Source organism: Ceratotherium simum, chromosome 13, assembly GCF_057802395.1.
Source record: "Ceratotherium simum simum isolate JZ-2026a chromosome 13, ASM5780239v1, whole genome shotgun sequence".
Classification (NCBI taxonomy): Eukaryota; Metazoa; Chordata; class Mammalia; order Perissodactyla; family Rhinocerotidae; genus Ceratotherium; species Ceratotherium simum.
Window position 1 is genome coordinate 10909227 of NC_141912.1, and position 277233 is coordinate 11186459.

The 277233-nt window shown below is 41.9% G+C and overlaps 1 protein-coding gene and 1 long non-coding RNA gene across 5 annotated transcripts; one reads left to right on the forward strand and one right to left on the reverse strand.

The window, feature by feature from the left end:
- Nucleotides 1-37530: 37530 nt before the first annotated feature.
- Nucleotides 37531-213601, reverse strand: NEDD9 (neural precursor cell expressed, developmentally down-regulated 9). 4 transcript variants are annotated; one of them, XM_014788748.2, is made up of 8 exons: nt 213437-213601; nt 148929-149116; nt 64280-64726; nt 46567-46668; nt 45593-45694; nt 43505-44746; nt 42024-42113; nt 37531-39857 (listed from the first exon to the last, which is right to left on the reverse strand). In XM_014788748.2, the coding sequence occupies exons 2-8, from the start codon at nt 148938-148940 to the stop codon at nt 39348-39350; spliced, it is 2505 nt and encodes an 834-aa protein (XP_014644234.1). In that variant the 5' UTR covers nt 148941-149116; nt 213437-213601; the 3' UTR covers nt 37531-39347. The 4 variants fall into 4 exon arrangements, with proteins under 4 accessions (XP_014644234.1, XP_087294127.1, XP_004432178.1 ...); XM_087438001.1 differs by lacking the exons at nt 148929-149116; nt 213437-213601 and adding an exon at nt 88786-88839; XM_004432121.3 differs by lacking the exons at nt 148929-149116; nt 213437-213601 and adding an exon at nt 84498-84689.
- A 50908-nt stretch (nt 213602-264509) lies between these two features.
- Nucleotides 264510-268211, forward strand: LOC147915368 (uncharacterized). Its single transcript, XR_015553953.1, has 2 exons — nt 264510-265067; nt 266218-268211. It is a non-coding gene; the product is annotated as an uncharacterized LOC147915368 (long non-coding RNA).
- The last annotated feature ends 9022 nt before the right edge of the window (nt 268212-277233 follow it).

Genomic DNA, 277233 nt, shown 5'->3' on the forward strand with positions numbered 1-277233 from the left:
GGCTGGGGGCCAAGTTTTGATTTTTCTTCAGCAGCGACAATGTAGAATAGGAAAAAGTGGGTTGTGCCAGGGTTGGGCTTTGTAAGGTAGGACTGTCTAAAGGGCAAGGTCATTCGAGATTGCTGCACATTGGCCCTGGGATTTGGGCTGGGTTGTAAGAGAAGTCAGGTCAGTAAGGCACTGAAAAATTGGGTGAATGGGAAGGGGTAGAGATTGAAGATAAAATGAGTATGACATATGTGTATAATGGATAGACTAGGAAGTTCAGGGTTAAGACCAGGATTTTAGAGGTGAAGCAGTTCTGAGCAGTGACACTAAATATAGCCATAGAAAGGAGGAGTCTGAGAACTGTGATTCATTCCAAGGTATTGTGGATTGTCAGCATGGCCACTAATACTTGTGCATGATGGCTGGAGTTGGGATGGAGAAGATGACCATGACCTGGAAACCAGGTCAGGCACTTGGAGATTGATCTTAAGATCTGGAATGTCAAGTGGCCCGTAAAAGGAAAGAGTTTCCTGAAAATGAAAGAGGAATGTTCTTGGGGAGCTGTGATAATGTTTCTCTTCATCCTGGCAGCTCTACAGGCCACAGGCCAGTATATGATTGTTATGTACAAGTAAGTACTTCACTTATAAAAATGATGCTATTTATGGAGAACTTTGTTGGGGGGCTGGGGGAGGAGAGAAGAGGGAAGGACAGCAAAAGCTTCTCTAGGAATCTTAAAGGGAGGAGTAGGATTTTTCCAGGTAGAGGATGAGAAGAGGATTGCAGACAAGAAAGCATGTGCAAAGTCGGAGTTATGGGAAGATGTCTTGTTTGGAGAACTGTAGGTGGTTATTTCTGGAATAGAGAGTGATTGGGGGGACGACAGTTTGAAGCTGGAGAAGTAGGAAAGATCTAGGTCACGAAACCTATGCAATGGCAAAAGTTTTGAAGTGCCTGCATATGTGATGGAGAGCGTTGATTCACTCGTTTAACATATTGAGTGGCTACTCTTGCAGGCACCTGGACTAAGTACAGATGGCTTGGAAAACTCATGCTAACTGCAGCAAGGAACACTGACTTGGAGACACAATGGAAACAGGGTGTCTCTCACTGTAGTCCATGTAAGAAGATAGCTAGTGGCAGGCTGGAAAGGAGTGATGACCATGGGAAGTTTGAGGACATGAAGAATCAACAGGACTTGAGATTGGATTGTGAAGGCAAGTGAAGGAGAAGGATAAGTGAAGGATGGTTTCAACATTAAGTTTGATATTGACAATATTGAGAGATGCACATAGAAGGAATAGGTTTGAGGTTAGTCACAGGGAGATGGGAGGTAAGAGTCCAGTTTCAGGCATGCATATTTGAATTTGAGGTGCTTATAGGCCATTAGGTGGACAGAAATACTAACCACTTGTAAAAATAGTGTGAAAGCTATAGTTGAAAACACAAATCAGCGATCATCAGTATGTGAATGCAGTTGAAGCTGTAGGCAAAAATAGAATCTGCCAGGGGAGAGGCTGTAATAACACGAGACCCAAGGAGTGGCCCCTAAAGAGTGTCAACATTTAAGAGGCTGTTAAAAGGAAAAGAGGCTTCTAAGGACATTGAGAAAGACTGTTAAGATAACCAGCAACATACCTGGAAGCAACTAATGTGCTAGAAGCAAAATGAAGAAAGAACTTGAAGGAAGAGCAAGTGTTCAAGTGGTGTATTTGTAGAATGATGTTTCTCAGATCCTACTATTAAGACATTGTGGCAACAGGAAACTATTGCAATAGTCTGTGCAAAAGATGATGTGTGAGCAAGGCTGGTGGCAGTGGGGCCAAATTGAATAGATATTGATGGGAGTTGATTTGACAGAGTTTGGTGACTGATTAGATATGAGAGGTGAAGGACAAAGATGAGTCATTGGTGGATGGCTGATGGAGGATGTGGGTGGAACATATTTGAGGGGTCAGTTTGGGAATAAGTCCAGGGGTGTGCAAGACCAGTGGAAATGGCAAATCTGGATCATAAGATAAAGGTCAGGAGAACTGAGTTCCTACCCAAATGCTATAATTTGATAGTTGGCAATTTATTTAACCTCTCTGTTTCCTGGTCTGCTAAATGGGAATGATAAAAGTCTAGGATTGTTGTAAGGAGTAAATTTTTTAAAAATCCTGTTTAGTATATTCCTTAATATATAGGAGGCAACCCATAACTTAACCTCACTCTCTTTCTTTCCTTACTTCTTATTCACCTTTGTAACCATAGAAGCCTTCTTAGTGACAACTTGGTCCAGGAGTTGGTCACTTTGTTGAATAAGTTGAAACGGGGAGTCACAAAAACATACACATTCATCCTACACTATTTTGAGGTAAGACCAAGTCTTTTTTCACTGAATATAAATCCACTGGAGTTCAAACTCATTTTCTTGGCAAAAGTCAGACTTACAATTCTGTGATTTCCAGTTTTGGTCTTTTAAAACTGGAGCAAGAACAGAATCTTGTAAAACAAAGATTTTTACTAAAGTTTTTTCATCTTTTACACTTGTCTCACTTGTCCTTAGATGGACAGGATTTTTAGTATTTTCCTTAATCAGATTTTCCCAAAACACTCAATTAAATTTTCATAGAAACAGCACCCCCCCTTTGTTTTTTTTTTTTGTGAGGAAGATCAGCCCCGTGCTAATCCTCCTCATTTTGCTGAGGAAGACGGGCTCTGAGCTAACATCTATTGCCAATCCTCCTCCTTCCCCGCCCCCCCAAAGCCCCAGTAGATAGTTGTATGTCATAGTTGCACATCCTTCTAGTTGCTGTATGTGGGACGGGGCCTCAGCATGGCTGGAGAAGTGGTGCGTCCGTGCGCGCCCGGGATCCGAACCCGGGCCGCCAGTAGCGGAGCACGTGCACTTAACCGCTAAGCCATGGGGCCGGCCCATAGCACCCCTTTTTAAATACTCATTTTATTATAATATTTATGTAATTATAATAGCAGAGACCACTGAAATAAGCAGGTTTGGGAACCATTTTGGTTAAAACAGAAGTGGTTTGGTGAGAACAGAGATATGTGAGCATGTGAGATATGAATCCTCTATCCTTGATTGTGCGCCCGACCCAGGTGGGTGCTGTATGTCTGATTTCACAAAGCACATTGACGCCTCAGTGTGGACTCTCCTTATGCTTCCACAGAACTTTCATCCCTGTCTGTATCCATTCCCTCCTGGTACATTATAGGCCCTTTTGCCTACCTGAAACCAATCCCTCCTGTGCTTTGCATCCTATTCTCCCTACGTTTTCAGCAAATTGACACTGTCAATGACTTTTTCTGTATATTCAGTCATTCTCTGTCAACTGAATTCTAACTTGAAAGGAAGAAAGAAAGACCTCCTCCTACTCTGTCCCCTCAGCTGCCAGCCACTCATCCCTCTCCACAACAGACTTCTCTAGGTTGTCATCGCTATGCCCCTGACGCAAAATTCGAAGGACATTTTCCATCCTCAACTTTGACCTCCCAGCAGCATTTGTCGGCTTGCCCATCCCTTCCTCGAAACATTCTTTTCCTCTGGCTTCAATGATACCAAATTCTCCTGGCTTTACAGGTTCTAATCCTGTCCGTCTGGCCACCCTTTCGTCTCATTTGCAGGCTTATCCTGCAATTAAATGTCTGAGTTCCCAGGGCAGGTTCTAGCCCCTTTTTCCTTTCCCTGTGCTATCTCCTCAGGCAATCCTATTTGTGACTTCAACTACCATCTCCTCACCAGTGGGGCCACATTCCTATCTCTTGAGCCAGCTGCCTTCTCAGTATCTCCTCTTGGTTGTCTTCAACACTGGTCAAACTCAACATCGGCAAGGTCATATTTATAACCCCCTCCCAACCTGGTGTTCTTCCAGTGTCCCTGTACAGCTGCCCAAGTTGACAACCTGGGTATCATCTTGACCCCTGTGTTGGGCCCCATATCCAACACATCAAGTCTTGTTGATTTTACTTCAGAAATAGCTCTTGAAACCATTTATTTTTCTCCATTTTCTTATTACCCTCTGTAGGCTGTGTAGTGTATTGGTCACGAGGGTGGCCTCTGGAATTAACTTCTGTGTGCCTTATTTTTCATCTGCAAAATGGGTGTAATAATAGTATCTGTCTCATAGGGTTTTTGTAAGGATTAAATGAATGAATACACATAAAGCATTTAGAATAGTGCCCGGTATATATTCAGTATTCCCTACCCTTATTATGCTCACATGGATTACTGCAACAGCAGTTGTCTCAAATCCATTACAGCCCTTCTCCAGTCTTTTCTCCTTGTTGTCACTAGAATGATCTTTTTGAAACTGAAACATGACCCTGTTGTCTCTTTGCTTATAACATGTGAATGATTTACCGTTGCTCCTAGAAAAAAGGTTAAAAAGTCCTTAACATGCCCAGTGATGTATGGAAAGATTGTGTTTACAGCCTCATCTTGTAGCACAGCCCCCTCACGCTCTACACTTAAGCAATGTGAGCCATCCCTCAGTTACACAGATGTGCCGTGCTCACCCGCCCCCCTATTACTGGATCCTTGTACTGACTCCTCCCTCTCACTCAAACACTCCCCTCTGCTCCCCTTATCTCCTAGTCATTCCTCAGATTTCAGCTCAGGAGTCACTTTCTTAGGGAAGCTTCTCTGAATGCCACCCCTCACCCCTCTCCAGACAGTTCCTTTGTTAATAGGACAGTCTTCTTCAGTGGCCCGATCCCAGACAAGAATTAAACATTTGTTGATGGATTTATTTGATTAAGCACCATCATCCCCACTGTATTGATTTAGTTAATCACTATCTGCACATAAGTTAGAATTTATATCAAAATAACATTCTAACCTGCAAGCTGCGTATATTCAATCTTTTAAAGTTGGAATCTGAGTCTAAAATCAGAAGCCTAATTCCTGCCTTATCAGCATCTCCTGAAAATAGTTGCTGTTTTCTTCAATCAGCACACACAAAAGTGAATGTTAATGAGGCACTTACTTTGCTAACCCCTAATTCTTTCTCTGTGTTCTGTGTCCTTTCCTCCTCCATCCCTTCTGAAAAGGTCAAAAGATCCTGTCTGAACAGCAGATTTTGACCACAAGATGGCGACAGATTTCAAGAAGTAGCCGGTGAGATAGTTTCCATTCCTGTCAGGGTGTGTTCCTTTAAAAGAGTGTTGACGGGTTTGGTAATTTATGTAGCATCCTGTTTTGCGTCTTAGGTATTTCACTTAGTCCTCTTTACCTACAGCAGTAGAGTGAGCGTATAAATCATTGATCAGCCTGGAACACTGGAGAGTGAAAGGGATGGGGGCCAGATTATTCGTCATTGGGCCTGGACAACAGATATAAACCAAGGCTGTTCTGGCCACACAGGGACTTCTTTTCACGCCATCTAAAGCTGAGGTGAGCCAGATGACAGTATTTGTAGTCCCTCTGATTCTTACTGATGAGGGCTTGAAGTCAGAGAAAAAGGAGCGCTTACAATTAGCATTTGCACTTCAGCTCCCAGTGTATTACTCCACAAATCAGTTTCAGAAAATGAGTGATGAGAGGATGATTGATCCAAAGGCCACATGTTTACTTGTGGAAGTCAGGAGACCCTCCCTTTGGTGAGAGGTTATGGAAATAGCAAGGCTTTATGTTGAATAGTGCCTTTGATTTGCAAAATGCTCTCTCTTGTATTGCCTTCCTCAACCCCACAGCTTTGTGAGGTGTGAGGAAGGCAAGGAAAATGTTATCCTTACTTTACCAGGTAAAGAAATTGGGGTTCGAAGAGGTAAAGGAGCTTGGCCATCCATGGCCATGGCCGTGTAAGTGCCAGACCCTTAGAGAAGGGAAATAATTTCTTTTTTGCGTAAAGCATCCAAATCACCTTATATCTTTCAGCGCGAAGGAAAATAAATACATGTTTATTTTCTATTTTTATTACTAATACAAGATGAAGCCCTAATTTATCTGGACATTCATGGCAAGATAAGCTGAGAAAGTCATAGTGTTTATTTTCTTTTGTTTCCTCTCTACTTCCCTGATAGAGCAACCAGCCTTGGTGTCCTCTAGCTGGCTTTCCCTCACTTCAGAGGGACTCAACTGGTTTGGGCCCAGTGGGGTTCTAATCTGGATTGTCCAACAGGGAGAAGGACTTGCGAAGTGTTGGGAGACATTTAGGGAGAGTATATGGGGAATGCGTTTGGATCCCTGAGGATTGAAAACAGAAAGTTGCCCCCTCCTCTTCCATAGCCCAGGGAGGTGGCAGGTCTCTGATGGGGGGACTTGCACATGCTTGGGATCTGAACGCTGAGCTCCAGCTTTGGAAACTGCAGCCAGGTTCTCTGCGGCCACATTGGGCCTAGGGAGTGATGCTGTGAGTGGGCCTCAGGGGCCCAATATGAGCATCTCAAAGGCAGCCCTGAAGGACTGAAAAGCATAGGTTTTTGCTAAGTTTTCTGGGTTGTGTAGGACCATCGGGCTCTTAGGGAGGGACAAGTGTTTGCCAATAATGACTAATGTTGAATGTCTCACCAACCCTGGTGAATAGACTCAGAGTCACAGTTAATCTGATTTAGACACAAAGCAATTCAAAACAAAATACATAACAAGTCTTGCACTGAGTGTTGTCAAGTTAATTCATACTCAATGATGATGACATGTAAAAACAAGTTCTTAGCCCTCCTCCCCAGATGCAAAAAAGAAACACGGAAAGAAACCCAAGGCCCTGGCCTCTCTTGCCTTCTTCCTCCCTGTCCCATACCATCGGTCCTTTAGTGTTGCTGAGCAGCGTGCTCTGTGCTGCCGCAGCACCTTGCCTGGTGACCTTCTCTCACCTTTAATTCCCCCCTCAAGAGCCGCCTCTTCTGGTAGCCTTCCCTCTACCCCTGGTGCTCCCGTGGCCTTGTGTTGGTTCCCGTAGTGGAGCACTTCCCATTTGTCTTTCCTGCTAAACCAGTGTTCTCAACATGCAGAACCACCTGGCTGCTTGCTAAATGCAGGTTCTTGGCCCTTCTATATTTCAGGCCACTGAATCAGAATCTCGGGGAGGTTGGAACTATGAATCTGCGTTTTTAACATGTTTCCCCCCGGGGCATTACTATCCTTTTTTAAAAACCCGTGTACTGGGTTGAATAGTGTCCCTCCAAAATTCCTGTTCCCCTGGAACATGTAAATGAGGCCTTTGTGGAAATAGGATCTTGGCAGATGTAATCACATTAAGATGAAGTTATAGTGGATTAGGTTGGGCCCTACTCCAATGACTGATGTCCTTGTAAGAAGAGGGAAGGTCAGACACAGAGACACAGAGGCAACAGCACGTGAAGGTGGAGGCAGGGACAGGAGTGACGCATCTGCAAGCTGAAGGATGCTGAGGACAGCCAGCAACCTCCAGAAGCTAGGAGAGGCAGGGAACAGAGGCTGTCTCAGAGCCTCCAAAAAAAGGAATCAAGTCTGCCGACACCCTGCTTCCAGACTTCTAGCCTCCAGAACTGGGAGAGAATACATTTCTGTGGTTTTAAGCCTCTCAGTTTGTGGTACGTTGTGACTGCAGCCCTGGGAAACTAATAACAAGCCCCCTGCCCTGCCCTTTCCTACCTTCTATTACCTTAAGTTGTGTTTATTTCCTCTTTCCCTCTACAGGAAGTTATACTTCCTATTCAAATTATTTTAGTGCTATAGTGCACATGTGTAAATTTTTTTAGTAGTCCATCGGATGATCTCTTCGGGGATTCCATGTGTCTTTGGGAGGCTGAGCCCACCTCTTTCTGTAAAAGTGAAAAACGGCTCTCCTGCAGTGCAGCTTTCCTGTGCTGGTGTCACCCAGGGTGGGAGCTCGTGGGCCCAAGGAGGGTGCCACAGGGAGCGCTCGCTCTGGGTCAGTGGTGTTTGCTGCAGTGATTTGACTCCCCAGGCAGCTCTGGCAGGGTTCTGCGGTGGTGTGTCTGATGCCACGGCATGGGTGGTGCAGGCTGCCAGGGCAGCATGTCCTCACCAGGCTGGCTCTGCAGACTGCCCAGGGCGTTCGCCCTGCCCACACAGCCCTCGAGCTTGGGGCTAGCCCTTCCTGAGCTCCTGTGAGCTACTTGATGTTCTTTAATCATCTCCTTCCTGCTTAAATCAGCCCCAGTTGGGTTCTGTTGCCAGCAACTGAAAAGCTTGATTGTCATGGGTGGGCATTCATATTCTTTTTCCTTTTCTTTTTTTTAAATCAAAGATACTTGTTCAACAAAGTCTAAAGATAGATAATAATGTTCCCTCCTCAATAACAAGACCTTGTGAGGTAGTAAGTGTTCCATCCTATCCATCTTTCATGTTATTGGGGTTAAGTATTTTTGTTCCACCTTAGTCTTAACTAAGTAATTATTATTAGTCATTAATTAGTCATCATCATTATTGTTATAGTTCTCTAAGAGTTAAGCTTCTTTAGTTATACCAACATATTTACTGATTTCTTTGCTCTCCGTTGTTCCTTGCAATCCACTTCTTCCTTCTGGCTTCAATTTCCTTTTCACCAAAGTTACATCCTTTAGTAGTTCGTTCGCTGGAAGTCTTCACGTGGTACATTTTCAGTCTTTGTCTCAACATGTCTTTCTCTTCCCCTCCCTCATGAGTTGAGCTGGATGTAGAATTTTAGACTGTAGTAATTTTTCCTCAGCACTATGAAGTTATTATTCCATTATCTTCTGGCCTGTATTGTTGCTGATGAGAAATTTGGAAAGCTATAAATTGTCATTTTTTTGGTAAGCTGTCTATCCCTGCGTCCCCCAACACATACCCTGGTTATTTTGCTGTCCTGCAGTTTTACCACTGTGTTTCTAGGGGTAGATCTGTTTTATTAATGCTGCTCGGGAGGTGTGGTGGTTCTTAGGTCTTTCTTATTTCTGGAAAATTCTCAGCCATTGTCTTGAAATTATTTCTCCTCCATTCTTTCTGGTCCTTCCTGGGCCTCTGAGTAGACTAATGTTGGATCCTTCATATTTTTCAACTGTTTATCTGCCTGTGCTACTCTTTACTGGATTTCTTCATGTTTACCTTTCAATTTGTTAATTCTCTTTTCACCTATGTCCATTTGGTTTAACCTCTCAGTTGAGTTCCATTTAACTTTTCATTTAATTATCTGTTTATATGCATACACACAATCATATTTTTATATAAATACATAAATATGACCTTGTCAAACATACTTTTATATATGTGTGTGTATGTAATCCTTTTTTCTTTTCCTTTTATCTTGGCTCTTTCTTCCAGTTCTCCATTCACTTCCTCCTCTCTCTACCCTACATAACACATGTTAACAACACAGAGTACATTCTCCCACATTTTTGCCTTGGTCATTTAATCTTAGACTAATCCTTTATGTACAAATATATATGACATATGGTTTTGGCTATTGTTTGACAAAAACACAATCAGATACATGCTTCTTGATATATTACTCAAAGATACCTTGTGAAAATCCTTCCAAATCAACTGGTAAAATGTTAATTCATTGCTTTTAAGAGTTGGTTACTATTCCATGGTGTGGGCATGTTATAATTTATTCAAACACATTTTAACACTGGACTTTAATTGTGCTTGTCCAGTACAAGCAACGTTCCAATAAACATTCTTGTACAAGTAGCTGTGTGGACTCCTGCTGTTAGTTCCATGGGCTGGATCAGAGACTGGCAGACTTTCCCTGTAAAGGGCTAGATAGTGAATATGTTGGGCTTGGTGGGTGATGTGGTCATCACTTACCTCTGCCCTCGGCCCCACGCAGCCATAGATTATACGTAAACAAATGAGCAGCTGTGTTCCAATAAAACTTGATTTACAAAACCAGGCAGTGGGTGGGATTTGGCCTGCAGACCATAGGTTGCTGGCCCCAGGAATAGGTTATTAGAAGTGACTTTTAATATATATATTTTTAAAAATTATAATAGTAATTGCCAGATTGCTTTCCAAAAAAGCTGTAATAATTCACATGTCCCCAGCAATGTCTGAAATTACCCTTTTCCCTGAATCCCGACAACAAATAAGTATTATGAATACTTAGAATTTTTGCCAGTCTGATGGATGTGGGATAAATAGCTCACTGTAAGTTTAATTTGCATTGCCTTTAGTATTAGTAAGTTTGCCCATCTTTTCATATGTTTGTTGGCTATTTGAATTTTTATCATCTCTGAGTTATCTCTATGTCATTTGTCTTTTTTCTATTTTTTGTTCCCTTCTTATCACTTAATAAGGAACTTTTGTATATTGCAGAGACTAACCTTTTCTCTATTCTCTGCATTGGCACTATTCTTCTGAATCTATTTTTTGTCTATTAATTTTGTTTATGGTATCTTTTGCCATAAAGCATTTAAAAAGACTCTTTATAGAGTCATATATATCAATCTTTATTAAATAGCTTCTGGGTTTCCAGTCTTTGTGAAGAAGTTCTCTGCCACCCTTACTCTGAATGCATAGTTGCCTAGATTTTCTTGCAAGATTTTTATTTTATTTTTCGTATTTAAGTCTTTCACTTTGGATTTATTTTTATATGGTGTAAGATAGTGATCTGGGTTTATGGTCTTTCATTTCCACATATGACAGATGCCTGAGGTTTTGATTTCTTAGGGGTAATTTTTTTCCCCTACTCAAGTGCATGGATGACCAAATTTCTTGTCTCTTTCCTGGGTCAGTGTGCAGGAATTGCTAGTCTCCCTTCCATAAACAAGGCTCAGAGATTCATCCCAGGGCTTGGTTCCACTTCCTCTGCCCCCTGCAGCGTAGAGGCCAAGTCTCCATCCATGTGGGACCTTCACCCTCCAGCCCTAGGGCCTTCCTTGGTCAGGGCCCTAGCCTTAGTGGGCCACCATTCCTCAGCGCTGCCTCAGCTCTCTCTTTCTTCACTAGTTTTGATTTCTGTCTTTGTTCCTGGCCCCTGGTCATCTCTCATTTTTTCTTTTTCAGCTAGATTATGAAATACTGCAATTAAAAACAACTAGTATTGCATCCAACTCTTCTATGTATTTGCAGTAGAAGGGAAGGCCTGTCAGCATCACCTTAGTCTGTTGGGTTGCCAGAAGAGATCCCTAATAAGGGATATATATTTTGAACATTGGAAACCACGTGTACAGCACCTCTGGGCCCTGCATGAAATGGGTCCACGTCTCCATCACTCCCGAGGTTCTCTACGGTTGCTGCCTTCAGGCTGCTTCAGCACTGCCAATTCCTGTTAAACATCAGATCCTGTTCCAAGTATATTAGCCGACCTCCTGCCCAAGGGACTCATAATCTTCTGGGTAGCTGCTTGGTAAACTGTACAAAAGTAGTTGGTTCAAATTCTTAAGTGCTGCTGTTAAAACTGTGAGTCATGCTTTTGAGTGACCTTAACATGCGTGAAAGAAATTAGATTGAGAAACTTGGGGATAGAGTCCTACAAAAGTATATGGTCCAGTCAAGAGATCTCACAACACGTTGTCTCTGGTGGGGTGATAAAGGAGCACCAAGCATTTTCTGCTCTAAGTCAGAAAGCTAGAAGTGCCTTATGCTTTTTTTGTTGGTGTTTCTTTTTGTTTGTTTATTTTTTGCTTGTGTAAGTGAGGAGAGTGACTCCCCTGGAAAAATTTGCTTAGGCAACAGATAAGAATCAAGGAATGACATAGCATTTTCTGATGAGAGAATAACATCTTCTGTACCATAAGGTAAGCCTAGGAAATGTAACGTAAGCCTTAGATGTAAATTGGGTAAAACATGAGGTATGACTATGAAATTATGCTACTTTGGGGGGTATGTTATAGAAATAAATTTTATTATTTTTTTTACTTTTTAGTCATGAAAAGTTGATGCTGTTATCTGTTTTTGGAGAAGTACCTGTTTCTAAATGATAGTTCAGACATGTCTGGAAATCTCTCACATATTGAAAAATATGGTTTCAAAAAGTCTGCTCTCTTTTTTTCTTCTCTGTATTGATTTTTAAATTTATTTTTAATTTGTGTTGTCAAATAGGAGTGCTGCTTTTGGTAACAGAGGACAAGGTGATTCAGACCAACCTTCTTGCTAAAGATAAAGCTAAAGTAAAGCTGGATAAAATTTAAAGTTTAAAATTCAGTTTTAAGATCATCAAAAAGTTAACAAGGTAGTGAGAAATTACTGGCCAAGATCTGGGAGAAGACAGAAATCAAGAGAGCGAGCCTACTCTGGGGGCTCCTCTTGTCCAGGGGAACATTTGCAGATCTTGAAAGGGGGACTGAAATATTGGGCTGCACTTTTAACAATCTCTTGAGGCTTGGGAGAAAAAGCTGTGTGTCCAGAGCTTGCCAAGGCTGGGGGCCTGGGACACACGCCACACTTTGAGATTGGAACCCTGAAGAGCTGCCCCCTAAAAGTAAGAGGGGCTAGAACTAAATGAGCCCTCATACAGACCTCAGCCTCTCTTAAGTGATTTGTAAGGTCTAGAAATCTAAAACCTAAAATTAGAAAAGGATTAGTCTGGATTGTTAATGGTGCCCCCACGATTATGGCATAAGCAACAGAAATCCTCTTGGGAGCAAGCAATATCATCCTAGGCCTCAAATTATTTCTACAAACAAATTTTTAAATACAAATGTCTGGCATACAATGAAAAAATAGCATGGAAATACTTTTTTAACCTAATAAAATGTATGTGTGCTTGTGTGTGTGTGTGTGTGTGTGTGTGTCAGTCCGAAAGCCAGCTTCTTATTTGATTTTCAAAGGTAACACTTTAGAGGGGCATTCCCCTGAAGTCAGGAAGAAGACACGGATGCTTGCTACCTCTACAATTATTTAACATTGCATTGGAATGTTAATTACTGCAATTAAACAAGAGAAAACAATTAGACTCCTAAGAATTGGAAAGAAAGAGGCAAACTCTTTGTTGATAATATAATTGTATATCTGGAAAAAAACAAAAGCGTCAATGGAAAAGTACTACAAACCATAAGATAATAAAGTAGCACAATGTAAAATTAGCATACTGGTGTTATTAGCCTTCTTATATGTAACTCTAAGCAATTTGAAGATATAATGAAAGAGAAGACCCTGTATACAATACCAAAAATTTAAATACCTAGACATAAACCTAATAAGAAATATGCAAAAATAAGAGGAAAACTGTAAAACATTCTTGAAAGAGATAAAAATAGCTTTGAACAATTGAAAAAAATACCATATTCTTGAATAGGAAAACTTAACATCATAAAGATGTTATTTCTCCCTAAATTAGTTATAAATTTAATGCAACCTCAATAAAAATTTCCTCAGATTTTTTTCCCCCAGAACTAGACAAGTTGATTATAAAGTTTATGTGGAAGAATAAACAACTGAGAATAGCCAGGAAATATTTGGCAAGAATATCTAATGCATGGCTAATCCTATTAGAATATAGTAAAATATTTAAACTCCTCTAAATTAAAGCAGTGAGGTACTGGCTCAGGAAAAGACTTATAAAATAATGGATTGGAATAGAATGCCCAGAAATATAATTAAGAAAAATTGAGTATATGATAAAAAGAGGTGTTGAATCAGAGGGGAAAATTAACTTTAAATAGTGTTGGGGCAAATGAATAGCTGTAAAGAAAAAGAAAAAAATTGGATCTATTTTTCACAATGTATTCCAGAATAAATTTCAAATGTATTAGAGATCTAAATGAAAACAAAACAAAAACAGAAAAAAAAATACTAGAAGAAGACATGGGTGAATCTTATTTTTATAACCTGAGTGGGAGTTTTGAACTGACCAAAGAAGTCTAGAATCAATAAAAGAAGAGATTTGACAGCATTTAAAAAAAACAAAATAAGTCACAAGATAATTATAAATTGGGAAACATTTTTCAAGTTATATCAAAAGTACTAATATGCTGGGGCCAGCCTGCTGGTGCAAGCAGTTAAGTGCGTGCATGCACTCCGCTGCGGAGGCCCTGGGGTTCACTGGTTCAGATCCCGGCCACGCACCAACGCACCGCTTGTCAAACCATGCTGTGGCGGCATCCCATATAAAGTGGAGGAAGATGGGCATGGATGTTAGCCCAGGGCCAGTCTTCCTCAGCAAAAAAAAAAAGGGGAGGATTGGCAGATGTTAGCTCAGGGCCGATCTTCCTCACAAAAAAAAAAAAGTACTAATATGCTTAACATAATAAGGAGTTCCTTAAACTTGAGAAGGAAAAGGTCCACAACCTGATTTAAAAAATAAGCAAAGATATGAATAGAGAGTTTACAGAGAAGGTACACTAGTAGCCCTCATTCACGATAAAAGAAATGCACGTCAGAACTACTGAGATACTCTTTCTCATCTATCAGACCAAAATATAATCTCCATAGTTTGACAATGTAAATTTTGGCAAGGCTGTGTGAAAACAGGCACTTTTATACACTGCTGGTTGGGGACACAAAATGGTACAACTTCTATGAAGTGAAATTGGCAATATCAAGCAAAATTGCATGTGCATTCACTCTTTGATCCAGCAATCCTACTTCTAGGATTCTATCTCAAATATTGAATTGTAAGTCTATGAAGACATATGCAAAAGGCTGTTCACTGTGGCCTTCTTTGTTATAGCAAAAGGCTGGAACAACTCAAGTGATTTTTAGTAGAGTACTGGTTAAATAAACTATAGCATATCTACGAAGTGATGTATCATTCAGTTGTCAAAATAAACCAAGAGACAACTCCCATTTCCAGATATTATGGTGTAGTTAGTAGAAAACTGTTGCTTCTACTGAGAACAACTGAAAAAGATGGATACAATTAAAATTGATCTGTTTGAAGTTTTCAGACAACCACCGAGACAGCCTCTAGTTGAAGGGTCAAAATACCAGAGAGAAGGGAAACTCACTGAAGTGAGTCCAATGTTCTGAAAGCTGCTTTCCTCCTTTTGGCATTTGGTAGTTCTTGGCATTGAGAGAGGCTGAGAGACTTGGTGGAGGGTGGCCACGAAGAGGCAGAGAAGCAGCAGAGCTCTCAGCAGCGTTATGGGTCGGAGGAGATAAAACTTGGAGTCGGGGGTTTCCAAATCAGCTAGGATTCAAGAAGCCAAGGTTCCAGAAAACTGGGAGGTTCAGAGAAGCGAGCCTGACATTTGATGGTTTGCTCTTTGAAGTACTTGGTGAGTCTTAGTCACATAAAGTGAAAGGCTACGAAGCCAAGGAAAGCAGCTGGAAAGCAGAGTGGAATTTTTAGCAGTCTTATGTTGTTGTGGAGATAAAAATTGGAAATTGGGAACTGACTAGGAGGCAGCACTTAGTAAATGCTCTAGGCTTTCAGTCGAAACCCTTTAGAGGGAGTGCATTAGGGTAGATCAAGCCTTAGGACAACTCAACCTTGAGTCCTCTTAGTCCCTGATGGGATTGAGATAAACTGTCCCTACACTAGCTGCCTGCAGACCATAGAGAGAATCCTCTCTGGAGGAAAATCACTTCATCCAGAGCCTCTACACTCTTGCAGGCACAGTGATCACATTCAATCCAAAATTACTAGGATCCAAGAATGGGGGCCAAGAGAAAAAACATATACTCAGAGGTGTTCCAGAAACAGATTTAAAAATAACTGTAACTAATGTGATTAAGAAAATAAATTTTAGAAATGAAGAATTTTACTAGAGAACCAGAATCTATATTTTAAAAATGCAAATAGAGATTCTAGAACTGAAAAATATAGTAATCAAAATTAGAACTCAGTAAATGAGGTTTAACAGTAGGTTGGATACAGCTGAAGAGGGGTCTTGTGAGCTGGAGATAGAGCAGTAGAAAATATCTTGACTGACGTACAAAACGAAAAAAGGATAGAAAATACAGAAGAGTGTAAGAGACAGGGTGTATCATATGAAACATTCTAACATATGTAATTTGAGTTCAAGAAGGGAGGAAAGAGAACGTGGCAGAAGCAATATTTGAAAAGATAATAACCAAGACTTTCCAAAAGTGATAAAAAATTTTGAGTCACAGAATCAAAAATTACTAAGAACCCTAAGCAAGATAAAGGCAAAAAACTCTACACATTGGCACATTATAATCAAATTGCTAAAAATTGAAGACAAATGGAAGTTATAAAAGCAAGTAGAGAAAAAAGATGCATTCCTTTCAAAGAAGCAACAGTAAGGCTGAAAGTTACATCTCAACAGAAATTATGGAAACCCAATGATGGAATGACACCTTTAAAAGGCTGAAAGGAGATAACAGCCAGTCTAGAATTCTGTACCTGGTGAAAATATCCTTATAAAGTGAAGGCAAAATAAAGATATTTCCAGAAAAACAAAAACTGAGGGTATATATCACATATGTCACCGGTAGGCTTACATTAGAAGAAATATTAAATGGAGTTTTCATGTTCTGCATCACAATTGTGATGATGCTTACAGAAATTTATACATGCATTAAAATTCATAGAACTGTACACTAAAAAGTCAATATTTTTTTAAGGGATGCATTAGGCACAAGGAAAATAGTCCCAGATGGAAATGCAGAAATGCAGGAAGAAATGAAGAGCAATAGAAAAGATAAATATATGGATAAATGTAAGTGAATGTTGACTGTACAGCAATAATAATGTCTCTTGTGGTTTAAAATTCATGTTGAATTAAAATATATAACTATAATAACATGTAAGGCAGGATAGGGTAAAAATAGAGAAAAGTGTTCTAAGGAATGAACATTTTTTGGGACATGTAAATAATAATTTATATTAGACTATAATAAGTCAAGGATTCGTGTTGCAATCTCTAAGGTAAATACTAGTATAAGAATAATATAAAAAACAATGTAAGAATAGTGTAAGAAACCTTTAGTATAAGAATAGTAAAAGAATGTATAACTGAAGAGCTAGTGGAGGGAAAAGTAGTAAACAATAGTTAATTTAAAAGAAGGCAAGAAGGGAAAGAAAAAGAAACAAGACAGGTGAACTAAATAAACAACAAATAGTAAATAGTGAAGATGAACCCAAATATATCAGTAATTACAGTAAATATGAATGTACTAAACACCCCGATTAAAAGATATAGATTGTCAGACTAGGTTTAAGAACAAAACACAAGCTGCTTTGTTTGAGTTTATTCCAGGATAAAGCTTGGTTGATATTTTTTAAAAATCAATTTCATTCACCACATGGACGGAATGAACAAAGAGGAAACACTCTTAAGCTCTTTTTATGAAGCCAGCATGATTTGACAAGAAAATTACAAGAAAGGAAAATTACAAATCAGTCTCTCTTATGGACATGGATGCGAAAATTCTAAACAAACTTTTGAAAAATTGAACTCAGTGGTGTAGGAAAATGATAATATAATACAACTCAATCTATTGGGTTTAGATAAGAATGCAAGGTTGGTTTAATATTTGGAAATCAATCAACGTAATTCATCACATTTAAAAAAAAGGGAAGAAAATCATTTGGTCATCTCAGATACAGAGAATATATTTGCTAAAATTTGACACCTATTTTGATAAAAAAAAAAACTTTCAGCAAACCAGGAACAAATTAGATTTTTCAAAATCTGATAAGGAGTATCTACAAAAGAGTAATTCAGAAAACACGATACATAATGGTGAAATATTGAAAGTTTTACCTTGAAAATGGAAACAACCAAAGGATGTCAACTATTGCCATTTTTATATTGTATGGGGGTAATTTTCAAAAAGCAAAAAAGAAATTGAAGGCTAAAAAAAATGTAACAAAAAAAAGTTACTTATAGGGGAGTCAGGGAATAATATAGAGGGATATGGATAGACGTGAATCTTCTTGAAAATACCTTCTTAGATAGTTTTGACTTTGGAAACCTATAAATGTTTTATATAATTAAAATACAGAAATTTAATTAAAAAGGAGTGAAAGCAAGCAGTAAAAATGGTAAATGATTGGAAACAAATGAAACAAATATATATCAAGTTGATACCCTAATCACCAAGAGAAAAGTTTTATTCCAAGTGACTTTAAAATACAGTAATTTGACTGTACCTCTCTCAGAGGATATATTCTAATGGTAAAAATAACTACAAAAAAACCTGAAAACCTCAAATGTCATTCAGTATCTAATTGTTAGCAGTAATATTGCTATTATTACTTTGAAACTGTTATATGAGTATTGCAGGATAAGGCAAATAAATAATTATATTACTCTTAAAAGAAATCAGGATTTTCAGTGTGAGAGAAATGAGATAGAAGTATAAAGTCAACAAACTTAAGTAAAACCTTGTAATTTTATATTTAAATTAAAAATATAAGTATGAATTTGTGACTTTTCCCTTTTATATGAAAAAATCACTTTATTTCCTAGCTCTGTGAAATGTAAAGGCTAGACGAAATGATGACTTGTAGCAATGGTTACCCCTAATGCCCAGATTGTGGTCTTTAAACACCATTTAGAAACTCTAAAGGAAGAGTTTTTGGAGAACTTGATGATTTCAGGTCCAGGGAAGGAAAATACTAGTTGAATCTGGGACATCTTATCCTATCGGAAAGTGAGGAAGTAATCAAAGACTAATGAGATCATGTTAAAAGATCATGGGAATTAAGTAGAATAGGCTCTCACTGGCCAAAGATCAGAAAATTTGAGCTCAAAAAGAGAATCATGGCTATAACTCATAGAAACACATCAAATATATAAAAATCCGTAAGTTCAGAGCAAGATGAGCATGTACACTGTTGCCAATTCAACAGTGTACTAGAGGTTCTAGCCAGGGCAACTGGGGAAAAAAGAAAGAAAGAGAGAAAGAGAGAGATGGAGGGAGGGAGGGAGGAAGGAAAGAAGGAAGGAAGGAAGGAAGGAGGGAGGGAGAGAGGGAAAAAAGAAAGGAAGGAGCTTCCATATTGGAAAGAAAGAAGTAAAACTATCTCTATTCACTACTAAAAACTGTTAGAACTAATAAACAAATTCAAGATCAATATAAAATATCAATTGTATTTCTATACAATAGCAATAAACAATCTGAAAGTGAAATTAAGAAAATAATTCCCTTTATATTAGCATCAAAAGGGTAAAATACTTAGGAATAAATTTAACAAAAGAAGTGCAAGAATTGCACACTGAAAACTACAAAGCAATGTTGAAAGAAATTAAAGATTTAAATAAATGAGAAGACATCCTATATTAAGAGATTGGATGTTAGCAGCATTATTCACAAAAGCCAAAAAGTGAATACAATCCAATGTCCATCAACTGATGAATGGATAAACAAAATGTTGTGTATTCATACAATAGAATATTATTCAGCAGTAAAAGGAGTGAAGTACTGATACATGCTACAACATGGGTGAACCTCAAAAACTTGAAGCTAAGAGGAAGAAGCCAGTGGCAAAAGACCACATATTGTATGATATCATTATATTAAATACCCCAAGTAGGCAAATCTACAGAGAAAGAAAGTATATTAGTGATTGCCTAGGGCTTGGATGAGGGGAACCCAACAGAATGTGAGTGATTACTAATAGGTACAAGCTTTCTTTTGATGATGAGGAAAATGTTCTAAAATTAGATTATGGTGATGGTTGCACAACTCTGTAAATATACTAAACACCCTTGAATGTTTTACTTTAAATTGTGAACATTATGGTATGTAAATTATGTCTTAATAAAGCTGTTTTAAAATTCCATGAGTGTATATAATGCTATAAATTTAAAAACTATGTTGATTACCATTGGAGATTGCTAGGGCATCAACTATTACTCTGGAAAGAATTGAGCATTTTTTCTATCTTTGCTTTCAAACTGCATTTCAGGGTAACAAAATAGTTGACGAAGGAAAAGTATTTATTATGGAAGAATTACAACTACTAAAGGCAGAAAGAAAATCTCCACATTGCAATCTTCATGAATAATTTCAATAAGGAGCTGGAAAAAAACTACATTTCAGATTTGCAAGAAAAACTAACTTGTAATTATAGAACTGAAAAATAAAATAACTAAAATTAGGAACTCAATATAGCAGTTTAGATACAGCTGAAGAGAGAATTAGTAAACTGAATAATAGGTCAGAAGAATGAAGCACAGAGAGACACAAAGATGAGAAGTAACTACCAGAGGGTAAAAGACATATATGATTAAGTGAAAAGGTCTAACATACATTTAATTGGTGCCCCAGAAGGAGGAGAAGAGAGAGAACGGGGACTAGCAATATTTTAAAAGATAATGACTGGAAGGTCATATAGCCTTAGGCGCTGAGGCTGCCATTTTGGGTAAGCGTGGTGGGCCATATATAAGTGGATGAGTTAGTAGATTTTTCTGAGGAGAAAGAAGGAATCAAATTTGGGATCATGCTGCTTTCAGAGAGATGGGGGCAAAGACTTAAAGACAGTAACTAGCTGCCTTGTGTCCTGAAATTTTTTCAGGTCCTACTTCTAGTCCATTGTGATGTCCACCTGTATTTCCTATTCTTTGGTTTCTTGAATCTTTATAATAAATTCCTCTGCACTTAAGCTTTTTTATTTAAAGTGATTTTATTTTTAAACCCAAACCAATTTCTTTTTATTGCTATATTGTACTGGTTAGACAAGTCATCCTTCTCTTGTTTTAGACCTTTGTGGAAATGACACATTGTTTCATTAACATGTATACTGCTTGCTTTTGCTTTCAGATTGTGGAAGCATCTTTCTACTCCAGTATACAAAGAGCTTGTGTATGTTAGAAATGGATGTGGAATTTTATTGACTTATCTTTTTGTTATTTGTACAGGCGGTCATATGGATTTTTTTACTTCAACTTATTTTTGTGCAGGTTTACACTAACAGATTCATGACTGTTATATTACCCTTACGAACCTGGCTAAACCTTCCTCAGTTATGGCACATTATTTTTTTAATGCACTGAGGTATATTATTCTTTTAATGTACTAATATCCTGTTTAGAATCTTTGTATCTGTTTCATTAGTTTGGACTATGTTTCTTTTTCCTTTTTTTTCCCTCTTGTTTTGATGTCAAGATTATGCAATCCTTGTAAAATGCATTAGAAACTCTTCATCTTTTTCTATATTCTGGAACAGTGTAACTCACATAAGGATTATTTATATCTTCCTCAGGGCTTTGATAGGATTCTCTTTAAAATCCACCTGAATCTAGTGTCTTATTCTGGGGGTAGTTTTTTAGAACTTTTTCAATTTTTTCCCTTAGGAATTATTTCCCATGTAGGTTTCTATCTCTTCCTGATTTGCTCTAATGATTTAAAATTTCCAGAAACAGTCCTATTTCATCCAGATTTTCAAACACATTAACATAGAGTTGTATATAGTAGTCTCTCCTCTATCCTATCATCCTATCTCCTTTCATTTCTAATATTGCAGATTCATGGGTTTTTTTTTCTTTTTTTCTCTGAAAAATTGATTTTACTTATCAATTCTGCTTTTTGTTTATTCTCTAATTCATTACTTTTTGCTTTTATCTCTGCCAGTCCTTTTATCTACTTCATTTTGGCTTATTTATTTTTTCTTATCTTTGAGTGAAAATTAGTTTAGTTAGTTCCTCAGTTTCCAATTTCTTTTGTGGGATGTTGTTCTTTATTTAAATATGAATATGAAGATAGATGCCTTCTCAAGAGAACTGAAAATGTTATTTCCAAATTCCAACTATGGCACTGTATTAATTATGTTATCTTATTCAAGGAATCAATATGAGAGAATTCACATGAAAATATGAAGTTAGATCTGCAAGAGAGAAAAGAAGATTGTAGTTAGTCTTGTAAACTAAAAAGATGTCTTTCCATGAAAACATTAAGAAATGTGAATGACCATGTTTCTCTTTTGTTATTCCTACTTGAGCCTAGGATTATCCAAATTCCTATTTCCTAAATTGCTAATTCAAAAAAGGTATGTTCCCCCAAGGAACATCTTTCTTTTAAAAAACCTCATCCCACTTAACCAAAGTCTTTATTATTAATATTATTTGACAGCTCCCATTCCTTTTGGACCAACCAGTTCTCCAACTTCAACCAACTTTGTTCAGAAACATTTTAAATTTTTTATAATGTGGAAAAGTGATTCATTTTAATTGAGGAGAGCTTGTTCAGAATTTCCAAAATGAAATTTGAGCTTACACAAAGAAAGCCTCAGACAGAAAGGCTAATTTTTCATAAATTACTGAAAATGGGACACAGAATGGATGTCTGTCTGTGGCCTTAGTGTTTGTGGTTCCTGCCGCAGAACTGAACAGCCATTCTTTACTGTTCTGTGACTCAGCCTTTGTGCATGAATACTTGCATAAAACAGAGGCACACAGCAGGGCAATTCTTCACTAGTTTAAATTGTTTATAGTTTCTTTTGTACTTATAACTCACAATTTAAACATTCCTCTAAGTGCGTTTGTTTATATGTTACTCAAGCTTAACACTGGGGCTTTTGAGAAGTTCCTATGTACTGTTACACTATGAAATGTCTACTTAGCATGGAAAAGAAGGCGGTGAGGGGATGCAGGATATGACCTTATGCCCCAAGAACATGTTCAAGGAACCCAAAATGACTGCGGGAATCTGGGGAAAGAAATGATTCCTCTAAATGACTGAATGAAGAGTGTGAAACAGGTGTTGCAGCATTATGGAGGATGCACAGGAGGAAAGAGCCTGGGCTTAGAAATTGGACAGAGGTCTGAGGTGATTCCTAAATGTTGAAGAAGAGTTAGGCCAGTGAAGGAACATGGTAATTGTAAGCCAGGTGGGAGGAACAGCATGGGCAAAGTTAGGAAGGTGTGAAATGGCTGATGTGTGTGGAGGGGCTTCACACATGTCTGAAGCAAGTGTGGGCGGGAGGAGGATGCAGGAGACGAGGCTGAAGTCAAGGAGGGCCTTCTATGCCACACCAAGGAGGGTGTTGGGGCGCCCCTGAGGGATGGCATAACTACATTAGAATTAGAGGAAGGTCACCTGAATGCAGGATGGAGAATGGGTGGGAAAGGGCAGGGTGCGTGGAGGGGGATCAGTCAGGAGGCTCTTGCAGTAGTCTAGCTGATGATGACGGTAGCTGGCATTAAGGAGATAGCCCTGGGAATAATGAAAAGTGGACAGATTCTGTCATATTAGAGGCAAAATTCTATTATTATTGGTCACTGGTAGGATATGGGGCCTGATGCAATAGAATGATTTTTCATATCTGCCTTTACCATCTGGGTGGATGGTAATGCCACTCATTGAGATAGACATTTACAGAATTTTGTCTGCAAAATTTGAGCAGAGTGGTTATGCATGCTGGAAGGTGTGAGAAAAGTGGAGAAGGCCTGAGACAGCCACATGGAGAAAATGAGTGAGAGAGCTGACCAGAGGCTTGTTAAGCAGTGTTTGGGTCCCACTGAAGGTGGCGACCATGAATGGCACAGTCTGCGTGTTTGTATGACTTTTTTCCCTGAGCTTGTGAGGGAGGCAGATGCTGACTGATGCCCAGGTTTGGTCTGAGGTCCCTTAGACCAGAGCAGGTGCACATAGATGCAGAAGCGTCCCATCTGACGATAGCCAAGAGGTGAAGTAGCCCAACTGTCCATCCATGGATGAACGGGTAAACAAAATATGGTATATACATATAATGAAATATTATTCTGCCTTAAAAAGGAAGGACATCCTGTCACATGCTACAACATGGATGAACACTGAGGACATTATAAGTGAAATGAGCCAGTCACGAAAAAGACAAACACTGTCTGATTCCACTTACATGAGGTATCTAAAGTAGTCAAATGAATAGAGACAGAAAGTAGAATGGTGGTGGCCAGGGGCTGGGAAGAGGGGGAAATGGGGAGTTGTTGTTTAGTAGGTATAGAATTTCAGTATGGGAAGATGAGAAGGTTCTGCAGATCTGTTGCATAACAATGTGAATATACTTAACACTACAGAACAAAACACTTAAAAATTAAGATGGTAAATTTTATGTTATATGTTTTTTACCGCAATTAAAAACAAAGACATACTATAAGCAATAAAGACATTTAGCTTGATTTATAATTAAAAAAAAAAAAGATGTCCCATCTGATATAGCTGAGCAAGGTCATCCCAGGCTGTCCTCTCCCTTGTCCGCCTTCGCTGGGCTGGGGACAGCTCAGCCTGTGCTTGCTCTCCTGACACCTGGTAGCTGGCCTTGGCCGTGATGTGAAGATTCACACTGGCCTCTTGCAGTGGAGTTCATGTTTCCTGTTGCCTCCCCAGCACTGACTCAGACAGAGAGGGCGTCGGGTTTTGCTCTCACCAACTTGTGGTTGGTGAATGACATTAGGGACTCATTCCTCTTGTTACCCATAGCACTCTATCTTATAATATTTAGCAAAAGCCCACTTATATGCTTTATTTACGTACCCCTACATTTTATTAAGGGTTGAGAAAAGCTCAGCAGTGCATTCAGCCCTTTATAATTACTTTTTAAGGTGAGCGAATCAGCGCAGGAGGAAAATAAGGAGAGAGACATAAGGAAGGCCAGAGTTAAGGACGTTTCCCTGAAATGCGTGTTGTAAGGTCTGGTGCAAGGAGAAGTGAGCCTCGCCTTCGACTCTGAAACTACAGGAGGTTGTAGCTGTAAGGAAAACACTTGTGGTTCCAAAGTCTACCATGTTCATAAGACTCTTTCAATAAATACTTGTTTGCGTATGTCTTATTCCGGGCACTATTTGGCTCTGAGAACACAGCAGTGGACAAGACGGGAAAGGTTTCTTCTCCCATGGGATCACATTTTAGGTAGAAGTAGACAGAGAAAAAAACAAGCAAGAAGTATTAGAGCTAGTAATAAGGGTTCTGAGAGGACTAAAAGAAGTGAATGTGCTAGAAAGTGGCTGAGAGGTGACATTGGATTGGGAGGTTAAAGATGCTAAGCTCTGGGTGACAAGAAAGAGCCTGATCTTGACCATCTGGGAGGGGAGCTGCAGGGCAGGGAGACAGCTGGTGCAAAGGAATGACTTGGGCTTATTTGAGAAACAGAAAAGAGGCTCCTGTGGTTGGAACGTGGGAGGCGAGGGTAGGCATGGTCTGAGCTGAGGTCAGAGGTCAGCATTGATCATGAAGGGCTTTAAAAGTCAAGGTTCGAGTCAAAGGGCAAAGAGGAGGACTGGAGGGCGCTGAGCAGGCGGGTATCAGAATGTGATTTATGTTTTTATAAGGTTGTCCTGGTTGCTGTGTGGTAATTGCATTGTAAATGGGGGAGTGTGGGAACAGGGAGGCCAGTTGGGGGGCATTTGCTACCGTCTAGGAGAGACAACTGTAGCTGAGATTAGGTTGATGGGACTGGGTAAGATCCCTGAGGAGAAGATGGGGGGCATAGAAGCAAGCCCTGGAGCCCTCCCACAACCAAAATAGCTGTTCAGGAAGGCTTAGCTTTTCTAGGTCTGAGACCCCAGAGAAATTCCCAGGGAGTCTTTATGAAGGACACTTGTCTACAGCAGAATACTTCTCAAAACCATCACTACATCCTCCCTTCTCCTCCACTGCAACCTCCTTCCGCCCCTCCTGTGCAGTGTGTGTGTCGGGTGCACACCTCATGCCACTTTTGTGACAGCAGCTGAGGGGTCTCCAGCATTCGCATGGCTAATGCAAAACCCAAGGAAGGGTCAAGACTGGGAACACGGGCCGGCCCGGTGGCGCAAGCGGTTAAGTGCGTGCGCTCAGCTGCAGTGGCCCGGGGTTCACCAGTTCGGATCCTGGGCGCACACCGACGCACTGCTTGGCAAGCCATCCTGTGGCGGCGTCCCATATAAAGTGGAGGAAGATGGAAACGGATGTTAGCCCAGGGCCAGTATTCCTCAGCAAAAAGAGAGGAGGAGTGGCAGTTGTTAGCACAGGGCTGATCTCCTCACCAAAAAAAAAAAAAAAAAAAAAAGGACTGGGAACAGTGAACAAATCAATGTAAAGGAGGTAGGGCAGGTTGTTCTGTTGGAGATTAGAGAAATCTCGCACTAGTCAATGAATAAAAACCTAATGTGATTGACACCGTTTGTCACTGAGGCGGATCAAATTCCAATTTGACGGGCAGATATCAATGAAACAGATGCACCTGCACAGGGGAAATGAAGGATGAAAATGCAAATAATGTCCTACTTCACTCAGAACTCAGACAAGAAATCATTTTCAGAAAAACAAAATTTGATTCTACCACATTCTGACTTGTATATATAATGTTCTCTGTCATTTTCCCCTCTCATTTTCCTTTGCTGTAACTGGTATATGTGACCAGCTCTGTTGTACTATTATTATTATTTTTTAACTAGATAGTCATTGATATTTTCTATTGACATCAAAAGGAAATGGAGTGGAGAAAAAACTATTTCTGTAAAAAGACCCATGAGAGGTGTACTCATATAACTTTTATTTTTATATATCAAGTTACTTTGCTCTCACTGTTTGACAAACAATAACAACAAAATTTTTTGCATACTCTATTTGATTGGAGAATTTCAACATATTTCATTTATCATTGTAAAACCAAGTGCAATTTTAAAATTTTATAACTTTTTGTACACAGCCATTACACGTAGGGCAATCTGTTTTTAAGTCAGAATAAATATCTCTAACGGAAATAAATCCTAAGTAGTTTTCCTTTCAAGTCAAGTGTCTTGTTATTTAATTGAACTTCTTGTTTACAATAATAATATAAAAAAGTCCATGACTGCATCAACACAACAGTGAGGCTGTTTCTTACAGTATATCCATCAGGGCAGGGCTACGGTATCAAGTGAAAGAGTAATAGCAGTTCTGTGAGCTCTGAGAGGCCAAGACAGTGTGTTCCAGATGCACAGCTTGCTGGTGGGCTGGCTTGATCAGGATAAAGTTCAGCACAGCTGGAGGTATGGCTGAGCTATATATCTCTGGGGGAACCCAAAGTGGATGTCTGTCCCCACCTCCACGCTGCAGTTACCTTGACCTGCTGCACAGGAGGCAGTGCCACCCACCTGGATGCCATAGGTGGTCATTCTCTTGGAACCTGGGGGGACCAACCAGGTGGCTTCCTGAGGAGCCCTGCGGCCCTGGGATGGTTGGAGACAGCCCTCGCTCTGGCCCTGACTGCATGAGCGCTTTCCTGGCAAGAGTCTTCAGGAGCTTTGCAAGAAAGTCTCTTAGTTGCCCTAGCTCTGTTCTTTTCCAAGAGAAATTGTAGTAGATGCTGAGAATAGGAGATTTTACCTTTCCTTCATCGGGTTTTTGGTATGGAATAAGACATTCTCCTATGAAGTCTGAAACAAGTCATGGCTGTGAGAACACTCTTTCTGATTTTCTAATTACTTTGCATCCTATAACAAGGCTAGGCCATCTAGGATATTATCATATTTTCCCCCTGTATTTCTTGGAAACTCAATATAATATTCAAAGACATTATTCAGAAGAGTAATAAGTACTTGTTTTCTCTGTGTTTATTTTAACTCAGTATCTGATTTGTAATATATTTTACTGCTTTTACAAAAGCAAAATTACTCAAGTAGCTTAAGCTTCCCTGCATTTCCAACTTTACTCGATGACCCATACTTGTCAGATTGGTCAAACAACTAGCACACAGTTCCTGCTAAATCTATGAAAACGTTGACATATTAATTTAGTCGGTCAGTATACCTGAGGAGGGAATTTTTATGTTTGGAAAAAGTTTTTTTGTGTGTTTGTTTTAATTTCAGAATTGTAGCAATATATTTATCAAGCAGTTTTATGATGCTGTCTGTGTGCCGGAACCTGTTCTAAATGCCTTGCAAGTATTCATTTGTAATTTTAAGTCTTGTAACAAGCCTATAACACAGCTACTATTCTTATACCCATTTTACTGATGAGGAAATCAAGGCGTGCACAGAGTAAATAGCTCAAGACCACACAACTAAGAGGCAGAGATGAGAGTTAAACCCAGGTTCTATTCTTGAGGCCAGGCTCTTATAGGTAAGATTGAAGTGTTGTTGCTTTTAAAACTTTTGATTTGGAAATAATTCCAAATTTACAGAAAAGTTGTAAGAATGAGAATAGCACATTTTACTGAGATGCACTTGTTAACACGTATAAAATTCTTTTTCTGAAACACACGTGCCTACATTGTGGCCCTTTCGTCTGGAATACTTCAGTGCATATTTGCTAGGAATAGGAATATTTTCTTACAGAACCAGAGTATTTATCAACTTTAGTAAATTTAGTATTGATTAGCTACTTCTATTTAATTTACTGTCTGCATTTCAATGTTGACAATCAACCCAATAATAAGGACCTTTATTATTTCCTCCAGGACGGGATCCCGGCTAGGGCCAGGTATTCTGTTGCATTCTTAGATCTTTCTCTCGCCTCCTTTGATCTGAAAACATTTCATAGCCTTCCTTTGTCTTGTATACATTGATACTTTTGCAAAATATGTGTCCCCCTCCTTTAAAAAATAGAACAAGCATTCTTCACTCTGTGTTTGTCTGGTGTTTCCTCAGGATGAGGCAGGGAAATTCAATATTACGTAGGTGATGTTGTGACCATCTCAGGGTCTCACATCTGGAGGCACACGATGTTCCTCTGCCCCTCACTGGTGGTGTTGACTTTGATCACCCTGCTCCATCAAGGAGTTGTCTGATTTCTCCACCACATAATTACTATTTTTCCTTTGCAGCTTATCAGCAGTCTGCGGGGAGGCTGAAGGATGTTTCTCTGCTGCTTGGGAGCACCTGTCATAGGGAGCACCTGTCATAGGGAGCACCTGTCATAGGGAGGCATGTGTGTGTGAGGGCAGAAGGAAGCTCTTTCCTTCTATGGGAACGTGAGGAGAGTGGGAAATGAGCTCCCTCCACCTGCAGCTGGAAAGTCTGCACATCTTTTAGTTATGAGGCCTGCAGGCGTCACAGGGCATTCATTAGGGCGTAGACACCGCCCTCAGGTAGAATATTTGGGGCTTGGATGTTTCCAGGCACTGATGAGTCAACCTTGCATCTATGAAATTACAAAGTGGCTGAGATGCCTCCTGAAAGAAAAAGGAATGGAGTCCTAACCCTTAATGCTATCTTCAAGGGTCAAATATATTAAAACCTGTCTGAGACCGGATTTCGGGAAAGGGCATTCGTTCTCCTAGGGGAGACTGACGGTAGCAGAAGTGGAAATCTGGACTGGTTTCACACCCAAGCCTTGAAGAAGTTGCAATGAAAGATTGATTTAGGGTGTGAAAAATAGCCAGTAGAAGAACTTGTCCCACCCTAGCACCCTGGCAGTGGGCCTGTATAAAAGAGAATTGGCTAGGAGCCCAGTAGGATTGGCCCAACCCATCCTACTGGGGAACATCTTGACTCTACAGAAGGAGAAGCAGAGCCCATGCTTCTTTACACATCCATGAACATCTGAGCTCTTCCATAGTCAAAATATCTCATATAAACACGTGATATTGAAGATAGTAGCCTGAAAAGAGAGGATGGGGAATAATTTAGGTAGAAAAGATTAGATGAAGATAAAAGTTAGGACCCAGATATTCAAGCCTTAGGTTACTACATAGTTACTGACATTGGGTATCTAATTTGTCTCTGACCTTCTTGGTAGTAAAGGCAAAAAGGAAAACATGATCAGTTAGTTACAAAAATCTCATTTTCATAAGAAAAAGCTTATCAGTTACTCAGGAGAAACAAAACTTTCCCCCATGCTTAAATGCGAATACATCAGCCTATAATTTATCTATTGGTAATAAAGCTTTTCTTCCATTTAGCTTGTTGTTAATTTTCTCTGTGATTGATTGATTTTTACTTGTAGGTACCATGGTTGAAAGGTCTGTAAATGCTGTGATGTGCTAAAGATCTTAGTATCAGGATGGGGAAGGAACAAAAGTGTTGAGTCGTGTCAAGAGAGCTCATGGGGTGATGTAACATCACAGTTATCCAAAACCATGGATTCTAAATCCAGGGACAGAGGGTTTGGTCTAGTTATGCCACCTTCTCAAGGGAGTGCACTGGAGCTGCGCCCATAGGGAGCTATGAAACGTGAAATCCAACCTCAAGAACTTGCAGGCAGAGAAATCACAGTCATCCAACAACAAAAGAAAAACGCACTAAAGCAAATGGTGGAAAATTACTTATATAAAGGGAAACAATACAGCAGTAACTTATGGACGCTCTAAATCCTGCCCTTTGGACAGATTTCAGTTTTTATTTGCTATCTTTTAAGGATCTTGGGAAGTCTTTTTGTCTCAAATTCAATGTAGGATTGGTGGGGGAGGGTGGTGTTTGGGGACTGGATTCATTCATTTGGTCGGTTAGCCAGTCAACAAACATGAATTGAGCTCTTTGTGTGAGCCAGGCCATGACATGGGAAGATGAACTCAAGATGCCGGAGATCTGAAATATACAATAGAATAGGGAGACGTGCAGGCAAAGAAGTAATTGTACTGCTGCATGTTTGTAGAGCACTTAAGAATTATTGTAAAAGCTTAAAATCACAACAATTGAGCAAGGTCTGCATTGGTATCCCCACAGGCAGGTTGGTGGTAGTATAAAAATCATGCTGCCCTCCTAGGCCTTTTGTTTCCCCACCAGACCACAAAAGGGTGCTGTGCGAGGCTACCCTAGGGCTCCCACGTGAAGTCTGCTTTAGATCAGCAAAAGGCTGGGCACTGAATGAAAAGCCTCAAAACCATCCTAAGCAGTGCTCAGATAAAGACTTCAATACCTGGAGTGAATGGATGCTGGCCATTTGCACTGGCAGGGAGATAAAGGAGTCTTAGGAGGCCCCTTCCAACAAGGGCAGCTGCCTGGGAAGTGTAAACACAAGTCCACTCCCCTTTGTGAGCAACAGGACAGGATAACTTTTCTCTAGAAAGCTTTCCTGTGCATGACAGGCTCCTACAAGCCCTCTCCTAATGTTCTTTCAGAACTTTTGTTTTCTTACTTGTTGATTTTCCTTTTGCAAACAGGATTGAGGGGCCCATTATTCAACTAAAACCTTCTTTTGTCAAATCTCAGGCCCTTTCTAGTGTTGATTGGGTGTCTAGACAGAAAGGTGGAAATAATTGCCCAAGGGTGAGGACGACCTTAACTGAGTTGTCCATTTACATTTGTACATCCTCCTAAAAATACGCCCACACCAGTCCTTTGTCTCAGTATTTCAACATTGTGCGAGGGTCTGGAATATGGTGCTTCTCTTACTAATGTTTCAAATGTCCCTTTCACAGCCATTGTTCTTAGAGACTTCAACTTCTTTAACAGGGATTTAAGTCACAAAGGACCCAGGCAGTTCTGAGAAACCCCCGCTATGCTCCCTGGCTCATAAAGGAGACTCATAAACTGCTTTTGGATGGTAACTGCTGGGGGAGGGATAGATGGTGTCTGGTGTCTGGTGTCTGATGGTATCCTAACTGCCAGGCAGGCCAGAGAAAATTAGGGGTATGTTTTCATTTAACATCATTCCTTACTGACTCTTGTCTCCCTGGAAAATTGTCCGTGAGGAGACAAAGTAAGGTGCCCTTTCTGTTAACTCTGTTTTCTTAATTATAGTTGTTAGGAGATGGCTTAAATCATGTTGTGAGGTATGGGTTCTTTCTCCCCACCCAGGCTACAGAGGAATTTGTTTTAAAGACTGGTAATAGTAAACTCTGAGATAAAAGACAGTGTGCTAAATTTTTTCAGTTGCCCTTTTCAGAGGTTTCTCCCTTGCGTGTTAGCCTCTACTCATTAAAACCCTTTCAACGTTGTTCTTTTCTTTCTTTTTTACCACCACAAAACAAGCATGTGCCTACGTGTTCAGGACCTGGGAGGGAGTAAGGTGGGCTTAACATAGCCTTCTCCTGATACAATTTGGGGTTTCTGGGTCAGTGTTGCTCTCTCCCTCTTGTCCTTTGCCCAGCCCTAAGTTCTTGCCAGGCAGGGTAGTGTAGTAAGTATGGAGTGGGCTCCATGGAGACGTCGAGAACTTGGATGCTTCCCAGCTCAGAATGGATCCACATCCATCCAGATGCCCAAGCCAGAAATCCTCAACCTAACTGCCTCTCCATCAGGTACCAACTCCAATTCATCACCGATTGTGTTGATTTCGCCCCCGACATACCCGGAATCTATCCACTTCTATTTCCACTCCTCCTTTTCAATCCAGGCTACCTTTGCTCTTTCTCCTAGAACTGATAAAAGAGCTTCCTAACTGAGCTTTCAGGACCCACAAGGCCCTTCCTCATCACCTTCCACACCGCAGAGAGCTATTTTCAGAGCAAAGTATGTGTTTGTCTGTATTATTATTGCCACCTTTTCAAGAAGCCTTCCTTTGTATTAAGCCTTCCTAAGTATTAATTCTTAGATTAAATCTCTGGATAGGCCAGACAATCTGCCTCTTGACTATATTTTTCTTCCCATCTATATGTATTTCGTTTTTCCTTCACTTTCTTGATTCCCACCAAAAAGTACCTTTATTTTAAAACTCCTTGTATAAGAGTGACCTTCCCAAAGCATATCTCCAAAAAATCCTAGTCCAAAGGAGTTGATTATTTGGGGAAGTTCATCCAAATTAATCATTGGTTTCCTTTCTCTATTTTAGGACATTCTGATGATGAGAAATGAATTGAGGAAACAATAAAGTATATTTGTATACTTCTCTGGATGCCTTGCATAGATTCGGAGGGATGTGGATGCTAAAGATCAAACAGCTGTTGCCTCTTAGCCTGTTGGTTCTGAAGAGCTGTTCAAGGTAGAGATCTTGACTTTGATAAACATGGGCGAGACCAACGACGATTCTGTGAGATGAGTCTCATTAGCAGGCCTCATCCTTTGGTGGGGGGAGGAAAACCAAGACGAACTATCTGAATATACTAGACTAGGTTTTCATAGGCGTTAAGAGAGAAAGCAGATCTTATGGTCAAAGAGGTTTTGGGAAACAGTAGACAAGACAGGTTTCTTTATTGCAAGACTCCTTAGAGCCTTTAATTTGCTCATGAGTATTACGTCTCTCCAAGAGAATGGTATTTTCCAAAATGTAGTATTTTCCAAGATGACAACACAACCCTTGCAAACCTCATTTGCAAGGAATATCTACTAACAACATGTTTCTCAAAATCTTGAGAACCTGGGGTGTCAAAGAACATAAAATATTGCATTAGAATGTACATCTCTTGGGGTCGTTATCTGTTTCGCTGACTCTTTTCTAAGTCCTCTGTCAGGGATCTTTCTCGCCTGTTTTCTCCCTATCCTTCTCTGCTCCTCAACCCTCTCCCCTCCCCTCTTGCTGCCCCTTTTCTCCCCTCCTCCCTCCATTATCTTCCTTTTGTCCTTTCACAGTCTTCATTGTTTTTCTTATCTCGTCTGTCTCATCTTGCCCCCCTCTTCCTGCTCTTTCTCCTTTCTCTTGTTTGACAGGATACACTGTCTTGTCTATTGCTCAGTTTCATTAAGCCAACAAATATTTGGTATGCAGAGTGCAAAGCCCCGGTCCCCATGTGGTAGAATTCCAGCAAGCCCGTCACTCCCCACTTCACCTCTGCCGTGCTCATTCCTGACTGCCAGCCTTTGCCAGGCTTTCCTCCGCCCTCCGTCCATCCGGTTAGCTCTTCCTTGGCCATCAATCTCTTCAACCTCGCCGTTTGCACGTGCCTGTTTCTAACGGTCCTAGATCACTTTGATTTGCTCGCTCTCGGTACTCCTGGAGTCTTTGCCTGAAGCTTTTGGTTGGGCATTTGTCTATAGCCCACCTTAAATGGTTTAAAAGACATGTTTACTTTTGGTCTCAAAGAAAGAAAAGCAGAGAGCGGGTCTTTCCTTTCTTTCCTGTCCCGTTGGTGCACAGCACGTTGCTGAGCAGGCAGAGACACTGGCGGAGGCTGGAGGCTCCTCGGGCTGGGACAGCTGGTGCCTTATCGATGGGCAGGGCGGATCTGCCTGCTCTGGCCGGCCAGGTAGGAAATGTTCAATGAATAAATGAATCCTTGTCTTCCACGTCCTCTGGTGAATGGCAACATTTCTTTTGTCATAATTCCTCAAAAACTATGAAGAATGGAGATGTGGTTTATGAGGAAACATCTAAAGGCCAGACAGACTTTTACTGACGCGGGGACTTGGACACTGCCTTTGTCTCGCTGGTGGGTCATGAACTAGCCCAGGATTGACTCTTTAGAAAGCTGAACTTTCTGACTTGACCTTTTTCTATGGGCCCTCCAGTGTTTCTGCAAGTTGACTGATGATAATATTGATTAAAAAAAAAATGGAACATTAGAGTTGGGAAATGCTTTATCTCTTTTTAAAATCAACTTTATTGAGGTGTGATTTGCATACAATAAAATGCACCCATTCTAAGTGCATATTATGATAATTTTGACAAATATAGACATTTGCATAATTACCCTAAGAATCAAGATATAGATATGGTACTGTCCAATATGGCAGCCACTAGCCACATGTGGCTATTAAATTAAAATTAACTAAAATTAGAAACAGTTGCTCAGGGGCCGGCCTGGTGGTGCAGTGGTTAAGTTCGTGTGCTCCGCTTCCACAGCCCGGGGTTCACAGGTTCGGACCCCGGGCGTGGACCCGTGCACCACTTGTCAAGCCATGCTGTGGCGGCGTCCCATATAAAGTGGAGGAAGATGGGCACGGATGTTAGCCCAGGGCCAGTCTTCCTCAGCAAAAAGAGGAGGATTGGCATCGATGTTAGCTCAGGACTGATCTTCCTCAAAAAAACAAAAAACAAAAAACAGTTGCTCAGTTGTACTAGTCACATTTCAAATGCTCAATAGCCACATGCAACTATTATCTACTGTGTTGGACAGTGCAAATTATGAAGCCTTTCGATCATGTATATATAGCACTGATATAAATCATATCCATCACACCAAAAAGTTCCTTTGTGCTCTTTTCCAGATAATTCCTAACTCCCACCGCTTACTTCAAGAAATCACTAATTTGATTTCTGTTACTACAAATTACATTTGTGTTTTCAAGAGCTTCATGTGTATGTACTCTTTATTTGCCTGCATTTTTCTCAGTATAATGTTTCTAAGGTTGATCTATTCATGGTATTATGTTTATAATTAGTTCACTCCTTTTTATTGCTGATTAGTATTCCATTGTATGACTAGACCACAATTTATTTATCCACTCACCTGTTGACGCCGTTTGGGTTGTTTCATTTTGGGACTATGATGAATAGTTAGTTTTTTATGTGGACATATATTTTTATTTCTATTATTCCTATCACTGGAATTGCTGGGTTATATGGTAAGTGTGTGTTTAACTTAATAAGAGATTGCCAAACTATTTTCCAAAATGGTATCATTTTACATTCCTACCAGCAATGTAGGGGAGTTCCAGTTGCTCCATCCTTACCAATTAGTACTGATTTTTTTGTTTACTTGTTCTATTAATTACTGAGAGAGGAGTATCTAAATCTCCACCTATTATTACAGATTTTCCATTTTTCCTTTTGGTGATACCAGTTTTTGCTTCGTATATTTTGAAACTTTGTGATTAGCTGCATACACATTTAAGAATGTTTTATCTTCTTTATGAGTTGATTCTTTTTTCATGAAATGCCCCTCTTTGACCCGAATTCTTTGTAACATAGCCACTCAGATTTTTGTTTTATTAGAGTGCATGAATGATACATCTCTTTCTATCCCTTTGCTTTTAACTTATCTGTGTATTTTTATTTAAAGTGGATGTTTTTTTAATAGAATATAGTTTAATCTTGTTTTAAAAAATATCTAGTCTGAGAATCTCTGACTTTTAATTGGAATGTTTAGACCATTTTTGTAAAAAAAATTATAATTGACAAAGAATCAACTGTTTGTATTTCAAGTGTACAATCTGATGAGTTCTGACATGCATATACCTATGAAGCCATCACCACAGTCAAGAAAAGGGGCATTCTCATCATTCCCAGAGTTTCTTCGAGCTCCTTTGTAATCTATTCTTCCCATCACGCCTCTTCTCAGGCAACCACTGATCTGCTTTCTGTCACTAGTTTGCATTTTCTAGAATTTTGTATAAATGGAAACAGACCATATGTATTCTTTTTTGTCTGGCTTCTTTTATACCTCATAATGATTTTGAAATTCATTCATGTTGGTTTAGTTTCAATTTTTTTGTTCCTTTTTATTTCTGTGTAGTATTCCATCCACATTTGGGTTGTTTTAGCTTTTGGCTATTACAAATAAAGCTGCTGTAAACATTCTTATACAAGTCTTTCTATGGACATATGCTTTTATTTCCTTTGGGTAAATACCTAGGAGAGGAATTCCTAGGTCATATGATAGGCATAGATTTATTTATTTATTTATTTATTTATTTATTTATTTATTTATTTTTGGTGAGGAAGATTAGCCCTGAGCTAACATCTGTTGCCAAGCCTCCTCTTCTTGCTGAGGAAGATTGGCCCTGAGCTAACATCCCTGCCTATCTTTCTCTACTTTATGTGTGGGACGTCTGCCACAGCATGGCTTGATAAGCAGTGCATACATCTGTATCTGGGCTCTGACCCTGTAAACCCCAGGCCGCAGAAGCAGAGCGTGCAAACTTAACCACTATGCCACCGGGCTTGCCCCAGATTTAATTTTTTAAAAAACTGCCAATCTATTTTCCAAAGTGTTTGTACCATATTGCCTTCTCTCCAGCAGTGGATGAGAGCTCCATTTGTTCCCCTTTCTCATCAACAGTTGATATGGCTTGTCTTTTTTAGTGATTCTATTTGGTGTGTTTTTATTTCATTTACTATTGTCCATGCATGTGTCTTCATTTATGAGGTTTCTGTTGAAAATTTTTGCCCAGTTAAAAAAATTTAGTTGTTTGTCTCCTTATTCTGATACAAGTCCTTGGCTGATATATGTGGTGCAAATATTTTCTCCTGGTTTGTGGGTTGCTTTTTTGTTTTCTTAATGGTCTCCTTAGAAGAATAAATGTTTTTAATTTTTATCAAGTGCAATTTATAAATTTTTTTATGATTTATGTTTTTTTGTTCTATCTAAGGAAGCTTTGTCTACCTAAGATCACGAAGATTTTCTCCTGTTTTCTTCTAGAAGTATTAGAGTTTTAAGTTTTACATTTAGGTCTATGATGCATTTGAGTTAATTTTGTGTAGGGTGTAAGATAAGTATTCATTTTATTCCATGGAGAGATCTACTCGTTCCAGCACCATTTTTTCAAAAGAATTTCCATTTGCCATTGAAGTGCCTTGACACTTCCCCCCAAAATCAATTAATGTTTATAGATGTGGGCAAAAAGATACAAATCTTTTTCAATATATTCAAATACTTTATCTATAAATCTCAGCAGGATACTGAGTGAAAGAGCGGGCCAAGCTTTAAAAATAATTTATGTGGTTATTAATCTGTTATTTTCATCAAATATAGTTTCCTTTTAATTATTTCTTTATGTCTATTCCCGAATGAATTGAGCAATTCCCTTTGATTCTAAAACCATATGAATGGTAACATCCATTTTATGATAGCAGAAATCATCCTACCCATCACTTAAATATACAGGCTTTCTGGTGAAGAGCAGCCTTGTTACAGATGTTTGGGTTTCATAATGTTCACAGATTCCAGAATTTTCTTCAAATGCAAATACATTCTGAAGTGACACAAAATGAAAAAATAAACCACTCTCAATTTTCCTAAAAATTCCAGGCCTATAGTATTGATAAAATAACCATAATTTAAGTTTCTATATTAGGAGTGCCAAAATAAGCCAACATTTAATTCTGTGACAAGGAGAAAAATATGGAAAAGAAAACCCAGTGTCTATGAAAACAGTTCTAAAAATTTAATGATTTAAAAATAGTTTCTACATACAGGATGAGAAAGAGAGTAATACACATTGGACATTTTGGTTTTGAAAACGTGAAATGTCACCACTTAGCTTAGAACAAATCTGTCATCACCTAAGAAATACACATTATACAATGAAATCTACAAGGACATTTTTCAACTTCTTTGTTGATTTTCAGCAATCTCCTTCCTCCCCACACACTTTCTCATCATATAACAATACAACTTTTAATCTTCTGGCAGAGCAGAACTTCGAGAACTACAGTAGCAGTTGTTTTGAAAAGCACCCTCTATGATAAATTTCACTGGCTTTTTATCACACTTAGATCACACATTCTGCTTTTTTAAATCTTCTGTTCCAATGATTTGGTTGTTTAAAACAAGCAAGCTTAATTAAGTAAAGTCAAGGTATATATTGCAAATAAAAACGTTTTCAAATAGGCTGGAATAGAACCATTAAATAAGAACTGGACTGAAAGACCATAGATAACACGCTTCTTGACTTGGTAATACGTAAAGACATTTGCCCACCGGGTAGGCAGTATTTCATTTGCTCCATGATGAATCTGATGGCTTGTGGTGTGTCTGTGCTGTGCCAACACCAGCAGGTGCAAGGGGACAGACTATGGAATGGACGCTGTGATGAGCTGTGAGACAGTGGTGGGCTGTATGCACAGGGTCATTGGCCAGAAAGAATTGTAATGATCAGATGGGCTCCATATAGCTGCTCTGAGTGTCAGGTCTGCATATGCATGTTTTAAGGAGGGTGCAAGATCAAGCAATGAATTCTCTTAGAGTAGGATGTGGCCTGGTGGCTCTAACATTTAGGTGACAAAGGAACTGGCCAGTTTCCCTCAAGTAATGGGGGCAGTAGCACCTAAGTGAATGTTGAGAGTCAGAAAGGCCTCTACTTACTACTAGTAGACGGAACCATCCGTTCTTTTTGTGGACTATCATAGTCTGATGTGTCAGTATGAATTCCTGCTGCAAATCATATGGTTTTTGCAAATCTAAAAGCATCCTTTTGAAAACTTCCTGGCCAAATCACTCATAAATGCAGATCAGAAAGCCCTGAGGAAACACGTTCTCTCCTTTTATTGTGACATCTTCTCAGTGTTGAAACAGCCCAGCCATAACTGGGCACATGGCCTCCAAATACATGTGTCGCTCCTCCAGCACCTAAAATATTGGAGATTGGATTAACATATACATTCTGAAACTTTCTCCCTAGGAGGGCTTTTTCAACCAGAAGTGAGGCATTTGCCATAATGTGCCCAAGACGGTCAATTTTGGAAGGGGTTTCAAAACAAGAACAAGTCATACCATGCCTCATTATTGGGAGGTAAACACTGGCAAATATGCTATTTTCTAGACTTGGAAGTGACAGGCTCAGAATAATTGCTAGTATATGTAGAACAATATTACAACTATCTGGTATGTTTTCTAAATAAAATGCAGCATTAGGAGGTGCTTACTAAGGTGCTTCTTAATTCATGTTTTTTAATGGAATGTATCAGACAAAAATCTACAAACACAAATACACAGGCATACACACGCACGTGGACGAATTTCTGGACAGTTTATGTCTTAGATGCTTATGTGTGTACATAAGAACCACACAGAAAAACAAAGTTCCCCCTCTAGCTCCCTGAATTCCTGAATGTCTAACCCATAAAATGTTAAAATAGTTCATTTTCATATAAAATATCTACAAAAATAGATAACATGTACAAAAACCAGATAGTATTTCCAGTTTTCCTTAGTAACCCACTCAGTCCCCCTTTCCTCCTTTTCTTCTCAGAACGTTGCCATCTCCAGCAAAGAGCGCTTGAACAGCTGCGCGTTCCTGGACAGGTCTGTGACTTGGTGTACCATTTCTTGCAAGGCGGTAGTGCTGGGGTAATGGAGGGCAGCCATCTTGGTCGCCATAACTATAGTCTTGAGCTGTTCGCAGAGCTGGTTGCTGGAGTTCATCACTTTGTTGCGAATGTCCTGGGCAGCAACCTGCCTTGTCAGTGTGTCTCCAATGAACACCAGTTTGTGTGCACTTAGGATGACAAACTTGCTGTGCGCCACGAAGATCCGTGGGGGCTGGGCTGAGCTGACGCAACTGAAGAGAGCATCGATGGCATTGAGAAGGGAGATGAAATGGGTCTCACACTGGTCATAGTAGAAGCAAAGCAACTGCCTATCCTGAGCACCCACACTGCTGTTTGTGGTCGGGAGGCTCTGAGAAGGCTTCCACTTTGAGATGTCATTCTCCACAGGCTTTGTAATTTCTTGTTCCAACAACTGGAACTGACTTAGCTGCAAGGAAGAAAAAGGCAGATTCATTAAGGGTAAGGCAGTGTGCTGTAATGAAAATTAACCAGGGCTTAGCGTTAAAAGATAGAGATTTTAATCCCTAATAAGTGTCAGGTGCTTGTTACGTGTGAGGCCTTGGTCAAGTTGCTCTGCATTCCTAAACTGTAAAATGTAGAGGTCGAGAAAGATGATCCCTAAGGAATCTTCCAGCTCAGGCCTTCTGTGATTGGACGATTGGTCTCCTCTGCTCTCAGGCTGGAAGGCAGCATAGCGTTTCAACCCAGTTCTGTTACCTACACCATTATGAAGGTTAAATGAGGTAATATTTACAAAGTGTTTAGGAGGGCATTTGGTATATTGTAGGCTCTATGTAAATGTTTATTAAATGTTGAGTGGTGGCAAGGGAATACCAAATGTGGGGATCTCTTTGTCAAGTAAATCACTGACAGTTTGCTCCTTCTGGAGGAAAAGCTTGACTCTGTCCCTTCAAGAGGCTTAGATAAATGACAATCCATGACCCTTTTCTAGATGTCCGACTCTTTCTGTCAAGATTTATAAATGTTATCATCCAACATTACAGGAAGGACTATTGCATATAAATATATGTGCAGTATCGAAAAGAACACCTCTAAGGGAATCTGAATGCTAATTGTGCATCATAACACTTAGCCCCCCAGAGTTGTAGACAGAAAAGGACCTCGCCTAGAGTCAGACACAATGAGTATTAGCTTTCTTCCTTCTCTCCTCACTGCCCCCAGCTGGTGTGTTGTTTAAATTGCAACGATAATATTTCCAGCTATTACACCAAGTCTCAGGAGAGACTCTCTTGCAGGTAAGGACTATCTGTGACCTGAGTTTGGGACTCAGTCAGTCTTCCACCCTGAGGTATGGCTGAGTCAGAGCAGGGATAACCTCACCCAGCTTCTCCCCCAAGAAATGCACAGTGAGCTTTACTTTTGTGTGGAATCTGTTTTCATCTTAGGAATTACTGTGGTTTCTGTGAGTTCCCTAAACCCTGCAGTCTTACTTGGTCAGATGTCAAAGCAAACATAAACAGATACAGGGTGATGCTTGAAGACATTTAGCTTACGCTTTTGCAAATATGTTCATAAATATATCATCTCGTTAGATGGGGGTGAGGAATTTTCTCATTTTACAGAGAATTAACTGGAGTTCAGGGAGGTTAAGTGACTTGCCTAAGGTCACAGAGTTGGTTGGCCAGAAAGCAAGGAGGAGAACTCTGGTTTCCTGAGTGTAGTGTGCCATTTCAGGTCTCCACATGCCATTTCATTTCATCCTAAAAGGCTTATAAATCCTCAATCTATTTCTCATTATTTTTATGCCCTTGTACTAGCAAAACCCATATTATCTGCCCCACTCATGCCCAACTTTTGAACTAACCTGCCCTGCCCCAAGCCCTTAGTAAATGGACTTGGATCTATTTTGAAAACAGTGAATCCTGCCCTTCTACCCTTAGATTGGATCAAGTTCAGCCAAGCCATAGGCTTGTGTTGTAGGGGAGAGATAGCTAGATAGATAGAGATGGCCCAATCAGACTCTTTTTAGGAATATAATGAACCACAGAAGGAACTGACTATCAGCTGAGGAAGCTGAGATGAAAAGCCATCTATAGAAAGAGCTTTGAGTGGCCATTTACAGGTTCTGTAAAGTTATAGAGGAGCCAAATGAGTAGATAAGCAGAGGAAACTGCCAAAAGATAGAGGAGAAGGAAGGAGATTTAGAGAGAAGTAAAGGAAGTACAAGAAGGGGAGAGAATTTACAGTCCTAGTTCTCATCAGATTTGGCTATATCTTCATTTTCTGTTCTTGAATTCCCCTACTATGGCCTGACTATAAAACCTGTTTGCTTGGGCTGGCTTGAGTGGGTCTTGCTCCTTGAGACCAACAGCCTTAACCCAAATAGTCCTAACATGTTAGAAGTACAGGCTTAGCCTGGAAACATTGCTGTTTGGACATAACCCAGGGACACCACTGGATTACTGAAGCCATAAAACTTCTCTTTGTTTTTATACCCTGTTATATACCTTGGAGTTTACTTATGCCGAAGTATGCTGGAAGGATCAAAATCATACTCTTTTGAAGTTATACCTTCCTTATTAAGTGGGACATCTTTTCAATACTGAGTGGTTTTTGTTCTGATTAAACTTACCTGATGATGTTCCAGCTGCGTCTTGTTCTGTTTGATGATATTTTCTTTTTCCAACAGCTCTTTCTGTTGCCTCTCAAACTCCTCCTTACCCTGTTATTTTTCAACATAAAGAAAACATTACATCACCACTGTGATTCACTTATGCTAACAATTTCATTGACAAATGCATAAATACTCTTTCATTTTCCACTGGCTTGGCAATTTCCCGATGCCCAATTAGGCCCCTGTGAACCCCAGACAGGGATGACGTGCTTTTCGGCCAGACTTCCAGAGTCTCCATGTAGGTTAGGGCTGAAAACCAAAATCTGTTTCCGTGTAGAGTGCCATGCTCTGTGCTCCACTTTACCGTTTCTGGAGAGCTATCCATGATCTCCTTCAAACCTCCTTTAGCAGTACTATTTCTCAGGGTTCTTTTCTAATGCATTACATGTGAACCCATAAACTCTAATGCAGGTCTAAATGTGGTCCACATTGCACTTGTGGTTTCTTTGAATTATCTACAACCCTACACCAAATTCGTATTTCCTAATATGCAGAGTTGGACAACCAGCCAGGTGAGTGTTTAATGCCTCCATCTACTCTCTCTCCACATCTTTCCTCAGCGCTAGGTGTGGCTCAGCTCTTCCTGCCCCAGTCTCTTGCACTCAAGGGAATTGTAGTTAGTTTAATACTTCTCAGGATAATCTGTGGTTCTCAGTCAAACGAAAAGAATGGCAGAATAAGACAGTAAGCCAAATTCTAAATAATGAATCTTGGTAGAATGTTTGAATCCCTCAAATTGAAAGGGTAAGGTATCAGGATCCCAGGTCAACTTGGTGGAATTTCCACTCGTAGGAGGCAGACTGTGACTGCCCAATTTCCCACATTCAGGTTAAGTTCTAGACCAAATGGCAAATGCCTAGTGGTCCTCAAGGTAAGTCTGAGGTGGGGTTAAATTTTTCTGCATTACACACACACACACACACACACACTATAGAGCTAAAGGGACCTTAGAAATTCTCTAGTGCAGAGGTTTTCAATTTTTTTTCTTAACAGTGGAACCCCACCCCCCCTTTTTCTTCCAAATAAAATATCATGCAGAACTAAATCATAAAATGCAAACAGAAGTGGAGCTGGTATGATAATTGAGGGCCCACTATCCTACTGGGGTGTCTCTTCGTGCTTGCCTGAGGCACATCAATGGGATCTAATCCAACCCTGTGCTTCATTCATTTTGTAAATGAGGGAATTAAGGCCCAGGGAGGTTATATAAACTGGTCATACAATTAGTGCCAGGGAAAGGTCTAGAGCTGAGGACTCAGGACTCTCAGGCCAGTGTTCTTCCTACCATATAGCATCGCCTCCAACTTGTGAACCACTAATGATGTTTGTGAACCATTAGTCATGTTCTCTCCTCTGGTAGTCCAGCCTAACAGCCTTACAGGCATTAGTCCCAGGCTCCCTGAGTGAATATAGCTGATTTATAAGTCTGGTTTCTTTACCTGTAGGTGAACATAGTCATAATCATCCATCCAGCTCCTTTCAGAGCCATCACTGCTGCTACAGTCAGGGAGCTGGTCCTTGCCCAGGTTTGGGGGTAATGGCTTGTTGAGGCCTTGGGCCTTGTGGTCCCCAGGATGCAGCAGCTGCATCTGGGATCCAGCATGGGGGTACTCAGTGGAGTTCATGATGTTCTCAGGCCCATTCTTCACATGTGAGCTGCCAGGGCTTAGTCTAAAGAGGGCCTCTGCATTGGTATTGATGGTTGTGGTGAGCTGCTTGGCATCATCGGGCACCGTCTTTGCCACCATCACAAACCGGTCCAGATCATCACACTTGTTTTGGGGCTTGTTGATGGCTAGAATGTTCAGGGACCAGCTGCACTCATTTAAGTCATGGCTGGTTTGGCTCAGAATCTGGTGGGAGTCTTCTACTCTTTGGAGCTCCCGCTTCATTTTGTTGTGGAGGATGAGTTCTGGGAGGCAGGAAGCATTCGCTACAGCTCCCTTGGCAAAACGGAGGTAGTCCCTCAGGTACAGCTCCACCTTGTCCACTGCGGTGCGTATCTCATTGATGTGTCGTTCCATGTATCCGTAACAGCGCCAGTCTGTGATGACCAGCGCCATTAGGCTGGAGACGCCGATCTCTAGAGTCTGCTGGAGCCGATGAAGTCTCTCGATGGCTGTGTCTGGATCCAGCAGGAGCCTTTTGTCCTGAGATGGGGAGGCTGACAATGAAGATTCCTTTGAGGTGGTAGAAGATGTGGACATGTTACTCCTGGTGCTGCCTGTACTGGAGAAAGATAATCGGTTGATACCATCTACCACGTCCTGAGAGCCTTTGGCATCCGGTGGGTTGTGCAGAGGGACATCGTAAACACCGTCTCTTTCTTCGGGGTTTGCTCTCTCACTGGTTTCTGCTGGTGGTTCAAGAAACTGAACCCCTCGGGGGACATCGTATGCATCGTTCTGAGTGCCCACTGACTGTCCCAGCTGTGGGGGCGGATGGTTCAGGGAAATGCTTTGGTGTCTTCGTGTCACCAGTTCAGCAGCTCCTGGAGCATCACAGTTATATTTTATGTGAAGGTCCTTCCCCACTGACTTGGTGTTGGTTGGGGGGATGTCGTAGACGCCCTCAGGTCTGACGTCCGGCCTTCCAGCTTGTCTTATCGGAGGGGGGAAGTCATATTCTTTTTCCCTAAGCCCTGCTTCATCTCGGCAAGCAGAGGGTGGAATGGCATATACCTGGAAAGCAGGTAAAAAATGAAGCTATAATTTGTTCAGTTGGCTCATGTGAACATGTGGAAACTGAACAGTACATTAAAATGAAAGCCAGAACTCTCAGTCCCGTTGCTGGCTCTTCTTTCGCTCTCTACCCACGAATGGTAGGTAATTCCCAATGCTCTGCTCTGCTCTGTTCCCACTTCCCTTTGACAAGTGCATCCTTCCTGTGGCCTCAATGCTGCCTTGTGTGGACCCCTCCTGGCTGAGTCGCTCTTCCTGGGTCCCAGTCCCATGTTTATGACCACCTCCTGGGTATCTTTCCTTGGCTGATCCAGGCTGAGAGGCAGATTATGCCTTAACACACCACAGTAGGTCTCAGAAGACCTGAGGTCTCTCCCCAGATCTACCAGCTGTGTGACGCTGAGTAAGTCACTTAAATGTTCTGAGTCACAGTTCCCTTATCTGTAAAATAACTGTACTTCCTGTGCAGGCATACACCAGAGGGTAACAGAGTGAATTAAATGCGTTAACCCATATGTGGACTGAGTAAACTGTAACACCCTATATAAATATGAGATATAAGAGATACATTAGATATATGAGATATGTTGGTTGCTTGCCAAACTGAATTAATTGTTTCACCTTTTAACTGTCTTTCCTTATTGACTACACCATTTTTTTTAGTGGGAGTCCCTAAATATGGAATCCCTAGAGTTATCTTTAATTACTGCTTTTCCTTCTTTCCTTCCTCCTTCCCTCCCTCCCTCTCTCCCTCCCTCCCTCCCTTTCCTTCCTCCCTCCTTGTGTTTACTCTCTCACCAAGATTAGTTTTCTTCCTTTGGGTTTGCCCTTCCTGCCCTCACTTACCCCTTTAGCAGGAGGGATGTCATAGACCCCTTGAGGTTTTATCTCTCCCACTGGAACTGAAAACATAGGGCCTTTTGCTGATGGTGGAGGGATGTCATATACCTGAAAAGAAACACTTGAATTACCCACAAGGGAGATGTCTTATACTTGTCACTGTTCACGTTACTAAGCTTTTAATTATGGATTTATTGATCAGCTTATCGATACCCTTGGCAGCATTCTATGTGATAAGGGGTTGACGGAATTTTTCTTTTTAAATTTTGTGTTCTTTGACTTAAATATAAAAATGATCCTAAGTGAAATATCTAAACTGTCTGTACTTTAAATTTTTAAATTAATTATTTTATTGAGCTATAATTGACATATAACATAGTTTCAGATGTACAACGCAATGATTCGATATTGTATATATTGTGAAAAGATCACCACAGTAAGTCTAGTTAACATTTGTCACCTTACATAGATACAAAATTTTTTTTCTTGTGATGAGAACTTTTAAGATCTACTCTCTTAGCAACTTTCAAATATGCAATACAGTATTAGTAACTAGAGTCCCCATGCTGTACGTTACATCCCCAGGACTCACTTATTTTATAACTGGAAGTCTCTACCTTTAGAACTGCTTCACCCATTTCACCCGCTTCCCCCACCTCTGGCAACCACCACTGTCTGTACTTTAAACTGTAGTTTAAATTTTATACTTCTTGAAATAAAATGATAAGCAACGAAAGCTTTGTCAGATAAAAGCCTAGGATTTCCTGATAGAGCGAATCCAGAAGAGATAATTTAAATAACATTGGCTAAAATGGCTCCTGAATAGAAACCTAAATGTTTCTATGAAATTTCATATGAAATTTTTCAATGAAAGCTTCATATGAAATATACATAATCTGTAATTCCCCTTTCCTCTGTAGCCCTGAAGGAATGCTACCCTTAAGCTCCTCTCTCCCGGGGACCATGTTGCTGGTACGTACCCCTTGAGTGGCATGGGAAGGGGGGATATCATAGATGTCCTTTTGGTATCTGGATGGGTACTCGTACACATAGCCATGGCCCGACCTGACTGGGGTTATCACCTGTGGGCAAGAAGACACAGAGGTGTGAAATCCCAAGCCCCAGTCCTGAGCAAATCTCCTAGCCTCCTAATCAGGCACTCCTCCCTCATCTCTCCCCCATAAAAAGAAAGAAAGAAAAAAACAAAGAAAGAAGAAAGAGAAAAGGAAGGAGACAAGGAGATACCAGGTCAGTCAACTTTTAAATCCCTCTTGAATCCCAGGGAAGAGCAAGTCCCTGAAATATCTCTGTCCCCCTTCCTCCTGGTAACAAAGTCACCTCAAAGTTGGTCAGATAAAGTCTCAAGTCCCAAAGTGTACTTTAAGGGAGAATCATTTTTACATTACAAAAGTCCTATATCATCCCTTTGGAACATCAAAAGCACAGCGTCATGAAAAAATTTTTTAAAGGCCCTGAAAGTATTTGTAAAGTGAATAATGCAAATAGAGTTTAGTCACTTAAAATTCCTCTCATACCTTCCCCAGGACACCTCTTCATCTGACATTATTATAACTAAAATTCCATAGGTCACTAGAGTACTTTTATGAAGCTAATGCTCAAACAGTGCTGCCCGTAGAAGCCTCCAGGAATTTTCAGTCTAACTTACGAAACAAATGAAATACTGAGTCAGGAAGCCACCAGGAACAGAGTGCAGGTCTCTAATCATTTTCCCATTTCCACCAGGGAAGCAAACATCCCAGACAGTACCTATGTCTAGTCCAAGGGATGTCAGACATCAAATACGCTCATCACAACTCTGGCATCTGGAACCAATGTCAATGAAACGAATCTCACCCAACAGGCTTGTATTTTCATATCTACATACTTTATTCTGTCCCAGGCATGGGTAGAGAATTATTTGACTTAAACTCATTTTGAGATATATTTAATCCTCCAAGGGCTTCTAAATTCCCAGGGTCTTGTTTCTGCCTCACCCCTGCCCCCCGAATGACGAACAGTGCCCACCTCAGTATTGCCCGTGACATTTTGAGAACAGACATTGCAAATTAGGAAGAGTTGCTTGTTCCCTAAGAAACCGTCATCTTTTATCCTTTCTATAATGTGAAAACTCTGGCGTCAAGCTGCCTACAAAACTATGTGGAAAATGCTCATGTCCGTCTTATGCTGAAATGGCTGGAACTCAGCCAAATGCACCAATGCCCTTCTCCCTGGGGGCTCTAAAATGCCCAAATTCAATTTGGTTTTAAATCCCTGGTGCGTGCAGCTGATTATTTCTTGCAGTGAAGGCAAAAGAGATTAGTATGCAGTCACCATGCCATCAAATCTCCCCACTGCCTCAGGTTTAAAAAAGGAATCTATTGCTTTAAGGTTTGTTGGCATGGAGCATACAGAACCATTTTATAAAGTGGCCACTGTACTGTGCACAGCAAATCTTCCTTTTCAAAGCAGGATGCCCTTTGCTCAAGATAAACACACTGTGTTCCTAATGCCCTTATGTAATTTTTTTTTTCACTACTGTCCAGGAGAGAAGTGAAGTATCTTCTCTTAGTCTATCTCATTAGCTCCTCTATTTATAGCTCTCTATTTGGGTTTTATAATAGAACCTGCTCACAACGCAGCTTTTGTTCAGTCTAAAATTTCTAAGAGGATTCTGTCCAAGGTTGCCAAGTTAGTAATAATGCTAAGGGAAAACCAAGGCTGATTATGCTGAAGGCCAGCTGAATGGTTTCATCTTTAGATTCAAAAAGGGAGGGGGGCTAGGAGATAGAGGGAGTGGTGTTGGTATCTGAAAATAGCCCCCCGGTGAAATGTAAACCTATAGCATGACCTCAGAAAGGCGAGGTCACCAACAAGGCTTTTCCTCACCTTTGTGGATCTTCCCTGGCAGAGAGCATCAGTGCTCCCCGGTATTTAACATCTCACTTCCTGATAAATGTCACAGAAGCCCAACTTGCTCTCTCTTTCTCATTTAAAGGATGCCTGTGGTCATCTGGTTTTTAAAAACTTCGCATTCCAAAACAGTCATTTTTCTTGTTTATGCATTAAAAGAAACAGATGGTGAAAACCACAGGGAGAAAAAGCCAACAAAATACAACCTCCCCCGATTCCAGCATTCCTGATGTTACCATCTAATTCACGTTGGTCCACAAACGGCATTTAAATGGGACCAGCGTTTTGCATCTGGTCAGAAACATCCAGGGCATACAGCGATCTGCTTTGTGACGCCTGAATGAGAAGGGAGCTGGAAGTCTGCTTTTGGACACTCTCCTCCTCAGCCCATTGCTTGGGTCACTTACATGCCAATTGTGTGTTCTTTCCTCAGAGGAAAGTGCTGACCGTTCTGTACGTTACCAAGTATCCAGTTTTGTGGTTCATAAGGCCTTTTCTTCTTGCTTGACGTAGCACACAAAAACCTTTCTACTCTCCCAGAATTACTGAACCTCAGCCTATGAGGAACACCAAGTTCTAGCTAAGGGGACGGAAATTTTGGAAGAATTCCCCCGGGCATTTGCAAGGCAAGGCACTGAAATTGCTACACATAGGGCATTTTAAAACTAATTTTCTCAATGAAATCAAGTCAGATTTTTCATTTCCCCTTTTCCTCCGTTTGTTTTTATTTTCTCCATTCTTTTCATTCTCTGTATTTATTTACAGTTACAAGGGCTTAGCCTTAGGAATTTACCAAACTGCCCTATTATTTCATCAGTGTTGCCACAAAGGGGGCTACGCTGTGGGATTCCTGGGGCTCTATGACCGACTGTTACTGCAGCTGCTTCCCTGTTACTCTGGCAGAGGATCTGCATTCTCCAAATATGGATTTTCTGTCCTGATGAGGACTCCAACCTCCCTCAGATGTCAGTATACCATTCTCGTCCACTAACGGGAGAGTCTGAAGGTAGATACTTGGAGAAGAGCCACGATGCAGAGAAGGGCAGACTGTAGAAATTTAGAAAAGGAGGAGTCCACTTAATAAATCTCCAACGCTGGGCCCCGGCAGGATAGGATCAAAAAAGTTGAGACTGGGGTTCTGTTAGCTCTCTAATTAATCTACTCGCATAAAAACAAGCAAACACACACGCTGGCCCCACCCCACCCTTTGATGTGCGTAGTTCACACCATTTCGAGCCTCAGATCCTGGGCAGCCTGAGCTGTTTTTAGAGACGCTTTAAATACTTCCATGTCTCATAATTTTGAGAGCTACGCACGCTGAAATATTAAAGAAGAAGAGTGTGTTTGCAGGCAGCAGTGAGGGCTAGGGAAAAATGAAAACCACAGGTGTGAGAGTCAGCGAGCTGGAAGAGAGCTCCTGGGTCTGTCACTCATGCCTCCACCTTTGGTTGGCCTGGCCTTGCACCTGTAGCAGAGACGCCTGCGGGGCCGCGCAGGTAGGGGGGGCGAGGGAGAAACAAGCCAGATTCTGTGCTGGGGAGACACTACTGAACTCAGACCCTACTGAAAGGAGGCAGCCATTCCTCAGCGCCAGCCAACTGCCGTCCTGAAAAAATACGCCCCGGATTGCCAGACCTTTCAAATTTTCAGGATAAGCCAGAAATTTGGACTTTTATGTGAATCTGATTTTCAAAATTGGCTCAAATTTTTCAAACAGCATTTTGGCCAAACTACACAAGTCTCTGGCCCCCAGGGTGCCATCTTTGCTTTCATCTATGTATTTCTGCCCTCCTCCCTCAGTACCTTGAAAGCCTCTGAGGGCAGGGCCCGAAAGCTCTGCACCAATTCCAGCCTTGGCAAGGCTCAACTATCCGTTTTTTATATATGCCCTGCATGCCAGACCTCTACACCTTCACTCAGGCTGTGTCTTTGTCCAAGATGCTCTTCTTCCTTTCTCATATTCAAATTTTATTTGATTTTCAAGGTCAAGCTGAGTGCCCCTCTCTCATGAAGCCTTTTCCAGACAGATATAACATCTCCCTCCTTGGAACTCCCTGAGCGTGTTATCCGTACATCTCTAACGGTACTTATCATTTGTGGTTTGACTGTTACAGCGCATCTCATCTCTTCTCTTAGCATTGTGGAGACAGACCATTTCTTCTTCACTTGTATATGAACAGCAGGACCTAGCACAGTGCCTTGAAAGAGTAGGTCTTGGATAAATGTATTGATTGAATACATTAAAGAACTAAAGGAAAACTCAAAGCTTTTCTTAAGCAAGATGGTGTGGAGCTGGAGACGTACCAAACAAGGTCTCCCCATGTAGGAGAAGGTTGGTTTCCAGGTAAGTCAGCTCTAGGTTGAGTGGGACCCACGGGATAAGGGGTAGAACTGTGTCTTGGCAGCCATGCACGGTAGTGTTGGGCCAGTGACAGAGCCAAGAAAGCAGAGTGAATGTTACGTAAAGTTGAGAAATCAGAAACCATGGAAGAATTATCACTATTTGGTGCAAACCACTATGAGAGGCCAAGACGGGGCACTACATGGTTTCCTTTTCCCCAGTCTAGAGCCTGCATGTGACATGAACACCTGTGTCCTTCTCAGCCGCAAGCTAGAAACATATGGGGGAGTTTTGCAAAAAGAAATCAAAACAAACTCTGCTTTTCACTCTAACATCAGAAGGAAAATACAATAGAAAGGAACAGGAGTCATGCTTTCTCTAGTTCTGAAAATATGTGACAGGCTCGTGTCATGAGAAGTTGTATACCAGAGGCCACGGCCACAGTGGGTCTTTAGCTCAGTGAAAAGATTAGGTCTCATCAAGGGAGTGACTGAGAACATAAGCTGGACTCAGGCAGAGCTGTATCTAAATCCTGGCTCTACCACTTACTAGCTGTGAGAACGTGACCAAGGTATTTGTCCATTCTAAGCCTCTTTCCTCATTAGTAAAATGGAAATGATAATACTTATAGGTTTTATGAGTATTAAATGAGATCAAGTACGTAATGTACCCGGCAAAGAGTAAACCCCTAAGCCTTAACTATTTTTATTCTAAGTTTCACCTAGGTTACACAGATTTTACTTTTGGACTTAAATTGTGGACTAAGTGATTCAGACCAACATCCTACTGAAGACAGCTTTAAACAAATGAAAAAAAGATATTAAAAATGTTCTTAATAGCATCAAAGGGTTAAAAGATAGTAAAGAATTACCAGGTCAAAATTTGGGAGTAGAGAAGGAATTCATAGAGGTAAGTCCAAATTTTGAGGCTGCTTTTTCTCTGGGGGCATTTGCTGATCTGAAACAGGTATCAGAGAGGCAATATTGTGTTTTTTTTACAGCTTCTTTGGGTGAGGGGGAACACTGGACTGGAGGGCTCATCAAGGTAAGGACCCTGATAATCATCCACTACTTTGGGTTGAGACCTCTAAGGGCTGCATGCAAAAGTTAATCCACCTACCCTTGCATAGGCTGAAACCAGGTTCTAAGTCATCAACATTGGCAAGAACATCTCAATGCTTGAAATTTGATTTAGGTGTGTCTGTGAGGCTGGCAGAAGGAAAAAAAATGCTCTCTGGAAGTAGAGAACATCTTTATAGGCCTTAAATTATTTCTACAAATATTTAAAAAATACAATGTCCAACACACAATGAAAGATAACCAGGAATGTAAGAGATAAGACTTTAGAAACTAGACAAACAACATCCAATTCTTGCTTTCTTCCTAATATGATAAAGATGTCATCTGTGTTTTAGTGATCATAGATCTCAAGGCTGTTTGCTTTCAAAATGTTTCATGATTAAACCATGGGAGAAAACAAAATTTAATCATTCTTAGATTTAAGTCAGATAAAAATAAATTAATCTTCACAAATGCAAAAAGTGTTCCCAGAAAGGCCTATAAGGCAATGGGAATTTCAAATCAAAGCAGTAAATGACAAGAGACTTTGGCCCTTGATGACCATCAGTAGATTTACTTGGGTTACTATTTTACTCTGGTCATATCAGTGTTGTTATTGTCACAATTATCACCATAACAGCCCAAGACACTCCAGTGGAAAACCCCAGGAGAAAATGTGCTTTATAAGGCTTAGAGATAAAGATATGTATCTAAGAGAAAGACGGTGAGGTCCCAAACCCAGCACGCTTTCTTGAATTTCTCTTCAGACAAGGCCTTTTCAGCGTAAGGTCATAAGCTGGGTTTGTCAAGAGGATCTCACCAAGAAGTAGGGCACGTACTCATTTGCAATGTCTAGAAGCAAAGTGCTTTCTCTCAAGACAACTTCTGCTCACATGGTATCACTTGTACCAAGGTCTCAGCAAGTCTGCTTGGGGGCGCTACTTTCCTTGGGCATCTACTTCACCTCCTTCAAGTTGAGCTGGTGGATGCCTGGCATTGGGGCATAGCAGCGGCAGAGGCCCTGCAGTTAGGAGAACTTTGGCTTCTCAGCTGCATGCTGCCAGTTCAGTGGAGCGCTGAGGGAAGGGGGAAGGGAACAGGCTATGCCATTCATGAAGGCAGATCTCCTTGGCACCTCCCACCCAACTCTGAGAATCCTGCGAAAGCCAATTAATAGAGTCTCAGGTCCTGCCACATTCTGCTGTGCTTCATTCTAACGCCAGCCCTACCTCTCACCTACTTATCACAACTTCTCATCTGTCTCCTCCAACACTCGCCCCTGTTTTGACTCTGTCCCTCCTTCCATGCTACCAGCAACCCTAAGAAGAACAAAAACAGTAAAAAGGAAGCAGAAAAATCTTACTGTTTGACTTGAGAAAGAATTGAGTGGAGTGGATGAGAGACCAAGATGGGATGGGGAGGAGCAGAGGTAGCTTCAGCAGCATGGATCCCATTCTAGTGTTTTATTATTATTATTATTTCGAGGTCTACATTTGATGTATGTATGTATCAAAAAATTACAAAATCACAAAAATATAATTTTTTATAACTTTAACAAAATTGTAAAAAATAATAACTCCCACTTGGAAGGGTAGGGAGGAGTCTTTTGTAACTGTTCTAGTTTCTGTGTCCCATGATTTAATTCTCTAAGTCTCTACAATCCAAAGCAACAAGAGGAATGACCTGAATTACACAATCCTTTGCTCCAGATATCTAGATAATGCCTCAATAATTGACCAATGGAGTTTACCCATGAATCTAGCAGAGCAGGAATGTGCGTAACCAGCTCCTGGTATTGAACTGGACAGCGCAGGTGGTGCTGAGAAGATATAATGGGTAATTGATGAGAAGTTAAAAAGTTCCACTGTGCCCTAATGATTACAGCACAGATTTATAACCTTGCCATTAACAGTACCTCAGATTGTCTGAATTCAAAAGTAGGCTTCACTGATTAGTGGTCATCTATTTGCATTTTTCTTGGCATATGTGGAAAGTAAAATTAGATTGCTTCCTGTCTATCTCTAATCCTCCCAACCCCCTGTTTTATTTATACCATCTCTGGGTTTCATGCATTAACAAGAGTATTTAGATTTCTAAAACTGCCTGTTGGAAAGGACTTATTTCACTTAAATGCCCTTAAAAAGCATTAACAGAGCCACCACAGTATTTATTAGATCTTATAATAACCTCTTTGTCTTAAAGCCCATGAACTGGGTGACCCTTTCCCTTTAAAGAAAACCCTAGGAAAAGAACCATCACTATCATCACTGCCCGCCCATTGGAACTTGGATCCAGTTTTCAGAAGCTGCAAAGTTATAGAGGTTCGTCTGTTTAAAATCCAAGATTACTAGTTGCTTTTCTATGACCAGAGGAAAAGCCACATGTTGCCTACACTGGATTTATTAATTCTCTATAAATTCTCTCTGCCCAGCTTGGGTGTAGCACTGAGCTCATTTATTTACTCGCATAGCAACAATAATGAAAACGGAGTCTGGCCTTAAAAATACACCCCCATGGGCCACGTCCATGGTTAACCTTTCCTAACACTTCTCTTGTGCTCATCAAGATTGCTCCCTCGCTATTTTTGGGAGATGATTTACTTTCCTTCCAAGACATTTTGATGTCTGATTTTACTCTAGAACAAAGCCTTCTGCTAGCCACATCTAAATCACAGCCAGTCTCTTTCTCCAAATGAGGAAAAAGTCACAACTAAGAGCTCAGAAGTGGAATGGGGCTCTTGGGTCACTTTCATTTGACACAGCATTTGGGCGGCGAACCACTCAATGGAAACAGTGCCCCGATTGTTAAGCCTCTAGCAAGTCTCCCCTGCTGCTTTCAGGAAGCTCTTTGTGCAGCGAGTGCTAAAGCAATATTTAGTTATGGAGTGACCGAGCGCCAAAGAGCAGCTAGAAGCATTTAACGTGAAAGAACATGATGGGAAATGACATCTGGGTTCCTCAAGTGGTCAAGGTCTTTTCTCTGGACAAAGCCGAATACAGCCGGTGACAGAGCTGGGTACAGCAAAGCCATTTTTTATATCCCATGGACTGAAATGTTCTTTGAATAAAACTATAAAAGGCACAAGCATTTTGGTTCTTTTGATGTTCAAGTAAATTCAACAGGACACTAAGCACTAAATCTAGATTTTGAAATAGATGTTAGAGAGATGCCCACAGGCTGCCCTAAAGGGAAGGTGATTATGGAAAGGAGGTAAGGGATGAGAATTTCTGGACGCAAATGCCTATGGGTATAGTTTCCTCCTCAATAGGAGACTTCTCAAGGCTTAAATGGGAGAAAAGACACGATGGCTGATGGAGCAAACTTCTCACGTGGCAGAACTTGGTGCCAGTTCTGAAGGGGGCTGACCCAGTATTGCGGCAGGGCTGTCGCTTCGAGAGACACCAGATACACCGAGGGCCTCTGCCAAGTGAGAGGATTAAACAGAAGAAAATGGGCAGAAAAGAACAAGTTCCGGGACAAAGCACTTTCCTAGCTCTTGGTAACAAAGCAGAGATGAAAGTTCTCCTTAATGAGGCGCTCTCTGGAAGGGTTCTCACGCGAGGGACCGGGTCTGCAAACTCGGATTCTCCCTGGCTCAGCGTACCCGACCCTCCCTCCTGTGCTCCTGCCTGCTCCTTGCTTTCTATTGACATGGTTCTATCTTCCAAAGGAGAGTGCGGTTTCTAGATAGGAAGGTGGACTGGATCCCAAAGGATGGGTAAGAAGGAGTTGCCAAAACTTAGGGGCCAACTGAAATTTATATCAACACCTGCATGTCTTTTCTTTTTTTTTTTTTAAATCTTGAGACCAGGTCATTTTATTAAACCTTTCAAGCGACTGTGGGAAAGAATCAGATAAGGATATCTGGATCATAAAATTTTAGCAAAGACCATTAGAAATAATCCAGCCCTACTCCCCATTTCACAGTTGAGGGAACTCAAGTTCAGAGAGGTTATTCAGCTCATTAATGACAGAGAAGTGAAGGAGAAGCTTGGTTAGCTGGGTCCAGCAGTCCAGCAGTGCTTTCCTCAATGTCCTGTTGCCCACACTAGCAAGATAGATTAGAAATTTACTACTTTTCTAATTTCACAAATAAATACTCCCAAAGAAAGTTACTTCCTTATTTGAGAAGCAAAACTTGAAATCTGGGTATCTTATTTTTGGGGGGTGCCCCTTTCACTGGCAAGCCCACTTTGGGAGATTAAACTATATCCAGTTAAATGAAGTTATCTATTTGCAGCAATTGGAAGTCATTTGAAAAGACGGTATTTCCAATGGCAGAGAAAGCCAACATAGCAATGTTCTCAGTGGTACCACAGTCTTTACATCACCTCAATGACCTGCTCAGGACTTCTGGATCAGCCTGGCATGAGACTGACCACTGCAGCTGGGTGGCGGACATTTCCACGTTCCTTAACTCAGATTCCCTCACCATTGAGGCTACTCTCTGGATCTGAGGTGGGAGCCTTCTGAAGTGACTTGAATTCTTCCTGGCCAACAGGAGGCTTTTTTAGCACCCAGGGTTCTGGTGAGCTGGAACTGTTAACAAAGTGTCTAAATATGCTCTCTTATTTTAAGGCTTGGCAACCTCAACCATTCTCTGGGATGTAAAACTCATTAGTTTCAGAGTCAGACAGACATGGGCTCAAATATCAATCCTGCCTCTTACTAGAGGTTATGTCCTTCAGCAAGTTAACTTACTACTGAGACCTCAGATCCCTCCCCTGTAAAGTGAAGGTTGTAATGAACACCTTATGAGGCTGTTGAGAGGATTAGATGAGATTATGTGTATATGTCCCTAACATGGAGCCAAAGTGCAAAGGCACCTTCGGGTCACCCCCACTTTAGGTCTAAAACTATCTTGAAAAATAACTAACTTAAAAACATGCTAAAGGCTACACAGTCAGTTGGTGGTAAATTTGAAAACAAATAACTATTCTGATAAAGAACTGGTTTAAGCACATCATGCTTTAGGAAAACTAAGTATTATAAAAATTATTCAAATAAATCAGATGTGATTATGGCATTGCTAAAGGATTCTTTGCTTTAAAACTTGATCTACTGTGCGGTCCCTGTAAAGAGAGGACTCCTTGGTACTCTTCAAATGTTACTGGAGTTACAACTTTTAAGGAAGACACACTGTCCTGAGTCACACCTGTACTCCTTAAATAGGAGCAGCACACCTGTCTAGAAGTGTACTTTGACAACTAGGTTTATGGCATAACTATTTAGAACCAAGTGCATTTCTGATGGTATCTAGCTCTGCATTTTGCACAATATACTCAAACAAGCCTGCTTTTAAAGATGTGTTCAGCCAATATGAAGTCTCAGTTTTATCATCAAATGAAATAAATGTATTCTTTTCTCTCCCTCACAAACAGAGCATTATCCACTTAGCCAGACATCATATTACACACAATATCTGACCTATTCACTCCGGTAAGCACAGTCACTGAGCATGAAATCATTGAAAAAGGAAGGGAGATTACCTCTGTTTGCTTTGGTGTGTGTTTATAAGAAGTTACTAATACACTCTTAGACATATGCATTATCTATGAGCTTTATAACAAATTGCAACAGTGTTTGAAGGCCCTGGCATTGACCAAACAAAAAGGCCTTTGTTCGTTTTTAAGGAGGTGTTACAGTTTGCTCATTCCACAACCGTGGATGACTCAGCTGGGAAGAGACACTTCTCATTTTCAAAGTGAGCTCATCAAGTCCTGCCCTTGAAGTACTCAAGGACCTCCAATGATGTGTAAGATTTAAAATGTATCTTGACTCTTGAGGGTAGAGATTTTAGATGAAAGTTCACTTCTCTGCATAGCTCCAAAAGCCATGCATTGAGGGGAAAAAATTCATTTAAATTAGGATTATCTTTATATAGAAATTCAGGATTCTGGAACATGGTCGTATACTTTATTGAGTTTATATATGGAGAAACTGGAAGTACCCTCTGCCCTGTCCAAGTCTGATTCTCCTCGGTATTTTTCAGAGTGTGTGTGTGTGTGTGTGTAGGACAGGAAAGTGAGGTGAAGTCAGAGTTTAGCTTCTCTGGGAGCTTTCATTTCCTCTAAATCTATTTTTACTCAGTAGACAAATCATACTGCTAACATATAGCAGTTAGTTGGCGGGTAACTGAGTGTTGCTCTGGGCAACCAGATTTCACAATGCTTCAAGTCCCAATAAGGGAAGTCCTCAGTTCCTTAACCAATGGCTTTGCGTGGTTGTGTGTGTGTGCATGTGTGTGTGTGTGTAATTCATGATGACTCAGTGTCTAAGAAGGTACAAACATTGTAGCTAATCTATTTCTGGTTCTTATATTACCTTTCAGGAATGGGCCTGGAAGACCTGGCTACAATCTTGGACTCATTTCCTGCCAACAGTTTGGCTGTGTTCTATTTTGCAAGGTAGGAAATGGTCTTTAAAGATGATGTAATACTACCTGAGTTTTCTGAGTGCCACCCCTCAAGCAGTACTTGCCCCAGCCTAGCCCATCATACACAGTGTAATGGCGGGCCATTAAAAGTTTTAATGAGCCCATGAGCTCCCTTGAGATTAAGTGAAATGTACAACATATTTTGGGACCATCAAGGAGGGAGAAACTACTGGCGTGCAGAAAGAAAGCTTCACAGAGGAGATGAACATTGAAATGGGTTTTAAAGTATGACTAGGAGTTCACAAGTAAAATAGAGGAGGAAAGGCATTCTAGGTAAATAATAGCATATGCAAAGGAAGCTCTGCTCCTCAGTAGAAAAACTGTAGTTCTCCTTTTTAGGTGACTATAGAAGCGTCAACTAAACTTGTTGTCTAAATTGGGCAAAATGCATAAAAGTTAGGCCCTGAGACAAACTGAACTTGACATCGATCACGCTTTGGATGCTCATTTGTTGTGCATAGATAGTTATGATTACAGGAAACAGATGGTGACATTCTCCAAGACCCTTCTTGGGGAAAACTACCGTGTATAATCTGACATATGTCATAACAGACGAATGAGCTGGACGACAGGATTTGAACAGTGTGTCATGGTGGATGGTGATAAGATCAGAAGCACTTTTCAGCTTATTTAAAGGTCAACTCAAATTAAATGCTTCATTTCTTGCTCTGCCTTGTTCATTCACTCATTGGCTGTTCTCTGTGTGCAGAAACTTTGCTATGAGCTTGGCCTGTGGCAGTAGAAACAGCCAGGGCCCCTCCCTGCCTTAACGGACCTTATAATGTAGCCCAAAACTGATTTTCAGAAGGACTCACAGCAAATCTAATTCCACCAATTAGAATAAAAACATCCTGTCCAAAGAATAGTCAGAGAAACACATATAATTCCCCATGCGGACCAAGCACAAAATGCATGAACTCAGGTGGCAGTTGTCCTGATCTTGGAAGCAGAGAAATGAGGCTATTTTAGATCTTTGTAGACTTTAGGCTTTTGGATGTTTGGAGTGTCCACTCCAAACCGTACTCCCATATTAAGTAGAATTTTTGCTTTTAAAAAAATTGAGAACATTAAAAAAAATATAACTCAGCTTTTCAAGTTACTGGACTATGAGTAACTCGTTTAATTTAGAATTGCCTGTGAGTTCTTGGCAATCGCGGAGCATATTTAGAAATCGTTGTAAAGTGAGAAAAATCTAACCTACAAATTGTCTTCAAATGTAATGAAAGAGTTATGAGCCCTAAATGTAACAATTAATGAGGTTGACACGATGTTGGTTCCTATACATGTATCTATATGTTTATTAATTTCTATTTTGCCGTTTTTGTGTTTCATATTTTGGAGCCAAATTTTTTTATTCAGCTTTCAGACATTCTCATACGCCCTGGGCATTCTGCCCACAATGCCTAATGGAGAAAACAGCCCCGCACATAAAACCCAGAGAGAAAAAGACCAATGAAATTAAGTAAAGGTGTCAGGGTATATGGTTTCCAGATAACTCTGAGAATTCTTTTCCACTCTATGCAAAATTCTTGTAGAACCAGAGAGACAGCCATGCACTCAAAGGGAACAGCATATGTGCCAGCGATAAAGTATTTGCATATTCGGGGTATAGTAAGAAACACAAACAGGGCCAATCAGTTCAAAACAAAATCTGAGAAAGGAAAGAAAAACAAGGCGAGAGGAACTAATTTTTTTAAGCACTTGCTATGCTAAGCACTGGGCCCGGTCCTTTCTATATACCCGTTCATTTAACTCTCACAACAACCCTATGAGGGAGTTACGATTATTCCCATTTTACAGATGAAGAAACCAAAGCCTAGAGAAGTTCAATAACTTACCAAGGGATGTGCAGAATGGGGAAACAGAACCAGGAGTCAGCCACCCCCCTAGCCCATGCTCTTTTCACAATGCTCATGCTGTCTTCTTGTTTCATAAAAGGGTGGGGATTATATGATTTTCTTTCTTTCTCTAATCACTGATTTAATAAGTGATGAATGTCATTTAATTGATGGGATGCAAGAAGGTGGGTAGAGGCTGGAGTTTCCAGGAGAGCAAAGCTGAAGTGATGGGAGGCAGAATTCACTGTCTTTTTTTTTCTTTCTTTCTTAACTGATTCATTAGTAGAAAAAACTGTGGTGGATAAAACTTCTGAAGCCTACAGTCTGTTAGCAACATCAATGGAATCTTTAACTATGGAAAGTCCCGAATCACAATCAGATTGGAACATATCCAACTCCCCTCATGGTCTGTTCGCAGTGGTTCTCAAAGTGCAGTCCTGGGCCACTTCCCCCAGAACTATCCAAGAAGCTCACTGAAATGCAGATTCCTAGGCCCTGGGCTTAGACTCTCTGGGGGAAAGGCTCAGGAATCTGCATTTCAACTCACCTTCCCTACCTCTCTGGGTGATTCTTATGTTCTCTAAAATTTTAAAACCACACTTTAGTGGTTCAAAACAAGATTCTACTGCCTTCTCTTTTTCTTCTTTAACAGCTTTTAAGGACCATAGCTTAAACTACCAGGCATGTCTAGTTCTGGGTTCACCACCATTTTACAGATAGGAAATTAAAAGAGAAAAATGGGTACAGGGCTATTTAGCAAGTCAGTAGAACTGCTACAATGAGAACTCAAAAAAATATAAAAAGCCCCACCTGATTCCCACTGTACTGGGATTAACTCTTGGGGCCTTGAGTTAAATTGTTAGTATGATTCTCATCCACTGAGAAGATCCCTACACCGAGGGAGATGTTGGCAGAAGCTTTTAAAGCAGCCATTAGCTAGAAGGTTAAAATCACCCCTTAGTAGCCAGGTCATCACCACTATGAAGGAAGGAAGGAAAGAAAGAAGGAAGGAGGAAAGAAAGAAAGGAAGGAAGGGGTGGGTGGAGGGAGAGAAGGAAGGGAGAGAAAAGGGGAGACACTGAGCAAAAGCAAGAGTGAGAGAGTGAGTGTGAGAGTGAGAAAGAGAGAGCAAGGAGGGAGGAAGGGAAGAGAAGAAAAGAAGGAAGGAAGGGGGCAAACTCATTCCCATGGGGGTGGGAGCCGATGGTCCAGTGGACAGGACAGAGGCGGGCAGCCTAGAGAACTAGAGGTACTAAGATGGCGTTGAAGGTGACGTCAGGACATCCTGTACAACACTTGGTGTTCGGCGGGAAGAGCCAGGGTCATTCCCTCCTGCCCTTCCCATCCTTGCCACGTTACCACCTCAGACTCCGACTGCTCGAAGCTCAGCATCCAGCGTTATTTACTCCTTAGCTCTGGTCAAGTCTCCCCCAGGTCTGGCTGCATCCCCTGTAAGGGCCGGCAGAGGTCCTTTTCAGAAGGGGGCTTCCTCCCACAGGAATCACCTACCTTTTGCTAAACATCAAATGTTCCACTGATTTTAGAATTAAACAAACAAGCAAAACATTGAGTTCGAGCACCGCAGGGTAACCCCAGCACCCCAACATCAATTCAAGGGAATGTGTGGTCTAAGTCTCACCTCTCTAAGAGGAGGGAGAGTCAAGGAGCAAATCTACCAATAAAATGGGAAGAAGTCTGAAGTTTTAGACTTTTCAGACTTGGAACTAAAAAGGTTGAGTCTAAAAAGGAAAACATGTCACCTTCCTGCCAAAATAAACTGTGATGAAAGTTTAGACCTGACCACCTTTCAGCCAAGCATTTCCTGTTCTGGCTGCCCCCATCTGCCTCATACTGGCTCAGAGGAGGGAGAGCTATTTTTAAAGTGTAAGCAACCAGGACTAGGAGTGAGAGAAGTTATTTATTTATAGTTACACCTTTTAGCTGTTCTTTTTCCCCTCTGGAGATAGAGGCTGGGTTTGGCTTTTCCTTTGAATCTAAAATCCGTGGGGTAAGAAGGACTTTGAAAGGTCAAGGCGAAGTCTATCGCCTCTAGACAGGGATCATTGTCCTGGCAATACAAGTGAGAAAGCCATTCACCACTTCTTCCGGAATTCCTCCTAACGTACATATACCCAGCTTATGCAACACATGTGCTTTTGAGAAGTGTTTTGTAAAACATATTTTTTGTATAAAAGGTGATTTGAAAATAGTCATGTGTCGCCTAATGACGGGGAGGGGGATGTGTTCTGAGAAATGTGTCGTTAGGTGATTTCATTGTTGTGTGAACATCATAGAGTATGTTTACACAGACCTAGATGGTAGAGCCTACTACACACCTAGGTTACATGGTACTAATCTTATGGGACCACCATCATATATGTGGTCCATTGTTGATGTGAACGTCATTATGCAGTGTATGACTGAACATTTCGTGGTTTTGTTATTTAAGGAATCCAACAGTAAATCACCCCCCAGTTTTTTTTTCCACAGAGAATTACATTATCATACAAATAGATAGTCCCTAATTTACATGGGATTATAAATTCAGGCTTTGTGTTAGATATTCTTGAGGCAGGGCACATGTATAGGTAGTACTCTAAGAGTCAGCATGGTGGTCTAGTGGTTAAGATCTGGTGATGTCACTGCTGCGACTCGGGGTTTGCTTCCCATTCGGGGAACCACACCACCTGTCTGTCGGTTGTCATACTGTGGCGGCTGCGTGTTGCTGTGATGCCACCAGTATATCAAATACCAGCAGCGTCACCCATGATGGACAGGTTTCAGCAGAGCTTCCAGATTAAGACAGACTAGGAAGAAGGACCTGGCCACCGACTTCCAAAAAAATTGGCCATGAAAACCCTATGAATAGCAGTGGAGCATTGTCTGACATAGCCCCGGCAGGTGAGAGGATGGGTTGGGCAGGGTTCTGCTCTGCTATCCACAGGGTCACTAGGAGTCAGAATCAAATTGATGGCACTAACAACAAAAAAGAGTCAACAAGCTCTTTCTGGTATCTAACTGCATCTTTCCTCTCATAATTCAGGGATCTTTTCTTGTTTCATTAAATTATTCCATTCTTAATACCAAACCATGCAGGACCCACTGTAGACCCCTGAATTTGCCAGTAAACAAAAGAGAAAAGCCCTCCCTTGTAATGTTTGCAAAAGCATCATCTTGGTGTTGGCTATTACCCTGGATAAGTTCACTGACATTATTTTCTTCCCAGCACCTATCCCCACCTGACATTACAGTGTTAGCTTCCGTCTCCCCACTATAATGTGCGCATCATGAAGGCTTTGCTCACTCTTTAATTCATCACTGTATCACAAGCACCAAAAATATACTAGATGCTTAAAATTTATTCAATTTACAAATTTCTATTTATCTCCAATTGTTACGGCATTTGGAATTATACAGACTGCTGAAGAGGCCCTCCCTTTTTTTTAACACGATGCCTTCCTAAATATTCTAGCTCCATTATTTTCACCCATTGCCTCAGGCATTATTATAGGGATTACTTGAAGGACAAAAGGACGGCTCCTTTCTAAATTCACTAGTATCTGTAGGTTTCAAATCAGTCAAACTTTAAGAACTTTACAGAACAAGTTGGTTGGCATGACCCACTCCCAGCTTCCCTGCTCCCTCTACTTCTGGTGGGTTCTTTGTGCAGCCAGGCCAATGGGGTCATGATTCAGCTTTTGGTGGAAGGAGTGTCCTTGCTAGATCATTGTGCTTGTATCAAATTTGATGGCTTGTACCACTCAAGGAAGAAATAGAAAAGACAGAAAACTGTTTAAGCATAGAACCTAGGTCTAAAAGCAGACCTATCAGAAAGATGGAGAGAAACAACTTAATGATCCAGTATGACCCAGAATGACACAAGAACTTATAATGGCTTTGGATCAACAGTACTCGGCACATGGTAGGAGTTCAAGAAAGTTTTGCTGACTGATGAGTGGAAAAATGATGCAAAAATAATGCTCGAGCTAGAGTACTAGATATACTTACTTCCTGGAAGTTTCAAATTCTTATTTTGGCAACATTTCTATTGCTCTGAGTGCGATGGAAAAAGATAAGTAGGAACAAAAATCTAGTCAGTCGCTCACTCACCTTTTTACTTAAGTGGGGACCATTCGCCCCCCCAATGCCTCTCTGCACTGATGGTGGTACTTGATACACATCTTGTTCCTGGGTACTATGGCCAGTGGGTACTTGGTAAATTCCCTGATTTTGGTAGGAAGGTGGCACTTGGTAGACGGTGTCTCGAGAAGCACCCTGTGGGTTTGGTACTTGATACAGCTTCTGTTGGCCGAAGGTCTGCTGCATCAGTCCAGGAGCTGGCTGGTCCTGGCTGGAAGAGGTCTCTTGCACAGGGCCAATCAGAAGCTTCACCCGGTTGCCTGGGACAATGCCTTGACGACCATGCAAGGAGCAGAGCCACCATCCTTCCAGTCCTCCTGTGTTCTGCTCTATGACAGTCAGGATGTCTCCCTTGCGAAAGGCCAGTTCCTCAGCACACTCTGGGACATTGTCGTATAAGGCTCTTGCCATAAGATTCTAGGAAGGAAAGAACAGAGGGAAATCACGTTAGAATATTAGCTCAGTCTCTTTAACACCTAAAACCCAGGCTCTTACAGAGAAGCACACTTCCTTGAAGGGAGAAAGAAGAAATCTGAACAATAGCCTGTAAGGAGAAAAACAGATGGTGCAGACAAAAGACAGATACATACGTACTGTGTCTGCCACCAATGACATCAGACTGCCTCCTCGGAAAAGCCTAGAACACCACAAGAGTTCTTTCCTCTGGCAGTAGATGCTGTGCCAAGGAATTATGAGTAGCACTGTTAAAGAGTTAGAGAATTGTTCACTATATAAAACATTTTCTTCTTTTCTTAAAACTAGCTTAAGGAATAAAATATTCCAAGATATTCAGATGTACTATAATGGATATTTCTCAACATTTTCATATATTGGAGGTAAAAAGAGTCAAAGAAAATCCCAATTAACAAACAGCACAAATGGCATTTATATTTGGTGTTAAAATGGAAACAGAAGTACACTTATATATGCCTTGGCAGGGCTTAAAAATTCTCATTCTCAGTTGATCAAGAGGTCCTTGGACGCAGGGAGAATCACAAGCAAGAATTTCTTCCATGACAATCAAGCACGAAGCATACATAGTGTGATAGTAGTCTACATCTCCAGATTTGATGGTGGGGAGCTACAAAGAATTTATCACACGTAGGTAGATGCCATCTCTTTCTCTTTTGGTCTTTTATTCATACCTTTCCTGAGGGTCCCCCTCACCCTGCCACTTTATAACTTACTTCTTGAATCTAGCCATTCACATCAGAAAGGCTATGCCTTCCTCTTTCATGGGCCCAAAACACTTTCTCTCTTTGTATGAAGGTCTGTCTGGCACATTCGGTACTGAGCAGACAGCCAAAGTAGGCATTCAGCAGAGAGTGGGCAGGCAGTACGTGCTGACATTCTTGGAAGCCTTTCAAAGGCTCCGAAGATTTCATTTCTTGGCGTGAGTAATGTTTCGCAGCACGATGGCAGCCATCACCACATGCCTGCTCCTTCCCAGCAGAGTCGTCAGGGAACGTTGTAAATTCATCACAAACACTCGGAAAACTCAGAGGGATCTCTCTGTGCTTCACTCAAGTGTCTGGATGCCCTGAGTCACGGCGACAGTGATTATTTGTGGGAGAAAGAACTGCCGACTGGATGGAGCATGTTTGTGACTTTACTTATTTGTGGAATTTTTGGCAGTTGTTGTTTGGACTTTTGCTCACTGTTTATTTCTCTAGAAATGTGGACGTGATCTTTTAGCCTCATGCTTTTCATTCCTTTATAACTGACATACATTAATCATCTCCTCCTGTACTATAACCACAGGTCTTGTGCCACGTGCTGGTTCTCTGCTATGGAGTGGCCGTGCTATGGAAAGGATCTCCCCTCTGGTTGGTGGTTGGGAAGGGGTACTACATTTACTCTGTTAACCAAGCTCTTCTTGGTACAAGGACTTAACCTGAGGAAAGGAGATAAAGCCATAGATGTCAGTACCCAGGAAGAGTCCTGATGCTTTTTAAGAATAAGGTTGAAGTCCTTGTTCTCGACGGTTTTGAGATCCAGGAAGTGTATGACGTGGACAGGTGAGCGGTAAGAGAAGCTAAAGGGCAACTGAGGGGGTTGTGTTCCAGGTGAAGATTTTACTTAGTATTTATATTCTAGGAAACTTTGTGTTCCTTCTGACAATTGAAAGTTCACATTCATAAAGATAAAATCATGCAGCATTCTATCCTGGTTGGGGAACCATTTAAGGATGTGTCATAATCCTAAAATCTCCTGTTTCTCTTCTTCCATCTTTTGGGTGTTTTGTAATTTAAAAGAAAAGTCATAGAGTTACAGAAGACAAGATTCTGGTCCTTTGTACGAAAATGACCTGAAGGACATTACTCCACCAGAGTTGTATGTGATTATAGAGCAAGGAGAGAGCTGACCACTCTGGTCCCCATCCCTTTCTTTGGGGCCCATGCAACAATTAGGAATGGCTGGTAAGCTAGCCCCAAGATGAAATCAGAAGTCATAGGGTTGGGGCCAGTTCTACAGCAGCTAAGGGTGGATAGCTGTGCAATTATATTGGTGACAAAGAAGGGAACGAAGAGAAACGGAAAAAGGTAGAAAGGCAAAGAACTAGAGACCTACTCAGCATAAATAAGCTGGAGGCATTCGGAGTTGGGTCACTGCCATGGAACTCATGAAGCACTGAAGCAGAGCACCGCACCATGCTTGACTAGTGGCAGAGAGAAAGCCCTGTGTGAGAGTTGTTCTGGATGTTCTTTGTCTCCTGTCCCAGTGACCTTCCCTCCACCTGGTAAACAACATGCTAATGTTTCTAGATGTGCCTCAAGAGCTGCTTCTCTGGGACAACTTTCAAGCCTACTGTCCTTGCTAAGAGAGGAGGCACCGTGGGTGAGTTCCCCTGACTAGTGTCCAAGACTTCCCAGCAGTCCTCCCTACTGTCCACAGAGATTAGGACTGAGAAAGAGAGCTTGGCATGGCTGTTAGTGCAGGCACCCCAGTGCTAGCCTGACACCTCACACAGATAGATATCCTTAGCCTTGGCTGAACAGGAGTGACTTATTTAATACCTGTGCAAGCCACAGAAAGCCAATGTCTATACCCAGCCACTCTCCCAAACAGAAGGTTACAGCTTCAGAGACCTTTAGAGAACACCTGGATCTAACCTGTCTTACAGATGAGGAAACAGGTCTGGGGAGGCCTTCATTTGCCTAAGGCGCTGATGGTGTCAGACAGGAGAAGAGGTCTCTTGGTTGGGGTCTCTTGGTTCAATTCTCTTTCCAGAACTCTAAGCCACCTTAGCTCTCTAAGGTTCCTAGACGTTCTCTAAGCTCACATGTGTTCCTAACTGGGCTCAATTCCATCATACAGAAAAGCTCTGAAGATGAAAATTCTTTTAGTCATGTGTATAGAATAAATACTTTCTTGGGGTCTGGGGTCCTAGCTGTGTGACTGGGGCAGATTACTTCTCCCCTTTGTGCCTTAACTTCTTATCTGTAAAATGAGAATGCAGATAATAGCACCTACCTTAGGGGTTTGCTGTGAGGACTAGTTAATTCAAGTCAAGTACTTTCACATTGCCGGAGACTTAGACAGCTATTACGACTATTTATTTAATTGGCTGGATAGCACTTTGGCTTTGGGCCTCAGTTTACCTCCTCTCAGTTCTCAGTCAAGGCTTGGTCCTATTCGAATGATGCTATTATATATATTTTTATACATATCTGATATTTCTCTCGCTCACAATTACATTTCAAGAGATGTATCTTGAAGCAATATTTCTCTAAATTAATAATGAGTTCTGGTCACTGCAACCTCTTGTCAAGTATTTGTCTACAAATAGCAATAATGAAACTATTGGTTGCATTCAAGAGAACTTCCGAGACAAAATAATAATAATAATATTACTGGACAAATTATGGATAAATCTCATTAGATTCCAGCAGAGTACAATCCATCAGAAAGTAGGAAAAAACATGGGTAAGGACCCCAGCTTTTGAAAATACTTGGTGTGTTGGGGCAAGAGTTCAGCAAAATTAACTATACCCAGAACACAAACCATCTCATTCAAAAGTGGACATGCAACTCATAAATAGGCAAATCAATAGTTAACTACTATGGCTAGGAGAAGGTGGAGGGACCCTCTCTTTCAGTGCAGAGGTATGATTCCTTAAGGCCACAAAGTCAGAAGGTGATTATCTGAATAACTTAGAAAAACCCTGGAGAGGCAGTTTGTCTATTCAAGATCTACTCTTTCTCCCATCCCCCCTGGGATATTTATCTTTAGGGCAGAAAAGATCAACACAGAAACAAACCAAGGAGAGATAAGAGAGCTATGTAATTCTATATCCAGTTGGATGGTTAGCTTGAGAGACTGGCAGTTGGAAATGCAGCTAGAGCTTGGCAAAGCACCCAGTCAGGGCCCAGAAGTTGAAAGCCAGAGGAACTTGAAACAATTATAGTCCAACTCTTTCACTTTACAAATGAGAAAAATGAGGCTCAAGAAGTTAATGATTGGCCAAGTCACCTGGCAAGAAGGTCAAAGAGCTGAGACAAGAATTCAAGCCTCCTGTATCTAGCTCCAGAGCTAGGATAGTATGGAATAAAGTCAAGTACGTCTGCTACAAAAGCTGTGGTTCTAATCAGGATTGGAAATTGGCATTTAGAGTCATAAATCCTATTTGAGGGCACCCTAACATTAGTAGCTTCTAGTACTGATCCCCACCCCAATCTTTCTCTTTTTTCCACCTTTAAAAAAATTTTTTTTATTGAGGTAACATTGGTTTATAACATTATATAAATTTCAAGTGTACATCATTATATTTTGATTTCTGTGTAGATTACATCAAGTTCACCACCCAAAGACTAATTACCATCCATCACCATACACATACACATGTGCCCAGTCACCCCTTTTGCCCTCCTCCCTCCCCCCTTCCTCTCTGGTAACCACCAATCTAATCTCTGTCTCTATGTGTTTGGTTGTTGTTGTTGTTTTTATTTTCTATTTATGAGTGAGATCATATGGTACTTGACTTTCTCCCTCTGACTTATTTCGCTTAGCTTAATACCCAAGGTCCATCCATGTTGTCGCAAACGGCAAGATTTCATCTTTTTTTTATGGCTGAGTAGTATTCCATTGTGTATATATATCACATCTTCTTTATCCATTCATCCCTTGATTGGAACTTAGGTTGCTTCCAAGTCTTGGCTATTGTGAATACTCAATCTTTCTTGAAACTCTCTTTTGGCTTCCATGATACCACTTCCTGGTTCTCCCTCTTCTCTTGTTCTCATGACCACTCATCTTTCTTTTCCTTCAGAGTCTAAAGTTTGTGTTTTTTTTGCCCATCCCTTAAGTGATCATGTTCAAAAGAGATCTCTCCTTTGTGCTTTTCTCCTCTCTATATGCTTGCTCTTTGCAAGAAATCTCATCCAAGCTGATGGTATCTAAACACACACAGACTCAGATCCATAGCTCCAGCCTAGATATCACTTCTGCACACCAGCCCCATATATCCAATTGTCTAGTGGTACCTTCACTTCTGACTCAACAAGTTCAAAAACCTTTCTCCTGCTTTCTCTCTTAGTTAACAGCATGCACACAGCTGCCCAAGAGAGGAGCCTCAGCAGTCTGCTGAGTCTCTTCCCAACCTGAAACCCAATGAACTCGGACCCTACTCTTCTCCTCACCGCCACTCCTAGTTTAGGCCCTCAGCAACCTTTTGGGGGGAATATGGCAATTGCTTCCCAACTGTTTTTCTTGCCTTCAGCCTTTTCCCACCTCAAACCCATCTTCCATATAACCAGAATAGTTATCTTTCCAAAACCTATCAAATTATTTCCCTTTCTAGTTCTCTGTAATAGTATATCTTACAGTATGACTTGTAGTAACCCATTCAAGACTGTGAACTCCTTAAGTTCAGCGAGGCTGTCTTATTCTGATGGCATTTCTAGAACTTTAGCCCAGTGTCTGAAACAAAATATACACTCATTAAATGTTTGCTAACTCAAAATGGATTCTGAACTCTGATTTCCTGGTTCTCTACAGAGAGGGTGAAATTGTTTTCTAAAGAAGTCAGCGAGATATTTGGTTAAAATTTTCAGATGGACACGGGAAGTTGAACTAACTAATGGAACCAAAAAGACCAATGATGTGTCCAAGTCACGTAAGCCACACAGCCAGAGAATGTGTGAGACAGCAAGCAGGAAAGCGCCCGCCCCTCCCTATTAAAACAGGATAATGACGTAGATGGGGAGCCTGAATCTAGTGTCCACACCACTGAGCAAACAGGAAGGCCAAGAGGAGCTGACTACCCCAGCCAGATCAAATACAATGGTCTCTGTAAGAGCCTTTTCTCCCTTCAGTGTAGCAACCTACATCTGGCAGCAGGTGACTGAGCACCATTCATACTTTGCCAGAACATTTGGGTTCTGCTGGTCCTGGTTTCCAAGCTATGCCTGAGGAGTGGGAAGAAAATACAGTACAACTAGCCAGAACAGCGGGTACAGAGAGCTCTAAGTCGCATGACAGCTTCCGCACCATCCCCCACACTTCCCTGACTTTTTTTTTTTTCCCACTGCTATCAGAATGTCAAGAAAACGTATTACTCCTACTGCCAGGGAAACTATCTGCTATTCCAAATACAGAGAGGTGTGACTTGTAATTTCCATGACTATTCATGCTTTTCTTTGGAGAGAAATGAGACACAATGGCTGGTGCGTCACCACACTAAGATTGATAGCATCATCAATGGCCCAACTTCCTCCTATTATTTTTACTTCATTCTATATTTGTCATGCAGGAGCTCCTGCCAAGGCCTCAGGGCCACCACATTCCTAACAACGTGACTTTCCTGTACCCAACCCCCCAAACTTTAGCCTTGGACTCTGGCAGGGTGCGGACGCGCACACACACACACATACACAGGACAGATCCTGAGAAACAGACACAAAAAAGAAGGAAATGGCCATTGTCAAGGAAATCAGTCCTAAAGGAAGCGGCTAAGGGATGAGCATCACCAAGGTCAGTCTCAGGACACACTGGGGAAGAGAAAGAAAGGTTCCTGTGCTTTTGTGCCTGCTGACAAAAATCAGCTTTGGTCTGAGGGCCATCAAATCACTTTGGCTTCCTCTCGCCATCACCTTTAAGATACAGGGGGATGTGGAATTTCCCAAAAGAATCAAACAGCTATAGTCAGAAAACACGGATATCTACAAGTGTCTGGATTTCAATTCTTGGAATACTTGATTTACACCTGGGTTCTTTCATTGGATGATCTGGAATGCTGAATTTTTTAAGAGTTGGATCCTGTGGAATAACTGTTAGGTAGCAGACATGAAGCTTTCATGTTCAGGAATTAGAAGATATGATAAATAGCACATCCAAGTTTTTTCTCAGCAATATTTGTTGGTTGTGATCCAACATACTTTTCATTAAGTGATAACTAGCCACAGAAAGGCAGCAGCAGGATCCTGCTAGGTCCCACTAGTCCCTCGTCATACTTCTAACTCCTGGTGAGGAGTGTCCAACATGTGCCACCAAAGATTCCTCTGGCACCTACACCACATTTTAGCCAATGATTTTCATTCTCTGGAAAGTGCTTCTAAACCCCTAGAAAGCTGACATGAGTATCTTGGACCCTTTCTGAATATTCATGTCATTTACTCTGCCCCAAGTCCTCATGTTTTCTTAGATTTTCCAGCCTTGTGAACTTTAGCTATAGCATTCTCTTCTGAGCATTTCTGAATGGGAGATGCTTTAAGAAATGTGACATTAGACACTTTTTTCCCAAAGGTACTCTTTGACATGCAGCCCTGACATGCACTGTGGGGCTGCACCCGTGCATGGTCTCCTGTAAGGCTCCCAGGTTTGGAAATCTTAACGCCTCTTCCATATTCATCTATTCCTGTTTGATGAGGGATCGTTTAGAACCTAGCATTACTTGGGTGGTTCATATACCAAAATGACACTACTTCTTGAGAGTTAGTGAGAAGATCTGACGCTCATTGCAAATTTGGATATTTGGATCTCAGAAAGAATTTTCGATCTGACCAGATTTGGTAACATCATATGGGCAGCATAGCTGTGAGATTTAAAACGTGTGTCTTCAAATGCTGGATTCCTTTCCTTTCCTGCACTAGAATGAATGCCATCTATTCCCTTTTGATATAAGGTTGACGCAGGACAGAAACATTCATATGCTGGGATTTGTTTAGCACGGAACCAACAAAAGCCTAGAGCAAATCCTTTGTTTCATATGAGAAAAATTACAGATGGGTTGTTAGGCAGGCATCCATGTATGCATACACACGTGTATGTGTGTGACTTCACGTCAACTTCTATTATTTCTTAGTTGTAGAGCATGAATTTGCTGACAGTATTTGAGAAAAATAAATTAGCTTTTCCTCAAGTGCTTTTCCACATGTATAAATAATACATGTGTCATACAATCTCAATTTTCCACTCTTCTGTGGCCTTTGAGATTTTCTTAAGCAACTCCTGAGGGTCTTAAAGAAGGAGGAAGAACCCTAGGTTTCTAGGGGTATTAAAACCAGAAGTCACCCATAGCTTGACCAGAACCAACTAGACTAGAATTTTAGACTAAGAAGGGATCCTAGAGATCATTCTAACCCAATCTTCTTGTTTTACAGCCCAGAGGGTCTCCTATTAGATTAGCAGCAGAGCCAGAACTACATCTGGTTCCTCTCTTAATCTAGGATTGTTTCCACTGGACCAGGATGTGCTTCCTGAGAACCTTCTCCATCTTAGAATTTAGAACTGTTGCTATTAAGCCTTGGAATTTATAAGCATTTGTCCCAGGTTGCCTGGTTTTGATAGATTTAAGTACAATATATTATTGGCAAAGGATCAAAAACATGAGGCAGGCACAAACTCTTTTCTGGGTTCTGTCCCTAGATAAATCTGACAGGCACCATATAATGATGAAGACTTGACACCCACTCACCCAAAAGATAGGTTTTATTAACACTAAAACAACCATCTGGATTCCAGCCAACATTACAGTGTTGGCACCGGATCACATCTATCTGCCTGTCTAGACAAATCCCTCTAATATCCAGGTACTTGGCGAAGCGAAATGAGAACTAAGTTATAAAGGAGCATATACAGGAGACTCCAGTCCACTCTAGTACAGTATGTTTTCCAAAAAGATATCATTTCTCAAAAGTCAAAGCACACAAGTTATAACATCTAATAACGTATTTGAAAGAAGGGAAGAATCTTCTTATTTTTACATTCCCATGTATCTTATCTTCCTGCACCAATATATGCAGCCCTCAGGTACGAAGTTATACCTAAACCCAGCAATACCAATACGTGCACATACTAGCAACCCTCGTCTGTCTCCCAGCCAGAGGCCAGCTATGTAACTTGGATGCCACCGCTCACGGGAACTCTCTTAGATGTCACCTGACCCAGGTTTAATACCTGATTGCTATTATCCCATGAAACTTGTGAGGCCCTCAAAGAGTTTTAAAACAATGGATCCATACACTTGGCCGAGAGGGTGTATACAATCGTATGCTGTCAGCATTGCAACTGCAGGGTTGTCTCAAGAAAGAAACTTTAGGTGCTGCAGCTTCTCAGCTAGAAGAGAGAGAAAAGATGGCAGGAACAAATGGAACAGAAGCAAACCTCAGAATGAAACTGTTCAATGGCTAGATATATAGACAAGCACTTACATGTATATATCATACACCAGTTTAGGAGAATAAAATAGCTTTCTTCAAGGCCCAGTTCTAAATGCATGTTCCATTATTTTATATATATATTTATATACAATAATATACATATATATGCCAGAGAAAGAATTCAGAGAATTAAGGTTGCCTTAGAGATGGTCTGATGGTTTTACATGTGACCAGAGTGAGACTCCATACTTCTTAGTATTTTGTGGTATTCACTTGAACGAATTGAAACTAAGCATATAAGAGGAAGTCTGTTTTTGGTTAGGTCCTGTTACGTTAAGCTCAACCTCAGTCATGATAAAATTATGCCAACAGTTCTATAGTTGTATTTTTGTGCTTCTATCACATAAAACCAGTAAGGCAATTATTTTTAAGCAGAAAGAAGTAGGGGAGATTAGACCAGTGTTTCTTAACTAGGGGGGATTTTGTCCCCCCAAGTGACATTTGGCAATGTTTGGAGACATTTTGGGTTGTTACAATGTGTGTGTGTGTGTCCCTGGTAGCTAGTGGGTAGAGGCCAGGGATGCTGCTAAACATCCTATGATGCACAGGACAGTCTCCCACCACAAAGAACTATCCAGCCCTATATGTCAATAGTGCTGAGGGGGAGAAACCCTGGAGAGAGAATTGGACGCTAAACTGAATTAACAGAGTCCAGTTTCAGTCCTCACATTGTAAGACGAATGACAAGGAAATCACTGCCTTTTGCGCTTCTGTTTCCCCATCTGCAAAATGGGGATCAACATGTTCTTTATAATAATATTATGAGGAGTCATGAAATTATATACGTGAAACCCTGATTTCTTCAGAAGAAAGGATCTCTATAAAATCAAAGCACAGTTATTATTACTGCACTATTATGAGCTCATGAAATTGTGTCTTAAGAACTGGTCTCTTCCCCCTCAAAAATAATTCCTCCGGGAAAAGAAAACAAACCAGAAATGATCTCATCATGATTACACCTGCCACACCAAAAACAGACACAGTTGAGAGAAACTAAATTCTTTCCCTCCAGCAGTGAAGTAAACTGCGTCTGTAATTAAGATCCTAATAAGGGAGGCAGAGGCCTGATGCATACGCTGCAGGCTATGAGGCGCAGAGCTTAAACGCCAGGTTTAAAACAAGAACAACTGAAATACAATCTCCCTCGCCGCTTAACACTCTCAGGTGTTCTCTGCACATGTCCATATTGCACAATGGGCTTTCCTTCATTTCTAAAGATGCCTATTTCTGCAAGGAAAGAAGAAAAAGACCACCTTATTATTTACAAATAAATTTTATTTATGGCTCTATATGAAAAATTTGCCTGAATCCACTTAAGAAAAGCCTCTTAGATAATTTCCTGTCAAAAGCCTGCCATAAGGGAAAAGGGATAACACCCTCGACAGCTGATTGATCTCTGGAGCAGCTCATGTTGATTGTCTAGAGTGACCACGTGTTCCTGAACTTTCTAAGACAGTCCTAGTTTCAAATATCCTTCCCATTGTCAGACCATATGTCCCATTTTTTGGGTTTGTGAAACATGGATACACACCCACAGAAATTATATATATTTTAAACTAAAAATAAAAGATAGGCATGCAAGTATATATCTTGCTAGTGGGTCTGCCTTGGTTGAATTTAGGATCAGGGAGAAAAAAAGATAGGTACTGATAAAAGTCTTCGATTCAGTCAATGGACATGTTCTCTAATTGACAAGATGATCTTTATAAGGAAACAAGATCTATTCCAAGGGCCTCTGGGCCTCTGTGAGATTGTCTACAAGTCCAGCTTCACAGTGACTGGGGTTACTAAGAGAAAGAATGCTGTTGGGATAACTGTATTCCTGATGTTCCCTTCCCTTACCCCCGTTTAAGGGCATGCTCATCGCACTTAGCTCTGAGTGAAAAAGGTTGGAGAATCAGAGAATAACATGGAAGCTCTATCCCAGATGAGCACTCCAGGGAAAGAAGACTTCAAAATTTTGCTACGTCAATGCTGCTGTGATGTATCACAATACTGCTGGTCCACCAACCCATTTCCTGCCAAATTCTAAGTCATACCACAAATGATGCATCGACAAAATTCATCAACAGATTACTGACATGTCCTGTTAGATACTAAAGACTCTGAACTCCAAGAAACGTGGAGTTCAAGAAGTGTCTAGAAACGTCTAGAAGTCCTCTTTATGTCTTCCCAGTGTGCTGGCTTTGCTTGTTATGGCTATTGGGGGTTGAGGGTGGGGGGAATCCTAGCTCATTCTTTCAGAAGAACATAGAGCCTGGGGACAGAGAAGCCTAGATGAGTCCTGAGTTCACCACATCTACTGTAGGAGTGAGGTGCTAAATTAAGGGTAACAATGAGAATCAATGAGATTAAAGCTAATACATCATTACCAAGAGATAGCATAGGATTTCCACATAACTCAAAGAAATTAGGAAAAATGTTAATGACGCATCATACTGTCTAAATACATGTTGTTTTAATAAATAGAAAGGTGATCTGTTCAAATCTTAGCTTTATATGCCTTCTGGTTACTGCAACTTTCTATTGAGCTTCACCAATATTCCTCCCCTCCAACGCACATAACGAGTAAAGAAAAGAATTCAAATTCAAAAGGAGCTATCAAACATTTTTGTGCAAAGTTTGCACTTTTACATATCCATGTAATATTACATAGTCATCACTCAATTTTATTTCTAGTAAGCATAAACATCAACATTCCACATAAGGAATATTTTTGCTAATATCTTATAACTATTCTCTTGACATATTAGAAATATCAGGAGGAATTCTCACTTGCAACATACACACCAAGATCTGCAAAGGAATAAGATACCTCCAAATCAATGGACCCAGCCTTTGAATAAGGATCTTGAACTACCTACTTAAACACCATTTAGCACCATTAATGGCTGGGGAGGAGGTTGGGGGCAAAGGGACTAGCTCTTTTTTTTTAAGAATAAACTGGTATTTGGTGTTCATGATGGGGCCCAGGCATATGTATTTGAAAACATTCCACTGGCAATTTTAATATCTCCATGATCAGATGCCCCACCCCCACCTCAACCATGAAAAATCACTATCACACACATCACTACTCATATTTTCTGGAGTGCCTGTTCCATCTTCCTCAAAGTATGTGCCTCAATTCACCTAGATCGCGTTGTTTACTAAAACTACCTCCTAAAAGAATCACTTTTTCCAGTGGAGGGTGCAAAAGGTCACCAACAAGGCCATTTATCTCAAAATGAAGATTCCCCAGGAAAATAGTCTTTTGCAGCTAGGCTGTAATGTTCCTCAGGCGTGCGGAGTCCTCATTAGCCAGTAAGAATTACCGCAGGGAGATGACTGGAATGTTCTATGTAAATAAGATGGAGTGGGGTGTTGTTGATGAAGTACAAACAAGTCTTTCTTTGGGGGGGGTCCCCTTTCTATGCCCATATTCTTTGCGATCATCCATTGCCTAGGAAACTGGCAGCTATCCTCTGCATTTTTAAGTGGGAAATATAGTATTTCTCCCCCGTGGCCCTGTTTTGTTTCTCTTGGAAAGGAGGCTTCGTAATTAAGTCTATATGTTACTGCAGAGTAACGTCATGGTCCCGGCGGCTGGCATTTCAAACCAATTTGTTTAGGTTTCTTCCTAACCCTAAAACAATCTAAAAATAGATCACCAAGCCCTCTTACTTTACATTGATGTCACTCTAATCGACCACAATAGGATAAGGGACATAGTTTACCCCGATCTTCTGTACCCTCCAACTCACCTCCTTTGCGTTTCACCTTTGATTTTTCACATTGACAACTTTCTTTTTTCCTCACTAATATTTTTGTTATGGATAAACAATCCTAGCGAATGTTTCCTCTTAAATTTTTACCTATATAATGCTTCTATATCTATATATGTGTATATAGATATATATCTTATAATGCATCATATAATGGCTGCCATTTTAAATGCCTACTATGTGCTAGAAACTGATGATTTTCATATATATATCCTTACAACTGGCTGATAAGACAGATATTATTACTCCCATTTTATAAATGAGGAAACAGAGGTCCAAAGTAGCTTGCCTAAAATTTTACTGTTAGAAAGTAACAAAAGTGGGATTTCAAAACTCATGTTCTTTCCACTATGCCATTCAGCGTTCAGACTCTTTTTAATGGCTATTTGTAGAAGTATTTTATGTAATTCAACCTTCAGTTCAATATCTATTGAGTACTTACTATGAACAAGGTCCTGTACTTTCAAGAATATCAAATTGTATTAATAACAATGAAGATACCAAGTCCTTAATATATTAGCAAGTGGGCACATAGCTATGCTGTGAAGTCCCTATGTCTGACATGTGCATTTCTACAAAACACACCGAGGCCTATGGAATACTAAACAATACTCAACCTTCTTAACCTGGTAACTGGGATTTTGACATAATACTGTCATCAAGTCTTGAGTCCACACCATTCTTTCAACATCTATTGAGCATCTGCTACATAAGGAGAGCTGGGGCCGGCTAGCACTGTCTACTTACTATGTGCCAGGAGCCAGGGTAAGTACTTTACATTCATACCTTATCTTTTGTAGGCCTTAGAATAACAGTACGAGGGAGTTATTATCCCTATTTTACAGATAAGAAAACTGAGGCTCAAAGAGCTTCACTTGCCTAAGTTTACAGAGCATTAAGTCACAAGAAACAGAAATGCCTTTCTCTAAAGCCCACCCTCTATCTTGTCTCTACTACAAGAACATTTAAGGCGAAGGCCCTGCCCCCTCAAGGCCATAACAGATCCTAGATCACACTTTTCATTCAAGGACTTGTCTGTCAATCTGCCTCTACATACAAATAAAGGGTGGGTCTCTCGTATTCAAGGGGGCTTACTTAAAACTGGGCAGCCCGGTGGGCAACCTATGTGAGTTACAGGTTCATTTAGATAGCGATTTGATTGAAAGGCGTTAATGAGTAAGGCAGTGCTAACAGAGTGGGGCAGAGGTGACAAACATTCAGCCTATCGTAGGGGTCATAGGACAGTCAAGGAGACAAAGGTTTAGGCTTTTGATTGTTTTATAGAATGGATGCAATAGGAGACTTGACTTGTGGGGAGTGACAGACTAACCAGGTCACGTAAGCACAAAGAGACAGGGGCAAATGAACAGGAGCAGCAAGGCACCAAGATTACCCACAGCAGAGTCAAGAGAGAGGAGAGAAGGGGGTACAGGGTGGGCTTTAAGAGCGTCAGGTCTGTGTGGGTGGGGGAGGCGAGCCCTACACAAGTCTGGTATCAGAGAAGCCTAAGGAATGCTTGAATGAGAAAATAAGAGACGATGAGGTCATAAGGCACAAAAGGGGAGGGAATTTGCAAAGGGGCTTGAAGAGTAGAGAGGAAGTTGTTTTCAGAAGTCTGTGGGGGGGGGGCAGACAGGAAGCCACTGATGAATTCTGAGAAGACTGATGTATATTCCAGCAAGGAAAGGATGCTAAAGGAATCCTTGGTATGTTGCACACTGTGCAACTTGCTACATTTGGTGTTATCAGAACACCTTCAGTTCTACAAAGACTTTCATCTCTGTGCAGGTAAGTCATTTAGCTCCGAAAATGGGTCTTCTCAATAAATAAATACATAAATAATTAAGTTAATATATTTCAAAGCATCTTTTGGTGCTTTTAAATTCATAAATCTCACGTAAGATTTAAAAAGGAGGGGGCAGGAGTCTTTAATTTGGATCGAATGCAACAAATCATTAGAAGAGAAAAAAGAATTTGAAACCACAATGTCAGAATGAGGAAAGAATTGCGAATTACATAGGTCATCAACGACCATATTGACTAAATCAAAGACCCGCAATCATTTCTTCTCAGGCTAGCTTGAGAAAATAAAAATCGTTTCAAAGTCCCCTCAAAAGCTTTAATAGTACACGCTTTCTTATTTCCCCAACCAACCTAGCCCACATTCAGCCAGAACACAGGAATCTAAATTTCAGAATGTCATTTTCTCATTTGGATTATAAATTTCATCTGTAATTTTTTTTCAATCAAAACATTTAAGAATGAATTTGCTGAATGGTAGACCAGATAAATAATTTAGAATTTTAATGTAGGCACACAAGATTCAGAAATTTGGTAAAGCCACAAAGCTGCTCAGATATTAGAGAGCAGACAGGCAGTGCCTGCTGAGCACTGACCAGGCCTGGGCCTGCACAAAGTGGGCGGGGTCTCGGGCCTCTGCACAAACACAGCTGTGCACGCACCGTTCAATCGCCCTCCTGGCAGACAGCAGCAACAAGCCACCTCCAGACCCTCAGGAGGAGAGCCTTCACTGAGTAAGCCACTGCTGTCCAGGCAGTGGCTCTCCCTATTTCAGTGGCCTCTCCCCCTATTTCAGAACATGCTGCGTGTATTCAGAGGAGCTTGTGAAAAACTCTTAATAAATGAAGCCCCCATAATTGACTAGCACAGAACCTCAGATTGGATCCTTTTAAGAGAAATGGAACATTAAGTACGTATGAGAGTGACTGCAGCCTTCCTATGAACAAATAAAAAAACATACAATGAAATAAAAATAGACCAGATATGTGCTAACCAAAAAAGTTTACCGAAGTAATAGCTGGCATTCCACAGTTCTCCAGATTATTGTAAATACGTAGTTGGCTGACCTGGAGCTGTGTGTAAGGGGAAAATGAGTGGAGGTTTGGTTGTTCTCTATTATGATCCCTGAAGTAGCCAAACCAGATAATCTGGTTTAAAAAGAATCTTCTAGTGGCTGGATTATAAATCTCTCAGTGAACATTTTTAAGTCTGACTGTGCTAAATTTATAGTGTATAGAGCAACGCAGTGTTTAAAAGACAATTCCTGACTCTAGGATTTTATAATCTAATAATTATCTGGTTTTACTACCTAAGTGGCTCAAAGTTAAACAAATAACTGCCAAATGTGCATTTCACTTTGCTTTGTAGAGTTACTGTCTAAAAAAAAAAAATAAGAATCTATCCTGTAGGAATACTTGGGATGAAATAGAGTTTTAATTTTCCTGGGAGAAGAAAACACCAGTCACACATTTTAGGGAGGTCACAGATGGTTCTTTCTCTGCCTTTAATAGTGGTTTAAAGTCACGAGTTCTGGAAGCAGATCGCCTTGGCTCAAATCCCAGCTCCACTACTTTTTAGCTGTGCAGCTTTGTATAAATTGCTTAGCCTCTCTGTGCCACAATTTCCACATTTGAAGCTGAGTATAATAATACCCACCTCGTAGAGCTATTGGGAGAGTTAAATAGGAAAATTCTGTACTGTCCCAGTAAGTCGTAAGAAATTTTATCACAAGAGCTTCTATAAGACAAACGAAACTAGAATCAAGATGAACAGACAACCCACCAGCTGGGAGAGAATATTTGCAAAACATACATCTGACAAGGGGTTGATCTCCATAATATATAAAGAACTCACACAACTGAACAACAAAAAAACAAACAACCCGATCAAAAAATGGGCAGAGGAAATGAATAGACACTTCTCCAAAGAAGATATATAAATGGCCAATAGGCACATGAAAAGATGTTCAACATCATTAATCATCAGGGAAATGCAAATCAAAACAGCACTAAGATATCACCTCACGCCCGTTAGAATGGCTATAATCACCAAGACAAAAAACAACAAATGTTGGAGAGGATGTGGAGAAACAGGAACCCTCATACACAGCTGGTGGGAATGCAAACTGGTGCAGCCTCTATGGAAAACGGGATGGAGATTCCTCAAAGAATTAAAAATAGAGATGCCCTATGACCCAGCCATCCCACTACTGGGAATCTATCCAACGAACCTGAAATCAACAATCCAAAGAGGCTTATGCACCCCTATGTTCATTGCAGCATTATTCACTATAGCCAAGAAGCAGAAGCAACCTAAGTGTCCCTCGCCTGACAACTGGATCAAGAAAATGTGGTATATATATACAATGGAATACTACTCAGCCATAAAAAAAGACAAAATCGTCCCATTTGTAACAACATGGATGGGCCTGGAGGGTATTATGTTAAGTGAAGTAAGCCAGAAGGAGAAAGACAAACACTGTATGATCTCACTCATATGTGGAATATAAGCCAACACATGGACAGAGAAAACTGTATTGTGGTTACCAGGGGCAATGGGGGTGGGGGGTGGGCACAAGGGGTGAAGGGAGTCATATATATGGTGATGGATGAACCAAAATGTACAACCCAAAATTTCACAGTGTTAAAAACTATTAAAACATCAATAAATAAGTCAGAGGGAGAAGGTCAAATACCGTATGATTTCCTTCAGTAAGTAGTAGATAATAACAACAATAAACAAACACATAGGGACAGAGATTGGATTGGTGGTTACCAGAGGGGAGGGGGGGAGGGAGGAGGGTGAAAGGGATAATTGGGTACATGTGTGTGGTGATGGGTTGTAATTAGTATTTTGGTGGTGAACATGATGTAATCTATGCAGAAATAGAAGTACAATGATGTACACCTGAAATTTTGCAATGTTATAAACCAATGTTACTGCAATAAACAAAAAATAAAAAAAAAAAAAAAAAAAAAAAATCAATAAAAAAAAAAAGAAATTTTATCACTTCTCTATTGTTGTGTCACCTCCTCCACTTAAAATTACAAAATCCTCTCCTGAAATAAAGTTCTCCATTATTCACTAGAGAGAAAGTAGGCTTTATAAGAAGGGAAAGTAGATTGCTTCAGCTATTGGTTCATTTTATAATCACCACAAGGTGTCAATCTGTCATTTGGTCAGTTGAAGTCAATATTTTTGCTGGTGAAGGTGTCCACAAGCTAATAAAAATCATATATTCACATCACTTGGCAGGGTGTTCAACACTGGTAAGACCCAGCAAAGAGGCAGGTTTTCTCCATGAATGCCAATCGCAACTTACACAGTCAATAGCCATGATGTTTTCTTTCCGTTAAACTAATCATGATGAGGTCACTGAATAAGTGACTTTAGACTTTGTCACTTTCTAGATTGCAGCACTCAATGTTCATTTCAGCCATTTATACTTTCCAATAATAAATGTAGGAACATATTTTCTCTTTTTTTCCCTGCATGCCGGTGTTTATGAAACTAAAGGCATTCAGCCATAAGGAGAGGAGGGGCAAAGAGTCAGTGGAGGCCAAATAAGATCTGATCCTATCACTGTTCTCAATAAAATACAGGTGAACCACTTCAAGAAAGAGAACTTTCCTACCAGGTAGAAGGATTTGTTTCTGGTTGCATCCTAAAGTCAAAAATATTAAGAATCTTCAGGATGATCCATTCCTCTGATCTCTCCTATTGAGACAGATAATGGAAAGCTGATAGTACAGTGATAACCGATACGTGTGTCTTCAGACAGTTGTAACCTTTTCAAGAACTATCACTCATGCGTTACAATAAAGACTTTCGACATTTAGATTTAGAGCTTTTGAACAAGATTTATAGCTTCTGAACAAAAGATTTATCACTGAGCTTAGCCAGTGGCAATCAGCCAGAACCAAGTATTTACAACCTCACATTAAAAAGGATTGGCCAGAAGCTAGATAATTCAGAAAGAAAACAAAGTAGCTCCCAGCTAGCACCATCCTGAAAGTCAATACAAACACAAACTGTCGATCCAAAAGCATAGCCACCTTGCCAAAATTCATTTTACGTATGTTTAAAAGCACTAGGACTCGGGGTCTATTCTAGAACAGAAGTATTCATCCTCCAAGGAATGTTCACGCCCAGTTCGTTGCAATCTGCTTCCGTACAGTGTCTCTGGAAGCTGCTTGCCTGGTTAGATGACGGCAACTTCAAACGGGACATGCTGAGCAAGTTACAATCCTTTTACCAAGAATAAACACACACACAATGGTGCAAAATGCATGGGAAAATAATGCTGCCGAGTATCATGACACTGTAAGCTTCAGGGACAATAAGCTTGCTGTAGCCCTCGGACCCTCAGTCCATTCAAACGCCAGTAAAAGTGTTTTCAAGAAATGGCAAATACTCATTTGTCCTTACATCCAACATCATTTAAGGGTGTCAAAATTCTCTATCATCAGCTGTATAATAATACCAGGGGCTTTTAATTTCTCTCACCAAAAGTACATATGGCAAACTGCTTCCCAAACCAAACGCTTAAAGCAAAGGCTGAAAACTGCTTTAAGAGCCCGTCTGTGACACTCAGCAGTTCGGATTCCTCTCTTATTACGGCCCCCGGGACAGCGGAGGCCAGGCCTGGGGGAGCCGCGGAGACGTGAGCTAATGTGTGCTCCGCTTCAAGTCAGACACCCTCTGATCTGCAGTGGCTGCTGTAGACCGCCTCTAAGGCTAATTCCGCAAAACTTTCAGAGGAGACGGACCCGGGTGTGCTGTCAACTCCTGGTGTGGCTCTTAGAGACTGGGTCTCTGCCTGCCTGCTTGTATGCCAACCTCAGTGACAGACTCATTTCAGCACCCTTTGGGGCACAGGAGTCCCCGCAAAGGAGTTGTCACAGTGGGACACAGACACACACACACACACACACGGAAACCTGATGTGCAAGGCACTTTCTTACCTTATACTTCATCTCGGCAGCGGTGAATTGAGCTGTTTTCCTACACTAGTTAGAATGCATTAAGCACTAGCGTGTCCGCCCCATTGAGCGCAGCGCTAAATAAAAGTAAGAAAGGGCCCGGGCTGCAGCGGGTTTGTCAGCCACAGCTCGCCAAGCTCCGGCACAGCTACCCTCGCGAAGCCTCTGAGCTCACTGTTTAGATCGAGGCAGGCGGATCACGGGCTGCATTTGCATACCGCCCTCCATTGGCTAGAGGGCCAAGGTAATACGGCCGCCCCGCCCACCTCAACTTCTGAAAACTGACAAAGAGCTTGTAATGTGATCATTTCTTTTTACATTATCAGACAGCGTGGAAAATAAAACAAAGTGGGGAACCGTCCCGAACCTTACTCCACTTTCCCCCACTCACAAAACCCGGGAAAAGGAGATAAATTCTTTTTAAGGTTAACCTAAGTTTTAAAGAAATCAGATTCACAAAGCAGCCTGACCGTCGTGCTTCCTGTGACCTAGCAACTCCTTCATAAACCCGTTTCATTTCAAAGCCATTCACCTCACAGTCTCAACATGAAACGAAATCGGGAACAAAAGGTTTTCTGTCTCCGGGCCCCTTTTTACTAACTACCCCTGCTGGTCTCTCTCTCTCTTTTTCTCTCTTCCCTCCCCTCCCCTCCTTTTTTTGTGGCTGTTTGCTTTTTTTTGTTCGTTTCAACGTTCAAAGTACTTGCAACGTCCGTCCGCAAGGAGCCGGAATACAATTCTCCCTCAGTGAAAAGGAACTCTCTAGCACGGGCACCAGGGTTTCCCTGGCCAGCGTCTCACGAGGGCCTCACGGAGTTGTGTCAGCGACCTTTTCTGGCTTTGTAGAGCATAAAGGTTAGATGTGACCTTTTCGATGAGGCTGGCCGGGGCCCGCCCTATATACATCATCACTGTCTGCTGAGTGCTGTGTTCTTTGATGGCTGGCATTGCTAGCTCCAGCTTTGAACACTGCAGTTTTTCCTTCTGACCTCTCTCCTGAAGATGACCCATTAACCCCTCCAACACATTATCTGGGGAACAAAAAATGCCCACTGTTTGATGAGCCTGATTAAAAAGACCAGTCTCTCGAGCAAAGCGTAGAACATTTGGTTCAGCTTCATGATTTCTACAGAGAAAGAGGTCACCCAGGAGAGGACAGAAATGGTCACCTTCAGCAACTCTTCTGAAGGATAGACGGGTCGAGGAAACTTCTCTTTCACTGAGCCTCAGGACAGAGACCTGTTGAGTGCAGACAACACTGTCCCTGTGTGGGAGGGACTCCAACCAGACTACCCGACTTGGATGGAAAAATCAGCCCTTATTTTTTTCCTGACCGAGTTGGATCAGAATCAGTTTGACTTTTTTCCTCCCAAATTCCCAGTGGATTAAAACTCTACTTTTATGATCTAAGCAAAAAGAACAGGAGAGCCGCTGTCCTACAGAAGTGGTTTCCAGACACAAGGCTCATAGTTTAGATCACAGTTTAATGTGGTACCGGTTCCTAGACGTGACCCCCCAGGTGGTCATAATGAGGTTGAAACACAAGTTTGGGCCTCCATGAGGCCTTGCTTTTCCTCATTTAGCCTTAGAAGGAAAATGAGCCTGAGTGATTTGGCAAGGTCTTTATGAACACAAATTAAGCACGCAGCGTATTGCCCTGCAAGGATCTTCTAAGCAGTCCCACAGACTTACGGGAGAGTCATTAGTTTGCAGGAAATTGTTTTGGTGTCTGCCTGGAGAAGTCAAAGCCCTGCCCATCTGTAGGATGAGTCTTGTGGCTTCCAGGAGATCTAGATAACATTCTTTTGGCTTTTTTTTTTTTTTTAAAGATTTTATTTATTTTATTTTTTTTCCCCCCAAAGCCCCAGTGGATAGTTGTATGTCGTAGCTGCACATCCTTCTAGTTGCTGTATGTGGGACTCGGCCTCAGGATGAACGGAGAAGCGGTGCCTCGATGCGCACCGGGGATCCGAACCCGGGCCACCAGCATCGCAGCGCGCGCACTTAACCACCAAGCCACTTTTGGCTTCTTAAGCAGTACAGCTGAAGCCGCCTTCTGTTTGTTTGATGGGTACTGTTGAGCAGTGAACGCTCTCTCATCCCATTTTAATTCTTTCAAACCATTTCCCAAAGCATATGCTGGGCCTTTTTGTCATTTGATTCTCTAGTTAGAAAGCTTAATTCACACCAAGTGGCCCTCCTGCTTTCCTGCTTCTGTCCTGTGCAGTAAGACACTTAAAATCTACCTGACATTCATTTCAAGGGGGTTTGGGTCATCGTATTGTTAGCTACAGAAAGAAAAGCACAAGGGTGTTGGAGTCAGGTAAACCTGTGTTAGAATCTCAGCAAATTTCTTAACTTCTTAATTTTGGTGTCCTAAAGTGTAAAATAGAGAATAATAAAACCTGCCTGCTAGAGTTATAATGAGGATTAAATGAGGTAATATAGATAAAAGTTAATGGTACTTGGCACATAGTAAAACCTTAATAATAATAATAAGCAACAATTTATTATTTTAATATTAAATTTATGTTATTTTATTACTATATCATATAACATTATTGTTATAATATATAAATAATATTTAATTATTACATTAATTATAACTATTATTGTGATTAGACTGTTATTGATAGTATATGTAAGTGTGGCAGGCATTTAGAAGAAGGTGGAGGAAGCCCCTTATCTGTGTGCCATCCTGTCACAGGGCAACTTTCTAATTTAACAAGTTTCAGTGGAGCACCCACCACATGGCAGGTACTGTTCTAGCTGGGGAGGATGCAACAGACAAAGTTCTTACCCTCACAGAGCTCAGGGTCTAGTAGGAGTGGAGGACAATAATTAAATGAATATTTAATGCAATTTTGGAGTGATAAATGCCATGAAGAAAAATTAAGCAGGGAAAATTTGCTAGAAGAAACAGACCAGGATGGTGGGGGGCTCTTATTTTAGAGAGAGTGGTCAGGCAAGCTCCTCTAAGGAGGTAATATTGAAGCAGAAATCTGAATAACATGAGGAATCCATTCATGTTATCTGGGGAAAGAACATTCCAGACAGAGGAAGTCTGGAAAGGGCCCATGGAAAGGGCCTGAATAGGAATGAACTTGGTGTATTTAAGAACAGCAAGCAGTCCAGGGTGCTCAGAGTCAGGGGAGGGATGGAGAGGGCAAGCTCAGGGAGGTAGGTGGTAGCCATTGGCAGTTTCTCCTGAGTGCGACAGAAAGTCACTGGAGCGTTCTGAGCAGCAAGTGCTGTGATCTGTTTCTCTCTGATTTTACCCTTTGTTTAAACACTCAAGGGCAGCAGGCTGTTAGTTAAAATATTGAGCTCTGGTCTTAATGCAGTTTATATAATGCCGATAGTCGTCACTTTATTAGTGTCTTCTAGTAGGTTTCCTTCAAAACCTTTTGGGGAAACACAAATTCTCTCAATGAATAGAGAAACAGCTCCTTCCCCATCTGTTACCTGAGATTTTGGATGCAAAAATACTGTTTAAACTGTGCTATACAAACACCATCGATGGATTTATGGAATCACCCAATACCCCCTAAAATGGGCCAGGGCACTGGGGCTCGGACCCTAACCTTGCTCACCAGCACTCTTGGCCTGTCAACCTTGCCACCTGTCTGCTTTCTGCCAAGGGCTCTGTCTCCCCAGACACTCCTGCAGGCAGGAGCAAGGGAGCTGGCATCAGATGCCGTTCAAATGATTTTCCAGCTGCCACTGGGCACTGGCGTGGATACAGCAAAACATCAAGAGGGAAAAGATTCTTCTGTCCACAACTTGGGAGGAACCAATGTGGCTGCTCTCGAAGAGCGAAGGGCCAAGTCAGAGCATGTAAGGGCAGGAAGCGACCTCTGGAATCATCTAATCCAGCCCCTCATAGAGAGGACGAGCTGCTGCTCTGAGGGTGGGTGTCCCGCTCAGGGCCTGCCAGGTCGGGTCATAACAACAATCAGTGCTTTAGGTCAGGCCTTGGTATCTCTTGTCTGATTTATTCCAGTCATTCTTTTTAGTTTCCCCACCTGAAATCTCTCCCTGCTCTAATCTATATTTCAGATCACTTACCTGTTTGATTTCTAGAGTACATGCAGAGCTGATCACATTACTACTATGTTTAAAAACCTCTAGGGACACTTCAATGCCTTAAAAAACACAATTCACACACTTCGGCAGGGACTATAATCTGAGCCCACCCTCCTTCTCTGGCCTCATCTCCCACTACCCCCCTGCCCCACATCCCACACTCAAGCCACACGGGTGGACTCACCGAATCCAACACACGCTTGCACCGTTCGGATCCCGCACAGTGGAGTCCCTCTGCCGAGCATGTCCTCTCCTCACTCTTTTCCGTCCAGCCAGGCCCCAACACTAACTCTTTTGTGCTTCCTTGTCAACAACCCCCACCCTGCCCACCTCGCCCTTTCAGAACTAATTCCTCCCTCCTTTTTCTATGCCCCCATTGTATTTGAAACATGGCCCTATTAGAAGGCTCTTCCACATTGTATCATAATGATTTTTTATGTCTGTTTCCCCAGCTTCAAGCGGAGCTCCAGAGGGATGGGGTGTTATCTTGTTTGACTCTGTCCCCTGCAGGCTTATCCCTCATAGGTACTTAAACGCTTACTGAATGAATAAGAGGATAAACGTAACTTCAAAGAATGTGTGTTATCTTCAGGTTCTGCCCCGTGCCCAGGAAGGGAATGTGGAAAACCCGTGACTGAGGGCAGTGTGTGGTTTACATCTATTAGAAGTATTAGAAGGAGAACTAAGATGCACCTTTTCGGAGCCAACTCAAGGCCTGTTGCCAGTTGTGTCTCTGGAACAGGGGTCAGTCCAAAAACCAGGGCCCAAGGGTCCCTTCTTTTTATACACCCTGCGAGCTAAGAATAGCTTTTACATTTTTAAATGGTTGGAAAAACATCAAAAGAAGAATCATATTTCATAAGATGTGAAAATTATATGAAATTCAAATTTCAGTGTCTATAAATAAAGTTTTATTGGAACACAGTCACGCCTGTTCATGTACAAGTGGTCTTTTGAACTGCGATGGCAGATTTGAGTGGTTGCAACAGAGGTGGTAAAGACTTCAAAGCTGAAAAAATGTATTATCTGGCCCTCCACAGAAAAAGTTTGCCAAGCCATGCTCTAGAATAGTGCAAGACGTATCTATCCCTGAGTTCAGGCTAAAGTGTAGATGCTTCCACATCCTCAGAGAAACAATCTGGAAATACCCATGCTAGGACCATGTTTTACCATTTCTAGTCTGATACCAGTTTTAAAAAAATCTACATATACCAAAGTTATTTCAAAAAATAATATGAGGCAGCAACTTGTCAATTCTACAAGTCTCCAGAAACCTCCCCAAACAAAGACAAGCCATTGAGACTCGTCTCCTTCAATTTCTTTCAATGACCTCTGACTCATGCACCTCGACTGAAACCCTCCCAGCTGCCAGGCCCTGTGCTAGATATTCACAGATGTTATTTCATTTCATATTCATCTAATATAACAACCCTATGAGGTAGGTTGTAGTATTCTAATTTTGCACATAACAAAATTGAGACTTGGAGAGGTTCTACAACTTGCACAAAGTTACAGGCAGGTGAGTGGCAGATCTGGTACGTGAACCCAGGCTTTCTGCTGCTGAGTCTGTGTGCCGCTAACCACTGTCCTATACTGCCCTCGGGCTTCCTCTAGGTGCCTTCAGCTTATCTGAGCTGTTGTTATTTGTCACTTCAATGACGCAGCGTCTCTACCCTATGAGACTAAACCTAACTGAGGAACAGGTATTGTTCTCGAGTCATGACTAGGGCTAATAACTAAGGCTAATAGTGTGCATACAAACACACACACACCTACTCACTCGTACTTTCAAGCCTGGATATGTGTAGTCCCTCTAGCCTGGTCTGTCCTCCTTTCATCCCTCTGCTTACCTAACTCCTGTCTTTTCCACAGTTTGCACCCCATCCCCTCACGGAAACTTTTCTAGAAAATCTCTCCATTGTTGATCTCCTCCCAACTCTGTTCTGTGTCTCTCATCACCTGGGTCAGTGCTTCTCAAATCTGACCTCCCTCAACTAAGCCTAACTGAGGAACAGGTATTGTTCTCTAGTCATGACTAGGTCTAATAGTGTGCATACAAACACACACACCCCTACTCACTCGTACTTTCAAGCCTGGATGTGTGTAGTCCCTCTAGGCTGGACTGCCCTCCTTTCATCCCTCTGCTTACCTAACTCCCGTCTTTTCCCCAGTTTGCACCCCATCCCCTTCATGGAACCTTTTCTAGAAAATCTCTCCATTGTTGATCTCCTCCCAACTCTGTTCTGTGTCTCTTATCACCTGGGTCAGTGCTTCTCAAATCTGACCTCCCTCAAATCTAACTCCCCAGTTAGGAATGCTCGGGCTTCTCCCCTTTGAGTTGGATTCAGCAGGCCTGGTGTGAGGCCTTGGAATCTAGACATTAAAAGAGATCCTCATATGATCCTGCACACAGTTTTGTGTGTGGAGTATATAATTAGTGCTCCGTTATCGCCCTGTACTGTTTCACCAGTAAGAGCTTCTTTTCCACAATGTGATTTTTAAGCAACTCGTAGAAGGGGATCCTGTGTTTTCTTCAGCTGTATCCCCTTCTGCACCTACACAGGTAACTCAATCTCATCTTAGTCTTCTCAAAGCCCTATGTCTTGTCCATGCCCCCAGCCTTCACTGATGTCAACGTGGGAAAAATAAGTCCCTTTTCAGCAGGCAGGGGAAAGAATACCTCTCCCTCTAGGCAATAGCCCTCTTTTATCTGTTGAGCTGGTCAAGCCCTGGGAATGAATGAAAGTCTATTATTAGAGAGAAGCTCCAGGAACAGTCTCTAATGTTTGCTTCCCCACGTGCTGTGGAATGGAGCTTCCATTCACTTTCCCTCCACTAATATTTTGGCAGGAGAGACCTCATGAAGGCCAGCCAACCCCAACCTCCCCTCCTCCCTTTTAACAGCAGCGTCCCAGGAATAAACTCTGTTTTCTGAAAGAGTTGTTGAAAGCGTTGTTGTAAAATATGTGTTTCTGCAGAAGGAGGGTGGTGTTTACTAAAAAAGCTTATTGACTCATGATTCCCGAATTACTTCTGATTTGGTTCCTCCCTGACTTCTTTCTCATTCTCACTCAATGACCAGCCACCTGGGATGGGGTGGAGCTCTAAGCAGCAGAGATTAGAAATGATTCCTCTCAATCTCTCGTTACTGCATGACATGTGGATTCCCACACTGTGAGGACTTTACAAGGTCTCACTACCCGTTTTCACTCAGCCACGTTTATGAATGTGTCATTGTTACCGCCCTTTTAAAAATCTCCACCCCCCCACCCCCACCCCATGTCCTACTGCCTTCTGCCTTCCATCCCACACTCTTTAAGGTGGCGGTTAATTTTCCCTAGGGTGAAGAGCTAAAATGGAGAGTCTTAGCCCCTCTCAGTCTTTGATTAGCCATGCAAGAATGCATGTAATACTGTGTCACTAACGTGTTAGTAAAACTTAGATAGACACCGGTAGATGGGGTGATTGCGGGCAACACTTTGACTTGATTTTTGAAAAACTGTGCAATTGTGAAGTTTTTGATGTTATATGTACACATATATAATAGTGTTATTATAACTTTGGAATACTTAATTACTACCTTTTTTTCCCCCAAAGAACTAAAAAACATAACAGATTAAATTATATGTTAAGTAAATTCACTCAACTCCAGTAAAATATGAAAAGCACTTAGAGGCTCCATTTTAGCATTTAGTATTTTCTTGATATGAAGGATTTAGGAGAGTTAATTTAGGGGTGAAATGATAAGAAAAATTAGAAACACATAATAAAGATTTAGGTTTATTTATCTTCATAAAGGTACAAAGGTTTACATTTCTACTCTTTATATGTATCCAGCCGGGCTAAGGAATGAAGTTCAGCGGAACAAACGGAGTCTACTGGTAACGCTGTGCAGACTGCCTGGCAAAGGCTCTCTCCTGTCTTCTCTGCTGTGAGGTGTTCAGTTATGGCATGCTTTAGTTTGTCCAAATAAACAATTTGTTATATAAAACTGCCATGGAAGTTTCTTCTGCTGGTAGAAACTGTAGACCATGGATTCTTACAAAGGTCGAGGTGAGCTGCCAAGACCAAATAATCAGGAATTCCATGACTGGATGGAGGACGGCCTTCTACTCTTTCTGAAGGCACTGCCCAATGCAATAATATTGCTACACGCTAAGCATTAACTCAGAAGGGACAAAGGTACCACATTTCCTTCTTGCTAACTTTTGATCTTCCTTCATATATTCTGGAATTTGACAAGTCTTCCTGACCCCTCCTCGTGTACATCTTCTCACTGTGCTACACATGATATGACATGATAACATGACACAATACACTAGAGCTTTGCAGTTCCCTCCCACTCTCCACTTTTTGCTACTGTCTAGGTGGAGTAAGCAGAGGGGCTTATGGCCCTAAATTCCTGGACGGGGCTGGCTGTTCTGTTTCCAATCTACTCCTGAGTTTCACCATTCTCCAGACACACCGGCTGCTAAAAGTCACCTTCCACATCCAGCATCCAGCATAACTCCAGGGTGGAGGTGGGGGGGAGGAGGTGGGGTGGGAAAGAATAGAGGAGCCTCGGGTGGGTGTTTTAACCACCAAATAACCACTTTCCTGGAGGCACAGGGTAAACCATTTCTTCAGGGTTTGAAAATGCATTTTCTTCCCCGGGGCCCTAAAAGAGGCCAGCTGACCCAGTTCTCCAAGAAAGTCTGCCTCCTGTCCCTCACTGCCCTCATCCGCTGAGGCCAGTGAGTGTCCAGCAGGCCCTGTCCCAGGGCATCTGGCCTGTCTGGCCAGCCCGGGCAGCCGCCAGCTGGCGCTGATGAGCAAGTCAAAGGAATCCGAGTAATGCAGGGCCTGGAGTGGGAGAAGAGGGGAGGGCAGGATGAGAGGAATGTGATGTGGGGACACAGTGCACCCGGCACTGTTGAATCCAAGCTTTTGAAGAGTTTGGTTCATTTTAGAAAGCAAAGTGCTCCAACTATCAGCAATCTTTTATTTTGTCTGCTAGAGGAATGCCTTTCCAGCGTGGGCTGGAGACTGGGCGGTGGTGGAGACACCGGCATCCACCCTCGCCTTGCCGTGTGGAGTGTGGACAGCGCATTCCTTTCTGCCCACCGCCCGAGAAATAAAGAGCAGTTCTCCTCCTTATAAGAAAAGCCGAAGGGGGACCCGCTAAAGAGCATGCACAAGACTTTAAGGCTCACTCACTCACACCACTGAGGTTTACAGATGTTAAGTATAAGTTCCCTTAATTTGCTTAAGTCCTGGTAGCCTGTGATTTCAGACTAGAGGATGTAGACAAAGGGGTGTTGCAAGGGTTTTCTTCAACTTCAACGCCTGCGGTTCTCGTGACTCATGTCTAACCAGCCTTTGGAGCTTCTGGTCTTTGGAAGGGCGGAGAGTTGGGAGAAGAAGGCTTATGCCCACCCCCCCCACCAAGATAGAGGCCACATGTTCCCCAGCTTTGATTTTGCCATCTCAAAATCACTCTGTATCTTCAAAAGCCATCTCCCGTGCAGTTCTGGTCACCAGGAAAAAAAAAAAATCTTTCCTCCTGACCCAGACAGCTCTGGGCTTCTGGTTCCCCTCTCAAGCCCTCTCTGGGACTCAGCTCTCCAACTCTCCCTTCTGTCGTTCCCACCCCTAATCTTTCACATCCTGCTCTCTACGTGTCGGTTCAAGGTTCAAGTCTTCTTCATCCTAAATGCAGATCCACACTGCCTTGTTCAGAATCCTGGAGGCCAGACGAGTTGTGGAATTCAGACTATTTCAGATTTTAGGAACAGATTTAGTGCCTATACCACATACGTACTACAAAACTCCCGGTGGGATCTGGGCCAGCATCCCACCCGCAAACCCTTTCATATTTCGGCAGTAAGACGTACGAAGGTTCATACCAAGTGGGTAAATGAAGAATATGATTCCCTCGGGCCAATCCAGGTCAGATTTTGCTGCCAAATGAGTTATGAAAGAACTCAGGATTTTTATACTCTGTAACTGTGGACGAGTGAGCACGGACCACTGCCACGCTCTCTAGTTCTTCAGACCTTCCCTTGGCCACCTCTCCTTCCCCTGGCATCACACCGAGCGCTCTCTCCCTGTCACTTGCCACAACCAGCGAGTGAGCAGTCCGAGGCCTGGCCTCCCATTCCGTCCTCCTCGCCTCCACCGCTGCCGTCCACTCCATCCACCACCACGCAGGCCAGCACTTCTCAAGCTCTTCACTGTGCAGTACCAGTGTTTTCCATTCCTAATCCATCACGAACCAGTAGTATTATAAAATATTTAAAAATACGGTAGGGGAAAAATGGAGGGAAAAAGACATGAAATACAAGTCTGGTTTGCTGTTGTTATTACTGAAGTCAACTGATATAAAATGACTCCTGTCTACTTGCTGTCCGAGTTGCGAAGCGCTCATTCTCGATTCCGCTCTCGCTGCGGGCGTGTCCCGGGTGTGGGCGCTCGGGTCTGCAGATCACACTTGGAGGAGCTCTGCCTGAGACCCTCGCCCTCCACGGCCCAGCGGGGACTCTCCTGGGTCCTCCGTGTCCCCTAGTTCCTGACGTTCTCCACCACCGCCTGTCTTGCAGAGGTCTCCTCCTTCGGCTTCCACAGCAGGGGCTCTTCCTGCTCTTCTACTTCTCTCACCAATATTTCAGTCTCCTCTTTAGGTAGGCTTTCCCCAGGGAGCCGTCCTCAGCCCTTTTTCTTCTGTATTTTCTGCTTTATCTATCTTATCCTCTCCAGTGACTTCTACTCTCATTTCTACACTGATGACAATCACATCCCCGAGCTGTGTTCAGAGTTCCAAATTCTCATTTCTTAACTCACCCAAATATTCCAGAGGCTTCTCAGAAACTCTTCATATTCACATATTGTGATGGTTAACTTTATGTGTTAACTTGGCTAGGCCACAGTACCCAGACATTTGGTCAAATACTAGTCTAGACATTGCTGTAAAGATATTTTTTAGATGAGAATAACATTTGAATCAGTAGACTTTGAGTAAAGCAGATTACCCTCTGCCACGAGGGTGGGCCTCATCTAATCAGTTGAAGGCCTTAATAGAAAAAAGACTGACTCCCCATAGGAAGACGGAATTCTGCTCCAGAGGGCATTTGGACATAAGCTGCAACATCAACTCTTCCTTGAGTCTACAGCCTGCCAGCCTGACTTGCAGATTTGGGGCATGCCAGCCTCCACAATCATGTGAGCCAATTCCTTAAAATAAATCTCATTCTCTCTCTGTGTATGCACACACACACACACACACACACACACACACCCTATTGGCCTTGGTTCTCTGGAGAACCCTAGCTAATATACATATTAGCAGCGTGAAACAGCATACACATGAAATAGTGTCTACTTCTAACTATTCTATTTATGATGCCACCATTGTCCCAGGCACCTAGAATCAAAAGTTCAGGTTGATTTTTTGTTTCTTTTTCCCTACTAATTCCCACATCCAATCAGCCATGTCAATTCTAGACCCTCCTTCTCATAAATACCCTCCTTTTCATTCCTCCACTAATAGAGATCCCCAACCACTCACTACTCAGGCCTAGTCGTCATGGAATGTATCCCCTGTCCACAGAGATTAGCCCAAGAAATTGGCATGTGACTCAGAGAGAGTCAATCTGAGGTCTTTGAGATTTTGTAAATGAAGCTTGGGAGAGAAAGGACCTCTTTTTCTTTGGATCATAAATGGTAAATGTATGCTTGGCAGTGAATATCTTTTCCCCATTGTAGAAGTGTCTGTAGCAAGAGAGAAAGTGTTCACATGCAAAAAGAAGCAAAGATATTGAAGTGGAGGAATGGAGAGAACTCTGATCCTGTTGTCTGTGCCTCTGGATCCAGCCATGCCTGAAGTCTATTCTTAGACAACCCAATTCATAAGGCAATAAACACACTTTTCTGCCTAACCTAGCTGGAGTTGAGCTTCTTTCTCTTACAACTACAGTGTCCTGACTAACCCTCTGCCAGAAAGTATTCTCCTAGAGGGCAAAGGCTATACCTTATTCAATTACACAGCCTGTGGCACCACATTTAGGATCTTCTCAGTCTGTGTGTTGCACTGAATTCCTAGCTTGTCCTTAAGGTACCAGTTACATTGTGAAATTGTGTGTGAGAAGAAAGGGAGAAATAACAGAAAGGAGCATTTTCTGCGGCTCCTATCATGGCAGAAATAGAATGGAGACTATGTATTAGGAAAATTCTAGGATGATGGCATGATGACCCAGATGAGAAGCAGATCTACCCTTTTATTTCAAATCCATTGATTTCAATGCACAGATTTATCAGTGAAAGGAAAAATCAATATGTATTTTTACTCTTAAGTGTGGGATAGCAGTGTTTTGTCTACCTGTAGATCCATATAAATATTTATATTACATTTCCTTGCCAATTAACTTGTTAGTTGCTGCTGAGATTTCATTCATCCATCTACCAATACTTACTAATTGCCTAACAGAATGCTAGGCACCATGGGAGCTACAAAGACGAATAACACCCTCACTTCTTAAACACCTATTACGGTAGCAGCCAAGGGGACTTCATGAAGATAAACTTGTGTAGAGAAAAAAAATCACACTGTCAAGTTATGTAAGTTTCTATTTTAAAATCATCTGGTTCTAATTTACTAAATTTAATGCTTTAGAGTCAATGCCAAAGTACTACATTTGATTTATGGAAATACTTTAGCACATTTTTCCATCGCGCTCTTGTACAATATATTTACTGCCCTTTGGTTATGGTTAGAAAGATTACGGACCTTAAAAAAGCCCTCTTTACGATGTTGCTGATATTTTATTATAAAATGCCATAAGATGGAATAAGAAGTCTAGTAAACAATAATATTCACTTAGGAGCATTCCACATGGTTGAGCTTTTCTTGTATACGCACATGAATTTAACAGAGAGGTCCATCTGGAAAATGGATGTTTAAAAACTTTCCCTTTATGCCAACCCACTTCTTTTCAGGGCAGACAAGTTACTTCGGGGGCGGTGGGGGGGATATTTAAATCCCAGTCATATTATCCTACACTGCTAACAAAATAATACGTTAAGACCAAAGGACAAAAGAATGCCATAGACCCAGACTTTCACCACCCCAAAGAGGGAGCTTACAAAATATTCCAGTAAAATGGAATGTGAGAATATGGACATAAGGACCATCTATGTCAGTGGCTCAGGGCCTGGGCACCGACAGCAGGGCAGTGGCACGACCTGCCTCAGGATGAGAGAGAGGCCCGGCTGCTCTCATTTCGTCCACCCGCCGTGACGTGCTCGCCCACTGGTATCTCGGTTCCACCAAAGGGGCAAAGGGCCCAGGTCCCAGGTTGCATGTCCCAGGAATGAACCACCTCTCTGTGTCCTCCTGGGCTCTGGGCTCACCCACCCTATCTGGCACAGCAGTGTGGTGACTACCTCACGACATTTTACAGAAAAATCAAGGCCTTGTGCCAACCTTTTCACTGAAGCCTCCCAGACATGCTGTGTTTTAGCCAACGAAGCTCGCCCTGAATTTTCAAAGTGGTGTTTCAAGCCGGCGTGTCTTCATCCTGTTCCCGCTTCACTCCAGTTTCGCTCAGCTTACAAAAAATGAGAGGTTTTTCACTTCACACCCACATAAAATAAGATGGCTGCGTAGGAATTCCCCCTCCGCCTCGCAGCATTGTATTTCTTTAAAACAAAGAAACCTCATTTCCCTCAAATAGTTTAGACAACTCTTGTAAATGAAAAATTGCAAAGGCCAGGCCAGTCAAAACTTTTTCTTTCCAACAGGCTATTTTGGCGTCAAGTTAGATGGCGTAGGATACAGGTGTTCAGACGCATCAGAACAAATGACGATGACTGTCCAGCGTGGCTCAAAGGCCTCATATGACTGTGTCCTGCATCCTCCCACATCAAGACAAGGCCTGGTTATCAAGAACCTCTCTAACATGGCTCTTCCCTGTGCAGCCAAGATTTGTTCTCCCAAATCCTCTGCCCTGGAGACCAGTCTTCCCATCTTCCTTTCAAAACACTGTGGTCAGAAATGAAATTAAAAAGAAAAGAACAAAGTAGAGCAAACGCCGTGATCTCTCACTCCTGGATTCTTCTTTGGAATGTCTCTTACTCCACCTTTTCAAGTTCACCCATTCCTCCTTGATCCTCAGCTCAGTCTCACCTTCTCCTTGAAACGTCCTCCAGCCTCTATTGACGAGTCCTCTCCCTGAACTCGTGCTACGCTCATAGTCCGTTCCACCTGGTCCTGTGCTGGCATCATGGTGCCATCGTATATCCCTCGTGAGTCCCTAACTGTGCCTTGTTTGGTGGCGAGTGTCTCATGTTTGCATAACAGTTGCCTTTGGAAGTAGTCCTATTTGACGCAGGCAATAGCAATTTGTTTTTATTGACATACTATTCGCATACATACAATTCACCATTTTAAAGTGTACTATTAAGTGGCTTGTAGTATATTCACAGTGTATATTTTATTATATCCACCATCATTACTATCTAATTCCAGAACATTATCATCACCCCAAAAGAAGCCCCATGTCCATTAGCAGTCACTCTCCATTCCTCTTCCCCTATCCTTACCCCCAAACCCCTGGCAACTGCAACCACCAATCTAATTTCTGTCTGGCAATAGCAAGTTATAACTTACTTCATGCATTTTATTTCCAGCAACATTCTGAAGGCTGACAAACATGAGATTGGCCATTAAAACTTTTGTTTGTATTTAAAAGGATTGTTTCAGTTGTATGAACACGTGTATACATTTAGTACTTGTGAGGGAATGTGGAGTAATAAAAACCAAAAAATGGTAATTAATTATAGAGAGAGGAAGCAAAAGTTGGGAGGGGAGTGTTGGTGAACTGGAGAGAGTTGGGGAGTGAAAGCTTTAGAGAGAGAGGCGAAATAAAGTCTCTCAGAGACAGGGAGATTATTCTCTTTGTATTTACTGTGTAGAGGTCTTATCATGTGCCAGATACAGCCAAGCGCATTAGCTCATGTCCGTAACAGCCAGTCAGGTAGGAGTTAGGAATCCTACACTATAGATGAGGAACCTGATGTTCAGAGACGTGAATGCCTTGCCCAGGATCACACAGTAAGGGTTTAACCGAGTCTTGTCTGGCTTCAAATCTCATGCTCTTAATGCTGTTGTTATTTCCTTTGAACACTGTGGTTCTATAGATTCTTGAACTGGTCCCCAAAAATTACCCTGATAAGGAAATTGCTATTCTATGGAAAACAGCCAGAGAACAAGGACAGGTAGTACAAACATCTTCCCAGCCTGGACAGGAAAGAGCCTCAGTTGTTCTGTTAGGCTGCTCAGGTTCCCGGTCTCCGGGGCCTCTGTGGAAGACATCAGAGCCTCTGGCCTGTAGCATGCCCAAGGCCAGGCTCCCTCAGGCACTCGAGGTCAACTCTCTGGTTGGCACTAAGCCTGCTGAATGCCAGAGTTATTTCGCCCTTTTTCAGCTCTGGTAACTTACTTGATGGGAGACAGAGGCCCCACCTTGCCCCTGGGTGGCCTTGCTCCCTGCACATGGCTCTCCCTGATGGGCTGGTCTCTGAGGACTTGGCCAAGTGTCTTTGCAGTCTTTTTTGCCAGCTGTGTCCTCCACCTGATCATTAAATAATGATGGTGCTCAGGGCTCTGAGTTTCTCCCTTTGCTTTCTTGCCCCAGGCAATGCAACCCACTCACAATGCTTTCATAGTCTTCTATCTACATGCCAATGACTCCCCAGGTTTCATCTCTGTGATGGATAATTTTATATATATACTTGGCTGGGACACTGTACCCAGATATTTGGTCAAACATTCTGGGTGTTTCTTTTCTTTTTTTTTGGTGAGGAAGATTGGCCCTAAGCTAACATCTGTTGCCAATCTTCCTCTTTTTGCTGAGGAAGATTGATCCTGAGCTAACATCTGTGCCCATCTTCCTCCATTTTGTATGTGAGATGCTGCCACAGCAGGGCTTGGTGAGTGGTGTTTAGGGCCATGCCCAGGATTCAAACCTGTGAACTCTGGGCTGCTGAAGCAGAGTGCGTGAACTTAACCACTATGCCACTGGGCTGGCCCCCTATTCTAGGTGTTTCTGTGAAGGTGTTGGATGAGAATTACATTTAAAATGGGTAGACTTTGAATAAAGCAGATTGCCCTCCATTTGTGGGTGGGCCTCATCCAATCACTTGAAGGCGTGAATGAAACAGAAGGCTGACCTTCCCCAAGCAAGAGAGAATTCTGAACACTGCCTTTGGACTTCATCTGCAAGATCAGCTCTTCCTGGTTTGTCAGCAGATTGCCTTTGAACTTGAACTGGAATTGCGACTGCAACTCTCTCCTAAGTCTCCATGCTGCTGGCCTCCTCAGTCAGATTTTGGCCTCACCAATGCTCTACAAACACATGAGCCAATTCCATAAGATAAATCTCCTGGTTACGGGATGTCTTCTCTGGGCTGTTCACAGTCCCTTCAGATTGTGTCCCCCAGCTCTCAGGCCTCACTCACCCTCCAGAGCTCCCCCAGAAGAGTAGCCCCACATCCAGCTTTCACAGCAAAGCTGGAAGCTGGCATCTCCTGTCCCCCGGCTCACGGCCAGTCATCCTCTTGGTTGTGCTTCCCACCTATCTTTCAAGCTATCCACATCCCTCAGTACTCACTGTCCCCAGCCATACAGCTCAGGCCACTGTCATCGCTCCCTTTATTATTCGACAGTTTCCCTGAGTCTCTGTGCATCCACTTAGGCCTCCACTGCATTCTCTCCTCTGGGGCCAGAAAGACTTTTAAAAAGGGCAAATCTGATTTTGCTACTTTTATGCTTAAACGGTTACATCCCAATTTTCTCAAGAAAAGTAACAAAATGAAACACACATCCCTAACGTGGCCTGTAATAGCGCTTCTCAACTCTGCCACGCACACCAATTGCCTGGGGCTCGTTAAAATGCAGCTCTGGCTCCATCATCTGGGTGGGGCCTGAGACTCTGCATTTCCAATGAGCCCTTAGGGGAGATGGAGCCGCTGGTCCACAGACCACTCTTAGAGCATCGTGGGCTTAGAAGACCCAGCATGACCGGGCCTCTGCCTGCCTCCTTGCTTTTCTTCCTGCGACTCTCCTTGAAAGCAGGGCTGCAGCCACTGGCCTTCCTCCAAATGTGATCCAAATGTGACACGCTGCCTCTCACCTCAGGGCTGACAGCACTTCACCTCCTGACTCTTGCTCAGTGTTCAGGATTCATCTGAAATATCACTCTGCCTATCATGTTGGAGCTCCCTGTTATAAGTCACCATTGCACACCACCCTTCTCATCAAGTTCATCACACTTGCTATTTCTTGTTCAAAGTCAAGCTTTCTTACGAGGTTATAGGTGCATGAGGCCAGGAATCACGTCTATCTGTTTACTGCTTCATTATTGGGTAGGGCTTAGCATGAAGTCCTGGGCACCTAGAACTGCATTCATTCATTTTTTGACATTTAATTAACCAATAGATCAGTCAGTCACTCAATAAATATTTATTGAGCCCTATAAAGTTAAGTTTGACTGTGAGTGACAGAAAAACCCTCGATGAACAGGCTTAAAGAAAGCGGAAGTTAATTTTCTTCTCATTTATTAGAGATCTGGAGGAGAGCAGTCTAGGGCTGGTCGAGGGCTTCGTGAAGTCTGCAGAGACCCAGGTTCCTCCTATCATGTGCTTTGCCATCCTCAACACAAGGTCCAAGGCTGCTCCAATTTCAGCCATCAAATTTGCATTCCAGCCAGCAGGAAGAAAAAAGGGGGTGAAAAAAATGTGCCTCCTCCCTGGAAGGTGAACATGGACCCTCTGCTCACATCCCCTTAGCCAGACCTTGATCACATGGCCACAACCAGCTGCAAAGGAAGCTGGGAAATGTAGTCTTTACTACAGACTACATTGGTGGTCACTCCCTGACTAAGGAAGAGGAGAACTGGTATTAGAGGAAGACTATTAGTGTCAGCCACAAGTACCCACTGTGTAAATATGTGTAGTAGGTGCTTGATAACTATTCTCTGACTGTGTACACGTCAGGCTTTGTCTGCCTGTCAGGATAGCCCTCCGCTCATGGCAGATAGTCATACAGGGCCAGTAGGTTATAGATTGCGTTTCCCTCCCCTGGCCCAGAGGTGATGCTCTGTCTGCTGGTGTGAGCTCCCTCCTAGCTCCTGCTGCTGGGTCTGCCCTCCTGGTGCACAATGTGGTGGGTGTAGTTGTCATGGTGAAGGGGCTCCCAGAGGCTCTAGCCAGACCAGGTCTTTTCCAGCTTTTTCCAACTCACAGAGGTGCCTGGGCGGTGACCGGCTGGGTCCTGAAGCGGGTCATGAGCCCGCCCTCTTCCCTCACTCCACATAAAGAGGTGTACAAGTGGGTGAGTATGACCAAAGCACAGCCAAACATCCAAGCAGCTTGTGTTTCGGAGAGACAGAGAGAGGGAAAAGCTGGGACTAGAAGAGGAAGGAGCCCCTGCTGGTCTTTCTTCCAACTGGCCATTGTTCTTGGAGGTCAAAGACGGTGTAAAGTCATAAAATTTTGTGAAATGTTGGCTCTGGATGAGAGTTAGAGCCCTGTGACAAGCATAGTGGCCAAAGCTAAATTAAATTTGACACCCCATGAAAATGGAACAATTGTCTGCTAGCCTTGCTGGAATCCCCCTGTCATCCTCCATCAATTTCCTTCTCAGGGTGGCTTCCAACATCTCTCCTTTTTCTCAGCATCATAAATGCTAAGGGAAAACATCCCTGGGTGTCGTTAACATACCGAGGAGGAAAGAGGCTGCTAAGTGTCCAGAATCACTTTCTGAATCTACCGCAGAGGTGTTGCTGCCAGTCTCATGACCATACAGTGCTCAGGTGCCCCTCCCCAGCATGCTGACATTCTCCCAGCAGGGATCCCTCCTCCCCAGGGCCCCAGAGAGACCTGTTAGCTGAGGCCAGCAACAGTTTGTGAGGTTGACAATGATTGTTCCCTTGGGATCAGCTTGTGCATTGTGACTTCAGCTCTGAGATCCAGAAGTGGGCACAGCCCCCACCCCAATTCTCTGAGCGCTGAGCCTCCTTTACACTTGACCATCCCGTGGTGTTTCAAAGTTCTCATTTGCAAATCAATTTAACAAAGCCCCAGGGTGAACCCTGTGGTTAATAACATTAAAATGGTACCTCTGACTGGATGGGGAAATAAAACCACACACCTGCAAATTCCTTGCTACCTTTAACTCCAATCTTTAACAGTGAGTCAGTGTGTCATATTTTAATTTCTTTAAGTACTGTGCCTGGATCTTCCATCTGTGGAAATGTCTGCAGAATTTTACTGCTATATGGAGACTTAGGAGACGATGTGTGATATGTTAAGTGTTTAATTTGGGTTTTAAAAGAATATAACCTACAATGAAAAGAATAAATGCAATTCTAAAAAAAAAATCAAGCCCTATAAAAATTAGTTGGCTATTTTTTCAATCTTTTAATCCTAATTCTCTTGACATGGAAAAATTAATTCAAACTTAACTAATATAGTCAACCCCATTCTAACATTTCAGGGAAGATAAAGGTTCTAGGGTCCAATAAAGGTGTTTTTTTGTTTTGATTGTTGTTATTTTGTTTAAATCACCTTTCTTGGTCTCTTGCCCTCTATTAATGGGAATCTATGATGGGGACATTTCAGAGAGTTTAGTATTAAACAGATAGAGATATTGGAGTCCAAGGCAGTTAAGTGAGGAGCTCAAATTCACACTGTGAAGGAAAATAACATCCTTCCTTGTGGAGAAGTTATGTCCAGAAGCACCTTCAGCTCTCATGGTTCTCTCCTCCACATCAGGACCCCAGTTCTGGAGGTGAGAAGGCAGAGGCCTGCTCATTTTAGACATGGATTGCCCAGGCAGCAGATCAGTTCAGCCCCGACAAGATTCAAATCCAGCTCCCTCTCGTACTTGCTAGTGTTGTTTCCAGTGACCCATGAGCATTTCAAGCCTCAGAGACAGCCACTCAAACACTCTGGGGTTTTAGGAACAGTGCTACAGGGAAACAAAGCAAAACTGGGACTGGGCATGGTTTAACGGAAGAATACGGTCCTTTTTCCCATGTTTCTACCAAGAAATGACCCCTTGTACTCCAGTTGTCCCTGGAGTCTTCGACTAATTTCTCTGTGGCTCAATTCCAGGGGTATGCTGACTGTGGGCCCGGTGCTGCTTCAGGCCTCAGCATGAGTCTGTGAGTGTGTGCATGTGTGTGTGTGTTTGCATGCATGCACACGTGCAAGTATTTGTTTGTGCATATATGCATGTGTAGGGGGGTGAAGGGCAAACTTCTCCCCTCACCTCCTGCTTTCATTGCACATAAACCCTCTCCCCATCCCTGTGCTTCTGCTCTGCCGCGTGGTTTCGGGCTGTGTTGATTCCTGTCGATCACTGACTGTATTTTGCTCTCCCTGCGAGTTAGGTCCCAGGCATTGCAGCATGACTTCTGCTAGATCTTCCTCTCAGGTCTGTCCTGGGACTCCTAGCAGTGGCAGTGGAGGGAGTCCTCTCTGGAGACAACTGGGATTCTCATTTGCTACCAGTCCGAGCATGTTATGAGCTTTCCGGCCCACTGGCAGTTGAGAATACAGATGAATACAAAAATCAGGAAAGGGCTTTGGAAGGGCTCTAAGAGGTGCCAATCAAGCGAAGGAGCAGTAGGTTCCTATTGAAATATCCAAACCAGCTCTTGTGTCCCTGCCACGTGGTCACTCATTTATCTCTGCTGATGTGGAAGGCCTCAGCAAAACCTGTGCTAATATAATTCTCCGTGGGTCTGAGTGGGCCCTTCCCTTCCTTCAAAGGGAAGAGTACAACAAAGTAACACATGCACACAAGCATACTCTACCCCTCCACCCCCCAACACACACACAATCACAGATACACACTAAAACATGATTCATTGCAAATTGTCGTTAAAGACCCTGGAAGTTATGGTTGACCTTTTCCCAGGCCTCCTGGAAGCACCGCCTTCTATGGTCAAAGAAACACAATAGAGATCAGAAAGGAGCTGCTGGAAAATAGACATCTTAGTTCCATGTCACTTACATTGTTTAATTACGCAGAGCCTTTGGCACATGCAAAGCTTTACTATCTTAATATGCAAAGTCAGAAATGATAAATATTGGAGAGAAACTAATTCCTAGCCTGCAGTTCTATTTTCCCAGAAAAACCTTGCTTCTCAAATATATGGTTTGTTTTTGTGTGTAAATTGGTTTTGTAGCCTAGGGTCAACATACCCTTAAAAAAAAAAGGGAATAAAAATTAGACAGAGAGAGATAGAGATGATAGGCATTTGTTCTCCCTCCCTCCTCCAATTTCAACACAGAAATCATTCTTTTGGAAAATTTGGCTTGAGCTAGATGTTTTTAATGTTAACTGATGGTCGCCTAGGAACAAAACATTATCTTCTGGGGAAACAGGAGGGACACGAGAATGTTTAAGTTTGTCTTAATGATCTGAGATTCTTGCAAACAGCTGAGTCCCAAGGAAGCCAGCACATATTCTTTCAAGAACCTCCAGACAAGGGTCAGGTTATGGTCAAAAGAAAATGCATAGACATTAGTCCTAACAGGTTCCCATTTAGTTTCTCATCGAGGCAAAGTCCCCTTATGGTTTTGCCACATTCACGCATGTGTATGGTCACTTAACTCACAAAAACTTGTCAAATCAAACTGAGTATTAATTCTTGTCAATAATAATAAAAAAAGTCTCACCTTGCAGGATTGTAAGGGAGGAAAAGAAATAATGAAATCAAACACAGCCTCCCCAGTTGTCGGAATCTGGCCTCCTCCATTGAGGTTGCAGGGAGGGAGGATGCTGTAGCAGCTGTATTTCTGAAGGAAAATCTGAGCAGGGTGCACGGATCATTCTTCACTTTTATTTCCTTCTCCTTGAAAAGGCTTAGGTCTCCAGGAAAATTGCTGGAGAATATATGCTTTTTCCTCTCCCTGTACAACCCCATGCCCTGGGACAAACTCACATTTGATTGTGAGTTAAATCCTGCATATTCAGGTTAACTTACTTCAAACGTTCAAAATCGGTTTCCAGTTTTCTATTTTTTCTAATGTAAAATTTTATGTATGGGAAAGTATGGTATTATTTTGGAATTTAACTCTAAATCTTCTGTGGGAACATTATAAAAACTATCACCAAAGTTCATCCCTTCTTCCTGGACATAATAGGCAGCAATACAAGCATGCCTTCAGTGCACGTGACATGTGAATGTGACATCACCCTAAAGATTGTATACAGAGAACAAAATAGATCCAGCACCTGCTCTTTATGACAGCGATGATTCAGGCAGCGACGTGACATCTGTATAGACAAATGAGTAAACGCTGAGAAAGAATTGCATTTATCTGATCGTTTTGTACTGGAATTCATTTCTTTGTGGATTGTCATTAGGAACCACCAGTTAATATCATGGCATCTTCAACCATATGTCAAAAGCATATGGTGAAGGTTGTTAGATAAAATACAGGATGACCAGTTACATTTGAATTTCAGATAAATTATGAATAATTTTTTAGTATAAGTATATCCCATGAAATGTTTGAGACGTATTTATACAAGAAAATATTTGTTGTTTATCTGAAATTCAAATTTAACTGGGAGTTATTTTTATTTGCTAAATCTGGCAACCATACATGCAGAGAAATAGGGTTCCTGCCGTGACAGCTGTTGGGAACAAAAGGAGAAATCTCATTGAGCCCCAAAGATGATAGTAACTTCCTGTTAATTAGAAGATGCTCGCAACAGACCTAGTTTCTCTCTCCCCACAGACAGAGCACCTCTTCCCATCTCCATTCTATATCCCCTCTTGAAAGCTGAGTGGGTGGAATGTCACTATCAGTGTCATCTTAGAATTGCTACTTGAGATTATTACCATCCTCAGAGCTTTAATGAGGGGCATTACAGTTTCACAAATATTTATTAAGCACATACAACTTTGCAGAACAGCGTACTAGGCTGAGTCTCTTTTCTCAGGGCGTTTGGAGTCCAAAAGGGAAGAGGAACATGTCTACAACTGATGCTAATTCAAGGCAACGTGTGAAAAGATACAGGTAAAGTGCTGCAGGATTGTAGATAGGAATGAATAAATTCTGTGAGGAGTGGGAGATAAGAGAAGAGTTCAGGGAAGAAAGAGTGGGTGAACGGGGCTCGTTAGGGAAGAGAGATGCTTGATGGGCGGATACAAGCCACTGGCTTCCCACGCTGAGAGGATGGAACCATCAAAGAGAGAGACATAGGAATGTGTGGTCAGAGTCTCTATTCCACCCCAGGAGGGAATGCTCCATTAATTTGTTTGTTCGGTAGATATTTGCTGAACACCAACGCATCCATTCATGTAAAGTTGCAATTGTGTGAAGAGCTGTGAAGAAGCTTCATGGTGCCATGAAAGGCAGTATATGAGGAATGACCTAGTGAGGGAGGTGGGATAAGGCCTTTGTGAGGGAGGCTGTGATTGAGTTGAGCTCTGAAGGAAGAATAGAATTAACCAGGTGACAAGGGGTGGTGAGGGCCTGGGAGGAAGAGGATATAGATGAAACAATACGTGCAAAGGCCTTAGGCAGAAGGAAGCAGGAGGCATTCAAAGAACTGAAAGAAAGCCAGTGTGTTTGAAGCATAGAGAGCATGGTGGGATATTTTGTTTGAGACGCAGCTAGCAGCTGGATGGAGGCAAGGCCTTTTGGGATCTGTTAAGGAATTCTATCTTAATCCCCAGAGCACTATGGAGTCATTCTATGCATTTAAGTAAGGGTGTAAGAAAATTAGCTTTGAGAGTGAAAAAATCACGCTGGCTACACTGGTGAGAAGAGATTGGAGGGGAACCAGATAGGTGTGAGGAGACCAGTTAGGAGCCTACTTCAGTAATTTGGGCAGGAGTTGAGGGAAACCTGTATTCTCCGTCTTTCCTGATGATTTTTTTGCTACATTTTCAGAGGGATCGGGGAATAGCGCCGCTAGGCCTCCAATTAGCACACCCACAGAGTATCTGGGTCTTGATGGCCAGCAAAGTGAGAAGAATTTCACAAGTCACTGTGAGTGGTTGTTGCTAGAGGATGGTAGGGCACTGGGTATCATAACTGAAGAGCGGCAGTTCCACAGAGTCCCAAGGGGACATTTCAGCTTCAGAAGGCTAGGAAAACGCAGGCAGACTCGCAAGCCAACTGGTCTTGGCTCTTTAGAACCGCCTTTTCTATGCCAAATACCTGACACGGTCGAGCCCCAACTGCTCAAGCTGGAATCTTCTTGTCAAAACTTCCAGGGCACTTGGAAGCATTTTTCTTCTCCCATTGGTTCCTCTCCTGCCAGGTGTACCTGTCGCAGGAGGGCAGGATGGTTCTATAACTCTTGGAACCTCTTCAGCCCACTCTAAAGCCACAGGGCCACCTCTGCTCTTGTTGGCTCTATTCACCAAACAATTACCAAGAAGTGCTAGGCATCTCCATCACAGTATTCTTTGATATTTAATTTTTATAGTATATGTTTGTTACAAATTGTGGATTCAAAAGAGCCCTTGCAGTAGCCTTTAGTATCAACAGGTATGAATGGGTTTAGGTGACATTATATGTTGTGCAAACTCAGAGGAGCCCCCATGTGGATGGCATATTTGCTGACCAGTCCACTTTCACGTACCTTCCAACTTGACTGCTGGCCAAACCTCCCTTTGAGTAGCATTGGTCAACCTCTGAGTATGTAGGACACATGCTCATGAATGCCAGGAAACAGGGCAAAATTTATAAGTATAATGGGTCATCTTGGCTCTCAAGCCCTTGGAAAAATACAAAGTATGGCTATTGGACTCCTGGTTCCAGACAAATTTTATTTTGGGGGGCCATCAACCACATGGATCTTATTAGAGGTTAATAGATCCTACATATGGTGCAGCCCAGGGTTTTTCAACTTTGGCACGATTGACATTCTGGGCTGGTAACTCTTTGTTGTGGAGCTGTCCTGTGCATTGTAGGATGTTTAGCAGCATTAGATGCCAGTAGCACTCCCCTCCCCACCCCAGTTTTGACAATCAAAAATGTCTCTAGACATTGGCAAACATCCCCTGGGGGGACAGAATCGTCCCTTGTTGAGAACTCCCGGTGTACTCTACCTTCCTCATTTATCTAGTGGGAAACGTAGGACCCAGAGAGGGAAGGAAGCCTCCTGAGGGCCCACGATTCCATGGAGACCACTCTGGAACTAGCCCTGTGGTCAATGGAATTCTAGTCTGGGTCTGTCTCCACAGCCCCCCAAACAGATCATTTGATCAAAGTTCAAACTCTGAACTTTGCTACTTTCTGTCAATGTCCCCACTCTAGACACTGTTCTTACTCCTTCCCTTTTCTTCTAATTTCTTCTTTCTTGGGTCTTCTTGCTCCTGAGTTCTGCCTGGAAGCACTAAGAGATTTGCAAAGTCAAACTCTAGTCCAACAGAAGAACCAGTCTCAGGCAAAACTCTAAACAGGGTGAGAACTGAAGCTTTTCATCTCTGCCTTCCCAGGAGCCCAGCGGAGCTCCAGGCACAACGTGGACGCTTTGTGTGTGTGTGTGTGTGTGTTTTAACTGAGTAGCATAAAAGGTTATCTTTTTTATTCCTTGTCTCTTATCCTAGTGATTAGTCTCTTGCTCATGGACAAGTGCCCTTATGTCCATCTGTTGCATTTAAAGCTGACTCTCACAGCCTTCATTCACACTAAGATATAAATAACTGATAATAATCACAATTGGTAACTTTCCACAGAGTTGGCATATCTTGAAAGAGGCGAAGGCCAGACGGAAGAGGCTCTATCACAGCTATGTAACTGGTTGCACTCATGTAGCACACAGCAATGGACCTTTCTCTAAATGAATCATCTAATAGCAAAGTCCAAAGTGAATGTAGAGAAACTCAAATTTCATCGCAGCATCCCGGAACATACACCACAGTCAATTTCCCGGTGTAACTACATTTTTACAGGACTCAGAGCATTAAGTTATGGAATGTTCAGCGAAGCTCAGGAACTTAACCAGGCCTCCACTGCTTGCACATCAGCATTTTCCTCATAGAAGAACAATGTGGGAGCGGGGCCCCAGCACCCCGCATGGGCTCTGCTGTGGAAGGTGTGAATGCTCTTCTTTGAAATTTGCTTACAGCAAGCCTCACTTACTGCTTACTGATCTAACGTGTTGCTATCAAGAATTTGAAGGGAAGTGGTTTTGTGGGTTTTAATGCATTTTTTTACGTGTAAGTTTCAGGTCACTCTGTTATTGGTCTGAAGAAACGTTTTTGTTATTTGACCTGCTTTGGAAGCCAGTTTGCCATCTGGAATCTGGACTAAAGTTTGCAGGTTCTGAATAAACTGAAGCCATGCAAGTCATGACACCCCATTGGTGACTGTGCCCCACACTTCCCTCCTAGAGTGAGCGTGAAGATGAGTGAGGTCATTAAACTCTCCGAAGGGGTAATGTCCATTCAGTTTGAAGGCCACAAAGTCATAAACTTTTCAGAGCTGATTGTGCCTCAAAGCAAGGTAAAGCTGGTGAATGTCTAGGGGACGGGTTATTTGTTACTTCAGAGGTTTCTGGCATTGCAGATGTTATTTCTGTTGTAAGAGGAGCTAGAAGAGCCACAGTATGAAACCAGAGAACACACACCTCATTTCTCTCTGTTGGCATTCGGGGCTGCTGGTGTTTCTCTTGGGGGTCTGGTGAACTCTCTTTGTGCAGGATTGAAGGGGACCTGGAAATATGACCCAGCTCTGGGCAGTTCACATGAAGGAGCTGGACATGGCTTCTAGGGCAGGAGGGAAATATGCTTGGCCGTTGTGCTACGTCAAGTGGGGTGTCCCTTCCTCTCGTCACCCAGTGACCCCAGGCAAGCTGAGAAGGCTTACAAAATAAGACCCTCTGCTAGCCTGAGGGCTCCTCCCGTTGCCTTCGCTCTGATTGTCTTGCAGGAGTGTTGTTTTTGCAAGTGATGGTATCCCTGAAGGGCACTCTACCTGGAACCGGTCACTCAGAACCATTTTCCACTTAACCTAAACTTAAAGATCGTTCACCTCCAAAGGCCAAGTTGGAAGAGGAGCAAAAATGGCAAATCCCAAGTTTTTTAAAAGGCAAATTATTTTTCAGCTTCCTGTAAATTAAGCATCTGATTATATCCTTGAAAATGGCAGGACCTCACAAAAGCTTGATGTCATAGGGTGGAACTTAAAGATGAGTTTTACTCCTGTCCCCCAAAACCAGCATAACAAAGGAGTGCCACCGTGAATAATGTTATGAGTACATATAGTAATTTCATCTTAGAGCTCTAGGAATGCATTATTATTAGCAAAATTGACTGTTTATGCAATAGAGTTGTGTTGTATGCTCTTATTCAAAACAAAAAAAAGACCCCCTACGAAAACAATACACAGACATGAGAGGCTGAAGCGTATTCCCTCACCCTCCCTGGAATTAGAAAAACGAGTCATATCTTGAGGAATAATCAGCATAATTTCTGAATCTCTGAATAATAGAGGTAGATACTGTTTTAAGATAGACTGACCAAATATTAACTAGTCACTTTTACATCTAGGATAAGGACATTAAGAGCAATGCCAATAAGATCGAACCTTATGAGAGATCAAATTAGATGGTTGCCTAAATGGTATGGTGTTAGGAGTACAGTAATTGCCTTTCAAAACAAACAAACGAATGAACACCAAAACCCCCATAGAATTAAAGTTCCTCCCTATCTGCTTGCCTCAGTGTCGTAAATTGTACTATTAGGAACTCGTTCATTTGGCTTATAGCATATAGCTTTTCTTTTAAAATACAGATAATCCAATAAAAGGGAATTAAATCACTGTTAGTCACTTACATTACAGAAATATTTAGTTCTTTATATTCCTCCAGGCCTAGCATAGTCAGCCAGGTATAGAGAAGAGTTTAAAAATATATGTTGGTGGATTGATAGTAATACACAGAGTGGAGGATGTACATTGAGGAGCTCCCTAAAGACCTTCCTCCTGGTGAATCTCTGCCCCAGCACACCCCAAATTTCCTGTGATAGAAACACTGAGGAAGGCAGTAGAGTGAGGTGGTTAAAAATATGGACTTTAGAATCAGGTGGAATTGGTTTCAAATCCAGACACTGACACTTAAAAGTTGTGTGCCTTTGAGTGAATTACTTAGTCATTCTAAGTCTCAATTTGCCCATCTGTAAAACAGGGTCAATAATATTTATTTCACAGGATTGTTGTCAAGATTAAAAGAGATGAAGAATGTGAAACCACACAGTAAATCTTCAATACATGATGAATATTGGAAAGACTATGATGAAGAAGACCATTTCTCAACCCACTCGTTGTCACCCCAGTTGTGGGCATTAAGCAATTGTATTCACAGTAACCGACTTAACAGGAGTGGTAGAAGCTTAGGAACGTGTATGGTGGGTCCTAAGGAACTTGAGGATCTTGGGCATCTGGGGGCAGGGACAGTGTCACAGAGGAAGAAGACGCAGAAGACAAACTATTTCTGTTTTTTGGGGGGTGTGTCTTCTTCACACCTACCATCAAACATTCTCGGCGCTGAAGGATACGTGGTATTGTGTCCGCACACATGTGTGTATGTGTGTGTGTGTTGCTAAAGAATTCTTCCTGGGATGGGTGCTCTATAATTTCCAAAATTTGATTGTGCCCTTGTTGGCTGTGGGAACAAAGCATGAAATGTTATGAGTTATTTTTTAATTACTATAAAAACTAAGCCAATTTGAAGAGTAATCTCAGATGAGGCGTGAGATTCGTCGTGGCTGCTCCAAGTCTTCTTTCTGGCAAGACTTGAGACAGCTGAGCGAGCCAGGGTACTAGAGCACTGAGGATTAGCAATAACAATGAGAATGCTAAAAATTTACATTGGTGTGGCTCTTTTCAGTTTACCTAGCATTTTTGCGTTCAGCGTCTTAGTTGGTTTATATAACAATTGCGTAACATAAACCAAATAAAATAAGTTATCTCCATTTTATTGATGGGAGAACTGAGTCTTTGGAGGTTTAATAACTTTCTCAAGGGTGTTTTGCAGAGCCAGGATTAGAATCTAGACCTTTGGATTCTTAGTCTTGGCTAAAAATCAGTAACAGAGATAAAACAACAAAACAGTAAAATAATTGTTATCCTCCCATATTCATCTTGATTTTCATCAGCTTATTCATGTTTCAATTCATTCATTCATTCAACATGTCTAGAGCCCGTTTTATTTGCTGAGTGTCACGTAAGGCACTAGAAACACAGAGATAAATGTGTCACAATCATTGCCCTCAATGAGCAGTTAAGTTATATCCTGTCTTTTATAAACTGTACCTAGTTTAAAATTTTAATTTTCGTAGTTAAAACTGGAGACACACTACGTGGCAAGTACGACTACCTTTATGGGAACAACCAGAGGGAGTACACAGGTCATGGAAAATCCAGGATATAAGTATATGGTGCTTGTTGATAACTTATACCTCATTTTTACTTCATTTTCTCTGCTTCCCCTTATTCTTGCTCCAGTAAAATCCCCACACAGGCGAAGTCTGGCCAGTGAAGGATCTCACTGGCACAGAGTGAAGCTTGCAGACCAGCACACAACCATTGCTGTGATGTGTTAGATTCTTGTCTTAGCCTGAGGATGTCAAATTGTTGACGAACATGTGCCCAGAACAAATTTGCAAAGGGCTGTGGTTTAATGAGGCACTTTGTCTTGCAGCCGGCTGGGTCGGGTGCTATTTGCTGGGAGTCAATGGTGCCTAAGCCCCAGCTCACAGATGGCCAGGTAAGCGCAAGAGGAAATTAACAAGAAACTTCCAAAAAGAAAGTACCAAAGAAGCTTTGCTTTAAAGATTTACTTTTTCTTCACCTTGAAAAATTCTGGCAGCTATATTGGTGACAGATTTGCGGCAACATTCTTTTGGCCTAGGTATTTAGGCCAAATGTTTGCCCTTTTTTCCCTCACAGGTTGTGCAATCAAGAGCATATGGGTCTTGGTTCCCTCCCTGTCCTAAGGTGGAAACACGAAACCTGCCCTTCTGAGAGCAGAAGAAGGAAAACACAGACTTTGTTCACTTCCCAGATGCTCTGCTTGAAGCAAGTTTAGGAATTTATGTGTGGTTGGAATGGGGAATTATGACTATTCTGGAACCTGCATACCACTCCACATTTCCAATTTGGCTCCAATTGTTATCCCAGGATAAGGTTCTTAGAGAAAAGCATTTCCATCCACATAGCCCAGAAAACCGAAATGAAAAACTCTGAGTTAAACACAATATAGATTTGTTAAAAGAATAAAATGAGTTAAAGCCCAGCAAATACAAGGAAGATCGGTTTGTGGAGGAGCAAGGAGGAGAGATGTTCCTGGACTTCAGATAGATGTGGTTTTGCAAATCATGGCATCTGCTTTATGTGACGGTCACAAATATAATCAGGTGACGTTTCAACGTACAGAATCATACATTAAAGTGTAAACTCTGGGCCAAATTCTCACCCAATAAAATTAGGTGGAAATGGTCCTATAGAAAATGAGTTATTCCATTTTTTCCATAGTATTTCTGATGGGGAAAATCTAGGATAACTAATGTTTTAACAGGGAATCTAAAGGAAATGAACAATAAGTCCTTGGCTGATTTTTAATTTTCGTGATTTCATGACATGCATAGTAATTGCATTTTGGGTTTTGTTTGAGTCCATTTCAAAGCTATTAAACATAAGTTCAATGTTGGATATACATTCCATGTGAACCATTGTTTAAATGTTTAAAATCATTTACATCAGATAACGAGGCAGGAGTTTGTAGCTTTCTTTGGGAAGGGGGTATTCTCATGAAATGTCAAACAATTCAAAGAAGTTCAAGAGTCTAGTCTGCATGATTAATAGTCTGCAGCAGATATTAGAAATCCAGGCAGACGAAAGGCAAAATGCCTTCTCCTCATAGACAGACTGTATGTTAACCTCCAAGGACCCCACATATTTAGTCACTCTCTCAATTCAACTGCCTTTGCCAGCCCCGACTTCATTGGATTAGAGCGTAGTGGAAAAAGCCCCTCCCAGGAGTGATCGTATCAAATTCCCCAAGTGTTTAATCTGTCTGGCACACGGATGGCCCTCTTGAGCTGGAGAGAGCACACAGCAGAGAAAGTGTCTTGGGCTGGCGTGCTTGTGCTTGAAAAGAGAAAGCAAACTGTTATTTTCTCTTCCCCAACTCACATTCCTGGCCTCCGACATCATGAGGTCATCATTTGGTTGGAATGGAAAAGTATGTGTTAAGGTCACACATGGATAGGTGTCATTTTTGTCTGGGACATTTACACAGAGAGCTTGTAACCTCTCTTGGTAGATGGAGCTCTATCGCTTTCACAGAAAGGAAGTTCATTAGTCCTAACAAAATTTTAACTTATGGTTTCTTAAGCCTATATCCTTGCAAATCTTAGTCAAGATGGAGAACAGTCTATTTCCCTCATAATAATCCATGTAGAGCATCTCCTAGTCTTCCTGGGTTGAGGTTCAGACTTTACTGCTTATTAGCTCTGTGACCATGGGCAAATTCCTTTACTCCTCTATGTATCAATTTCCTCATCTTTAAAACAGGGACAGTAATAGTTTCTCCCTCCTAGGGTCGTCGTAAAGATTGAACCAGACCATTTATGTAAACAATTTAAAGCATTGCCATGTACATGGGAAGTGCTCAGTTAATATTTATTATTATTATTATTAAATTCCATATCCTGATCTTTCACTTACTTTTGGTATTCTCTTATGTATCCTTATTTCCTGAGCCCTGGAATATGTTAATGGATTCTCAATACATCTTCTTTATCAACAAATATTTGCTGAGTACCTCCATGTGTAGGGTCTTCTGTTTTGAAAGCCTTTTTGACACAATTGAAAAAGATAACTATTCCTACAGTCTGGCCTTTTCATGTGCTGAGATGTGTATAGTAGACTAAAAAACACAGTCACAATTTAGGGGAGTGAGAGTAAACTGGGTGCCACTCGAAGTTGGAGATTTACCTGCCTTAAAGGATAAGTACTTAATCAATACAGAAATGTCAGTATGGGTCATGGCATAATTAATCCTTTTTTTTTTTTTTGCTGAGGAAGATTTGCCCTGAGCTGACATCTGCTGCCAATCTTCCTCTTTTTTTATTTGTGGCGTCCACCACCACAGGATGGCCACTGACAGATGAATGGTGTATGTCCACGTCCGGGAACCGAACCTGGGCCACCGAAGTGGAGTGTGCCGAACTTAACTACTAGGCCACCGGGGCTGGTTATTTCATATGTAGGTTTTTGGAATGAGTGGGGATATTAATAGTATACAAGAAGACCTCTTTGTTACCCACTAGAGTAACTAGGTGTGCCCAAACGGCAGAACTCAATTGAAGATCCTGAGTGAGGAAATTAAGCAGAAAAAAGACTGAAAGAGAGAGACATGGTGGTTTATTCAGGGAAAGGGGAGGAAGCAATGGCTCTGTGCCTTCTAGACCCAAAGGGAAGAGAGTGTGAAGAAGGGAAAGAGTAGCTACCGGAGTTCCCTGGGTGTGGAAGAAGGGCGGTGGGAGAGGAAGGAAGATCTGCTCCTGCTGCCATTTTGAGAGATGAAGAGGTAGTTCTGTGCCTGGCACAGGGTAGAGAGGTGAGAGAAGACCCATCCCAGAGCTAGTAGGCCGCCTTCAAGTCTGAAGGGCAGCAGTGGCCTTCAGGCGGTCAGAGCAGGTCAAGGTGCAGCCTAGTAAGTGAAGCCCCGGAGAGGAGGAACCACAGAGCCGTGTGGAGCCATAACGCCCCAGTATCCAGCGTGGGCTCAGAGGTCGCTGCAGTGGGAACTGGCCATCAACTCCAGCACAATCATGGAGCATCGTCTGTAAACCTTGAAGGCAAGAAAGGGTCACCCAGGAATCAAATCTCCAGCCAAGTCGTCCTTTGAGTACGAAAGCAGAAGGCAGATATCATCAAGTATTCAAAAGCTCAATTAATACAGCATGTATGAGTCCTTTTTGCAAATAAAAACTGTCTTGAAAACCAATCCAGCCAAATAAAAAATGAGTCAAAATAAAGAATTCAGGAACTGAGAGGCTGAGAGTCATTTAAAATAGAACTGAGACCAAACAACTGTAGGAAGTATGGGCAAGGAAGAGAACTTAAAGGTCACATGTAAATATTATAACTAATCATATTGGAAATGGGAGGAACAGGGGTAGGAAAAAATATAAGTTAACTAACTTCCTCATCTTTCCTGTTAGGGAGTCAGTAGATGCTATTTAATGTTGAAATAGTTTAAAAATAACAATAACTTCAGTTCTTAAAAGTTTCCGTAAACGTTTTCTTAATTTAGGGAGATCTTTTAAGAACCCATATCTCAGCGGTAAAGAAACATTTATCTGAAAGTCATCAGTTTCTTTCTCATCTGAAAATTAAATTTAATTCTTTTAATTAAAAACTGCATGAGTATAATCTCAGTTTTGTAATTGTCAATATTGAATCATGGGATAATTAATCCTGGGTTGTTTTGTAGACGAACTTCCATGTATCTATCAGGTTTTATAACTCTATATATATATGGAGAGATGTCTGGAAGAATGTTCACCAAATATCAGTAATGATTATTTCTGCATGGTGGGATTTCTGGTGATTTTTAAATGTTATTTTAAAAAATTTTCCTCTATTACTTGAATTTTTCAAGAGTATTTCAACCAATCTATACTTAGAGTTTTCAATTTTAGTTTTCTAGGATGCGTGGATGGATACACTTTTCTCTAAGAACTCTATCCTGGGATAACAATTGAATCAATTAATGTATTATCCTTATGACCAGTAATGTTGGTGGGAAAGTTGTTTAAACTAAAGCTGCTCATCTTTTTACAGAACAAGAGGCAACTCTTTTGGAGGGCTTGGAGTGAGGAGTTGGGAGAGAGGTGTCATTAGTACAGATGAGTGTGTTTGTTAAATAATGCCCTAAACCAGTGATTCTCAACTGGGGGTGATTTTGCATCCCCTTCCCCATCAGGAGACATTTGGCCACATCTGGGGACATTTTTGATTGTCACAACTGGGATAGGGAAAGTGCCACTGGCATTTAGTGGGTGGGGTACAAGGATGCTGGTAAACATATTCAATGCACAGGACAGCCCCACAACAAAGAACCATCTGGTCCAAAATGTTGATAGTGCCAGCCTTGAGAAACCTTGCCCTAAAGTCTTGGAACAGAAACCATTATATAGACAATTAATTCACTCAGGAGAGTGAGCCTGGAGGCAGAGGACTCTCTTTTGGAGATGAAAGTTCTCTAAGAAGCTGAGTTTATTCTTTCTGGCCACTAGGGTTTTCTGCCAAGTACATTTATTGAAAAACAACTTTTCTGCTTTTTATTTGTCCCTAATTAGTCTTTAACTACAGTATTGATTCATTTGTCACAGAGGGATGAAAAATTGTAATTGTAATCAGTGATCTAACCAAAGCCAGATGCAGTTTGCCATGGTCCTTTAGGGACCAGCTTGACGGAGTTGGTTTCTGATCTCAGTCCTTACTGGCTGAGCAAGCCCAGCCAGGCATCTGAAGTCTCTGTGAAACCAGTTGATGGTCTGGATCAGTTGCAGTAAGCAGAAAGTCAATGCAGGAAGACGGGACCCCTCTTGGTATACAAGCTTGTAGAGAATGAACTACCTTTTCCTCATTCACCATAAGGACCATCCCTCGCTGTGAATCAGGAGCAATGCATCAACAGATGGGGGCAGGGATGCTTCAGTTGAGTAGAGATTTTGCTCTCAGTCCAACAGTTTTTATAGCACCCACGCCAAAGAAAATCTGCACAGGCTGGAATTACCTGTGTGGCTTATGATACAAACAGCCCTCATATGAAAATCTCAGCATCTCTGGCTGCTGCTTTCAGCAGTTCCTTCTGAAGTCAGTATCCCTTGATGTCAATTATTTTATTTCAGCCACAGTCATTTTTCTCTGGCGGTGCTTCTTATAAATGTGTCTTTTCAAGAAAACTAAACCTGGAAATGGCTTGTGACATACCATCTGACTTTATCATGCAAAGAACAAATGGCTCTTGTGCTTATTAGATGCCAGATGAACTGATGAACTGACATCTTGGTCTGAAGCTTCGATAAGGTCAGATGTCTTTGCAAAAATAAAAACCTACCACTTTCTTGGCTGAGGGGATGTAGTTCCCAAATATCTTTTTATATTGCCTTGAGACTTGTACTTTGACTTAATTCTATCGTATATAGCTTAAGAAATGTAGAATTGGCTTTATAGTAATATCAAATCCGTTGGTACTGGAGAGCAAGCTAGGCATCCATGGCTGATGGAGGCATTGGCTTTCAGCTAAATATGCTATTGCTGTGTGTATTATCAATTCACAAGAAAGATCCTAGGGGGCAAGAGTGTGGGGTGTGTAATTCAGTAGATGTAGCGCTAATGAGCTGGTACAAAAAGAAAAAACATGAAGCTGTTATAAATGTCTGTTGAGACATTGTCTTGTCTAGGGGAGAAAAATCGCCTTTCTTTAATTTTCCATAAACTAACTATATCTGAATATTATATCTAGGGCTTATAATACAGTTTATTTCTAAGCATATGCTATAAAAATAGATTGAATTTAAGTAGAGAAATGTAAAAAGGTAACCCAATGACCCCTGAGGTTTCAGCACCTTAGACCACAGCAGTCAGGCCTCAGCGCTGCAGGCCCTGAAACTGGACATTATCAGTTCATCCTGAGTCAATAAGGCTCAGAAGACAGATCCCGATTGATCTAACTCGAAAGAGACTACTGCAGTGACAGCCAGAATGAGATTTAGAGCGAGAAATACTATTGCCAATAAGTCAGAACACTAATGTTATCATGGATTCCATAGGAGCTACAAGTACATCACATCTATAGTTGGAATAAATGATGTTCCACATCTGTGCTCCCCTGGTTAATGGATGGATATAGTTACATTTATTTGAAACATTATTGTATTTGTGGGTTTTTTCCCACAATCAAAAGATCCTAAAAGCATATTTCGATTAGTCTTCACCTTTCCACGTTATATTTTGGCACTCTACACTGCCTTTTGGGCAGTCAGTTTAAACATTACCTGACCTTTACATCAGGCTACTGCACGATGATGTTGCCTACCAGCCAGCTGTTCAGTTTTAGTGTTGTCATCATTGTGCACCAATATTTGTGCAATTATTTGACTTCTTTTTTTACAGTTTTAACCTTACTATTTTATAAAAGGAAGTGGAAAATAAAGTGATAAAGGAAATGTTGAAACTAGTAACTAGAAACTTAGATCTAATTAACCTAATGCAATTGAGTCTTTAGACAAAGTGGCAAATCTTAGATATCCAATAGACACTTTTGACATAAGCCTGTTGGTTATATTCACTTGTCATGAAAAAGAAATAAATTAGTATAATAAAATATATAAAAGGGCATCTTTGGAAAAAAAAAGAAATAAATTAAAGAACATGTATGAAATGCTGAAAATATACTGTCAACGATTATGCTAAAAGGTTAAGTTTAATTAAGGATTTTATAATAAATTTTAGCTCCTTGGGAACAACCTGTTCTTATAAGATGCAAAGTCTAATGTTGGGAATTTTGCACACAATTTTTAGGAACAGGTTGTCTTACATGTGGGAGAGTCTTAGAGCTTTCTTAGAACTAAAACAAAGCCTCTCCTCCCCTGAAAGTTTTCCCCATACGTGAAAAGTTTGAAAACCATTAGGAAAGTGTCCCCAGTCATATGGCAGAGAAGAACTTTGAGACAGGTCTTTAGAGCATCCTTTCCCCTAGGCACGTATATTCCCTTTCCCCCATGAGAGGACATAGACACATTCTTCAGCTCCATTTATCTAGACCAGTCTTTTGCAGACTAGCCTTTCCCTATGCAATTTACAACGTAATTGCAAGTAATTGCAAAATGATATTTCCTTTATGGGACTTCAGTATTTCCTAAGTATGCCTTAGCACATGTTTACAAACCACCTCAAAGATGATTATTCCTGGTCATGGATAAATCTTTGCATTTCGTATTGATTTTCTAAAAGGATCACCTTTTCTGATTTTATCCTTAAGTTGGATTCCTTTTTCATCACCCTCTATGGCTTGACCAGCTCTCAAAGAAATGTTAGTTTAATACTAAAGATGTAAAGCATTTATATATAGCATTCAGAACCGTAGGTGTTTTCTCTTATCAAAAATAAAGACTTCAGGGGCTGGCCCAGTGGCTTAGTGGTTAAGTTCATGTGTTCTGCTTTGGTGGCCTGGGGTTCCCGGGCCTGGATTCCAGGCATGGACCTAGGCCTTGCTCATCAAGCCATGCTGTGGCAGGCGTCCCACATATAAAGGAGAGACGGATGGGCACGGATGTTGGCCAAGAGCCAATCTTCCTCAGCAAAAAGAGGAGGACTGGCAACGGATGTTAGCTCAAGGTTAATCGTCCTTATACACACACAAAAATAAAAATAAAGACTGCGGTTATCATTAATTCTATCATATTTGAATAGCACTATATTGTTTATGAGTTGTTTTCACAGCCAAGTCATTTTGTTATCTGATTTCACATCAAGGTACACAGAAACTGGGGAGGGGGTAGAACAACCCTCTCATTCCCTCAATCAGCCCTGGTGTTTGTACCAGGCAAATGAACCTGCCCTTGGATTGGGTAGTCACACTCTCACCCCCTTCTAGGCCCTTTCCAGACAGCTGGGAGAAAAGCAATTTTATACACATCTCTAAATTATTCTTAAGCAGTTGCGAGTCTGTGGAGAACATAGAAATAACCGTGCTTTGAAGTGTTCTGCATATTGATCTTATAATTTAATTCTCAAATGGCACTTATTTTTCCAATTCCAATTATTCCAGGGCACCTTTCAGGAACTACCCCACACTCGGGACATGAGCCAATATGTCAATTTACTAACTTATGATTCATTTATTCCTTCTCAGTGATTTGTCTATTGTTTGGGGCACCCCCTTCTCTGAGTAGTATATATATTTGGCAAAATTAGGTATCAGGCAGACATATGGAATTAGGGAAAATGGATTTGAATTCAGACTTGGAGGGATATTTGGCCTTTTGAAAATTCGATGAAAACCTCCTGAGTGGACAATATCTTTTCCAGTGCAAGAGCGCCTGAAAGAGTTTGGTTCAGAAGGCCTTGTGCAGAAGGTTGACTGGTCTTAGAGATGTAGGAAAAGGACAATGTAAGGGGCGATCACATGGACGGTGCCCTTGAAGCCCTCTCTGGGGGAAGAGGAGAGAGAGCACAACTGAGGACTTGGGAATTTTTCAGTTTCAAGGAAATCCATAATGTGGAAATAGTGATGAGAACAGTATAATGATTAGACTCTATTTTTGCTATTGTTGACAAAATTGTTCCTATATCAGATGGATGCCTCAGATTGTTTTAACCCAAATGTGTTAACGTTCTATTGGTTTAACCCTCTTGTTCTGATTCCAGGGGCGCCAAGCCCCCTTCTGGTTATTACTTGGCTTTCCATAAGTTTCCATAAGTTCCATAAGTTTACAGGTAGGGGTCATATGAAGTGTTCTGTTTCTTATGACAATAGCTTCTCAAGATGAAATAATAAAGTGGCTCCTGATTATGATAGAACTTCCCATATAGCCTGAGGACTGGGAGAGAATCACATCCACATGATTGCATTCTAGTCCACTGTATTTTGAATAAATTAGGCATTCTGGAGGGTCCCCTAAGCACATCAGCATTTTGGTTGATGTCACCCCTAGAGACAGATAAGAGCAAGTTTCTGGGGTTTCAAAGCACAGCAGCAGCTCCTAGAATATAACTACCTTCTAGAAGTACCAACCTGTTGTGTACTGCCCATCCCTGGCTCCACCTGACTTTCTCACCTATTCTTTTTCATCTGATTTCTACAGGTTGTGCATCAATCTCTTATCTATTTGGTTAGTCTTAGTAAGTTCCTGAGAGTCTGATTAGTTCCAGAACAAGGATAAAATTTATTATTTTTGGATTTCTAAGGGAAAATCCTGTAATATGGTAACTAAACCTGGGCATAGGAGGCTTGACTGACTGCCTGATCTCCCCTCATTAGCAGCTCTATTTCTTTAACATATGGAAAATGGCAAAATGAGAGGGCATGTTTTCTGGAACACACATAGCAATAGAAGTAGCTGATATTATGTTTGCTGAAACATGGTAGAAAATTAAAATAGATTTTCAATTAATTTACATAGAAAATTATTCTCTGATTTATAAACTATCTGGTAGCAATTTTAGTACTGGATGTCTGTAAATTAAGGTACACAATAAAGTCAATATATTTATAAAAGACATTCAATTGCTAATACAAGAGGAATAAAAGAGCAGATATATAAAAGAAGACTGATGTAACATTGTTAGCTTTTAATGATAATAAAGAATTTTCCAGTATTTGGGAAAAGGGGCTAAATTTATATTTATATTTATTTTATCTTAGGTCCTTAAGCTAGTTTCAGAGATATTTAAATCTGCTTGAAATTAGGAAGAGAAATTTTACTTGTTTATAAAAAAGTTCAGTAAAGTGGAAAACTGAAATTAAAATTTGTGGACTTAAAGAAAAGGCCCAAATTCTTGAAATTCCTTATCATGCAAAAGTGGTGTTCTTTTATATCTTGAAAATATTTAAGGCAAACCCAAGCATCTGAATTTAACTGTAATTCAGTGAATCTAACCCATTTACTACAAGCTGGGTACCTGTTGAAGGTTTTGGGCTGGGGGAGAAAGTTAGTGATGGCATCACAGAATACACTTTCCGGAACCTTCAGTACTACAGTTTTGTCCTGTGCTCTGTCTGCTCAGGTCACGGGGCATTCTTGCTGCTGGGAACCACTTGAACAGTTCTTTTCTGACCTCCTCTGATGTTGTAGGCTATTTAGAGAGCTGCTGAGAACTTTGGGCAGGGGATTTTGAGAATGGTAGCTGTCCCACCTGTCTTGGTCTGTTTTTATTTCCAGGGATACATTCAGATTATGATGGTGAAATGGATCACTTATTAATTGGTTTCTGCCAAGTTAAGTGCTGAAATAATGCTCATGACAAATGACTGGAACTTCCCCCCAAGGGTTTTCCTCTTTACTGCCTCTGATTTAAACCTAGAGTAAGCCATAAAAAATAAACAAATACTCCCTTATTGATAAACAAAGAGAAAACACACTCCTGATGTAAGGAGTGTGCCATGAGGCTGTTTCTAGCATTGTGTCAACTTCAATTAGCAAAGCAACAGTGTTCACTACCCTCAGGTTACACAATGGAAGGTGATTATTAACTGCTCTTATGGGGAGTTATAATGACAGCATCACCAAATGCAGAGTGTGTGGTTTCCCCCTCCCCCTTTTTAATGTACCAGGGGTTCTAACATATCTTCACACTGTTCTAATTTAAAGTCTCCGGTGATTGCCCGTCCATGGCATCTCCTACCCTCCCAGGAATAATAGCAACACTTATCTACCTAAAATAAACAAGCGCACTTCCAAGACAGCTGGAGACCTTAATGGTCTTGGCCATGGTTTATCAGCCTTCGGTGACACAGCTGTGAAGCCAGAAAACTCTTGGGCACTTAACTTTATCCTGAATAATAGCATCTCTGGCAGTGTCACATCTGCATTCACGAGCTGGAAGGATCCTAGAGACTCAGTGAGGTTAAGTTACCTGACTAATAAGGCAATTAGGAAGGGTCCTTCACCCTATTGCACTTATCCTCATTCATTTTGCGCACGGGAGAGACGGTTGTCTACGTAACTGTGAGCTGAGCATGTCGAGTCCATTGGGCCCATATCTGTATCTTTGCATTTTGTTATAACTCTTAACCAACAAGGTATAATGTGTTTCTCTGGTGAATTCCCCAGTTAAACCCAGGAGGTACAAAAATAAATGGATTTGGAGAAATCTCCAAAGTACTCATGCACAACATCAACTTAAAAACCTGTCAGACTCTTAGAAATAGTGGAATATAACCTGAAGCCTATGTGGTCTTTGATGCTCTCAGTCTTTTAGAGGATCCAGTGGAGGCTAGTGCAGGCCTGAGGGTTTATAATGGTGTATGTATATGATATGAACATGTATCTTATCATTCATCCAATGGGGACACTACTGACACACTATGAGTGGGACCAAACACTTATACTTTCCAACAGTGAAATTCAGGTTACAGTGATCTTTCCACCTTCTATTGCTCTGGCTCCCCTTCTGAAAATTGTATATATTTTGCGAGACACCTGGCTTGGGCCCAGTGTCCAGTTGGCAGCTCTGGGATTAACAGACCAATAGAGAAATATAAACTTTGCCCTTATGGGCATCACCAGTTTAGTGAAGTGGCTATAGATGTATATTAATGTCATGCATTTATTCATTAGCTGAGCACCCACCATGATAATTAGTTTTGGAGACACAGAAATGGAAAGAACATTGCTCCTGCCTCCAAAGGATTTTCAGTCTAGTTGGACAGACAAACCCAAAGAGACACTTAGGAATCCAAAGAGAGAAGTCAGTGGAAGAGAATTGCTCGAGGATTTCAGAGAAGGCTTCTAGGAGGAGGTAATACTTAAGGTGAGTTTTGGAGAAAAAAGAGGAATTAGATGACAGAAGGGAATTGGGGGTGGGTTGGTAGGTGGTGGGAGAAAGGGCATTCTAAGCCCAGGTGATGGCAGGAGCAAAGACAAGCTATTGAGAAAGAGCAACCGAGTAGTGCTCCTGGTTGACATAGATCTAAGAGTTCAGAATCCTTTACTGACCCATTTCCCTGCGTTAGCAGCCTTTGGCAGGACAGAAAGACCTGCTCAGGCAGTGTGGGCCTGTCCCAGATTGCAGAATGATTTGGTAGCGTCCCTGGATCTGGATCTTAACAGTTAGCAGGTGCAGTCTGAGCTCTTGCACTTTTTGGGGGGTAATTGCCCTCACAGAGAAGGGCCAATAGGTGCATTCTAAGCAGTTAAAAAGTTGCACCTGCAAAAAAAAGGGGGGGCCCAGTATGGAGAGGGAGTAAATACACCCTAGAACTTTAAGAAATCAAGGAAAAGTCTTTGGCTTCATCTGCTCCATTTTCACAGTCCTGTTTTATGTCCACTCTTACTACTTCTTTGTTTGGAAGGAAAAATGCAGAGTCATGATACTTTGACACCAATTACATATAACTGGATCTGGAGCTTCATTCATCAAGGAAGTTACAGGTCATCTGTTCGATGTTTTGATTCTCCTTCCGTCTTCCTTCTCTCCTCCCCAATCGCACTTCGCCATTTTCTCCAGCTGTTGTTGGTAAGGAAATGATAAACATGCACATAGCTTAACTATGACAATATTATACAGAGCTGCATTTGTGCCGCTGCTATGTAAACCCAGCTCGTGTATTGTAAAACCACAATGGGCAACAAGATGCATCCCTTCCCTTAAAGCATATTACCGTCTGGTTCGTATTGAGATATTTCCCCAAGTACTTCTTAGGTGGCCCCACCACAGAAGGCAGCTGTCATATCAAAGGATAACTCAGTGAAGAACTGGCATGCCAAATCAGGAGACTCTCCCACTCTGCTTCCTTCCACTCGCCCTGAGCCTGGGGACTCAGTTTACCCTTCACTCCTAAAGCTGAAGATGGTGGATTTCCACGTCCCAAGAATTGCTTGTTACGCACACAAAATAAATCAGATCTAGTCACTCCCTCCACTAGCAAATCTTTCTTCGTTAGGCACAAACTGTAGCTCCTTCCACGCGCTAACGCCCCATGGAAAGAAGGCAAGACCGGTGCAAGATGTCATATTAACATACAGCACTTGACAAATGCTATTGTTTTTTTGTGAGGAAGATCGGCCCTGAGCTAACATCTGCCAATCCTCCTCTGTTTTTGCTGAGGAAGACTGGCCCTGGGCTAACGTCCGTGCCCATCTTCTTCTACTTTGTATGGGATGCCGCCACAGCATGGCCTGACAAGCGGTGCATCGGTGCGCGCCTGGATCCGAACCCGCGAACCCTGGGCCGCCGCAGCAGAGCGCGCGCACTTAACTGCTTGCGCCACTGGGCCGGCCCCATCTATTGTGTTTTTAAATTAAAACAAAACAAAATGATCACCTCCTACTTTTAAGGTTTATTGCTACATGCACAATTGAATGCAGGTTGATCTAGGTTTGCCTTTTTAGTTTATCTTTCATTGCAGTGTTTTAAGTTAAGGTAGGATCTGTGAGCCCGGGCAGCAAGAAGGAGGAGAAGGACACCATTGTCCAATGAATTTGTTTCAAGATCATTAACTGGAAAACTTCCGATTTTCACTAATGGTGGAAGGTACGCTTCCCTCCTTCCTCCTTAACTCCAGCTTGCTCTGGTTCTTGTCTCCCCTTGCTCTGGCCTTGGCTTCCACAGACCCTGCAGGTGTGTGATTCAGGTGTAGAGCCGAAAGACTGAGGCTGCAGAGGGGTCTCCAATTTAGAGAGAAAAGCCGTGCCTGGGAACTGCTGTTGGAAGCACCATTTCTTTATTTCTGGCTTCACCCTACTCACACTCCATTGCGCATTCTCCAATGTGCAAAGGGGAGCATCGTTTATCTCTACAGATATTGGATTGTTGTTCTTCTTATCTGGTCTTCATAACTGTCTGCTTGATTTCCATTTCTCTTCCCTCAGTCGGATGAATCTCTTCTCTCTTGACCTTGAAACCATTGGCCTGTTGGAGCCAAAACGCTGACTCCCACAACAATGGGGCCTGTGAATGGACAGATCTGTCACACAGCACTCCTTGTTTTCCAGTCGTGGTTATTAACAGATCATCAGAGTGATTACTGGCTTTGTGCTGGGGTAGGAAGAACAGATATTCCTACTGCTTAATTGTTGCCTAATTTAACTCTATCAAAGAAGTGGTTTCTTAGGGGTAGGCGAGGTGAAGTTTTATTGAAAGGAGAGTCCAAGATTATAATATTGTGAATTAAATAGCCATGTGATTATCTACCTACTTTTCCATAAATGAGTATACTTTATAATAGATATATTCTTGAAAATATGTATTTAAGTTGAAATTGTAAAAAAACTATTATAACTACTAGTGCAGAGGTGCTATTTCAGACTCTGGTTAAATGAAAAAATAGTTTGTAAATGAATAATCCTTCTCTAATTTAGTTTCTATAAAAACAAGTGTACCAAAGGTTGCATTTGCTCAAAGCCAGGGCAACCTGAAGCGTGACATGTGTCACACAGTGCCACCAAAGCTGAGGCAGGAATGGCCCGGGGCTGTGCTTATCTGTGTCTGTTCACTTGTGCTGCCTTTTACACAGTCCCCACCTGCCGTCGCCCGGCTGCTCCTTTCCTGCTGGCAGATTCCGTCCTGCCAGTGACTCAGAATGACTTCATTTATTTGAGGTTTTGAGTACATGTTATCAAGGCCCAAGTGACTCTAGGCATGTTCACATAACTGGAGGCACAATCGACACCCTGTGACCTGTAAAACACCTGTGAGTACTCAGCACGTCGTTCGAGATGGGGTTGTTCCCTGGAAAATAACTCTGTCCATCTAGAAAACCTCACCTCTGGATGTGATTCTGATGTCTGATTAGGGAAAACCACTGTGTTGGGGGTAGGCACACTGAGGCACTCCGACCTTTTATGTTGGATTGGGTCCTTCTTCATTAGCATTTTCCCAAGTTGGCCAAGAGAGGAGGCTGACTATGTTAATGACACTGTAATACCCAAATGTGCTTTTCCCCCTTGCTAATGAAGGAATTTAGCCACAGGCTCCAATGAAATCACAAAACACTACATAGCTTATTGTCCTTGACAATTTTCTTGAAATGTTTTCCAAGCAAAATCCAAAAGTCCTCTTGAGACCAAATTCTTCTTCAACTCTCTCTACGCCAAGCCTGAGAACCAGGTTGGAACTGGAGTTACTATTTGTCAGGAGCTTTCTAACCATACCCCGATTTACACATATCCTGGACTTCAAGTTTTGTGGGAGTAATAATAGAGTATTTTATTCAAAAGGGCCATGATGTGGGGCTAAGTAATCTGGTCCTCATCTAGGCTGCCCCATCATCAGGGAGTGTCTCTACCGTGTGTTCTGAAGGGTGATGAAGGCCCTGGCCCTAAGATCATTCCCCTGACCAGGAAGGGATACTCCCATCACCAGCTCAGTCATCAACCCCTCCGTGCATATGTGGCTATGGCTGCTGCCACACTCTGGGCCCCTTTGCTAGGGAAGGTTATTGATAATGTAGACAATCCTCCCTTTCTCACAATTACTCCTAGGCCTATTCCTGCTCACTGGAGTATTACTGCCTATGAGTTCTCATTTTCCATTAATCAGTTATTTGATCAATTCATTCTTCCATCCTACCCTACTGGGCACAAAGCACCATGCTCTATGTTGGGAATGCCAAGCTAAGTAAGACCCATTGCATGTTCTCCAAGAGCACACAGTCTAGCAAGGAGGCCACTGTGTGCACAGGCAGCAAACACAGCATCACGTGAGAGGTGGTGTGATAGAAATATGGAGAGAGCATCAAACAAACAGAGCAGGTGTCACTATGACAAGCTAATGGCTCACTTGTAATAACGTTACTCACTATGAGCTGAAAGCTGAGACATTCTTCAAAATCACTCATACTGCTCAGTATTGGACTTTGTCTTTTCTTTGCTAATGATTCATATGGACAAATGGGGGAGGCGGGGGTGTTCTTAGAGGTATTGGCTTTGCTAAAGTAATGCCTATCCTGAAAAAAATGAGAACTGGTGATATAAAGCATCCACTTCAACGTACTCTAACAGGGATTTATTTTTAGATAATTTCTACTTTATTTTAATCTTAAGACATCATCTCAAGACATGCCGTCAGATACTAATGGATAAATCTTTAGTAAATTTGTGGATGTGTCACAAATTCAAAATGTCAAGCAATAAACTAGATTTGGAAATGGGAGACATCTTCCAGTCACCAAAGTTATGCATATGGAAACAGAGATGGATTAAGAAATATAGTAAAAATCCTGCCTATACCAATTGAAATGGATATTACCTTGGTAGGAAATGAGTCTTGATTAAGGGAAATACCTGCAATACAGATTTTTAAAATGCAATTCAATTATTATTATTTACATACTACTTAATTGGCATTCATCCGATGCCAGCCTGCATTTTTAGGAGTGTGCGTGTGCGTGTGTGTGTGTGTGTGTGTGTCTGTGTGTCCTCCCTCCTTATCTAAAATGTAAGCTCCTGAAGGGCAAGGATTTATTGAATCTCTAGGTCCTATGTGTTCATAGGAGTGAGTGCTGCTATTTCTGCTACTGATGCTTCCAGCCCACTCTGAACCCAAATCAGTGGTTAAAATCCTGCCAACTCAGATCTCACCAGGCCTCTTTCAACTTCAATCCCCAGCTCTTTCTGGGGGCATTGGCACAACCGTTATGATGGTTTTGCTCAAGGGCACCTACATACTAGGAGAGGAACAGAAGGGGTTTCATCTTCTCTCTTTACTCAGAAGAGCCCAATTGTAACATTTGCCAGGCTTCCGAGGGGGAACAGAGCCAAATAGTGGCTATTATTATAGCACAATGTGTGTGTGATGGAAAGCATGAATTCAGAGGAATTTGGAATGAACGCAATGGAGTAATAAGGATGAATAGTTTGATTAAATCTGGTAAAGGAATATCTAGTCAGAGGATCTGGAAAAAACCTGGTAATGGAAATGAAGATAGGCCCATGGCAGGGTCTCCAGTGTGATCGAGCACGCGTATCAGCACGGTATGAGAAAGTTTCAGATGCACCCAGGTGTGAAGCTAATAGTCAATAATTTTCATTTGCAATATGGTGTGGTGGCAAAGCATGGAGAGGAAACCGTCACACTGCATAGATGTCTACGGGGAAAGCCACCAGTCACCCTCAGCACTGTTTCTTACCCCTTACATGTTGAATGGAAGCTGCTGGAAAATAGAGGCTTCTGCTCCTACTGCTACAGCTCAGTACTTCTAGGTAGTGAGACTCCAAGGACCATTTTGTAGGACAAATGTAAACACAGCCAAGAATGGCTACTGCAGTAGAAAGTGGGAGGTTGGAAGACTGAAGTCTTTATTGGACGAAAGGTCAACATTCATGAGCGAGAAGAAAGAGGTGGTGTTGGGGGTGGGGAAGTGATGGAGGAAGAAATTCCAAAGTGGGCTGCAAATCAGGCTCAGGAATGGGTTTCAATTAGCAAAGGAAGGGAGCTGGGAACTCTGTTTTCTGAGGCGCACCGTCAGGGGGTGGGCAAGAGACTGAGGGGAGCGAGTGAGACAGGGCTCGGAGGGGAGCATGAACCACAACCTAGGCCGTCGGGATGGGGGCTTTGCCCCCACCGAGCCCTGAAATACCCACGGAGCTCATGACATTTTTTTTAATTGGACTTTTGTCCACAGCAGTGTGGAGCCATCTCAGTTTGGTGCTAAAGCTCTGTGGGGATGGCACCTTTCTTGCAGAATGAGTGTGCCTTGAGGGGCAATTCTCTTTCTGATTCTACAGCGGATGCTGTGTGAAGTTTGCCCACTCCAGGGCAACGAAGACTTTCTCGGGTGACTTCCCAGCTCATGTAATAATTCATAGTAGCTAACTGTGCTGGTTATTCTCCACCCACCCCGCACCCACTCAGATTCATTCTCCGCCCTTTTCTGCTTAGCTCTGTGCCCTGAGGGGCTGACCCCTGAGGGCTGCTTCCCCCCCACTTCGTGGCATCTCACTGGGTTCTGCCAGCAGAACGAAGGCAGGGGACAGCAGATGAGAGAGGGGAAGGAGAGTGAGATGGGGATGTTCCTTCCCTGCTCCCTCCTGGCTCTGTGCCTCATCGTTGGCATTTGCTGTGTCTGCACAGCCTCAGCTTTCACTGGATTCCAGTAACATTACTTCTTCCCCTTCTAGTACAGGCTAGTAACAACTTCCCATTGCTGCCAGTCTCTGGGTGCTGCCACACCCCCGTTTAGTCTCCGAGCCCCACCCACATCTCTGTGTCTCCACCTTGACCATCTGAAGTAAATTTCATTTCTTGCCAAACCCCGAACTGATAACACTAACTTGGTTGAGTGTTATACGTGCCAGGCTCTATTCTCTGTCCTCTGTGTGCACTGACCCATTTAATCCTTCCAACACTTCATTGATGAGGCTGAGGCACAGAAAGGGTGAGACACTAGCCCAAGGTCACACAGTAAGTGGCAGAGTCAAGGTTTGAACCTAGGCAGTTGAGCTCTAGACTCTGAGCACTTAACCACTGATCCATCCTACTTCTCTTCCCCGGAGTCACTTCCCCGGAGCACAGCTAAGAATGAGAAAGTGAGACCCAAAGAGCTCTAAAATACATGTCAAAAAGGGGCGTATGCTAAAGCTTATTCATAGGAAAATCTCTCAGATCATAATTAACTCTTATTTTATGACTAATTCTAACAGGATGGTATATCAGAGTTCCTATCCCCATGGCTCTCAGCCTTAGTGGCACAACAGAGTCACCTGAGGAGTTTTAAACCATCCCCAGGCCTGGGCCATGCCCCGGAGTAGTGAAATCACAACTCTGGAGGTGGGACCCAGGCACGGACAATTTTTTAAGCTCCCAGGAGATTTCAGTGTGCTGCCAAAAATCGAGAGCACTGTCCTAGCCCACAGCAGCAGTTACTAGAAGACAGGGATTATGAGTGGACAGGCCTGGTGCCTAAGTAAAGAGTAACAGCTGACAGCTGCACAAAGGAGGACAAAGAGGAGCTATGCAGAGTTTGCACAAGAACCAAAAAAAAGAAGCATGATCTGGGTTCATTTAGTGCCTAGGCAAACTGCTCCCACGTCTGGGGACATCTTATTATTTGCCTATTATTACATCATAATAATTGTCCTGAGTCACTTTAAAAGGTAGAGTTATTGTCAACATACTTTGTTTACTGAAGCAAAAGAGATGTGTGTCTTTTAGAAAGCTTTTCACTCCCATAAGATTACATCAATACGGTTACTCTTAAATCAGGTAACCTCCCAGAACCTCAGGGAGTAGAGTTATCTGGAAAAGTCACCTAAATACGATATTTCCGATTGATCTATGGATGCCCGATAAATGAGGAATTGCTGCATGAGGCAAACGTTTATCCAAATTCCCACACCTGCTACCCTCAGCAGAAGCTAAGTTTACCTGCTCTTGAGTCAGGGTCACAGCTGACATTTTTATATTTTTCAGTCCTAACGTGGGTGATTAGACAGAGTGCTCGCCAGGCTGTGGTAAAAACAGGATGGTGCCTGCGTCTAGTTCTCTTGGAAGTGGTCCTGGAAGAGGCAGGCTTCGTGGATCTACTCGCTGGACGTGGTCTCCTGGTTGTTATTGTTGGTTGTTCCTTTTGGACGAGGCTTGGAATATTCCAACAGTCTGTTCCCGACGGCAGACCAAACAACTTTTATTCCTTTCGTATGTTTCTCATGACTGGTCTTCTTGTTTACACGCTCGCCTGCGGAAAGCTGGTGTTGGGATGTGATGATGGCTCGTCTGCTGCTGAGCGGCTGGCGCTGGTCCACTGCAGCCCACGGGCTCACACCCTCCGACCATTAGCTCGAAAGACAGGGCACTGATAGGGGGAAATTCCACAATGGCCATTCCAAATGCAAGCAAAGAGCCCCTCTTCTCCTCTCACTCGCCTCACGCCTGCAACTCTACTCCCACTAAATCTTTCCCTCCCTGCTCTCAAAGGGCCCCAGTGCTACTTTTTAATAGCTCATCCTGAAAACAAAGATTTCAGCCCAGGTACACGGTGGGGAGGGGGGGAGCTTCAGGGTGTGGCTCCTGGAGAAGGTCTTAGAGCCACAGCCTTGTACAGACTCAGCTCCTGCAGAGTTTCTCATCCTTGGCACTAGTGACATTTGGGGCTGCATCATTCTTTGTTGTGGGGGTTGTCCTGTGAGTTGTAGGATGTTTTGCTGCATCCTTGGCCTCTACCCACTAGATGCCAGTAGCACCTCCCCCTTCAAGTTGTGATACTGAAAAATACCTCCAGACATTGCCAATATCTCCTGAGAGGCCCCTGGTTGAGAGCCACTGTGCTAAAGAAAAGACATATGAAGACCCTAACTTTCAACTTCCTTTGGACACTGGGGGCGAGGACCAAAGTCTCAACGACTTTCACCCCAGCACTTGGCTGTGAGATGTGTGGCTATTGTCCTCTATATAAAGCATTGTCATGGGGATGAGGAATTAGACCTGTTCTGTATGGACTCCTGGGTTGACTGAGAACTTTCCAGTAGTTAGAGTTGTCCCAGGGTGAAATGAGTGGCCTTGGGAGTGGCTGGCCTCCCCCTGTGGGGCAGGCTAGGTATCTTCTATTTGCTCCTCCAGACTCATTTCCACCCTTCTCTCCCCTGCCCCTGTGCCCAGAGTCTCACCTTTGGGACTCCACTGATGGGTTCCCTTACCCTCTGGCTTCCAGTTAGAGGGAGGGAGGAAGTGAGGTCAGGGCACTTATTCCCCAGGTCCCCTCATCATGCAAGGTTGCTGTGGGCTGGCTATGCTCCTGGACAAAGGTCTCAGCTCCTGTTGGGTGGCCACCCTCTAGAGCTCACTGCCTCCTCAGGCCCAGGAGTGTTAAGGGAGGCCTCTCTGGTGCTAGCCCTGCAGCTGCACTGCTCTGTGGTTTCACTAGGCTCTGCCCTCTCTTGTAGCTGGTCCTGGCACCAAATCCTCTGAGTTCCTGTTAAATTAGGATAATTTGAGTATGTCATATATTTCTTGCTGGGACCTTGTCTAACACACAAAGTTGTGGGGATTTTATATTGAGGATACATGGGCTTTCAAAGTCTCTTCTGACCCCTAGATTCCGTGATACTATGGTAGGCATGGGTGACTGTTTCAGTGGTTGCTCAAATACTACCCTGAGGAGAAAAAACTTCTCATCTTGGCTCAGAGAGAACGCATATTTATTCATAACCTCCTATGTTTGCGTCATTGCTATGGAGGAAAGACGGGCACATTTAGAAGGCCAAGCACTTGTGTTGTGGACAATATTGGTCATTGAACCAAGAACCACCTTCCTTCTCTCTCACAGAATCCTGACTCTTTTCACTCTCCTCAGAATGGCCATGTCCTTCAAGAGACTCCGGGCTGTTTCTCAGCCCAAGGTGTGAATATCAATTTATATCCTTCTCCCTGCTAAGATTAGTTTAGGCATGGGTATGTGACACATTCTGGTTTAGTTGAAAAGGGAGTTCTGCAGGGGGGCTACTGGTAAAGTTCTTAACTCTTAAAAAGAGACACGATAAAAGGCTGTTCCATTTACCCATCTCTGGACACTGTGAGAGAATGTGACATCCTGAGCTGTAGCAGCCATCTAGCCAGTGTGAGAATAGCAGAGTCCAAAGATGAAGGGATCTTGATCCTTGATGACATCTTTGAGCCAATGAATTAACCAAACTCAGAACTACTCTTCTTCCAGAATTATATTATGTGACATAATAAACATTCTTACTGTTTAAGTTATTTTTACTTGACATTTCTGGTACTTGGCCTGCAGCCCAAATCACCCTAATACACTGTTCAAGGGGTTTATCTCATTTAATCCACTAATAAATTTCAGAGATTAAAAATGCCAGCAGCTTTCGCTCACTTTCTCCTTGAGACACTGTTTAAATTTGGCTTCCATGTTACCATGCTCTCCAGATTTTTCCTCTGCCCCCTTGGCTGTTCCATTGCACTCTTTTCTTGGATCCTCTCTTCTTGTTGGACCTCTTCTCTTTTCTAGCAATAGTCACCACATGGGTGTCTTCACCTAGTGCCATAAATTTCATCACCATGCAGGCACCAAAACTCCAAATGTTAGTCTCTATCCCTGACTGCTCCCCTGCAGTCCAGCTCTGCATATCCAACTGCCTACCTGAACTGCCCCTTGGATATCTAATGGATAAGCCCAACTTAACATGTCCAAAACAAACTCTTGGTGTGACTCCTCAAACCTCCTTCTTCTCCAGGTATCTATATGTCAATAAATGGCATCTCCCTTTTGCTCAGGTCAAAATATTAGATTTATTCTTTACTCCTTTCTTATTCCATGGCATGGAACCCATACCCTACATCTAATTCTTCAACATATGTCCCAAATGTTTGTTACCTCTTTCACCACTACCATACAAGTCTAAGCCACGAAACTCTCTCCCCTGCACTGTAGCAACAGCTCCTCTGGCTCTTCCTGCTTCCCCTCTGGCTACTCCACAATCTGTCCTCAGCACATCAGCCCAAGTGGTCTTTCTACAATAAGTCAGATCTCATCACTCTTCTGCTCAAAACCCTCCAGGGGTTTCCCGTCTCACTTACAATACACTCAGAAGTCATGATGCTGGCCTACAATGCCCTATATGATTTGGACCCTAGACCCTTCTCCAACTATCTCTTTACTGCAACCATATGGGCCTCTTTTATTTACCTTGAACATGTTGAGCACACTTCTACCTTATGACCTTCGCACTGACCATGCCCCATGCCTGGAATGTTCCTCTACCAGCGAGCCTCATTTGTATCACTCACTTTCTTCAGGTCTCCCTGTTGAACCGTCACTGACTCAGAAACAACTTCCTTTAACACCTCATCTAACCTAGCATTCCTTTCATTCTTCATCTCTTTACTCTGCTTTCTTTTAATTCTTGTAATTCACCACTCCTTAAAAATCTGTTACACATGTATTTATTTGCTTATTATCTGTCTCTCTGACTTGAATATGGGCTTGTGGGAGCGGAGACTTCGTTTGTTCACTGCTGTGTCTCCTGCACTTAAAACAACCCCTGGCCGTGGTAAGTGGTCAGAAAGATTTGCTGAATGAATGAATGACTCGAATGCCATCACCCCCTTATTGTAGAGCAGGGAGCTTATGTGGACACTCAGGTTACAGACGAGGGAAAAAGGCAGCTAGGATCGGAACCCAAACTTTTACTCTCCCGGTCCAGGGCTCTTTCTATGACTTCATACTGTCACCTAGGTACATACATTAATGATTATTTTTCCTTCAAAGGTAATTTGCATTTTTATAGGGAACAAAGTCATCAAGCATAGAAATGGGTCTCCAATTAGGCAGCTTGTGTCAGCTAGCCAGGAGGGAGATTTCTTGTGTGTGTGTACGTGTGTGTGTGTGTGTGTGTGTGTGTGTACAGGAGTGGAGGGTAATGGCGGTGGGTGATGAGAGGTGCACAGAGTCTTCCTGGGTTTGAAAATCATATCACACCATAAAACCAGTTTAGTATGTACAGAAGGTGACCTGGACACTTCTTTACCCTAAAGGGCCAGGGGTAGAGTAGATGCATCTTCATGAGGGAGTCAGCTTTCTAAGGATTTCAGGAGCAATGAGAGAAAATGACTCACACAACCTCTTCCAGACTTTTGGACCCCAAGATGGGCTGGAGAGAAATCAAGAAAGCCAACAGTAAAGCTAATTGTGGGAGATTTGCCTGTCATGCCGAGATCCTGCATAGATATGTCTGATGTGAAGTCTCAATCGTATCATCCAAGGAGCAGAATGGGGAGTCTGTGTTCAGTATTGGGGTCAAGTCTCTTGAGAATAAACCTCCTTCCAGCAAATTCAGTTCAACCTGGGATATTCAAATCAGATGAGAAGCATACCTGAAGGTGTTAACCAAGTGGCCTAGTTTGCTACATAAGCTAATAATAAAATTTATCCTTTATTGGGTGCTTACCATGTTCCAGATGCTGTGTTAAGTGCTATTAACAATAAAATCAACAACCATTGCTAACATTTATTAGTTGCTTATTACATGACAAGAATAGTTCTAAGTGTTTAATGAGCTCATTTGACTCTCATGAGGACTCTTACGAGGGAGGTGCTAGTATTTTCTGCATTTTGCTAATCAGAAAACTGAGTTCTAGAAAGATTGTGAATTTCCCAAGATCACTTGGCTATAAGTGGTGGAGCTGGGATTTGAACCTACGCAGGCTGACCAACAGCCTGTGCTGTATTAAACTGTATACTTGTGCTCTCTCATTTAATGCTCACAATTAGAGAAAATAGGTACTTTCATGCCCTCTTTATAGTCCTTGCTATGCTATAATGCCGTAATCCAATACAGGGGCTTAAGTTCTGGTGGCTTGAGCTCATCAGTCTTGAAGAAATTGGTCATTCTCCTTTATGGTCTGTGAATAGGAAATGTTTACACTTCTCTGTATATTGAAACTATAAAACATTGCTGAGAAAATTAAAGAAGACCTAAATAAGTGGGGAGATATAATGTGTTCACGGATCAGGACACTCAATACTGCTAAAATGTCAGTTTTCCTCAAACTGATTTACAGATTCAGCATCATCCCAATCAAAATCTCAGTAGGCTTTTTTTGTGGAAATTGACAAACTGATTCTAAACTTCATATGGAAACACAAAGTACTTGGAATAGCACCTGAGACAAACAAAAAAAAGCAAAAAAATTTATAAAAGAGCAAAGTTGGAGGACTAATTGCTACTTGACTTCAAGACATCGTAAAGCTACACTGATCAAGACAGTAGTGTGGTATTGGCTTAAAGATGGACAAATAGATCAATGAAACAGAAACAGGTCTACACACATATATGGACAACTGATTTTTGACAAAGGGGAAAAGAATATTTAGTGGGGAAACATGGTCCTTTCAACGAATGGTGTTGGTACAATTGGATATCTATATACAAAATGAACTTTAAACCATACCTTCCATCATATGTATACTAACTCAAAATGGATCAGAGATGAACATAAAACCTAAAACTATAAACTTTCTGGAAGGCCTGGACTGAGGCCAGTGGGCAATAAACATTTTTCCTCAAAAAAAAAAAAGAAGTGAACTATTGATGCCTGCCACAACACGGATGAAGATAAAAACAATGATGCTGAGTAAAAGAAGCCAGGAAAAAAAGTCGTATACTGTATGCTTCATTTACACAAATTTCTAGGAATTACAAACTAATGTATAATGGCAGAAAGCAGATCAATGGTTTCCTGGGGTTGGGATGGGAGTAGGAAAGGGCAGAAGGTGAGATGATAAAGGGACATGAAGAAACTTTTGGGGGTGACGGAATGTTCATTATCTTGATTATGATGATGGTTTTATTGGTGTATATGTATGTCAACATTATCGAAACTTACACTTTAAATATGTGTAGTTTATTGTATGCCAATTATACCTCAATAAAGCTGTTTAAAAAACTCAAGTAGTTAACGTCTATGGACATAGATTGATACGTGTGTCACGAGCTTGTACGAGGGCACAGGAGTATACAAACACTTCTCCCTAGATACGTAGACAGACAAACAGACACACACACATGCGCACGTTAATCAAAAAACTTGTAGAGACTAAGAATAATGCTCTTGAGTTTTTAGGCCATATTCTTCACCCTCTTCATCCCTGCCCTCTATGTACTGTCTTATACATTCCTGAGGTTCTATAGAAGAGCCTTCTGACTTTATTTTCACTTCAGTAGGTTTTGTGTGAAATCTAATGCCTTGAGTGCACAAGATTCCAGACAGAGCTGTGGGGTGGAGAGTGGAGATGGGACAGGGGTATGATGCTAACCTATCACCCAGCAAGTGAGAGGTGCCACTTAACCTTTCAGCTTCTGGAAGCTGAATTTTGTAATGAGCTGTCACTGTATTTATCACCTAACAATTACTGCAACTGGATAAGGTGTGAAAAAACCTGGAAAGCATTACTCTGTCAACTATGTTGGTATCTTTGGTGAAGCTGTCTATGGCGGGGTCCCAGATACACTCGAAAATCAGCACGTGGCCTGTTAGAGTGGTTTAGGTTCTTTCCACCCCTTTGTTCTGCAGATTGCCTCTGGCTTACAATATGGCAATTGTTTTGTCCAATCACTAAAGGCAGTCATATTATTGGAATATCCTGATCTTGACTTTATATACGATTCAGTCAAAATTGCACATGGCTGGTTCAGCGGCAGTTCAAGAAAAGCACACAGTGAAGCCTGAGCTGTTGCTGGGTAACAGTACTGCCTGCCCAGGTGCACTCCATAAGGTGGTGTTTACCTTGAAGAATATGCCATGGTCTAAGACGTGTTAGGTTCATAAAAACAATTTTGTTAGCATGCTTAAGGTGGAACCAACTTGCAGAATCAATATAATTATTGTAATTTAAAATAACAAATACAACTGGCAAGTAGACCAGAATGCTTTGAGGCCACTCTGTTAATAGGCTCACTACATGAGGAGCCAAATGATCACAAGCTTGCCTGGTATCCACAGAATAGTAACAAAGGCTCTCACTTGATCCTAAAATGTTACTCTCAATGGCTTGAGCCACTCTTGCCCACGAGAGGGACAGTCTTGCCAAGGTAACCATAATATTTTGGTCAACATTGCCAAGACTGTCTTCCCTAGATGCTTCCATGTTGATGGGCTCTGCCATCCAGAGGGCCTCTGGGACCCTCTGGTTCATTTCACTGCTGTGCTGGCTAACCTACCCCTTCTGTTCACATAGCCTTTATCCAAACATCATGATGCAGCCACTTAGCTTTCTGCTCATCAACTTACAATCACACGTACATCCTCCTCATTACTGTACCCCAAGATCAGGAGCACTGAAGTTGGAGATGCTCCTACACACTTCTATTTTATATATAGATGGATGGGTTTCTTGGCTTATTTCCACAATTGGCTAATTATATCCATTCTGTTTTGCTAGTTTGTATATATTTTATACATGCGTTTTACTAGTCTAAGCTACCTTATGTCCAAGATGTTTGGCGATACCTAACCGGCCTGCCTTCACCCCTCTTGCATCCCGTATGAACCACTGATTTGAGTCCAAGCTTTGTCATAAACTAACCTGTGATTCAGCAAACCCATTCATCTCACTGGCTTCAATATGACTGTTAATAAGATGGGCACAATATTTCCCCACCTCACAAGCAGACATTTTTTTTTCTTAAACGGGAGGAGCAGTGAGCATAGAAAGAAGAAAATGAGATAGAAAGATTGAAAAATGAAGGCACATGCAATTAAATTCTATACTATTTTTAATATCTAATCTGTAAATCTAGGAAATGTGATTGTCTTTGGGGAAAAGGCAGCTAAATAAAGTAATAATCTGCCACTGCTATAAATCTGATTTTCATTATTATCATTACATGATTTTATACGATAAAAAAATGTTTAGATTAAATCAGAACCTTAATTTCCAGCCAAGTGGTAGATAAATTATTTTTGTTTCTTTCCCCTCCCTAATGGTCGGGGAGGGGAAACCTCAGCATGTTAAATAGTTGAAGACCCTTAAACTAAGAGAACTAATATGCAGCCTTTACTACTCAATGTCAGATCTCCAGATGAAAATTTTAAATTCAGGCAAAAAACCCAGATACATAATCTTTGTGACATTAAAGTCAGAATTTTAAAAATAGGTCTGTAACTGAGTGTTCACTAGACACTGATGTAGATGGTCAGAGACGTGGCAAAGGTTTATCCAGATTTCCACACAGGAGTTCTTTCTAGCAGTGAAGCCCTGCTCTCCAGACAGCTTTCAGAGCCTCTCAAGGAGACCACCCCTGCCTGAGCCCACTTCCTCATTCTTTATCAGGTATTTTCTGGAAGCCTCTGTTTCTTCTCACATTTGATCTCAACTGTAAAGAGGACAATCTTTCAAGATGTATTTTCTATGAGCCAACTTGATGTTTGCAAACCAGGCTGACACCATCCAGAATTTCTCTTCCTATAAACTCTGTCTCCACTCTTTAAGCTATCTTGACACAATCAAGCACAACACACAAGCCTTAATAGGTGACTTTTGGCCTCTGAATAAAGCAATACAGGGTATTTGGTTTCTATTTTTCTTGCCTTTCTGCAAAGTAATTTTATATCCCTTAGGAGCCAAGAAGCATTTCCTGTAATTAGGGTTTGCTACTGGCACTTGCTCCTTGAAACATTCATCTGTGCAGCTCTTAGACTGAGAAAACTGTACCAGAACTGTGGGTTTTGGGGCAGGGTGGTCATAGTCTTCCTTATCCTGGAGTCCTGGATAGAAAGTTCTAGAAACAATGCTCCAACTGTATCTTGAGATTTTATAAGCCCTTTAATACATTAGTTGGAATTAATAGGAATGGGCAAGAGGCCTCTTGGCCGGCACTGAACTGAACTGTCACTGATTAGTTGAGTGAAACTTATGTTCTCTGGGTCTCAGTCGCCTCAATTGAAAAAAACTCTTGAAGGGATTGAAAGCCAGGGGCATCTAAGGACCCTCTGAGGCAAACACTGTTATCGTCTTTGCACTTCTCTACATTTCTCAGTCTTCTCTGGGCCAAGAGAATGCTGGCGGAAGTGATTTATTCTACTTTCCCTGTCTGCTCCCTAAAATGTCCCATACCCTCTCTCTTCCTATCTACACTGTTATAAGTGGAGATGGTGGAGCCAGACCCCTGAGGATAGCTGCCCAAGAGAACCATTGACTGTCCCAGGACAGAGAACTAAACTGTATTGCGCTAAACCACTGAGATTATAGGACCTACTTGTTACTGCAGCATGACCCTGACTAACGTGTGCTTCCCGCTCTAAAATTCTGTGTATCTATGGAATGGCAGAGTACAGGGCAGACATAGAAAAAGATATGAACACAGGAAGGAAGCATTAGATGTAAACCTTCTGTTTAATTGGATGTTGTACTCAAAGATGCTTCTCCAAATGAGCCAGTGAAAAGACCGAGGGGGCTCTGGATAACACTTAGGGTAGGGGACGCATGGTTCTTTGTAGTGGAACAATGTCTCTGTGTGTGTTACAATGCCCTGGTCAAACCTGGAGAAATATCTTTTAAAAGAGAATGAAGGCAAATTGTAGGAAAATGATGACAGAAGCGCCTTCATCAATAAGAGAACTCAGAATAGGTCTAAGGACAAAATAAGCTCACGGATTCTGCACTTGTGATGTTTGTGTGGAGATGGTGAGCACAGAGTCACTGTAGACTTCTCAGTGATTATAATATTTTTGTTGTGCTGCTTCTAGAATTTTTTCTTCTCATATGGAAAGTGATTAGGTCTGGTTGGCTACTGATCATTTGGGGAAAAGAGACTGTTCCTTCACGTTCTTAGATGAATCCTTTTTCAGAATGGATTCCCACAGATAGCGTTTTCATCTTGACTTATTTTTACTGAGTGAAAGTACCATTTTCAAGAAATCCCCAAAGCTTTATATTTTAGGACAAATGAGGCCTCGCTGTGGGAAAAGAAAGCCACAGAAGACACTGGGAAACCACACAGCCCCGTGTTAAATCAGAGAAAAGTCTGGTAGGGATGTGAAAGCCCGTTACGCTCAGGGGTCACTTTCTGTGTTCCGGCTCTTGTTTACTTTCTGGACCTTGGTCAGTGTCTTTTTGACAGGGTAATTTCTGCAGTGCAGCTGGGCTTTGAGACCCATAATCAAACACAGAAAGCCTTCAGCAATCCCATCCAGGAGAGCTCAATTTTACTTGATTTAAATGAGAAACTTAAATCTCCATCCAGACATGCCTTCTTGCAGGCCCATGACACTTACACCTGCAGGACACTTCATTTTTGAATATGCTTCCCATTTTCCAGACAAGCTCAGGGGATCTACATCCCCCAGTAAAATTCCTGTCTGCACTAAACTGCTTTGTAATGGTGATTTATACCTCAATAAAGCTACATCTTGAGAAGGAGAATTGGTTTGATTCTATAACTGACATAATTTACGCACGTTTTAGTTTTGGAATATACAGTATTTACGATGGGGGGAGGTCTTTGTGATGTGATGTGTATATCCGTGTCAACAGAACCAGTGACAATGGAGGGCAGTGGCAATGTCCTCAGGCATCTTCTAAGCACTGGGCTCCCATTCTCACTGAGATAGCATCCACAGACTGGAGCAGGGGGCCTCAAGATTTTGTGGGGATCAGAAAACCCCATGGAGCTTGCTAAAATTATGCATTCTTGGTCTTTACCCTGTATCCCCTGAATTAGATTCACTGTGACTAGGGTCCAGGAATCTGTACTTTAATAATCTTTACAGGTGATTCTGATCACACCAGAATATGAGAAACATTCTCCTTCAAGTTAGGAAACCAAATCTCTATTTCTGGTTTGTAATTGGATACTACCAATTAGCTATTTGCTGAAAGAAAAGGAGGGGAACTAACTAAAACTAAGGCTTTTTGGATGCCTTTTTTGTGGCAAGCATTGTGCCAGACACTCTAATATACACATATATATATATATTTTTTAAATCTTGTCATATTCTAACAAAGTTGGTATTATTATCCTCATTTTGCAGAGGAGAAATCGGAGGTTCAGAGAATGTAAGAAGTATTAGCAAATAGCAGGGCAGAGACTTGAACCCAGATCTCTTTTGCTTCAAAGAGCATATTTTCCCCACTAAGCCACACTCACTGACCATGCTGCTGGGCATTTTCTATGTGCCCAGCATGGGGCCAAATGTTTTAGTGTTCATAATGTGTCACTCTTTAATCCACTGAGAGACATTACGAGAAAATTCTTGAGAAGATAATGGTAAGTCCTTCATTCACTTGGGGGACTTCGTTCACTTGTATTGCTGTGGACACTGCACTGCCCTGACCAGAGACCCCACCTGAGACTGAGCAATCACTGTGTCAGCTCTGGAAGACTTGGTGACTAGCAGCTCTCCACTGAGTCTCCTCCTGAGATTGTCCTCGCTAAAGAGAGCCTCTTCAAGCACATTGTGCACCCTCCCCAGGGCAGCCCACACCCTATGACTGGTCCAGGTTGGGGGATAAAGGCCCAGCCTCCTTGCTTCAATTTCAGACAACCCAGAAGGACCACCCAGCTTTAGATGGCCCGTGAGATTAGCCAGGGTCTTTATTGTGACTGCAGCTCAGTCCACCTCTCCCTCTGCCTAGTCCTGCTTCCTTCGCTGCTTATGGGTGTTCCCGAGAGCGCTCCCCATGAACCTCCTGCATACCAGTCTCCATCTCTCCAGAACTTGCTTCTCTGGGCTCAACCTGTGATGTTATTCAATCAAATTCTCCTCGTGGATAAATTATGCTTATGTTTAGGCAGTGTTATGTGCTGAATTGTGTCACCCCCCAAATCCACATGTTGAAGTCACAGATCCCAGTATCTCAGAATGTGACTGCACTTGGAGATAAGGCCTTTAAAGAGATGATTCAAGTTAAACCAGGTCTTTGGAGTAGGCCCTAATCCAGTAGGACTGGGGTCCTTATATGAAGAGGAGATTATGACACAGACACACAGAGGGAGGACCATGTGAGACACAGGGAGAAGACGGCCATCTACAAGGGGAGGAGAGAGGCCTCAGAAGAAACTGACACTGCTAACACCCTGATCTTGGACTTCTGACCCCCAGAACTGTGAGAAAACGTTTCTGTTGTTTGTCATCTGGTCTGCGGCACTTCGTTATGGCAGCCCTGGCATGCTAATCAAGGTGGATGAGGAGATCCTTCTTCACTTTAGTCTCTAATCTTTCATCTTTACACTTAAGGAACAACCTAGAAATCTGAACAGATTAAACTGTCTTTTAGATATAATGAGGTAAGGTAATAATTCTCAGTAGACAGAGTTTTCATATTCCCTAAATTAAGTCAGAATAACCATATTTTTAAAGGCATGAAAAAGGAGTATGTGAATTACTTCACTTCTTTGCATCTCCCTTTTTAGGACTTTTATCACAAACCTTTGGCACGTGTAACTATACAGCCTGACAACTATTTTGGACCTGGATTGAACTTGTATTTAACAGGAAAAAAGGACAAAATTTTCAAGTTCTCTCAGTCAACACTTTTTGGCCCTCTGTGAATTAATAATAGTTGTCTGGCTTTTTTTCTTTAGATTAACCATAACACACCATGCCCAACTGCCAGCTTCCTGCCAGTTTTTCCATTTTTCTGAACCAGCCCCTTTATCATCCCCAGCGGTGCACTGGGAAATGTTTAACCACCAGCTCTCTGAAAATAAAACGAAACGAAACAGCCCTGATTTGTTGTCTTTGCTGATCTCTGTGTCTAAATACCCCCATTCTGGTGGTTATCAAGCTACCTGGTGAACTCACTGGGAGGCAGGAGCACAGAGGGCTCTGGGGCTGGGACTGGCTGCCTGCCACACACCGCTGATTCTCCCTGACAGGCCGAAGAAGGCCGCACAGCGCTGGCCTCCCTGCAGCCTGCAGACGCCCTTCCAGGTGTGAGTGTGGACTCCTCACCTTCTCCTTACATGCATATTTGCAGTCATCTCAGGGCTTGCTGGTATTTGCTGAATTTTTTGTAAAGGTCTTACTTTTAAGAGTATTTACGAGTCTAGCACAGGTTTCCCCAAAGGATTTTTCTGGCCATGCCTTCACGGTGTCTTCACTGTTGCTCCTGGAACCGGAAAATCACAGCATAGGGCAGCTCAGGAGAGCAGCCAGGCCTGGCCTGAGCCAGGTTCGCAGAGGCACGTTCTCTCATGAGGCCTTTCCTCACACTCTGCTTCTCCCATCTCCCACCTTTAGTTGTTTCTTTTCGCTGCATAGACTTTACTTCCCATGTGCTATAGAACTTCCTGTTTCATTGCAAGTGTCTATTGAGGGCTTAGTATGCACCAAACACGATTCTAAGCAATTTACATACTTAATCCTCACAACGACCCCTCCAGATAGGTACTATTCTCATCCTCATTTTATGGATGAAGAAACTGTGGCACAGAGAGGTTAAATAACTTATTGAAGGTCCTACCACTCGTTAGTGGCGGGGCTGGGATTCGAATCAGGCGGTATGGTATAAGGTCCATATTTTTAACCAGCACACTGCTCCCCCAAAAGCAGCAGATATATATCCTTAGGAAACATCAACGGCAAGGAACAAATGCTCCATTTTATTAGATGATACAAATAATTGCCAAATATTTACATTTTACTTGGTCTAGTATGAGGTTAAATGTAAGTGTGTGTGTGTGTATGTGTGTGTGAGTGTGTGTATGGAATATTGAAATAAAGTTCAGTGATGAGGAAAAAAACCTACCTGGAAGTAATGGAATTAATGATCTCAAAGGACCCTCGGACACGGAACATAGATAATTCTAAAGCAAATTGAAGATTTCAGGTAGCAGAATTGTCTAGTTTTCAGGTCGAGAACACCAAAGCTGGGAATCAACATGTATTTGAAATACCACAGTGCTCATGTTCATCTCAGGGACTCAAATGGAGTGAAATACTGCCTTGCTTTAGAGAATGCTATGTGGTTTTTTTTTTTTCTCTTTTTTTTTGGTCTCAATTTAGTAAAACTGGTTGGGTAGACATAAAAAAACAAAAAGAGATGACTTTTGTTTCACTTTTCATTAACAAATTAATATTCATGTCGAATGACAAGAGGAATTGCAAATAAATGTAAGTTGCTCCAGTTTGAATTCATAGTTTGGTTTGGTTGAAGCCTCCAATTCCGTGACAGATTTTTGTCATAGAATCCTAGGACCAGGGGGATTTTTAAGAGGTCATTACTTTACTTTAAACCATTACAATGGTATGACAGTCTAACTGGTTTTTAAAGACTTTCACGGAAATCCTTTTATTACTTATCAAAATGTTAAAAAAAAAGTCTGTCATTTTGCTTAACTTATAGCCTTTCTCCTGCAAATGAAATCAGGCCCTCTTTAGGTTGACGTGGCTGCCCAGTGCCTTCTTATTTGTGTTGATGGTTAGTTTTCCATGTGATACAGACAACAGATTATTGATCTCAACACATAAGGGAATTAACTTTTTTTCTTTTGAGTACAAGTTACTTTATGTGCATTTTCTCCTTTCATCCTCAAGAGAATTCTCCTATCACCATTTTACAAATTCAAAAACAGAGATTCAAAAGGGTTGAGTAACTGGCTCATGGTCACTCTACTGCTAAACGTAAGAGCAAGGACATAAATCCAGATCTGCCTGATCCCTAATTCCACCAGGCTGCACCATAGGGCAGCCTCCCTTGAAGTCAGTTAATAGTGCAATTACATATCACTTTTTCTACTTAATTTCCATAAAACCTTTAGGAAGCTTTGGTTAGGTAGGAGAACTGACCATTTTAACCCTAACCTCCACCCCAGGCTAAGTTGACTTTCAGACTTGCTTGGGCACTAGTTATACTCGGTGGACTATTCCAGCTATATCCCAGAAGACTGCTTCCCCAGAGATTTCTGAATGGAAGCAGAAATCTTCCAGGGGCCTCAGTGTGTCCAAGTAAAAAGATTCACCTAACACAGCAAAATCTGGTGGCCTAAAATCAACCTTTTACTTTCACATGTTAGTGGCAATCCTGGGTTAGTTGCCATTTGTATTATTGTTTCAAAGGAATTCGTCTGAGTTGAACTGGACAAAAGGGAATCACATGAAATGTATGTTTTTTCCATCACTACTCACCCTTGCCCACATTTTCCCAGGTGCTTCTCTCTGTTATGCCAAGGAATGTTGGAGCTCCAGATCTTGAAAAGGACAATTCCAGTGTTTTGGTCTGCTGACCAGTTTCTTCCTTTTCATAACTCTACTTAAAGAATACACGATCTTCTCAGGCCAGTGTACGACATTATGGAATTCACAGCTTCCTGAACCTGAAAAGAGAAGTCAAAAATGTGAAACTCCGGCGAAGGCTGGGACACTTTTCATCACTTAAGGATTGTGTAATAGCAATTGGAAAAGCCAAATCCATACTTTCATGAATGGAATCCATCATTCATTCATTCATTCATGTAATCAAAGAAAGCATTTGTGGAGCTCCTGCTAGGCATTAGCTGGAACTTCAAAAATGCATAAAATATGGTTCTGTCCTCAAGGAACCCACAGTCTTGTAGGACAAACCAAAAAATACAGTGCTATAAAATGTTACAGGTACTCTGGTAGAGTATGAAGTGGATCTGGTGAGGGCACAAAGGAGGGAGAAGGTAAATTTTGGGTGGAGTCTTGAGTGATGGCTAGATTTTTGCCAGGTGTTTCTGCCCCATTGGGCAGACTGGTAGAAGTGAGTGGGTCTTCATTGTCTGTAATCTATCACTTTAGTCCTGTTGACTTATCTTGTTTTCCACTCCTCTACCCCACTGCCTCATTACCCATCTTTAACCTAACATGTTGCTGCTTTTATCATTTTGAAGCCACCAAACGTGTCTGATTCTACCTCTCATCAGCAGCTTGTGAAGTTCACTAGAGCCATATGCTTTTCTTGTTTCCTGAAAATGAGGAAAACTGGTGCTTTGGCAATGCGGCTTTAAACAGCTTAGATGCAAAGCCTAGAATTTGATTTTTCGGGGAAAAAAATTGACTGGGCTTTTGGTTGGTTAGCACCAGCCAGTTTTTCATGCCCCTTTCATCATCTTGCAGCCATAAAGTTCAATTTTGGATGGGGTGTGTGTGTGTGTGTGTGTGTGTGTGTGTGTGTGTGTCTTTATGAACCATAGTTGAAATACATACTCTTAGAAAAACCCTGATATTTAAGCCACATGGGGCACATGGAAATCTTTTTGAGAACCAGGAATCTGAATCTTTGTGAAAGGAAGGTGTTTTTCCCGTCAAGAATAAAAAATCAAAACTAAATGGATGTTTTAAAACGTGGAGCAGAAAAATAAGGATGGTGCCTGGCTCGTAGTAGAAACTCAGGGAACTGTGTAATGCAACTCTCCAGCTGCCCTTATGGGGAAGAAGACTATTCCTAGAACTGTTTTCCAAACACAGGATAATTGGGAGTTGGTCTCCTTTCACTTCTGCTAGGATGGGCATAGCTTCCTATAATTTTGGTTTGATAAACACAGTATTTATAACCTTGGTTAAGAGGGGGAAAGGGAATTTTCCTCTGAGGCACTTGCAGTGGCTAGGCGAGAGGACATGGCCCATGACTCACTTGCTCTGCCTGAACCCATCCGTGGTCACCCAAGGATCTCGGCCCCAGATGGTGGAGAAAACCAGCAATGAGATTTATTGTGTTTCCAGCATTTTGTCCATTTCCCCCTTAGGTATTCACACCTTGAGGCATTTTAACCGCTCACAGTGTCTGAGCTTAAAGGCAACCTCTCAGAGCTGATTTGTCTATGGGGATCCCATATACTACAGCACCAGGGATCATATACGTATATAGATTTCATTAATTCTATATTGTGAAATATAACACACATATAGAAAACTGTATTAAACAAATGTAGAGCTTAATAAATTGTTATAAATCTAACTGCCATCCAGGTCAAGGCATAGAATCCTACCAGGAGCCTGGAAGTTTTCCAGGTGCCCTTCCCAATGCAACTCCGTTCTTTCCTTTGAAGGCAATACTGCTCTAAGCCCCGCGCAGGGGAATCTGTGTTGGGCCTTATGCTTTTGGGCTTCTAGCTCTCCTCCAGCTCTGTCCCTTTCCAAGGGGAGAGGAGTCTGTGGGGGCAAGAAGCTATGTCCACCTGGAAGCCATGTCTCCCTTTCTAGACCATGCACCAAGTACCAGGACGTTGGGATTCCCTGTCCAAATGATTCTAAGCCCACTTCCAGTCTTCCTGGGCCTCTTCCTCAGGTCTACCTTCCTGAGGGGTGGCCAGGGGCAGATATGTGTAGGAGGCTATGGATGAGGTTAGACTTTAGGATTAGGGAGTGCACATACATGAGCACAAGGACCTTGAGGTTTGGGATGGAGCACAGTGTGGGAGGAGAAGGTGGATGGTCTGGGAGCGGGCTCTTCTTGTGTCCCATGTTCCAGCGAGAAGCTCTAAGCAGTGCAAGAATTCTAAGGCCCAACCTGACCTTCTAGGTTGCCATGAAGATATATTTATCAAGGTAGGAGGATGGAACATCTTTTATTTAATAGCTTATTAATATACAACTTTTAAATATTTAGGCCTATGATATGCAGCTCTCCCCACAAATATTGGGGGTGAATCTGCCTAAGGGTAACTAAAGGTAACTATCCTGACTGTTATGGTCATCCCCTCCTTGCCTTTCTTTATACTTTACTTACCCACTTACGTCTGCATTCCTATACACTGCAGTTACTTTTCCTTGTTTTTGAACTCTGAATAAACAAATCATACCGTATATATTCTTTTATGTTGGCTTCTTCTGCTCAGCATTATGTTTGTGAAATTCATCTTTTTGTTGCCTATAGCTGTAGTTTGTAATTTTCGTTGCTGTATAATATTCCATCGTATGTATATCCATTTATGTCAATGTTGATGAACAACTGAGTTGTCTCCAGTATTAGGCCATTATGAATAATGCTGCTAGGTAGGTCTTTATCTGTCTCTGTTGTGCATATACCTAGGATGGAATTGCTACACGATAGATATGCATATCTTCAACTTTAAGGGAAAATACTAAACTGTTTTCCAAAGCGATTGTACCAATTTATATTCTCACCAGCATGGTATGACAATTCCCATTGCTCCTGACAATGTTTGGTATTTCTTTTTAGTTTTATCCATTCCACAATAGAGATATTTTTAGTATACTACTAAAAAGTTTCCTTGTATTTTTTCCCCATTATTTGCATCTGAAGATACTGAAATGATTCCAGTAATTTGGAGTTCCAAGTTGACTGCTAACAAAATCAAAAGAGGTATATAATAATAATTACAATAATAATATTTATAATAATATCCATAGTTTTTGTTAGAAATATGGCAGCTAAGACAAGATCTGCAGCCCTGGAAGACTCGTAGTAATAAAATCCAAATAAACAGAGTTGGCCCACACAGCATTTTAAAATAACACACAGATTAGCAGACTGACCTAGGGGGTGAACCAACTCTTTAGATACACAGTTGGTATTGACTTCATCCTTTCGTAGGGGTACAGATGTCCCCAGAGCATGCTCTGACAGTTGTGGTGGCACTGGGCACAAATTGCTGAATTACCCATCTGGGACCTGTCAGGACCACCTTAGAGGAGGAAGATCAGCTGGGGGAGTCCATCAGCTTGCAGCTCATTAGCATGCCCCATCTGGTAGCATCTGTTCCTCCCGGAGGCAGCAATAACAATGTGCTCAGGTCAGTGGAAAGCAAGGAACATGTGCAAGCCTCTTCAGCAGAAATAGGCATGGCCCCGTCACTGCACACTTCCTTCTCCACCTACTTGGGCCGCTGAGCTCCCTCACTTCACTTTACTCTTACTAATGTCCTCAACCTCCTTGCCCCTTTGTCCTTTTAATGCACCCTCCTGGGCAAAGCTCAGCCCTCGATGAACTCAACTGTTTACTTTCTCTACATCAATCGCCCAGCTGTTGAGCATTGCTGGAAAAACCATACACCCTGCAGATGGTGCTGCTATAAACTTATGGTCACCAATGCCATCTGGGCCCTTGTTCCTATCAGGCAGCCCTTCTCTGTTCCGTGGTCAGCTCACCCTCCCATTCTCTCATTTTGCTATTACAATGATAATAGATCCTCTTCCGTAATGATGCATTCAATGCCTACTCTAGACACAGCTGGCTGTTGTCTCTTATGCAAGGGGCTATTTCAAACTTTCTCCACTTTCCTCAAGCCTCTGGTTTTCTTGCCTGCCTATCTACTGAGCCCCAATCCCAGGCTCCACTGTCAGCCTCAATAGGCAATCTCTCCTCCTGCTTCACAGAGAAATCTAGAGCTATCTGAAGCGAACTCCCTCAACTTCTGTCATCTACATCTGTAGATTCATTTTGCATCCAAACTCATTCCTTTCTCCTCCCCTCCTCCTTCTGACCATAAAGGAAGTGTCTCCTCTTGTGCTCAAGCTAATCCCTCTACCTGGCCTCAATGCCATCCTCTCTTGCCTTCTCAGTTGGATCTCTCTATGCACCCTCTCTCTCTCTTGACTTCTTCCCAGCCATGGTCAAATAGGCTCACATCTCTTCCTTAAGAACCTGGCGTCAGGGGCTTCCTTGGCTTGATCAAGACCTTCATCCAAACAGGGCAGGAGTCAGGGCTATGGGTTGAATTGTGTCCCCCCACATCCATATATTGAAGTCCTAACCCTTAATGTCTCTGAATGTGACCTTTTTTGGAAATAGGGTCATTGCAGATGTAATTAGTTAAAATGAGATCAATCATAACTCTCTTTGGATCTCAGTTTCCTCATTTGGGACATGAAGAGTAGACGGATCGTCATTTTTGTGGAGCGCAGTTCCAAAATCTGTGGAAGCAGAGGTGGTGGGATGAGAGTGGAAGATTAGAAGAGAGGGCTCTGAGCTCTCCACCTCTCCTTTGACCAAAGCAGCTCCAGTTTTAACTGTTGTCTATTTTGGAACTCTTGGTAATATTTGGCTTAATAAAGTGTTTCATTGTTTAAAAAATAAAATAAAAAATTTAAATCTCCTGGCTTAGGTGATATCTCAGATCCTTCCTAATAGAAGAAGCTGCAATAGACTGATTATGAGAAAGTTTTACAAGTTAAGGCATATGGGTTTGATGAACATGTAGCACAAATTTTTCTCAAAAAAGCCCAATTTAATAAGATTTATTTCTTTTCAGTAAAAGAAATTTGTTAAAGGACTTACTAAGACAATTTAATTTTTAAGCCTTTTAAAGATGCTCATATAAAACATTCACAAATTAGGGGCCGGCCTCGTGGCTTAGTGGTTAAGTGCGCGCGCTCCGCTGCTGGCAGCCAGGGTTCGGATCCCGGGGGCGCACTGACGCACCGCTTCTCCGGGCATGCTGAGGCTGCGTCCCACATACGGCAACTAGAAGGATGTGCAACTATGACATACAACTATCTACTGGGGCTTTGGGGGAAATAAATAAATAAATAAAAATTAAAAAAAAATCGTAAAAAAAAACACATTCACAAATTAGAAAAGTAATCATTTTGGGGACCATATGTTGGAATTTGGGGTTTAGAAATATGCTCACTGTCCACATGGGGCTAAGAGACCCATGTGCAAGCAAGCACTTGTACGTGAAGAGGACCTTCAGGGGATGTCCTGTGTGTGGGAGAGTAACTGTGGCCACTCCACCTGTTTCCCCAGGACCCAGCTCAGTGTCTTGTACACAGTAGGTGCTCAGTAAATGTTTGTTGAATGAGGAAGTATGATGAAGTAGACCCTTTCCCTGGAGCTCTGTGAGCATTCTTGGTGATAGGAAAACAAAGAGCTTCTTTCTAAAGGAAGGGTGGGTGGGTGGAATCCAGAAACACAGACTGAGAGGGCGCAGTGCTCTTGGCCTTGGTGTGGGTAAAAAGGGCAGGGCTTCTGCTTGTGGGATGGTTATCTCTGCGGGAAGGGATAAGCACAGTTGAGGAAGCCAGCTATTATGGCTCCCTCAGGGCAGTCTACCTAAGTTCCTGGTCTCCTGGCAACCCATTTCATTTCCCACACTGAGGCTACATTTTTCCCAGCTCTCCTTGGATGTTTGTCTAGTCTGGTATCTGATCCTTATATTTAGGGTCCTTGATGGGAAGGTACATAGGCAGCTACTAAGATAAGCCAGGTTCTCCAACCGTCTGTATCTCCCAGTGGGCCACAGGAAACTGGCAATGCAGTGGGATATTCATGGCAGGAAGACCAGTGGCCTGGAAATTAGGAGACCTGGGCTCTAGTCCCAAGTGTGTGACTTTGGGCAACTCAGCCATTTCTAGGGCCCAGTTTCCTCATGTGTAAGATGAAGGAGTCAGACAAAAATGTGTCCTCAGTTATATATCTTATTTAGGTTATCATCTGGATATATAATTGATGGGACACCAGGAAAGGCATTATTGACCCAAAATAGTGTCTCTCTTTCTTTCTCTCTCTGTCTCTATCTCTCTCTGTCTGTCTCTGACTCTGTCACATTGTGTTGTGTTCCTACTTTGCTTGTGCCTTTGATATAGGTCCTTGGAGGCAATGGTGAAAGTGCAGTGCTATTTAATTTAAAAGCACAGAAGATAAGCATTTATCAGTTGTGAACATCATAAATCGAGTGCATCTATCTAGTGACCCTTTCACCATCTGGATAGTGTCCTGAGGGAATGGGGCCTGACCCTGAGTCAGATTTATGGGCAAAGGTGTCAGAAAGACCCTCAGTAGGGGGCTGGGCAATGTTCCCCTGGAGGAGGGCAGCAGGAGCAGGAGGAGGAGAGCCCAGGGGCTGAAACCAGCTGGGTCCCCCTTATGGTTCTGCCTAAGGACAATTTTGGGCCTGGGACTACTGTGGCCAGCAGAGCACACTGGCTGTTCACTGTCTGGCCACTGAAGTAGAGGCCTTTTGAAACTACACACTTAACTAACTTGTCTTCCTTAGTAATTTTGTTTCTCTAGGCTATGAAGCCTTACTGAGATGTTGCTTGGCAGCTGCTGATGGAGTCCTCTACCACATTGGCACTCCCATGGTTTATTTTGGTAGGTAACTAAGACAGAAAGACAGAGCTAATTAAACTCTTCATAGAACAGTCCATCAGCCACTTCCTTGCAGAGCAAAAAGTCAGATTTTTCGCTGCTCTTTGGCAGAAAGACTGTGTTCTTCAGCCTTCTCTTAGGCCCCATTCAGTATTCTAACCAGGTTACCTATGAAAACTCTTCTTAGTTATGGTGTATATATCTATTTATCCGTTTGTGTAAAAACAATAAATAAATACCAGTGATCTCGTCAAGCCATACCCAAGAAGAATTTGTTAGGGATAATACCCTAATGCATTGGACATACTTGAATTTGGCTAAACAGTCAAATTGGGTGGATTGGCTCAATTTAACTAGTTTAATGTTGTTGGCTTACAGCTCTTCAAATGACCTTGGTTCTTTCAGAATGATCCCTGGACGGGATCGACTTTTAAGTGAATTGGAAATTCTCAGGTATGTTTTAAAGATCTACAGAACAAAGCTTTCCTTTGTTTTAAATGGGTAAGACTCAGTACAGAAAGTGAGATGAAATGGGCTCTCTATTAGTTCATCAATGTGAACATCCAAATGTGCACCCTGGAGACATAGCCACAAAATAATTCATATTTTAAAATTTTCTATAAAAAGCAAGATTTCAAACTACAGCCAAAACCCTGACCAAGAAAAAGGGCATGACAACCATCATGAAATAAATGTGTTATAAGTCCTTTAAACCCTTTTGCACTTAGGTAATGTCTTGCTGAGCATGGCCCTCATTCTTCTCCTGGTCTCTGGGAGCAAATTTTTAGGAATCTCCTGGCAGAGGAGAGGACATTGTTTGCTGCACCTTCCACTCCTGTAGGGTTCTTGGACACTGACTATTTACAAGGTCTTTCAACTGCATCCTTCACCCATCTGGTATTAATTTTTATTTCTTCTTCTTTACTAGGCTCTGACTCATCTCCGTCCAGACCTTTAGGTTTCCTGAAGGCTTGCTTCCCCAGACGTGGTGCCCCGCCCAAGTAACTCAACTTGCTGTTGTCCAAGAGGAAAGGAAAGTCTCGGTCCCCAGTCTCAGAGAATGGGACCCATGATTCACTAAATCGTCCAAGTCAGGAATGGAGAGGTTTTCCTTATCACTTCCTGTATTCTCACTCCTCACATCTAAACAATAATGGGATCTTGTCATTTCTAGCTCCTTAGGATCTCCAGCTCCCTCCCTCCTTCCCCTATCTCTCCATCTCAGTTGCCACTGTCTTAGCTCCCTTGTCTCTCTCCTGGACTGTTGCAATTGTCTTCACACTTCATCCTCAAGGCAATAGGGAAGACTTTGAAAAGTTTTAACTGGGAAGTAACTTGATCACATTTCCTTGTCAGAAAAATCACACTGAATCTAGTGGATGAATTGGAAAGGTGGCTGGAGTGAAGGTTGAGAGAAATCCATTACAAAGGTGTGCTAGAATCCAGATGACAAATGAGGAGGGTCCAGATTAAGCCCATGACAGAGACAATGAAGACGACAGGAAGTGGATATTTAGCAAGTAGAATGGATAGAGCACAGTAACTGATTGGAATTGGAAGGAGAGGGAGAGAGAGTTCTTATAATAAATGTCTCTCAGGGAGAGGGAGATTGGGTGGACGATAGTATTGTTCTGATAAAGAAGAAATTAAGAATTGAGTCTGTGACAAAATGACAAATTTAATGTGACATTTTAAGTTCCAGTTTCTTGTGGGAATGTCATGTGGGCAGAGAATCCATAAGCAGTTATATATACAAGTCTTGGATTCAGAGAGAGGTGAATGTTGAAGATACAGATTTTGGAGTCATGAGTTTATAGCTGGTAGTTAAAGCAAAGGAACGTACGTCATCAGAGGGACAGAGCTTATAGAGCAAGAAAGGAAGATGGTGAGTCCATGGGGAATACCACTCCTAGAGGGGTCACAGAGGAGAAGGGGCAGGGCGGGTAGGAGGACATTCAGGATGCTGTGCTGTTACAGAAAGCAAGAGAGGAAAGAATTTGACAATGAGCTCATGGATGTTTTTAAGGAAATCAGTTTCAATGGAATGATGGGGACAGATGCCAAATGCCATTGGGTTGAACAGTGAATGAGAGATGAGAAATTTCAGACAGTGAGTCTAGACTTCTCTTTCTAGAAACTTTACTGTAAAGAAAAGAAGAGAAATGGGAAACAGAAATGATAACATGAGAGATCAGGGTCTTAGGTCCGTGCAGTAGTGGCCAGTACACAAGAGAATAGAAAGATGCATGTGATGGTTAATTTTATGTCAACTTGACTGGGCCATGGGGTGTCCGATAAAGGGTCAAACATTATTCTGGGTGTTCCTGTGAGAGTGTTTTTGGATGAGATTAACATTTAAATAAGTAACTGAGTAAAGCAGATTGCTCTCCCTAATGAGGGTATGCCCTATCCAATCTGTTGAAGGTCTGAATAGATCAAAAAGGCTGACTCTCTCTAAGTAAGAGAGAATTTCTCCTGCCTGAATGTCTTTGAACTGGGACATTTGCTTTTTCCTGCTTTCAGACATGAAGTAAGACATTGGCTCTTCCTGGGCCTGCCAGCTTTCGGACTGTTTTCAGACTACACCATTGGTTTTCCTGGTTCTTAGGCCTTCAGACTTGGACTGGAACTAAATAATTGGCTCTTCTGGGTCTCCAGCTTGCCAAGTCACCCTGCAGATCTTTGGACTTGCCCATCTCCATAATCACGTGAGCCTCTTCCTTATAATAAATCATATATATATGTGTGTGTGTGTGTGTATTCATGCTATAGCTTCTGTTTCCAATAACACAGAATGGAAAAGAAAAGAAAAAAATAGGAACTAAGGAAGGGAGAGTGAAGGAAAGGTGTGGGATGAATGAGGTCCATGAGAGCCTACGTGCTTTGAAAATGTAGGGAAAGGGCTGGTGACTGTCAGGCTGTCTATAATCTCTGATGGCACTGATGACTCATGCATGTTATGTAATTAGAATTAGCCTTCAGACTTTGCTCTCTTGGAGTTTCTTGTCTTGTAGACGCAGAACTTCCTGACTTGGCTTGTTTTCTTGTTACTTAGGAGTTGTTGCTAGTACAAGGTCATACTTAGAAAATTGAACCCTCACTAAGATTGCTCAGAGACTTGACTGCTTTTTCCCTGGCCATTTTATCTTTGTTGAAAAAAGAAACAGGTCACTTTTCTAAAGTGACACTAGGCATCACTTTGAAATATACCCTATAGGCCAGCCCCAAAATCTGTGTTTTCTTTGGACACTTATGAAAGACAGTCTCTTGTTTTAAAAAATGTAAAAAAATCTGTTTTACTCTAAAAAGCTTCTCGGATAACCCAGTTTTTAGGAAACTATCTGCCAAATAGAAACAGTAGCAGAGGTGAGAATTTGTCCTTCTCATATCCAATTTATTCCTGCCACAGTGATATGATAGCCTCAGAAACTGCTAGGGTGATTTAAGTGAAAGATTTATTGGGCACTTAGAATTCATTTTGTTCCTGCTCTATTTTTTATAATCTTTTTTGTTATAATATTAAAGTGACAAAGATTTGATTTGGAATTGTAGCAGATGCCATTTGGAATATCTGCCTAGCTCAAGAAGATTCCTCTGGTTGCTCTGCTCACTCAGAGTGGTAGGTGCTGGTTTGGACAACATGATCATGCTTTATTGTCCATGGCTGCCTGCACCTAGGGTAGTCACCTGACCCAAGTTCAGGGTCAAAGTGTTTCACACACACACACGTTGAGTCACTCACGTAGTCCCTTTCCAAGTGTGAACTTGGGAGCTTGGCTGCATTTCCGCCTCTGGTACCGTGAGATATATCCTGTCCTTACAATGTCCACTCCCTTCCTTTCTCACTACCCTGCCATCACCAAGATAAGTTGAACTATATTTTATTACTTATAGCCAAAAGAGTCCTAATTTACTCAGTTAAAAAATAAAAATATTCACTCCTTGGGTTGTAGCATAAAAAGTCAGGTTTAAGAATTTCAATGGTAACAGCCATGGGCAGTGTAATGGGGAACCCAGTGTTCTAATTCAATAACCACCCATACTCTCTAACACCTTCCTCATCCCAAGAAAACCTCAAGACCTCGTCACAACAGGGACTGCCACACTCTCACGGTGTTGGTGGAAGTGTGGTCAGTGCAATGCCTGTGACAGGCAACTTGTCCGAATCTATTAGGATTACATGTGCACACACTTGTTGACCCAGCAAGGGCACTTGCAGAAATTTATGCTACAGATATACTTGTACAGGTGCAAAAAAATATACAGATAGACTGGTGCAAAAAGACACAGTACAATGTTGCTTGGTAAAGCATGGTTGGTAATAGCAAAATATCAGAAATAATCTAAATTTCTGTTAATATAGAATTGGTTAAATAAATTATGCTAAGCCATACACTTGGAGTACTATGATGCTGTAAAAAGAATTAATAAGGTCTGTATGGAAAGATCTCTAAGATAGATAGTCATGCGCCACATAATGAAGTTTCCGTCAACGATGGACTGCCTGTACGACAGTGGTCCCGTAAGATCAATACCCTACAGCCTAGGTGTGTGGTAGGCTATACCATCTAGGTTTGCGTATGAACACTCTATGATGTTCGCACAATGACAAAATCACCTAACAACGCATTTCTCAGAACCCATCCCTGTCGTCAAGTGACACATGCCTGTAATGGTAAGTGTAAAGAGCAAGAGGCAGAACAGTGGTTTTGTAGGCTATTATTTGGGGGATAACAACATTCATTCAAATGCGCTTATATAGACATTGAAAAAACTCTGGAAAGAGAAACAAATAAATTAATACCAGTAGTTTACTTGTGTGTATGAATATGTGTGTGGCAGGGGGTTGGGCCCGGGAGTGGGCAGCTTAGATAGAAGATAGGAGGAGAGAGAATTTAACGGTATACCACTTAAGAGGTTTTAAACAATGTTATACGGTGTGTTGTCAACTCCTCAAAAGAAAGAGAGAGAGTGGGAAAGGGAGAGGAGTGGGAAGGGAGAGAAGAAGAAGGAGGAAGAGGAAGAGAAAGACAATGAGGGAGAGAAGGAATAAGGAAGGAAGGAAAAAATTAAAGGAGGAAGAAAGGGAGAGCGAGAGAAGGAGGGAGGGGAATCACCGGCTAACAACAAAAATGATACCTTTGTTTGATCAGAATCTGTTGGTTATTCTTAGTAAAGAAAGTATTTGAAACTGCTTTCTCTTGAGCAGGAGAAACACAGACACTTGTGAACAGGGCACAGCTGTGGCCATAGCATCGTGTCTTAATTGTCTTTAAGTGGCAGGAATCACCGCAAAACTAGAATTCTACCATCTCCAACTATGTCCACCTCAACCAACGACAGCCTTCTCCTTGATGGAGGAGAGGAATCCAAAATTCCATGAAACATTACAGGAAGGAGATTGGAATTTCCTTCCGTGGATAAAGTCTATTATTCCTCATATTTCACAATGGAAAACATGCTTAAAATTTTACCATGTCTGAAAGAGAGAAAAGAGTGACTCAAAACACACACAAAAGTAAGTAACCTTATATTGCTATTTTCCTTGAAAGAGATTGTCATAAAGGAGCAGATTCCTCAACCTCATCACCAATGGGAGGGTCTGAAGAAACAACTTATGGGTTCACTTGGGTCTGCCCCAGGGAGTGTTGATAGACAAAATACAGGAGGCCTAGTTAAATTTGTATTTCAGATAAACAACAAATAATTTGTATACTAAAAATATGTACTAAAAACTATACTAAAAATTATTCATTGTTTATTGGAAATTCAAACTTAACTGGGTGTTCTGTATTTTTATTTTGCTAAATTCGTCAACATGGGCCACAGGGACTGGCCTGCAGGGGTGCAAGCTGTGGCCTCCAAGGTTTAAATCACAAGTGAGAAGGCCCATTTGTCTCTCATTCCAAGGAAACAACAACCAAAAACCCCCTCCTCCAAGAGCCAATCAGATGCCCTGACACCAGGTTCCAAGCATGACAACCACTGCTGACTTCTCTACCACCTCTGGTCCTAACAGATGAGACGATCCAGTCCTGCGCTAGTGCTCCAGGTCCCCTGGATAAAACACAAATGCCCCTTCACGTGGGCAGGTGAAGTTTACTGCCCTCTGTCAGAAGGACTTCTGTTTGACTTTGTGTTTCTAACAGGAAATATAGATTTGTGCTGCTCTCCCAAATTTTCTCACCTGGCCTGCCCATTCTCATGACTTAAAAAGACAACGACCGTGTGTTAAATTGAGTCAAGAAATGCTCTTCTAATAACCAGAATGTGGTCCAAGGCAGCCCCTTCCTGGTGTGGAGGTATCTGGCAAGCCTTGAAGGTAGTGGTCACTCAGCGAGCGTGGAGTTAGAACAAAGGGGAGTTGACCATTGTGACAGCTGCTTCATCTGAGTGGGGGAGGGGTTCTGACATTGCCCCAACAGCGGAGACCATCCTTCCAGTTATGAAGGGAGCTGCTCAGGCACTGTCTGTGATCCCCATCAGGGAAAAGGAGCGAGCCTGTCCTCAGAGATATCAGCTCTTAATCTGCCCTTCACTGATTCAAGGCTCAGATAATGCTCATGGAATATTGCTCGGATTTCTTTCTCCATCAAAGGGGAAAATCTCACACATGGGAAGACCTCTTGGAACGGTTGCCCTTGGGATACATGCAGTCTATGTGCGCGGCCAGCTCTGAGATTACAACACGCAATAACAATGACATAGTGACATCGAACATGGTTCCCAGCATCCCCCACCCAGGGACAGAGATGTGTAAACCCCACAAATGGTAGGCCTGTCTTCTCTGAACCTTGGTCCTCCCAGGTTCCAACTCGATGAGTGGACAGTCTGTCTTCTGAATGGTCCATAGGATTGGAGGTGCAATCATGAATAGGGTTTGGCTTTCTGAAAAAGGTGGGCTTGTGGAAGAAAAACTAGAGACCACTGCTGTGCTAGGTCAGGGCCACAGGAGAGGAACTGGCTCTTTCCTGGAGCTGCAGGTCACCAAATAAAAGCTAAAGCCACCAGCACAATAGTTTGAGCAGAAAAGAGCTGCCCTTGAAGTCATGATTCAGAGACGCTGAATTCTCTGCACACGGTGTAGGTGAAGAGCTCTCTCTCAAAGGAGCTGGGAGAAGCTCAAGTCTGAAAACTTGAGACTCAAACTGAGAACTCAAACCCACCTCAGCCATTATTTCCCCTTAAACTAGATCTGAACTTGAGGAAATCTTCTGAAGTATTTGCTGAATTCTAGTGGGACCTGAGCCCTCCAAGCATTATTCTTATTATGTTTTGCTGATATTTTTCACTGGAAACACATCACACCAAGATGTCTTGGCCCCCTTACTTTGCCAGACTATTGAAAGCTAAAGTGAGCAGACATCCAGCTTCCGGGCTGATCCAGGCTTTTTATGGTCTAGCCAAGGTAGTCAAATATTCCAGGAAAAGTCTCCAGGGAAGGCCAAGGATTTCTGGAAGAATCTGAGTACAAATAAATACAATGTTACTGGGCTAATTCCTGTAACTAAACTAAGCTGATGAAAGTGCTTTGTGAATTACTGGTGGGTAGGCTGATGGTGGCCTGGGTCCCGGCACCTGAGGCCTGAGCTGGGGGAACCTGCCGGCCGTCCAAATGCTCCTTGGCTGCAGAGAAGCAGGTGAGGTCACAGGGCATCCAATGGGGGCTGGATTTTTGGACATAGTATTGCCAGTCAGACACTAGGCTGAGCCTGCGGGGATGTGGGAGGGAACCCAGATTGCTTTCGATCTCTCCCAACCCTCCTCCTCTGATCCTCCTCTTTCCTCTTCTCCTCCTCCCTACAGCTCATCAGAAATTCTAGCATAATGTAGCAGGATGACTTCAGTGTTTCTCAGGTGAGATCCACAGACCACTGACATCAGAATCACTGGAAATACTTGTTTAAAGTTCTGATTCTTAGGGCCTGCTCTAGACTTAGCCACTGAGCCTCTGCGGGGGAGTCCTGGGAACCTGCATTGTTCGCAAACACCCCCAGGGAATTCTCACATGCACTAAAGTTGAGAAGCATTGGTAGAAGCGAAAGTGTCTCCAATTAGCAGCCAAAAATCCTGAGTTCAAACCATTTACTACCTGAGTGGTCTTGGGCAAGTTACTTATTAATTCCCAGCCTCATTTCTCCGTCTGTAAAAATGGATATGCTATTTTATGGGAGTTATTTTTTTTTCTCTTGGAGGATTAAATGAAATAAGACCTATGACAAGGCTAGCAAACCCTGAGCTCTTGCTAGATATCAATACACAGAACCCCAGAGAGTTAGAAAAGGACTGAGGAACTAACAAAAGTCTTTGAGATGTATATATTTTGCAGCAATTTTCAAAGGCTGATATAACTTTTTTTTTAGATGGACACAGAGCAAGAGACTTACACCCCAAGTGGCTTTACTACCCACTAAGGCCTTGCTAAGATACCCAGGAGTGGGGGAGATGGTGCCATCAGGAAGCTAAGGCGGTAAAGAGATGCTTTCAGAAAAGCAGACAGAGGCTAATACAGAAGCGGAATAATAAGTCTAGCTAAGAGCATATGATTGAAAGTGGGGTCTTCTACAGGCAAATTGCAGAGCAGGGCCCATGTGCATTAAGTCACTGGTTCTCACTGAGGACAATTATGTCCCCCCCAGGAGACATTCCACAATATCTGGAGACACTGTTAGTTGTCACAACTTGGGGGTGCTACTGGCATCTAGCGGGCAGAGGCCAGGGATGTTGCTAAACATCCTACAGTGCACGGGACAGGTTCCCACAACAGAGAATTATCTGGCCCAAAATGTCAATAGTGCTGAGGCTGAGGAACTCTGCTCTAGGTTGACACAGAGACTGAGTCCTGGGTGATGGAAGGAGGCCTCCAGGTGGTTAACACCTCTGAGTGATGGCCTCCTGCTGCTGTGTTACAAAGTCTCACAGATGAACGACGGGACCCAGTGTTCTGCAAGTTGGTGGATCACATTAACCACTTCCTGTGTCACGTGTTCAACATGGCCAGTTTTCTGCTCGTTTCCACAGTGAAATGATGGGGAAAAGCTTTCCCAGAGCTTTGGAAAAGCAGAAGGTGTTTCTCTCCAGGAGGGGGAGGAGGCTGTCTCACTCCTAGCAATTGTTTTTTAGCAGGAGAGTAGAGGAATGAGAAGGAGCTGAGAGGCCATGCTGTCCAACAGGGTTTGCCACTCTGAGGAACCGAGTCCAGACAGGTGAAATGTAGCTCCCAGGCTCAGAGGGATGCCACGAGGGCACTCAGGATTGCAATCAGATCCAAATGGCCCTTGGTTTATGATAACCCTTTGCTAGAATCTTGCTTCCCTCTATGATCCTTGGCTTCATTTCATGGATCTCTCCCGGTGCTTCCAGTTGAGCATGTTGATTAACCAGCTCTCCAGGTTTTCTACTTCTACTTGATGCTCCTTCTTCTTGTCTCTTTCCTGGCACGGCTTGTGCTCTGGGGTGATACCTCTGCTAGCCAATCTCTTTGGTTGCCCTGGCTCCTCCTGTACAAACGCCACTCACTGTCTGCTGGCCTGGCTTCCTAGTTTCCTTTCTCAGCACTCCACTCATATCCCCTGGGGTCTCTTTACCATTTTTATGCATGCTACCTTCCTCCATGCAGGGCCAGCATCATGGCACATGGCTCATGGGGTCACACAGGACTCCATGCTCAGAAGGACCTCATGCTGGGTTTAATGCTCTGCTGTCACTATATTAAAATTCTTAAAATTTTTTTCTTTGAACTTTATTTTGTAAGTGAATTCTGAAAGGACAACAGAGTATGCACAATACCAGAAGAGATACATACAATATGTGTCCATTCTCATGGAGCTACTTTATTCTCATGGAGCATTCGCCATGAGCACAGAATTCCAGTGGACCCTCAATGCGTGGGAGGTCATGAAGATTCAAAGCGAATACAGGAAAAGTGTGTTTTGTCTATGACTGAGTAATCCAGGGAGGGGGAGGGACGCTGACAGCTCCAAGAGGCCACACTTTCCATTTGAACCAAAATTTGCTTCAAACATGGAAAGATGGCAGTGGCGTTCTAAAAAACACAACAGCCAAGGAACCCTATCATGTCCTTGCGTATTCATGTTACTTCCTTGCACTAGCCAATGACTTGCTTATGCTGAAAATGATGACAGAGAAGGAAAGGGAAAGATAAGGCAACTCATAGCTCCTTTCCTTTCAATCCTTCCTCACTCATCTGTAAGCCAGAGGGAGAGGCTGTTGGTAAAATGTGCACATATCAAGGAGTGAAATAAAAGCAGTTGAGTTAGTTTTGTACAGTTTTTCTACCATTATGGTAAGAATGAAATATGCAAATTGTGTAATTTGGGTGATTAGAGTATGAGTTAAATGCTCATATTTGCATTTAAAACCAGCATCACACAATACAGAGATGAAAGGTAAAATTCATGCTAATAATTTAAAATTTAAATTTTTCTTTACTTGGAGTGGCATTAAATAGCAAATTAAAAAAAAAGAAAAAAAGCCATGACAAGTGAAGAGAGAGACTGTGGAAGAAAGGAAAAAGGTTGTGTTTTGGTACCTCTAATGGCACCTCTTTCCTGCTTTTTGAAAAAGGCCGCCCACGTTTTCATTTTGTACCGGGCCCTGCCTGCATGCTTTTACTTTTGGCAGCCAGAACTGGAGTCTCTGTCAGCGACTGTCCTCAGGTTGTAGGAACCCATCAGCCCGTGTGCACAGAGAGCAGGCCGTGCCCAGGAACTGGTGTTCCCTGGAAGCAGTGCTGGACCCCTGGCCGACAGATTGGAAGGTATAAATACTCCAGCTCCCGTGTTACTCCTTCAAGACGGCCTTGGAATGTGGCCTAAACCAACTCCAAGCTCCCTGTGAGGTTGACCAAGTTACCCTCCGTGGACTTTACTTGGTAGCACACCTGTGCTTGCTCATGGTCCCACTTCCTCCCTCCTGACCAGTTATTCCTAGGGAGACTTCCAAAACAATCACTTTCATTCAACCTGAAACACCATGTCTATATCTCCCTAAACCTGGGCCCCAGCCAGCTTTGATATTTGAGTGTGCTGTGGATGAACTCATCTGTCCTTCCCAGTTCTGTGATCTGTCTCTGCCAAGGCTATTGTTTTTGTGAGGTAGAAGGTAGATGAAGAGAGGGTTACGGGGTAGGAAACCCAACACTATGGCATTCTCATAGGAGTCTTCTATAAATGTTTTGTTTTGAGGTTTATGCTGAAACTTTTGGTACAAAAATATCTCTGTGCAGGTCAGAGGCAATATGGAGAGCACTTTGGAGAGCAGGTTTGTCATGGCCACTCGACCACCAAGCAGTGTTCTGGGCAGATCTGTGCCAAGCTCTGAATGAGCAAAGACCAGGTGGCTCGGACCTTAGGGAAATGTGCTGTAATTACCTAACAAGCCTCCTGATGACATAGTGTCCCCAGCTCTGCCTGCTTTGCTGGGGGAAAGGAGAGTAAAACCTACAAACAACAGGCTTTGTTTGACTGTTTTAGATTAGTCATACTCTGTTGTGTAAGAACTGGGCTGGAACCAAAACCAAAGTCAACTCATCTTTTTCCACTCATCTACGTACGTGGTTACTTAACCTGAGCAATCTTGGAATGCCTGTTTACCTTCTCTGCCTGGAGAATTTTTATCCATCCTTCAAAACTCAACACAAATGCCAATTGCTAAGAGAAGTCCGTTCCCCCTCTCCAAAGATAGACTCTTTCCCATGCCACATCATATCCCTGCATAAGCTTTTGTGTGTGTGTTTGCCACCCCCTTTGGGTTATAAGGTCCTCAAGTCAGAATCTTTATCTTATTTGTTTTTGAAGCACCATAGCCTTGTGCAACACTTGGCATATAATTGGTCTCAAAAACATTGATTCAATAACAATAACGGCAGCTTGTAAGAGCCAGGCACTATGCTAAGTACTTGACATGCATTATTGTCTTCCCTCTTCACAACACAATTAGTATTTATGAGATGGGTATATATCTTCATTTTATAATTGGGGGAACCAAGGCCAAGGAAGGCTAAGTAACTTGCTGGAGATCACACAGCTTCCCTAGCAGTAGAGCAAGTCAAACCCAGGTTTGCTGGCCCCAGAGCCTGCATTGTTCACCATGGAATAAATGAAGTCAGTGAATCGGTATTTCCAAGGCATCAGGAAGAGTGTTCATTAGAAAGACAGACTTGTCTGTACAACTGCCTCTTCATTAAATAGGATTGCAAAGTTAGTTATATTAAAAAGGAGCCATTTTTATCTCCCAACTCTATATGAAACCAATTTTCATTTTAACCAGTTTCTCCCAAGGCCACTGAAATTTGTTATCAGAAGCTCTTATTACACAGGTATTTAGTTCTGGTGCAAGTTAAAAGCAATAAAGAAACCAAGCACAGCTGCAGAGCCAGGCTCCTCCCAGCCCATGATTACAGCTTGTTGCAGGACGCTACCCAAATTGCATTGTGTGTTTGCGGCGTATAAGGAATTCTTGAGGGTGGTACTGATATACCAATTAAAGACACTGGTATTTTTGGCCCCTTGGGGCAGACAAGGAAAAAGGATTTTATATGAGAAATACTTTCTTGCTTATACTTAACTTTTATTATTCACAGAGGGTTTCAAAGCATTACCAAAGAATATGAACACCCTACTTGAGTCATCTGGGTGTACTGGAATTTCACAGCCTAATGGGTGGTGTTTTATATTGTATTTCTTTTCAATTCTGCATGGATTCATTAAAAAACAAAAAAAATCTGAAAAATTCACCAGCTTCCTTGCCCTGTCCTCCACCAGCTTTGTCACTGAAAATGTGGGAGCACATGGGTGATTGTGTAAGGCTTGGTCAAGGCTGTGGGCCTGCCTGTGGCCCAATGATCCTGCTCCTGGCGTGTCTTGCTTCCTCGTCCACTCAGGAAGCAAAGGCCCTGTAGTTCAGGCAGCCTGGACTTGGACTTGTCATTTACAGCCACCCAAACTTTGAGGCTAACTTGCAAAAACACAAGAGAGGGAATCAGATAGAAGTAAAAATTTTGAGAACCACAAAGAGAGAGAAAGAGTCAGAGTTGTATAGTGGGAAAGGTGATGAATTGTCAGTCAGGAGACTTGGGTTTTATGTAGGGTGACCACATAATCTATTATTCAAACTGGGCCTCTTTTGAGAGTGGGAGGGGTTGCTATTGATAATTATGCTGGGACAACAGGTACAAATGGAGACTGTCTTGGTATGGCATGGTCTCCATAGCTCTAGGCCACTAACTAGTTGTCTAACCTTCAGCAAGTCACTTAACACCTCTGGGCCTCAACTTCTTTTCGAGAAAGAGACAATTGGACTACAGTTTTCCCAGGCTTTTTCCCATGAAGGACCTCTTCTCTAATTTTGCCTCACAATCTCCATGTTTTCAAGATGATCATGTCAATTAATATTGAGTCATTTATGATGAGCAGAAGTTCTGTCAATCAGAATTTTTCGTCAGCATGAAATAATCAGTTACTGCACCATGTTAATGCAGTTTTAGGAAAAAAGGAAAAAAAAAACTTGTTTTAATACACCTGTGAGTCTGGTGTATTTAATACACCTGTGAGTCTGGAAGAGTTCTGGTACCATTTTTGAAAATGACACTAGCTTGTGAATCCCCTCCAGTACCTTCACAACCAACAGACATCTAAGTCTATATGTTGAAAATCACTTGATTGGATGATCTATTAGCTCATCTCCAGTTCTAACCTTCTCTAATCACCTGGTAACTTTAGGTCCTCACTCTATGGAATATAGGCAGAGTGAGAAGATATAAGGTGAAAGAGGGCCAGCTAGGAGTCTGAAGCTGCCGGCTATTAATGGGGGTCTTGGGAGGGAACTTGATGAGGATGTTAAATGGGGAGGAGATCCCCTAATCTGAGGGCACCTGGACAAAGTTCCCGCAGAGGGAAAAGAGAATGATTTGCCTTGGGGCAAATTTCCTCCCAACTTAAGGCCTCTTATTCCACACCTGGGAGAATTCTGAGTGTATTCACAGCATTAGGAAATCAACAGGGAATGGGAATGGAATGGCTGTGCAGGTGGTCATTCTCTTCTCCTGTCTTCCACCCATACTATCTCACTCTTTGGGAAGAAATGGGGCAGTCAAAACCCCTCCATGAATCTACAATAGTGGGTCTCAGATTTGAAGTCTGCAGATTCAGCTAAGATATTATATACAGGATAAGACTGCTACCTAAATATTCCCATGTGTAGTGCTAACATTCTAGTTTCTGAAGCAATAAGCTTGCAGTGTGTTCAGTGGGAGCAGTGCTATCCACCAGGTGGTGTTGGGAAATGAGTTTAATAGGGGGTGGTTGGTTGTGACAATGACTGAGGGTAGACATCACTAGTATTTTGTGTGCAAAAGCTGGGGATGCTAAATGCCCTGCTATGAGCTGGAGACACTCCCACAGTGAAGAGTCATCCTACCCAAAATATTAAAAGCATCTCCACCAAGAAACACTGAATAAAATAATGGGCTTTTAATTCTTACATGTAAAGATTTATTTAGCCCCTAAAACAGGGCTCAAATCGCACTGGACAACTTCCTGTGGTGCCAGACCATTGGGCAGAACTTCCAGATGGTGCAGGTTAGTTCTGATAGCCCCCGGATAAAAAGAAAGAGCAGAGATCACTCCAGAAGACACTGTGCAACTCATCCCCACCCCTAGCTAGACTATATGAAGTACTTTGTAGAGTAGTTTCTCTTTTTTCTCAATGTTGGTAGAATTGTTGAATCATTATCTTCAGTTACTTATGAGACGATTGACATCATCCCTCAAAACAGAAAAACAACTTGAGCTAAATCTAAAATACAAGTATGCAGCCAACATGGCGGTCCTTTGTCTTTGCTTTGCCTTCCGTGGTTAACTTGGACTTCTCCTGAGCTTGGTTCCATTCATCTCAGCTAGAACTATGTGGTGAATAAACTTTTCACCAGTCTTCTGATGGATCGGTCGACTCAGCTTTGCTGTGAATTAGTGGCCCCAGGGGGAGCAGGCCAAGGGCTCCCTCTCCATAAGATTCCTCCTAAAAGGAAAGAGGTCATTGACAACTCACAAAGGAGGCTGTGGACATAAATATTTCAGAATTCGGTTTCCTTAAAATCTTAAATAATGAAAAACATTTGCTTGTTTGAGTTTTTAAGTCCTCTCGTCTTTGGATTCAACCTCCAATGTCTTGCTTCAGAATTCCAGGGCGAAGTGCAAACATGACATCATGGGCAGGAGGAATGCGTACCACATAAAGCCTTGCCTGGGTCAGAGAGAAGTGCTAAGCTCTCAAGAGGGCCCTAAGACAAATACACAAATGCGGCCTAGCACATGTCAAAGACCCGTGCAAGGGCAAACATCTTTATGACTTTGGTCCTGGGAAGAGAGACCCGGCCTGGGATTAGAATTTACAGCTGACAAGCTGCTGATGAGGCAGTAATGGCCTTTTAGTGCATGAATGGCCACTTTGGGAACAGGGGGCTTAGCACACCAGGCTAGAAATCTCAGAGCAAAGCCAGGGGCAACCCCCTTCACCTTTTCTGGAGTAAGTTAACTCACCCCACAGTCTGTCCCTTGGGCCTTTTTTCTGTCTTCCTTTGGATTTACAGCCCTCCCTGCAGTTCCTTAGGGCTCTGACACACATGACAATTGAGCATCAAGGGAATTCCCAAGACCAGGGGAAGAATATCTTTCTTGGCTATAAACGTCACTCTGAAATTCTTCTCATCTGTAATGTTTCAAGAGCACTTGAAATGTGCACAGCTTGCCCCCTGCAGAGTCCCCACACGCTAAGAGCTCACAAGTCCCTGAACCCATCTTGCTCAGAAGCACAGATTCCCCTGAACCCCAAAGCGTCAGCCAGCTTTAACGCAGTAGTTCACAACTGGGAGCAGTTTTGTCCCCTAGGGGACATTTGGCAATGTCAAGAGACATTTTTGATGGTCACAACTGGGTGGGGGGTGTTACTAGCATGAAAGGGATAGAGGCCAGAGATGCTTCTAAACATCCTACGATGCATGGAATAGCCCCCCACAACAAAGAAGGATCCAGTTCAAAATGTTAGTAGTGCTGAGGTTGAGAAACCCTGTACCAGGGCAAGGGGTAGACCTGGCTTCCATGTAGACCAAGAAAGTAATTGTCTTCATTAGCACTGTCCAATGGAACTTTCTGTTTGTGGAAACTTTCTGATAATGGAAATGTTCAACATGTGTGCTGTCCAATATGTTAACCATGAGACACTTGTGGTTTTTTAGCACTTGAAATGTGGCCAGTGTGACTGAGGAACTGGATTTTTAATTTTATTTAATTTTAATTAATTAAATTTTAATCATCCCATGCCGCTAGTGACTACAATGTTGGACAGTCTGATCCATATCATGGGAGCTTAGAAGCACCAAGATAGCCTGCCTCAGCCAGTTATCTCCTCCACTGGAATGTAATTAAAATTCCGCTGATAGACACTCCTTCTTTAGCTAAGACTTTGACTCATATTGATATGACATTACCCTGGGAGGGAGATGACCTTTAACTTATAAAGATCTGATGCTAATTTAATATGACTAATGGATTTGAAAGATGTTTTGACGGACGCAGAGAATGCTGGGGGCCCTGAAGTGAAGGAGAGGACACCATGAGATGGAGCAGGGACCTGGGAGAGGCATCCAGAGTAAATAGGAGGAGGCGGAGGTGTGGGCTAGAGGAGCAAAGGCAACCTGTGCTTACTTCAATCATATAAACTCTGCTGAGAACAGAAGCCAAGTATCCACAGTTCCCATTTAGACACGTGTTCTGTGAAAACTACAGCCAAAGGGAGGCAGAAAAGATAAAGCATATTACAAAGGCAATTCTGCTTCCTGCTTCCTCTCTAGCTGCCTTTAGCTCTTAGGCCAAGTCTCCAAGCACTGACACATTATAGTGTCCCCTCCCATAGTAAACCTAAATAAAAGCAATAGTAAACCACAAAACACAAAATGGTTTTCTCCTTTCATCTGATAGTAAAAATCTGGATAAGTCCATCAAAATCGTATTGTCCTGATTCCTCCTTCCTCCTAGTGCCCTAAGCAAGTAAGCGCCTCCTTGTTAACCTAGCACTGCTTTAGCGTCTGAGTTTTAGGTCCTATTTTCTATAACCCATTCAATAGCTAGCTTATTGTACAAATTTTCACAGATGGAATATTATATGCTCTACCGTAGAATTTCTAGAGAAGGAAGTCACCAACCTCACTTGGTAAGCTACATCTGCCCACATTTCCAGAGGTGAGGAAAGAATAATAACTAAACCAAACCCAACCCGACCCAAACCCTTTCTTCCCAAATGCTCTGTAGGCCTCAACTGGAACTCCTGGTTGCATGAGTTTGGGTTGATTCCCTTGGGGGACAGTGGCGATTGAACCGAGAGAGTAAGTTCACCAAATTATAACAGAGGTGGGGTAAGTGTGGTGTAAGGGAGCTATAAAGATGAGAATTCTTCTGCTCAGAAAGACACAAGTTGAGAGATGCATATCTGAGAGAATGGATAGTTGCGGACATTGACTTGTTCACAAATTGCTAATTTGTCTGAACATGGCAGGGGTGAGAAGGGTGCGGAGGGGAAGGGAGGTAAATTAAGACAGTGAAAGGAAGTCTTTCCGTCTGCCTCCGTTTGGGCTGCTATAACAGAAATACCAAGACTGCATGCTTATAAACAACAGAAATTTATTTCTCACAGTTCTGGAGATTGGGAAGTCCAAGATCAAGGCACTGGAAGATTCAGTGTCTGGTGAGACCCCGCTTCCTGGTTCGTAGATGGCTCTCTTCTCACTGTGTCCTCACATGGCAGAAGGAGCAGGAGAGCTCTCTGGGGCCTCTTTTATGAGAGCATTAACCCCCTTCATGAGGGCTATAACTTCACAACCTAAAAACCTCCCAAACGCCCTACCTCCAGATACCATCCATTTGGGGATTAGGTTTCAATATATGAATTTTGGAGGAATAGAAATATGTAGTCTATAGAATTCTGCCCTTGTGCCCCCCAAATTCCTATCTTTCTTGCACAAAAAATGCGTTCATTCCATCCCAATAGCCCTTAAGGTCTTAATTCATTCCAGCAGCAACTTAAAAGTCTAAAGACCAAAGTCTCATCTAATTATCATCTAAATCAGATATGAGAGTCTCAAGGTATGATTCATCCTGAAGCAAATTCCTCTCCAGTTGTGAATCCATGAAACCAGACAAGTAATGTGCTTCCAAAATGGGACAGGCATAGGATAAACATTCCCATTCCTATGGATACATAGGAAAGAAGAAAAGGATGTCAGGTGCCAAGTAAGTCCAAAACCTAGCAGGGCAACCAACATTAAATCTTAAGGCTCAAGAATAATCCTCTTTGGCTTAATGCTCTGCCTTCCAGGCCCACTGGGGTGGCAACATCACCCCACGGCTCAGTAGGAAATCCCTGCAGGGGCTATCTGCTGGGGCTCTCTGTCCCTGCCCGCACTACAGTTCTCTACCAGGCTCTGCCCCACCACGGTTCTCTGCTATGGCCCAGAGACTCTCCCAGGTGGTTCTGACCATGCTATGGTTCCACTGGGTGCAGCCCGAGCCGACGGCTCTCTGCTGTGGGGGGACCTGACCTCTGAAGCACTGAGCAGGGGTATCCTGCCTCACCTGAACCTGAGAGGTGGCCTCACCCTTTGAAATCACTCTGTCCTCCAGGCCCTTGCACTCTGGGCCTGGGATAGACATGGCATCCCTGATGACCTCTGAATTGCCTTCAGGGTCGTTCTTCCATTGTCTTGAAGAACAGCACCTGGCTTCTGTTGAGATGTCTGATCCATACTAATGTCTTTATCAAACAGTCACCTGGCCACACTATTAGTGTTCTCATTTTTTGCAACGTGGGTAGGCTGAGAATTTTCTGCATCTTTAAGTTCTGCTTCCTTTTTGTTTAACAATTCCATCTTTAAGTCAGTTCTCTCTGACTTAAAGAGCAGTCTCTCTGACTGCTCACAGAATGTTACTGTGAGCAGTCAGGGGGAGCCAAGCTGCATCTTCAACACTTTGCTTAGAAATAGCTTCAGCTAAATGTTCAATTTCATCACTCACTAGAACTACCTTCCACAAAACACTGGAACGCAAACACAATTCAGCCAAGGTCTTTGCCAATTTATAACAAGATGGCTTCTCTCCAGTTTCCAAAAGCACGCTCCTCATTCTTGCCTGAGATGTCATCATAATGGCCTTTATTCTTCATATTTCTAATAATATTCTGTTCATGATTACTGAGGTGTTGTCTAAGAACATTGAGGCTTTCTCTACAGTTCTCTTTTCTTTCTGAGCTCTCACCAGAATTGCCCTTAACAGTCCATTCATAGCAATGTAGGCTTTTTCTAGCATGTACCTTAAAGCTCTTCCAGCCTCTACCCATCACCTGGTTCCAAAGCTGCTTCCACATTTTTAGGTATTTGTTACAGCAGCACCCCACTGCTTGGTAGCAACTTCTGTCGTAGTCTGTTCGGGCTGCTATAACAAAAATACCATAGACTTTTCTCACAGTCCTGGAGGCTGGGAAGTCCAAAATCAAGGTGTCAACAGATTTGGTGTCTGGTGAGAGCCCTCTTCCTAGTTCGTAGATGGCCTTCTTCTTGTGTTCTCATATGGCATAAGGGACATGGGAGCTCTGTGGGGGGTGTGGGTGGGGGGGTCTCTTTTATAAGGGCACCACCCTCATGAGGGCTCCACTCTCATGACCTCAGCACCTCCCAAAGGCCTCACCTCCTAATACCATCACACTGGGGGTTAGGATTCAACATATGAATGGAGTAGGGGCACAAACATTCACTATATGGCGATTACTTAATACAATGTGATAGTAGGGGTAGTAGGTGGGGGAGGGTGGTTTAAAAGTCTTTTATCCCAATGTCAATGGCTGCAGAAATAAAGAGCTCAAAAGATGTTTAAATGTAAAATGACAACTCCACAATGAATTCTTGATTAGAGGAAACTAGGGTGTTTATAGCTAATCTCTTGAGATAAGCATAGAAAGGTGGTCCATCTCTTTCCCATAATGACTGCAGTGCCATTCTCCAAAATGAGACACTAGACCAGTTTTGCCATAAGTCTTTGGGTTTATCTCATATGCCACTCTTGCTGTGGAATAAAGGTCAACTAACCTCATAAATGGATTTGCAATTTACCTATATTTGACACAAGCAGCTTTTACATGTTAGTTTTAAAACAGGCTGAGAAATGCAAGCCTTGGGTAGAAGTGGGCTCTTCCCTGTGGCAGCAGCAAGCCCAGATGTATGGGGTGGGGGGCTGTAGTTCAAATGCACTAATAGCTGTTTTTAAACTGATCCACTCTAAGTCTTTGAGTGCAATGGCTGATTATTGGGTCAACAAACATGAAAGCCTCTGTCATTGGCCCAAGTGTGAACCAGAAGCAACATGTCTTTCATGAGAATTTAGGATGAAAGATGTGAGATTAAAAAAAGCATTACAGTAACAGCGAGCACCATTTGAGAGTCTTTTTTATGTGTGTTTTGCCCTGAGAGAAAAAGTAAGGCAATAAGATCTATGAAATGTCCTTGATCTTTTTTTAACTCAGGGTTATAAGCCCTGAGTTACCTTCAGGTTTCCATCACAGGAACTGTAGGGTAGGGTTTCCAGGTAGACTTTCATGTTTTAGCTTAATAAGGCGACGTCACACATACATAGTGGTACAGTGAACAGTGGTTCAAGGAATACTTGACTGAGTGTGAATTTGACCATATCATCCCTCTTCTTAAAGTCCTTAAAATTCATCAGTGCCTCTCTATTACCTCCAGGATGGGGAGTCTCCTCATTAGTATGTTCACCTCTCACCACATCGAGATACTTCCAGTTCTCCAAATGCTCCATGTTCTCCTGTAACTCCACACCATTGTACATGCTGTTCCTTCATAATCATATGTGTCTTCTCTGTGAAACCAACCTCAACAGCCTTTGAATTAGATTCTCCTTTGCACTCTGTGCTTAACTCCATTATAGCACACATCATGTCCTATTGAAATTACCTCCCAACTCAACTGTGAGATCCGTAAGGCCAGGGAGCGGGTGCTATGTTGCAGTCATCCTGCTTCCCCAAGGCCTAGCACAAGGCCAGCCACAAAGGTAGTAGCAGGTCAATAAATGCTCAATGACGGAATGGATGAGTTTCAGTAACTGTAGACAATGGATAACTTTTTTAACAAAATGCATCCCATATTTTCTCTTTGGCAGAATAAATGCTAATAGGGCAGTTAGTTCCCTTAAATCAGCTCCACATAGTCAAAGATTTATTCTAAACCCCATAGTTTCCCTTAAGACAAGTGAAAAGAAAAAGTAAGAACAGAAATAGTTCATATACTTCAGAAGAAGAAAAAGGAAGGAAGGAAGAAAAATGTTTTACTTCTGAAAGTCTACCTCAGGGGCAAGAGAAGAAATTATTTATATTTTGTTCTGAGGCTTGGTCCATGAACAAAAAGAAGAAAGTGACTGAAATATACTGAGTTCATCCATGAGATTAAAAGAGGAATGTCATTCAGTTCCCAATAAGTCAAAAGACACAAGTTGCGCTTCACCCAGAAACCGTTTCTACGGAAGCTCGGGAGTATAGGAGTTGCATTAGACAATGAAAACCTGATTAATCAGTCCGTTTATTTCACAACACCTCCCCTAAGACTGCCTTTTCATTTTTTAGAAATGAATAAGCTTTATTATTCAGTTCAATCAGACTTATTGTGCCTCACAGCTATTGATGTCCCTCTTGGAAAGGGCCACGTCTTCCCCATCTCTGGTTGCAGAAAGACCGAGAGAGTGCAAGGCCAAGTACACCCTCCCAGGATGTGGGGAAGACATCAGGTGAGTGACAGGTGCAGAGGCTGGGCCAGGGCACACAGCCCGGAGAGGTTTTCCCTCCTGGCAGAGAAGGCTGTCTCCACTTGCTTTTCTCTGAGACTGCTCATCAAGCGCAGCTGGGATTCGGGCGCCCGCAGCTGTATTTAGGAGTTCATTTGCTTTATCTACCACATCCTTTGAGGATTTCATTGCAGGCCATTTTATCAACTTTAATGAATGCTCTGGCAGTTTCTGAACATGTCTGCATGCCCTGAAGAGTGATTATTTTCACCATTGTTGAGATCGAATGGAACATATCGTCATGTATCTTTTTGGATGTCCTTTTCCTATGACATCCTCTACTTCAGGCCTAAACAAGAATACAACTGTAGGGAGAAAGGCATTAGCTAGAAAGTTGGGGTTGCTGGGTTTTCTTCCTTTCCTTCATCCCCCATGAGCTAATCAATCACCCCCTGCTGCTATTTGTAATTCATTAACAGTTTTCAAATCTGTCCCCTAGATTGTCTAAATAAACATGGCACATCAATTAAAAATCAGGTTGTACAAAGTGACAATGGAATAGGGACGTATGACATATAAATTGGAAAAAGCAGGTCACAAAACAGTTTGAGTAAATGACTATATCCGTATGTATATATGATTTTGAAAAGAACTTAATAGGATACAGGCAAAAATAATAATGCTTATTTCTGGAGTGGAATTCAGAGTCATTTTTATTTTATTTCATACACGTTCAAAAAAATTTTTCCAAATTTTTTACATTGAGCATGCATTAACTTTTATAATCTGAAAAAAATAATAGAAAATTTTGAGAAAATGACATGAATACGTGCAAATGAGGGGAAATTAGTACTCCCTGTCCTTTCTATTTCTGGCGCCACTATCATAGTTTACTGCTCATTTTTTTCTCACCTACAAAAATCTCCTTGCATGTGACTCTCTCTTTAATCTTTCCCCCCTTAATTCATTCCCTCTCATAAAGGTCTTCCTGAAAAGAAAATCTCACCAAGTGGCTCCCCTAAATCCTCCAGGTTTTCCTGTAGGATAAAGAAGTCCAAAATTGTCAGGAGAAAGATTAAAATGCTTCAGAAACTTGTCTGCACCTGAGGTTCAACTCCAACTCCTGTGTCTCCATCCCAGAAGGCTGTCTGGGTCTCTCCTGCTTTGAACATGGCATCCCCTGGGACTTCCTTCTCCCCCTTGTCATCTCCACCTGCCCTCATCTACCTCATTTACTCTCTGACTCAAACTTTAAGAGTCAGCTCTTGTGTCACTTCTCACAGGTGGCCTTCCTTGGCATCTCTAGGTAGTGTTAGGAGTTTTCTTCTCTGCCTTGTTCATATCCCTATATTAGTATCTACCATATCAATATAGTTATTACTTTACATGTCTCTTTTCTCTACCTGAAGGGCAGCAGGATGCTCTGTCCCAACTCTGTGCTTAGCTCCAGTGCAGTGTTGGGCATTAATAGGTGCCTAAGAGAGATCATTGAGTGATTATACCCTTAGCTGGCATGGATGGGAGGAGGGGAGGAGAGGGCATCTGAGCTTACTTTCATCGATTTATTGCTGTGACTCTAGAAGCTGTCATTCTTAGTTACCCAAGTTTAGGCTCTCTCTTTCCTTAGAGGATGGTAATGCACTCAAAAGTTTTAAGGTGTTCAATTATGCCAGCATTCATCCACTTTACACATCTGGGGCATGAGGAGATGCATCCCATTAGCTGTGCCTTATAGACACACCGCAAAATACCTCCCCTCAGTAAGTGATCTCATTCTGGATAAGGGAAATGTTACTCCGTGTTACGGGTTGAATTGTGTCCCCTCTAAATTCACATGTTGGAGTCCTAACCCCCAGTACCTCAGAATGAGCCTGGAAATATTTCCTTATCTGGAAATAGGGTTGTTGCAGATGTAATTAGCTAAGTTAAAATGAGGTCATCAGGATGGACTCCCTAATCCGTTATGACTAAGCCAATATGATGTCCCTATGAAAAAGGGGAATTTGGACAGAGACATACGTGCACATGGGGAGAATGCCATGTGAAGACGAAGGCAGAGATTGGGATGATGCTCCTACAAGCCAAGAAATGCCGAGAATTGCCATGAAACCACCAGAATTAGGGGAGAGGCATAGATTCTTCCTCAGAGCTCCCACAAGGAACTGACCCTGCTGACACCTTGATCTCAGACTTTAAGCCTCTAGAACTGTGGGAGATAATAAATTTCTGTTGTTAAGCCACTTAGGGTGTGGTACTTTTTTATATCAGTCCTACAAACTAATACACTCAGGGACCCTTAACTGAAATATCAGAAGGGAGCACTAGATCCTCCCTATCGAACTATTCTTCTGGTAGCCTGCATCTGGCGTGATTATAGCTCCTTTTGCAAATGAGAAAGAGAAGGCCCTATTCTAGCTCTTTTGAAAATTAAATTATGGGTATTATTTTCTTTTTCTCTATACATCTTAATTTTTTCAACTAAAAAAACCCAACTTGTTTAAATTTAGGTGTACATAGAACTAAATTCAAAAGACACACAAGGATAGACTGAAAATAAGTCCCCTGGTTACTCTCAGTCCCAGTTCCCCAGAGGCAACCTTTTAGGTCTGTGTATATGTATATTTCATTTTTTACATAATTGATCATATACTGTAGACATTGTTCTGATTTTATCACTGAATTATAGATGTTGGAGATAATTCTCTATTACAATATACAAATATTCCTCATTCTTTTTGATGACTGCATAGTATTTCTTTGATGGATATTTTCTGCCCATTCTTTTACATTCTCAGCTGACTTTTTTTGTGTGTGTGTGAGGAAGATCAGCCCTGAGCTAACATCCACGCTAATCCTCCTCTTTTTGCTGAGGAAGACTGGCTCTAAGCTAACATCTATTGCCAACCATCCTCCTTTTTTTCCCCCCCCAAAGCCCCAGTAGATAGTTGTATGTCATAGTTGCACATCCTTCTAGTTGCTGTATGTGGGACACGGCCTCAGCTTGGCCGGAGAAGCGGTGCGCATTGGTTCGCGCCCGGTATCTGAACCCCTGCCGGCCGCCAGTAGCGGAGCATACGCACTCAACCGCTAAGGCATGGGGCCGGCCCGCAGCTGACTTTTTAAAATCAAAACAAACAGAAAGCATTCCCGAGGTGATCCCTTCACAGCCTGTGACAGGGCTCAGCCTGCCCACGCCTCCTACCCCATTAAAGAGATGGATACTCTCTTTGCCACCAGAGGTTGTTGGATATGCTTTAACCTCTGTGAAAAGCTGATTTTCCTCATGTTTTATACAAGTGTCTCCAAAGCAGAGCAGCTTATATTTGGTGTGAGACTGGCCCATCCTGGCTCACTAGATCCTATTTCATCAAGTTTCTCTCCTTCCATAGGCTATGCTAGAAACGATCAATTGGATACATGTTGGGCCAGGTGAGATGTGAGACCACGTGCACTAATCAAAACCTTTAAGTAATGTATCTGCTACCTTCCTGCTGCCCGCGGGCCATCATTCACTTCCCAAATGCTACTGCGCTGGGATTTCAGGACTCACCTGAGCTCTCTCTGCTTGCGTTTCTTGAACCTTTCCTAATTTCTCGCAGAGACAATTGGTAAATGCTTCTGGTTCAACAAGACTGTGCTTGCATTCATCATCTAATTTCCCAAAATAAGTTAATAAAGTCATTCAGTCATTATCTCCTTAAACTCACATTTAGAATCAACGATACGAAGTAGGATGTAGTTATTCAGGTGTTCAATAGCCACTACCCTACTGCATGTGCAGACACAGAACATTTTCTCCATGCAGGAAGTTCTACTAAACAGTGCATATCTAGAGTCTCTATAATGTAAAATTCACAATGTCCAAGAATCAATCATAAATCGCTAGATGTGCAAAACCATAAACAAATACATCAGAATTGTGTACTCCACAGTAAAAAATAAAAACAGTCAAAAGAAACTGATTCTAAGATGGACTAAACGTTGGATTTAGAAGATAAAGACTTAAAACATACACATTTCACAATGTATATTCAAAGAATTAAAAATATATTCATTAATTTTAAAAAATGGTTTTAGCGAGTAAATAGATAAAGAATCTTAGCAGAGAATGGAAACCGTAAAAAGAACCACATGGAAAATCTAGAATTGTGCAATACCTGAAGCGAGTCATTCACTGGAGGAGCTTACTAACAGAGTGAAGTTGGTAGAAGAAAGACTCAGTGAAGTTGCAGACAGATCAGTAGAAATTATCAGAGAGAGAAAAATGTCAAGGAAAAATGAACAGTGGGTCCGGGATCTGTGGAAAGCATCAGACAGTCTAATACATGTGTGATTGACATCCCAGAAAGAAAAGAGAGTTGAAAACAGAAAAAATATCTGAAGAAATTCCCCAATTTTTAAAAAAATGACCTACAAATCTGAGAAGCTCAAGAAGGATAAAGAAAACCTACGTAGGTACATCATAGTGAAGCCACAGAACACTAAACATAAAGACAAAATCTTAAAAGCAGCCAGAGAAAAAAGATACATTACATACACAGGGACAAAGTTAAGAATTATTGCTAATTTTTCATCAGAAACAAGAGAAGCTAAAAGACAATGAAACAACATGTTTCAAGTGTTGAATGAAAAATCCTGTCCACCTAGAATTCTATATTGAACAAAAATATTCTTCATAATTGAAGGTGAAATAAAAGACATTCTCAGATAAACAAAATCTGAGAAAATTCATCACCAGCAGACCTGAAATGCTGGAGGATGTTCTTCAGTCCAAAGAGAAACAATACCAAATAGAAACTACAGAAAGAATGGAAAGTAACAGAAATAATAAATAATTAAATAAACAAATTGTGGTATATTCATACCATGGACTAATATTCAGTACCGAAAAGCAGTAACTACTGATAAATGCACTAACAAGGACTAAGCTGACCAAAAGAAGCCACATACAAAAGACTTTATGCTACATGATTCTATTTTTATGACATTCTAAAAAAGGAAAAACTCATCTATAGTGATATAAATAATATCTGTGGTATCTTGGGGTAGGAGTAGGAGATTGACTGTAAAAGAGGGGAACTTTCTGGGGAGATGGAAATTTTCTATTACTTGATTAGGATAGTGGGTGTGTATATTAGTCACAGGTCATCAATCTGTACACTTAAAATGTGTGAATTTTACAGCAGATAAATTGTCTTAAAAAAGTGAATTAAAAGAATTTTTTTACAAAGCTACCCTCTCTGCAAGGCTTTCCCTGAACACCCTATTTAAAACTGCACCCCAATACTCTCTTTCTTTAGTTTTCTCCCTGTATCCATGTATCACTCTCTAATACACTGTGTATTTTATTTATCTTGTTTCATCTTCCCTTCTAGAATGTCTTTCCACGTGGGCAGGACTTTTGTCCATTTCTTCTGTTGCTGTGAACACTACCAACAACAGTATTTAGCACATAATACACGCTCAGTGAATGTAACATGAATGAATGAATGAATAAACGGATGAATAAATGAGTGGGAGAAATGATTTCTTTTACTGTCATCAAACGTAAGATTAAATATATAGGCTAAAATAATGCTACACTACTATGTTGTGAAACTCAAGACACCAGATTTTAGTCTAACTCAAAGTTAGAAGGTAAGAAACCTAAGTAAAAAGGTATTTCACAGAGACTAAATACACGTGCGAGTAGTTGGCATGCCATGGGAGATACTTTACCTAGGCTCTCAGATGAACTATGGATGTTTACAATAGGGATAACCGCAGATATTTTTCTGTCCTTTACACACTAACTAAGGAGTTAAGAGTAATAAAGGAGAGGGCATTGGAGTTGTAGTTGGCAAAAGAGGTGGTGGGAGGCTGCTCTCTATCATCCCTAGACCTACCACCTCAAGGCCCCTTTTTGGTTCTTTCAGGGAATTAGTAAGTGTGAACTCTCTCAAGTATAGTGGTCTCATGACACTCGGGCCTGCACAGCTCTGGCTACAAAAACATACTGATGATCATTTGCGATGGACGTGATATTAGAGTATGAATGTGGCCTCAATTCCAAAGGCTTAGGCACCTCATTTAGCATCAAATTCCAGACAACTGAGAAAAATCCATCTGGTCTATCCTATGAGATGGTCCATCCTATTGAAGATATTTACCTTGAAGAGAGAGGGCTCATTCAAGGTAGGGGGAAATTTAGATGGGGGTGTGCACAAAATATCAAGAGCATCATGCTCCTGTCCTAAATGTCACACCCATCCAGAGAAAAGAGCAAACTGGATTCCTAGTTTGAGATAAGGGCGTATTTATTCCAGGTCATGTTTGATAAAATAAGGTTCCAACATACAGAGATATCCGGATGGCTCTGTGGTGTGTGACCTCAATACCACTCCTCCAAGGCAAACTCCAGCCTCTTTCTGGCTCCTATTGCCCTTAGATTTCATAGCACGCATTCCAATGACCACATTCTGCTGGGAATTGTCCCTGGTTTCTAGCCAGCATTGCCCCTCCCACCTCCAACCATCATGAATATCATCCTCTCCAGCTCCAAAGTTCAGAAAACAGGTACCTTGTCTCCTACTTTGTTTATTCTTATCATTAAAAAACAACAACTTCCTTTTCTTCTTTTTCATCCCTCTCCTTTCCCCTATTCCTGTCTCCCGCCCCCACGAGAGAATCAGAATTCGAAGGACCTGGGGACCGAGACTCAGGGTGGGGAGAGGAGGGGAGAACTTATACTTATTGCGCCATGTCCTTCTGACTGTTAGAATTATACATGCCACGAGTCAGCCCATTCAATGGAAAGGAAAGGAGTCTGGGGTCATTCTTGCGGAAGAAGAAAAGACATCAAAGAAGAAAGATCTTGTCTGGAATAGAATGACTGGGAAGGGGGCCTGGACAGAGTGACAGGGTGAGACAGGGTGGGAAGGGGGTGAGAGTGTAAATGAAAATCAACTTGAAGATTCCAAAAGGAGAAAGAGGGAGGAGAAATCCACCTGAAGGAATGTGTAAGATTTAACAGGGAGTTGCTGGAGGTGGGGATGAGAGATGGGGAAGATGAGCTGATCGGTGCTTTAAATCCAAGCCAAGAAAACGGAGGAAAAAGAGACCATGATATTTGTGACTTATTTGACAGTATGTGTAGTTTGGACAGTGTGAAGGAATTTCAGGGTTTCAAGTTGCTTGTGCATTATCTTGGTGGGCAGGACAGCAGTGGATGAGATGGAGAAGCGAGCACCAAGGTAGCAGAGATGTGTGCATTTGTGCGAGTGTATGTGGTGTGTGTGCATGCTGCATTTGAAGACCCTAAAGGAGACTCTCTCCTCCTGCCAACTTTAGCTCTGTGTGTGGAGCAGGGACCTGCCTCCTCTCCTGCTGTCACAGCCACAGAGGTTCACGGCTTCATTTCCAGGTGAACCTCAGATTGCCCAAGATTGAATTTGCTCTTAGTCTCCTGTCCCCTGCCCCGGAGTTTCCAAAGAGACTTTCTGGAGGAGAGATTATCTTTTTTTCAACTGTGTAAACACTTGTAGAGGACTTATCTCTGAGTAGAAAGTACACAACACATGCCTTGCTTATAAATACCAACACAGGACTAGCAAAGCAGCATTAGTGAGAGGTAGCTTGAGCTGAGATCGAAAGGCCAGGTCACTGTGAGAGATGGGGGCATAAACAGTTTCCAAGCTCATCTCACACACTTTCCCCAGCTCCTATCCTCCAGAACCACTGGCCTCTTGCTGTTCCTCAAACACAACCCCTGCACCTGTCCTCTGTCTGAAGGCTCTGACCGCAGACCTCCAGGGTTACGGCTCCTCAGACCTCTCTATCTAAAGCATCTCCTATGCTGCATCACCTACTTTTAGCTTCTTTATGGTACCAAGCACTCTCTGGCACAATCTAGTTATCTATTTGTTTGGCTTATTTATGTCTCCACCATTGGAATATAAGCTCCATGAGAATGGGGACCTTGTCCATCTTCTCCAGCACTGAAGACAGTGTCTGCACACAGAAAGTGCTCAATAAATGCTCATTGAACGAATAAACAGCCACTTTTATTCTTATCAATAAAAAACAACAACTTCCTTTTCTAGTGATTCTGCCCAGCCCCTGGCCCACCTCTCCCCCCACTGCCCAGCCTCAATTCAGGAGTCCCCTCTCTCCACTGAAGGAGTGGGGCCGGGAGGTATGGCGCCAAGAAGGGCACTGAGGGGATGATGGAGATGGCCAGCCATTTCTCTTCATCTTTATGAAAACTTCAAGCAAGTCACTTCTCTCTGAGACTGAGTTTCTCTATCTGTAAATCTGCAATAAAAATCCCCAATTTACCTAGCTCAGTGTCTCTAGGTTCAAAAGAGATAGTGGATGATGTACACATTTGAAGTCTTATCCCACCTCCTAAACTGAGAAGGTCACAGTTCACAGTTCTTCAGAAGCTAGTCTGGGCAATACAGTTTGATCTACTAAACAACAAACTTATTTACAATTGGTTCTTAATGGTCAAAAGTGGCTTCAAGTGTTATACCATTTAGGCAACATGTTTTCATTTATACCCAATCTCTTCAAGTATATCCAGTCTTAAGAAGAAATCACTTAAGGAGAGGATTTCAGGTGTCAGGCTGACCTCTAGAGGCAATACCTTGAGGGTGAAGGGGCTTTTAAACACTCAAGTCAGCCCATACAAAGTCTCATATAATCTGGACAGAGTTGAGACCATACAAAGATGGTCTCAGAGGCCACTGCCGCTGTTACACAACTAGTTATTTTGCAACTCTTGCCTCATCAAAACTGTGTTCTTCTCTTGGTTGGGTTTCTCTTTCAAACACCCCAATTACAAATTACAAGGACATGGGAGAGCTGGTCAACCCCAAACAGAAGTCTTATCATCCGGCTTTGGCAACTTCCTCTTCTCTGTGACAAACTGTGGGAGCAGAAATAGAGACTCACAGACTCTTGGAGTAGATGGGAGCTTAGAGGTCAGCAGGCCTGGCCTCCCTCAACGTCATCACTCAGCTGACATGCTCTGTGAGCATGTGCTCTGTGCCAGACGCTGGAGTGGGTGCTGGAGGGATATGACCAATATGCTAAACAAGACACTATGGCTAACCCTGCAGGAGGGACACAGGCAAGTGGACAAACAGTTGGGATACATGGATGAATACAGTGTCATTGTACATCTGGTGGGCTCATGGAGGAAATGTCACCCCGGGTTGAAGGAATCAGAAAAGGGTTTTTGGGAAGGGTGGAATTTTGTTTTTTTTATTGATGTCATAATATTTTATAACATTGTGAGATTCCGGTTGTACATTATGACTCTTCAGTGACCATATAAATGCACCCCTTCACGCCTTGTGCCCAACCCCCAACTCCCTTCCCTCTGGTAACCACCAAACTGTTCTCTCTGTCCGTGTATTAGTTTATATTCCACATATGAGTGGAGTCATACAGAGTTTGTCTAGCTCTGTCTGGCTTATTTCACTTAACGTAATATGGGAGGGGTGGAATCTTGCAGGAAGAAAAGGAGTGAGCCAGAAGATCACCGAGCCCAGCTTGCTTTGCTGTGTAACAATCAATGTCTGCCATCTGCTTCTTTTTTTTTTTTTTTTTTTTTTAAAGATTTTATTTATTCATTTTTTCCCCCCAAAGCCCCAGCAGATAGTTGTATGTCATAGGTTCACATCCTTCTAGTTGCTGTACGTGGGACTCGGCCTCGCGCTGGACGGAGAAGTGGTGCCTCGGGGTGCGCCCGGGATCCAAACCCGGGCCGCCAGCATCAGAGCGCGCGCACTTAACCGCTAAGCCACGGAGCCGGCCCTGCCATCTGCTTCTTGATTAACTCTCCCGCTGCCGAGCTAGCTGGCCACTTTCTCTTCAGTCCTGCCTCTTCCCTCAGGAACATAGTCTTTTTATGTTGCTTTGTTTTGTTAAGCCTCACGTATAACAATTCAGTTTCTTCTTACAGCTTCCTTCTCTGAAGCCAGGTAAATCTTAATTTGGATGCCTTAATGGCCCCCTGGCAACATGGCATAATGGTTAGAACAGTCTTCAGAGTCAGAAAGTCCTGAGTTTGAATTTTGGCTCAGCTAATTAACAACTGTGTGACTTTAGGCAGGTGATTTAGCCTCTCTGAGCTTTAGTTTCTTCATCTGTATAATGCTGACAATGTCCATTCTTCCCAGCTGTGAAGATCTGCCTTAATTTAGGTATTGTCCTCAGTACATAGCAGACATGTGAGGACGGATGGTAATTAATAATAAAAATGACAATGGTAACAATCATGATGATCTGGCTCTTCTACTTACTGTTGTATGCCCTGGGTCTACTTACCTACTCAGAGCCTCAGTTTTCCCACCTATAGGATCAAGATAATAGCAATTATGTGGTAGAGTTACTTGGGGATCTAATGTGATAAAAATATGTGGAGCACACAGTAGGCTCTCAGAGCACGGGTATGTCCCTGCCTCTGCCCTCTGGGGTATTTGCCCTCATCTCCATCTTAACTCTTTCCCTCCATCTTGAGTTGTTCCTGGCAGGGGTCTCAAGTTCTTTCTGGACAAACAGCCTCTGAGAGGATGAGGCTCTCCTTTTTGGTTGCTCAAGATCAAAGAGTCATTTTTCTGTCCCTTGTTTTTCTATTGTTCTCTCTTTCCTGCCATAGGTTCAATTGTGCCCCCTGCCCTGCCTCCCCCCGAAAAAAACTATGTTGCAGTCCTAACCCCAGTACCTGTGAATGTGACCTCATTCGGAAATAGAATCTTTGCAGATTTAATCAGGTTAAGATGAGGTCATTAGGGTGGGCCCTAATCTAGTATGACTGTTGTCCTGGTAAGAGGAGAAGAGAAGCCATGTGAAGACAGAGACACACAGAAGACGGCCTGTGAAGTGAGAGAGAGATTGGAGTTTTGCCATCACAACCAAGGAAACCCTGGGACTACCAGGAGCTGGAAGAGGCAAGGAAGGATTCTCCCCTAGAGGTTTCAGACTGAGCATGGGGCCTTACACCACCTTGATTTCAGACTTCTGGTCTCCAGAACTGTGAAAGCATGCATTTCTGTCATTTTAAGCCACAGAGTTGCTGGTACTTTTTTACAGCCCTAGGAAATGAACACACTGGCCCCATTACTAGTTAGAGTCCATATGATTGAGAAGCCTCTTAATTTGTGAAATAAACATTCTTAAAGCCCACCTTTAGAACTGACAAGTTGTTTACCCAAATTAGGGGTATATTACGCGTTTATATATAAAATAAAATGGATTAAGTGAAGTAGGGGCAGGTTGACCAAGAAGGGGAAAAAACCATTTAAGAGGGCTCAGAACAGTACCTTACTAGTGGATAAGAGAAAGCAACTTGTAGAGGTCAGAAAGGACTTAATGAGTATTGGGGTGGGGAGAGTGACAGGGCGCCGTAATTCAGAGGTCTCAGGGGAGCTGGCCTTTCGTGCTGATTTAATCTAAGATTTCATCTTATCAAGGGGTAAGGTTTACAGGCTAAATATTAGCCACAAGGTACAACTTTCTTCCTGGCTTAACAGAGGACTGAAAGAATAAAGCAAGCAGCTGTGTCAGAACTTGCAGGGCGGCTGAAACGCTGTGGTTTGAACAAAGCCGAATTGGCTGAGGATGAATTACAGGAAGAAAGGAAGGAAGAAAAAGAAAGAGCTCTGGGGCTATTTGTTCCTTTTCTATGGGATACATTGAAGAAATGACTGTGTCACATGTCCCAGACCCAGCTGGAAAACATAGGGCCAGACAGGGCACAAGGGATGTGAGTCACCAGCTCCCGAATTTCAGGACCTCCATATTTGGGAGCCCGGCAAAAGGCCCGCTATTATTCTAATGGAATCCCCTTGGTTCTGGGGCTGCTGTGGGCTTCAGCCAAGTACTGTGCAGGTCTTAAAAATTAGAAGTGGCCCCGGCCCAGTGGCACAGTTGGTAAGTGCGCGCGCTCCGCTTTGGCGGCCTGGGCTTTGCAGGGTCGGATCCCGGGTGCGCACCAACGCACCACTTGTCAGGCCATGCTGTGGTCGTGTCCCATATAAAGTAGAGGAAGATGAGCACGGATGTTAGCCCAGGGCCAGTCTTCCTCGGCAAAAAAGAGGAGGATTGGCATCGGATGTTAGCTCAGGGTTGACCTTCCTCACAAAAAAAAAAAAAAGAGAGAAAAAATGAGAACTGATGATAATGGCTTTGGACTTATGCAGCCTGGTGTTTCAGGGCAAAATAGTACTTAGGTCTCAGCTGTGTGGGGGTGGAGGAAAAAACTGGGGTACACACTGTTGATGGAGTCATCAGATCTGATGGGGGTGGGGTGGTTCTTGGTTCAGTTTAAGACAACAGCGGACATTCAGTTGCCTGGCATCTGTCCCTCCTCTGCTTCTGGGAACCATGTTTTAATTCCTTTGGGGACTCATCTTTCTCTCTTAGTTTCTGGTGCTATGGGTGGACACATGCCCACAGCCCTGCCCCAAAGAGAGTCAATCCTAGGGTCTTTTACAAAAACTATTGAACGAGATGCAGTCAGCTGGATTGCTGAGAGGGGAGGGTATGTGTGTGGGGCTGCTGGGGGCTGTCTTGTTACCATATTGGAAGAGCCAGCCTGAGTGAGCTCAGGGATGGAGAGAGAGACCAAGTCCTGATGAGACTGAGCCCCTATATCCAGCTGTGTCTAAAGCTCTTTTCTGCTACATGAGCCAATATGCTCCTCGTTTTGTTTTCTTAAGCCATTAGAAGTTAGATTTCCTTTTACTGGCAACCTAAAGAATTCTGACTAATACAAAGACCTCAGCAAGGCACAATAGGACAACAGCAAACACCACAAAAATATGTAGAAGACAGGGAGAAGATCTAATCTGTATGCATGCAGCATATTGGACCTGAGGGCTTGTAACATACAGAAGATATGAACACAGAAATGGTTACAAGAGCATTTTAGAGTACTTTGAGTATTTTAAGATATAAAATGATGGCTTTATTCTTTTAAATTCTTCCGGAATTAAAGAATAAAAACAAAGTTAAAAAAAAAAGTAATCTGAATTCTTGCAGTAATATGGCATCATAATAATAATAACAGTAATAAAATTCTCCCAAAGTCAAGAAGTGTGGGTTTTGACCTAGGGCTACCAACTTATCCCGGTCTGTCTAGGGGGATTGTCCCTGTTTTAAAACTGGAAGTCTTATGTTCCTGGAACTCGGTGAGTCCCAAGCAAACCTGAACGATGGGTAGCACCACGTTTTTGGGGAGCTCCAGGCTCTTATAAAGGGCCACAGTGACTACTGCAGAAGGAGAAGGGGTGCTGAGTGACCTCTTCTGCTTCACTCAGAGGAGTTTCTCTTCTATATGTTCAAGAAATCAAAGTCTGCCTAAGATCTGTCAGGGGTAGGGAAACCCGCTCTCTGAAGGACCTTCCTCTAGAATTCCATGATTTATTTTTCTTTATTACAGGGCAAATGGCTCTTATAGATCCGTGGTTCCCGCACCTGGCTGATCATAAGAGTCACCCAGGCAACTTTAAAACGGTATACATTCCTGGGTACCACACCTGGAGGTTCCAACTCAGCCAGAATTGGGTGGAGCCAAAGGTCTGGATTTTAAAAAATCTTTGCAGGTGACATACATATAAATTATTCACAAATGTTGGTATGTTAACTATCAATAATAAAATCACTCTCCACACACCTCGCAAATGGCCAAGACACACCAGTGTTTGAGACAGGGTGTTCCAGCACATCTTAAACTCTCCAAGCTCACTGGGCCCCACCTGCAGGGTTTCTGTTTCAGTAAAGCTGACAGGAAGTGGGATAGGAAATTTGCATTTCTAAGATGCTCCCAGGTGGGCATCAGCTGCCTTCAGTAGTGTCGCTGCAGTCCAGAAACTCAGCTGAGTATCTTGTCTCATCTCTTTAATCTTTGTAATCATCATAAACATCTCCCTTTCACCTCCCCTAGCATAGTATTCAGTAAATTATTGATCAATAAATGTGTGGATAAATACTTTATTGGCCTCAACGACAGTGACCTTTTCACCAACTTTCTAAAGAGTATTATGACCTACACCCCTTAGCATGTAAGGAAGGTTTCTGTTGGTTATCTAAGGAACATTGTCTCCTGGGACCTCAGCGGAGGACAGGGTGGGAACAACAGGATTTCCCGCTCTCCGCTTTAGCGGCTTTGTGCTGAGTACAATGAAGTGACTGCAGCATTCTGTCCTGGGGCCTCCAGCCAAGCCCACTTTCTCAAAGACTCCATTTTGCTTCTTTGTCACTTTCTAAAGCTGGCAGATTTACTTTCAATCCACCAATTCCTTTCTGGCTTTCTTCAGCTTGTCGTCATATTTAAGTTTTTAAACTGATTTGCTGGGACGTTACCCAAGCCTATTCTGGTTGCTATAACTCTTTATTCCTGTGGGTCAATTTGTCATTATCCCTCTGGAAGCCCAAGAATGACTACTCCAACCTCTACCTAATCGTCCCTGCATCCTTTGGCTTGTGTTTGTTCTCTGTTGGTGCTGGAACAGCTGCGGGCACCTTGGCATCGTGGTCCCCCCTATTAGCACAAGAAATGTTTCTTGGACTACAGAGACCTATGCATAGCCACAACCCAGACCTCAACCCAGACACGCCCCAAACAAAGTTAGAAAGGGAGAGAAAACCACTGACCATTATTAGCCACTAAATAGGGGAGTGCCCTGTCCAAGTTCTGCAGGAACATTCAGATGGTGTTTAAGTGGCTTTGCAACTTTTATGTAACTACTTGAAATAAGAAACAGCATCCATAAAAACACAAATAATAATAATAGAATTTAAATATTCCGTCTCTTTCTTTTGGGCTCCCGCTACCATGATGCTGTTGCAAACAGACAGTTGGTCAGTTGGCACGCAGTCTCGTTACCCCCTGAGGAAACAAGATGTGTGTCCAAACTGGCAGGGAACAGAGGGCCTTCCCCATTCCTCCTGGAAAGAGGTTTTGGTTCTGATCAGAACCTATACTTATGGAGAAATAATCCCTTCTAGATCAGTTCTATAACATCAGCCAAGCTGAAGGGCCAAGTCTGTGGCAATGAGAAAAGCAGCCTTCTCTGCTCCTTATCTAGGCAGTCACTGTAGGTCCTACCACCTGAGGTGACTCTCCAACAGCTAAAGGAGCAATCATTCTGCCATTCAATAACGTCAAGAGCGTTACAGGAGCAATGCCTTTTGCCTGTCGCCATACGTGGCAGAAACGCCTGCCAGTGCAGAGCTGTTCTCTAGAGCAAACTAGTCTGGGAGGCTTGGCTATGTGTGCCCTGGGAGGTTCCAGAACTCTTTTGTGTCATGTTAATGACATTTGTGTTTTGGGAAACACCTCTGAACCTGGCTGATAGGAAAACATTATCTGAGATAATAAATAAAATTGAGAATTTAACAAGTTTTGAATCTCCATTTGGAGAATCAAGTCACTCTAGAGGGAAGCTGGGTATTTTTCTTGTAGGTAGCCCTGTGGGCTTTCAGAAGCGTGGCGGGTGGTGGTGGGCAGGAGGGTGGGAAGAGGGAGGATATGTGACCTGCCTGTCACTCTTAGTAACTGCCTCTTGGCTTGGCATCAGGACATTCACGTTTTTCTGCTTTAGAAAATGTTTGATGGTGGGGGAAGGGTGTTGCAAGGAGAGATTTAGAACAACTGACCATTCATAGAGGCTGAGGAGATTCAAATACTGAGAGGCCAAGTTCACACCATTGGTGGCAACAGAGGTGTGAGAAAGGCAAAAGTGTCTGTGGCTTAATTATGTGTATTACCAGGATGGGGGGAACCTAGACAACCCTCAAAATTCATCTTTTTAAAGTGGGTCAGGAAGAAATATTTTGTAAGAGACATCTTGAGTTTGAAAAGCTTAGAGAGACTGGAAAAGGCTTCTGTATGTAAGAAGAGAAATTTCCTACCACATGTGTGGGGGAGTCCCCAAGAATCTAAGTCAGATGAGTTACAGGGAGAGAGCTGGCAAGTATCTCACTCCATGAGAGTGGAAGGAGCACAGAGAGGAGGATACGTATTTATCTCTGTGTGGGGAAATTGTTGAAGAAGCAGGCTGAAGCTTTCAATAAAGCCTTCCTGTTTATATTTGAAGGAATCCAGAAGAAAATAGGTCTTTCTTTGACCAGGAGTCTGCAGGGGTCATCTGATGTGTTTGGATTTTTCTAACGAGGAGGATGGAGGAAGCTTTTGCCTAATGGTCTGGCAGCATGAAGACATACCCAACGGGTTTTCGAGAACAATTGCCACCTGTCTGCATTTCACAATAGTCCGTATTGGCTAGTTAATTTTGGTAAATTCACATTAAAGAGATAATTACATACATGCCAGTTCAAAGTTTTCTGTAAGTTTCTCTCATTCTCTGTACAAACGTTACTTTTACCTCATGTCCTTCTGGACGTCTTCCTCCGTGTTGATGGTTAGATGTCATTACAGCAGTTTCTCAAGAGCTGCTTCAACCATTGTTAGGCAGAGTTGAAAATTTTTCTCTCTCATCATATCCCAAACAAATTGCCACATGTTCTTCACCCCAGACTTCAGGGAGATCCATCATATAAGGTTGGCATCCAATCTATTCAACACTGCCTTTGTCATGAAAGATGTTCTCTAGTCGGGCGAGCTTACCGTGTTGCTGTGCCATTTTGTTGCCAGATAGCTATTCCCTTGCGACTTGTCTCATGCCTTTGAAGGACAAACCACATCTTGAAGCAGTGTAATTGAGAGATGTGTCTAAAAAATAAGTCTTTATCAAATAATTTTCTGAAATTTCTGCCTGTGTCATGACAGGAGGATGCTGTTCTATCAGCAGAGGTCAGTGTAAAATTCATAATTAAACTGTCTATCGTGTGATAGAGAGTTGTCAGTATGTCACAGAGTGGGGAGACGACAGTCCTTTGCAGCTCCAAATTCTGTGGTTCCAGGAGAAGACTCAATCCCTAGTGCCACCCAAAAGGTCTCTCTCTTATTGAAGAGAGACCAAGCAAAAGAAACCTGCCTCTCAGGGTGAAGATGGTGTGACATCCGAGGAAAGGGTTAAAATAAAAAGCTCATCACAGATTGGCAAAATAACAACCAAAGAAGAACACAATCAAGAGTCTGCTAATAATTTAAAGAGAGTTGTAGGGAAGAGGATAAAATGAAATAATTCTCACAGGTAAGAATTGTGTGGTTACTGCTTAGTCAGAGAGGGGCACCGCTGTCTGCCCGCGTGGACCTTTCGTGAGAAGCTGACAGATCTTCACATGATCAGAGCACGCAGCAGAGAGAATAGAAAGGCTACACAGCAGAGTTTCCTGTGCAAACTTGAGAGACATGCCAAATCCTACACACTTGTTTGCGTGTCTGCATATGTGGTACTTTTTCTTATTGCCATTCGCTTTTGGAGTACTCAAGCTTTATTCCAACAATGACACAGTGGAGGCATAGTCTCCAGAATTAAGCAGCTGATCTGGAAATAAAAAAACAGCCTTTGGCAAACCTGGTTTTGCTGAAAGAAACTTTTGTGCACAGACAGCAGTACCATGTAGTCAGAACTGGAGGAAAGGGGACCCTGGTTAAAGGCTGGCCAAACTCTGGATGGCACTCTCTTTTTAGCCATACACACTAGACGGTTAAGAAATGCTTGCTGACGAAAGAATAAAAAACCTGCCAGTTTTTTTTAAGCAACTTAGCAGTATAACAACAACAACAATATATATATATATATATCCATTGATAATTATATGTATATATATATATCCATTGATAATTATATATATATATATCCATTGATCACTATATATATATATATCCATTGATAATTATATATATATATATATATCTCCATATATACCTAATCTAAACATGACCCTAAGGAACAATATCCAACATTATGATGGAAGCTGTATGTGTTTGGAGGAGGGAGAAAGCAATGAGGGCAGGGGTGGTCCAGAAAAGACGTCAAAAGGATGGAATAAGTGAGCTAAACCTGGTACATAGGTAGGAAGGAGAGTCTGGGCAATGGTAAAGGCATGATATTCAAGGAATATTTGGGAGGTTGTGTAGGAAAAAAATAAAGTCTTAAGGAATCATACTATGCTGGCATTCTTCCTTTTCATCTCTCTTTTTCTCTCTCGCTATTTTGTGTCTTCTCCTTCTTGCTTCTCCTCTGCATGTCTTAAGCTTTTCAGTAGCACTGTTGGGCCCAGCTACTAGCAACCAGAGCTACACTGAATACTTTGACCTCCATAGTCTATGAACTTCACTTCTTATTTTTTCTAGATCCCATTATTTACTCTTCAAATTATGATATTAAACAACCCAGTAACATTATTTCTTCACTTTAGCTTCCTTCACTTGCTTGCTTTTCTCTCTAGAGGGAGAGATTTGTGTGGGTGTCAAAATCTAGATGACTATAGTCATCCAGGAAATACCTACCTACACACTTGCAATATGTCATAAGCCACTAAACCCAAAGGTGAATCTCTTTTATTAAATGGCAATACATTAGGAATTGATGTTAAAGGAAGAGACCTTTATTGACCATTCACCATGTGTAAATTCTATGGTAGGCTCTATGGGGCACAGAAATGACTAAGAAGTTTACAAAAAGCTTCATTTACTGGAGGAGACAGATGCATAATAACGAACTATGCTAATGTTGAAATAAACTATTGCTCTAAGACTCTTCGTGTCATCATACTGCATGACCATATTGCAATCGCCATTGATAGTACATATTTTTTTAACTTAAAATTCTTTCTTTGCAAAATTTCTCTTATAGAATCTAACTATTGAGGCAAAATTCAAAGGATTCTGCTAACCCTGTCTCATTTCTAAATCCTTTTTTTTTTAAACTTAAAGATCCTTCTCAATTGGCTGCAGTCAAGGACTCCATCTCAGTACAGAGATTTCTCTGATTCAGCTGAATTAACTTGTGCCGCAGTTGTCTACAGTGCATTCACAGCTAGCTGTTGGATGCATCTGCTGCCCCTCCCACTGACACAGCCAAAGACAAGAAAAGCTGGTGAAAGATGACATAGAGGGAATGCTGAGATTTAAAGAGACTGATTAACTGGTTAGTACTGGGATAGGGTGAGCAAGAGAATGTTCTCCATCAGAATTTTTTTAAGCCTAAAAATGATTTACAATTGGATGATTTCAATTATCATGTGAAGATTCACTATCTAGATCTTATAAAAGAAAATTCTTATGGATACATATGCTGAAAAATGAGAGACATCAACAAAGCATGCCTGAGTGAGTAGGAGGGAAAGACTGTGATAAATCCAAAAGATGCTCATTTGGGGCATTAAAGTACTAGACCATGTCTACACTCTAGGAGTAGGTTGAATCAATGAGGGTTCTGCACCACAGTGTGATATTTCTTGTAGCTCAAGGAAACTATATTTTCAAAACAGTCAGCTATACTTAAAGGCTCCATCTGCTGTGAGCCTGAGAAGGGAGGGATCCATCATCTCCATTCCTAATTGAGGTCTAAAGGACACTATTTTGCTTATGCTAGAGTGAAGTGGAGAAATGCATCGATGTATTTTAGTCAGGTAGATGTGAATTCGGATTCCAGGTGGGCTAATCTTGGCTCTGTAGTCATTCTAAACCTCAGTAATTTTTTTTCCATTTAATAGTAATGGCTAAAAAAATTTTTAGGGTTTCCCAAGTGTAAGGCACTGTTGTAAGCAATGGGGATATATTACTTCATCTAATTTCACAATAATCCAATGAGGTGATGTGCAGAAAAGAGTTAACATGGCAGGTGTGAAGCTAATATCCTTAGGCCTGCTTGCAAGCTTGGCCTTTGGTTGGCATCTGGGAACGTGGATTTCAGGAGGGCTCTCGCCATTCCTCGATAGGAGTTACTTTCTGCACCTAACTGTGCAAACAATGTGGTTTATGCTGAACATCTGCTCTTCTGGAAGTCTGGAATTTTGGTTTGTGCCAGAGAGAAAGTACCTAAGTGCCAGGCCCTCCATCAAAACTCCAGCACTGAGTTTCTAATGAGCTTCCCTGGTGGACTCCATTTCCCACCCGCCAGAACTCCTTGCTGGAGGGATGAAGCATTCCTATATGACTCCACTGGGAGAGGATTCTTGGTAGCTTGTGCCTGGTTTCCTCTGGACTTCACCTCATGTATTTTCCCTTTGATGATTTCGATTTGTATTCATTTGATGTAACAGATCTTGGCTGTGGGTATGACTATATCCTGAGGCCTGTGTGTCCTCCTCGTGAGTCACTGAACCTGAGAGTGGTCTTGGAGATCCCCGACACAGGAGCGTGACATTATTATTATCTCAGTTTTAAAGGTGAGGAAGCTGATTCATGGAGAGGTTAATAACTATCTGAAGGTCACATAACAGACACTTGGCACAACTAGGATTTGAACCAAGGCAGGCTGGCTCCAGAGCCCTTGCTTCTAATCCCTATGGTTAGAAGATTATCTGGAGAGGCTTTAAAGTTATCATAATACCTCATATCATACCTCCCTCATTGGGCAATTGTGAATCAAAGGAGGTGTGTTTGCTCAGAACATACTAAGTGCTCAAGGGGGCCAGTCGACGGCACAAATGGTTAAGTGCGCGCGTACCGCTGCAGTGGCCGGGGTTCGGATCCCGGGCGTGCACTGACGCCCACTTGTCAAGCCATGCTGTGGCAGCATCTCATATAAAGTGGAGGGAGATGGGCATGGATGTTAGCCCAGGGCCAGTCTTCCTCAGCAAAAAGAGGAGGATTGGTAGATGTTAGCTCAGGGCTGATCTTCCTCACAAAAAATGAAAAAAGAAGAAGAACATACTAAGTGCTCAATAAAACTCTATGCTCCTATTATTATGCACCAGCCTTCTATCTCTTCCACCTATAAACCAGGAACTCTAGCATACATTTTCCACAGCCCAATAACAAATAGAATGTCTCCAAGGAATTGAAACATCTATGAGGAGAGAAAAGGGAGGGGAATAGTATAGAACTCATCCTTTTTATTTTAACAATAATATCCATTACAATACTTTTTCTTTACAATCATAATGGAGCCTCTACAATTCCCCTGCTCTTTCCTCACCTCTTCAATGGTCTTGTGTCCAGCTTGCAGGGACGGGACACTGTGGTGACAGAGATGAAGTTAGTACAGCCGCCTGGGTGTTTAGAAGAAATCAGGCAGAAGTAGGAGGTGGGTGGGCAGTTTTGGCTGAGCCCTGTTCATCATGGAAACCATATTTTCTACCACCAGTCCCTCAAATGGGACTGTCTTACAACAGAATATTTAACATTCTGTTTGCTGAAATTATTTCTCAATCACTCTCACCCCTTCCTACCTTTCAAGCCTTCTAGTTAATGCAGAAACATCCCGTTTCTTTCCTTTGAGGAAACTAAATGACCCCAGCATTCCACAGACCTATTCTTGCACTGCTTTCGAAGAAAAACAGCTCTTCCTGCTAAATGTGTGTTTGCCACATGTCATAGCAAACATATGGCAGGTGGCCACGTTGCCTTCGTTGGTAGATCAAGATGTCCTACTTAGAGCTGAGTTGGCTAAAGCACAGTACATCTATGTGGTGGGATTTGGAAGGTAGAAGAAGCTGTCCCTGATTTAAAACCTCATCTTCTCCCTCTACTCCCCCAAATCCACTTTACTAGAGAAGCAAACGTCTTATTTCATAATAAGAAATATGGCTTAAAATGTAGATAGCAGGTGAGTAGTGGCTTGGCATCACATCAGTTGCAGTCAATGAGACCAAATCCTTCCCTACAAGCACATTTAGATAAAGTAAAATTGGAAGAAGCCTATGGATATTAGGTACTTGAAAAGAGGACTTGTTCATAACAAATGCCAAAAAAAGGAAATGGGATTTAGGAAGAAAAACTGGTGGCATTGAAGGGTCACTTCACATGTGTGGCAGATTTTTCCATGGGAAGTCTTGGTCCTTGATGGTCAGCACTTTAAAAGTAATATAGGAGAAGTGAAAATAAAAACAAAAACCTCCTATCTTGAAATAAAACGCATTTTAATCTAAGGAAAATCAATGTCTTCACAGCAAAGACATCTGCACTGTAAGAGTCCACCCCAAGGAGTTGCCTTTTCATTGGAAGAATGTCTTTAAGCAAATGACTTAGTCAAAAGACCCAGGTTTCAGTTCTAGTTGTGTCATCTGATCGGTTGCTCAACTTGACGCGTTACCTCATCTAGTCCACCTTAGTCTCCTCAGTTTCATTATCTGTAGAGTGGGGAATATAATAATATTCCTTGGACCATTGTGAACATTAAATATGATGATGTGGGTCAATGTGCTGATGGAATTATAAATTAGTACCTAAATATTAGCTATGAATATTTTGATCCAATGACGTTAACTAGCACCAAGATTGAAGAGAAAAATCAAATATAAAATAAAAACCTTGTTTTCACAGTATTGGACATTAAGAAAGGAGAGTAGCGGTAGCGGTTAAGTGCGCGCGCTCCGCTTCTACGGCCTGGGGTTCACAGGTTCGGATCCCAGGCACGCACCAATGCACTGCTTGTGAAGCCCCTGCTGTGGCAGCATCCCATATAAAACAGAGGAAGATGGGCACGGATGTTAGTCCAGGGCCAATCTTCCTCAGCCAAAAGAGGAGGATTGGCATCGATGTTAGCTCAGAGCTAGTCTTCCTCACAATAAATAAATAAATAAATAAATAAATAAATAAATAAATAAATAAAAGGAGGGTTACCTCAAGAGGAGAGCCTCATAGAGCTGAATTACAAATGGAAAGGATATTGCAGTAAAGTCACTATATGACCTGTCAAAATATTATACTGTCCTCATTGTAGCAGCCTTAATCCTGCCTCTTGGGTTTGTCTGGTTAAAATCATACACGGTGGTCTAAAAATGCAATGGGCATCAATTAAGATTTAGGTCAGAGCCTCTGAAGTAGCCAGTGATTTAGTTTCTGGGATTAAGGAAGACAAAGTCTTATCGATGGTTGGATAAGAATAACATTCCTTTCTATTGTGATCATCCTACATCAAGGAAATGTTTGAAATCCAGGCAGCGTAGTGTGATGTGCCTGCTAAAGTTATTATCTGGTTGAACTTTTGAAAAATACAGCAGCACAAATGTGTTTTATAAATCTTTACTGTTGGTAAAAATCTTGGAGAAAGTAAATTAGACTCATCTCCCAATGCAGTTCACTCTAAAATGAATCATTATTCTAAAGGATTCATCATGCCTGTTGGATTCAGATCCATCAGCTTGGAGTTCCCTCCCCATCATGTCATTCAAACATCCTTTGCTTTCTTTGCAACTGTTACAGACTGTGATTAGATTTAGAGTAAGCTGCAATTAGCAAGTCTCTCAGCTTCTCTTACAAGGAACCTATTTTTCAGTGGCAATTTTCATAATGGTTCCTGTCTGATTTTTAACTCTTCCCTGGAGACCAAACTCCCCAGCTCAATCGTTGACAATGCGATGCTAAGAGTGAATGATACCTTTTTGGACCAACTAATTACTATCATTTCTTAAATTTAGCTATTAGCTGTTTCGGCACTTTCCACACAGCACCCCTTACAAACAAATCTTGCAGAGCTGTGAAACGTCTGGCCATCCTGTCTGAATTCTCAGAGGTTTAGAAGACTAGAGGTCAGCTCTCACAGGGACTCTTCAGTTGGTCAGGGGTAGTAAGCAAAAGCCTTAGTGTTTCTGGGACCTACTTGCATTTATTTTACTGGGCAAAGGTGTTAAGGTGTTTGCCAAGGTCGCCCAACTCAATGACCAAGGGGCTGCTTGGAGCTGACTGATCAACCTGACAGCTGCTTCTCCTCCCTCTCCGGGCCTGCGGGCCGTTTGCAAGTTGAGAAGGAGAGATGGGGATGGAGGATGATCAGAAATCCAAACAGGTAGAGCAAGGTGTTAAATGTAAAAGGCAAAACAATGACAATGTATTTAACTTACAGATAAAATAAGCATAATTTATCGACTCTACTTATTCCTGTAATTTCTCATTAACACAGAAAATCAAGAGATGTCTATATTTTAAAGGTAATACGATGATTTTTTTTCCTGTTTATTAATGAGTCACACTGAAGTAACTACTATAACACTTGGGTACATTACAAATCAACACGCAATGAAACAAATGATCCCAATAATTTTCTGACTTTAAACCCACTTGAAAAATGTTCCACGATGGAGGGACTGTGGTCCTGTTCCCCGCAGTGCCCTGCACACTGTAGAGACTCCATAAATACTTGTTGACCAGTGACTGGTACACGGTTGGTCTACATGATAGCAAACGATATCCTCCTATATTTCATTTTAGTACTTGTACCTACGTGCTCTTGTTTACTACCTAGGTAATGAAATATCATTTTGACTTTCTGTACAGAGGTGGAGCTGAATTTAATTGGATTGTTCCATTCATCCTAGAAGCCTTTGGGGTTATTTTTATTTTTCCATGCTCTTCTCTTCTGGAATTCTTTTCTTGTCAAACTCTACTCATTCTTGAGGCTCCTTCACTTTTATGAAATCTTATTCTCTCTCCTCCTTTTCCTCCTACTAGCTAATATGTATCAAACATTTAATATGTCAGATAGTGCATTAGGTACTTTGTGTATATTGACTCACAGAATACTCAAAACCACATATTGACTCATAAAACCTTCAAAACTACCCAGTGGGGTAGAACTGTTATTACGTCCCTTCTCAGATGAGAAACTGAGAAACAGAAAGGTAAAGTAAACTGCTCAAGAGCACACAGCAGGTGGGTGGTGGAGGTGGGATTCGAACACAGGCAGTTCGCTCCACAGCTGCCCTTTTAAGCCCGCCACCAGCCACTCCAGCCCTCTTGGATCTGCCCATTTCCTGAGCTCTGATGATCACTGTTTCTTTTTACAAGGAGATAGAGAATAATGATCATTTTATTAAAAATGGGCTTATGCTATATGTTCTATTGTATTTGTTGCTGTGAATTTCGTTCACATCTTTTCATGTCTTTGCGTATAGATCAGCTTGATTCTTTTTTAACAGTAGCATCGTACTATTCCAAAGTGTGGATTGCCAATTTATAATAAGGGCGCCACTGATGGACATTTGGATTGTGTTCACGTTTTCCATATCATGCACAATTGCATTTCAAATTGTCTCAAAAGAAAGAAACCCAAGCTAGGTTGAACTCAAATAGAGAGCATTGGGCCAAGTATCTCTTCTATGCTATTAAGAAATAAAGCAGAGAGAAAATATGACATAGAAGAGACCAATACTTCTCTTACTGGGTATTCAAAGTATATTATTGTTGAGGATGTTAATTGATGTATGTAAAAAATCTTTTCCCTATGCAACACTTTAACTACGAAATAGACACATTTCACTGCTAAATCATCCTGGCAGGAACCCAGGAGGGCTAATCCCTGAATCACAGGCCTGCTTAGAGTAAGACGTTACACAAAAGCATTACTGAAGTTTTCCTATGGCTGAAGCAAGCAGGTAGCAACATTTTCTCTAAAACATATTCAGGCCACAAATATTCTTTGCTCTACTATATTAAGTTAACTCTGTTTTTCAATCAGGTTGTTACTCAAATATTGAAGCAGATCCAAACTTGCTTTCTTGAGGAAGAGTCTGTCTTTGCCTGCAGTATGTGCAGCCTGAGAGGGCAGGCGTCTCGCTTTCACAGTGTACTGCCAGGCCTGCTGCCCACTCGTCTGGTGTGCAAGAGGACGGCTTCCACTTCTGCCCTCCCGTGACCCGCTCTCCAGTCAAAGGGATCCACTCATCAGGTCCCCTGAAGTGCACGGCTGTCCTCCTTCTCTGCTCAGGCCGCCTTTTCTTGTCTTCACAATCTCTTCCTGCTTTTCTATCTTTTCTGTTCTATGAAGACCATCTCGAACCTCACCCCTCCTGCACAGGCTTCATGGCTTACACGGCTCTTCTTCCCTTGCACAGTAGCACTCATCTCTAACACTCACTTGGTGATTTACACACTTATTCATTCATTCATTCATTCAACAGATATTTATTGTGCACCTACTAATTGTGCCAGAGATACAACAGTGAACACAACAAAGTGCTGCACCCACGGAGCTGGCTTTCCAGGGGAGGGAACAGACAATAAGCAAATACAGGTATTTACTCTATCAGGTGGTGAGAAGTGCAGGTAACAGAGTGGGTGTGTGAGGCAGGGATGTGGCTATTTTATACAGCACGGCAAGGGAGGGCTGCAGGATAAGGTGATATGTGACCTGACTGCTGAATGAGGAAGAGGAGGAGCCTTGCAGGTATCTCCTGGAAGGTCCTTCCCGTGCAAAGACCTGAGTTGGGCACCTGCTTGGCCTTTTGGGGGAACATCAAGGAGGCAATTTAGCTACTTCTTCTTTTTTCTTTTTTTTGCTTGAGGAAGATTAGCCCTGAACTAACATCTGTGCCAATCTTTCTCTATTGTCTTTCTTTCTTTTTTTTTTTTTTTGTGAGGAAGATCAGCCCCGAGCTAACATCCATGCTAATCCTCTTTTTGCTGAGGAAGACCGGCTCTGAGCTAACATCTATTGCCAATCCTCCTCCTTTTTTTCCCCAAAGCCGCAGTAGATAGTTGTATGTCATAGTTGCACATCCTTCTAGTTGCTGTGTGTGGGACGCGGCCTCAGCACGGCTGGAGAAGCAGTGCGTCGGTGCGCGCCCGGCATCCGAACCCGTGCCGCCAGTAGCAGAGCGTGCGCACTCAACCGCTAAGCCACGGGGCCAGCCCTCTATTTTCTATATGAGATGCCACCACAGCATAACTGACGTGTGGTGTAGGTCTGCACCTGGGATCTGAATCCGTGAACCTGGGCCGCTGAAGCGGTGTGCACTAAACTTAACCACTACACCATGGGGCCAGCCCCTAAATGTGATTTTTGTTTTGCAAACATATGCTTTCTCCTCAACACAAATGTAAGCTTCTTGAGGGGGGGGCTCTGCGTTGGAGATAAGAGGTGATAAATTGTGATGATGCTTTCTTTAGTAAAACTCCACTCTTTGAGGTACACTGATCTGTAGTACACATCCTGGTGCCCTCTCCAGTCCTTACCTAAGGCTGATTGGATTACTACCCCTAGCTTGTGGGCGCTCAAATATTCTCATAAAATGCTGATATTCTGAGAGTATAAGAACACGAACTAATGCCTTTACTTCTAATGCCTGCCCTTGCTTCAGACAAAAAACAAAAACACAATGAAAAAAGAGGCCAATAAACAACTTAAACCAGCCAAAGAAACAAATAAACAACATTGAGTAGTCCTAAGTCTTTCCAAATCAATCTTTCTGAAATCATAACACCTTAATTAAATGGTTCTTTTATCTGTCTTGCCATAAAAATAAAGAAATTATGAAAAAAATTAAGTAACTATGTACAAAATACCCTGGTCATTTTATTTTAAATGCAATTGTATGCAATTTATTAATCCTCACTGTCACATATGACTGATTTATATGTGTTTTTGAAAGCTGTGTAATAGATAGCATGTTGTGTGTAATTGTTGAAATGTGTTTATGGTTGTCAAGTAACTTACATCTGAGGTCCCTTGTTGACCATAAAGTCCATGAAGACACAACCTCGCTGTATCCCGATACCATATTATAAGGGAAATTGGATTTGATTCACTTGAGTTGTATGTGCAGTGCTCACTGAAGGCACGAAACCTACTCCAAGTGTTTTTAATTACTTGGGCACACACGAGCCCCTTGAGTATGGGGCCTTTATCTGCTTTGCTTCACTACAGCGTCCCCAACACCCAGCACAGTGCCCAGCCCCTAGTGGGCCCTTAAAAAATGTTGAATAAGCCACTACTAACTTATTTTCTGAATTGAGATATGGTATCTGTGATGGCTAATATTATGAATCAACTTGCCTAGGCCAAGATACCTGCATATTTGGTCAAATATTATTTTAGATGTTGCTGTGAAGTTATTTTTTAGATAAGATTAACATTTAAGTCAGTAGACTCTGAGTGAAGCAGATAACCCTCCATAATGTGGGCGGGCCTCATTTAACCATTTGAAGGCCTTAAGAGAAAAAAACTGACTTCCCCTGAGCAAGAATTCTGCCGGCAGACTGCCTTTGCACTCAACTGCAACATCAACTTTTCTCTGGATCTCCAGTCTTCCAGCCTACTCTGCAGATTTTGAACTTGCTAGTTTCTGTAAACGCGTGAGACAATTCCTTAAAATAAATCTCTCCCCCTATATACATATATGTAGACATCCTATCAATTCTATTCCTCTGAAGAACCCTGATTAATACAGTATCTCTTAGTCATTTACTCTCTCAATGAATTAGTCAATATATGTCATTTACCAAGAATCATTCTTATCCACCAAGATCCCACAGCTACTAAAGCCAGACCAGGGACACAACCCCTGACACTAGCTATTGACCTCAACTTCTCCACTCCTGTGGAGGGACAGAGAGTGTTACCTCTCCAACGTTTCATTTCTCCTGTGATGCAAAGCACCTGCGTATTTTCTCTCTAGAGAAACAGGTGCTAAGAGAATATTGTACTGGCTAAAGCCATGTTGTGATGGAGTGATGTGGGGCACCAACTTACTACTGTGCTTTTAGGGGAAAATACTTCCCATGGTGATGCTGAGCCGCTGACAGTATCACTTCCTCTAAATATTTCCACTCTTTATGAGTGAAGCTGTGGGTGGGGAATTTCAGAGTCATGGAAACTAGTCAAAGGTTACGAAAGGGTCATGGACACATTTGATGACTGTATGGTAGCTAATTAGTCCCATCTACTGTAAGGAAAAGATGAATCTAAAAATACATCAGTGGGAGCCTCAAGTTGGGCATTTGGTGCTCTTCAGGATCTAGCAGAGTGATTAGTGCTCACGGCACCCATCTGCTGATCTGGGGGAGGATGCTTTTGCAAAGTAAGTACTCACAGAGATGCTTCCCCTGAGGGTTTCTGTGGTAGGGGAAGTGGACTGTGACAGTGAAAGCCTTCCTTCATGTGTCCACGCTCAGCACAACTATACATCCGGGAGTATTGTTTATCTCGGAGAGTCACTTATCCCTTCCTTCCCTCCCTTTAAGGCCTCTTCCCAGCTTTGATGTCTTTTTCCTTCTGGCTCTCAGGTCCCTAATTCATTCACCTCTTATCCCCAGTTAAAACCTGTTTCTAACATGAGGCATAGCTTCACGTCTCTGCTGGTAGTATTTTGTGCAAGAGAGAGGGAGAAATTGAGGGGTCATTGTGCCTTCCTGAAATTATACTCTGAGCCTTCACCTTTGGCAATTACCTAGCACTGTCAATTGATAGAAATGATAGATTGTCATATGTCTACAAAAGAGAATGCTATACAGCCATAAAAATGAATCAACACCTATTTGCATCGACATAGTAACCCTCAAAAACAATATTGAGCCAAAGAGCCAGTGGTGGGAGAATATGTATGTTATGATTATTTTTGTTTAAAGTTTCCAAACAGGCAAAAATAAACTACATATACACATAAATTAATTCACATATAATTTTATATATAAATTGCATACATACATATGCATATATATATACATATAGGAAGAAGGACCTGGCCACCCACTTCCAAAAAAAATTGGCCATAAAAACTCTGTGAATAGTAATGGAGCATTGTCTGATACAGCACAGGAAGGTGAAGGGATGGCATAAAAAGATCAGGCAGGGTTCCACTCTGCTGTACACAGGGTGGCTAGACGGCACTAACCACAAAGACGTACAAGGCCAATCTAAAAAGAAAAGTAGGAGAATGTGACTAACATAAAATTTAAGACAGCACTTCCCTTTGTGGGGGGCATGGGTGGAGATGGATACAATGAGTTAGGGGCACGCAGCAGGCTTCAAGGGTGGGTAAGGGGGGCAGTAGGTAAATGTGTTTGTTTTGTTACTTCTATTATTATTTAGAATGTACATGTACACTATATATACCTCTTTGTAGTATGAAATGTTTCACAATATTTAAAAGATTTCCTAAAGTGAAAATTATCTAGATTATTAACCCTTACTTATCGCCTTCCTTGGAAAGCAGAGGGAGGTCCTTGGGGAAGAATAGCTGCTTATAAAAATTAAATAGATAGTTTATTGAGTTATAGACCTCTGTAAACCAAAGCTTTTAATCTGAAGCGAATGTGAAAAGGAATGTGGGTGCACTGACACCTCCACCTATCACCTCATTTCACCATTGCTGAGTTATGTCTGAACCCCCAGGATTCTTCCTTAGGGCAGAACTCCCACAGAATGGAGCCTTGTGGTGTGTCAGTTTCCAGTAGTCTTGACCATCACTGGCTGGATATTTGGGAGCCTTTGTGGGAAGTGTGAAGCTCTTTATTCGGATGGCCAAAAAAGCCTGCAGCAAATGAGGGTGGCTTGGACACCCCCGTCTAGGCTGTTCGTGCCTTTCCTGGCCCTGCGCGCACACTGGGCAGGCATGGGGTGGAACGAGACACAGCGTGCCCTTGAGGGCTCCTGCTCTAGCCGAGCTCTGCCCAGTCGTCTCTCACTCAAGTCCTACCTTCCAGAGTTTGCCATATCACATGTGCTACCAGTACGATTAGTTAACACGATCTTCTTTAAATTGACTCACTTTTCTTTTTCACTTAAAGTCATTTATATTAAAAAAAAAGTTTATATCAATATACCAAATAAAAAACCAGTGCCATTGTGGCTAACAGAAGGTAATCATGAAAAACAAAGGCAGAAAAACAAAACCATGCTATTAAAATTTAGCTAGCCACCGTTGCCTTCTGATGGCTTTTAGTCCAGGTCCATTTTCTCTTTGTTAACAAGGTAAACGGGGGGACAGCCTGCTGGTGTTGCGGTTAAGTTCTCGTGTTCTGCTTCAGCAGCCTGAGGTTCGCCGGTTTGGATCCTGGGTGCTGACCCATGCACCGCTCATCAAGCCATGCTGAGGCAGCATCCCACATACAGCAACTAGAAGGGTGTACAACTATGACACACAACTATGTACTGGGGCTTTGGGGAGAAAAAGTTGAAAAAAGGAGAAAGATTGGCAACAGATGTTAGCTCAGGGCCAATCTTCCTCAAAAAAATAATAATAAAAAAAAAGGTAAGTGGGGGGCCAGTCCCGTGGCCTCGTGGTTAAGTTCAGCGGGCTCCATTTTGGCCACCTTGGCCCAGTTCCCAGGCGCAGACTGGTGCCACTCACAGTTGGCCATGTTGTGGTGGCGAACCATGTACAAAATGGAGGATGATTGGCACAGATGTTAGCTCAGGGAGAATCTTCCTGAGCAAAAAAAAGAAAAAAAGGTAATGGCCAGTAGTTAGAGGATATTAAGATCAGGCCAAAATCAGAGGATCAAAAAAGTGAAAATGGAAATGTTTTCTCTCTATGACAAAGTCTAGTGACTCAGTGTGATTTAATGCCACATCTGTGTATCGTGTACCATGTAAAATTATCATACTGTATCCCACCGCACTTTGGAAATTTTGATCAAATGAGTTGTAGGGAGACAGATAAGCAGAGAGTGGGGGGCTTGTAGTAGGACATATCTTCTTGCAGTGCAGTTTCGCACAGGACATGTTAAGCATAAAGGAGCTCTCCCTGAGGTAGTATCTGGGTCCTTTCTCCAACCGGCATCTCAGAAGGGGATGAGGAGGACCTTCCCTCATATGACCCTTGAATGGATATGAGGGATATCGAATCGCAGACGTCTAAGATCAAATGGACCTCATCCTTGGAGGACGGAGGATGAAAGCACTAGAGTATCCCCAGCACCATGTCACAGGTGGCCTTAGGGCCCCCAGAAGCAGACCCTGACACAGGCCTCAAGTGCATGTAGTTTATGAAAAGATCCCAGAACACCTTGATGGGAGGGGGAGGATGAAAAGGGAAGAGAGGAAAGCCATAAAGGGCACATTATCAAGCCAGCCACCACCGTGGGCAACTGGGGCATAAGCCCACGTGGAAACTTTGGGAAAAGATAAAAGACCCATCTTAGAGTTTTTCCACTCACACCTGAGGGAGCTGGGATATTTATAGCCCATTGGAGAGCTAGTTCCTGGGCATTTTCATTTGCCTTTGGGCAATTACAGTGGCCCTAGCTGGCTTGGAGAAAGCTGTTAGGTCATAAGATAAAGATTCAGGCTATTAGAAGTCAGCCCAGTCCTGATGAGGCCTGAAGGATGTAGGTAGGACACTGACTGTTTCTATTACACTCCTCCTCTGCTAAATACTTAAGAAATTTGTCATCACATCTAATCCTTACCACAAGGTAGCTATTTCCCCTTATTTACATATAGAGGAAGAGGTACCGGGTGTTACGTCATTTGACCAAAGTCAGACAGCCTGTGTTCTGCAAGACCTCTGGTTACACCTTCCTGGTCTTCTTCTTCTTCTCTCTTTTTTAGTATGGAGTTGAAATTCACATAACATAAATTAGCCATTTCAAAGAGAACAATTCAGTGACATTTAGTATATTCACAACGCTGTGTGATGACCACCTCTATCTAGCTCCAAAACATTTTTACCACCCCAAAAGGAAACCCCGTACCCATTAAACAGTTGCTCCCCATTTTCCCCTACCACCAGCCCCTGCTAACCACCAGTCTGTGTTCTGTCTCTATTGATTTACCTATTCTGGATATTTCATATAAATAGAATCACATACTTTTTGTTCCTGTCTTTTTACACTTAGCACAATGTTTTTGAGACTTATCCATGTTGGAGCATGTATCGGTACTACATTCTTTTTTGTGACTGAATAATATTCCATTGTATGCACATACCACAATTTGTTTATCCATTCTTCTGTTGATGGACATTTAAGCTGTTTCCACTTTTTGGCTATTGTGAATAGTACTGCTATGAAAATGCATGTATATGTACTTATTGGAGTCCCTGTTTTCAATTCTTTTGGATATATAACTAGGAGTAGAATTGCTGGGTCATATGGTAATTTTATTTTTAACTTTTCAAGAAGCCATCCTAGTCTTCTTGGAGAGCTCCTTCTCCTCCTCTTCATATATAAGTGTTAGAATTTCTTGAGGTTCAATCCTAAGCCACCCTCCTCTTTTCTTATTTGATACTCTCTCTCAAGTATGTATCATCCATACCCCTGGCTTCAGTTACCATCTATATGACAAGCATCCCCCAGATCTCTGCTCTGAGCTCTATCCAGATATTGATCAATGACAACTGCCTGGCTAATGTCTGCCTTTGAATGTCTGCTAGGCCTTCCAAAATCATCAGTTCCAGAACTGAACTAACCCTGGGCCTGGTCTCCACCAGCGTTTCCAGTCTCTGTGACCAGCAAGCAGCATCAATATCCATTTGGATGCCGAAAGCAGGAAACAGGATCATCTTTGACACTTCCCCCTCGCTTTCCTTTCCTGTCCACCACCAAGTCCTGTTGATTTTCCTTTCTAAATGACTCTTTAATTTGTCTAATTCTATCTCCACTCCTACCACCCTTGTCTTGTCTGTACTCCCATAGACATCCTTGCCTGGCTGACTTCATCAACCTAACTAGTCTCCCTGTCTGTAGGCGTGCCTCCTCCCATCCATTCTCCACATTGTATCAAAAGGGATTCCTTAACATGAAAGGGGTAATAGGGCATGTGTGTACAGCGGTAATTAGTCTTTGGGTGATGAACATGACGTAGTCTACACAGAAATTGAAATATAATGATGTATATCTGAAATTTATATAATGTTATAAACCAACGTTACCTCAATAAAAAAAAAAATGCAGATCAGTTCACAACACCCCTACCTTCTCCAACACTTTTAGAATAAGCAGCATCTTTAACCTGGTCCCTCAGGCTCACCTTGAGCCAGCCCCCTCTTCCCTCTGGCCATACTGGCTATAATTTTGCAGGACAATTCTGTGGCCTTCCACCTCGGGGTGTGGTATAGGCTGTTCCCTTTGCCTTGTGAACTCCTACACCTCTTTCAGTTCTCATCTCTGCCTTCCTTATGGAAACCTCCCTGACTCCCAGATGAGATCAGGTTCCCCAGCGACACGTTCTGGTCCTCATCATATTTGTGTAATCATTAACGTCTGCCTCTCCCTTCAACCGTAAGCTTTTTGGGGGCAGGGCAACGTCAGTTTTGCTCCATCTTATGTAAGTTTTGACTTAAAAGTGGCTGCCACACAGTGAATACTCACTAGATAGTTGTTAAATAAATGAACTAATTAATGAGAAATGGTGGAGCTCTAACTCAAAACTGATTTCATATTCTTTCCTTTCCACAGCTCCACTTTGCCCCGTTCTTAGAACAGGAATGTCCTTGAAAATAACCCAACTCAGGAGGAAACAGAAACAAGGAGGAAAACCGCTTGGCTGGTTCCCAGGGTTCTGTCAAGGACAAATGCTCTTCACACCCACTTCTGGGTGGGAAACTAGCTTCCCCACTAAGGGAAAGGACAGGCTCCTCAGGCAGGAGTTAAAAAGCCTGGGGCACCCACTCTCCCCCCTCATCACCAGCACAGGGAAAAGCCTGCTCGCCCATCTCCACCAGCTTTAAACAACAGAAAACCCTTTTAGAATGACTCTCCCTCTTTCAAGTTGTATGTGTTCTTCATTTTGAAGTAATTTCAGCAAGATAAAAGAGTTGCCTCAAATCCTTTGTGGGAGAAAGGCAATTGAATGAATGAATGAGTTAAACGAATTAATAAATATAGAGAAAAGGAAGGATGGAGCTGTTGCGGTGGCCCAATGTGGACAGGCAGAGCACAGTGTAATCTGTCCCCAGCCCCTTAGAGATGATGCTAATGACCAGTTCTCTGCAGAGCTGGGACACACACTGAAGCCAGTTCTCAATCGCTGCTTCTTGCCCCTCAGGAGTCATTCCCAGAGAGGCTGAAAATGATATTATAAATGACTCTAATCTACCATAAAGTGTGAGTGGCAGCCCACACTTTAAAGTACTGAAAGAGTTGAGGAGAGTAAAAGCTCAGGTTAGCACAGGTGAACTCTCTGATGATGGTAGGAATTGGGGAGGAGCCTCTACTCTACACACCAGGAAGCACTACCCAGGATGATTTTAAAAATAGAATCAGGGCTGGCTCCGTGGCTTGGCGGTTAAGTGCGCGCGCTCTGATGCTGGCGGCCCGGGTTCGGATCCCGGAAGCGCCCCGAGGCACCACTTCTCTGTCCAACGCGAGGCTGAGTCCCACGTACAGCAACTAGAAGGATGTGAACCTATGACATACAACTATCTACTGGGGCTTTGGGGGGAAAAAACTGAATAAATAAAATCTTTAAAAAAAAAAAAAAAAAAAAATAGAATCAGGGGCCAGTCCCCTGGCTTAGCGGTTAAGTGCATGTGCTCCGCTACTGGCAGCCCAGGGTCGGATCCCAGGCGCACATCAACGCACCGCTTCTCCGGCCATGCTGAGGCCACGTCCCACATACAGCAACTGGAAGGATGTGTGACTATGACATACAACTATCTACTGGGGTTTTGGGGGGGGAAAGAAAAGGAGGAGGATGGGCAACAGATGTTAGCTCAGAGCCGGTCTTCCTCAGCAAAAAGAGGAGGATTAGCACGGATGTTAGCTCAGGGCTGATCTTCCTCACAAAAAAAAAAAAAAAAAAATAGAATCAGGTAGGTTTTAAGTTGCCTTAAAGCCAGTACCTCCAGGTTAACTTGAATGAGGTCTAGAGCCACTCTTCCTCCTTTGGGGCATGTTAAGTCCCTCCCAGCTTCAGTTAAGGGGTGTTAACAGTGGGGAATACCACCAGATGTCTGACACCAACTCAGGAAGTCGGAGTCTGAGTGAGTCTCCCCTGCTCCTCCCCTCAGGCCACAGCAAGTGTCTGAGAACTCACCCAGGGCAGGACCACTGTTGGTGGATCATCTGGTATCCCTGGCGTTCTTGCCCTCTCTCCGAGTGGGCAGGCAGGAGGTGGCAGCTCAGTCCTGCCCCATGATTAGGCTTCTTTCCTGCTGCAGCCTCCGGGCTTGCTTCTAAAGGCAGCTGTAAGCATTTCCCCACTGAGCAACCACACGTAGAATGTGAGAGGCGTAGGTATGTGTGTGTTTTTCCTTCCGGTTGCTCTGAAGTGATGTTGTCTCAGTTCATTTCCTCTCTGTGTTCTCTGTCAGACCTCCTGACACACTGCGGATATCTGCAGTTTAGGGGCAGGTAAGAAATCTAGTTCTGCTCTGCACCATTTCCTAATTTGAGAAAGATAGGTGATCTGCACATTATTATTGCAATGAAATTCTGTGCAATGTACTTCCTTAGTGGTTTAAGCTCCTTTCTAGGCTGCATTGAGGCAAAAATTTAGGCTATTTTAGGCCAACCAAGTCAGGATTTTGTGGTTTTATGGACTCAATATGTTCCAAAGAGTTTCACTGTAAATTGACATGAAACATTCTTTCATTTGACAAGTATTTATTGAGCCTGCACTGTGACAAGCGCCCTGCTAGGGGCTAACTATCCACGTGGAGAATTCCTGTGTACAATGTGGTGTGGAAGCTCAGATTTGAGTATGTGGAAGGGAACTAGAAAGTTACTTAGCCTCACACCCCTAGTCTTCTTCTAGCTGTGCTTTTGAGTAGCAAACAAGTGGATATACTCTGAGGCCAATACCCAGGTGTGAATTATGGCTCTACCTTTCAAATAAATGCTTTTGATCTTTCTGTGCCTCCGCTTCCTCATCTGTAAAATGGGAATAACCATAGGATTATTGTGAGAATTAAGTGAGTTAGTGTATGAAAACACCCAGAGAGTGTCTGGGACAAATAAATAAGCAGTATACAAGAGTTTGCTATTATTATTAGCGGCAAATTATGTTATTATAAGCTCAATCATTTCCTTTTTTCCTTCTTTTCCCCACTTCTCACCTCGTGCCTAGGAAATGACTGGGGGACATAGAGGGTTGAAGAGGGGGGAGATAGTTTGAATAGGTGATACTCCCCAAATGATCCAGTGGTGCCTGATGCTTCTGCTCCATCACCAAGACAAAGAAAGGACTGTTGTTGGCCCCCCCTCGTCTTCACACTCTGCTCATGTTGTGTGTTGCACTCTCGTGACTTTTGCTGTTTTGTTTTAATTTCCCATAACACTTCTCTGAAATTCAGATCCATGTCATTTATTTTTAAATGTTGAGCTGGCCTGAATCATATTGAAGAATACTCGGCCCTTTAGCAGATGCCACATTTAAACAAAGAAGCGAACACACAGCTCAATGCCTTGTGCAACTGGGGCTTATAAATACATCAATAACAAAAGCATCTGTATAAATCATCACACATAGTCACATCTATAAGTGTAATTAGCAATGTTCATGGTAAAAATATCATCATAGTACTCTGTCGTTTTTCTTTTTCTCCCCTTTCCTTAAAAAAACCACTCTTGGGGACATGCTATATATCAATAATTGTTTCAGATTGGAAGTAGAATTATCCTATTTCCAAGTTTTTATTTTATAGTGCAGAGTATTCATCGTAAATCAGTAGAGGTAAGGGAGATGTTCAGACAAATACACGTTTTTTCAAAATGTCCCTCTATGCATTTCTCAGTATACCATATCAGGTATTATTTTCTTCACTAGATATTTAAGCAGTATAAATGTAAATGTGTAAGTTACAGAAAAAATACAGTTATATATAATAACTCAAAGATTAATAATAGAGTTGTCTCCATAAGTCAATGACACTCTAGATATACTAAAAAAAAACCTGGGGGGGCAGGCCCGGTGGTGCAGCGGTTAAGTGCGTGTGCTCCATTGTGGTGCCCGGGGCTCGCCGGTTCGGATCCGGGGCGTGCACCGATGCACCGCTTGTTAAGCCATGTTGTGGCGGCGTCCCATATAAGATAGAGGAAGATGGGCACAGATGTTAGCCCAGGGCCAGTCTTCCTCAGCAAAAAAGAGGAGGACTGACATTGGATGTTAGCTCAGGGCTGGTCCTCCTCAAAAAAAAAGAATAAAAAAATAAGCTTGGGCTTCTTTTAAATAAAGTACTTAAGTTTCGTGACTTGATTATCCTTAACTCCGTTCTTTCGTCTCCATCCTCATGGCTTCTTTTCCCACTCTGAGCTGCCTGGACCTCCCACTGTTGAGTTCTTCCAAACAGAGAAGGCATACCTGTCAAGGCAAACTAGGAGCTCAGATTTTGTCCAAAAACTGGTGAGACTTATTTTAGACAAATAAGTTAAATATTTTTCCCACTTGGTAAGATGAAGGTTTTTCTATGTCTGTTTTCCTACTTACAGTCTTAAATTTTCTTACCTTTTTTTGATTTGTTTTCTTCTTTTTGATTAGTGGCAGGTTATGCCACGTGTCAAAATTTTGACAAACCACAGATGGTTCTGACAAAAAACAAACAACCGTAATTTCTAATCACTCTATCCAATGAAGATGGTGTTTACATTTTCATCTTCATTTAAACAGTCTTCTTGACTGCTTTTAATCAACTTCTTCATGCCATCTTAGTTAGCTGGAATCTCCGTTAACACCGCAGCATGTTTCTAACTACCTGTTAAGCAGTAGCCAAACCCCAGGCAACTGTTTTGAATTTGTCATGGATGCTTGGTCCAAGGAGCGATTGTTGTATGGGCTGGAGGCTGAGGAGTGGTAGAGAGAGAAGCGAGGAGAATTTGAGAAAAGAAAAAGGTTAAAAAATCCCTGGCCAAGTTGCATGTGTGTGTGTATATGTGTGTGTGTATTTATGATTCCATTTGCTTGACTCATTTCCCTCCACAACTGAAGACAGTATTAGCCATGTGGAATCAGCTGCCCACTGAGCAATTTAAATGAATATGCTCAAGAGTTGGTTTGGCAAGTTTTAAGAGCAAAGTTGTCTAGTGTTATAACGTATGCCTCATCCCTGCTGGAGAATGCGAGTCAGTCTTGTGGTTTTCATTTTTAGTTGAAGAAATCAGAGCTCAAAACGATCCAGTTCATTTGTCCATTCAATAACTGTTGTGTACCTGCAAACTCCTCTGAGATTTTTGGTGCATTTTTGATACATCAATCCACGAAACACAGGGCTTGCCCTCAAGAAACTCCTAGCTTGGTGGGGAGTTAATCTAGTGAGATAACTATTCCCATTAATTGGTTCATTCATGATATTAAAAGCACTTATGAATTTGTGCTATGATAACTAAAAAATGAATGAGAATCAGCTCCTTCCATAGGAGAAATTTCAGTCTAGTAGGCATGGCAAAATGGATATCATCCACCTTCCTTTTCTGCTCTCTTGCCATTTACAATTCTCCTTTTCTCTCTATCATAACAGGACGTCTTTGTCTTCCACCTCCTCTGTTCTCCCAGTCCATCAACCAAATCCTGGAGTCTAGCACTCTCACATTGCCAGAACGTCATGACCAGCTATTTCAGCAACATGTCGATTTCCTTGTTCTTGTTCCTCCGGGTGTTCACCCATTTCCAGCCATAGACAGAAGCTCAGTCTACTTTTTCTCATGCTCCAGAGCTGCCCAGACTCACTGGGGAAAGTTAACAAAGGCAAATTTGTTTCCTTGCAAACTCCTCCCGCTCAAACCTCAACTGAGGCCCTCATGCTTCTCAGGAATCTTCTTATTCATCCCCCACTGACTATCCGTCACGTCGTCTTTCCAAACTTCTCTCACTCTCCAGAAGCTCTGAGCCCAGCCCTCACCTCATGCCATGCCTAGGTTCAGAGCTGCTGGTGTGAGCTCTTTCAGCATCCCTCATGGTCTCTGCAGAAGTTCACCCTTCCATCTGTCCCGTTCCTCATTCTCTGCCTGTTCTTCAATCCTTTGAATTATAGCTTCAAGACTTACCACTTGGTTAATCATAATAGTAATAGCTACCACTTTTGATGTTTATCATTAGTAGGTAAATGACATTGGCCATGATGAAACCATTCTTCTAGCTCACGGAACAGCTGTTTGAAGAAACATGGGCACCTAGAAGAGCAAAGGGAAGAAAAACTGAATTATTTTTAAAAGAGAACTGATGGGGTGAATTTATAAGATTCTGACTTATTGGAAGCACTTGTTGTATTTGGGCATCTGGCAGGCACCAAACACTGGTTTCTCCATTACTTATATCCTGTTCACCTATCCCTCTACTGGATGATAACCATCTTTGACTTCCCAAAAAATAATTGCGTAAATCTCGTTAGTGTTGATTTCTCCATATTTTTTAAAATTAATTTTTAAAATCTACAAGTAATAAATTTATATTGTAAAAAACTAAAGTTGCAGATAAAACTAAAGTGCCTTTTGACAATTAGCCCTAATTTCAGTTCCCTCCCCTGCTTTGCCCACAGTGAATCACTGTTATCTGTCTGGGATGTACTCTTCCAGGACATTTTCTAGATGTTTATATAAATATATGTAACCACTGTCAATTTGCAATTGTGCATGTGTGCAGTCTCACACTGGAGTATGCTGTGCACACAAACAGAACATGAGACTGAAACCATTATATTACCCTCGGTTTCTGAGGGAACTGTATAAACTGCTGTTCTGGTTTCACATGAAATAGCAATTTGAAAACATCTTATTCACGAGAATATAAAAAATAAAACTACATTCCTGCATTAGACTGTTGAAGAGATTAGACTCCTCAGTTTTTTCTGACTTTTGCCCATTTGTTTCCTAAATATACAAAAATGCGAATTTACATCCGACTGATTTGCCTCTGAGTGGAGATTCTCAGGTCAAATACCAAAAGTTCGTTAGTTATTTGATAAAGTGATTTTCTGGGTTTTCCTTTTGCCTACACAATCACTTAACTCAGAAATCAAGTCAAATCATGCCTTCCCCTCGGTACCTATGCTGCCCTGACAATGACACCAAGTCCCAGGGAGGGACAGCCGAGTGCTATGATCATTTATAGCCACTTTTTTCTCTACGATGGCTGGTTATCTTTTCTCTTCCTTGAATGTTTTCCTCCTTCTGAATCTCAGAGCAGCCTCCATTTCATAATCCCATTTTGAGAGATAACTACTTTAAAGATTTAGAAATATTTTTTACTGATTCCCAGCACTGTTTTTTCCCTTTAGTTTTTACATAATTGTTTTACTCTAAGACCATAGAAATTTAAAAAGGAAATCCAACTTATCTCTCCTCTATTTTTACCACAAATTTTCCTACTATAGAAGCAAAAACCTTGTGTCCACACGTTCATGGAGGCCCTAAAATTCAGTCCATTGGTTCTAGCTACCCTTCATACTGTGCCTCCTTCTCCCCTCTTCCTTTCTTGCTCAGCTCTTCTGCAAGAGTAGTCTACATTCTGTGCGTCTGCTTCCACACCTTCCATTCTCTCCTTCCTCACTGCATTCCTTCCATTCTGATGCCCGGCTTCCACTCCCAGCTCTCCAGCAGTTGTCTCTGTTAATGTCACCCATGACATCTGTAGGGAGGAAGACAATTCTACCCTCTAGGTCCTCCTGGCTGGTCTAGGAATATGACATGAGACAGAATAACAGGAGAAAATCAAACAAAGCTTTATAACATGTATACATAAGAGAAACCCAGGAAAACTAAATAACTCGCTAGAATGGCCACAGTTGTCACCTTAAATACCATCTTTAGCTAAAAACAAAGGAGGGTGTCGGCAGTAGGTGAAGTCCCTTATGGGAGACTACCAGAAAAGGACAGTAAACAAGAGTAAGGTTATTATGCAGATTTAAGTCCTTGCCTTCTGCGGTGATAAGAGTTTCTAGAGATAAGGTCATCCTTCTCTTCCTGGTACAGAGAGGGAGATATCTTTACAAATGGAGATTTTCCTTACGAACATAAATGTCTCTTGCAAAGGGTAACTTCTACTTGGTTTTCAGAGCTTCTCCCGTGTCTGCAGCCCAAAATAATCCTCATGCCAAAGAGACACATCCTGAGGTGGTAAATTCTGCTCCCCTACACATTCTAGATGATGAAGTCAATAGACATTACAGTCTTACCCTCTGTTGCATTTAAAATGCCTGATCACTTCTTTCCTCTTGGACCCCTTCTTTCTTTCTTTGGGGGACCGCATGCAGCCTTGGTTCACCTCCTTCATGGTTCACTACCCCTCCTCCACTTCTTTCAACCCATCTTTCACTATTGGACCTCACTCATTTTCATTCTACTGCTCTCTCTGGATGGGCTCTTCTACTCCCATTTATGTCTGGGACAAGCCTTCACGTCCTGCACTCTCCATTAATGTCATTATCACACATTTAGTCTCTGTCTTAGTCAGTTCCATCTGCTTTAACAAAATATCATGGACTGGGTGGCCTAAACAACAAACATCCGTTTCTCACAGTTCTGGAGGCTGGAAGCCCAAGATCAACCAGCCCAGTCAGGTTCTGGTGAGAAGCCGCTTCCTGGTTTGGCCGCCTTCTTGCTATATCCTCACGTGGCGGAGAGAGATCATCTCACTTGCGTCTCTTCTTATAAGGACACTAATCCCATTCATGAGGGCTCCACCCTCATGACCTAATTACCTCCCAAAGGCCCCACCTCCTAATACCAACAAATTGGGGGTTAGGCTTCAACATATGAATTTGGTGGGGGAAACAAACATTCAGTCTCTGCCCCCAAACATTGCAAACCTTCTTTTCCTTCTTAAATTTAAACTGTCACCAAATTTTTTGTTTTTTTGTTTTTTTTAAATTAAACCTCAAATCTTGTTGACTAATTCAGCTACCTCTGTCCATACCCACTGCCACTACCTTAGTTTCCACTTTCGTCGCTTGCATGATCACAAAAATTCCTAACTGTGATGGCCCTCTTCTAACTTCTAATATTTAGCACACTGCTGGGCACAGGCTGTGGTCCTCAGGAGATATTAGTTGAATGAACATCTGCACAATACTATGTATTCTCATAGACAGATTTCAAATGTCCTCATGTCACTGTCTGCTTAAGGACTTCCACAAGCTCCCAGTTGCCTACAAAAGAAAGCTGAAATGACTTGGTGAATCGAGATCCATGCTCTCTTCTTAGATTCTCTCCTGCTTGTCTGTGCCTAGAGTGCCCTTCACCTTCCCATCACCCTGAACTGCTCACTGTTGCCTAATATCTCATGTCTTCTCAGGATTGTGGCCTTGTAAAGGCTGTTCCCCTGCCCAGGATGCCCTTCCTTCTCTTGTTGGCAATGTTCTTCGAGACTGCATTCCCCTGGACAGAGTATCCTTTCCCCTTTCGCTCTCACCAGGACTTCTATTATTGCATGGATCGTATAATATCACCATAGTATGTCTGCCCCCCCTGGACTTTGAGGCTCCTGATGGCAGGGAACTGTTACTTATTCACTTTGGGGACCACACTAAACATTTTACAAAGTTTCCTGTAGAGATCTTACATCAGAATCACCCACGAGGTTGGTGAATAGAGATCCCTAGGCCCCATCCTTGAATTGCTGAATCAGTTTCTCTGGGGAGTGGAACCCTTCCAGGTAATTCTTAAACACATGAACGTTTGAGAACACAGTTACAGTATCCAACAAATATTTGATAAATAAAGATATGATGAAAAGTACTGAGATCTCTCCTCCTAAAAATCTGCTCTATTTCCTTCATTCCTTTGGGTATATTTTGACTGGAGACAGGTCCGGGGAATTTGGCTCAGCCATAGATCAAAGTGACTTAATGGGAAACAGCCTTGCATTATTCTCTAATCAGGTCATGCAAAGTACCTATTGTCCTGTCCAAATGCCAAATTAAGTTTAGGGTCATTCAAAGCCCTGAAGATGGTTGGCTGTGATAAGAACTAACAAATTCCTCCTCAAGTGAGAACTGGTATCCCCGGTATGCTCTGCATTTTTAACTCACCAAAGCCAAGTTCTTAAGCTTAAGTGGTTCACAAGTACCTTCTAAGGAGTCTCACTGTCTCATTTGCTGTGCTTATCACCAATATTGATAACTCGAGTATCAGTTAATAGCCCTTCCCTCTTGACATTGGGTGGATTGTGAATAAACCTTAAGGATTTTCAGACTTTAGGTGAGGCTGATGGACTTGGGAAGGTAGGCAAGCCTTGTTTGGGCTACAAGGTCTCTAAAATGTCCTTTTAAAATTTCTTCAGTAGATTTTGAGCACTATGAACGTGATTGTGAGATCTGTCATAAAGTACCATACAAGGCTTAATGAAGACTTTAAAAAATATGCATCATCTGAATGACCTCAGGACTATACAAGTATCTTCAACTAATATTTGTTGGATTTATTATTGACCAAATAACTAAATCTTTCAAAGAGCACAGACAACAAAAGTATAGAAACACACTGAAACCATTAGGTAGTTGAATATAAACACACATACCTGAGAGGTGGAAAAGAAAACAAAGGCATCAGGAATGATTTGAAATTGGTGGTCTCTACATGGAGGAGTTGAGACTTGGGTATATCTTCCAAGAGGCAAGATATAGGATGATAATTAAGCCATCTCCTAGATTGTTCCTATGATGTCGCAGCTGGGGCAAGCCTTAGAGGTGGTTAATTTATTTTAGTATATTATTCTTTAATATTTCCATTATTTATTTATTATACAAGTAATATATACTCATTGTTAAAACCAGACAAAAATAAGTCATTCAAAAATATGACATAACCAATGTTACACTGGAGTATATAGTCTTTTAAACTTTCTTGTGTACTGATATGTACTGCGATATTATAGTGTATTAGTTTCCTATTGTGCTGTAACAAATTACCACAAACCTAATGGCTTAAAAGAACACATTTATTATCTTACAGTTCTGTTAAAAGTCCAACACAGGTCTCGCTGGACTATACCTAGTGTGTTGGTAGGGCTGCATTCTTCTGGAGAGTCTAGAGGAGGATCTGTTTCCTTGCCTTTTCCAGCTTCTAGAGGCCAACCACATTCCTTGGCTCATGGCCCCTTCCTCCATCTTCAAAGCCAGCAATGTTGCATCTTTATGACCATTCTTCCATAGTCACATCTCTCCTACCATAGCTGGGAAAAATTCTCCTCTTTGATTTTAAGGACCCATGTGATTAGATTGGACCCTCATGGATAATACAGGAGACCATCTCAAAGTCCCTAACTTAATCACATCTGCAAAATTCCTTTTGCCATGTAAAGTGACATATTCACAGGTTCCTGGAATTAGGACATGGACATGTTTGGGGGCCATTATTCTGGCTATCACATATAGAGATTAAACAACTAATGTTCATGGAGGTTAAGTGACTTACCCAAGATTACAATGCTGGTAAATATTGGATCTATTGGTTAAACTCTTTAAGACTGCAAGGATCTGATGCAATCAGATTCTCAACTAATGGAGATTTATGATAAAGAGATATAAGGAAGAACTGCAAAGAGTTTGAATAGAGTTAGAACCAAGCCTCCCAGGAACTGGCACTTTGTACTTACTCTATGGATACTATGGTCTTGTTGGTTTCTCAAGAACAGGCATCCATGGCACCAGATGAGGCCACTGCCTGTTTCTGCTGCCACCGTTGACACTTCTCATACCCCTTCTCTCTCCCTCCTGAAGGGAAGCAGAATTTGCCACCCCAAAAATGCCTCTTTGGCATAGGATTATTTTAAACTGATTATTTTTAAGAAACAGCAGACACAGGAGAAGCTCAGAAAACAAGCAGAAGTTACCCTTTTATAAGAGACATTTACGTTTATAAGGGAAATCTCCATTTGTAAGGGTGTGTCCTTGTGGGTACCAGGAAGAGGATGACCAAATCTTTAGAAACTTATCAATGGAGAAGACATGGCCTTAAATCTGCATGACAGCATTACCCTTGTTTACTGTGCTTTGCCTGATAACCTCCCATAACTGGCTTCCGCAACCCCACCATCTTCTTTGTCTTTAGGTATTTAAGGTGGTAGCTTGGGTCATTTCGGGGAGTTCCTCAGTTTTTCTGGGTATCTACCATGTATATAGGAGGTACACATGTTATTAAACTTCTGATTGTTTTTTTCCTGTTAATGTCTTTTATTACAGGAATCTCAGCCAAGAACCTAGAAGGGTAGAGGGAAAATTACTTTTTCCTGCCCTACACTTCAACATCTTTTTTTTTTTTTTTTTGGTGAGGAAGATTAGCCCTGAGCGAACATCTGTTGCCAATATTCCTCTTTTGGCTGAGGAAGATTGGCCCTGGGCTAACATCCGTGCCCATCTTCCTCTACTTTATACGTGGGACACCTGCCACAGCATGGCTTGATAAGCGGTGCATAAGTCTGCACCTGGGATCCTAACTCGCAAACCCCAGGCCGCGGAAGTGGAGCATGCGACCTTAACCACTATGCCACCAGACTAGCCCTACAATGTCCTTATTTTATTGCCTAACTTCCTGGTTTCTACTGACTCATGGCTTCCACCCTCTGCCTCCTCTCCATGAGTCTCTTGGTTTCTGGACCCTTCTGTCACATGTATTTTTCTCTCTGTCACCTTCAAGCTCTGTAAGAAAGAAGATCTGACAGAGTCTGTTGGTCACTCCAGGGCACTGGACACTCCTGTCCTATAGAGGGCTCCCACTGGATTATCTCCTTGGCTGCCAGCCACCTTATGGATGGCCATCTTCAAAAACAACTACCACTTCCTGATTCCGTCAGCCAGGATCATGGGGTCAAACATGACGATCTGTATGTAAGAAATCACTTAGAGTCACTTCACTCATAATAGGGCCATGAGCAAGTGGGCACAGAGGCTCTTCTCCAAATCCTAGGCCAGCATGTCTTCCCAATGCACCCCTGCATACACTGCAGCTGAGCCATATCTGGGAACCACAACTAGAATAATCTAGCTGCTTGAAAGAGTGCAAGCAGGGGTGCCCAGAACTAGTGCCTGGAACTAATACCGAATATGGACATTTTGAAAATGGTTTAGGTAATTGTTTTCAGTACTTTAAGGCTCTTATTGCTGATCTTTAACAAAGAGGCCACACAGGCTTCTGAAAGATCTAAATTATGCCATTTTTATCAGTCACCAGGACCTCATGTTGTTTCCACATACCACATTGGGCTTTGTGAAACAAGGCTTTGGAAAGGGGACCCTGATGTTTCTAAATTTTGCACGCATTTGTTTCTCCAGCTACATATGTTCTGAAAGGGGAAAAGTGGTTTCATTAGTTTGGAAAGAATGAGTCTAAAGAAGTTTCAGAAGGAGAAAAGCTCTCCTGGGCATGCTGAACCCTGCCACCACCCCCTTCCTAATGGAAGAATGTTGCTATAAAAGTTTCATCTGATATTTTCCACAAAAATGTGTGCTGTGGTCACAGCCCAGAGATGCCAACACAAATCTCAAACATAGCCACCTCCTGACTGAGAATACAATATGGGCTGTATTTAGACTGGACCTCGGGAACCAGGGACAAAAGTTGATTTCAAATTTCAATTAATTACATGGGAGGAAATGGCCATCCAACCAACAGGGATCTTAGCATGAATGCCTTTTCCCTGGAGGCAGAGCATTGGTATGCTGCCATATTACACATGACCAGGGCTTTTTCTATGTGGTATGCTACTTTTTCTCCTCCTCTTGTGCTTCTAGAGAGAATGCCAATGGCATGTTGTTCCTTCAACTTTCTACATCCTGTAATAATTAATTGAATTCATTCATTTTTACGCCGAAGTACACAACATTCTTCATTCAGTCAATCAAAACATTTTTTTTTTTTTTTTTTAGCAATTACCACTGTAATAGGAGCTGGGGATAAACTAGTGAGTAAAAATATACATAGCATATTGTGTATGTCGGATGCTTTGGCTGCAAATAATGTAAAAACAGAGCTTACAATGGCTTGAACAATAGGTATTTGTTGCCTCACCAAGCACGAGTCTGGAGGCAGAGGTTGGTGAATTCAGTAGATCAATAAATTTCTTCGTGTCAGCTGTGTTCTCAGGCTGTTGGTTCCTCATGATTGCAAAGTGTCTGCAATGGCTCTAAGCAGTGCATTCTCACCCACATCCAAATGCAAATACCTACATAAATAAATAAAGCCAAAATGAAGGCACTCCCCTTTTTTGGGTCTCTGTGCCTCTTTTTTAGAGATGATCCCTTTCCTAGAACTTTCTTCCCTACTCTCACTGCCCAAACGAAATGCCCTCAAGTATTAGAAGGCGGAATTGCATCACAAGTCTATTCTTAAGCCAAGCAACAGCAAGGCAGATGAAATGGTCATAATTGGCTTAGGCCAGTCAAATTTTGCCTCCTAGGGGTAGGAAAGGACTCAGTCTTTCCCAAAGCACAAGGCTACCCCATACCCAAACAAAATCCAGCCCTGTTAGCAGGAAGAAAGGATTGGCTATTGGATAAGAAACCAGCAGGTCTGCCTCAGTGTGAGACTTCCAGGTGACACTCACTAGAGGGATGAAACACACTCCCTACATTTATGTTTTTTGCATGGAATCCAAAAGACTGATGTTCCGGTATCCACTTTGCTATTTAGTAGTTGCAAGATCTTGGGTTAGTTATTTAACCTCTTGGAACCTCAATTTCTACATATGTAAAATGGGAAATCACACCTATCTCATTGGGTTGCTGTGAGGATCAAATATATAAGTGTATGCAAAATACTTAGCACTTTTCCTGGCTCATAGAAATTGTTCAATAAATCCCATTCCCTTCCTCAAACCCTCAGGCTGCTTACAGTCTAAATTGCTGGGGCCGGCCCCGTGGCTTAGCGGTTAAGTGTGCACGCTCCACTACTGGCGGCCTGGGTTTGGATCCCGGGCGCGCACCGACGCACCGCTTGTCCGGCCATGCTGAGGCCATGTCCCACATACAGCAACTGGAAGGATGTGCAACTATGACATACAACTATCTACTGGGGCTTTGGGGAAAAAAAAAGGAGGAGGATTGGCAATAGATGTTAGCTCAGAGCCGGTCTTGCTCAGCAAAAAGAGGAGGATTAGCAAGGATGTTAGCTCAGGGCTGATCTTCCTCACAAAAAAAAAAAAAAAAATTGCTGGGTAACAGACAAGTTAATCAGCTTGTATTCTGATTGATAGGTGCTGTGATATGAGCGTGTACAGAGGCTTCCTGGGGGAGGTGATACTATCACAGTTGCTAGGAAACACTAAGGTCCCCAGAATGCTTTCGCTCCATCCAATGGGTGCTTTCCATTTTTTTTCCTCTTATTTATCTTCCTGCAGCATTGCTATTCTTGTCAAGTCCCTCTCTTTTAGAACTCTGTCTCCACTGTGTTCTGTGACAACCTTGTCTCAGATTACCTCTCACCTCTCTAGCAACTCCTTTCCTTATAGGGTCCTCTTTTCTGCCTGGCCCAGAACTGTGTTCTCTACCTCTGTTGCAATCTCACCTGTTAATTCCTAAGTGAGACTTCATCCTTTCCTATGTCTTCAATTCCTAGTTATATATTCACGACTCATATTAGACATTCAATATATATTTCTTTAATCCATCTTTTATTCAATAACTTATTCAACAAGTATTTATTGATTGCCTACTGTATGCCTGGTACTGCTCTTCATGCTCGAGATACAGCAATAAACAAAACAGACCCATTCTTGCCCTGATGAAACTTACAGACTAGTGAAGAGACAGACAATGAATCAACAAATAAACATTTCCTATGTTAGAAGGAGTAAGTGCTGTGGAAAATATCATACTGGATAAGTAGGAAAAGGTGGACATGAGGTAGGGACAGCAGCTTTTAGGGTACCTAGGAAAGCCTCTTTGATGACACATTTGCACAGAGACCTGAAAGGAATAAGCTACCAAAGCATGAGGCTTGCCAGAGGGAACAAAGAGCGCAAATGCCCTGAGGTGGGATTGCACTTAGCATCTTCAAGGAATCCTCAAGTGGCTAGAATGAAGTGATGGGGTGGGAGGGAGGAAGGAAACAGATCAAGGAGGCAGGTCAGGGAGGCCTCACGGGCAAGGCCAGGGCTTTAGCCTCTGATTTGAGGGAAATGGAGAGCCATTGAAGGTTTTAAGAAGAGGAGAGATGTGATCTGACTTACACTCTTAGAGGGTCACTCTGGCTGCTGTGTTGAGAAAGGACCTAGGAAACCAGAGCAGAGGCAGGGATTTCTGTTAGGAGACAATTGTAATAATCAAGGCAAGAGATGATGGGGCTTGAATCAAGGTGGGGGCAATGCAGTGGTGGGAAATGGATGAATTTTGGTTCTAATCTGAGGTGAGATCAATAGGATTTTCTGTTGGATGTGGGGAGTAAAGGAAAGAAATCAAGGTTAAGCCCAAAGATTTTGGCTCTGGCAAGCACAAGAAGGAATTGTCATTTTGAGAGATGAGGAAGACTGTGGGGGAATTGGAGGGGATAGAACAAAGAATTAGATTTGAGGCAGCTTAAGTTCTCCATGGTTATTAGACATTGAAGTGTAGTTGTTGAGAAGGGAGTTGCATATATGAATGTGGAGGTCAGAGCTGGGCTGGAGACAGAACTCTGGGAGTCATCAGCATGGAGATGACATTTAAAGCAGTGATGCTGGATGAGATCACCAAGGGAGTGCACACGGAAAAGGGAAGCAAACTGAGAACTGAGCATTGGATGTGCCAACATGGAGAGGTCGCGGAGAGGAGGGACACTGGCAAAGGAGACTGCAAATGAGTGGCCCGAGAGGAAGGAGGACCACCACCAGTGTGTGGTATCCTGAAAGGCCAGTGAAGAGTGTCCAGGAGGATTGAAGCGTATCAGCTGCTGATAGAAGAGCGATGGGGGCCGAGAACCGCCTGGTGGTTTTGGTGATGTGGAGGTCATCAGTGACCTTGACAAAGCAGTTTCAGTTGTGGGTGCAAGAGAGGATGGGAGGAGAAGTTGGAGGCAGCAGTACAGACAACTCCTTCAAGGCGCTTTGCTGTAAAGCAGAAGAATGGGATGACAGCGGAAGGAGGGTAGACAGTCAAAGGAGGCTTTTTTGGTTTGTTTTAAAGATAGGAGATTTAATATGCTTCAATGATAATTGAAAACCTAATAGAAAGGGAAAATTTTATGACATAGGAGAGAGAGGAGTGAATTGTTGGAATGAGGTCCTTGAGAAGGGTAAAGGGATGGGAGCTAGGAAATAGCAGAGAGGTTGGCTTCTGTCAAGAGTTTAGCTAAACTACTCCATGGTATTGCTGCCTCAGCATTCGTTTTGTTTGGCCAAGCAGCCTGCGGGGCCTTAAAATGACACCAGCCCCCTCGTGCAAGCGTATGCCCTAGACAGCAGCCCACAGAGTCACAAGCAAATGTAAGTTCCTAGTATGACTCCTCCAACAGCCCTTGTGACCAACAGTCTCCCCTGCCTCCCAGGGCCTTTCCCTTGTGCACCCCTTAGATAAGACCCCCATGGAACTTACCAAAACCCTGCTCATTTGGGCTTGAATTGACCAAGCTGGCCTTAGCCCAAGAACCCCAAAGCACTCCACCCATGACCCTAATAAAGGCGTGTGCCCCTGGTCCTGTGGTTCTCTCTGCCTCCACCCTGCCTTAACCTCTCCTCGTGACCCCTCGCATCATGCCGTGGACTTCCTCCAGGACCAGTGAGTAATAACCCTCTCTTTCAATTTCTCTTGTGGTCTTTTGTCAAACTGAGGCTCACGATCCCACACCCTGTGCTTCACTTAACAAATGTTAATTTAACAAAGTCATTAACAGCTTCTATGAAGAAGAAGGGCAGACTACAGGTATGGGGTGTAAATGGAGGCATGACTTCTGCGGACCGCTTCTATTTTCTCTGTGAAACAAGAAATAAGGTCATCACCTAAGACTGAAGTCTGGGGAGGGGTGATGAAGGTTTAAGGAGAAAGGGTAGGACGTGAGATAGTCATCTTGAAGGGTGAATGAACCAGGGAAATGCGGTAAGATCACTGGTCAGTAAATACTGAGTAAACACTCGCTATTGCATGTGGGCTCCAAAGTCTATTTTTGAACCCTGATGTCTCTCCTGAGTTCCAAACTCACATATCCACCCACCTACTGATATCCATTCCCTGGCTTTCTCACGGGAAAATTAAAGCCATTCTCTCTCTGCCCACCTCCACCCAATCCTCCCTGTTTCAGAGAATGTCGACCCCTTTGCCCCCAGTTTCCAAAGCATAATAATAAAGCCTTTGAATAGCTCAGCAGCTAGTGTAGGACAATCTTTCTTATTTTCTGAGATTGAAAACACTGGAGGAGAATTGTGGTTTTTGGAGGACCATTATTAGCTCAGTGTGGACAATATCAACTCGAGATGCCTATGAGAGATCCAAGAGGGGAGGATGAGAAGTTTAGCTGATACGCACTGGGTGACTGACAGCTGGGCCTCTTATTACTCCTTTAGTGATTATGAGGTATGCATACCGCCCAATGCGTATCCAGTTCACCTGAGGCTCTTGTCAAAATGCAGCTGGTGATTCAGCAGCTCTAATGCTAGGCTTCAGATTCTGTAGTTCTAACAAACTCCCAGGTGATGCCAATAATACTAGTTCACAAACCTCACTTTGAGCAGCAAAGGTTAGGAGTCAGAAACCTATGCAGATCATTTCAATTTGACATGTTAATTGTTATAATAATAAGGGAGCTACACAAACATAGTTTAGCAAGTGGATTAATGCAAAACCATGGAGCTTGTTCACTGGCAGGCCAAGGAATGTGTTTTTGACTCTGAAAACGATGTAGAACCATAGAAGGATTTGAATGGAGGGATGACATGGTTCTATTGCAAAATGCTTATTGAAAGTCAAACATTGTCAACTGTGGAGTGGAGACAATCTAAGCAGCGGAGACAAAAGAGTGAACAGTGAACAGGAAAACCAGGGTCCTGTCCTCAAGGAACTTACATCCTGGAGGGGTTAGAGAGGTAATAGTAAGAAAACAAATAAATATACAAGGTAATTTTAGATTACCTTTTAGATTTAGAAGCGCTGGAAAAAAATAAAAAAGGTTAACGTGATTGATCCTGGAGGGACTGCTCTAGTGGGAGGTAGTTGTTGAACCAAGAACTAGCCATGCCATGGAACCAGTCCTGCAAGGGTCTAGGGGAAGAGTGTTCTGGGCACAGGGAACAGCAGGGTGGTGGCCTTGAGGCAGGAGTGAGCAGTGAGGCAGGAGGACCAACCAAATCAGTGTGACTGGAGCCTAGTGGGCAGGGGAAATGGTGGGAGATGGGGTTGGAAAGATGAACAGAGGCCAAGTCATGTAGGGCCTTTGAAAGCTGCAATAAAGAGTTTGCATTTCATTTTAAATGTGGAAATGCAATAATCCATTTGTTAAAAGATAACTCTTGCTACAGTGTGAAGGTTGGGTTGTGAGTATGCTGTGGAGGTGGAGTGTGGATTCCTTGGACGTGCTCAGAACTGTACTTTAGAAAGAGGAATCCATTAGCAACATATAACAAGGCTCAGAGAGGAAAGAGCAGCTCTTCAGAAATGTCTACAGTTGACAGTTAAGGAGAACAGGAACTGAGGAGATCAGACTCACTTTCAAATGAGGCTGCAGGAAGTGAGTGGGAGATTCAAATAATGCCCAACTCTCTTAAGTCAGGCGCAGGCGCCAGGACTTTCTCCCTAACTCGCTTATTTAATTCTCTCCACAACCTCACCATGCTGGTTACTGAAATCAATTTCCATGGTTTTAAACCAAACCTAATGAGAGGAACCCAAGGGCATCTGGTTGTTGATACATAAATGCTTCAAGTGATTTTAAACTCAGGGGAGGTTGGAATCACTGAGTGTCTCCACCTCCTTCTGCCAAAAGGAATGAAGATGTTTACTATTGTTTGAGTAGCAGTTGCTCTCCCTAACACTTCATGCGTTTGTTTAAACTCTGCTGATTAACTTACGGCCCAAGTAGTGAGATTTCAGGGGTTCCAGGAAGAATTTGTCTTAAAAATACCAACTAGCAAGGTCACGGAGCCTATGAAGGAGGAGTCTCTGCTCTTCGCTGGGGTGTGTGTGAAATGTTGCTGGGGGTTTTCAGGTAAGGCGAACTTCAGGGTGATGCTTTCAGCTGCAATCCTCATTTGTATTTTAATGTAAATAAGTTTCAGATCCTTCTTGAGAGAAAATTGTGGCTGGGAAACTATGGACCATTCTGGGCCCAGAGTTGGGGGCAAAAGGCTTGAGGGAGTTGAATGGGGAAGGGGAAAGAGGAAGGAGGCGGCACTGGGGCACTGAACTTCACTTCCTTCCCGCCATTGCCCAGAGCCAGGAAGCAACCACCCACCCCCTTCCTGAGCAGAGGGCCCTTAAAATGCTGAATGAAGAAGAAGGAAAAAAAAATCTGGTTTTACAGCTTTGCATTATCTGTGCTTGATTAGATTGTAATGTGAGTTGTGCATCTGGATGATTGCCTTAAAATATGCATTTCTTTAAAAGGGAAACTCTGATTTGCATTTTGACCGCTTTCCCTTGCTGTAGCTGCTGGGCTGTGTCTCCAGACCAGAAAAGGTTTCGTGGGCGCGGGGGAGCTACAGGGTAGAGCAGAAAGAATTGCACACTTGACCTTCAATTTCATAGAAATAGGGAGATGACAAAGTGGAAGGAAGGAAAGTCATCACTTACGGAGTGGCACCGGTGTGCCCAGCTCTGCTTGGACACTTCTCACGAGGGTTATCTCCAGGTGTCCTCATTTTCCTCTGCTTCTCCCTGGAATCTCCATTATTAGAGCTTAGCCCAAACGTGCATGCACCTCCTGCCGAGTCATTTGTGTGCGTATGAGTAATAACTAATATTTATCAAGCACGTAATACATGCCATGTGCTTAACGGGATTCCTTCACTTAATACTCTCAACACCTTAAGAGATGGTTCTCATTTGTATTCTCATTTTCAAATAAAATAACTGAACCCTAGAGATGCTGAGCGACTTGTCTAGAATCAACAAGTGGGAGGATTCAAACCCAGGCTACTGGATTCTAGAAGTCAGATGTTTAGCCACTATGTGATATCCCCTCTCACTTAGACAGGAAAGGCACAAAGTTACACCTACTCTGGGTCATGTCCTCCTACGTTTATGTTTGACATCTTCAGGCTTCTTAATTTCTGCCTCCCTTTTCTCCCTACAGGCACTCTTTCTTCACTTCAGTGCCCACAGCCCTCCTATATATCTCACTACCACTACCACTTCTCTCAAAAGATTACCCGTATAGTTCACACATTCATGCTAATAATATCTATGCTTTCTAGGCATAAATGCATTTTTGGACTTTTTATCTGTATAAAGAGGTTTTGTTTTGTTTTTTAATCTTCTGAGAATTTTTAGCTATTAACTCAGATATAAAATCCATTTGTCTCTTGACTGTGGCTTTGGAATGCCTGGGGCTGGTGACTGGTTGGAACATCTGAGTGTGAGAACATCCTCTCAAGGGTTTCCTGCTTATCTGGAGAGGGTGAGCTCCAGAACCAGTCACTGGAAGTGTGTTCTCTGGGTGATGTGAGATGTAGGAAAAGGAGCCCTGGTCTCATTATCTCCTTGGAGCTGTAATTCTGAGACCTGGAGCCTACTCTGCCTGAGCATTCGTTCATGCATCAAGCAAGCTTGGTCGCTACGATTGGCACTGGGGATGCTCTGATAATCAAGACAGACATTGTTCCTGCTGCCACAGACTTCACAACGCAGAGTAGGAGACAGACATTAAATAAGAAATGTCAAAGCAAAAGGGGAAGATCTCATCTCCTATTGGTCCTTTTCCTTTTTCTTCCTTTCTTACTCCACTGACATTGTAATTTTCCTCCCATCCCTTTGCCCCAGTGCTCCCAGATGCCACGTATCTAGAACTTTCCTTCCTCCCTTGTGCCACTATTCCATCTTGGACCTCCCTATCTCACTTCTGCCTCGTGGGTGATCATTATGTTTGTCCCAGCTCATTGCCCAGGAAGCCCATGGCTTGTGGCCCATTCTTTCCTGCCATGAGCCTTTTGGTCATTCTAAACACACAGAATTAGGAACAGCGACAAGAACAGGAAGTAGTTGATGGTCAAGTTCAGAGTGTCCATTAATTTATTCATTCAGCAAACCTTACATAACAGGTATCTGCCGGGAATTGAGATATAGAAAGGAAAAATATATAGTTTCCTTAACATAGTAAAAAGACTATAAATTTCCAAAGGTAAGGACCCCATTTATCTTCTTCATGCCTCTATTCCAGGTATTTAACTGCTTAGCACAGGTGGGAACTTGATAAATATTTGTGAAATAAAAGAATGAATTCATATTTTGCCAGAAAAGACAGATACCTGAAGAACTATAATAAAATGAGATGACAATATTTCATTCACTAAATATTGATTGAACATCTAAGTAGTATGCACTATGTCAAACAAGACAGATGCAGTCTTTGCCCTTAGGAACCTTACAGTTAAAAATTTGTACAAATAAGTATTAGAGTTGTGATAAGTGATGTGAAGAAGTGCAGGGTGTAGAGAACATAAAACAAGATATGTTTGCCTGGCTCATGTGAAAGCCCTGTAGCCCAATAAAGCTCAAGTTCCATATGAAACACTGAAAGATTGATATGGTTGAAATATTTTGAGAGGGGGAAAGGAGGGAGTGGAAAGAGACGAGGTTAGGAAAGAAAGCAGAAGTTGGATCCCCAGGGCTTGGAGAGCAGGTTAAGGATTCAGGGCTTATTTTAAGAGCAATGAGAAGCTTTTCTATGATTTTAAGTAGGAGCAAGGTATGGTGAGTTTTAATTTTTAGAAAATCACTCTGCTTTGAAGATAAAGACTGGGAGGAGATCAAAAGTGGACGGTAGGAGACCAATTAGGATGCTTCTGCAGTAATTTAGATATGAGATGACATCAACTTGAACTAGGAGAATGGTATTAGAGACAGAAGAAAGTGGATGGATCCAAAATATGTCTTGGAATTAGTAGGCCATGATCATTGGATTGCGGGTGAGGTGGTGGCATAGGAGAGGGATTGTGAAGCATAACTCTTACGTCTCTTAGCTGAGCAATCCCATAAATGTTGTCATTTTTTGAGATTGCAAATACTGGAGGAACATTTATGTGTTTTGGAGAAATATTACCAGTTAACTTTGGGTACTATTACCTTGAGATACCTGTGAAAGATCCAAATGGAAATGTTGAATAGTTTAACTGATACACATTGTGTGACTGCCTCACCCCACGTTATTCCTCTGGCAATTATAAGGTGTGCATGTGACCCAATCTAAATCAGTCATAATATCTTTACTCCCAGCCACAAGTATTGATTCACAGAGAAGCCATGTGTGCCTCACTGGACCAATCAAATTTCTTCTCTTAATCCGAGTGAACAAAAGAGAGATTTTTATACTTTGGTAGGAGCTGTTGATGAGTATGTTCCCACTATGAGGATTATGTTGGCTTAAAAGAATGAAGATAATATGCAAAGAAGAGTTGGAGAGGAAGAATCCTCAGAATACTGGAGTCCTCTTGCTTCTGCCCCTGGTTTGGTTACATGACTTGAGAGTCAGTGTCTGTTTATTAACCAGTCTCTCTCTCTCTCTCTCCCTCCCTCCCTCCCTCCCTCTTTCTGCCTCTCTGACTCTATCAAACACTCTCTCTGTGTCTCTCTGTCTGTGTCTCTCTGTCTTGTTTTATCTTAGGTAGTTTTTGGTGGGATTTTTTTCACCTATAATCACGGCAGTGCTAGCAATGTAAGTAAACAGTTGGATTTACAATCTAGAACTCAGAAAGAGAGATCTTACCGGTAAACATATTGTTGAGAGTTGTTGATATAGCATTTGAAGTCAGGGAGTGGACAAGATCACCAAGAAAGAAAGGAAAGAGAGAGAAGAGTGCTGGGGTCTAAGCTCTGAGGAACTCTAGCACTAACGATTCAGGAGAGGAGAATGAACTCCCAAGGAGGTTGGGAGAAATGCCTTAAGTCATTGGAGGAAAACCAGTAGAGTGTGGTGTCCATGAAGCCAAGGGTGTTTTGCAGAGGTGGTGGCCAACTGTGGAGAATGTTCGAGAGAGAACAAGTATGGTAAGAACTGAAAAGCAGCCATTGCACTGGGCAGGATAGAAGTCATTGGTGCCTATACCAAGAATAATCTCAGTGAAGTGAAGAGGTCAGAAGTCAGTTGGACTGGACTGAGGAGTAAATGGAGGTGAGGAAGTAAAGCTTGAATATAGACACAATTCTTTTGAGAATCATAGCTGTGAAGGGGAGGAAATGGACAGGATGGCACTGGAGAGGGAGATCAGAAAGGGATATTGTTTACCTTTTTTTTAAAGATGAGGTAAAATGATATTTAAAGCAAAATGATATTTAAAGATCTCTTAGAGCACAGAGGAGAAAGCAGCTAACTCTGCCTGGGTGAGTAGAGAAAGGTTTCCCCAAGATGATTTTGAGCTGGGTCTTGAATCAAGAGTAAAAGTTTTCCAAAGGAAGAAGGCATTGCATGCAAAAGACAGATTGTAAGCAAACACACAATGGTGTATTTAGAGAATGGTCAGTAGCTCAGCGCATGGAAAACTTTAGCCCTGGACTCTGTTAGGGAGAAAGGAAAACCCACCCAAGACATTTCTCTACCTTTTATCTTTGTTCTCAATTTCATCTTTAAAATGATAGGTTAGGCCGGATTATCTTTAAAATCTGTTCCAATATTAAAATCCATAGTTAATGGTGATCTGTCTTGAATGTTTTGTTAGATTGATAACAATAGTCCCCCAAATGAATATTCCACCACAGCTTTTTCCTGAAATTATGCTTTATATTGTGTGGTGAGAGGCTTCCTGGAGGCTGGAGGCTCAGCCCCAAGTGGCCCACTTAGAAAAAAAAAATCATGAAATATCCTTGAAGTCTACTGTGTTTTACCTTAAAAGTTCATGTGCATCCTATTCCTTAATATTTTTGGCATAGTTGTATTATTAAAGTGTTTTATTATTATTCATTGATGCCCCAGGAAGATAGGCCAGCTTCATCCTTTAGATTTAAATCTTTCCAGGTAGTTACCTGCATAAGCTCTGAGCAAGGATGAAAGTCCCTAGCTTGGTCATATTTCTCAGTCTTTTTTCACTTGCTCACTCCCTGCCACCTTCATAAAGGCAGAGAGTCTGAGCACAAGCTCTCCGAAATATGGTGGAACCTGGGGCTAGAGAGGAAGGGGGCTTTAAGAGTAGCTTAACTGAGTTAATTGATCTTTATAAATGTCCTGGGCCAGAGGGACTCAAGTAATTGCATCATGGGCCTTAGCATCTTAGCTACTCACATATCATATTATTCACATCCACTTGGACATATGAATTTTCTTTGTGAAAGAGTATGAGATATAAAAGCCACATAAAATTGCCTGAAAGAAAAAAACAACACACATTAATTGGATTCTTGGCAAAAGACTGCAAAAATGTCCCAGAACTGATGAAGCAAGTTATTTTTAGACAACTTTGCCCTAAAATATGTTGATGCCTCCGTGAATGAGTTCATAACACATGCTAAAAACTCCTTTGGCCTGATCCTTCAAAAAAAAAATCTCCATTTTTCCTTTTTATTACATAATAAAATAAACTATCTCTCAGTGCTGTCTCTCGGAAGCATTCCTCAACTGAAAGCTCTTTTTTCCTGCTTCCGTCTTCACGTTTGCCTTCATACGAGTCCTTTCTTTCATATGCCCTACTTTTGTAACCTAAAGACATTAATAGAAATTTAAGTTCTTTCCCCCATTCATTTAGTATTTTAGTTGTCCCCGTTTTTAACCCATGAGCTCACCCTTATGATTCCTCAGATTTCCTACACTACAACCCTCTGCTCTTTTTCTAATGAAAAGGTTGAGGACTAACACTTTATATGGCATTGCAAAGGAAGGATTAAGCCACTTGGTAGTTACGGAGATCTGACTTTGGGATAAGAGATCTGCCAATGATTAGAAGACCTCACCTAGCTGGTCTTAGAGTAGAATAAGTCCAGATGGTGCCAATGGGAATTAAGGGACTGCATGGTCCCAGAGCAAACACAATACCTGTCTTTTGGATGCTCTTAATCTCAGAGGCAAATGAGGGAAATGGGGCTTTCTGAGGCCCAGCCACACATTCCTCAGTGATTATAGTACCAAATACTCATGATTCAAAGTGACTGTTTATCAGATACTAAAACATCTTCTAAATCATTAAAGATCTGCTTGAGGGTCCCATGTTATTGAAATTAATGAGTTTTAAAGTCATTTATACATATTTTCTGAGGCTGCAGCTCAAGAGGATTACAATAATCTTGGCCATATATATCATTGAAAGGAAAGACAAATTTTCTTCTTCTAGAAAGCACGACCTGGATATTGATGTTTCCTTAGTGTATCCTGTTTACTTTCCTTCTAGAACCTCTACTATGTATAACCTGGACAAATTTCAGGAACTCTATGCAAGCAGATGCACCTATGCTACTTGCTTCTTTACGCTTCTAGCAGCCTAGAATTTCACATCAGAGTTAAAGTAGATTCTTGGTGTATGTATTGTTTTTAGGGGCTAGGAAAATCCAGAGGCCCTCTGTACTCACAAGGTCTTGCCCCTTAAATCATTCTCTATAAAACTGTCTGATGACAGAAATGATCAGTTTCCAGTCTTTAGGTTTAAGCTCAAGTCTATGGTAAAATGCACATAGTCTGATTGAAACATTCTTTATATCGTTATCATTCATTTAGACTTGAATGTGAATGAAGCTTCTGAGAGATTTTGACAGAGTGGAGAAGAGAGCTCAGCTTACTGAGTTGCTCTGGGTGATAATGTGGAAAGATTCTCTGAGAGTGGAAATGAATAAATCCTGACTTTGCTTAATTCAACAGTTGTGCATGGGATTGCCTTGCCCTCAGTCATGAAACTAGTGCAGTCCTTCAAAGAGGAGGAGCTACAAACTTTCAGCACATTTTCTGTAAATAGGAATGGAGTATATAGCGTCGTGGAATGGAAGGCCAGCTCCCGTTTCTGGGCCCCTCTTGTGGGCATGCTCCAATCCCTGTCAATGTGGGCAAATCAAAACGCCTTCTGTTCAGAGGTCTCAGGCATTTGTGTCTATCGCACATTGTTCATGGCTCACTTTCTTGCTGCTGCTGGTTACAAGTTTGACTTTTGAGGCTGAGTGATGCAAAAACTCTCCGTCAAGTCATAGAGTTCACATGTAGAGTTTTCCTGTCTTGTGATGTCTTAGTCTGGTTTTGCTATTGGGGTAAATACTGGCTTTATACAATGAGTTGGAAAGTGTCCCCTCATCTTTTATTTTTGGGGAAAGTTTATGAAGAATAGGTATTCTTCTTTAAACCTTTGGTAGAACGCACCATTGAAGCCACTGCATCTGGGCTTTCCCTTGTGGAAAATATTTTGATTTCTACATGTGTAGAGAAAAAGAAAGCAGATGAGTGGGTGTCTGATGACCACTAGAGAGTGACTGATTGCCTAGTGACTGCTAAGCGGCAGAGGGTTTCTTTTTAGGGTGATGAAAATGTTCTAAAATTAGAATGTGGTAATGGCTGCACAACTGCGTGAATATACTAAAAATATTGAATTGTTCACTTAAGTGAGTGAACTGTATGGTATGTGAATTAGATTTTGGTAAAGCTGTTTAGAAACAAGTAGTGATTCTGTTCATTTCTACTGTTTCTCTTTCCTGTATATTATTAATTCTGCTTTCTTCCCTTTTTAATTTCTTTGGGGTTTCTCTTTTTTTCTAGCTTATTAAGTTGCAAATTTAATTCATTTATTTTCAATTTTTAATTAGTTTCTTAAAGTTATATATTTACCTTTAAAAACATTTTAGCTACATATAACAATTTTTAAAAGTAGTACTTTTATTCTGTTGTAAATATTTTATAATTGTCATAAATTTCTATGTCTCTAAAATTGTAGCTTCAAAATACATAAAATACATTAATATTTTGCAATGTGTCCTGTGATTTCCTTTTTTCCTCATGAGTTATTTAGGAGCACATGTAAAAAGTTTTCCAAATATGTGTTTGTGTTTGCTATCTCTTGGTGGATTTCTTTTTTATTACTATTTAGTATCCGTATTTATCCTTATTAATGTGTTGTGTCTGAAATTCTATTTCGTCAAATATTGATATTCTTACACAAAATTCCTTTGGTTATTAATTGCATGGTACCATTTTTCCTATAACTTTCAATCTCTCTGTGTGATTGTGTTTCGATTTTCTTTAATGTTTTTTATAAACAGCAAATAGCTGGCTTAAAAATTTCCAACCTGCTAAGCTTTGCCATTTATCAGATAAATTTAATCCATTTTTATTGCTATAATCGTAATATATTTGCACTTATTTCAACCACCTTATTTTCTTTTTACTATTCATTTTATAGGATTTTTAAAAAAATATATACTTCCATGCTTTTTTTTTTTGATAAAGTTGTTGTGTTTTTTGTTTTTGTTTTTTAATATTCTCCATGCATCTTTCCCCCCTACTCTGTTGGTTTGTAAGTATTTCTGTTATTGTAATTCTATTATTTCTGTTATTTTTAATTACCATCTCCAATCTTTGACTAATAGTTTTCCCAAAGTCTAAATTTATTCAAGAAATTTCGGAATGTTACAAACTCCCTGGGCATATTTAACTACCTATTAAACAACCACTTCCTGGAGGTTTTTAACTTTTCCCCAAAAATTGCTACAATAGCTTTTTAATATAGTTGATGTTAGATTAAATTAATCAACTATTTTAATGTCACGTTTACTACTGTTTCTTGTATCCCATGCCTTCCCTCTGGGTCCAATTTTCCTTTTACTTAAATATATCCTTTAATATTTGTGCTCATGAGCATCAGTTGATGGCAATTTCTCTCGGTCTTTCTTTATCTAAAAACACCTTTATTTCTCTTCATTTTTTTTGAATGATACCTTGTCTGGGGAGAAAAGTCTAGACTGAGATGCTTTCACTTAGCATTTTAAGGATGTTATTCTTTTATCTCCTGATGTCTACTGCTGCTCTCATTTAACTCTCAGTCCTTTCTAAGTAATCTTTTTACTCTAGTAGTTTTTAAGATTTTTTCCCCCTTCCTTTGTTCTTGATGATTTGTAGTCTCACTATATGTATTACCTTGTAGTAAGTAATATTTACTTATCACTCTGGGTCCTTGGACTTAACTTGTACTCTGAGGACTCATGTCTCTCTTCAGTTCTGGAAAATCATTAGCAAATATCTCTTCAAATATTGCTTTTATACCTTTCTGGGAAATTCTACTAGACATATATACATTAGATTTTTCTATTTATTTTCTAAGACCTTTAACTGTTGTTATATTTTTCTCTCTTTGTCTTCTCATGGTGCAGTCTAGTGAAATCCTCAGTACTGTACTGTCTTACAATTCCCTGATTTTGTACTCTGTAGCTGTGTATCAAAATTTTTTTCAATAAATGTTTTTCCTGTCTAAATTTTTTACATTGTTTCTTTTAGATCCACCTGTTTTGTTTAATTTCTTCCTGTTTTTGCTTGACAATTCTGTGTTCAATTTTTACTTGATGTTATTCTTTCACTTATCTCCTTAACCACCCTAAAAGTCTTTTTTAGACTATTCTTGTACTTTAATTTTGTTTGGTTAAATGTATCTTCCTCTTAGTGATTTGTATTGGCTACCTGTATTAACATTACATGTCTTTGTTTTGGTATCACAGTTTCTAGACTCATTTTGAGAAGAAATTAAATTTTTCCTTTTTGTTTTTCCTTCTCTGCCCATCCCTCTCTCTCTAGTTGTTTTTATGATTGCCTCCATCTGATTTCTTGGGGCTTGCTGACCAAATAAGCCTTATGTTGCAGGTTTGGAGTTCACATACTTTAAGGATTATGACCTCAAGGATTAAGGTTTATGGCCAATCTGGTTGTAGAGCCAGCAGTTAGCATCTTTCAGATCCTGGAGATGAGGCTGTTTATATGTCCTACCAATTCAAGGAGACAAAATTCCCAGGCAACAATTAATAGAGGTTTTCTCAACCTTTTCTTTTCTTTTTTTTTTTTAATCATGGGGAGTTCCACCCTAGTCTCCAGCTTGATTCCTGTTGCCAATTTATATAGAGTAATTTTGGCTCACATTAGCTCAGATGAGCCAGACTCCCAGATGTCTTCACTTGCTTCCTGCCCCAGAAGCAGGCCCAGATCTTGGTGCCATCTTATACTGATTGTCTTGCTTTTTGGTCCATGTACCTGGTCCATGTAGATGCTCATCGTGCTTTGAACGTGCTTATATCATTTCACTTATTTATACTTTGCCTTTCATTGTTCTCATTTGAACCTGGGTGGGGAGTTGTACAAAGCATGTACTTACTAATCTAATCTTGATGTCTCCTTAGGGTGATTCTTGCTTAAACACAATTTCCAAATTGCTTTAAAAATACCTTGAAGCCAACTGAAATAAATACTTTCTTAAACTTTAGAGCAGTGTTGTCCAATAGAAATAAAATGCAAGCCACATATATACTTTTAAATATTCTAGTAGCTACATTAAAAATATAAAAAGAGGGGCTGGCCTGGTGGTGTAGCGCTAGAGTTTGCGTGATCCACGTTGGGTGTCCAGGGTTTGCAAGTTTGAATCCCAAGTGTGGACTGACACACTGCTCATCTAGCCATGCTGTGGTGGTGTCCCACATACAAAATAGAGGAAGATGGGCACAGATGTTAGCTCACGGCCAATCTTCCTCAGCAAAAAGAGGAAGATTGGCAACAGATGGTAGCTCAGGGCCAGTCTTCCTCACCAAGAAGATAAAATAATAAAATAAAAAACATAATAAAAAGAAACAGGTAAAATTAATTCTCATAATATATTTTTAACACAATATATCCAACATATTATCATTTCAAAAGAGAACTAATATAAAAATTATTAATAAGATGTTTTTATTCGTTTTTTCATACTGTCTTTGACATCTAGTATGTATTTTATACTTACAGCACATCTTAATTCAGAATAGCCATGTTTCCAAAGCTCAATGGCCACCTGTGGCTGATGGCTTCCATATTGGAAGATGTAGATGTATAGCATTTATAAAATGATAGTAAATTTAACCACTACCACCACCACTTTGGATTGTTTGAACCTTTCTATTCCAAGAATTTCATTAAGTAATAAGACACACAGAGCAAAATTTAGATGGCCCCAAAAGCTGTATTTTCCTCTATATTATACTTGCCATCAAAATGCTAGCATATTTGGAGAATTTTCCTTAGCTTCTCTGCTTGAATTGAGGAAAAATTGTGAAAAGTCTTATGTATACAAATTTACAATAGGAACAAGACCATTTATTCTATCAATCTTGAAAAACTGGTTTCTGAAAAATCAAAGTTGTAGTTTTGTCCAAGTGACATGAAATGAGAATATATAGGATTTGAAATGGTCATTACATTAATTACTTAATAAATTAATTAAGGAGTTAAATTCCATTTACTACCAAAGAGCATTTGAGGGTACTGGAAAGGATTAGAAAGGAGTGAGAAGTGTAGAATATGGTGGAGTTTTACGGATTTATACAGGATTTTTTTCAGTTGAGATTAATTTTCAATTCACCCTAGACAAAGGATATTTGGATTTACTGAGTGTTCTATGTTCTAACAATGATTTTGAGAGACTGATTACAGTCTGACATCCTAGGGATCTGAGGCAGCTCAGGAGATCTATTTGGATGCACTAACTCCTTATCCTCTATGTGGGTATGAACAAACCTTGCTACTTCCGGCGAAAGTAATCCTTTTAAAGTATCTTGTTAACGTTATTAAATCACTTGTTTTCTAAAGCATGGGACCACCTTCTCTCAAGATCTCTAAATCACACTACTTCATAAAACTGCTTATTTATACAGCTTGGAAACATTGATAGTTCATCAACCTCCTGATTTTATGGCCAATCATTAGACGTGATAATTTGTCACATCTTTTGAAACCCCTTCCTGCATCAGTAGTGGTTTTTCCAGTAATTCCCAATCATGTCATATTTAATGAAAACAATATCAGTAACCACATTGGTACATAGCCATTTCCTCTTGGGAATTTCCAAATGGTTTCCAGATTGGTGGGGGTCAGTGTTCAAAAGCTCCTTGTGAAGAAAGCGAGGGAGGGGATTAGTTCCCAATCAAGGTAGGGGATGATGAGGCTCATGAAGAGATTGAATCATTACCCATGTCATTCAGTCCATCTGTGCTCTAACATTTTCATCCTGACCGAATGTTCCAATAAGCTGAAACACACCTATTTGGCAGGGACTCCTCTTATGCTGGCTGGGGACCCGTCATACTGTCATCATAGCTGGATATGACAGGTTCCAGGAGTTTAGAAATTGTTCTTGACGTGATGGGAAGCATTTTTATGTCCTAGCATCAGGAGTGCATCATTTCCTATGTAAGCAGTACTGCCCCACCCCAGCTCTTTCCATCTCAGTTACCATGGTTCATTTTTTGCTATGGTGCTTATCACACCAACATGATAAGAACATGTTACATATTTGTTAATTTTCTGGCTCTGCTCAGTAGCATCTAACCTCCATGAAATCTCAAGCTTTGTCTGTTTTGTTCACAGGTGTTTTTCCTGTCCCAGGCACCTAGTAGGAGCTCGGTAAATATTTATGGAATGAAAGACTAAACTTACATGCAAGAATTGTACCTTCTTTCCAACAATTAAGTGGAGTTAAAGAAGCCTAGATTAAATCACAGTGCTGTGAGGTCTTGAGCAACCTGCTTTCAGGTTTCTCAGGTATGGAATGGAGTAATAGTATGTACCTTATAGATTGATTGAGGCTTAGATGATGTAAAATGCTCAGCCAAGCATAGGACCTGGCTTGCAGTAAGCACTCAGAAGAGGGTGGCTATTTGAAAAAAAAATGTGGGGGCCAGCTCCGTGGCCTAGTGGTTACGTTCGGCGTGCTCCGATTCAGCAGCCCAGTTTGGTTTCCTGGTGCAGACCTACACCATTTATCCGTGGCCATGCTGTGGCAGCAACCCACATACAAAATAGAGGAAGACTGGCACAGATGTTAGCTCAGGGCAAATCTTCCTCAGTAAAAACATATATATATATATAAAATGCATTACTATTCCAGTGGTTCCTTACCTGGAAAGTTGTTAGAACTCAGAACCCTCACTTCAACCATGGAAGTTTAAGCCTCAGGGCTAAGTCATTTTCCTTCAAGGATTGGGGCAAAGACCTGGGCGTGGGTGTGGGTCCCAGGGGGCTTAAGGGCAGCAGGAACATGCTTAGGGGTTTTTCAGCAAATCTAAACAGTCTTCAAGAATACCTTGTTCCACACACAGAGGACACAGGCCTGCTTCATATTCCAGCCCAGCAGGGACCATTTCTGAGAAGGGGAGGGGACTCATGACACCCCAGAGCACGTGGCTTTCAACAAACAGAAGGGGAAAAAACGGTTCAGCCCCTCCGGTTGGGGATTAAGAAGTTGGCTTTGCTGAGCAGGGTTTTGCCCTTATTTAGACAGGGTGGGAAGTGGGGGTGGGGGCAAGAAGGTGGGGAGATTCATTCCTAGACCCCTGACTACCAGCTCCTTCCCAGCCCTAGTGTTGAAATAGCAGTTAGAGTGACAACATCTGACTCACCCAGCCCAACCCCTCACCTTCGGAAAAAGAGATACCTGACATTCTTGCTTCTCCTCCTCAGGCCCTCCTGGAGGAGGCATACCTCTGATGGCAGTGAGTGTTAAGTGCATAATCTTATCTGCTCCTCAAAGCACAGATAGAATATTTTAGCAGTCATTTTAAATAAGTGGCATTACAAAAATGCAATATTAAGCTGATAAGCATTCCTGAACCCTCCAGGAGTAGGTAGATGTAGGAGCACTTCAAATGAGTTAATAATATAATGTAATCAACGAGATAAAGATATGAAAAGCCACTTTTAAGTTGTTTGCACGTTTACACATTTGAGATATTGTTATCATTACTAATACTCAGGCTGTATTTTTCAGATCAAAAAAAGGAAAGTAAAAGGATTTCAGAAACAGGGTGTGCAAATAAAGATATCTATTAAAATACACATGCGCATGCATGGGTTTGCTCGTACACATGCACACACACGTATGCACATACACTGCCTTTGCAAGGCTCTCACGTCCTGACTTCTCCTCTCTGGACTCCCGGTTAGAGAGTGGTCATGTGGGAGCCCTGAATCTACAAACTGCCCATTCCCAGCTCCTGCCTTTGCTGAGCCTCCACGCAGGAATGCTAGGAATGCCCGCCCTCCCCTTCCCTGCCCCCCGCCCATCCCACCTACTCAAATCATGCTCAGTCATCTGGGCTTCAATCCCAGCGCCTAGAGAATTCTTCCTTCAGCGTTTCACATTCGACACTCTCTACATTCTACTTTCTCCAGATGTCTGTGACATGTTTGTGCCATCCTGCTTTACAATTGGAGGTTTCTTTTTGTAGCTGGAAGAGTAGAATAAACTAATGCCTTCACTCTACTCCCCTCACTGGCCCCCACTCCCAACAAGGTAGGGGCTGCAGAGCGTGGTTCTTGTATAGAAGGGTCGTAAATCCTGGCTCTCCCTCTTCCTCTAATGGACAGTCTCTGAGAAGCCTCCCTAGGACAGGGAGGCAGCGTGACCTAACAGACAGAGAAGCAGGGTTTCAGCGCTTCTGCAGGGCTTCCTGTGGCCATCTATGATTAGATGGTCCTGACTGATCCGGGGTTTCTTAGCCAGGGGTCAGGGGCCCAGAGGGCAGCCTGGCGCCCATCTGAGGGTGAGCAGAGTTGGGAGGGTGGGGGGAAGGAGGGGGGGACGACACTTGACACCTTTCAGTACACTGATGTAAAGCACAAATGCCGTAGAATAGAATTATACTGTATTAGCATGGAATGGGTTGTGCTGTATTCAGAAAACATACTTATTCCTGGATATTGACGTAGATCACATGATTTTAAAAAGTAACTGTTGCTTTTGGAAGGGGTGTGTGTGTGTGTGTGCATGCACACACTTGCAATTATTCCAGAGTTACCTGGGGTAATCAGCAAGCCCTCCTTCTATGGCTCACACTGCTAGGCAGACCCTCAAGGAGACTGTACTCCAAAGCCCCTCTGGGTCCCATTCAGTCAGAAACTTCATTGAGCACCTACTCTGTGCCAAGTGATGTCCTAAGTAAATGAATCAGTTCCTACCATACAGGAGGTCACAGCTTGCCAGGAAGCAAGAGAGGAAGATAAAGGCAGAGGGATGCATAGTGTGGTGGTGGTGAGGAGGTGCTGATAACCCCAATGTAGATGAAAAAGACAATTGCAACATTATGTGAAAGCTAATAACAGAAAAAATTCATCTCTCCTGGAGTATAAACAGTTTCCCATAACTATTTTATTGAGAAATCTAATCTCAGGAGGGGTTTTTTTTTTTTTTTTTTTTTTTTTGTCCCTCTCCTAATTTGTTTTTCTATTTTTAGTTTTAGTTTTTTTTTAACTGTCATTGAGAGTGTTGTGCACAGGGCCTGTTCGGGAGAAGCTTGACACAGCCTGAGCCTCATGTCACTTTTGCTCTTCTCCAAACTCTTTCCGGGGCTGGACACCTCTACACACTCACGCCACACACACAGACATACACACAAACACACACACCCCTTTGTGTTGGAAGGTCCTAAAATGCAATGATGGGCTTACCAGGCACCTTACAGTCTTCTATCCCATAATACGACCGCGGGGCCAGGGGCCACTGGGCAGCTGTTTCCCCCTCCTAAGAAATTTTATGGCTAAGAGCGGCCTCCCGGGGGGTTTCTGGGATCTGTTCTTATTCTTATTCATATCTTTACATCAAAATTGGCTATGAACATAATAATCCTTATGACTCACTTGGAAAGTACATAGGAAGTCAGGTTTTTTTTTTAATTTCCTTTTTCTAAAGGTTAAAATTAAGGCAGGAAGGAGCAGAACATCACTCTCCTAGCCCATCTGGGATGTGGTCCAGGTCTCCCAGGCCCCGTCTTGTTGTCTGTGTATTTTTCCCTCTCCACAGCGCTCCAGTTTACCCATGATTCTCCTTTCCCATCAATTTGGAGATAACTTCAGATGCCCTTCTCACCTAGAACACACTCGCTTGCCCCATCTGACTCTAACTGCCTCCCTCAGGTGTTTCTGCCGCTGCCTGGCCACTTGCATTCCAGCCATCTCCCTCCTGAAAATGCTCTGGGTCTCCCTGTCTCCTGGCTTGACTCATCTTCATCCCCTTACGTGAAACAGTAACCCCTTTCTGTCATCCTTCCACCAGCTGCATGGAGTCCTACCCCTTCCTGAAAGCATTGCTGAAATCCCATCTCTTTTATGAATCCTGCCCTGATCCCTAAGCCAGGAGTGCTCACTTCTCAGCTTGGAAGGACTTACTGTCCTCATGTGGTGCTGATCTCATTCATTTTGTGACAAATATTTGTTGAAGACCCAGAATGCACTAAATAAACACGGTGCTTGGCGTGGGAGATACGCTATGAACAGAACACAAAGAACAAGCTTCCTGTCCTGTCCCCAGACTGGTTGTAGGTTCTTTGGAGGGGAGGACGGGTCTAACAGTTCTTTGTAGCTGTTAGAATATAGTAAGAATTCAATCAAATTTACTGAACTGATTAACTAACTAATGATCTCATTCTTTCTTTGTGCAATGCCATACAGAGTTGGAATCAACACTGTAAATAGCTAAAGCTGAAAGTGGAAAGAAGAGGAATACATTTCTTTCTTATTAAAAACATTGAGTGATTATTTTCTGCATCGAATGTAGAATTCTAGTTTTATCAAACATATCTCAGAGAAACACCCCAGCCCCCAAACAAGACAGCACTTGTAAACATCTCTTCTTCCTGCTTACAGACTGCAGAATCCCAGAGCCTGACCTGTGAGAGACCAGCTCTGTGGAATGGAAGAGGGACAGTAGCTGAGCCCTGAGGGTATTTGTGTGTTTAGACCCTCTGCATGATGCATAGTGCTGGACCGAACTGGGAGTAACCTCAGCCCACAAACCACTAGCAAAGGGGTTGAAAAAAGACAGACAGGACTCAGAGGAAGGGAACACAATTGCTCAATGGACCAGAATCTGGACCGTAGAAGCCAAATTATGGTTAGCCACATGGCTTCATTATTGACTTGTTCTTTGGTACATGTATTCTTATGTGTACACAGTGTCTTTTTCTTTTTCTAACCAATATCCTCCTTCCCACCCACATAATTTATACTAAAGGATGGCAAATGGCACGTATACTGGCATTTTTCTACAGCTTAAGTCTTGGTCAAGACTCTTGATGACTTATAAGAAAAACAAATGACATCAGCTATTTCCTTCCTGATAACTACACTACTTTAAAGGAACACTGAGGTTTTGTTTATAAAAATACACTTATGAATATTATGTAGCCAATGAGATCTATATTTCCATCATATTTTGTTTAGTGCAGACTCAATTAAAATATTTAGCCCTCATTATAATCTTTTTTAAGCTTTGCAGTTTATTTGACAATCAGGTGAGATTTTACACTTACCTGAAGGTTGGATGTGCATTTTAAGGTGTCAAAGCATGAAGAGCTCTATTCTGAGGTGAAGGAGGAGACATGGAATAAGTTTCTGGTATTAAATTAGCATTAGATCATAGGCTTCTGGTGGGCCCCATGACATCAGGTGACCAGAGTGATGGACCCGCAGCAGCCCATGAATCACATGATGGCTGGGGAGGAATCTGAACAATTCTCCAAAGTCTAGCTGAGATTGTTAGTGCCCAGGCTGGGGAAGAGCCGTGTCACCCTTTTGTAGCCCTGAATTGGGCAAGCCTGTGGGTTTCCAGAGAAGCCTCTGTTTGCACGGCTAAATAATAGGACTGTGTTAGATAGGTCTATACTTACACTGCGTGATGAACCATTATCAGAACCCTGTTAACTGATCACAGATTTAACTGACTAAAGTGGTTTATAGTGATGGAGTCCATGGGCATGGGGGGAAGAGCAGCAGAGTGGAGGAATTTGTCTGTCAGTTCTTCTGCACCAGGCATTTGTTTCTCCTCTTGATGTCAGGAAAAGCTGTATTATGGACTAAATGTTTGTGTCCCTCCAAATTCATATGTTGAAGCCCTAATCCTCAATGTGATAGTATTCGGAGATGGGGCCTTTAGGAGGTAATTTGGTTTAGATGAGATCATGAGGGCGGAATCTCTGAGATGGGATTAGTACTCTTATAAGAAGAAGAGATCAGAGCTCATTCTCTCTCCACTAGAGAGGACACAGTGGGAAAGCAGCCACCTACAAGCCAGGAAGAGAGCCTCACTAAACAGAGAATCTTCTGGTACTTGATCTTGGACTTCCTTCTTAGCCTCTAGAACTGTGAGAAATAAATATCTATTAAGAAATAAATTCTCTATAAATGTCTGGGCTGCCCAGTCTGTGGTATTTTGTTTAGCAGCCCAAGCTGACTAAGATAAGCTGTTTGTATCTGTTGAAAAGAAAATTGCTCATACCCAACTTTAAAACACATTACCCTCTCTTCTCATTTACTTAATATTTCCAGTATTTAATTAACATTTCTTGATGTACTCTCCTTTTATCTTTTTATCTGTCCCAATATCCTTTTCCACTCCACTGCCCATCTTTTCTACTTTTACATCGTTGCCTGGATAAATCTTACTGCATATATGTCAAGACTCAGCTCGGGTGTCCCCTCCTACATGAAGCCATCCCTACCCTCCTCTCCTTCACCCTCAGCCTGGATTCAGGCTGCTAAGAACAGCCTCCTGGGGGTTTTCTGGGATCTGTTCTTATTCTTATTCATATCTTTACATCAAAATTGGCTATGAACATAATAATCCTTATGACTCACTTGGAAAGTACATAGGAAGTTGGGTTTTTTTTTTTTAATTTCCTTTTTCTACAGGTTAAAATGAAGGCTACACTCTACCATAGCACCCTGTGGTGGCTTCTACCAAAGCCTCTATTCCCCTGTGTTTTACTTTTTACTACTCCGAACTAGACTGTGAGTTGCTCATTGAAGGCAAGAGTGTGTGCTGAGCTCCAGGAGTAGAACCTAGAGCAGTAGGCATAAAAAATGTTTATTGAGTGAAATACGCTTTTCAGTGAAACCCTTGGGACAGAGGGCTTAAGTCATTGATGCAATAGTGTCAGTGTGCAGGGAAGGGTGGGGGGAGACGTGCTAGGCAAGGACTAGGGAGCAGCCTGGAGTTTAGAATAGGCTTCAAGTCATAATAGAACCTTGAATGTTTCTGGAATTGTTGAGACAAACGCAGTGAAGTAACAGAGGGGTTTGGAGTGGAACTTGTTGTGGAAGCCCAGTATACTGTATCTCAGGAGAAGACGAAGTTCAATATGGAGGGTCAGAGACTAGAATTTTTATCCATTTGAACAACAACTCTCCTATGGGTTGAATTATATCCCCCCAAAAGATGTCAAAGTTCTAACCCCCAGTACTTGTGAATGTGACATTATTTGGAAATAGGGTCTTGGCAGAGGGTCAAGTTAAGATGAGGTCATTAGGGTGGGCCTTAATCCAATATGACTGGTGTCCTTATGAAAAGGGGAAATTTGGACACTGAGACAGATATGCATGGAGGTTAAGATGATGTGAAGACACAGGGAGAATGCCATTAACAAGCCAAGGAATGCCTGAGGCTGCCAGACGCTAGGAGAAAAGAATGGATCAAATTCTCCCTCACAGCCCTCAGAAGGAACCAACCCTGCCAACACCTTCATCTCAGACTTCTAACCTCCAGAACTGTGAGAAAATAAATTTCTGTTGTGTAAGCCACAGTTTGTGATACTTTGTTAATGACAGCCCTAGGAAACTAGGACAAACTCCTCCACTAGACTCTAAATTACCTACAGACAGGGACTTGGGGACATATATCCTGGAATCTCTAGCACCTGGCATATTGGTTAGGCATTTGTGGAAATCTGAGGATTAATTCGCCACGATAGAGGCTTAAGCTGCCCTCTCAAGCCAAGCTTTTCTTGGACTTTAAGTTGGAGGATTTGGGCTAAAAAGGATAACAAAATGAGAGGCTGGAATTTGTACACACCAGAATTTTGCCCAAGCTCTTATTGTCTCCGCTCACCCCCTTCCCCTAAATCATGACACCTCCTTCTCTGTACGGAGACTCCAGCAAGACTCCAAGATCCAAGAAGGCCATTTATGTTTAAAGCCATCTGCTAAGAAGAATAAGTGAGAAAAAGACATCCTCACCCTGTGTCCTGCCCCCTCCCTACCCTGGGGTTTAACTACCCCACAATTTCCTAGGGAACTCTTGTTTCTTATTATTTAAAGGTTAACTTGAAATTCATTTCTGATGAGAAAAGTAAGAAAACTCTGGAAAGCTGTGCTTGGTTAAGTGTTTTACCTTCGGTTAGTTTCCAAGTCCAGGAACTTTGAAAACTATAAAACTGGAGTGACGGATTTACGTGGTTCCCTGACCAATACAGATATTTGTAATAATAATAATAATACAGAGAAAGATAGCACAACCTCAGAATTTTTTCCCTTTACTCAGCTGAAAATTAAACCAGACAGGCAATTACCAAGGTTTTGCCATAATATATAATATGTGTACACCACATTTATGGCACATTACATATTACATGGTTATTATTTTGCATTTTCATCCAATCATCTTGTTAGTTCTGGTATTTTTATGTGGTGAATGACTACAAGCTAAAAGTCAAGTGAGAAAGGCACTGGTGGAGAAATAAAACACAGCCTCAATAAGGTACAGTCCATTAAAACTGTGACCATCACTACCGTGGACCACAATTGGGGGTGTTGACAATGAACTCTTGTTGAAGACTGGAAAAATACTAAGGTACTAAGGTGCAAAGCATCGTCTATAATACCATTTTTACTGCTCTAACTAATTCTGTAATTCATTCTACTATCATACACAATTATACCTCATTCCTCCTTCTCAAGCATCATGGTTAGATAGCTTTTTCAGTACTTTACTCTGCACTTAACTAAAAAAAAAAATAAAATAAAAAAAGGAGAGTACCATGTTAAAACAAAATTCACAATATCTTTAAATATATTTTTTAGACTTTAGAGAATGCCGTTGTATATTCTGACATATTATTAGAAGAAAATAAAACCACTCTGTTAAATTCTAAAAATAAACTTGGATCCATTTTTATAGCTCATTCAGCTGATTTTCTAAGTTATGAGTCATTTGTTGCTTTTGGTGTTTGATGTCATGTCCTTGGAGCTAAATTGAATCCTATTCTGGGTTTATAAGCAAAGATATGATGGATTATAATAAATCAGGCTGCTGTTCAGATTTTTTTAACTTTCCTAACAGTGTTTGGTCTGTCTTTTCTTTTCTCCTTTTTCAATTCCCTGACTTCCTCTGTCTTTTCTTCTGGAGCTAACGTTTTTGTTTTCTTTTGTTTATTTCTTTTTCACTCACTCCAACTTCCCCCTTTTCTCTTTTGCAGTTCATGTAAACTTTTGCCACTGGGAAGTCCAGAGTTTTCCATCCTGAAGATAGAGTAATGATGCTCAGCCAACCTGGTCTGAGGATAAAATTCAACTTCTTACATCATCTTCTAAAAAGTAGATTTTGTAGAAAAAGCTTCGTATTTTTTTTTCCCCAATGTAGAAGAAAGTTGCCATGTGAAGCGTATTAAAACTGAAGGGCCTAAATACCACTTATTGGCAAAGTAACTTATATGAAAATTATCATCTATTATAATTACATATTTGACCATATATTCTGACTTTGAGAACTAAAAGTCAGCATGCATATGTTATGAACAATTATATTTGGACCCACCAAAGAGGAGTAAATGACAAAGCAATCTGTTGAAACATGTAACTTCTTTTCTATAATCACTAGGTATGGTGAGCTAGGTAAACTTAGGATGTAGGACCATTTATTTCTGCTCCATAGCTTAATGTCTAGTTCACAATGAGGCTTCAAAGGTTGAAGTGAATCAAACTAAAGGAGTAAACCCTTGAAAACCCTTGATCAAAATCAAATACACGATTGCCTGTTGTAATAGACTTCTCTCTCCTGCATGCTTCCTTAGATTTTGGGAGTGTCCTTAGGGTAAGGCTCATCTCACCCTCTGGGGCATGTGTTAGTTGATTACTTATCATTTGTCCAACAGATTGTAATATTCTGAAGGCCATGATCATGTTCCCTACTTCCCGGTGTTTTCAGTGTCTTCCACAGAGCTAAATGGTCAAGCAGAGTGCTCTGCAATAGCAGAGGATCAGGAAATGTTTGCTGAATTAGAAAAACAAAACACAACAATTAAAAGTAACTGCTAGAGAGCCACTCTTTGTTTCATAGTTCTGGAATGTAGCCATCAGTGACAGAACCCTGGCCATGTTCTCAGCAGCCCAAGCCTGTATTTCAAGGAAGCAAACTTCTGAAGATTTGAAATGCTTCTGAGAATTCCTTGTAATCTTTGAGTAATTTGATCCAAAGCCTAGGCACTTGATTCTGGGCCTTCATTTTCTTATCACTTATTGTAAACATTGAAGAAATTACTGACTCTGTGTTGCCTTAGCAAACAGAGCTTGTATAAACACTGTATAATGGAGAGTTAACAAAACCCAACTCAATTCACAGTGGCTGCTATGATCAGAAGAGCTAATGTGGTCAACCAGAGTGGATTTTAGAGAGTCACTTGTCTTTTGCCAGAAACAGAAATGCATTTTTGGGCATAAAGCAACCTACGGCTGAAAGCCATCAACTGGATTGCTCAACCGTCTCCTCTATGGTGCGATGCACTGTGTTGGAATCTCATAGCCTGAATTCTCTCTCCTCAAGGCATGGCCAGGACGCTGTTCTTTAGGTCAGTTAGAAGTTCCTGGCTGTGCTTAGGCATCCAGGTAGTTGTATGCGGGGGAGTGGAATTCAAACAGGTGGTATAGAGGGGGTCCAATTCTGTACAGTCAGAATCAAAGTGACCCCCATATCATGATTCTGTTTCAACACTCTCCCTGTGGGCTATTTGGATACTTCTAGGTGATAGTAGAACCCCCTATAGACTAGATGAATGGAAAGAGTATGGAATGTAGAGAAGCCCGATCTGGCTACAAATTCTGGCTCCGAAATTTACTAACTACGTGATCCTGAGTAAGTTACTTAAACTCTTTGAGCATTCGTTTCCTCATCTACAAATTAGAAATTATACCCATGTTGTGAGTTGTTTTGTCAGATTAAATGGCATTATGCAAAAAAAAAAAGTTCTTATTTCAATTCATGGCATTTAGCAAACACCAAATAAAAAACAGCCCTTCTTCCTCTTCCTTTGCTCTTTCTCTTCCTATTCTTCCCATTCTCCTTGCTCTTTTTTTGTTCTATTGCTATAACTGGGGCAAGTACTCAGTGTGATAGGCTACACCCATCTTGCATAGAACCAGGTGTGACTCAGGATGCTAGGCCTCCTGCTGGCTGTGTGTGTGTGTTTATGTGTGTGTGTGTGTGTGAGCACATATATAAGAGCAGGGAAAGGGTTTGGGTGGAAGGAGAAGATGACAGATTTGTTAAGGCGGAGATATTATCTCATACAGCCAGTGCCTGAGTTCCCCACTCCTCACCTTCGACCCCCCACTCCCTACCCCCTAACTCTCCTGGAGCTAGAGCTGATGATGTGTTGTCTTGGCATGATTATATCTCTCTGCAGTCTCTTCAATCCCCATGCCCTAGGAGGGTGTGTGGAAAGAGAGAGGCAGCATCTTGCTAATGGAAGGTTCTGCACCCTCATGTAGACCACTTTCAAGTTCACAAGCTTCAGAGGGTTGCTAGCTCCCGTCATTCCTCACTCCACTCCAGGCCCCTTCTGGGGAAAGTTGGGCCACGCGGGGGCTGCAGCAGATGGGCTTTCTGAGACCCACACGGTACAAGGCCTTTCACTTGGCCACTTCATTATTCCGAACACCGAGTCAAAGAATGGTCAAGAGAAACACGGCAGGAACTAATGATGTAGAACTTGATAGACAAGAATAACCGTATCTTGGGCAGAACAACTGTGTGACTAGATCCCCAAGCTTAAGGTGTGGGAAAGAGGTAGAAAACACAAAGCTAAAGGAAGAAAATATACATATGTCCATTCATCTATTTATTTAGTTAAGATTATTTACTAAATCCCTATTATGTGCCAGGCATTGAGCTAAAAGCTGTGGCTATAATGGTAAACAAATTAGGTACAGTCCCTGTCCTCATGCCTGTAGAGTCTGGTGTGGGATCTTATCGCCTGGATCAGTGAACATCCATTTATACAATTATGTTTCAGTTACTAGTGCTGTGTAACAAATTACTGCCCCCCCCAGCAGCTTAAACCAACTACTTTACTATGCTCAAGGCTCTGCAGCTTAGGAATTTGAACTAAGTACAGGATTCCATGATTTCTGGCCTCAGCTGGGAAGACTCAATGTTTAAGGGTGACTCCATGGCTGAGGGCTGGCATTATCTGGAGATGTCTTCACTCACTTGGCTGACAGTTCTTGCTTAGCTATCATCTGGGAGCTGTTGCCTGGAACACCTATATGTGTCATCTCCAGCATGACCTTCCTAGGGGAGACTTCTCACATGGCAACTGGCTTCCCCCAGAGAAAGTGTCTCAGCAGAAACAGACAAAAGCTTGGGGGCCTTTTCTGAACCAGCCTAGGAAATCATGGGCCATCACTTCCACCACATTCTATTGGTTACTAAAGCCAACCCAGATTCTGGGGAAGGAGAATTAGACTCCTCTAACTTCTGCCTCCAACTCCTTGCTGAAGGAGAATGAGGTAAGAGCATATGGGATAGGAGATACAGTTGTGGCTATTTTTAGAAAATACAATCTGCCAAAAATACAGTGAAATAAGTGTAATGGTAGGGGAGGATTGGAGAACGTATAAGAGGATTAATCTTGATAGGCAGAGTTAACGAGTAATTGTTCAAAGGAAGTGCCTGCTAAGCTGAAATTGGCAATCAATCAGTGGAAGTTAGCCAAACAAAGACTGTCTTAGTCAGCTCAGGCTGCTAAAACAAACTACCATAGGCTGGGTGGCTAAACAACAAACATTTATTTCTCACAGTACTGGGGGCTGAAAGTCTAAGATCACAGTGCCAGCATGATCAGGTTCTGGTGAGAACCCTCTTCCCGGTTTATAGACCTTCTTGTTGCATCCTCACATGGTGGAAAGAGAGGTCTAGCTCTCTTCCTCATCTTACAAGGACACTAATTCCATCATGAAGGCTCTACCCTCATAACATGATCACCTCCCAAAGGCCCTATCTCCTAATACCACCCTTTTAGGAGTTAGGATTTATACATATGAATGTGAGGGCACACAAACATGTAGTCCGTAACAAAGACTGTGTGTGAAACAGTATTTTAAGCAAAATGAACACGGGCAAAGGCCCAGAGTCTGGTGGGAACCTAGGCCATATATGGAACAGAAATAATTCCCATATGAATGCCTTGCAGTGTTTGAGAGTGGTGCGTGGTCAGGGAGGGTGGGATTGAGTTGGTAGAGGGAGGTTAGCATGTGTATATGTGTGTGTTTCTGGAGGATAAAAAAATGAAGCTGGAGAGGTAAGCAAGAACCAGATCATGAAGGTCCTGGTGAAACATCCAAGGGAGTTTGAACATTAGTTCGTGGGAGGTAGAGAGAAATGTTGGCTGTATGTAGAAAGGCCACTATATGCGACATAAAAATAAGAACATGCGGGCAGCTCTTAATTTCTAAAATCCAAACTCTGAAAAAGACAAGGATGCTTATCTTGCCCATTTGAATGAAAGTGCATGGTGCTTGTTTGTCTCCTTTATTATTATTTAAAAATTTAAATGGGAAATCCTCTTTACTATCCCAAAGAAGTGCACTTAAGACTCATAGACTCAGAAACTTCCCCTCCTCAATGTATAGCATTTTCACCACGCATATAAGACTTTCCTGATTCCTATCAAAAGCAGCAGTGCACCTGAAATATCAACCTAATGCCTAATGTTAAGCATCATTTATTGTTAGTATAATATCTCACAAACACGGAGAAAATCCTCTCTCCAAGAGGAACGGTAAATCCTCAGTCACCAACTTCTTCCCTAGAGAGAATCAAACTTTCCTTAGGAAGGGAAGATGCTGAGTAGGAGATGCCATCATTATAAGACATTTTATGACCCTGCAGACTGTGTGTCAAATGGCCATTTATATGAAACCATTCATTTCCTGCAGTGTGGTTCCCAAGTGTTTGCCTTCTTGGAACAGTGATGAGAAATTTCCTAACACAAGAAGAACTACAATGACAGCTCCAGTTACATGTTGTTCCTCCTAGTCTTGGAAAATGTCTTGTTGTCCTTCATGCGTTAGATGGGTCTAAAACAAGCAAGTCTAACAGTGGAAACCATATAAGATCTATGGTTTTTTTTCCCCATTATTTAGTATTGTAGAGTGTAACTTACTCAATAATCACCCTTCTAATTGAAGGAAAATTGGGGGAGTACATAAGGGTATAAAATATACACGTCAGGTAATAAATCTTTCACTACTTTCCTAGTTAATTACTAGCTACTTCAAGTCTTTTTAAGAAGTGGGTGGGTCTTCAATAAATGGTGTTGGGAAAACTGGACAGCCACATGCAAAAGAATGAAACTGGACCACCATCTCACACCATACATAAAAATTAACTCAAAATGAATTAAAGACTTGAATGTAAGACCTGAAACCATAAAACTCCAGAGGAAAACATAGGTGGTAAACTCCTTGACATTGACCTTGGCGATGATTTTTTGGATTTGACACCAAAAGCACAGGAAACAAAGGTAAAAATAAACAAGTGGGACTACAGAAAACTAAAAAGCTTTTGCACAGCAAAGGAAGCCATCAACAAAATGAAAAGGCAATCTAGCAAATGGGAGAAAATACTTGCAAATAATATATCTGATAAGGGACTAATACCAAAATACACAAGGAACTCACACAACTCAACAGCAAAAAAACAAAGAACCCAATTAAGAAATGGGCAGAAGATCTGAATAGACATTTTTCCAAAGAAGACATACAGATGGCCAACAGGTATGTGAAAAGTTGCTCAATATCACTAATCATTAGGAAAATGCAAATCAAAACCACAAGGAAATATCACCTCACACCTGTCAGAATGACTATTATCAAAAAGACAGGAACTAACAAGTGTAGGCAAGGATGTGGAGAAAAGGGAACCCTTGTGCACTATTGGTGGGAATGTAAATTGGTGCAACCACTACGGAAAAGAGTATGAAGTTTCCTCAAAAAATTAAAAATAGAACTACCATATGATCCAGCAATTCCACTTCTGGATATTTATCCAAAGAAAATGAAAACACTGATTCAAAAAGATATATGCACACTCATGTTCATTGCAGCATTATTTACAATAGCCAAGACATGGAAACAACCAACAGATGAATTGATAAGGAAAATGTGGTGTAAATATATATATGATTCGATATATGTATATATTGTGAAATGATTACCACAATAAGTTTAGTTAATACCCATCACCACACATAGTTACAATTTTTTTTTCCTTGTGATGAGAACTTTGAAGATTTACTCTTTTAGCAACTTTCAAATATACAATACAGTTTTGTTAACTATAGTTACCATGCTGTACATGACACCCCCAGGACCTATTTATCTTAAAACTGGAATATTGTGCCTTTTCACCAACTTCACCCATTTCATCATGTACTCTACCCCACGCCCCATGAATCATGAGGTTTTTAGTATAACTTGTGGGAATCGGCACTATTCCTGGCCCTGTGTAAGCTCAGGTACTGTTTCCTCTAACCATTTTGAGCGGTTCTTTCTCTGGCTTCAGATAGTTTCCTCACACACTCACACTGATTATTACTCAACCGACTACTGGTGGAGAACCTTCTGTGGGTCTCTGGGTTTTCCATGGTGCAGCTCTCTTCTCTCGGGTATTTTGTCCTGTGAACTCTCTCTGTCTTGGTCTCCTGAGACTCTCAGCTCCATCTCCTCAACTCAAGGAGTTCAATAGGCTCCACTTGAGTTCCCTTTCCCAGTGGCACAGCCCAAAAATGAAAACGCTCTCAAAGTAGCAAGCTGGGGCAACTACAGGACTTAAGTTATTTGTTTCTTGTCAATCCGGATCACTATCCTCTGTTCCCTGATCTCCAGTGTCTTGAAAACTGTTGCTTCTTATATTTGTTCTTTTTATTTTTCCAGGCAGGAGGAGAAATCCAGGCCCTGTTACTCCATCTTGACTGAAAACTGAATTTCTCCTTTTTTTTAAGCCTTGGCTATATTGGATTTTTCTATTACTTTACCTGAACTTAATCCTAACAGTCATAGAAAATTATTAGCAACTCGATAAATAGAGAATTAACAGACTTGAAAAATTTAAGGAAAGTATTCTGAATGCAGCACAGAGGAAAAAAGAAACAGAAAATGTCAAAATTTATAAAAGATATGGGAGTAGAACGAGAGACTATAAAATATGTCTTGCATGCCAGTCCTTCCTTCTGGGTTTAATTTTCTTCCTACTGATGTACATCCTTTTGTAGTTCTTTCAGTTATGGAAAGTCCATGAGTTGTAAACTCTCTCAGGCTTGATACATTTGAAATTATCTTTATTTCACCCTTACTCTTGATTAATAATTTAGCTAGATAGAACATTTCAGGTTCATGACTATTTTCATCCAATACTTGAAGGCATTATTCTTTTGTTTCCTGACCTCTAGTAATGCTAATGAGAATTCTGCTGTTGATCTAATTGTTGTTACTTTGTAATTAATTTACCTTCTATTCTGATTGCTTTAAAAATTTTCTTTTGTCCTTAGTATCCTGCTGCTTACTACTGACCGTGTGTCAGAATTTCCTTCCTTTTTAAGACTAATAATCCATTATAGGAATATACTACATTTTTTTGAAATTCTTAATAATTTTTGAACAAAGGTTTCTGCATTTTTGTTTTGCACTGGCCCTGTAAATTATGTAGCTGGTCCTGCTTTTATTCTATCACACAAGACTTTTATTAAAAGCTGTAAAAGCGTGTAATATAGGAGAAAAATTAATAGTGTATCCTTCACAACTATCTTAATAGCCCAAGAGAAAATCAGTCAGAGGGTTAAACCCTTCAAAGATGTATGCAGTATCCCCAGCCCTGCCCCCTGACCCTCAGGTCTACCTCTCTGTAAGGAGGGCTTTCTTTTCCAAACCAACAGAGTGTGAATCTTCATTACCCCTTGGAGAAACCTGTCACCTAGTCACTGGTTTCAGTCATGTCCTAGAATATCCTTCCTACCCATTTCCACACCCCACCCGGGGCATCCTAGGATGATCACTTGCAACAGGACATTTCTCAAATTCAGCTAGAATATAAATGAATAGAGATGAATATAGATGAATATCAGCTAGAATAGAGATGCGGGGTTTCCTAAGGCAGTCCAGCATAAATGTTGACACTCCTGGTTCAGGGGTTTTGGAGATTTCCCTGGTAGTGTAATGTGCAAATATGCCTTATTATTTCTAAGTCATCTCACAGTGACTCTTGTCTCAGGAGAGACATTAAGTTTCAGAAACATCACAATCAAAGTCCACATTAAGGATGAGAAACATTTTTCTAACTACAGCATCGTGTGCTCAGGCTGCTCCCCCAAGGGGGTGGCAGTATACATTATTATGCACTGAAGTGACAGGCTACCCTTTGTCTCCTTCCTAATGCCTAAACTTGACCAGAGGCCCACAGTACATAAAAAATGAGCCCTAGTATATATGATGTTGTCAAATGACAGAGCCATTTGCTTGTTGATGTCCTTCCTCTGGCCACACAAAGACCTAGATGATACAAGCGTTTTTCTGGACCTTTGGCAGATCACATTTTTGAGTAGAGCATACTGACACTGCTTTTTGTACTAAAAAGCGAATCAGAATTAAAGTATTTTCTTAATTTAAAGCAGTTCCCAGGGGTTAGAGGCTAGGATACTGCAGGTTGTGTGTGTGTGTGAGTCCCGTTCATAACGTGTGTGAGAATGAACGAGAGCAAGTGAAATCAAACTGGGTGACAAAATAATCCCTAGAGAAAAGTCTAGCAGGTAGCTGGAGTTCTAAGTATCAATGAAAGAGGTCAGACCTTGCTATGATAGAAATGCAGTTTGGCTTCACGGTTTCAGCTAGTGCTTTTGATCTGGCTGTTAAAGACCCTGCAAATATTTTTTTTTTTTAAAGATTTTATTTATTTCCCCCCCAAAGCCCCAGTAGATAGTTGTATGTCATAGTTGCACATCCTTCTAGTTGCTGTATGTGAGACGCGGCCTCAGCATGGCTGGAGAAGCGGTGTGTCGGTGTGCGCCTGGGATCCGAACCCGGGCTGCCAGCAGCGGAGCACGCGCACTTAACCACTAAGCCACGGGGCCGGCCCCCTGCAAATATTTTTACAGCCGTTTGGTTCATATTGTCTAGATCTGAGATGACCAGCACAATGGCAACTAGTCACAGGTGGCTTCAGGGCACTTGAAATACTCTATGAGTATAGAATTTACACTTGATTTTGAAGATTTAGCATGAAAAAAGAATGCTATGTATCTCACTAATATTAATACTGATAGCATTTTGTTCATATTGGGTTAAATAATGTGCTATTTAAATGAACTTGATCCGTTTCTTTTTGCCTTTTTAATGGGGCTGCTAGCACATTTAGAATCATGTATGTGCCTCGTTTTGATGACTCACGTTACATCTACATTAGACAGCGCTGGTCTGGAACCCATTTAGTTTTTGATACAAACCCATTTAGTTTTGGACCTTTAGTATTCTCAGATTTATTGTCATCTCAAAGATTCGGTACATTTTGCATTCTTCTTAAGTTAAGTCTCAGAAGCGAGTCGTTAGCGATAAATGATGCCAGCCTTTCCCCCCACATTCTCACCTCAACCCTCCACAAGCTGTCTCCTACACAAATTTCAGGGGAAAGGGGAATCATTTTATCTCTTTGAGGAAAATAACCCCGCTCCCCAATCCAAACTGACCTTCCAAACTGTTTAAAAATAAAAAAATAAAAAACCTGAAATTTGGAATAGGGTAAGGAGTGAATTGTAACTTGGCAGAACTTTTCTTTCTAATATCAATGAGTCTGTCAACCACATTATAAATAAATAAATGACTTAAAGCCACTGATGTCTTCCTCAGGGTCCTGCTGGAGCAGAAACTACTCATGAAGGGAGAGAGGCGACTTCAGCAAAGCAGGATTCACTAGACTTTATTCTAAATAGGGCAGTTAAGGGGTAGCATGAGGACGTGCACGGACAATGCTATGTTCGGTACACTCAGGAGAGATTTCTTTAATAGATATGAAATTGCTTTTGCTGCTGGAAGCTAAAGGGAAGAAAGAGGGAGACAGAGGGGAGAGAAAGGGGCATAAGAAAAATATATTCTGTAGAATTTCATTGCTTATGTTCGTTAAGCATATACTACATGCATTAAATTTTCATTTTCAAAATAAAAGGTTTTTCAATTTTGGTAGTTGGTTAATAAATGAATAATAAGTGTAATTTTGCAGTATCTTGAGTATTTTAAAATTCGTTTGGTGTTGTACTGAGCAAAAAAATGTATAAAAGGATGTATAGCTAATACATTATTTTAAATTTTATTTAATAAACTTCAAGTGTTAGACAACAATTTGAGCTCATAATCAAAATGTCCTATCGTGTATAAAAATTTTGGATTCAAACTTTTCTATAGCCCTATTATTTAAACATGGAAATCTTACTTAGGATTTCTTTTTTTTTTTGGCTGAGGAAGGCTCACCCTGGGCTAACATCCGTTGTCAATCTTCCTCTTTTTTTGCTTGAGGAAGATTAGCCCTGAGCTAATATCTGTGCCAATCTTCCTCGATTTTTTTGTATGTGGGTCGCCACCACAGCATGGCTGACGAGGGGTCTATGTCTGTGCCCGGGGCCCGAACCTGCGAACTCAGGCCGCCGAAGCCGAGTGTGTCGAATTTAACCATTGTGCCACGGGGCCAGGCCCAGGATTTCTTTTTAAGTTTGATGCTTCTAAGAGGTTACTATTCTGTTAATTTTTTTCCAAGATGATTTAGAAACTTTTGATGTATTTTGAATTTTTTCCTTGTATGATGTAGAATACTCTGATACTCCTTTAAAATACAAGTGATGGGTAACAGAACAAACATTTTCCTGGAAACTGTTTTTCTTGTGCAGTTAACTTTATTGTGTCTGGGAGCAGTCATAGATTTTTCTGGATGTTATCCAAATCTCCTTACCGGTGTTTAGCATTATAATAGGAGTCAAATCTTTTTTCTCTCACTGTAATTTCAGCTCTTGAATGTACTCCAGAGTACATGTGGTGCAATTTGTCACTGCAATGAAGAACACTGGCCATGTACCTCCTGACCCCTCCTGAGGGTTAATATTAGAAATTATAATAAGTGAATGAAATATGGAAGCCTTTTTCCTCACCTCACTCATGGCCCATTTGAGAGAGCCTGAAATAACTACTGAGTAAACAATAATGTTATATTTATCTTAATATATAAAATAGCTCCTCAAGTTAATTGTGATAATGGTATTTCTCTACTAGGGAAATTAACTGCTTTATTTAGAATGGAAGCTGAGATGAGATCCTGCTTACCTCCATCTACTTAATTCTTCTTTAACGTTCAATCAGTATTACAGTTGTGCTGGTTATTATTATTGTAATTCAACTTCAGCTTTAATATCATATCCATAAATAGCTGTACCATAGCTGAACTTGTAATAGCTGTACATGCTGAAGGCTGCTTACTGCTACTACCTTTCATTTTATACCTGAGGACTTTCTTTCTGGGCACTGAAGTATGAATGTTCTGTCTGTGCAAAGAGGCTGAGCCAGAAGTGCCAGAGAGTTAAAACCCTCATAAATTGCTCCCAACCATGTCAAATGGGGAGTCGGTGGATAAATCTCACAATTTTCTTGCCCCTTCGTTAGTTTAACTGTGAGGCATATTCACCCCCAGTACTCTACAAACTTTATCACTTGGGGATATTGTCAAAAATTCACATCTGATTTAGTGGGTTTGGAGTGGGAGCTTGAGATGATGATGGTGATGATCCATTTTGAGTAGCACGTTTTTCACAGTCTCCCGGAATTCCCCAAGAATTAAGCTCCATTTGCCCCCAATGGGAAGTTGCTTGATTATTCTCCTTTAGTTTTCTTCCCTCCCTGTTTCTCACTTTTCCATTCCCCCACTAGTGTTTCCTGCTTTCATGGTGTCCTTGTCTCAGGGTCTACTTCTGGGGGCACCCAACCAATAATACACACATATACACACATAGCCATATCTTGATCTATCTGTCTACCACCTCTCTCTCTCTCTCTCTCTCTCTATCTATCATCTATCATCATCTTGAACATAGCAACACAGTGCAGCTTCTTAAAGAATCCAGGCCATTGAAGAGCTAGAAGAGAAAGGATAAGGACATCCAGGAGAGGGTGGAAAGAGAAAGTTGACCATCACTAAACTGAATTTTTTTCTTCCTCTTTATGTAGGTGTCAAAAGGATTTGATATTGTGGAACTGTGGTGAAAGAGGAGACTGGGCAGTTAGTTATGGCTGCATAAACAGTGCCTCTCCAGAAGTCCTCAGAGGGACAGCCATTCTACTGGAAAGATGGGCAAGGACTTTTCACCTGATTCTATTATTCAGAACATGCTGTTGGGAGGGTTGGCCATCCGGGCCATGGGAAGAAGGTATGTCAAATGTTAATCTTGGAATGGACTGAAAGCAGCATAAGTAGAGGGACACTGGGCAAGGTGTTGGGGGAAGGCAATGCTACACTTCTGGGCTTATGGGTCAGCTCTGTGTAGGAGAGAAAATTAGTGAATGGGCTTTGCAGATGGTCACCCAGGATTCTCTAGTGACATTGTACAGCCGATAAAATGTGTGCTACTTGTCTTGTGGGAGTGTGATTGAGAGCAAAGCTCTGGACTTCTTCAGCTCAAATCCCAACTCTGCCACTTCCTGGTTATGCTACCAATGCATGTTATACAACCTCTTTAAGTGTCAATTTTCCCATCTATATAGTGGGGACAATAACACCTATATCATAGCCTTGTGATGAAAATTAAATGAGGTGTTGTGTATAAAGTACTTGTGTTACTATAACTGGAGGATAAGATAGCTGCCCTAATACTGCAAATATTCCAAAGAATCCTGGGGAAATGATGGGTAGTCGTTTTACCTGATCCAGGCATTGTGTACATACACACACACACACACACACACACACGTATATGTTTGATATCACATTCACGGAAAGTCACTGGAGTGATAATGCCCTGATGGTATAAATCAATCCCAGCTATGACAGCCGAAAAATCCTGCTACTGCTCTTAGCTATGCATGAAATCACCCCTATGAAATCTTCCTTTGAGAGAAGTGAACACCTGTTCTTGGTGGAACACAAAAGGGAAACTTGGTTTAAAGCTCTTGCTTCCCCTTCTTTTAAAAGTTTGAGACCCCTGCAAAAACAGTTCCCGCTAAGGCCACTTTCGGTTTCTTAAGTTCAGGAGCCTGAAAACCAGAGTTTTTCAGGTTCTCTTAGGGCAAAGGCTCAGTCTTGATGGTGTCCTGCCATGTCTGAGAGTCGGGGGGCTGAAAGAGAGGCAGAATCATTGTTTTTGCCATCAAGACCCACTGATCACTCCCAATGGTCTCGCCATTTGCTGTGGCTTCTCTCCAGTGCCCTGACAGGTTGACATTCAGGAAGCAACATTCGGGAAGGTCAAGGATGGGTCAGTTCTTAGGACTATGCAAAAGAGAATCAGTCATTGTACTAAGCCGTTTGATTCCAGTGGTTCTTTTCATTTCTTTTGAAAGCAACTTCCCCTCCTTAACCAGGTTCTGCTCTGGCCTCTTCAAGGGCCAAAGAAGGTGGATGCTGATGGAAATCACACATGTGGCCAAACCTCCCCAGAAGCAGCAGCCTGGTCAGAGGTCATATGGCTCCTTTCCAGTAACAGGTGGCACTCGGTCTTCAGAATGGCCTCTACTTGTCAAGAGAGTTTGAATCAAGAGACATTCAGGGTAAAACACTGTCACTTTGCATTTTATTTTCTGTAAAGCCAACTCCACGCTATTTGACAGCTGCCTTTTTGAAATAAGCCTGGAATAATAGGTGTCACAGGTATCAGAAACAGTCTCTACTCTTTCAACTGTGTGAGTTACTATTGTTTCAAATTACATTTCACTATACCACATAATAGATGTATCACACACACTTAATCTCACGCATGCTTACACACACATGTAGACATGTGCAGGTAGTCAGAGAGGGAAGCATAAAGAATTGATGCTAACATCTAAATGAAGGAATAGTCATTAATAAAACAGATTCGTATTTATACTCTTCTACTATTATGCAGGATAATCATTTGTTAATTAATTAATATGCTGGACTTGAAAGTGGCTCTCATTGGTGTTGGATCACAGAATGTTTGTCCTCCCTCCACATTCCTCCCAACTGGGAAAAGTAAAAGATATGCAGTTCACACATGGTTGTGAAATTCAAACACATTTTTAAAGAGTCTATAGGCAGCAATTCTAACCTAAAGGGTTAATATTGAAACCATTGATCACAGAAATCTAAATAGGTCCTAACTAACGAAGGGACTCAACCATTCCCTGCTTGAGGGAATTGCCCACGTTCCAGATGGTAGACTTGACATTCATACACCATGCAAAAACATAGGTACAATACAGAGACCCTGGGGTGTTGCCTGGAGCTCCAACGATGCCATCAGAAACAAAAACATGACATCTGACAAGCGCGTGATCTAACACTATGACCTATATGGAAGATTTTAGGACTGCCATTTATTCTCCCATACGTAAAGGGGATCCACAGGGTGACCACCTGGAGGTGCACACGTGCTTTTTCTCCACGCATACCCTTTATTTCAAGGGTCGTATTTGTAGCTCCCCCAGGAAAGGATCAAAGGCCAAGGGTGGGTGGCCCAGACTCTTGTTTGGACTGGAGAGCACAGACAACAGCTGCAGCATATCACTGAGATTGACTGCTGACAGGAAAATGCATTGACAATTTCATCAGATCTCATAGATCAGTAACAACAGAACACCCTCCCACTAATTGGTGGCCACCATGGTAGCTACAGTTGGTTTGATTGAAATCAGTAATTAGAAATTTTTTAAATTGCGGTAAAATACATGTAACATAAAATTTGCCATATTAACCATTTTTAAGTGTACAGTTCAGTAGTATTAAGTACATTCACACTGTTGTGCAACCAATCTCCATCTTGCAAAACTGAAACTCTGTACCCATTAAATAATAACTCACCATTTCCTCTTCCCGCCAGCCCCTGGAAACCACCATTCTACTTTCTGTCTCTATCAATTTGACTACTCTGGGTATCTCAGATAAGTGGAGTCATACAGTATTTGTCCTTTTGTGACTGGCTTATTTCACTTAGCATAATGTCCTCAAGGTTCATCCACGTTGTAGCATGTGTCAGAATTTCCTTCCTTTCTAAGTCTGAATAATATTCCATTGAATGTATATACCACATTTTGTTTATCCATTCATCTGTCATTGAACACTTGGATTGCTTATATCTTTGGCTATTGTGAATAATACTGTCATGAAAATGGGTGTACGAAATCAGTATTTTTAATTACAACGGTAAAAGGCTTATATTCCATTTCATGACTAACCTACTATCTGATCCTCAATAAGTCATGTATTTTGTAGAGAGAATAAAATTGTTCTAATTCAGGGAGCCCTTTTAAGACCCATAATACTCTGATACAGCTGAGTGGAATTAGGTAATCTATGGGCATGGAACAGAAATAAATCTAACTGGTCTATAAATCTATCTCAATTTTAATCTTGGTCTCCTTAGCACTAAATTTTCGTCATCCAAACCATTCCAGCCAAGATACACTGAGTGAAAAATATTACTCAAGAATTCTACCCTTATTGGTATAACAGTCATAGCTAATACTTGCATAGTGCTTAAAATTTTCCAGACACCATTCTTAGCTATGTGCACTATCAGTATACCTGTTTCACAAGTGGGAAAATGAATCAGAGAGTGGTTAAGCACCTGGCCCAATTGTACGCTGCTAGTCAGGGCTGGCGTTTGAACATGTGTAGTTTTGCTCCAGAGTCCATGCTCTTTACCACCACGCTACACTGTATCTCATATATGCACATATAGGAATAGATGTGTGTGGGCTGTGTATATACAAATGTTATTTTTTGACAACCAGCAATGAGAGAAGACACCTTAGAACTCCAAATTGATATTGCTAGAAAATGGTGCAACAACGTATGATAGAAAGTACTCTGGTTTTATAACTGAACACAACTAGTTTGAATCCCAACTCTGCCACCAGCTGTCTGGTATCATTGACCAAGTGTTTTATTCTCTTGGCATCAGTTTCCTCATCTAAAAATGGGGACAATAACAATATATACTTGTTGTGAACATTTGAGGAAATAATGTCTGCAAAATACTTAGCTCGTGGTAAATACTCAATAAATGTTATTTCTATCAACTCTCACGAGGCAAGAGAAGAAGGTGATCTCAGAAAATAGAAATGTGTTTTCATAAAGACATGCGTTACATAAACACATTCATTTCCACTTATTTTTCTATGTACAAAGGCACATAAGACTTAAGTTGTCTCCTCTCTCTTTTGCATTCTGTTAGAGTCTATTCAGAAATAGAGGAGACACGCTATGTTGGAAACCTAATAGTGGGTCCTGATAAAACCAACCCCATATTTCCTTCAAGTGGGGAAGGAGCTCCAAATGCCAGGATCACGGGTACCATTAATGGGCTAGACCTGTCTTCCTTTTCCCTCTGCTCTAGAATACCACAGCTTTAAGCACTTGTCATAATCAGCCTTCAATGCCAGCACAGAAAGTGCCGCCTCCCAGTCTTGGCCCAAAGCCATCACTGAGTAATCATGTCTTGACAGCCACGTAATCAAAGTCTTGCCTCTTTCCTTGATTTGATTTTTTTAAAATGGTGTAACAATTTGATTACTAGAAAATGCTATAAATCCACTATTTTATTGATAAAACAATACTCACATGGAAGCCTAGATATTATTTGTCCAGTTTGCTCAGTTGATTCAAGAATGATCACAATTGGTAGTATAGTGTTGCACAAGGAAAGATTTCTTCGCCTTGCCCCAATACTCTTTGCTTTGAAGATGTACACAGTAAGGCACCAAGGAGACCAATGAGACATGCACACAAATCCAGGTCTGCTGCTCTCAAAAAGAAATCCTTCCTGACAGCAGAGAGGGAGTTTATTTGCAGAGATTGAAGGATAGCATACATCTCTGTGTGGACATACTTGCTTAAGATATGCAAATAGGCTTTACACACAAATACAAAACAAACATATGTTTCATGTGGTTTTTCGCTCTCCTTTTTCTTTTCTCTGTAATGCTTTTCTTTGAGCAAAAAGTTTAACTCCTCAATTTGTTCTCATTGTATGATATTTAGGGGTTGATTGCCATTAAGACAAATACCAAATGAATGGCGAGTTCAAACGAGCTTAAGAAGTTCTGTAACTGTGTGTAAGATAGATTCTGTTTTTCCATTTGTGCACTAAATATCTTGTCATCTGCATTAATGGACATTCCAGCCTACAGATAAAAACATTTGATTGAGTACAAAAAGCAAGAATGGAAGTGTTGGGCGTTTTTTTTAAAACTATTATTTTAGAGAATTTTAAGGTTCACTGCAAAGCTGAGAAGAAAATATAGAGGTATCCCATCTACATCCTGCCCCTACACATGAACAGCTTCCCCCGTTATCAACATCCCCCACCAGAGTGATACGTTTGTTACAATTGATGAACCTACATTGACACATCATCACCCAAAGTCCATAGTTTACATAACGTTCACTTTTGGTATTGTACATTCTATGGCTTTGGACAAATGTTTAATGACATGAATATATAATGTATAATGACAATGGAAGTGTGGCTTATTTTTCCTCATTGCTCTCTTTTGTTTATTGCCTGAGATGACAAAATGAAGGTCCAGCATCCAGTTAAGTTGCATGGAGGGCTGGTGCTTTTCTGAATGGAAATGTTAACTGGAACAACTACCATTTTCCAGAGTTGAATCAATTCTTCTGACTTTTAAGACATGGCTGCCAGCTCTGTTTTTGTGTGTTGTGGTAGTTTATACTTTCTCTTGTCTTTTCCTGAACAAGTAGAGTCCTCCTTGGGAGTGAGTGGAATGTCTCCTGCCAACACTTATGTCAGATTATATTTTTCTCTTAGGCCAACTCTGCTTACAACTGCTCTTGAACTATTCGGTTACTGCATCGTATGATAGTAGAGCATATTCTCATTGCTGAGATGAAGCCAAGCAGGACTTAAGGTAGTGACTGGTTAAGAGGTTAAAGTGAATTTTAGTTCAAGGTGAGAATTCACAGGCCTTGGTCCATTGAGCCATGTTTCCTATACTTACCTATCTGTGAAACAGCTGCTGTGCATTGAAACTGAGAAATGTTCTCAGCAAAGTTGAAGATTTAAAAAGAACCAAACTCTCCCTTCCCCCTCTTTTGTTGATACAGAATCTGCTGCATCCCTCACAGCTACCCATCCTCCTTGGCTTGAGTATAGGGTGTTTGTTGCCTCACAAGCAACTCATCTCAGATCCAAGTATCTCTACTTGACAAAAGGGGTTCCTTCTGTTAGGTAAAATCCTGCATCCCTAAGTCTACTTCTTGGTCCTTGAAACTTTGCCAGCATTTTGGACAAGGATTTTTAGAAATAATTTTTAAAAGAGGAAATGGTACGTATGTTAGTAGCTAGATCATTGAATTTGAAGTTCATGAGCCTTACTCCTATAGTTTATAAATCAGTTTAGTTCTTTCTTTCTTGAGGTATCATCTCTTTCCTTCTTACCTCTGCCATTTTCTTCTATTTTCCACTTGGTGTCTTCCTTCACTCTGTATGTTTCTATCTTTTTCTCTATCTCTCATGTTTATATTTCTCCCTGGGATGTTTTTCTTCTTTTCTCATTTTACTTCTTTTCATTTTCCTTTATTTACCTTTTCCTTTAATTTTTTTTGTGTGTGTGTGTGTGTGAGGAAGATCAGCCCTGAGCTAACATCCATGCCAATCCCCCTCTTTTTGCTGAGGAAGACTGGCCCTGGGCTAACATCCATGTTGATATTCCTCCACTTTATGTGGGACGCCGCCACAGCATGGCCTGACAAGCGGTGCGTTGGTGCATGCCCAGGATCCAAATTCGGGCCACCCGCAGCGGCGTGCACCCACTTAACGGCTACTACACAGGGCAGGCTCCTTAATTTTTTTTTTTTTTCTTTTGAGGACAATTAGCCCTGAGCTAACATCTGTTGCCAGTCCTCTTTTTTGCTGAGGAAGACTGGCCCTGGGTTAACATTCGTGCCCATCTTCCTCTACTTTATGTGGGACACTGCCACAGCATGGCCTGACAAGTGGTGTGTAGGTCTGCACCCAGGATCTGAACCTGAGAACCCCAGCCGCCGAAGCGAGGGAGAGACCCTAACCGCTATGCCACTGGGCCGGACCCCTTTTCCCTTAATTTTAATGAATATTTATTAGACACCTATTTCAAAGTAAGGAATAGGTTAGGTACTTAAAGAAATTGAAAGAAAAGCCTTTGCCTTATTCAAGAAAATAAGCTTCTCTGTAGAAACTGACCTCTCTCCTTTGATTAACTGTAATAGAAAACTGAGTTATTTATCCTGGCTTTTTCTTATTGTTCCTCATATTTAACTGAAAAGACAGAGCAAATTGAATATATTTCTTGTTATAAAGAACAAAAAGAGGTGGGGGTAGGGGACAAAATGGGTGAAGGGGGTCAAAAGGTATAAACTTCCAGTTATAAAATAAATAAGTCCTGGGGATGTAATGTACAGCCTGGTGACTATAATTAACAATACAGTATTCTATATTTGAAAGTTGCTAAGACAGTAAATCTTAAAATTTCTCATCACAAGAAAAAATGTGTAACTATCTGTGGTGATGGTTGTTAACTAGACTTATTGTGGTAATAATTTTGTAGTATATACAAATGTCAAGTCATTGTACACCTAAAACTAACATAATGTTACATTAGTCAATTATATCTCAATAAAAAGGAGAATAAAAAAAACAAAGAACAAAAAGATAATCTAAGTGGGTTTATTTTTTTTTACCTTTATGTGGCTCCCAATTGATTTTCCACCATTTACATAAAAAAAAAAACAAAAAACAATTTCTTCATCCCCACATTACTCCGCTTTCTTTGGCATGAGAAAAATGTTAGGAATAAGGCTCAGGTGCTCCAGAGACCCTATTAATTTATCTATTTTATCTGTAAGCAATGCCATACTGTTGGCTTTTACTCAGACACATGGTGGTCTTGCACATTATGAATTGTATGAAACCAGTGGTCCTTAAACGTAAGGCTGCCTCGAAATTACCTGGAGGGATTACTAATGCATCCATTTACAGGTCTCGCCTCCAGAGTTTCTGATTCAGCAAATCTGGGGTGCAGCTTGAGAATTTGCTTTTCTAACAAGTTCCAGAATGGTGCTGATGTTGCTGATCTGGAGACCACATCTTGAGAACCACTGTACTAAACTGAATTGCAAATAGTTGAGACAGTTTTGCCAGTAGAGGGTTGGCGGCAAGTTTATTCACCTATCCTCATTTTTTTGGTTCAGAACAGTAAACCTTAAAATAAAACTTTAAATAAAAATACTATTTGGGGGCCAGCCCTGTGGCGTAGTGGTTAAATTCAATGCACTCCACTTGGGCAGCCCGGGTTTGCGAGTTCAGATCCCGGGCGCGGACATACAGCACTCATCAGCCATGCTGTGGCAGCATCCCACATGCAAAATAGAGGGAGACCGACACAGATGTTAGCTCAGGGACAATCTTCCTTAAGCAAAAAAAGAGGAAGATTGGCAATAGATGTTAGCTCAAGGAGACTCTTTCTCAGCAAAAAATACGTATATATATTATTTAATACACTTCTTATAAGTGTTTTTCTATAGAAGAGTGAAGAAAAGGATTATTCTTGAGAGTCTCAGAACGTCCAGCATTGGCCTGGCTCCAGAGGGCAGGAGGACCCTCTGTTAGGTGCTACCTAGTGTCAGCGTTGGCCTGGCTCCAGAGGACAGGAGGACCCTCTGTTAGGTGCTATTTAGTGGTAGCATGTGTCTCCCAACTGTGTCGTGCGCTGCTATGCAGGTTTTAGGTCAAAATTCTGACGATATTGTTTTTCTAAGCAAAGGAGCGAAAACATGAGAATGACTCAGATTATAAAATGTTGATTTTAAAGGCCTCCTGCTCTTACTGTTTTTGTAATTTAAAGAAATCTAATCTCCTAAACTGCCCTGCTGTGCCCTGACATCATGTTTGTTTGAGCTTTGGATTCAACAGTAAGATCATGATTTAAAAGAAAAAGAAAACAGTGACCTTAGAAGTCAGGGTTTCTTTTAGACCCAGGCTGTGGACAGGCCAGCTGTGGTGGGCTTGGATGTATATCCCTGTACACAGCTGGGTGGTGTGTCCATAGTACATGCCTGTACACAGCTGGGTGGTGTATGCACATCCCTGCAAAGGGCATATGTGTGAGGGAAGAGTGGGGAGCTCCAGTGCCCCCAACTCATGAAACAAAAAATGCTTTATTGTTTATGATCCCTGAGAATCAGATTGCTAGATGGGCTTGGTGACACAGGTAAGAATCTTAGAATAAAAAATGCCTATAAATTATATTTAAATGTTATTTAATTAATTTAAACTTTCAACAAAATAATTTTGTTAACTTGCTAATTTCTATTCCACCCCAGTAATAGCAAAATTATTACATGGTTCTCCAATGAGAACATTTTTGGTTTTCTGAGACAAACTGTAAGCTGTTACAATACTTCCCATTTGAACTATAAAAAAATAATTTTGTTGTGAATCCTGGGAATATTTCACTTACAAATATTACATTATCTTTTTTGTTTATTCAGCAGACTTATGTTCAGACCCCAATTTAGTGGTACAGAGAACACGTCTTTTCAATTTATTTTGTTTTGTCTATGTGTAAGTTGGTAGTTGGAAAGATCCTGACACACACACCTGCCTGGGCAAGAGGAGATTTTTAATGTTACAACTAAAGAACAACAGGGAGGGATGTCCCAGTTCTATTCCAAAGCACCTTTGTGAGTTTCCCAAGACACGAATACAGCAGATCAGTTTATCCATCATCTTCCTTGGTCTTTTGAAGAACTTCAGCTTTCCTGGGACATGGACAGAGACCCAGAGACAATCGAGCTAATCAAAAAGGTTATTCCTTGTCCAGGACCAGGCTAACCCAGAATAAAGTGAATCTTGTTCCCCCTGTTGACTATTCGTAACCTGTTTCAATAAATGGCGTGTAATCTGCACCAGAGTACATAGTTTATTTGTGATCATTAAATGAAGTAATAAGGGTGGTGGTGGGGCTAATGATATGTGTTCAGAGACGGAGTTGATTTCTTCCCAGTATGAGACATCCTGCTGGTCCACGTGTTAAAGAGCCACTGAGTTTCCATTTCTGTACGGTTGTGGTTTCACTAAACCCCAGTTCTGCCCTCCCACTCATTAGAGGCTGAAGATACAGGGAACCATTTTTTGTTGTTCTTCTCTCTACACAGTTTTTCATATACCAGGCTTTGCAACTTTCCTAGCTTCCGTTTGCTATTATTAAGGATAAATGCTATGGGGGTGGGGTGGGAATGAAAGAGGAAACTGAAAAGGGGACAGAGGCATGGTAGAGGATGACAGATCCAAAGCTCAGGGTCAGGGAAAGAGCTCACTAGAATGATTTAAAGATGAGAACAGACTGCTGTAAGTGAACGTACCAGAGACCAGGGACCAGGGAACGACCTCCAGAAAGGCCAGAGTGAGGCAGAACTCCCAAAGTCAGGGCAAAGGGAGCCCAGTCAGATGGCTCACAGAGGCAACCCAGGGAGATGGCTGGAATAGAGGCCACATAGAAGTGCTCCAGTAGTGGCTCTCCCCTGGCGTGCATGAGAATCACCCAGAGCTTTGAAAAAATGCCAACACTTGGAGAGATATGCCTTTTATTAAGTCCAAAACAAGCAAAACTAAATAATATATGATACCTATTATTTATATATAACAACAATTCTAAAACAAAGGCATAAAAATTTCAGGGTAGGGGTTACCACTGGTGCAGGCAAATGGATGAATAGATGAGGAGCTACTTGTAGTGTAGTAGATACAAAGATGACAAGCTACTTGTAATGTCCTGGCTCTAAAATCAGGTGGTAGATTCACGGGTATTTGTTATATTATTAAAATTCAATTAAAAGAGGGACATGCACGGACAGTGACAATAGAGTGCCATGAATCATGAATCAAGATTTGAATTCATCAAATTCTGAGCATCTGAGATCTGATTTTAAAAGTTACTAATGCACAAAGCTTACCCTCAAATATTCTGGTGTAAGTGGGGTGAGGTAAGGCCCAGGCATCACTTTCTTTAAAAGCTTTCCAGTTGATTCTAGTGCACGGCCAGGTTTGGGAACCACTCAGGTATGAAAACACAGAGGAGAGAGTCACTGATTTCCCAGGGGGCAGGAGAAGACAGGTCTGGGAAGACTTCACAAGGTGGCATTTAAGCTGGGCTTAGAAGCATGAATATGGTTTCAACAAATGCACAAGCCATTTCTAGGTAGAGGGAAAACCGCAGTAGCTCCTGGGATGTGTAGGAATTCACGGCACGTTCAGGGCAGCGTGCAGTAATTGCATGGGGCTACATCAGAGGGTATGTGGGGAATGGGTAGGAAAGAAGTGAGGGTGGGAAAAGTAGACTAGGGACAAACGACACATCGCCTTGAGTGCTATTTAAGAAATGTGAATTTTGGTGCAGGCAGTGGAAAATCATCAACAATTTTTAGTTAAGCAACTGATTTTTTTTAAAGAATCTGTATTCTAGAAATACAATTTGTGAAACAGCATGGAAGAAAAAGTGTCGTTAAAAAAACATAGAAAGCACTGCCGTCATTAGTAGGCTAAATAACAGACTAGATAAGAAATAGTCAGGGTCTGATTTTAATAAGTGGCACTGAGAGTGAGTGATGGATTTGAGATACATTTTGCAAGAGGAAGGAGGAAACGAAGATGTCCATTTTTCCCGCATGATGACTAAGTGGGTGGTAATTCTTTTGACCAAGCTAAGGAATAAGGAGAAGAATCCAGTTTGTAAATGTGGAGTGGGGGTGTCTAGGGTAAAGACGCTCAGCAGGAAGGTGTAAATGGGGCTGAAGGTCAAGTGGGAAATCTAGGGGGAAGACACAGATCTGGACGTGCTGAGTGAATATGTGAAGCCATAGGACGGTCCCAAGGGGAGTTTGGAGTGAGCGAAGAGATATTGGCAGTGGTGAGACCCTGAGGACCACCAGCCTTTAAAGGATGGGCAGATGGAGAGGAACAATTATAAGAAAGAGATGGAGGAGAAAAGAGTTATTGGAGAAGTAGGGAAAAAAACAAAATAATTCAAAAATGCACAAGTAAGGGAGCCAAGGGAGGAAAGTTGCAGAAGGAAGGAAGGAATCAACAAGAAAGGTGACTTGGCTTCCTTAGTGGGTCACTGAAGAATCTATAAGAAATGTCGAGCTCAGCTAAGGAAATGATTTGGCCTCCTGTGTTGTGGGATGGGTGAGATTTAAGTGTGTAGGAAAGTGAATGGGACTTTCCAATGGGAAAGACAGTCAAGAATTGGGAGGAGTCAGGTCCCAGGAGAGGGTAGAGGATGGACATTAACTCGGGGGTTATGGTTATAACTATTTAAACATGGGTAGGAAAAGAAAAGGGATTAAAATACACCAAT

Bases quoted from the DNA above. Each gene is read 5' to 3' on its own strand.
- NEDD9 (XM_014788748.2), bottom strand. The intron at 45,695-46,566 runs GTACGTACCAGC...GTTTCTTTTCAG, and splicing joins CTTCCCATGCCACTCAAGGG to GTATATGACATCCCTCCACC. The intron at 42,114-43,504 runs GTAAAGAAACCA...GAAAAATAACAG, and splicing joins ATGACTATGTTCACCTACAG to GGTAAGGAGGAGTTTGAGAG.